The 241,089-nt window shown below is 37.6% G+C and overlaps 4 protein-coding genes, 1 long non-coding RNA gene, 1 other non-coding gene and 1 pseudogene across 19 annotated transcripts; 4 read left to right on the top strand and 3 right to left on the bottom strand.

Moving 5' to 3' along the window:
* Window positions 1-1,408: 1,408 nt before the first annotated feature.
* Fdps (farnesyl diphosphate synthase) lies at window positions 1,409-10,308 on the top strand. 5 transcript variants are annotated; one of them, XM_027921021.2, is made up of 11 exons: window positions 1,409-1,520; window positions 2,314-2,528; window positions 2,606-2,768; window positions 3,922-4,062; window positions 7,730-7,810; window positions 7,949-8,071; window positions 8,378-8,466; window positions 8,554-8,626; window positions 9,270-9,347; window positions 9,439-9,573; window positions 10,049-10,308. In XM_027921021.2, exons 2-11 carry the CDS (start codon window positions 2,350-2,352, stop codon window positions 10,247-10,249), a joined length of 1,263 nt encoding a protein of 420 aa, XP_027776822.1. In that variant the 5' UTR covers window positions 1,409-1,520; window positions 2,314-2,349; the 3' UTR covers window positions 10,250-10,308. The 5 variants fall into 5 exon arrangements, with proteins under 5 accessions (XP_027776822.1, XP_027776825.1, XP_027776824.1 ...); XM_027921024.2 differs by lacking the exon at window positions 2,314-2,528 and having other exon boundaries at window positions 1,412-1,520; window positions 2,627-2,768; XM_027921023.2 differs by lacking the exon at window positions 2,314-2,528 and having other exon boundaries at window positions 1,413-1,520.
* LOC139707296 (uncharacterized) lies at window positions 7,392-11,265 on the bottom strand. Its single transcript, XR_011708953.1, has 2 exons — window positions 10,860-11,265; window positions 7,392-9,602 (listed from the first exon to the last, which is right to left on the bottom strand). It is a non-coding gene; the product is annotated as an uncharacterized lncRNA (long non-coding RNA).
* A 179-nt stretch (window positions 11,266-11,444) lies between these two features.
* On the top strand, window positions 11,445-20,035 carry Rusc1 (RUN and SH3 domain containing 1). 4 transcript variants are annotated; one of them, XM_027921016.3, is made up of 10 exons: window positions 11,445-12,810; window positions 13,084-13,494; window positions 14,464-14,562; window positions 14,733-14,809; window positions 14,937-15,111; window positions 15,182-15,284; window positions 15,477-15,523; window positions 16,101-16,650; window positions 17,416-17,541; window positions 19,341-20,035. In XM_027921016.3, exons 1-10 carry the CDS (start codon window positions 11,445-11,447, stop codon window positions 19,507-19,509), a joined length of 3,123 nt encoding a protein of 1,040 aa, XP_027776817.1. In that variant the 3' UTR covers window positions 19,510-20,035. The 4 variants fall into 4 exon arrangements, with proteins under 4 accessions (XP_027776817.1, XP_071474471.1, XP_027776819.1 ...); XM_071618370.1 differs by lacking the exon at window positions 13,084-13,494; XM_027921018.2 differs by lacking the exons at window positions 11,445-12,810; window positions 13,084-13,494 and adding an exon at window positions 13,584-14,218.
* A 4,542-nt stretch (window positions 20,036-24,577) lies between these two features.
* Ash1l (ASH1 like histone lysine methyltransferase) lies at window positions 24,578-201,069 on the bottom strand. 4 transcript variants are annotated; one of them, XM_071618365.1, is made up of 28 exons: window positions 201,019-201,069; window positions 174,355-174,875; window positions 143,976-148,539; window positions 125,755-125,856; window positions 108,618-109,362; window positions 101,567-101,746; window positions 81,413-81,507; window positions 63,280-63,353; window positions 61,483-61,528; window positions 61,266-61,374; window positions 52,932-53,138; window positions 52,515-52,661; window positions 47,088-47,196; window positions 46,495-46,659; window positions 46,222-46,316; window positions 43,100-43,257; window positions 41,765-41,917; window positions 38,842-38,896; window positions 38,627-38,759; window positions 34,065-34,313; window positions 33,203-33,289; window positions 32,379-32,469; window positions 31,825-31,963; window positions 31,556-31,728; window positions 30,513-30,679; window positions 28,403-28,443; window positions 26,279-26,580; window positions 24,578-25,837 (listed from the first exon to the last, which is right to left on the bottom strand). In XM_071618365.1, the coding sequence occupies exons 2-28, from the start codon at window positions 174,772-174,774 to the stop codon at window positions 25,746-25,748; spliced, it is 8,898 nt and encodes a 2,965-aa protein (XP_071474466.1). In that variant the 5' UTR covers window positions 174,775-174,875; window positions 201,019-201,069; the 3' UTR covers window positions 24,578-25,745. The 4 variants fall into 4 exon arrangements, with proteins under 4 accessions (XP_071474466.1, XP_027776556.2, XP_071474468.1 ...); XM_027920755.2 differs by lacking the exon at window positions 201,019-201,069 and adding an exon at window positions 200,417-200,505; XM_071618367.1 differs by lacking the exons at window positions 101,567-101,746; window positions 201,019-201,069 and adding an exon at window positions 200,417-200,505.
* On the bottom strand, window positions 118,952-121,542 carry LOC114079674 (iron-sulfur cluster assembly 1 homolog, mitochondrial pseudogene; annotated as a pseudogene).
* Window positions 200,474-235,314, top strand: Dap3 (death associated protein 3). 4 transcript variants are annotated; one of them, XM_027920757.3, is made up of 13 exons: window positions 200,474-200,544; window positions 218,338-218,391; window positions 220,804-220,926; window positions 222,744-222,845; window positions 224,883-224,991; window positions 225,129-225,221; window positions 226,524-226,654; window positions 228,389-228,469; window positions 228,549-228,707; window positions 229,518-229,577; window positions 230,275-230,364; window positions 233,136-233,253; window positions 235,003-235,314. In XM_027920757.3, exons 2-13 carry the CDS (start codon window positions 218,350-218,352, stop codon window positions 235,086-235,088), a joined length of 1,194 nt encoding a protein of 397 aa, XP_027776558.1. In that variant the 5' UTR covers window positions 200,474-200,544; window positions 218,338-218,349; the 3' UTR covers window positions 235,089-235,314. The 4 variants fall into 4 exon arrangements, with proteins under 4 accessions (XP_027776558.1, XP_027776559.1, XP_071474469.1 ...); XM_027920758.2 differs by lacking the exon at window positions 200,474-200,544 and adding an exon at window positions 201,432-201,550 and having other exon boundaries at window positions 226,599-226,654; XM_071618368.1 differs by lacking the exon at window positions 200,474-200,544 and adding an exon at window positions 201,434-201,550 and having other exon boundaries at window positions 218,292-218,391.
* A 2,996-nt stretch (window positions 235,315-238,310) lies between these two features.
* Window positions 238,311-238,384, top strand: Trnaa-ugc (transfer RNA alanine (anticodon UGC)). The gene has a single exon. It is a non-coding gene; the product is annotated as a tRNA-Ala (tRNA).
* Window positions 238,385-241,089: the final 2,705 nt, after the last annotated feature.

The raw sequence follows: 241,089 nt of genomic DNA, 5'->3' as shown, positions 1-241,089 counted from the left end.
CTTTCAGTTCTGTTCCATTGGTCTGTATGGTCCATTAAAAAAAAATACTATTTTAGTTGTAGATGGACACAACACCTTTGCTGAGGTTGGTTTTGAACTCACCATCCTCCTGCCTCAGCCTCCCCAGGCACTTGGATTATTGGCATGTGCCAGGGTCCTGGCTCCTACAGATTTTATGGTTATGAAGATTTAGCCGTATCTCCCTCAGTTTTGGGATGTGGTCTGTGAAAAGGGTCACAAAAGTCTCCCCTCAGGGTAACTTGGGTTCCTCTTGACATTATTTTGGGCCTGCATTTCTCCTACAGATAACAGGAGTTTTCTGAGGAATGTGACACAGCCTGACCAGGGAGGACTTCTTGGAAAAGAAAGCATGTGGTGGCGGGCACAGTGGGCCCATTTTATACAATTGTTCCCTTAACTTTGTACTCTCCCCTCTCACGTCTGAGGGGCACTTTATCACTGAGCTATATCCCCAGTCCTTTTTAATTAATAATTTACTTTTGGAAACAGGCTCTTCCTAAATTGCTGAGGTTGGCCTGGGAGTTTGGATCCTCCTGCCTCAGCCTCCTAAGTTGCTGATTCCACAGGCTACGGGTTTGCCCCTTGGGAACCCCCGCCCCTCTCCCCAACTTCTAACTTTTATATTCTTCCGTTTTTCTTTCTTTCATTTTGTAGAACTGCTTTCGCATGTTCCATGTTGAATAACAGCGGTGGTAGCAAATATCCTCCTACATGATTTTTGCGTCATAACGACAAAGTTCGTTTATGTCCTAACTGGCTTGGAATTTCAGGGACTATTCTAGATGTTCTAAGTTACTGGGGCTATGGAGAAGGAGTCCGTGGTGTCAACCTCTGGTGGGCTGGTAAGCTGTGCGTGTAGGAAAGACGGTCCTAGTCTCCGTGCTGAGTCCCATCCTTCTTGAGCCCTTAAAATACTTTTATCTCCTGGTATCATCATCATTCAAGGAAGTCAAGTCGATCAGACGTTAAAACGATTCGTCCACGTTAGAACCAACGAATGTCAAAGCTGGTCCTCCTGGGGTTTTGCCAACAGGCCACTTAGACATATCGGAAAACAGTGAAAACTTAAAAAAAATCGGGGCGACATCCAGCAGTTAGAGCAGCGGGACCTCCCAACCTACTTCTCTCCCTGCACAGAGGCCGCCAGCCCGCTCCACCCACGCCCCGGTCGCGTGACTGCCCCGGTCGCGTGACTGCCCCGGTCGCGTGACTGCCCCGGTCGCAGCCCTCTCATTGGCCGACCGTCACAGGGCCCCATGCTCATACGAGGGCCAGCAGCCAATCAGCGCGCCTCGTCCCCGCCCAGCCCGCCGCGCTAGATGGCGTGTCTTCGTGCCTTCCGCGGCACGCCGGGAGTTGTAGTCCATATTGGGTTTCTGCCCACAGTGACGGGACACCACGAACTACTTGACCCAGAGAGCCTAGCGCCGAGCGCGGCCGGCTTTTAGGGATACCCCGCCAACAATCCAGATCGAACAAGACCCAGCTTCCCGGAGCAGGTGAGCGAGGTCGCGTGGACGTGCTGGAGGTGCTGGAAGTGGAGGTCCGCTACCAGCCTTACCTCTAGCGATGCTGTGGGTCACTGCAAGCCCAGCCTGTCGTGTCAGAGCTTGACGTTTTTGGGGTCGGTGGGCCCGACTGGCTGGCCTTCTGTGCTTGCGGAAACTTCCAAACTTTTGCCGGAAGCACCCAGTATGCCGGGGTCCGGGTTAGTTTCTGCTGGGAGTCCTGCCCGTCTGGCCAGGGTTGCTCCCAGGCGCTCTGCGCAGTCTCAGCGCTTCTGCGAGACTCGGAACTTCCAGTTTCCGTGCTCCAGACCACACGTCCGCAGCATCCATGGTTCCAGCCCCAGTTCTCCCTTCCTTGGAGTTTAAGTTCAAAGTCGGGCCCTGCCACTGCCGGCAAAGGGAGACCTTGGCTGCGCTTCTGCTGAGCTATTTTCCCTACCTCCTAGACCCTCAATTTGGCTTCTAGAATTATAGGGTGGTTTAAGGGTCCTCCTAGCCCCTAGTCCTGGGGTACTGTGTTCTGTACCGCCTCCTCCTCCGGTCTTGTCCTTATAGCCTTGAAGACACTCAATTTTAGCCGTCTTAATTTTAAGTAACGATCTGCTGGGGCTCAGTCACCCAAACATACTTTTTCTTTCTTTTTTTCATATCCTTCTTTGTATAATTGCCCCCAAGTTTAGTCCACAAGAGGACCGGGCATTCTGGGCCAGTAGCTAAAAAGTTGATTTGGGGATGATAGAGGGAGCGGCCACCATGCATCTGCCTTCGGTACTTGCCCCTGCAGGGAGTGCACAGTACCCCTCCCTATGCCACCTCCACCATGCCCCTGTCCCGCTCGCTGAGATCTGTGGGGGTCTTCCTGCTGCCAGCCCCCTGCTGGGCGCCCAGGGAGAGGTGGCTGGGTTACCTACGGCGGCCCTCCCTGGTACATGGGTGCCCAGTCCTGGGGGCCTGGCACAGTGCCCGCTGCTGGTGCCAAGTGTGGACAGAGGAGCCTCGGTGAGTGTGGTTGGGGTGAAGGGTCTTGGGGAGGGGAGCACCTGATCAGGTTCTTCATTTGTCCTTCCTCTTCTCAGAGCACTTTGCTCCTCTCTCAGAATGAACGGAGACCAGAAATCAGATGGTTATGCTCAGGAAAAGCAGGATTTCATCCAGCACTTCTCCCAGATAGTCAAGGTGCTGACTGAAGATGAGATGGGGCACCCAGAGACAGGAGATGCTATTGCTCGACTCAAGGAGGTGAGGGATTAATGACCGGAGGAAACAAGACCATTTGTCACTGCATATGTGTGGAATTTAGCTGGGGCTTTCTGGGGCACTAGCATTCGGGTTCATTTTGACAAAATTTTATACTACAAGGAATTTGATTTCAATCCCTGTTCCCCCCTTGGGGACACTTCTGACAGATGTAGGAGGAGACTTTCACCTGGTTTGTGACTCTGGAGTGGGTGAGGAGTGGGTGAGGCCTGGGCATATATATTTACTTCACCTGATTTTTGGCTGTGTAGAAAGTGGGCCATCCAAACTGCTTCATATAGGAGTGGAGGCCTTTAACCTGGTGAATCTTTGATTTTGTGTCCTGAAATCATAAGATGCTGTTTTGGCAGACGAATGGGAGGAGGCAGTTTGAGGTGGTCTATATTCCCAGAGCCCTGATGGAAGTTAGGGTGTCATCAGAAGCCTCTGTTCCAGCAATGAACTATTGCTGTAATACTTAAGTTGCTTTTTTCTCCCCCTTTCTTTTATTCTCTTGAAGTATCCAGTAAATTGGTTTTATAAATTGCTGTCTGTCTCATCTGTCTGAGGGGAACCAAGGGAAAGGGAAGGCTTTGTTGACGTTGGGATGGGGACTAAAAGAGAAGGCTCTCCTTTATTAACACTGACAGGAAGAGACACCATTGGAGGATTAGATGGATCCCACAACTTGGGTCCTGTCTGAGTTCTCGCTAACTTGGAGGGGCCTGGTCTTAAATACAGGATTTTCATTTGAAGATGCATTGAATTCTGGGCAGGAGGGGGTGGTTGGGAAAGCAACTATGGGTTGTGAAAGGGAAGTCGAGGGAGGTGGGATGCGGCGGGATCTGCGTACCATTCCCACAGTGTGCACTGTTTTCCCTGAGTCCTGGGCTTGGGGACAGACAGAACTGAGCTCGCACCATAGAGCCTTTAATCTTACTGGAGAAGACAATGCAGAGTACAAAAGAAAGAAACAAACCCACTGGGGAGTTCTTCTCACTGTGCTCTGGGACTTTGGGACAGGGGTCAAGAAGTAGGAATCTGGGACTTCCTGGAATGGGAATTGGGATTGGAGAGGGTGAAGTTCAGTAGGTAGTTAGAAATGGAAGTTGCTCTTGCGTGGACCCTGATGCCCTGTCCCTCTCCCTTGTCCCAGGTCCTGGAATATAATGCCATTGGAGGCAAGTACAACCGGGGTGTGACGGTGGTGGTAGCATTCCGGGAGCTGGCGGATCCAAGAAAACAGGATGCTGATAGTCTCCAGAGGGCCCTGACAGTGGGCTGGTGTGTGGAGCTGGTGAGAGGCGTGGGGGAAGGGCAGGAGAAGAAGAGGGTTCCTAGAGTTGGGGGTAGGGGAGGGATGAACCCAAAACTTGTTTCTGGTTTTTGTTTATATTTCCTGTTCCTAGTGTGGTGTAGCCAAATTTAGGCAGAGTGAATTATTCCAAGAGTTAACTGGTTAACCAGTAAGGGCGACCTCTTGCCATTAGGTACATAGAATTTAGCAGAGAGGTGTTGGCTTTTTCCTCTGAGCAAAAGGTAGCCATAAAAATGATATAGTTCTTCCAAAAGATTATTGTGAAGTATAAATTGAAAATCAGGGGCTGACTAATAGTTTTTGAAAATGTTTGCAACTTAAATCCCCTACATTTAACATAGCAGATGCTTTGCTTAAAAACCCAGATTTTGAGCCAAGGTTGTGGCTCAGTGCCAGAGCGCTTGCCTAGCATGTGTGAGGCACTGGGTTCAATCCTCAGCACCACATATAAATAAAATAAAGGTCCATTGACAACTAAAAAAATATTAAAAAAAAAATCCCAGATTTCTTGCATTACTTGGAAGATCATAAGATCCAGGTCCATGTTCACGTATAGCAGCACCTGCTGAAGGCACATCATGGCTACTTCCCCAAGACATGGTACATGCTCTCATGTGTGTGGCTCTGGTCTCCTTCGTTCCCTGCCTCTCCTTGCCTTCTGTACCCAGGTATCCTGACCCTTGAAGGTGTGTGGTTGTTAGCCTGGCCTAGAGGCTTAATTGGTGGCAGGGGGACTGGATTCCAATAATACCATCCAAGATGTATTCCATATTCAGGTATTCCTGTCTCCTAGATGTCCTTTATGGCTATTAAAAAAAAAAAAATATCCAGGCCCAGTCAAAGCTAATGCATTACAAAAACCAAAAACAAAAGAAACAAAACCCAAACTAACGTATTGCGTTTGGCAATTTTTTTTCTTTCAGTCTTCACTTTTTTAATATACTTTTAAAAAATATTTTTTAGTTTTAGGTGGACACAGTGTCTTTATTTTACATTTATGTGGTGCTGAGGATCGAACCCAGTGCCTCATGTATGCTAGGCGAGCACGATACCACTAAGCCACAACCCCAGCCCCTTCTTTCAGTCTTTAGAGTAGAATAGTTCCTTTACCACAGTTGACTTTTCCCCTGAAGTCCAGGCTGACTGTTTGGTAGAGTGGTGCCTAATCTAATTGGTGTCTGTGTGATCCTTTCCTAATGTATGAATTCTCCCTAGGGAGCTAACCCCCAGTGCTGAGGTCCTACCCCTATAGATGCTCATTTAAGTGATCTGGATGGGATCTACCACTATGATATTTGTAAAGTTCTGCAGATGGGGTTAGAATCATTGATGGAGGAGTAGATTGAGAGGGGCCACAGAATGAATTCCCTTGGAGACATTGGTTGAATGGTGGTGGCTGAAACAAAAATTGTCCTTGGGAAGAGGCAGTGGATGCATGGCTCCAGAGAACCATGTCACTCCAAATAAATGCAGTGTAAATAAGGCTTCTGTCTCCAGTGTGTGCCTCCATTCTGTTCCCCTGGGGTAAGATCAGCATTAAAAGTTCAGATTGATGCCTCCTCCATGTGGGTCTTTCCAGGAACACCAGCAGTGACTGTAGGGGCCCACACCTGAGCTGAGGGGCATTGCTTCCTGCTTCCCCAACAGTGTGACCCATCAGAGCACATAGGATCAGGATGGGGTAGAATTTTGAAAGCCGTATCTTATTATTTAATTATTTTTGCTGTACTGGGAATTGAAACCAGGGATGCTCTACTACAGAGCTACACCCTGAGCTCCTTAATTTTCATTTTGAGACAGGGTCTTGCTGAGTTGCCAAGGCTGGCCTCAAGGTTGTGATCCTCCTGCCTCAGCCTCTTGAGTTGCTGGCAGTACAGGTGCACCACTGTGTCACGGCAAGAACCATGTCTTGAAAAACTGCTTAAGAAATGAGTGGCCTGATTGCAAGAAGAATCATGGAGAGTTTCTTTCATTTGCTTAGTAGACTTGGAAGCACCCATTCTGAGGCTAGTGCTGTGCTAGGCTGTGGAAATGCCAAGAGGAAAAACATGTCCCAAGTCCAAGGAGTTTATGGTCTAGTTAGAAAAGCAAGTCAGCTGGGCACATCAGTGTGTGCTTGTAAACCATCGTGACTGAAGCAGGGAGATGTCAAGTTTGAGGCAAGCACAGCAACTCAGACCCTTGTCTCAAAATAAAAATAAAAAAGGCCGGGCGCTGTGACGCACATCATCCCAGCAGCTCGGGAGGCTGAGGCAGGAGGATTGTGAGTTTCAAGCCAGCCTCAGCAATTTCGAGGTCCTAAGCAACTCAGTGAGACCCTGTCTCTAAATAGAAGACAAAATAGGGCTGGAGGTGTGGCTCGGTGGTTGCGTGCCCCTGAGTTCAATCTCTGGTACCAAAAAATAAAACTAAAAAAGGACTGAAGATAGAGCTCTGTGGTAGCTCCCCGGGTTAGATCCCTATACTAACGAGAAAGAGAGGAAGGAGAGAGAAAACCAACAAGGTACTTTCAGGGGGCTGGCACTTGAAAGGGCAAGCCTTTTGCGGGTATTTAGGAGTGTGTAAAGGTGTTTACAGTTCCATGGGTACAGATTATTAGGCAGATTTCAGTTCCATTCATTTACACCTGCTCCCCTATATAAACTACACAGTAAGGCTGTGTCCCTCGTCACTAGGATGTTTGAATGGAATGTTGGCTGATGTAATAGTGTTCAGCCTTCTTTTAAGAGTCATGGAGGTAGCTGTGTGCAGTGGCAAAAATGTGTAATCCCAGTAACTTGGGAGGCTGAGGCAGGAGGATCACAAGTTCGAGGTCAGCCTTAGCAATTTAGTGAGGCCCTATGCAACTTAGAGACCCTGTCTCAAAATAAAAAATTAAATAATGGCTGGGTGTGTGGCTCAGTGGTTAAGTGCCCTTGGGTTCAGTCCCCAGTACTGAGGCAAGAGGATCAAAAATTCAAGGTGAGCTTTGGTGACTTAGTGAGACCCTGTCTCAAAATAGAAAATAACAAGGGCTGGGATGTACCTCAGTGGTAGAGCACCCTTGGGTTCAATCACCAGTAATGGGGAGGGGTAAAGTCAGGTAAAGGCAAGTTGCATGAAGAAATCTTTTTTTTTTTACTTTTTTCTTTTAAAGTTTGTTAATGTTTTTCATTGAGGAAGAGATCTTCCTTGGGCTGGGCTGTAGCCTCGCACCTGTGATGCACTGGGTTTGATCCTCAGCATCACATAAAAATAAATAAAGATACTGTGTCCACCTACAACTAAAAATATATATATTAAAAAAAAAAGAGGGAGAGAGAAAGATCTTCCTTTAAGCATTCATTGAGATTTTTGGCACGAGGAGAAAGAGTAAACATGAAGGTGTCTCATTATCTCCAATACCAGTGACAGTCGGAAAGGCTGATTGAAGTTGTCAGAGATGTTTTCTTGGACTCTTAACCCTGGAAACAGTTTTAGTTCTATGTGTTTAGGTGGGGAGTCTGAGCCAAAGAGGTCATGTAACTTCAAGGTCGTCTGTAACTGAAGTCCTCAGCGTCCTGACCTTGGTATCCCTTCCCAGCTCACGGTAACCATCAGAAGCAGGAGCTGTGTCTCTGGTAGAAGGCACGTAAAGGGGTCTTAACTCTGTCTTTCCTTCCCCTAGCTGCAAGCTTTCTTCTTGGTGTCAGATGACATCATGGATGCATCCCTTACCCGCCGGGGACAGCTCTGCTGGTATCAGAAGGTAATGTGGGGGGAAGGTGGAAGTGGGCATGGGGACAGGCCACAGGGAGGTGGTTATCCAGCCTGATTGAGGTAACCATTCTTGGTATGAATCAAGGCCAGAGATTCATTGCTCAGTTTTCTTCTTTGCTCCTCACAGCCAGGCATAGGTTTGGATGCCATCAATGACGCTCTGCTTCTGGAAGCGTGTATCTACCGCCTGCTGAAGTTCTACTGCCGGGATCAGCCCTACTATTTGAACTTGATTGAGCTATTCCTGCAGGTGTGCTGCAGCCCGGGACCCAGAGCTCAGAGGCTTCTCATAGTAGCCTTGGCCTCTGTAGGGATGTTCCCATCTGCTGGTTTCAGGCACAGGAGATGCTAGGGTTGCCTGGAAGGGGACAGGAAGGAAGAGGATTAGGGAGGAAGGAAAGGACCGTGTGCACGAGTGGGGGCCTGGAGTTTCTCTCTTTACTGCTGCCCTTGGGACTCTGCCAGAATGCGGGTTCTGGGCATGGGGTATAGGGTTCAGCACATCAGGGTCCCCATATGTGGAGAAAACCTGGCTCATGGGCCATCTTTCTCTTAGAGTTCCTATCAGACGGAGATTGGGCAGACCCTGGACCTCATCACAGCCCCCCAGGGCAATGTGGATCTTGGCAGATACACTGAAAAGAGGTGAGGGCCAGAGGGGACCATATCTGGAGAATGAGGGAGGGCTTGGGTTGGGTGGGGTTGTCCTGAGGCCTCTATCTTCTCCTTTAGGTACAAATCCATTGTCAAATACAAGACAGCTTTCTACTCCTTCTACCTGCCTATCGCTGCTGCCATGTACATGGTGAGTCAGCCTCACCCGCTCTTCCCCGCACTTGTGGGTATTGAGGCAGCAAGGCATAGACAAGGCACTTGGACAGTTGGTAGCCCCGCTGAATGACTGCGAGGCCTTGAGCAATCCAGTTACTCTCAGCTGCAAGATGGGGATAAGTTCCTGCCTCACAGGACTGTAAAGGTGAACTGAGGCATTTGAAAGTGCTTGGCTCCTAATCGGGGAACTGTGAATCCCAAATAGGAGTTTGGACAGGACTGGGGAGGACATAATTCAGGTAGGGTGGGAGAAGGCTGGATTCAAAGGCAGGCAGGATTAACAGTCTACCCTGAACTTGGTTCTCCAAGTTTTCTTTTCATCCTGAAAGAAGCTGGAGGTGGCAGAAAGGTTAGGAAGAGGAATCAGATGACTGAGACCGTGAAAGAGAATTTGTGGGCCTCCAAATTCTTCCCTTTTGTGACTCCCAGGAAGGCCTAGTCAAAAATTAGTGGGACGGAGGTTGGTTCATCCGTCAGGACTTCCTAGATCGGGGAGGCCAAGAATGTCTGAAAGGAGAGACAACTTGGGGACCCCAGTAGCAGGACCCCACTGGAGGAAGTATCCCAGGAGGTGAAGGCAGTGAGGGCTTCGGCTCATTGGTCCTCTTCCCTTGTAGGCAGGCATTGATGGGGAGAAGGAACATGCTAATGCCAAGAAGATCCTGATGCAGATGGGAGAGTTCTTCCAGATTCAGGTGGGCCTGAGGCAAGGGCAGAGCGGGGACCAGGCAGGTGTCCCACTGCCACACCAGCCTCTTCATTCCTCCTCTTCTGCCTCCTGCCCAGGATGATTACCTTGACCTCTTTGGCGACCCCAGTGTAACGGGAAAAATTGGCACTGACATCCAGGACAACAAGTGCAGCTGGCTGGTGGTTCAGTGTCTGCAACGGGCTACTCCAGAACAGCGCCAGATCTTGCAGGTGCCAGAGAGGACCAGGGGTTCCCTGAACTGATAAGAAAGGGGATAGGACAGTGGTTCTTGAGGCAGTTGTGTGTGTGTGTGTGTGCGCGCGCGTGTGCGTGCCTCCCGCCATTTGACAGCGCTAGCAGATTCTCTTACTACTTGTAACTTGGTGAGTATGCATGTGCTCTAGGTGTCTGCAGGATGGAGGCCAGTGATGCTGCTAACCCTCATCAGACACTGCACAGAACAACTCCCCAAATGAAATCATCTGGCTGCAGATTTCAGTTGTACCAACATCAAATCCCCAGAACAGAGGAAACTGAGGCCTGAGACCAAACCCCAACATTTGGGATGGGGACAAGAAGCTTGGGATCCGAAGTACCCAGACACTTGAAAATGGGAGGCAGGGGTAGAATGTGAATGAGTGAGTGGAGAGGCCTTGAGGTTCTGGGGAAGACAAAGCCCATTTTCCTGCTTCCAACCCCTTCCAGGACAATTATGGGCAGAAGGACACCAAGAAGGTGGCCCAGGTGAGGGCACTGTACGAGGAGATGAATCTACCAGCTGTGTTCTCCAAGTATGAAGAAGACAGTTACAGCCATCTTATGAGTCTCATCGAGCAGTATGCTGCGCCCCTGCCCCCCACCATCTTCCTGGGGCTGGCCAACAAGATCTACAAGCGGAAAAAGTGACCTAGAGACTCTCAGGGCAGGGAGGGAGGGCGGGCTCTCAATAAATTATTGTGTAGTCTTCTGGTGGTTTTCTTCTTGCTCTAGCTGAGAGTCCTGTGTGTCCGGAATGGGTTTGGGCTGGTGGGGATGGGGGCGGCAAGGTAGCTCAACTGGTGCCAGATATTGTGGGTCATGGCTCAAGAAACCTTTGGGATTGAAAACTGTGAGCAAGGTCTAAGTGGATGACACAGGCATGACGTCAAGGACTGAAGGGTGGGTCTAAGCTACGCCACGCCCATGCGTGTATGGGTGCGGCTGCGCAGCGGAGTGGGTTGTCCTAGTGCCCCTCCCCTCTGCTCTATACCCCGCCGGGCGGGGATCGCGGGAACGGCTGACCAGCCCAGGGCCGGAGCAGTTCCAAGAGGACCCTGGTGAGGAGGGCTTGGCTGCTGGGTGTGGATGGATCAACCGGGACACTGTGGGGTGGGGCAGGAGAGGGAAGCAGGAAAAACGAATAGAGAAGGGGTGGGGTTCGGTGGGTGGTGGCTGGATGATGGAGAAGACTGCGAAGAGAATTGTGTGACACTGTTGTGAGCGGATAAGGGCGCACCAAAGCTGCAGGCTGCATTACCTTGAGGGCGGCCTGCAGATTCAGAGTTGACAGCTGACGGCGGCTCCCTCCTCCCGCTCCAACCTCTTCGCTTTACTGTATTAAGAAGCCAAACCCCGCGCCTGCTTCTCTCCATCCACCTCATTTCCGAATACCTGGGCGGGGTCCCCTTGGGCTCTTTCCTCTGGGAGTGAAGGGTAGGCTGGAGGGCAGGGCCAAATTGCTGCAGAAAGGATCCCGGGTCCGTCCTGGGCCCCATCCTCTTCCAAGCTCCCCTACGGAGATGCAGAGCGCAGCCGCATTATCTGACCCTCCCTCTTCTATTCCCGGGGGGGGGGGGGTTACATTCGACTCCACCTGCAAACACTGCAGTGGAAACTAATGGCCAGTCGATGCCGATTTGCATCTCATTTAAATATTTTCCAAAGCAGCCAGAGCCTCCCCAGGCCTGCTCCCGCCGTCAGTCACCTCCGTGTCCTTCTCATCGCCCTCACTGGCTGTCTTTCACCATCCACATCTTCTAGGTCTGCATCTGCGTTGCCAGGTAGGTGGATGTGAGAGGCCCTATTCTGGTTTTCTGGAGGCCATCTCATCGCCGCTGGCATCATGCTGTCCCCTCAGAGGGCTTTACTCTGCAATCTCAACCACATCCACCTCCAGCACGTCTCCCTGGGCCTGCACTTGTCTCGCCGTCCGGAGCTACGGGAGGGGCCTTTAAGCACGCCCCCTCCCCCAGGAGACACCGGGGGCAAGGAGAGCAGGGGCCCCTGCGGAGGGACCCTCGTGGATGCCAACTCCAACAGCCCAGCGGTGCCCTGCCGATGCTGCCAGGAGCATGGACCAAACCTAGAAAACCGACTGGACCCATCTCAGGAGGAGGAAGGGGCTGCCTCTCCCTCAGACCCGGGCTGCTCCTCCTCTCTCAGCTCCTGCTCAGATCTTAGCCCCGATGAGTCCCCCGTTTCCGTCTACTCGCGGGACCTGCCTGGTGATGAGGATGCCCACCCTCAGCCCAGTATCGTCCCCTTGGAGCAGGGGTCCCCACTGGCTTCAGCAGGCCCTGGAACCTGCTCCCCGGACAGCTTCTGCTGCTCTCCTGATTCCTGTTCTGGAGCCTCCTCCCCGCCGGGCCCTGGCCTGGACTCGAACTGCAATGCCCTGACCACCTGCCAGGACCTCCCTTCCTCCAGCCTGGAGGAGGAGGAAGAGAGTGGGGAGCAGGACCTCCCCACCTCTGAGCTCTCGGAGGCGGAGGATGGGAAAATCGACGCTGGGAAAACGGAGCCCAGTTGGAAAATTAACCCCATTTGGAAAATCGACACAGAGAAAACGGAAGTTGGATGGAAAATCACTGATAACAATAACTCCGACTGGAAAACCAGCGGAAGTACTAACTCTAACTGGAGAGCTGAACCCGGAAAATTCGACCCCTGTTGGAACACCAGCTTAGGAATAACTGATTCTGGCTCGAAAGCAGATGCAGGGAAAACTGATGGGGGATGGAAAAGTGACGTCAGCGAGGAGCCAGTGCCCCACCGGACAATCACGTCCTTCCACGAGCTAGCCCAGAAGCGCAAGCGGGGCCCGGGGCTGCCCCTCACACCGCAGGCTAAGAAAGATCGCAGCGACTGGCTCATAGTCTTCTCGCCGGACACCGAACTCCCACCGACCGGGTCGCTGGGTGGCTCCTCGGCACCTCCCCGAGAAGTCACCACCTTCAAGGAACTCCGCTCCAGAAGCCGCGCCCCGCCCCCGCCGGTCCCTCCTCGAGACCCCCCTGCTGGCTGGGCCTTGGTCCCGCCCCGCCCGCCACCCCCACCCGTGCCTCCCCGGCGGAAGAAGAATCGACCTGGGCTGCAGCCCATAGCGGAGGGGCAGCTCGAGGAAGGCAGGGCGGTCAGCCCGGCGGCTGGTGAGGAGGCCCCAACCCCGAAGGAGCCGGAGCAGCCCGGAGCACCAGCGGGCCTCGAGGGTAAGAGGCCGCCGAGGAAGCGGGAAGAGGGCTGGGCTTTAGCCTTGCCCACGCCTCCGAAGCTTCCAACCCCGCCCCCGTCTCCCCTCCATTCTGTGTCACCCACCCTCCCCGCCCCTTTATCAGCGAGCGCTCCGGGAAAGGGAAACTGGATGGGTCACTGGGTTACGGGACTAACTCTTTGCTCCCTCTTTCTCCCGCTCCTTCTTGCCTGGCTGTCCATCCCGCTCCCCTTCTTCCCCTCTGCGCCTGCCCCGCCAATCCCGCCTGCAGCCGGTCCCCTTGTGCTCCCTCGGCCCCTGGTTTTTCGGTTCTCGGCCGACGGGCGCCCCCTGCTGGAGGGTGGGGGTGCCGGCGCAGCTGGGTCCCTGCTCCTGGCGCCCCTGGCCGAGTGGCCCGGCACCGGGCTGCGGCTGCTGGGGGCGCCAAGTCCCCCAGCGGAGCAGCTGCTGCCTGTCCGCCTGTCCCCAGTGGGAGCCTATTCGCCTCCGACTCGGGGGACCCTGCCCTGCCTGGCCAGCCCCGAGCTGGCACTGCTGCTGTCCCCGCTCTTTCCCAGAAGTAGCACCTTTCCCGCCGCGGCTCCCCCGCCCCGCCAGGTACCCGCCCCTTCGCTGCCACCACCACCTCGTCCGCCGAAGGCCTCTCGCTGGACCAGAAGCCCACCGCCTCCGCCCAGGCTACGTAAGACGGACCCGGGCGAGCCCCGCGGGCCACGCCTCGGCGGGCTGCCTGCCCACTCCAGCCCTCCCACCCGCCCAGCCCGTAGTGTGGCTTTCCCCGGGGATTCAGCGGTGCCATCCTTCAACTGGGGCCGGTTCCGAGAGAGTCCGCCAGTGCTGGTCTCGCTGCTCGCGCTGTGGGGTGGCGAGGCGGGTTGCTGCTGCCCCGGCTTCACAGGACCCTGCGCAGGAGGGCTTCCCCGGCCTGTCTGCTCGGTCGGGGTCCCAGCAAGTCCGTGTCAGGGATCTCGGGTCACACCTGTGTGGAATTCTGCGGCCCACGTAGTCTGACACCTCCCTGCCTAGATCCGGGAGGGTGGAGGGCGAAACTCCCTGGAGCCCACTGGCCCCGGAGGTTCTGGTCACTCCTTTCCCAGTCCCGTCCTACGTGGGATGAGGGGAGCGCTGTCCGCCAAGCTGGCTTGGGACCCGGGTTTCCCTTTCCCGGCGCCTTCGCCCTCCAGCATCCCGGTCTCAGGGTCTCACCTCCCGGTTTCTCCTCCCTTTCCCGTCTGTCTTTTCATTGGCTCAGGCTCCCCACGTGCTCCCCGGGCCGGCCGGCCTGAGGCGGGACGCAGGGCAGCCCCTCCTGTCCCTCGCCTAGTCACCTCTCGCCCTACAGGACCCAGACGGCTGGGCGGGGCTTTAGCGCGGCGTCCCACTCCGGGACTTCCTGGACGCAGGAGGTGGGAGCTGGGGCCTGAGGGCAGGAAATAGGAGCCGAGGTGGGGGACGGCGAGAGCCGGGTTCTGTGCAGGATTTCGCTCGGGGGGTCGGGTAGAGCCGCTCCTTGTGGCCCTGTTCCTTCTCTCCCCAAGACCTTTCGTGGGCAGGGTCTCTGCAGAGCCGCAGGAGATGACCGTGTCAGAAGCCCGGCGTCCTTGGGGGTAACCCTTAGTAAGCGTCATTGCGTCCTTCTTCCTTTACCCAGTTCGTAGTTCCTGGTCGTTCGCGGGTGTTCCTGGGGCCCAGCGGCTGTGGATGGCAGAAGCCCAGAGTGGGACTGGGCAGCTGCAGGAGCAGAAAAAAGGTAGGCTGCCCTGAGTCCGGACCCCTGGCTTCTGAAGGAATCGCTCTTCACTTTGCATTCCTCAGGCTTTAAGAGTCAAATTGCATAAACCAGCTTCTCCGTGCCCTCTGGCTATGCCCAGGATAGAGGGCAGGGCTTTGATAGAGCTTCCCTTCCTTATCCCCTCCCAGGTCTCCTGATAGCTGTCAGTGCCTCAGTGGATAAAATCATCTCGCACTTCGGGGCTGCCCGGAACCTGGTTCAGAAGGTGAAGGTGGCTGGAGGAGAATGTTGGGGATGTGGAGATTAATGTAGCTCTGGGGGCACAACAAGACAGAGGGTGGCGGTGGTGACTGGATCCCTATCTGGACTGACTCGAGTTGTGCCACCTCCAGGCCCAGTTGGGGGATAGCAGGCTGAGCCCGGATGTGGGGCACCTGGTGCTGACCACCCTCTGCCCAGCCCTGCACGCCCTGGTGGCAGACGGGCTGAAGCCTTTCCGGAAAGACCTCATCACCGGGCAGCGCAGAAGCAGTCCCTGGAGTGTGGTGGAGGCATCTGTGAAGCCAGGTGAGAGGGGAGTGCAGGGGACCCAGCAGAGCAGGGCCAGGACCTGGCTGACCACGCCCCCTGCCCCCAGGCTCCAGCAGTTCCCTGGGGTCCCTGTACAGCCAAGTCAGCCGTTTGGCCCCGCTGAGCAGCAGCCGCAGCCGCTTTCATGCCTTCATCTTGGGCCTCCTCAAGTGAGTAGTAGCCTTCTTCCCACTGCCTCTCCTGGCCCTGGGACCACTGGGCATCATGTGTGGGACACAGTAGTGTCCCCTGTCCTTGGAGACGGCCTCCCCTCCCCCAATTTCGTCCCCATCCTCTGCCCCAAGAGGACCAGAGTCCTCCCATCTCCCTGAATTTGCATTCCCTTTTTTCTTCTCCCCCAGCACCAAGCAGTTGGAGCTGTGGTTTTCCAGTCTCCAGGAAGATGCAGGTCAGAGGCTCACATGGGAGTGGATAGGGTTGCTGGCCTAGAAGGGAGGGGGGGAAAGTGTTTCTCCAGTTGGTTTCCACTGTTACCAGAATATTAATCCAGATCTCTGATATTATTATTAGCCTTTTGCTTAAAACTCTTCCAGGGGATCTTATTGCCCATGTGAGGAAAGATTCAAAGCAGGGAAGCAGGGCTTTCTAATCATCAGTCTTCCTGGGTGGTCCTTCTTGCCCCAAGGCCCTACTTTGATGCTATCCCTCCCTCTAGAAACCTGCCTCTGCCCCTTCAGTTTCCTCCTAACTCTCATTCATCCTGTGGGTCCTTCCTCAGTGAGGTTCCACCTCTGCGCCTTGTTTTGTGGGTGCTCCAAAAGCTCTCCTGTGCTTCACCTTTTTAGTCTGTTTTTTTAGACTGTTAATTTGTTACCTCCACTTGATCTACATGCCTCTCCCTCTGGAGGATCATGGTTCCACATGGGTAGGGAAATGTTCAGCTGTCCCCCTCTCTGACTCAGAGTGAGGCCTGGGAGGATGTTTGGGTACAGGGCAAGGGCTGATATTGACTTTCTTTTTCTCAGGCCTGTTGTCCCTTCTGTATCTGCCCACGGGATTCTTCTCCCTGGCGCGGGGTGGCTGCCCATCCCTGTCCACAGAGTTGCTGCTCCTGCTACAGCCATTGTCGGTGCTCACCTTCCACCTGGACCTGCTCTTTGAGCACCACCACCACCTGCCCCTGGGCCAGCCTCAGGCCCCTGCCCCTCCAGGCCCGCCTCCAGCCCTGCAGCAGACTGTACAAGCCGTGCTGCACTGGGGGGGCCGGCTGGCCCAGAGTCTCCGGGGCACTTCTGGGGAGGGAGCTCCCAACCCTTCACCCCCTCCAAGTCCTCCCACACCAGTCAGCTGGTGGGAGCAGCTGACCCAGGCCTCCCGGGTCTATGCCTCTGGGGGTACTGAGGGATTCCCTCTTCCCCGGTGGGGACCCAGGCGGCAAGGACCTGCAGCTGAGGGTACACAGGAAAGACCTCTGCCTGCAGAGGAAGTGGCACCAGGAAGAAGTGTGTGGCTTGGGAGACTGTTTGGCGTGCCTGGGGTCCCCACAGAAACTGAGAATGGAGCCTTAAAGTCCAGGTATTGGGGTACCTTGTCTGCTCTGTGACCTTCTGATCCCCTCAAGTGTCTCATTTGAAACTCCCTAGTGCTGGGCATGGAGGTGCATGCCCGTAATCCCAGCATCTTGGAAGGCTGAGGCAGGAAGACTGCAGCCTCGCATTGCTGAGACTCTGTCTCAAAATAAAAATGGCTAGGGATGTAGCTCCATCTTAGAGAGCCCTGGGTTCAAACCCCAGAACCACAAAACAAAACAAAAACTCCCCAAACTCTATGACTCCAGATGCTTTAGATGAGACTGGCTTTTTTAATGCCCTTGGAACTAAAAATAGTTATATTCTTAAGTAGTTATATTTTAATGGTTGTGAGTGCCTAAATAGTGATCTTGATTTTACCTCTTGGTCCTCATGGCCCTCAGCCTAAAATATTTACTATTTGGCCCTTTAGAAAAGGAAAAATATTTGCTGATTCCTGTTTGAGGGCTTGACCATTGGTGGATCTTTTGTGGCTTCAAGTACTGTCCACGGAATATCTGGATCTCTCTTGAACTGGTATAGACCCTGCTGGTTTCATAGGTCTTTGTGAATTTTGGTGTTGTATACCTTTGTTATCATCTCCCTAATCACTTCAAAGGTACTTGTGTCCCACAGCTGCCACTTCTTTCAGCAATGACCAGCTCCTGACCTATTTGGGGCCTCAGCCTCTTTCTCCTTCCAAACCTCTGGGTTCTTGCATTCTTTTTCTGGAAGTGGACTGACTTCTGTGATCCTATGTCCTTCCCTCCAGGAGACCATCCAGTTGGCTGCCCCCAACAGTGAGTGTGTTGGCTCTTGTGAAGCGGGGGGCACCTGTAGAGACTCCTTCTCCAGAGGAGCTTGTGGCCTCAGTGCCCAGCATGGCACAGGCCCACAGGTAAGAACTAGGGAAACACACCTGTGAGTACTGTTAATATAGGTGTGTTTCTGTGGTCATGGAGTGGACGGTAGGCATGAAAAAGACTTTGGACTTTGAGATCATAGTGCTTATTTTGCATTGCATCTTTGCTATTTATTACCAGTGTGGCTCTAATTTCCGAGTCTTAGTTTCTTTCTTTGTACAAGGAGGATAACTTGTAATCTTTGCTATGGTTGCTATGAAGATTAAATATAATTTTATAAAACATCTGGTACACAGTAGGTGTGTGTACACTAAGGGATTGTTTGTCTATTTACTGAGGTGTTCTAATTTGGCATCAGAGACTACTACTACTCTGAGGTCTTTTGTGTTCTCCCAGTCCATTGAATTAACCTTAATTTTTTATTCAGCAATATTTTGGAGGGTACAATTTTTGGGGTTCTGGAGACCAAATCCAGGGGTGCTCTACTACTGAGCTATATCCTCAGTCCTTTTTATTTTGAGATGGGGTCTCCCTAAGTTGTTGAGACTGGCCTCAAATTTGCAGTCCTCCTGCTGGAGCCTCCTAAGTAACTGGGATTACAGGTGTGCACTACTGCACCCAACTTGGGTACACCTATATGTCAGTCATGCTAAGCAAGGGAATACAAAGGTGGGACTATTGTAGTCCCTGCTCTCAAAGGGCATGCAGTCCAGTGGAGATACCAATGAACAGATGAGCAATTGCAGTTTAGTATGGTAAAGACTAGGAAAGGAAGAACAAGCTGTTTGCAGCCATGTCCCCAGGCTTGGGAACACTAGGGAAGCTCAGTGATGGTGTGAGGATATGCATTTGGCAGGAAAAACAGGAGACGAAAGTGGAGAGGCCCATTTGTGGTAAGGAATAGTGGGTGCATAATGGAGGGGGTCAGTGGGCCAGCTAAGGAGGCTGGGTTTTATTAAGACATCCTGGGAGCCCTTGAAGGATCTGAAGCCTGGAAATGATGTGCTTGCTCAGGTTTTAGAAAGGTCTCTTACTGCTGTGTGGAGATTGGGACTGGTGGGGAGGTCAAGAGAGACTCACGAAGACTGGCTGGTGATATGTAGTGGTACAGAGGGACCATAAAGGCCTAAACTAGGATGGTGGTGGTAGGATTGAAGAGAAAGAATAGCTGGCATAGTAGGAGATAAACACCAAACAAGTTTTGGTGATGGACTGGATGCGAGGAGTGAAATGATCACATTTTTGCCAGGAGCAAATGAGTAGGAAGTTGTGCCACTATGAGGGACTGGTTTGAAGTGTTAAGAGAATTTCGTTGGCCTATGTTGAATATGAAGCACCAGAAAGAAGTGCAAGTCATGTCAAGTAAGAGTGGGTTTGGTGCTCAAGAGAGGCTAGGGTCACAGGGAGAATCAACATATTATGTCTAGTCCCCAAGTGTCTTCAGGGTTTTCAGAGCTGAGCCAGCAGGGGCACTCCATACAGTAGAGAGTAAGAGCCAGGCACAGTGGCGCAGGCCTGTAATGAGGCTGAAGCAGGCAGATTGTGAGTTCAAAGCCAGCTTCAGCAACTCAGCAAGACCTTGTCTCTAAATAAAATACAAAAAAGGGCTAGGATGTGGTTCAGTGGTTAAGCACCTCTGGGTTCAATTCCTGGTACCAAAAACAAACAAAAATAAACCAAAACCCACACTCCCAAACCAAAACTACCACCAAACAACATAAACAAAAAACAAAACTAAAAAACCAAAAAACAACCCCCAACACCACAGGGAATGAGGGTGGAGAACCAGGTACCCACACCTCTCTCTCCCATTGTTTTCTTCTGGCTCCCATAGGGCAGTTCGGGCTCTCTGTGACCACACTGCTGCAGGACCTGACCAGCTAAGCTTTCGGCGTGGAGAAGTGCTGCGTGTCATTGCCACAGTGGATGAGGACTGGCTCCGCTGTGGGCGGGATGGCACGGAAGGGTTGGTTCCGGTGGGGTATACCTCCCTTGTTCTCTAGCCCTGGCTTTTCTTTCCTGTGTATGTCACCATTTTGTCACCTGGGAAGGGAACAGCTCATGAACACTATGTAAACTGACCATACCAAAAGAGTTTTTCCTGTCTGCAAAATGATATTTCTTCCCACATCATTTCTGCTAATATTTAAAATAAACTTTCCTTCTTCCCTCCACACCCATCTGTAAGGTGAAATCTGCTCTTCTAAACATTAAAGAGGAATCCCCTTCCATGTAGACCTTCTCCTCTTTCCCACCTGTATAAGGGAACATCTCCTTACTATCTTAAAATGGAACCTAGCCCCCTTCTCCATCCCAAGTGGACTGTGCTGGTACAGGATATGCTGTGGTCCTCAAGCCTAGAAGGGCCTCTGGTCTCCTACCTGTGTATTCTTTCCGTCCCATGCTGCCTGTATTTATGATGTACTCATGCTGTGCTAGGTGCTGAATTGAAGCCTGGACACCCCTGGTGAGTGGGCCTGTGGTATTGGTCTCCTTCCTCCTTTGTCCCAATAAAGAGTGGGAGTTGAATGTGTGTGTGTCACTGTGGGTTTCAGGACATAGGGTGTGGGGGAGGGAGAGAGGTTCTCTTACCAGAGGCTGAAGGCAGATCCTTCTTTCCTAGTTCAACTGCAGATCTTAATGTTCTCTGAGGAATGGGTAAGTGGCCCCTGTTTGGTGCTTGGAATCACACACTTCAGTTCATAGGAACTGAAGTAAATATAGGGGAAAAGGGAAGACTTAGCCCTTGAAATATTACTTATTAGATTCATATCTGAGATGAAGGAAAGAATTAAAGGCTTTTAAGAAGTGACCTTTTTTTGGTGGTACTAGGGATTGAACCCAGGGTTGCTCTACCACTAAGCTACATCCCTAGCTCTTTTTAGTTTGTATTTTGAGGCAGGATCTCACTAAGTTGCCAAGAATGGCCTCAAACCTATGATTCTTCTGCTTTAGCCTCCTGAATTGCTAGATTACGGGCATGCGCCACTGTGCCCAGTGACTTTTTTTTGCAGTGCTGGAGATCAAACCCAAGTGCTCTACCACTGAGCCACACCCCTAGTCCAACATATATTTTTTTCCTATTTAATATATATATGTATATATATTTCTTCCTATTTAATATATATGTGTGTATATATATGTGTATGTGTGTGTGTGTGTATATATATACATACACACACACACACACACACACTGAAAGACATCCCTAGCTCTTTTTTATTCTTTATTTTGAGACAGGGTCTTAACCTTGTTTAGAGCCTCTGTAAGTTGCTGAGGCTGGCTTTGAACTTCTGATCCTCCTGTCTCAGCCTCCTGAGCCACTGGGATTATAGGCATGAATCATAATGCCCGGCTTCCTCTTTAATATTGCTACTGGGTGGGACATAATTTTAAGTAAAAACAAAATAATTTTACATCTGTTCCTTTGTTAGGAGTTGGTGAGATTTTTTGTTTTTTAAAATCTTTTGAAATAATGAGAAGAGCTAAGATATTTCAGAGGGGTGAGGATGGGGTTGGGAATCATTATAAGGGGTTGTCTAGATAAAGGAGAAATTCAAAGGCTAAAAGAATAAAAAGCTACAGTTATGACCATGCAACAGGAGAATTTGAGAAGGTGACAGTTATGATGTGAGACAGGGCAAAGAAATTTGGAAATTTTCTTTTTCTTTGGAAACTTGGCTAAAGACACTGGTTAAGGGGGACTTTGGGGAGATAAAAATCTTAGATTCAAAGCTATGGAAATAGTCAGAAGTAGGTCAGGTTAGACTCAAATGACTCATACTTTTGTCATTTCCTAAGATTGACAAGTTCTCCCCTTCTACTCAATTCACGTTATCCATTTCCTGGCTTTGTTATTTTGTGTTTAGCTGCTTTTTCAGTTTTAGATTGGTTTGCATTTCAGGTGATTTTTAGGGAAATGTTTCTCAAACTGGATCCTAAGGGTCTCTGGGAATCTCTTAGGAGTCTGAGTTCTTGAGGTTATGAAGTTCCTTCAAATTGCAAACTACAACCACAAAAGAAGTTGTATTTTTGCCAAGTGGAGTGGTACATGTCTGCAGTTGCAGCTACTGAGAAGGCTTATGCAGGGGGGCTCCAAATTTGAGATTGGTTTTGCAATGTAGGGAGGCCCTACCTTAAGGTATGTGATAGTGAATATGGAAGAAAGCTATTACTATGGGGACCAGTATTTCTCAAAAGATCTGCAGAGTAATTGTGGGGAGTCCATGATTTCTAAGGTTTTACAAACAATTCTATTATAGCTTTCATTTTCCATGATGCAACCTGCCCTCTCCTATTCCCATGTGCTTGATTTTAATAATTAAGAAGAGCCCCAAAGCACTGTTGGGACATTAATGAGATCTGGCTTGATGTGACTTTTACAATCACAGTCTAATGGTTCTCAGGCCTGTGCAGGTGATAATGCAGCAGTGAGACCTCCTTACTGAACATAAAGTAGGTCAATCAATGATATAAAATATAGTTTTGTAACTATGTAATCTTAAATAGTATGGCTATGATAGATATCAAAGGTTAAAAAAAAAGAAAGGTAAACAAAATTTAATACTAATGTATCTTTTTTTTTTTTTTCCAGTCATGAAGAGACTGTCATTTAACAGTGGCACCATTCTGTTTTTTTTTTTTTTGGCTGCTGGAAATTGAACCCAGGGGTGCTCTACCACTGAGCTATTTCAACACTTTTTTTGAGACAGGGTCACTTTGACTTGAACCTTTGATCTCCCTGCCTCAGTCTCCTGAGTAACTGGGATTACAGACATATGTCCCTATGTCTAGCTTTGTATCTGGTGTTGAATTCCAAGCTGTTATAGGAGATTTGAACTTTCATTTTTTTGGGGCACTTTACTACTAAACCACATCCTGTCATTTTTATTTACTTTTTACTTTGAGACAGGGTCTGGCTAAGTTGCTGAGGCTGGCTTTGAACTTGTGATCCTCCTGCCTCAGCCTGAGTGTCTGGGTTTATAGGTTTGCACCACTATGCCCAGTGGACGTTTGAACTCTTTATGTCAATTGTCATAAGTCAATTGTCTTACTGCTTCTGAGCAACTATATTTTACCTGAGCTTCTAGCCTACATGTCTGATCTGTGCCTGGAAGAAATTTTTGTCCTTTCAGTTACTTACTGTAGTGGGTTTTATCTTCCTTGATTAGTATATTCTGAAATTTCTATTTGAGCACACAAACCACTGGGTATCTGGCTCCAACACTAGTAATTTTGGGAAGTTACTTAACTTTCCCAGCTTTCACTTCTATGAAAATGAGAATAATAACTTCAGAGGGCTATTATGGATATTAATGAAATAGCTATGTGATCTTGGGCAAGTTATTTGACCTGTCATTCCCATTTCCTCATCAATACTAAAAGGACTGTTGTGAGGATTAATTTATACAAGGAAAAGGTTCTTATGATATAAATGGTTTGGCACCTAGCCCCCAAAAAGTGGCCTTAAGTTGTTGCCAGCCTCAGAGGTTCATGAGTATTAAATGCTATAATGAATGTGTGTCCAAAGGATGAATGTACAGAATAGCATGGCATGTATGAGAAACAGATGATTCTTGGTGTGCCTGATCGCTGTGCTGCTGATTGGTTAGGCTGGATCTAAAAGAAAGATCCTAGAATTGAAGAAGTGGCTTTACCCAGCAGTCCACAAATGGTGAGTGTGCTCAAGGGGCCCAGGATGCTGATAACATGGTTTTGGAGAGATTCCCTAAGAAATATGATGGAAAGGAGGCTGGAAGATCAAAGGAGGTAGGAAAGAGGGGGAAAAAAATAGGAAGCTCAGCACTCCACAGTTAGGAAAAGTTTTTTTTTCCATTTAATACTAGACTTTCAAGGATTGAGATGCAAGCTTTTTATGCAATTACATCCAATGTTAAAATTGGTAATACATAATTTACAAAGATTAACATCAAAACAATCATCTATTTAGATATGCTTTTGTAAAAAGGAAATATATTAGCAGCATTTATATTTTCCGCAATCACACAGCCTACAGACATGCAGACTAACTCTGTATCTATTTGCAGTGATGTAGTGCTTTGCCCCGCATTTCAAACACCAAAACCCACCTGGCAGCTGGGGGTTCTTTTTATTTCATTATTATAAAATAACTGAAAAATAAAAAAAGGCATTAATTTCTACACCAGTAAGAAAAAACAAGTTTTTGCACTTACCTAACATTTGATTGTCTAAAAAACATTTCGGTTTTTAGTCTTTCAACAAAAGAAAGATAAAATGACAGAGCGTAGTGTCTTTTGCTTCTGTTCTCGCATTTTACAAAGTTTTTTCTTTTTCGTCTTTTTTTTTTAAATTTTAGTGTTTAACACTATTAAAAGAATCATTGAATTTTTAATCTCTTTCTTGTCATTTTCTTGCTTTTGACTAAAAGGAGACCCCCAAAGTGCCCCTAGACCCACCTCCCTCCCACCTATTCCCTGCAATGAAAAACAAAAGAAACCACTCAAACGGGCTTGGACATGCGATTTTCCCAGCTCCACACGTGAGTATCTTATACCCAGGTCTCTTAGTAATGTACAGTGCTTCTCTACAGTAAGAAAATACTCCAAACTATTTTCTTAATTCTCTTTTTTTCTTTAATAAAATATTTATTTTGCTTTTTTTCTCTGCTCAAGGGGATCTATGGCATCCCCTGTTTCTTTTGTTTTGTTTTTTTTTTTTTTCTTCAAGAATGACACAGAAAGGAGAAAAAGAAAAAAAGTCAATGGAATGGAAGGTGGTCAATGTTTCTACCTAAACGAGTCAGAGCGTCGTCATCATAAGGGGAAATGTACAGTTAGGACAGCATTGGTCCAGTATTAGAAAAAGTAATGGGGACATGTTTACTATTGTATTGCTTACCAATCACGCAGCAGATATATATATATATGTATATATATATATATGTATATATATACACATACATATATATATATACACACACACACACACACACACACATATATACACACACAACTTGGCACATTTAAAAACCATCTTTTATAAGAACATCTAAAACGTATATGCATATGTATGTCTGAGAAGACAAAAAGCAAAGCTTTTTAAATTTTATTTTTAAAGAGACAGCATAGTCTTGGTAACTTCTGGTCAAGAGTACGGGAAGGAAGGAGACACCCTGGATATACCTCCTGATGATGAAGTCATTCAGGAGGGTGGAGGGAAGATGGGACAAGGGATGAAGAAAACACACTGTCTCTTGAAGAGATGGACATCGAAAACTATACAATTCAGAAAACAAAAGTAGTGTTTTAAATTGCTAATTTACACTTACAACAAATACTCTGATAGGTGAATACTGCTGAACAGTTCATGTAGTGACTTTTATTGGGGGGGCGGAGTTTAGAGTTCTTTTTATGTAGTTTTAAAAATTATTTTATTTTGAAATGGATCTTCATTTGCACAGCACAGCAGACACACAAGAACCACAGCACATCAAAAACAGCATGTGTGCTGGCGGGGCCTGGCTTTCTCATTAGAAAAAAATATGCTTCGGCAGGTTATGAAGGTAAAACAAAAATAATTACATGAAGTACTACCCTCCTGACCCCATGGGGGCCTTCCCTATCCCATGATTCCATTCTGGGGAGTAGAGGTAGGGAGAAGGGCAGCAGTTACAAGTGCTTTGAGCTGTCAAACTCACGTTTTACTTTGACCTGGTTGGACAAGAAAGGAGAGACAAACTTTCCTAGTCAAGGATCTGGGAAGAGGCCCCAGCTACTGTATCTCTTTTAGGTCTCTGGGGTAGCTCTTGGAGCCAATAGAGAACAGACAGGGTAAGGCTGGGGATCCTGGTCCTTTCCCTTTGGATTTTGAGTTTACCTGGGCATGGGAAGCAGCTTCTTAGCAGTGCCTATGGGATCAGGGGATGACCCAAAAAACCCAAGCTGTGAGGAGAGGCAAGTGCTGTAAAGTACCAATAGGTTCTAGTCATCACCATTGTGATCCTCCCTCCTCTACATTATTAACCCTTAGGGTGAAGCAACGGAGAGGAAAATTAATTAAACTGAACCGTCTCAGACAGATTCCATTCTCTTCCTCTCCACTAGCTCCAAGGTTTATTAAGTACCTAATATCAACAACATGACCCCATTCCCCTTGCCTGGACGGACCCTTCCTGTCCCTGTCTATACCCAGAGAGCAGGAAGCGGAACTGATTAGCTCCACTGGATCCCAGATGCTTGAAGTTCTCATTCTTTGAGGGTCATTTCCGAAAACTGTTTTCTGGGATAAACAAAGTACGCCTTCGCAGTCTCCTGCCTGATCCTTCCTCCAGCAAGTAGGTCACATCAATGGCTGAAAACAGAACCAAGGAGGCTCATCAAATACCACTCTCCCACTCCTTATTCCAGATTTGAGCTCTAAGGAGAACGAAAGAATTCAATGATTTCTTTTCTGACCTATAAGCAAATTAGGCCCTCCTCCAGTCTTAGATGAAAAAGGTGGTTCTCTAGGGAAGGAGATCATCTCACCTCCCACAGTTTTATTCCTAAAATAGAAATAAAGACAGGCCTATGAAAGAACTATACCATTTTCTTAAAACAATTTCCTTGCTGGGCCAGAAATCAGAAGTTGTTCTGGAACCTGGAGATGAAGCTCAGCAGTAGAGCACTTGCCTAGCACGTGAGGCCCTGGGTTTGATCCCCAGCACCACACACACATAAAAGTTGTTCTTTTTCACCCCTTCTCCACTTCTTACTTATCTTCATCTCTAGATATAAGCCTGATGTTTCTTACCGTTTTTTCCAGGGATTTTTTCAAGGAGATTGAGCAAGATCTGGTTGAGTCGTTCCCGTTGGCTATGCCGTCGTTCCTCAGGGGTACAGACTGACTGGGGTTCTTGACCACTTTCTTCTGTTTTTTTTTCAGCCTCACTGACTTCAGCAGTGGTTCCCTCCTGTTCAGGTTCCTCCAGGCCGGGGATCTCATTGGCTGCTTGCTCCTGACTGGCTAGTACCTCTTCAATCAAGGGCAGGGCATCATCCTCCTGTCCCAGGTCTTTCAGGGGGGCCTTTGACCGCTCAGACTTCCAGGATGATCTGCCAAAATTATATGCAAATTTAGGGTAAAGTTAAATAAAGACTGGGGAAGGGAAGGAGAATAAAGGGTAGAAGCCTCAGGATGGTTGAGATACTGAAGTCTAGTTATTAGAGTCTTGGCTTGATATAAAAAATTTGATTCTGGTCTTCACTTTATTATAAAATGACTACCTATCTTTGAGATTTATTTTTATTTTTGTTTTTGTACTGTAAATTGAACCCAGGAGCACTTTACCACTGAAATACATACCCAACTCTTTTTTTTATTTTGAGATAGGGTCTCGCTGTGTTGCTCAGGGCCTAAGTTGTTGGGGCTAGCTTTGAACTTGTGATTCTCCTGTCTTAGCCTCCTGAGTCTCTGGGATTAAAGGCATGTGCCACAGTGCCTGGCTTTGAAATTTAATGTCTCTTTGTAAAATTTAACCTTTCTTCTTTTTCTCCAGGATCTGAGGCAAAGATGAGATAGAAATCCATAAAAATATAACAGTGCTTGCAGGTGTAGTGGCACATGCATGTAATTCCAGTGACATGGGAGACTGAGGCAGAAGGATTGCAAGTTTGAGGCCAGCCTTAGCAATTTAGAGACGCCCTCTTTCAAAATATAAAGGGAAGGGGATGCAGCTTAGTGATAGAGTGGCCCTGGGCTTATATTTATTTAAATACATTATATACACATATAACCAGTACTGCTTAGTGATCTCTGTTTCCTGAGTATAGAAAAGTATGGCACAACCTCATGATACCAGAAGTCCAACTACAATAAAAAGAATTTAAGTGGAGTTTTTACTTTTCCTGAATCACTTCTCCAAACCTATAATTTAATATTTTCTCCCTCGTGATTGGCTAATATGGGAAAAGCAGTTGTTGTTTTCCCACTCAACAGATAATGGAATTGAAGAAAAACTGTCTTCTAGTCCAGCATGGTGGTGCACATCTATAATCCAAGAAGCTTGGGAGGCCAAGGCAGAAGGATTGCAAGTTCAAAGCCAGCCTAAGCAATTTAGTGAGGCCCTAAGCAATTTAATAAGACCCCATCTCAAACCGTAAAAGGAATGGGAGCATGGTGCAGTGGTGCACGCCTGTAATCCCAGCGGCTCAGGAGGCTGAGGCAGGAGAATCGTGAGTTCAAAGCCAGCCTCAGGAATGGCAAGGTGCTAAGCAACTCAGTGAGACCCTGTCTCTAATAAAATACAAAATTGGGCTGGGGATGTGGCTCAGTGGTTGAGTGGTCTTGAGTTCACTCCTTGGTATCCCACCTTCCCCGCCCAAAGAAAGGAATGGGGATGTGGCTTAGTGGTTAAGGCACCCTAAGTTCAATCCCTCGTACCAAAAACAAAACCAAACTAGCACGAGCACCATCACCACCACCACCACTACCAACAACAACAAAGAAAGAAAAGCCTTTTGTGCTCTTTCTTAAGGAATTTCCCTATTTTGTACAAAATAAAAATAAAAATTATGAGCTTAAACTGGGCATGCCTGATATTTGTTCCTTAACAGAGGTACCAAGAGTTGATATACCTTGAGGTAATGGGGAAAGCTTGCAGATATCTAAAGAGACTTTTCTGGGTCTATCTGGGTTTCAAATCTTTTTTTTTCCTTCTCTTATTTAACTTCCCACAGATATTACCTCTATCCCAACTAAGGCTGCATAATGAGATAGAAGAAGTCCAATTCTTCCACAGTGGTACTACACTGGGCTACTCTGCAGAGAATATCCAATTCTAGCAGTGGAGCTGAGAGGGTTTGCTGCTTGTTCTTTTGCTCAATTTGAGCTTTTGTTTAACCCCTTAGGATCCCTTGCCTACTCCCTGGGACTTACCGCCCACCGTTCCTCTTGTAGTTGTCTGGAACATAATGAGGCTGCAGAGAAGAAAAGGGAGTGGTAAGTATACTACAAAAGCTAGCAATGTTAAATCTGGTCTGGAGTTGGCTCACGGTAAGGGAGGTAAATTGATGACTGTTATCAAAACTGATGTTTAAGATTTCTATCAATCTGTAGGCCATAATGTCTTTTTTTTTTTTTTTTTTTCTGGTAATCCTAGAATGACAGTGGAAGAGCTGGGTGTGGTGGTGAATGTCTGTAATCCCAGCGGCTTGGGAGGCTGAAGCAGGAGGATCACAAGTTCAAAGGCAACCTCAGCAAAAGCAAAGCACTAAGCAACTCAGTGAGACCCTATTGCTAAATAAAATACAAAATAGGGCTGGGGATGTGGCTCAGTGGTCGAGTGCCCCTGAGTTCAATCCCTGGTACCCACCCACCCCTGTACTCCCCCCAAAAAGAATATCAGTGGAAGAGATAAGAATACAATTTTCTCTGACCTGTTCTACCTTTGAAATGATTAACATTAGGGTTTCAAAGCTAATCTGACCAAGTAACTCATGTAAAGCTGTTGAATCAGCAAACACAAAATCAAATGAATAAGAGGAATGAACATGGTGGTGGACTAGAAGACAAAAGACTGGAGAGATCTAAAAATAATGGGGATATATAGGTTTACTTTCTGGTTAATTATTTATAAGAATGTCAGGGTGACAGTTACAATTTTTGACAGGCCCATTGCTATAGTTTAGAAGTGTCTCTCAAAGGCCCATGTGTTAAAGGCTTGGTGCCCAGCCTATGGTACTATTGGGAGGTAGTGGAACCTCTGGGAGTGGGGCCTAGTAGGAAGAAGTAAGGGGTATGTCCTTGAAGGGGTTATTAGGATACTGTTCTCTTCCTATTCTTCTGCTTCCTAGATGTGGTGAGGTGAGCTGTCTCCTCCATCACACACTCCCCTTCATGAGGTACTGTGTGGCCATAGACTCAAAGTGATAAAGCCAAGTGATCATGGTCTGAAACTTCTGAACCATGAGACAAACTAAATTTTCTCCTTAAAAGTTGATTAATACACATACTAAAGAAAGATTCAATGATGAGGAGCCTGTCAGCTAGGATTCCATTATAGCAAACAGATGAATGGAAGACTAAAATCTTTATGAATGAAAATTACTGGCATATGTTTTCAACAATTTGGAAGAAAAAATACACAGAAAAGAGGCTGAAAATGTTGACCATGGGTATTTTCTAGGTAGTAGAGCCAATATGTAATTTTTTCCTTTCTAATTTTTTTTTGCTTTTCAAATTTTATATAATAATCATGTCTTACATCCTTTGATCCAGGCATAAGGAAAGTATAGAATTATTTTCATCAAAGGTTTTTTTGAGGTCCTTGACAACTTTCTACTTCCTTCTTAAAATTATAAGTGAAAAAACAAAACTATAGATGTGGGGCTCAACAGCAAAGATTAAATAGAGGTGAGAGATAAAAGGAAAATCCAACAAGGTATAATACTATAATCAACAACTTCCTGAGATATATGTGAGGAGATATATTTCCCTACGAGGAAATGTATTTATGATGTCCAAAAATGTCCCCAACAGGGCTGGGATTATGGCTCAGAGGTAGAGCGCTCGCCTAGCATGAGTAAGGCATTGGGTTCAATCCTTAGCTCCACATAAAAAAATAAGGGCTGGAGTTGTGTTTCAGCGGTAGAACACTTGCCTAGCAAGTGTGAGGCCCTGGGTTCGATCCTCAGCACCACATAAAAATAAATAAAGGTATTGTGTCCAACTACAACTAAAAATGAACAAATAAGAATGAAATAAAGGTATTGTTTCTACCTACAACTAAATAATAATAAAATATATATAAATGGCTGGAACTGTGGTAGAGTGCTCGCCTAGCATGCACAGGCACTGGGTTTGATCTTCAGCACCACATATAGTTAAATAAAAACACTGTGTCCACCTATAATTAAAAAACAAATATAAAGTCCCCGACAGAGATGGACATTTTCCCAGTTTGAGATGGAATCAGGATGATGAAGCAGAAAGACACAGAGAAATTCCCATTTTCATGCTATAGCATTAAGAAAGGAAAGCAACTTACTGAGAAATCTCTTTTGGGAGTAAGCTTCTTCGGAAAGTGATCAAAGGCATAAGGTTTGGTGCAGACAGGATAGCGATTCCGGTGAATCTTGTAAAACAGGTGTGCTGACTTGTCGAGACGATAATCACAGATGTACACATCTTGCTCCTTTACTCCTTTGGGTCTCCCTGTGAGTCCAAACACTGTTTTAAAGGATCCAATTTCCCCTTCTCTTTCATGAGCTACCTAAAAGCCACTACACAGCTTGTGACAGCAGCTAAACCCATAAATGGAAAATGTATTTATCTGGAGAGGCTGAACTTTAATAAGCACTGGTGGTTGCAGAAAAAAAATTCAGATCCCAGATACCAGTGACCAAAAAGGAGACAAGGAATATAAAGAGAATAAAATACCATGATAGAAAGAAACAAGACATGTTAAGAGCTGTAAGGAATTTTGAGTAAGTATTTTGAGGGATAAATAGAACATATCATATGGAGGAGTTAAGACAAAAAAAGGGAGTATAATTAAAAGGGAAGAACATTTGGAAGTGAACACTTTTTAAATGGGAAGGGTCATGAGTGTCACAGAGCTGCAAAATGTGTGCCAGTACTGGAATGGAATATATATTATTTTGAACTACTTTGCTATGATGCCGAGAGAACAAACTAAGTAAATTGACTCTGCTAATAATGACAACTAACATATATTAGACTTTTACTGTAAGCCATAAACTAAGTCCTTTTGTGGATAATTTAATCAAAAGTCTTTAAAATAAATACAAATCCTGTTTTTAGCAAGAAAATTGATACATTTAAGTATCTTGCCAAGGGCCACAAAAGTGAAATTATTAAACAGTATTTTAAAATGTCAACTAAATTAAAAAAGTGGGAACGAACATTATTGAGGATCAAACACTAGAAAGAAAAAAATGTAATATTTCTTTCTGAAGTTCCACAGCTAGCACTGGAGAATCTTTACATTGAGACAACTAGAATGGGGTGGGCAATTAAAGATCAATAAACGGGATATAAGGTCATTTCTAACTAGACCAGATCATTTACCTTTACAATATGTATAAAGGTCCAACACACAGCAGGTCCCCACTACAGCTTCCAAGGGAATGATCTCATAGAGTGGCACCCGAAATAGTTCATTATGGTAGAACCGCCGGGATGGAGAATGGTGAGTTTCATGGGGACGGAAATAATGGTGACCAAAGGCAAAACGTTCTTCTCTAAAAAAAGGAAAATGGATAAGAGAAAGTTTAGTTGATTAGCAAAATTCTGCTGGTAGGATATAGATGGAAGAAAGATAGGAAGTCAGGACATACTTTTCATTCTTCCAAAGTTTCTCAATTCGGAAAATGTCAAGTTTATCTCGGTTAATGTGAGATAAAAGTCTATAGGATTGACGGACTGGGTGGCCATCAGGGGTACGCCGACTATCCCTCATCAGATATACACAGTCACCTAGGGAGGTATACAACAAAGGAGAAAGTTAAAATGATTCTTGAATGAATTCTGTGAGGCATTCATTATCTGACCCAGGGTCTACATAGAATTCATAAGCTAAACCAGGATAAATACAGACATCTAAAAGTCTAACTGTAATGACAATCTAGAAAATTCTAGACTATGAGAATGACCTGAGGGAGTTCTTCCATCTCTTGGACTTCCAATGTGTCTTTCCTAGTTTTCAAATTAGCTTTACAAACCTCTCTCTCATAAATCAGTATTATATGGTGAAGGGGTGATATATGTAAACATAAGGTATAAAGATCCATTAAAGGCCATTTGGAACAATGATTATTATACAGATAGCAGATAGTTCCTACTATTCTAACAGGTCTGTTCTAACAAGGAGGGTTAAGTGGTTTGTACACACCTTGACGAAGCAGCAAGTCATCACGAAGCAAACAGATGAAGTAGACACAGCCAGGTTGGGCATAGTGGGGCCGAGGAATCATGGGTACCTCCTGATAAGAGCAGAAAGTTAATGGATAAGGGCTAGAATTACTACATTCATCCTTCAACCTTTAAGAGAGGAAAACAACTAAAATCTAAAATTCCCAACCAAGAATAACTCTTAAGTCATTTCAATACACCACAGATATAACAAAAGATGAAAACAACTAATTATAAACCTGGAAAAGTCAAGATGGAGAACAAAACTAATAGGCTAAGTATTTCTGAATACATGGGTGCTTTACCAGTAAGCTACATCCCCAGATCTTTTATATTTTATTTTTAGTTGCTGACACTGGCCTCAAATTTACGATCCTCCTGACTCAGCCTTCTGAGTCATTGGAATTAAAGGCATGTGCCACCATGCAAAACCTTAGTTACATATAATGCCATTCTTTCCATAGATTTTTAAGTATTTTATTTTTCATTTAATCAAATTCCTTAGAAAATCAAGGGCAGGGGCTGGGGTTGTGGCTCAGTGGTAGAGTGCTTGCCTAGCAATATGAGGCACTGGGTTCATCCTCAGCACCACATAAAAATGAAATACAGATATTGTGTTAACTACAACTAAAAAATAAATATAAATAAAAAAGAAAGAAAGAAAATCAAGGGTAGAAACTGAGGACTAGACAGGTTGAAAAACTTTATCAGAGGATATTCTGTGTAATCAGAGCAGGGTGCATACTATGCGCTACATCTTTTATTTATAGATAAAATTTATAGTTGTATCAGAAGACAGCTTACCCTGTCCACAGGCCTTGGGTCACACTGCTCACAAAGGTAGTGTTCCACATCTGAGTTCACTCCCATACAGTCACAATGTTGCCACACCTAAAGAAAAATGTATAGTTAGGGGATGATAAGGGGATTTAGATGTATCAAGAAGTGTTGGGGGTAAGAATAAAAAAAATAGCAATATGACAGGGTAAAATAGGATAAGTGGGTGAATAAAAATTAGAGATAAATGGTAAAATAGGTCTGAACAGAAGAAGAATACAAACTCATTCATAATATATAGATCTGTGCAAATAAGAGGGAGAGAGAATAAGAAGATGAATATACTAGAGACCATTACTAAGTAATATACATATGATGTGGCTACTGAGAAAGTCTTCACAGTCAGAAAATGTTTTCACTTAGCCTTGTTTAACTTTATCCTCTCAACAATCCTTTGTGTTACTTACAGACCCACTTTGCATATAAAGTAATGAGTTCACATGTACTGAGGGAAGACAAGAGGGATCACATTTGGGCCTTGACTCTTGCTTCAGGAGACCTACGGGATTTGTATACTGCAGTCTCTGTTAGCATGCATTACTTAGTGTGCTATCTCTAATGTACTTCTAGGTAAAGCACTAGTCTAAATACTATCTCTAGATCATGTGATAAATGTGCAGTGAATATAGGCAGAGAGAACAGGAGGTAGAAAAAGAAGGAAGGCGGTAAATGAAAGACAATGTGGTCAACAGTGAGAGATAACAGGAACCAACGTTAAGTGAGAGTACATAAAAAAGGCCACCAAGCCATATGAGGTGTGGGCTGCATCTTTGAATACTGTCACCATGGTCATCAGGAACAGGCTTGTGCTTTACCTCCTGGCTCTTACCATGCACTTGTCACACTGGATCATGAGGCCTTCGTCCTTGTAGAGGCCACAGATACAGCGAATAACATCATCGTCCTTTTCATGCCCATTCTCCTTCTCAGAGACTGAGGTCTCACTGCTGTCTGCCTCACTTGCTGTTTCTCCCACAATCTCATCAATTTGGGCAGATGCCTCATGCCGGGCATTGTAATAGGCCTTTCGCAGGCGGCAAACATCTCTCCCAATTGGGGATTTACGACCATAGTACTTCTGAAGAAAGAAGAAGAAGAAAAAAAATCATGTTTGGTTTTCTCAATTTGGCTTAAAAATATGCCTTAAGAGGTAGTATGATTGTCTTTCTTTTCCATTTTGATTAACAGATTTTGTATAGCATCAAATGTAGTGACAGGCAGTTAATGACAACTAAAACTGAACTATAATGAATTAAAATGAGAACCTCTATGATAATTTTCCATTTGCTCTACTGCTGTGTCATTTAATTCCTATCAAGGGCCTTACTATCCACAGGACAAAATACAGTGATCACAGAATATAAATTAATGTTGCAAGCATAATTACTTAGATGCATTGGAGAAGTTCTCCAATGACTCCTCCTACCCCCCAACCTTTTATGGAGCACTGGGGATTGACTACAGGGCCTCACACATGCTAGGCAAGTGGTCTTTCATTGACCATTATAATCCCAGTTCTTATTTATTTACTTTCAGTGTTTCTTGAAAACGTTTTATAATTTTTTTATTCCACTTAAAAAAAAATCTTTATTTTTGTTTATTTTTATGTGGTGCTGGGGACCAAACCCAGGCCCTCACGCATGCGAGGCAAGCGCTCTATCACTGAGCCACAACCCCAACCCTTTTATTCCACTTTATAAAAAAAACTTTTAAATACATATTTTTAGTTGTTGATGGACCTTTATTTTTATTCATTTATTTATATAAGGTGCTGAGAATCAAACCCAGTGCCTCACACATGCGAGGCAAGCACTCTGCCACTGAGCCACAGCCTAGCCCTATTCCACATTTCATTGTTGAATTGTAGTTGAATATAATATTGGAACTTGTTGTTACATATTTGTACAAGTACACAATATAACAATATAATCTGGCCAATAATTCCCCAGCACTTCCTTCCTCCCTTTTCTCTACTGATTTCCTACAAGATCTGTCCTACCTTTCTTTTCCTTTTTCTTTCTAGCTTCTGCATATGAAAGAAATCACAGGTTCCCTAGCCTTCTGAGTCTGACCTATTTTGCTTAATATAATGGTCTCTAGTTCTATCCATTTTTCTGCAAATGATACAACAGCATTTTTCCTTGTAACAGAAAACTCCATTGTGTATATATACCACATTTAAAATAAAATCTATTCATCCATTGAAACCTGGGCTGTTTCCCTAGTTTGGCTATTGTTAACTGTGCTACTATAAACATGGGTATGCATGTATCACTGTAATATGATGACTTTAATTCTTTAGGATAAATACTGAAGAATGGTATACGATGGTTCCATGCCTCATCTTGAGGAGCCTCCGTACTGATTTCTATAGTAGTTGGACCAATTTACAATCCCACCAATGGTATAACAGTGTTCTTTTTTCTCCCTATTGTCTCCAGCATTATTATTATTTGTATTCTTGATGACTTCCATTTTGACTGATGTGAGATGAAATCTCAGTATAGTTTAAATTTTTAAAAAAATTTTTAAATAATTTTTAGTTGTCGATGGACATAATACTTTTATTTATTTTTATTTAATTGGGTTATTTGTTCTTTTGGTATTCTTTATGAATCCTAGATATTAATCTTCTGTCAGAAGAGTACCTAGTAAAGATTTCTCTCCCATTCTATAGGTTTTCTCTTCATATTCCTAATTGTTTTCTTTTTTTAAATGTTTATGTTTTAGTTGTAGTTGGACACAATATCTTTATTTTATTTATTTATATGTGGTGCTGAGGATTGAACTCAGGGCCTCATGTGCACTATGTGTGTATAGAACCTTTTAAATGTGATACCATACCATTATTATTTCCTGAGCTTTAGGGTTCTATTGAGAAAGCTGTTGCCTGTGCCTACATGCTGGGATGCTGACCCTACATTTTTCCTTCTAAGAGTTGCATAGTTTCTGGTCTAATTCCTAGAATTGTGTCATTTTGACCTGATTTTTGTGCTGGGAAAGAGATAAGGGTCTAGTTTCATTCTTCTACATATTGATAATAAATTTTCCCAACATTGTTTGTTAAAAAGGCTGTCTTTTCTTCAATGTATGTTTTGGCACCTTGAGGATCAGATGACTGCAGATGTGTGGGCTTGTCTGTATCTCTTCTATTCTGTACCAACGGTCTATGTATCTGCCAGTACCATGTAGTTTTTGTTATTAATAGCTCTATAGTATAATTTGAAGTCAGTTATTGTGATTACTCCAGCATTGCTTTTTTGGTTTAGAAACTGTGTTGACTATTCATTTTATTCTTTCAATGAATTTTAGGACTATTTTTCTAGTTCTGTGAAGAATGCCACTGGTATTCTTCACAGAACTAGTGAAGAATTTTGGTAGTATGGCCATTTTAACATTACTTTTGCCTATCCTTGAACATGGTCTTTCCAGCTTTCAAGGTCTTCTTTAATTTTTTCTTCATTGTTCTATAGTTTTCATTATAGAGGCCTTATACTTCCTTGGTTAGATTTATTTTTAGGTGTTTATTTATTTATTTTTTGAGGCAATTGTGAACAGAACTGTTTTCCTGATTTCTTTCTCAGCAGACTCACTGTTGGCATATAGAAAAGTTATTGATTTTTGTATGTTAACTTTGTAATCTGTCACCTTGCCAAATAATTTACTCATCAGCTCTAGCTGTCTTTTGGTGAAGTTTTTTGGATCTTTGAGGTACAGGAGCATATCATCTGCAATTACTGATAAATTTGACTACTTCTTTTCCTGTTATTCTTCTCCTTTTTCCCCCTCTTTTATTTCCTTCTCTTGCCTAATTGCTCTGACTAGAATTTCTAGGAATATATTAAATAGGAGTGGTAGGAATGAACACCCTTGTCCCAGAATTTACAGGGAATGCTTTCAGTTTCCCACCATTTACTATGAGATTGGTTTTGGGTTTTTCATATATACCCTTTATGATGTTGAGGTATGACCCTTCTATCCCTATACGAATGGGTATTGAATGTTGTCAAAGGCCTTCTCTGCATCTATTGAGAGAACTAAGGAATTTTTGTCCTTCATTCTATTTATGTGGTAAATTACATTTATGTATGATAAACCATCTTTGCATCTCTGTAATAAAACCAACTTGATTGGGTGTACAATCTTCTTTTTTTTTATAAGTATTTTTGCACCTAAGTTCATTAGGGATTTGGTTTATAGTTTTCTTTCCTTGAGGTATTCTTATCTGATTTTGGTATGAGTGTGATACTGGTTTCACAGAATGAATTTACAACTGTTATATCCCTTTCTGTTTCATGAAATCAGAAGCACTGACATTAGTTCTTTAAAGGTTTTCTTTCTTTTTTTTTTTTTTTAAGATAGATAGATGGATAGAGAGATAGAGAGAGAGAGAGAGAGAGAGAGAGAGAGAGAATTTTTTAATATTTATTTTTTTTAGTTTGCGGCGGACACAACATCTTTATTTGTATGTGGTGCTGAGGATCGAACCCGGGCCACACGCATGCTAGGCGAGCACGCTACCGCTTGAGCAACATCCCCAGCCCCTAAAGGTTTTCTTTAAATTATAATTCAACATTGTTTTAATTCTCTTCCTAGTTATTTGTTGGTTGCTCTTATTTGGTGTTTCATTCTCTATTTATCTGTTATCTAATAGCCTCTAAAGAGTATTTCAAAATAACTAAATAATTTTCTCCTTGAAACACCTCTTCTGGGTATTTTAAAATAACTGAATAATTTTCTCTATGTACTCTGCAGTATTCCATCCGTTCAAGGCTACCTTTTCTACAATGAGATTCGCTTAATGTTCAATTTAGCAGCATAATGCCCTTCAATTCTATCCTCAAGATGTATTTAACTATTTATTCACATGTATTTCTGTGTATTTCACATTTATGTATCTTTTTGAGGAAAGACACTATAGATATGCCTTAAATGTAGTAAAATGTCTATTTACTGGGTATATATAAAAATCTAAGGCCAAATTAGGTTTTTATAAAAATTAAATTTTTGGAGGAATGATTTAGGCTTCCATTCTAGATTTTTTTTTTTTTTAAATGATACTGGGGCTAGAACCCAGGGCACTCTACCACTGAGCTATAAATCCAACCTTTTTTTTGGTGATAATTTTAAGATAAGGTCTCACTAAGTTGTTGAAGCTAGCCTCAAACTTGTGATTGTCTTGCCTCAGCCTTCTGATTCACTGGGATTAAAGGCATGTGCCACCACACCTGGCTTCTAGAATGCCTTTTTATATGGTATTCTACAGTATTTAGCATATTGTAAACAGATAATCAAGGAGTACTTAATAAAAAATGAAAGCTGATAGAAGAGGGTAAAAATCTTAAACTTAATGGTTCTCTTAATCTGTATTTGAAGTGAGTGAAAAAATACCTCAGCATTCCGAAAGACTTTAAGCATGTCAGCATCAAAAGCTTCTACTGTCTTATAATAACCAATGAGGATCTGCTTTTCTATGGTGACAAGATCAAGGGGATCTGAGATCTTCTCATAATAATCAGCATTCCTGGAACATAAAGTCATGGTGTTAATAAGGTACACATAGTACTTTTAGAAAACTCAGATGATTACCACAAATATGAACCTACTTTTTCTTTGAGGGGAGGTTCAAAAGTGGAGCTGCCAGTGCTTGTCGAGAAGAATCTGAAAAAGAATGCAAATTTGGTAGAAAGACTAATATACAAGAAAGGCAAGCATCTCTCTCTCTCTCTCTCTCTCTCTCTCTCTCAGTACAGGGATTGGACTCAGGGGCACTTAAAACCACTGAATTACATTGTCAGCCCTTTTTTGTATTTTATTTAAAGACAGGGTCTCAAAGAGTTGCTTAGGTCCTCACTAAGTTGCTGAGCCTGCCTTTGAAATTGCAATCCTCCTGTCTCAGCCTCCCAAGCTGCTGGGATTACAGGTGTGTGCCACTGAGCCTGGCTAGCATCTCTCTTTTTCATTTTTGTTTTGAGACAGGGAGGTGGGGACAAATATGTGACTCATTATGTTGTTCAAATTGGTCCTAAACTCATGGGCTCAAGTGATCCACCTGATTCAGCCTCCAGAATAGTTGAGAAGACAGGTATGTACAACCATGACCAGCTTTTTTTTGTTTGTACCAGTCAAGTGCTCTACCACTGACCTAAACTCCCAGCACCAAAACATCATCTCCTAAATAAAAAAGTAGGATCCCCCGCAAATTAAAAGCTAGAAAAAAAATCTTATATATTTTTTTGCAGCCTGTAAAAAATGCACTTTTGCCATACATATTTATAATGGCAGGGGTCAAATTAAACTTTCAAGATTGCCTAGGATATGGAAGATAAAGTATGTATGCTTGAAATGTAGCATAATTTTGGTTGGGTAATGAGAAGAACTTCCTATGAAGAATGAGACTTGAGAATTTACTGAGATAGGAGGCTGCTTACAGCAAATTCCTGCTTAATAGATCTTATTATAGTAAAAAAAGTCATCTCATCAAAAAAATGTTTTCCAGTTTTCCATAATTAATATTACCGTTGGTTTCAATTTGATTAAATTCCAGATAATGAATAATTTAGTACTGTGAACATTTTCTGGAACTAATTTTCCTTTAAGTTATTCTGTATGGCATATTATATTTCATTTTCTACCTTGCTTTTTGGTCATTTCACTAGAGACATAAAGCCTGTTGTGTTCAGATGCACTGACACAGTACATGAATCTGCAGCAGTTTCATGTTAGATCAGATGGGGCAACCTGAGAATGTAAAACAATGTGATCTTTAGGGAATGTAAATCCAATAGGTGCCAAAAACCTTTATATCCTGGGGCAGTTTGATCCTTCCTTTCTCTCTATGACCTTCAGTTAATTAAACTGAACCATAAGTGCAAAGTTGAACAGCAGACAGACCAGGAAAAGAAAAATAACAAAGTCCTTAGAATATAAGGAAAAAAGACAAACCAAAGCTGATGGCCAAAATCACAATTATCAACCAAAATCTCTCATTTTAAACATCCCCAAGTTTCTTGGTTAGAAAGTTACTTATACTACCAAACTACCTACCCCAAATTAAAAACACTTTCCACCCCTCTACTATTGCTATAGATGTGTCTTGGAAGGGAATAGTGTCAAGTAAGGTGTTTTACATGAAAACTCTTCTTTAAAGTTTAAAGGGTAACTTTTTTCCAAATTTATATTTTTTCTTTCTTTCTTTTCTGTGGTGTTGGGTTAGGAACCTAGGGCTTCACGTATTATATGTTGTTGTTCTTAAGTAGAGGTTAAAGCCTGTGATCTGTTCAAAATGAAAAATTACATGTATGTACAAATACATATGCATAACCTTACTCCCTGGGGGAAGAATCCATAGGTTTTATTAGATTTCCAAGATTACCTGTCAATTTAAAAAGGCTAATAACCATTAATATAATTAATATTTGTAATACTTCATTGTTTTTATTCTTTTTATTTTTATGGTACTGGGGATTGAACCCAGGGGCACTCCACTACTAAGTGACATTTCAAGCCTTTTTATTTTTTTGAGACAGGGTCTCACTAAGTTGTCCAGGCTGGCCATTACCTTGTGATCCTCCTGCTTTATCCTCCCAGGTCTCTTGGATTATAGGCATGCACCACATAATATTTCTTTTTTCTTTTTTTTTGTACTAGTGATTGAATCTAGGGTTACTTAACCACTGAGTTATAACCCTAGTCCTTGTGTTATTTTTCCTTTTGAGGCCGGGTCTCAGTAAGTTACTCAGAGTCTTGCTAAGTTGCTGAGGCTGGCCTTGAACTTGAGATCCTCCTTGTGATTCAGTCTCCCATGCCATTGGGATCACAGGCATGAACTTCCACACATAGTTTATACTATTTCATTATTTTTTTTTCTTTTAATATTTTTAGTTGTAGATGGACATAATGACTTTATTAACTTATTTTTTTATGTGGTGCTGAGGATCAAACCCAGGGTCTCATACACGCTCTACCACTGAGCTACAACCCTAGCCCATACTACTTCATTCTTAAGTTGCTAATTCATTATCTTATTAAGGAAAATTTTATCTAAGGGAGAGAACTGCACCTCACAGATGCAGAGGTTCACTACCCTCAAGCTAAACATGTGATTTCTAATACACTATTTAACTATAGTAAAATTATAATAAGCCAATAGTGGATGCCTGTAATCTCAGCAACTTGAGAGGCTAAGGCAGGAATATTGCAAGTTTGAGGCCAGCTTTAGCAACTTAGCAAGATCCTAAGCAACTTAGTAAGACACTATCTGGAAATTTAAAAAAATAAAAAGTTCTCGGGATGTAGCTCAATGGTAAAGCACTCCTGGGTTGAATCCCTGCTACCAAGGAAAAAGAAAAAAGGAAAAAAAAAAAAAAGATTAAGATGTATCCTGTAGTCCCATGCTCCGACAAAAGGTAGAACAAGTAAATCTCTTAAAATTCTAAATGTCCTTGGTCTTGGTCTTGGATATATCAGGAGAAGGTAAGTGATAGGCTTAAAAAAGGCTAAGAACAAATTTGGGGTAGATAGGGTCACCTTTGTAAGAGATGATGCCATCACAGATCTCTTTGAAGATTTGGGCTAGGCGTGCGGCCCGAGCTACTTCAATGTTTTCCTCTGCAGCTGCCAAACGTCTTGTTCGAACAGATCGAGCTGTCTGCAGGGCAGAGAACTGGGTCATGAAGACATCTGGAAGGATAAGATAAAAATTAATTTCAGGAAATGATTAATTCCGTGTGGCTTTCTCTTCCCCAATGGACTCCTGCCATTTGCTCTATTTTTCTTTTCTTTTTAATGGTACAGGGGATTAAACCCAGAACTTGTACATTCTACACAAATTTATTCTACTTTTCCTGAAGTGATTAAGAATTAGTGGGCATTTTGAGGAGAAAAAGGGAAGAACAGAGGAAGAGCAATATCTTTTGAACGTTTTATTTTCAGTTGGAGAGGACATACTAGAGTCTCTTCCTTCAGTCTGTTTTGAATAGTAGCTGAACTCAGGAGTGAGTGCTGCTATATTATTCATTCAAAAAGGTTAGAAAAAAAAGTTGGGTGTAGTGGTACGCACCTGTAATATCAGCAAGTTGGGAGGCTGAAGCAGAAGGACTGCAAATTCAAGGTCAGCCTTAGCAATTTAGGAAGACCCTATCTCAAAAAATAAAAAAGACCAGGGTGGGTGGGGAGAGAAATGAAATTTGATGGTTTGCATGTAGAATGCTGATCTGAACGTATGTAAAAGAATCTTCAAATTTATAATATTTTTCTCCCCACAGTGCATTTGGCATCTATAGTTTATTCTGTGTGCAAATTATTTTCCAGATAGGAATGACCGACCATAGATGGGACCCTATCAATCTCAAAACCCATGATCACTTTAGACTGTAGGTGACATTTGTGAGGTTGGCAAAAAGGAATTTCTTTCTATTCCTTATGGTACCAATAGGGCAGTTGAAAAGCTGGGATGGATATTGATTATTAACATCAGTACTAATTATTAATGCTAACAGTATGGATTATATATATATATTTTTTTTTGGGGTACCGGAGATTGAACTCAGGAGCTTGACCACTGAGCCACATCCCCTGCCCTATTTTTTATTTTATTTAGAGACAGGGTCTCACTGAGTTGCTTAGTACCTTGCTTTTGCTGAGGTTGACTTTAAACTCAAGATCCTCCTGCCTCAGCCCCCTGAGCCACTGGGATTACAGGCGTGCACCACCATACCCGGCTTGGATCATAACTTTTTTGGTACAGACTAAAAGGAATCTTTTAGTCCTTTTATTTCCTAAAAAGGAATAGACTGAAAATAACTATATCATCAGTTTGGAAACAATTTTATGGAATTAATAAGTATATTTCCCATGCCTTACCAGACTTGATATTCCCATCGTCTCGGCAAATGCCATTCCAACGGGTATATAATGATGCTGAGTGAATATTGTCACTGGTGTGCTTCACTTCCTCCTGTTTCTGTCGAATCTTCTCCCAGTTTCGAACCAAAAACACATGATGCTTTAATACAAAGTTCCTGAACATAAAGAAGAAAGGACTTCCTTTATTCATTAATTCAATAAGCATTTATCACATGTCTACATAGAAGCCACTGTTCGGTGATACAAGTGAATATTTAAATGTGAATAGAGCTGTGGTAAAGATAATTATATGGGCAAGATATCATTTTTTTTTTTGGAGGGGGTGGGGAGATAGTACTAGGGATGGAACTCAGCGGTACTTGACCACTGAGCCACATCTCTAGCCCTGTTTTGTATTTTATTTAGAGACAGGGTCTCACTGAGTTGCCTAGTGCCTCACTGCTGCTGAGGTTGGTTTTGAACTCTTGATCCTTCTGTCTCAGCCTCCCAAGCCGCTGGGATTACAGGAGTGTGCCACTGCACATGGTTAAGATATCATTTACCTTTCCATCTTGATTTTTTTCGAATAAAAGAACATTTTCCTATATTATTTACAAATGACTAGCACACACTGTTAAAAGGCTACAAAATGAGGCTGTGGCTTTGGCTCAGAGGTAGAACGCTAGCCTGGTGTGCGTGAGGCACTGGGTTTGATCCTCAGCTCCACATAAAAATAAAAAATAAAATAAAGGTATTGTGTCTCTACAACTAAAAATATGTATATATTTTAAAGAAAGCCTACAAAAAATTTGGCAAGTGAGAGACCATATGTCAGAAATTTTTGGAGTATTCATACAAATTCTAAGGAAAACTGCAAAGATAAAATAATGGGCTTGGGATTGCCTATAACAAGAACTGGACTAGCAGATAAAGGCAAGGACATGTTAGAAGGACAGGGGCTCAGTAAATTATGGAATTAATAGGTACAGTGTCTCCATATGAAACTCTAAACTTAAATGAATTTATGTATCTGAGCCTATAAAATATTGATGATTTTCATTATATTTTCACAGTAACATACATATAAATAAAAGTGACCTTGGAAAAGTCTTAAACTATCAGCCTTAGTAAACACATTAGATTAATTTTATAGTTACTGACTTTGTCTGGAATCACCTGTGGAAGACTGTAAACTGATGCCTGATTTCCACCTCTGAAAATTCTGGTTTATGTTTTGTAGGGTGTGTTCTGAGCATTGAGAGGTAGAAGGTGTGTGTGTGTGTGTGTGTGTGTGTGTGTGTGCTGCTTGGAATTAAACCCAGGGCATTATGAATGCTAAGTATATAAACTCTACCACTGAGATATATCCCCAAGCCCTTGGAGTTTTTGAAAGCTCCCAGTGCAGTCAAGTAGGGAACCAATGGATTAAGTGAAAGGGGCTAAAATTAAAATAAAAGAACATTATAAAGCTATACTTCCTAAGATATCAGAATATCTATTAGCAGGGGTTGTGGAATATGTCCCAAGACAATTTGAAAAATAGGGGACACAATCATTTTGTTTATTTCTGACAAGGATAGTTCTTATCTGAATATAGGGAACAGCAGAAATGACCATTAAAAATCCTTTTAATAGTGCTGTTAATATCTTAACAAAGAAGCATATATATATATATATATATATATTTTTTTTTTTTTTGGCAGTACTGGGAATGGAACCCAGGCCCTCATGCATACTAGGTAAGCATTCTACCAGAGAACTACATCCCCAAACTGAGCAGTCATTTTAAACCTATTCTGTGCTATGGATTCTTTCTTTTGGCAGTTCGGTGAAGCCTATGGAACCTTTTCTGAACAATTATTTTAAAATTATTTTTGAATTAATTTAAACTTCTAAGTTAATTTATTTTTCTTTTGTTTTGAGGCATTGGGGATCAAACCGAGGATCTTGTACATGATAAATAAGTGTTCTACCACTAAGCTACACTCCGGCCCTTTTTAATTTTGAGATGACAGGGTCTTACTAAGTTGCCCAGAATGGCCTCAAATTTTTGAACATCCTTCCTCAGCCTCCACCACATAGGTGGAAATAATTTTTAATACATAGGATTAAAAGGAAACCAAATACACTCAAATATAGTTATAAAATGATGACAACAAAAAAACCTCAAATACTAAATTTGTGACAGAGAATTACACTTTTTGTGTGTGGTACTGGGGATGGAGCAGGACCTTGGGCATGCTAGGCCACTTAACCAATGCAGCAACTCTCTTTTGAGATGGGGCCTTGATAAGTTATAACCCTAGTCCTTGTGTTATTTTTCCTTTTGAGGCCGGGTCTCAGTAAGTTACTCAGAGTCTTGCTAAGTTGCTGAGGCTGGCCTTGAACTTGAGATCCTCCTTGTGATTCAGTCTCCCATGCCATTGGGATCACAGGTATGAACTTCCACACATGAACTTCCAGGCTGGCCTCAAACTTGCAATCCCAATGCCTCTGATTCCTGTGTAGGTGGAATTATAGGTATGTGCCACTATGTCTGGTATGTATATATATATATACATATATATATATGAATGGCAGTATAGGGGATTTAACCCAGGAGTACTCTCCCACTGAGCTACACCCCAGTCCTTTTTAAAATTTTGTATTTTAAAACAGAGTCTCCCTAAGTTTCCAAGGCTGGCATTGAACTTGTAATCTTTCTTCTTCAGCATCCTGAGAAGCTGGGATTACAGGCATGTGTTTCCATATCTGACTCCGGCTTAAATTAATTCTTAATGTGTGATAAGAGTAATGGTCTAAGAACTATAGGAATTTTGAGGTAAACATGAACATAAATGCCATTTTGAGGTATTTAAAATATCTGTAATGTCATATGAAAATATCTGTGAATGGGCACTGCTAATTCTTCCTTGCAAAACACACACACACACACACACACACACACACACACACACTTTGCTTATAATCATATTTGAAGAAAATGACAACTATCAGAAATCAGGGAATAAAAAGAAATAATTATTTCTTCCTTTAGCAGAACAAAATGGATCAACTGAAAGAAGCTTAACAGTGTTTTAAACTGACAACCAAATCACCTAATTTAAAAAAAAACTCAGATAAAACCATCTCCTTTTTACCTCTCTCGATTGGACATTGGCTTCATCTGTAATTGGGGTGTCAACCTTGTTGGGGTGTTGATATTTTCATTGGGCTCCTCAGAGAGATGGCCTCTCTGAAAAAAACAAATGGGTAAGATTACAGTGGAAAAAAAAAAGATCAATCAGAAATCATCTCCAGGAATATTAAGAGTACTCTTGTGGTGCCACCCTTTGCTAATCCCCTTATTTTAGTAATTTCCTTCAAGCAGCCCACGAGCAGCTCTTGGGGAAAGCCATGAATTCATTATTCACCCTTTTCTTCAGTTTGTGCTTAGACTTTCTCTTTTCTTTGGACCGTCCAGACTTTTTATGTGTGGTCATAGGCTGGCTGCTTTTGCTGCTGGTGAGTCCATTCATGCGTTGACTCTTGCCTCCGATGATTCCTCGACATTTCTCAAAGCCACACTTACAAAGTTGCTTTTAAGGGAAAGAGAATACTTTTTTAAGCCTGTAGTCTCATTTACAAATTCAAAAAGGATGCCTGAGCATTTAGTCAACCAAAGATTAGTACGTGTTAAGGAATTTGAAAATACAGGGGAAAAAAACTGATTGAGAATGTAATAAATAGAAATGGGTTTCCACAGAAGGAAAGGAAAAACTAAAGGAAAATTATTTTCACGAAAAGAACAGATTGGAGACCTAAAATGATACGGCAATTTTTGATTCTTCAGAATTCTTAAATAATAACTGAGACCTATGTTTCCTAGACAGATGGAGTAAAAAGCAAAAAACTGTCTTCTCATGTATTTCTCAGTTGGTCCAAGACAATATGTATACTTTAGACCCATATTACAGTGCTGTAAGTGACAAAGTTCAACTTTTCCTCTAGGATTTATTATTCTTACTTGTTTCTCAACATTGAAGGAATGAAAGTTGTAATCATAAGTGAGTTCAGTCCCAGCTGGCATATCTTTAAGTGCGTACAATCCAATCCGATATACTCCATTAACAGACCTACAAAAAATGTAAAGAACATATTTAAAGAATGTGATTCTTAATATCATGCCTGAAAACCAGAAAAATTTGTACAAAACTAATTTGACTTCCTTGGGTTTTTTTCTGTGGTTCTGGGGATTGAACTTGAGGTGCTCTACCACTGAGCTACATCCACAGTTCTTTTTATTTTGAGTCCGAGTCTCATTAAGCTGCTGAGGCTGGCCATTAACTTGTGATCCTGTGCCTCAGCCACCCAAATCACTGGGATTAATCTCTCTCTGTTCTACCCAGATTATATAATACTACCAGATGAACAGTGCGCGTGTGCACACACACAGATACTTAATTGCAGTCCACTTGTCTCATTCTCCTGAGTTGATGGAATTACAGGCATAGGCCAACTGGGCCTGTTAAAGCCATATTTTAGAGAGATTCTGAATACTAAGCAAGAAAAGTTAAGATGTATTATAGCCTGGCATGGTGGCATATGACTGTAATTATAGAGACTCTGGAGGCTGAGGCAGGAGGACCCACCTCAGAAACTTTGAGACTCTGTCTCAAAAAAAAAAGGCTGGAGATGTAGCTCTGTGGAGAGCATCTCCCGAGTTCAATCCCCACTAAAGCATAAACAAAAACAAACAAACAAACAAACAAAGGCTTTAGTCTATTAATTAAATTAAAATTGTTTCCTATGTCCTACCTAAAAATCTTACAGTTCTTACTGATCTCCTTTATTACTAAGTGTCTCTCTTGTTCTACCACATGCAAATTATTAACAATCTATTATGTAGTGTTCTAGATGTTTTACATAATAAATAAGTTTATAATGGCTAACACTTATTGAATGCTTGATGTATTAATTATAACATTTTGTTGTATTAACTGATTTAATGCCTTGACAACTTTAAAAACCAGATACCATTATTAGTTAGTATTATAACCCCTATATTACAAATGTGAAATCTAAGGCATATATAGGATAAGCAACTTGCCCAAAGTCATATAGCTAGTAACTTGGAGAATCAAGTTTCAGATCAAGGTAGTCTAGTTTCAAAATATTAACTACTATGCCATACTGTTAATACGTCTTGGTATTAATTTTTAAAATAACCCTTTGAGATAGATACTATCATTCCTATTTTATACAAGAAGTATTTGTAGCTTAGTAGTTTATTCATGGTCATATAGTACCTACAATAGCATTTGAACCCAGAGGATTAAAACTCAGGTTATTTGACTCCACAGCATGCATCAGTCTGTACCTTTATGTTGCTGTGTAGTACTTCCTTACAAAAATAAATCACACTTTATGTACCTATTCGACTGCTAATGAACATTTGGGTTAATTGCAGTAATATTTGGGTTACTGGTTATTATTTACAAAATATTGATATTCTTGTATATGTATTTTGAACATAAACACTCATTTCTGGTGGGGATATACAAAGGAGTAGGGTTGCTGGGTTACTGAATATGTGTAAGTATAGAGGAGATACTTCCAAAATTTTACCATTTTTTCCCCAGTGCTGGGGACTGTATACTAGGCAAGTACCACTGAGCAACACCGTGAGCCCCCAATTATTTTTTCAAAGAGATAATAACTTACATTTCACCAGCATTTTAAGAGCATTCATGTTGCTTTACACCTTCAACATCATTTTTTATCCTCAGTCCTTAATTCTAGACATTTTGGATGTAATGGTATGTAGTGGTTTTTAAATTTGGTTTAATATTGTCATAATATCTAATGATGTTAAGCACTTTTTGTATATTTATTGACTGTTTTCATATTCCCTTTTTGAAATATCTATTTTTTTACCTATTTTAAAAAACTAAATTATCTCTAATTTTTTTGCAGATTCTGCAAAAAACAAAAAAACACCACGATGGCCTTTATTAAATAAACAAACTGCAAACATCATCTTCCCAGTGTATGGCTTGTCTTACATTGTTGGAAAGGTATATATATATATTTTTGGTACTGGGGATAGAACTCAGGGGTGCTCTAATACTCAGCTATATCCCTAGTCCTTTTTGAAGACAGGGTTTCACTAAATTGCTTAAGGCTTTGCTATGTTGCTGAAGTGTGCCTTGAATGTACAATCTTCTTGCTTCAGCATCCAGAGTTGCTATGACTCTGGAGGTATGTGCCATTGTGCCCAGATAAATAGTACTTTTTTTTTTTTTTGGCGGCGGGGGGTGGTGGTGGTACTGGGGACAGGCACTTTATAACTGAGAGACAACCTCAGTCCTTTTATTTTTTTATTTTGAGATAGGGTCTCACTAATGAACTCATGCTGTCCTTAAACCTGTGATTCTTCTGTCTTACCCTTCTGAGTAACTGGGATTACAGGCTTGGGTCACCTTGCCTGGCTTGATGTTAGATTTCTTAATGTTGAACACCAGCTTAAATGTTAAACTTTGCTTGTGTCTCACGCATGCCAGCTTATTAGTATTCTACACCTGAGGATAAATAGAAATTCTTAATTTTATAAAATTTTTCATTATATGGCCAATGCTATTTATGCCCTATTTATCTTCACCTATCCCAAGTCAAAGAAATAAAATTATCCCATTTTTCCATCTAGAAAATTTGATTGTTTCAACTATGATATTTAGGTCTATGATACACTTTAATTCTTCCGTGTGGACTAAGAAACAATGGATTGAGCACTTACTAAAAACAAACAAACAAAAAAAACCCAAAAAAGAACCTCTACTATATATAAATATATAAATATAGTGGAGGCTTTGTCATAAATTAGGTGACAGTACATATATGGATCTTTGCCTATATTTTCTGTATTCATGTATTATATATCTCAAGCAAATACTCTTCTATTGTACCTTTATAGTAAGTATTAAAATTTGGCGGTGTAAGTCCACAGATTTTGTTGCTCAGATCATCTTGGCTTTGCTAGGTCCTTCGCAGTTCCTCATATATATTCATGATTTAATAATATATATTAGGAATCAGCTTATCAATATCATAAGGATTGGATTTTGTAGACTTGAATTTATAGGTAAACTTGGTAAGATGTGACATCCTAAAATATTGAGATTTCCAATCCTTGAACATGTTGTAGTCCTCCATTAATTGAAGACTAGTATTTTAATTTATTATCATTTTAAATTTCTCACATTAATATTTATTGGTTGTAGTACAGAGAGCTTCGAAACATTCATTAGATTTTAGTCTAGTATTATACAGCCTTTTGTTAAGTTATTATAAATAATATTATCATTTAAAATTCACTAATTGGTTGTGACTAATATACTGCAATACATTCATCATTTTTATTTTTATAAAGGGGTACTGAGGATTGAACCTAGGGCCTTGCACATGCTAGGCAATGACTCTCTCACTGAGTAATACTACCACCCTTTTTTTGTTTTTAAGATAGGGTCCTGATAAATTGCCTGGGCTGGCCTCAAACTTGTGATTCTCTTGCCTCAGCCTCTGGAGTGCTGGGATTATACTTGTTTGCCACCATGCCTGGCTAGCTAGTTTTTGTTTTTTTTTTGGTACTAGGAATTGAACTCCGGGGTACTAAACCACCAAACCTCATCCAGAGACCTTTGCATTTTTTTTTTTTTTTTTTTTTTTTGAGGAAGAGTCTTCCTAAATTGCTTAGGGTCTTGCTAAATTGCTGGAGCTGGCTTTGAACTTGTGAGCAATCCTCTTGCCTCAGCCTCTCAAACTGCTGGGATTATAGGCGTGTGTCAGTGTACCTAGCATCTAGAATTTTTTTTCCCTTTGGGGTACTGGGGATTGAACCTAGTGGTGCTTTACCACTGAGCCACACCCCCACACCTTTTTGCTGTTTGAGACAGGGTCTTACAAAGTTGCTGAGTGCCTTGATAAATTGCTGAGGATGTTCTTAAATATTCAATTCTCCTGCCTCAGCCTCCCCAGTCACTGGAATTACTGTCATGTAGCCACCATGCCCAGCTACATTTATTTTTTAATGTTGAAGTAACTTTTCATTCCTGGAATAAATCCCACATGGCCATCATGAATTAACCTTTTAATATGCTTCTAGATTTTATTTAGTGATATTTTTATTTAGGATTTTTGTGCCAAAGTTCATGGGAGCTATTTTTTTTAACATCCTGGTTAAGTTCTGGATGGAAGTTATGCTAGGTATAAAAAGGGAACAATTTATATTAGACTGGCAGTCATAGTAATATTTCTTAAGTATATGGAAGAATCATCAGTGGAGGTATCTGGGTCTCAAGTTTCTTTTTTATTTTTTCAGTGCTGGGTGTTGAGTCCAAAGCTTTCTGTACACTAGGCAAGTGGTTTAACAATGAGATATATCCCCAGCTCTGAAGTTTCTTTTGTTAAATAGTTTAATTACAGTTTCAAGGTGGTTTTTTTTTTTTTGGTGGTTTGGTAGATATTCAGGCTTTTGATTTCTTGTGACATTTTTGGTAAGCTGTGTTTTTAAAAAAAATTGTTCTGCTTGTCTAACTTTTCAAATATAAAGATGACCAGGAAAATGAATAAAACAAACCAGTGAATTTAAAAAAAAAAAAAAAAAAAAAAAAAGACTACTACTCCACAATAAAATACTCAACAAGATGGACGAACTGCAAAAATACCATGCTAACTGTAAGAAGCCAGACACAAAAGACTGAAAATACATAAAAAGTTCTAGAATAGGCAAACAAAACAACAACTAAATCCCTATTACAATAGAAATCAGAACAGGGTTTGCCTTGAGATAGGAGCACTGACTGACATAGAAGGAAACTTTCTGAAATGATGAAAACATTCTATACTTACATAGGGGTGTGGATAACATAAATGAATACTGATGAAAATGTACAATTAAGAGGTATATTTCTTTGTATATTATATTTCAATTTAAATAAAACTTACATAAAATAAAGTTGTTCATACTACAATAATTATATAATTATTTTGCGTGTGGTACTAAGGACCAAACTAAAAGCCTCATGCATATGAAATAATGATTTACCACTGAGCTACATTACATGTCTATTATATTTTTTGGTTGCTTATTAGATATAATTTCTTTCCTTCTCTACTAGAGTCTAGTCATTTGAGAAAAGAGACCTCATATAGCACATAGTAAGCATTCTATAAATATGAGGAATTAGTTATCATAATTACTCTATTTTCCTGGGAGTTGTTTGGATGAACAAAAGAAATAGCAGGAGCTTACCCTGCCTGAAAGATCTGGTATAATGGGCAATTGTCTAAGATGTTTTGCATAACTGACTGAAATTGTGGAACATTTAATGTCTGGTTGTCCTTAAAGTCTTCTGCTCTGCTGGTTTCTTCCCTTCACATTTTCCTGCTTCCTTACCATTTCTGCATTTCACAATTTGGATCACAGCTGTGGTTGATGAATCGGGCCTCATTTCCCATACGGTAACTGTCAATCACCATCCCACTATCCAGGTTGAGACAGTAGTGGTCACTGTGATTATGATACTGCTCAATCATCCTATTTCTGAAGAAAAAATAAATTATTATTTTTAAAAATATTTATTCTGTTTTAGGTAGACACATTTATGTGGTGCTGAGGACCAAACCTAGTGCCTCATGCACGTTAGGCGAGCACTCTACCACTGAGCCACAACACCAGAAATTATTTGAAGCCAACCACAAGAAATTATTTAAAGCCAATTAATGAATAGGTTGAAAAGTAATTTCAAATTTTTCATTTTCCATTCTAAGCTCGTACCTTTACCATTTTATTGGAACAAACTTACTATCTTACCTGAACTCCTGTTCGCTCACAACCTCCCCTAGATATTCAATGATGAACTGTCCAGCTTTAAGGGGTTCTTTGGTTCTGATTCCCCAACCCTTTTCCTCAGCTCGAAATCGTTCCAGACATTGCACCCACTCATGCCTTTGTATCCTCTGGTTACAGCACTGCTCACCACAGGGGCAAGTGTTGGGGGAACACTCAGCAAAGATCATCCTAGAAAGAAAAGACGTAACTGTATATCAATTTACATGATACATTGGGTTATTTTATCCTTTTTTCATAGTATAACAAATATTATTTTTTTGTAGTATTAAAGACAGAACGCAGGAATGATCTATCACTGAAGTACATCTCCAGGCCCTTCTTTAGGCATGTGCCACTGCGCAGCACCTTCTTCTTCTTCTTCGTTTTTTTTTTTTAAATATTTATTTTTTAGTTTTAGGTGGTGTTGAGGATCAAACCCAGCGCCCCGTGCATGCCAGGCGAGTGTGCTACTGATTGAGACACATCCCCAGCCCCACTTCTTATTTTTTTGAGAAAGGGTCTTGCTAAATTGTCCAAGATGACCTGGAACTTGGTATTCTTTTGCCTCAGGCTCCCAAGTTGTTGGTATTATAGCATGTGCCACCATGCCTGGTTTGTAGAATACATTAAATTTTTTTTTTTTTTTTTTTTTTAGTTGTAGGCTGGAGACATCTTTATTTTTTCTATGTATTTATTTTTATGTGGTGCTGAGGATCGAAGCCAGTACCTCACACATACTAGGCAAGTGCTCTACTACTGAGCCACAACCCCAGCCCTAGAACACATTTTTAAATGATTATAAAATAAATGTTTTGTTTTTTTTTTTTTGTATCAGGGATCAAAATCAGGGGCTCTTAACCACTGAGCCACATCCCCAGTCCTTTTTTGTATCTGATTTAGAGATAGGGTCTTCACTGAGTTGCTTAGCTTCTCACTGAATTTCTGAAGCTGGTTTTGAACTCACGATTGTCCTGCCTCAGCCTTCCCAGATACTGGGATTATTATATATGTGCCAATGAGACTGGCTATTGAAATAAATTTTTAATAAAATTTATTTCACTAAGATCATTATATTTAATTAAAAATTAACAGCACAAAAATTTCTAAATCAGTCTTTAAATACCCAATGCTTCTTCTAAATTATTATGCAAATTGTCCACTCAATATCTGGGATAAGCGCCATTAGTATTTATCAACATCAAGAATGCATTTATTGGGGCTGGGATTGTGGCTCAGCAGTAGAGCGCTTGCCTCCCATAGGTGGGACTTGGGTTCGATCCTCAGTACCACATAAAAATAAAGGCATTGGGTTGTGTCCATCTACACCTAAAAAAATATATATATATATATGAATGAATTTACTGCCGTGCCTGCCTATAGTCCCAGTGAACTGGGAGGCTGAGGCCCTAAGCAATTTAGTGAGACCCTGCCTCAAAATGAAACATAAAAAGGGCTGGGGACATGGTTCACTGGTTAAGCACTCCTAGGTTCAATCCCTGGTTCAAAAAATAATCATAATAATAAAAAAATTAACTGCCACCCATAGTTATTCATTCAATGTTTATACTGAACACTTCGTTGCATCCCATGATCATTTTGACTTTGGAAAAAAATTATGATAAATGATGTAGAATTTATTGAAAAATTTTTAGGTATAAGTTCAGTGATATTAAGTACTATTCTTATTTTGTTTTTCTGTTTTTCTTCTTTTTTATTTATTTTTCTTTTTTTAGTCATACATGACAGCAGAATGTATTTTGACATATAATACATACATGGAATGTACATACATCAATCATAAACTATTCTTATTTTTCATGAGATTTCATATCTTGTTACTGGAAATATTTCTACATTGGAAATAACATTTCTAGTATATATGAACTCATAACTGCTAGTGAATTACTAAGTAAAACTTTCTGAACATAGTAGATGAAAGTTGTTACTAATGTTTTCTCACTGCTTTCTTTTTAAAAATTCCTTGATCTTTTGTGGGAGCATTAAATTTTGGTACATGCTTTGAAATCCTCCTAAGGCTGATAAGCATGATTAAAATGAGCCAAAGTAGCAGCTCATGCCTGTAATCCCAGTGGCCAGGAAGCCCAAGGCAGGAAGATCTGGAGTTCAAAGCCAGCCGTAGAAATTTAGCAAGGCCCTGAGCAATTTAGCAAGACTCTGTCTCAAAATAAAAAATAAAAAGGGTTGAGGGCAGAGGTTGGGGCTGTAGCTCAGCAGCACAGCACTTGCCTCGCAGGTGTGAGGCCCTGGGTTCGATCCTCAGCACCACATAAAAAAAAAGAAAGAAAAAGATGAATGTCCCTGAGTTCAATTCCTGTGTGTGTGTGTGTGTATATAAAAAAATACAGAAATAAATTTAAAAAACAAAATAAGGGGCTGGGATCGTGGCTCAGCGGTAGAGCGCTCGCCTAGTGTAGGCGGGACCCAGACTCGATCCTCAGCACCACATAAAAATAAAGGCATTGTGTTGTGTCCATCTACATCTAATATATATACATATATATATATTATATATATATACACACACACACACACACACACACACACACACACACACAAACAACCAAAATAAAATAAGGAAGGAGCAGGTGTAGTGGCACAAACCTTTAATTCCAACAACTTAGGAAGGTGAGGCAGAAGGATTCAAGTGGAGACCAGTCTGGTCAACTTAGTGGTATCCTATCTCAAAATAAAATTTAAAAAGAGCTGGGGATTTAGATCAGTGGTAGAGCATTGAGTTCAATCCTCATTACTGAAAAATTGTGTTGTCTACAGTTGTAGGTACTGAAATATACTCAATTTGTCTGGAAAAATTCTTAAAATTTAAAAGTAAAACAGGTTGTTTCTATTCACTGTGTCTGGAAAATCAAACCATAAGTTTTCCAAAATCTGAAAGTAGATGCTGTGAACTAAGATGTGAAGTTTCTGATTTAGTGATATAAATTGCCATTATCATAGGTAGTGATGCCTTTGAGAAACTAGAAAATATTTTTCCCCTCAACATATAGTCTAGGCCAAAAATTCTACTTATTATGAAGATAACTCAATAGCACTGGGAAATGTATTAGTGTGATCAATTTAACTAGCTACAAAGATTCCGATTATTCTCTGTGACTAGAAGTGGGTTTTCATTTGAAATAAATGAATATTCCCACTCTTAATCAGGATTTGAATAAGCCTTGGAGGTAGTGGAGGTATGGGAGAGGGAGTGAATATGATCTTTCTTATTTTTTGGGACAAGGAATTTGATCTGTGTTACAAAAAATGAAGGATCTTAAGGTTCTCAAAGATGGGTAAATGGAAGCAAGCTGTACTCACTTCACACTGAAGTTTAGAGAGGAACTAAAAGGGAGCAAAAGGTCCTTTGAGTCAGGTGCACACCTGTAATCTCAGCTATTTGGGGACCTAGGCAGAAGATTGCAAATTTGAGGCTAACCTGGACAATTTAACAAGATCCTGTGTCAAAATGAAATTTAAAAAGGTCTGGGGCTAGGCATTGTGGTGCACGCCTATAATCCCAGCAACACTAAAGGCTGAGACACGATGAGGATGGCAAGTTTAGGGCTAGCCTTAGCAATTTAGAATTTAGTAAGATTCTGTCTTGCAATGAAAAATAAGGTCTGGGATGGGCTGGGGTTGTGGCTCAGTGGTGTAATGCTTGCCTAGCACACATGAGGCACAGGGTTTGATCCCCAGCACTGTATTAAAAAACTAAATAAACAAAATAAAGGTATAGTGTCCATCTACAATTAACAAAATATATAAAAATGGCTTTAAAGAAAATAAAAGTTCTGGGGGTGCAACTCCATGATGAAGCACCCTTATTTTAATCCCCAGCACTGCAAAAAAAAAAAAAAAAAAGTGATCTGTGAGGGCTGGGATTGTGGCTCAGTGGTAGAGCGCTCACCTAGCATGGGCGGGACCCGGGTTCGATCCTCGGCACCACATAAAAATAAAGGCATTGTGTTGTGTCCATCTACACCTAAAAAATAAATATTAAAAAAAAAAATCTGTGAACTCTGAGGGTAACCACTGCCAGAGGCATTTTTTTCTAGGATGGATATATGTGTGTGTGTGTATTTTTTTTTTGGTACTGGGGATTGAACCCAGGCAAGCTTAACCACCAAGCCACATTCCCAGCCTATTTATTTATTTTTGGTGCTGAGGATTGAACCCAGGGCCTTGTGCATGTGAGGAAGGCACTCTACTAACCGAGCTATATCCATAGCCCAGCCCTTTCATTTTTATTTTGAGACAGGGTCTCCCTAAGTTGCTTAGGGCCTTGCTAAGTTGTTGAGGCTGGCCTCAAACTTGCAAACCTCCTGTTTCAACCTCCCAAATTGCTAGGATTATAGGTGTATGGTATTGTGCCTGGTAGCAATATACTTTTATATTCCCAGAAGCATTCAGCTTTTATTCATTCTTTGGCACTGAGGATTGAACTCAGGGTACTTAACTGCTAAGTCACATTCCAAATCCTTTTTTGAGACAGGGTCTTGATAAGTTGTTTAGGGCTTCAGTAAGTTACTGAGGCTGGCTCTGAACTTGTCATCTTCCTGCCTCAGTCTCCCGAGTTGCTGGGATTACAAACATGTGCCACCCTGCCTGGGTAATTTTTTTGTTTTTAATATTTTTTAAGTTTTGATGGAACTTTATTTACTTTTTTTAATTTTTATGCAGTGCTGAGAATTGAACCCAGTGCCTTACATGTGCTAGGCAAGCGCTCTACCACTGAGCCACAACCCCAGCCCCTGCCTGGCTAATTTTTATTTTAAGACAGGGTCATGCTGAGGCTAGCCTTGAACTTGTGATCCTCCTGCCTCAGCCACCTCAGTTGCTGGAATTATAGAGGGGCAGTTTGTAGACTCGCAGCTAATTTGCAAATGTACATTAGTCATAGAAACTTGGTTCATGGTTTTAAATCTGGTGTTTATGTGGAAAGGAACAACAAATTCCAAGGCATGATGTTAAAAAGTCTAACTTTTAAAACTTAAAAAAGTTTTTTAAGTACTTATTTCAAATAATTATTAAAAAGTTATTTTTTTTTGCAGTACCAAGCGTGGGACCCAGGGACATTCTAGCAATGAGCTACATCCCCAGTCCTTATTTTTTTGTTTTGAGAACAGGGTCTTGCAAAGATGCCAAGTTTTGATCCTCCGGCCCTAGCCTCCCAAGTAGCTGGTATTAAAGGCATGGGCCACAGTGCCTAGCTAATTATTTAAAAAATTAGCCCTGAATAAAGTGTTTCTTGGACCACCTGCAAATGAGTCAGTTGAGAAATACAAAGGCAGATCCTACAGATCCTTTAATACCCCCTCTCCAATATTTATAGAACCTTGAATATGAAAGCAGGAAAGTCATCCTACATATTAGCTGGTGTAATTTAGCTGCATCTTTATGAGGGTTACTTTAATATCTATGAAGAAGGAATATGCTAAAAGTAATATATTTTACTTTTCGATACATATTTATGCATTTATCACATTATCTTGTTATTCATTCTATATATGCTAATGTAGTGATCACATTTCTATGAAAATCAGTTGTTAGCATTATATTTAAGGGTTTGCTTTCTCTTTTCACTTAGGGAAGTTTTTTTTTTCTTCTTTTTGAAGAAAAGCAACAATGTGAAGGATAAATATCTGTCCTTAGAAAAATGACACAAAGGCTGGGGCTGTATAACTCAGTGGCAGAGCGCTTGCCTAGCATGTGTGAGGCACTGGGTTCAATCCTTAGCACCACATAAAAATAAATAAAATAAAGGTATGTTGTCCATCTACAACTACAACAACAACAAAAAAAGACATAAAATAACCAATGTAATTTGTAAGGTAAATATCCAAATATTTAATTTTTAAGTGAATTAAACAAACAAACAAAAAAAAGGGATGGGGTTGGGTACAATGGTACATGCCTGTAATCTTGGCCAGCCTCAGCAATTCAGCAAAACTATCTCAAAATAAAAAAATAAAAAGGTCTGGGGATGTAGCTCAGTGGTAAGGCACCCCTGGGTTCTACCCCCAGTACATACAAACCATCCAAACAATCAACCAAAAAAAACAGACTGGGATACAGGTCAGTTCATTTGTAGAACACTTGCCTAGTATGTGAGAGGCCCTGGGATTAATCCCCAGCACTGGTAGAAACAAAATAAAAACAAAACAAACCAACTCTCAGTGCAATTAGCAGTATAGTATAGAGGAAAAAACATGAGACACACACACAGACACACATTTATTTTTTTTGTAGTTGTAGATGGACAGAATGCCTTTATTTTATTTGTCAATTTTTATGCGGTGCTGAGGATCGAACCCAGTGTCTCACGCATGCTAGGCAAGTGCTTTGCCACTAAGCTACAGACCTAGCCCAATGAATTATATTTTTCATTTTTGTAGGTCTGAGATTGGATTGAGAGGTATTCTACTACTGAACTACATTCCCAGCCCATTTTTATTTTGAGACAGGGTCTCAATAAGTTGCTGAGGGCCTTGCTAAGTTGCTGGGGCTGGCTTCAAACTTGTGATCCAAGTGCCTCGGCCTTCAGAGCAGTTGGGATTAATGGCATGTGACACTGCGCCCAGTAAGAGTCTTGGTCAAACTGATATGAATTTAAATTCTGTCTCCATCTTTCAAGTGTTGTGTAATATGGAGTAATTTACTGTCCAAATTCTAAGATACTTCATCTGGAAAATGTAAAACTATTACCTACCTCATAGGACTACTGTCAGGAAAAAAGGCACTAACCAATAAGTCTGCATCAATATTATGGTAATTTCACAGACAATAAAATAATATATGAAAAAATACAGTAATATTAGCATCTAAAGAAACATATATTTAAATAACTCTAAGGATATAATATTCCTAAATATTAATCCCTCAAAACACTAAATCTCCAAAAATAAATTAAGACATAAATACATAAAGCAAGTAGGACTATGAGAAAACAAATATATTTGGCATATATTTATGATATTGTCAGTGATATCATAAATTAACTTGATATTTAATTAAAGCTTCTGACAGTATATAAAATATATATACATAAAATCCTTACACATATAGTCATTTTTTATACCATAAATTTTTGGAGAATATACTCTAAGGATTTACAAAAAAGGGAATCTATACAAAAGAATTTCATAGTAGTTACATTTTAAATAGTAAATCATTAGAAATAACTTAAATGACCAACAATAGCATAGCATATGAAAGCTATGGCATTTCAGTGTATGGATAATAACAGAGTTTTTAAAAGTGATGAGCTCAAGGACCACAGTGATATGTAAAAGTATACATTTAAAATTTCTGAGTGAAAAATAATCAGTGCACTAAACACTTTTCTATTCTATAGTGATGTAACTAAGGAAGAATTTCCCAACTGTTACACCAAACCAGAAGGTACTGAAGCACATTCCTTTATTTCACTGGACAAGTGACTAGAGACTGGAAAGCAGTTATTTTGGTTAGGACAACTAACCAGAATAGGAAGTACCGATGCGAAATTCACCTGTTCTTTTTTGTATTATAAACTGGCATATTTCAAAATGAATAAATTCTATCTCAGCTCATTTGTCTCTATTTTTATTCTGAAATTTCAATGTCATGTTAAACTAAATGGTCCCAAATTAAATAATTCTTATCTCCAAATCAGTCAAGCCCACACTTTCCATCTCTGAGGATAGTATTATCATCTCTTTAGCAGTATGACTCAGTTATTATGTACATACCCTTTATAATGGTACATCAGCACATTTTTCCTCCAAAATATATCATGGCTTTCTTCTTTACTCTCAGTGCCACTGTCCTACTCTACTCCCTCATTATTGTTACCACATATAGATAACTAGGAAGGCGCCCAAGACTGTGTTTATTAATACTTTATAAACATTGTCTCATATGATCCTATAAATGTTAACTTATTGTTACCATATATTGATAGCTAGGAAAGTTGGTAAGACCTCGTTTATTAATACTTTATAAACACTGTCACACATAAACCTATGAATGTTATCTTACTGTAGTCTTATAAAATCCACCACATGAAGGCATTTTTTTATCAGAGGGTTTAAATAACATTCCCCATGTCTCAAAATATTAAAGAAGATTTAAATCCAGGCACAAGACTGTAAATCTCATTCTTTTTTTGTTACTATAATCAACCGATCAATTAAGTTTTATAATCTGTGTACAACTTCTTGAGAGGAAATCCAAGAGCCTATTTAACTTTAACCTCCAAAGAAAGTGTCATTTCTCTGCCTTGAAGCCTTTATGGTTTAGAGGAATCAGTTACAGTACCTATTGAGGCAGTCATCCACACAGCCCTTCCTGGTGTCATCATCTGGCTTCTTACAGTTACAGGTGGTAGCCTCATAACCAGAAAGGGGTTTGACATCAACGTAGACATCTTGAGAAGACAGCAAAGAATAGTTTGTGAACATACTAGATAATTTTTCAAGTGCCAGGCTAAGAACACTGATGGTATGGAAGCAGAAAAATAGCTCAAGTTACTCACTTGAACGGATTTTTTTATACAGTGGAACATCTGGCTTTTTGTATAGCTAGAAGAAAAAGAAAAATCTTGATATAGCATTTTACTTCAAATGCCAAACAATCCTTAAAAATATAGGAAACTATCCCTGTACTCTGCTTATGTAAAAATATTTATAAGACTTTTTGGGTTGGATACAATTGAGGGAAACTCCCTGTGATCACTTTTTACCCCAAAATAAAAGGTAAGAACCAGATTAAACAGAAGCATGAAATAGTTTACAGAAATGTATTTTCAATTATGTTTCTTCAGTATGTTTTTGGATAGGATTACATGAAAATCCCACTAAAGACCAAAGTTATTCCTTTGGAAAAATTAATATTCTATTTACTGGGCATGGGAAGAATGGTTGAATGAGACAGATATTATTACCCTATGTACAAGTACAATTACATGAACAGTGTGACTGTATCGTGGACAGTCAGAGAGAAATGAGAAGTTGTGCTCCATTTGTATACAATGAATTGAAATGCATTCTGCTGTCATGTATACTTAATTAGAACAAATTAAGAAAGACATAAAAAATAGAAAATTCTATTTGCCTCCATTAAAACAAAGGAAAGGGGTTAGGAGTATAGCATAGAGATAAAGTGCATGCACAGCATGTGTAATTTCCTGAATTTAATCCCCAGCACCAAAAACAGAAACAAATAAACAAAACCAAAAAAAGTGCATAGGGATTGTTTGGATGGTTTGGGTAGGTATATTAAAATAAAAAGATGGGTACTTTGTTTTTTTACCCATTATTTTGAGTGGAAATTGTAGGAAAATTTTAGTGAAGGCAATTAATTTAAAAATTAAATGGGAAAAAGCAGGCAGTTAAAATGGAGCCCTCACGTTTAAATCAAGAAAGACGGGAGCAGGGAGAAAAGATGACTAGAAGACAGTCAGAAAGCCTGCATGCACTTTGCTATAGAAGACAGAACAAAACAAATAGCAACCTGGAGTAAACTGGACTGTTTATTCATCTATTCTAATAATCTCACCATAATCTTTCTGTCCATATGTTCAAAGAACTATTTTCATTGTTAAAAGTTGAGACAAACATCAAGAAGAAAAGGCAGAGGGGAATGTCAACTGCTTTTGGTTTTCTGAAGTTAACCTTTGATAGTATTTTGGCAAAATTCAAAAGCATGTTCACTTAATTTTAAGTGTACTTCTATTTCCAGTGTTTTTTCTCAATATGGAGCCTGGAAGTTATATCTTAATACAAAAATCACCAAGGAAAACTTTTCAATTAGATATGCAGTAGAGAAAAACTGGACCTTTCTATTTTTAGTTACCAGTATACTTAAAGGACTTCTGGCAGTATAAGAGAGTTAAACATTTCCTTGCTTCCTTTGGTAGAAGAATCTCTTTTGTATGTGAAAAATAAATTCCAAATCAATAGGAAGGAGCCAACCAAAATAAAGCCTGAAATTTCCTAGTGCTGCTGGCAATACATCTGTATTCTCCTGAGACCTGCATCAAACAGAATTCTTACAGAACAAAATCTTTGCTACCAGAATAAAAGCCAAGAATAACAGAAGGTTGCCTAGTGAGGCAGGAACTTACTGCTATTTTGCAGTATGAATATAGGCAAATAGGTCACATTAAATATGAATGCAAATTTACTTTTCTTAGTCTCTAACATTCACAGGGACACTTCTTGATATTTCCTAAGAGGAAAACATAACAAGGGGCAGAGGAAGAGACTTGCATTCCATGCCTTCCACCCCTAACCACTTAAGAATGAAATCTGTTAAAACAGGCTCTTTGTACCTGATTGTGTTTCCACTGCCATAGGATGTCATAAGGAAGCTGGAAGTCAATTCTCTTTTGTCTTAGATACTTTCCTGAAACAAACAAACAAAAAAAACTATCAATTTCAACACCTATTCTGATATGTACTCATACAAAGGATCAAGCAACCACAATATCAATATGCATTGACGATAGAAATAAGAATTAAAAAAAAATTTATGGACTTTTCCACCATCAATTTTTTAATTTTGTTTATTTATTTTTTTTGAGTACCAGGGACTGAAACCAGGGGAACTTAACTACTGAGCCACATCCCCAGCCCTTTTTATTTTTTATTTAAAGACGGGGTTTTGCTAAGTTGTGTAGGGCCTTGGTAAGTTGCTGAGGCTGGCTTTGAACTCATAATCATCCTGCCTCCGCCTCCTAGCTGCTGGGATCACAGGTGTGTACCACCACACCCTGCCTCTACCATCAATTTTTTTTTTTTATTTTATTTTGTTTTTTTTTTCTACCATCAATTTTTAATTTCAGCTTTTTTCAACTATACTCCATGTGACATATACTAAAGATATATTATAATTTTATAGTAGTTTCTATAAAATAAATGACAGTAAAATTACTACTAAAATACACAGGTCACTATGAAGTTAATACTAAGAATTATTTGACAATTAAAACTATTAACCATACAGATCTGGCATCTGCTCTCCTTTCCATTATTACATTTAATGCAAATTTAACTACAAGAAGGGGAAATCTATTTAAATAACTCAAGAGTTCATGTAATCTTATGACCTGTTAACATTTCTTCCAACCTACTGAAATACTGTTATTTTTTGGGGGTACCTGAATTTCAATGTGGGGGTATTCTACTATTGAGTTACATAAATTGCCAAGGCTAGACTCTAAAACCTGTGATCCTCCTGCCTCAGCCTCTCAAGCAGCTGGTATTATAAGCGTGTACTACCACTTATAGGCCAAATTTCAAAGCTCTCTTTCTACCTTAAAAAGTTTTTTCCAGCTCTAACTTCTTTACTGTGTATGACCTTTGGTCTTCTCTAACCCCTAGAATACTTAACTCTCTTGTTGAAAGACTTAGTGTGCTCTGCTGACTCAAGAGGATTCGAGAGGTCAAAACTATTTTAATGATACTATTATTATATACCTTTCTCATTGTGCTGAAATTTGCACTGATGGCATAAAAGCAATAATTGGTTAAAACTTCTGGCATTGTAGTAAATCAACACAATGGCACAAAATAATAGGAGTCACTGTATTATTCTCCACACATACATGGGAGGGGAAAAAAAAAAGGTCAGCTTCATTTAAGAATGTTCTTTTATTTATTAATTTTATAAATTTTTATTTGTTCTTATTAGTTCTACATGAAAGTAGTTTATATTTTGACATATTATACACATGTGAAGTTATATAAGAATGTTCTTGACAAAGAAAAAACTACACTAAATCTTGACCCACAATATTTTCAACATTCTGCATAGCACAATGGAAGTATGCATAAGATATCCCTATTGCATACTGAAGTAGGATGGCTGTTTCAGGGAAGAAGCATTTATAAAAATATTTGAAACAAATTGCTTTTTCCTATTTATTTATTTTTTGGTACTGAAGATTGAATCCAGGGGTGCTTTCCCACTGAGCTATAACTATAGTCCTTATTTTGAGACATGGTCTCACTATGTTGCTGAGGCTGACCTGAATCTCGGGAGATTACAGGTTTGCACCATTATATCTAGAAAACTTGTTGCTGTTTTCAAGTGACACTATTTTTATTTGTAAGAACAACTATGGTCACTAAAATATGTGCACTGAAATCAAGCAAAGTGACCTTGTTACTTCAAGAAGCACAATTAACTGGGGCTGGGGATGTGGCTCAGTGGTGGAGCACTTGCCTAGAACATGTGAGGCACTGGGTTTGATCCTCAACACCGCATAAAAATAAATAAATGAGGGGCTGGGGCTGTGGCTCAGCGGTAGGGTGCTCACCTAGCATGTGAGAGGCTCTGGGTTTGATCCTCAGCACAACATAAAAATAAATAAATAGGGTCTGGGATTGTGGCTCAGTGGCAGAGTGCTCGCATAACACGGGTGAGGCCCTGGGTTTGAACCCCAACAACACATAAAAATAAATTAATAAAAATATTGTGTCCAACTACAACTAAAAAAATAAAAAAATAAATGAATAATAAGCGGGGTACAGTGGCCCACACCTGTAATTCCTCAGGATGCTGAGGAGGAGGATCATGAGTTCAAAGCCAGCCTCAGCAAAAGCAAAGCACTAAGCAAGCGAGACCCCATCTCTAAATAAGATACAAAAGAGGGCTTGGATGTAGCTCATAGGCTGAGTGCCCCTGAGTTCAAATTTCGGTACCCACACCCCACCAAAAGGGTATTGTGTCCATCTATAACTAAAATAAATGAATAAATAGAAGCAAAACTGACAGCTGGGTGGTGGAGGCAAATGCCTATAATCCCAGATACTTGGAAGGCTGAGGTAGAAGGATCACAAGTTCAAGTTCAGCTCCTGCAATTCAGCAAGATGTATCTCAAAAAACCATCCCAAACCAAATAAAAACAAAAACAAAACCAACAAACAACCCCCCCCAAATCCCAAACAACCAAAAAAGGAAAACTGACAACATTTGTTGCCAAAGATAAAATTTGATGAAACAAGAATATATATATATATAAAGAAATATATAATTCAATGATTCCCCCTCCCCTTTTTCTTTGTGTGCCAGTAGGGATTGAATCCAGGGGTGCTGTACCACTGAGTTACACCTGTCCTGAAGTTTGAGACACAGTCTTTTAATTTAGCCCACACTGGCCTGGAAATTGTGAGCCTCCTGTCTCAGCTCCCTGAGTAGGTGAGATGACAGGGCATGCGTGTGTCACAGTTCCCTGTGAATTAAGTTATTTTTTTTCTCACTGAAAAACATGAAATGTGATAAATTCATGGAATGGTAAAACTTCCATCCAAACTACTAGAGACCAATGGATTTTAATGTAACCGACTACAAAAAGCTCAGTGATTTCAGATTCTACATTGAAACTGACCTTAAAGAAATTATCACATTTATACTTTTGGTATGGTATAAAAAAAATCCAATTATCTGTACTTGGTGTTGAAATAGTCCTCTTGTTTTCCAATATGTGTGTGAGATCAGATTTCTTCATAAATTTACACTCAAAAACTTAGCTGTCTCCTATTAAGCCAGGCATTAGAAACATTTGCAAAAAATGTAAAATTAACTTATCTCTTCTTTTTTTAAATACTGAGGGTGTAGCCCAGGGGCACTTTACTTCTGAGTCACATCCCAGTCCTTTTTCATATTTTATTTAATGACAGGGTTCTCAATGAGTTGCTTAGGGTCTTGATAAGTTGCAGAGGCCGATTTTAAACTCATGATCCTCCTGTCTCAGCCTCCGAAGCTGCTGGTATTATAGATAGGTGTGTGCTACTACATCTGGATGAAATAAAATTGTTTCTTTTGTGGTGCTGGGAATTGAACACAGGGCTTTGTGTATGCAAGACAAGCACTCTACCAAGGAGGTATATCCCCAGCCCAAAATAAAATTTTGGCACATATATATAATGTAACATTATGTAGTTAACTAAAATGAAAGGGGGTATATTATGTATTCATGTGAAAATATAACATGTCTCCAAGTTTTTGAACATTATAGCACAAGTTCATTTCTGTAAATACTAAAAACATTAAATAGCTAGATATGGTCAGACTGATGGGGAAGGGGAATGAAGGAAATTTATGGGGTGATGGTAGTATATTATTGAGAAGGGTTTGGAGCCAGGCGTGATGGTGCACACCTGTAATCCCACCTGGCTGAGGAATGAGGATTGCAAATTTGAGGTCAGCCCCAGCAATTTGGCAAGGTCCCAAGCAACTTAGTGAGACTGACTCTGTCTCAAACTGAAAAATTAAAAACGGATGTGATACACACATACGTACATATATACATACAAAAGGGAAGGATGTTGGTTTAAACAGGTGGGTGCATTTATAAAAGCAGAAAATGCACATTGAGATTTGTGTATTTTGTTTATGGCAAATTCACCTCAAAACATGAACCTATAAAGCAATACTGAGATTTGGTTCTGGAATGTTAAACACATAGGGTGTGTGTGTGCAGGAGTATATGTATATCACCCCGCCCCACTCTTCAACTCTATGCTGGGAATGAAACCAAGGCCTCACACATGCTAGGCAGGTGTTCTACCACTAAGCCTCAGCCCTAGGGAATATATTGTCTGTAATTTACTTTATTTATGTATTTTCATGGGTACAGACAGGTTTATCTAAAGTAGATATAAATTCAAAGGAGAATGGGGCAGTCTCAAGACAGAGAGAATTTTGGGCTAAAGCAAGGAACACACATTTCAGGGAGAATGCAGGCTATTTTCAGAGAGTCAGCATGCAATTTAGAGTACATCTAAAAGTAAGATAAACTAACATATGTACAGAGATGATATATAGATACACATAGAACAAACCAAATAACATAAAATATTGGTGATAGAATTTAGGTGATAGGATATAATGTATTCACTGTAAAAAATTCTTCATTTTTCTGAACAATGTAAACTTTCATAGGAAGTGGTTGAAAAAAAAAAAACAGCTATATGTGCATAGGAAAAAGTCTGAAAGGGTATATGTGAAACTTTATCTTTGGGAAGGAGGTGTCTCCTTTTTTTTTCCTGGTACCAAGAATTGAACCCAAGGACACTTAACCACTGAGCAATACCCCTAGCCCTTTTTTTCTTAAATTATTTTTTTAGTTGTTGATGGACTTTTATTGTCTTTATTTTTATGTGGTGCCGAGAATTGAACCCAGTGCCTCATGCATGCTAGGCGAGCACACTACCACTGAGCCACAACCCCAGCCCAGCCCTTTTTATTTCTTATTTTGAGACAGATTTTTACTAAGTTGCTGAGGCTAGCTTTGAACATGTGATCATCCTGCCTTAGCCTCCTGAGGTGCTGGGATCATGGCATGTGACATTGCACCTGGCAAAATTCATCTTTTATTTTACTTTTATTTTTTTTTTTTGTACCAGGAATTGAACCCAGGGGTGCTTAACCATTGACCCACATCCCCAGCCATTACTATGTTTTTATTTTTGAGACAGGATCTTGCTATGTTACTTAGGGCCTCACTAAGTAGTTTAGGCTTACTTTGAACTTTTGATCCTCCTGTTGCTGGGATTACAGGCTTGCGCCACCGCATCCAGCAAGCTTCCATCTTTTCTTTTTTTTTTTAAATAAACTTTTTAGTTGCAGAAAGACACAATACCTTTATTTATTTTTATGTGGTGCTGAGGATTGAATCCATTGCCTCACATGTGCAAGGCAAGTGCTCTACCACTGAGCTACGACCCCAGCCCAAGCTTCATTTTTTGACTCACGTTCTTTATTGAGTTTTAGACCAAATGAACATGTACTCATCAACTCTTAATAACAGTTAAAGTAAATGTAATTTTTAAAAATGAATGCTAAACCAAGGGAGGGTGAGGCAGTTGGACTACAAATTGGAGGCTAGCCTCAATAATTCAGTGAGGCCTTAAGGATCTTAATAAGACTCTGCCTCAAAATAAAATAAAACCAAAAAGGTTCTGGGGCAGTGACTCAATAGTAAAATGCCTCTGGGTTCAATTCCCAGTTCAAAAAACAAAAACAAAAACAAACAAACAAATAAAAAAAAAAAAAAAACTGCCAGGCATGGTGGTACATACCTGCAATCTGCAATCCCAGCTCCTCAGAAGGCTAAGGCAGGAGGATCTCAAATTGGAGGCCATGTGGGTAACTTAATGATAGTCTGTTTCACACTAAATAATAAAAAGAACTAGAAACACAGCTCAGTGGTTGAAGACCCCTGGGTTCAATCCCCAGTGTTTAAAAAAGAAAAAAATCATTTTCCAACCATTTGCTTTTAGTATGTAGGAATACAACTGATTTTCTAAAAAATGGACTTTATATTTTAGGTTCACAACAAAATTGAGTATAAGATACACAGATTTCTCATATGCCCTCTGCCCCTACATACATAGCCTTCCTCATTATAAACATCCCTCATCAGAATCATACCTTTGTTACAAATAATAGCTGAAATCAAACAGTACACAGACTTTTCAGCTTGGCTTCTTTCACTTAGTAACAAGACTGTTGCATCAAATATTAGGAGAAAATCAGTTTTGTAAGAATACAATCATTTTAAAATACTGAATGTTTCCCATGTTCTTACTACTCGTGTTACAACAAACAGTATTTTTTCTGCAGCTCTCTTTGGATTCTCTATACAAGTAATCATGTCATTTGTGAATGGAAATAGTTTCACTTCTTCCGTCCACATAATTACAACTTGAATTCATCTTTTTTACTTAATACACCAGACAATGCTTAGTACATGTAGTAAGAGCAGACATCTTTACCTTCTTTTCAATCTTAGGAGGAAGCATCAATATTTCACCATGAAGTATGTTAAGTATAGATGCCTTTTAGAAGATTAAGAAAATTGTGTTCCACCATTTGACCCAGCTATCCCACTCCTTGGTCTATAGCCAAAGGACTTAAAATCAGCACACTATAATAATGCAGCCACATCAATGTTCATAGCAGCTCAATTCACAACACCTAAACTGTGGAAGCAACCAAGAGGCCCTTTAACAGATTAGTGGATAAAGAAACTAAATTATACCATTTGCAGGTAAATGGATGAAGCTGGAGAATATCATGCTTAGTGAAGTAAGCCAATCCCCAAAAAACAAATGCTGAATATTCTCTCTGATAAGTGGATGCTGATACATAATGGGGAGCAGGGAGGCATGGGAAAAATGGAAAAACTTTGGGCAAAGGGTAGGGAGGGTGCATGGGGGTAGAAAAGATAGTGGAATGTACCCTAGGTGCATGCAGGACTGCACATATGGTGTGATGCTACATCATGTAGAAGCATAGAAATGTAAAGTTGTGCTGCAATTGTGTACAATGAATCAAGATGCATTCTGCTGTCATATATACCTAATTACAATAAATTATTTAAAAGAAAAAAAATAAATAAATAAAAAATTGTGGGGGCTGGGTGCGGCTCAGCGGTAGAGCGCTCATCTAGCATATGCAAGGCCCTGGGTTCGATCCTCAAAACCACATAAAAATAAATAATAAAGGTATTGCATCCAACTACTTCTAAAAAAATAAATATTAAAAAAAGAAAACTGCGTACTAATTTTCTTTTTTTTGTATTATGTCTTTGTTTTTTAAAGTTTTTTAAAAATATTTTTTAATTGTCCATGGACTTTTATTTATTTATATGTGGTGCTGAGAATCAAACCCAGTGCCTCATACACACTAGGCAAGTGCTCTGCTACTAAGCCACAACCCCAGTCCTAAATGTCATTATGATAGATTTTATTCTATACATGTTTTTGTGCCCTGATGTCTTTATCTGGTTTCATGTCAGCTCTGTAGAAGCCTCATAAAACAAGCTAAGAAGTAAGTTCCTCCCTATTTTCTGAAAGTAAGACTGGTGTTATGTCTTTGTAAAACATACAACAGATTTCACCATGGAAACTATGTAGACATGGAATTTTTAAAATGTGAACAATTTTGGTAAGGAATTCACTTTAAGATACAGGCTTATGTTCTACTTCATCATATCAATTTTCTGTATTTTAAAGGAATTTGCCTACTTTATCTAAATTGTATTGTACATTGGCATAAAATTATCCCTAACAATACCTTATTAACCTCTTAATAGCTGTAGGACCTCCTGTGATATTATCTCATTTATTTCACAACTTACTGACCATTTGTGTTATCATTTTCTTTTCAATGAAGCCAGGGGTTATTAGCTTTCTTGATCTTTTCAAACTTGTTTCTTTACCGAGGAAAATTTTATTGATTTTTTTTTTTTTTTTTAAACACTAGGGCTTGAACCCAGAGGTGCTTTACCACTGTGCCATATCCCCAGCTCTTTATTTTTTATTTTCAGACAGGGTCTCACTAAGTTGTGCAGGCTGGCCTTGACCTTGGAATCCTCCTGCCTCAGCCTCCTGAGATGCTGGGATTACAGGCGTGTGTGGCTCAATTGTTGAGTGCCTCTGAGTTCAATCCCTAGTATCTATCTCCTCTGCAAAAAGAGACAGTCCAGGCTCATGCTTTACTTCCATAGCCTAGAAATGGAATAAGTTATTTTCTCCAGGAGCTTGTTTTCATTTATTTATTTATTTTTTGTGGTACTGGGGGTTGAATCCAGGGGAGCATTATCACTGAGTTACAACCCTAGCCCTTGTATTTTTTAAAATTTTGAGAAGTGGGGGCTGGGGATGTGGCTCAAGTGGTAACGTGCTCGCCTGGTATGCGTGGCGCGCTAGGTTCGATCCTCAGCACCACATAAAAATTAAAAAATGAAGATGTTGTGTCCACCGAAAACTGAAAAATAGATATTAAATTTTTTTTCTCTCTCTTAAAAAAATTAAAATTTTGAGAAGGGGTCTTACATTAGGTTACAAAGGCTGGCCTCAAACTTGTGATACTTGTGCCTTAGCATCCTGAGTAGCTCAGATCACAGGCATGCACCACAATGCCTACCCTTTGTTTTAATAGTTGATGGTATTTAGAAGTCAAGGTTTGACTTCTGTATTTTAAAGGAATTTGCTAGGTGTGCTCATTGCTATTGGTGTATCACAGCTGCCAAGTATTCTCAGTGAACAAAACAGTTAAGTGGTTTATAAAAATCCTTTCCTTGGTTTTTGAAGCTTTACATGGTAAGGAATGGCACTTCTAGAATTCAGACTTTAAATACAAAGCTCAGTTTCAGCTCCGCCTTACGCGGACCTAAAGTGTTTATTGTCCAGTCCCAATTCCCAACCTAAAAAGCCTACGTAAGTTCTGATATTAATCACTAATGTAAGTCAATTAGTTATAGGTTTTCACAGAGCTTTGGTTTTGTTTCCCATTTGTAATAAGAAGGTGATATCCTGTTATCAAGCTTAATTAAGCACTTCAGGTACCCAAAAAAACATTTTAAAGAAGGATTGATATATTTCTACACTGATTACTCTTCCCTATTGATTTGGAAGGATTTTGCTCCTTTCTAATTGTGCCCTCAAAAGTTTATCATCATGTCCTAATCCTTTCATGTTTTCTGATACCATAAAGAACATTTTCATTTTTGAAAACAGGATATATCTTTAATTGATAGTCAGTTACAATGTTTACAATAATGGCAGAATTTTATTTTTCTTTTTGTGGAACTAGGGATTGAACCAAAGGTTTTGTGTATGCTATGCAAGTGCTCTGAAGAACTGAGCAGCCCTTTTTGCATTTTTTTTTCTTTCTTTCTTGTGATGCTGGAGATTGAACTCAGGGCCTTACACGCTAGGCAAGCGGTTTACCACTTAGTTATATCCCCAACCATCCATCAGTCCTTTCACATTTTGAGTCAGGGTTTTTCAAGTTGTCCAGGATAGCCTCAAACTTGTTATCCTCCAGTCTCAGCTTCCAGAATAGAATTAAAGCATGTGCCACTGTGCCTGGCAATTAAAATGTTTGTGGTGCTGGAAATCAAACTCAGGGCCTTGCACATGTTGGGAAAGCACCCTACAACTGAGCTACATCTCCAGCCTCCTCTCATTCTTAACAGTAAAACAAATGATAATGCACCTTATAACTGATGGCATCATATATACATGTGTGTGTGTGTGTGTGTGTGTGTGTGTATATATATATTTCAGTACTGGGGATTAAAACCACAGGCCCTTAATCGCTGAGCTTCATCCCCAGCCCTTTTAAATTTTGAGACAAGATTTTTCACTGGGTTACTGAGGGCCTTACTAAGTTGCTGAGGTTGGCCTTGAACGTCAATCCTCCTGCCTCAACCTCCCAAGTTACTGGGATTATAGGTGTGCACCAACACAACCAGCTGGCATCTTATATTTATAAGTACTATACAAAGTTTTGATTTTGTTTGCAGAATTTAACTAAATTATAGGTTCATAAAATTCCTTACGGAAAATTACTGAATCAAGCCGGGTGTGCTTGCTGTAATCCCAGTGACTAGGGAGGCTGAAGCAGGAAAACCATGGTTTTAAAGTCAGCCTCAGCAACAGTGAGGCACTAAGCAACTCAGTGAGAACTGGTCTCTAAACAGGGCTGGGGATGTCGCTCAGTGGTTGAATGCCCCTGAATTCAATCCCTAGTACAAAAAACAAAACAAAACAAAACAAAAAAAACCCCAAAACCAAAATCACTGACACCAGCTGGCATAGTGGCACATGCCTGTAATCCCATTGATTCAGGAGACCAAGGTAAGAGGATCACAGGTTGGTAGGAGGCCAGTGTCAGCCACTTAGCAGACCTACCTCAAAAAAAAAAAAAAAATTAACAAATGGGGTTGGGGATGTTGCTTGGTGGTACTGCAACCCCTGGGTTCAATCCCCAGTACCACGATAGACAGACAGACAGACAGACAGACAGATAGATAGATAGATAAATGTATGTTGATGCTAAAATTATTTTGAATTTAGAATTTTTTTCAGAGTTTATAAAAATAATTCAGCACATATACAATTTAACTTGTCCACAGAGGATTGGAGCAGGATACCATAATCAAATATGGCAATAGGTCTAGAGCAAAACACTTGAATATTCATATTATACTAAATAAAGAAAACAAAGCACTTTTTATTTCTGAATTCCCAGAATGGATAAAAGGTCAGGTCATTTTTGCCATCATGTCAGTTAAGAAAACAACTTTTAATTTTTTAATAGGTCTGTATTTTTATATTTTCGGGATGTTTAATGAGGGATGGTGAATCTACATTTCAGTTTTTAAGAAATGAGATCAGGTGGCTTTTCTTACTTATATAAGGTACTTGGTTAGAGAAAATCAAGGGGCAGTAGTAGGCACTGTGCTTAAGTACAAAAGTTCATGTAATCTTCACAATTCAGGCTGGAAATATTTTTAATGTATACATCAAAATAGTGAGTTCTAGAGTTGGTAACTTGTTCAACATCATCCAGTTAGCATGTGAGGCACTGGGTTCAATTCTCAGTACGGCATATAAATACATAAAGTAAAGGTCCTTCGACAACTAAAAATATATTTAAAAAAATATTCAAACTACTTTTTCTTTTATAAAGAATTTGGGGGCTGGGGATGTGGCTCAAGCGGTAGCGCGCTCGCCTGGCATGCGTGCGGCCCAGGTTCGATCCTCAGCACCACATACAAACAAAGATGATGTGTCCGCCGAGAACTTAAATAAATAAATATTAAAAAAAAAAAAAAAAAAGAATTTGAAGTCTTTGGATCTTATTGGCAAATGATAGAAGTGGTATTTGAATCAACACTTCATTGATTCCAGAGGCCAAATGCCCATTTCTTTGAATTTTTTTGCTTCTATATTCCTCCCCTAAAATTTGAAAAACCATTTCTCTTATGTATTTGTACATATAATTTGGTTTAAAGAAGTACAGATAATTTAATTTCTGGATATAACATTTTAATGAATATCAAAGATGTAATACTTGCCACCATTCACTAAAAAAAGAAAACAACAAAAAAACCTTAACATTTAGAAATTTAAATAATTTTTATTCTTGAAGATGAATATTTCAATTTCATTTATTCCACAGAATTTTACCCTAATGTTAATATTTTTAGGCTTGAAATTCTTGTATTGAATAACCTATTCTCCCACACCATAAAAAAAGCATTTAACATTTAAAATTACCTGTGACCAATCACAAGAAGCAAAGCATTAAAATTTTTCTTTTCTTTCTTTCTTTCCTTTTTTTGGGGGGAGAGTGGGGCAGGGTACCAAGGATTGAATCTAGAAGGGCTTAACTAAATCCAAAAGGGCTCAACTGAGCCACATCCCTAACCCTTTTTGATTGTTTGAGACAGGGCCTCACTAAGTTGCTGAGGCTGGGTTTTGAATTTGCAATCCTCCTGCCTCAGCTTCATGGAGTTGCTGGGATTACAGATGTGTACCACTGTGCCAGCTATTAAATTTTTCTTTTTATATTGAGATATGACTTTAATTTTGATGTATATATTAATGATAAAAACAACACAAATACACATTCTTAAGATAACAGCTTTATTGAGACATTTAAGTGTTTCTTCTTTGTTATTTTTTCCACTCACTCTTATAAACTACATTATTCAATGGATTTTCGAATACACAGTTGTTATGTATAACTATCACCACTGGAATGGTTAATTTTATATGACAACCTGTCTAGATCATGGTACCTGGTGTATTTGTTCAAATATTATTTTATTTCTATGAATGTATTTTATAGATGCTATTAACATTGAAATCATAGATTTTTGAGTAAAGCAGATGACACTACATAATTTGTTGAATTTTTCCAATCACTTGAAGATCTTAGTAGGAAAAAAGGGCGACTTCCCCAAGAGGGAATTCTGCTGGCAGTTCTGACATAGGGCTTAAGATGTGTCAGTCTACTACAGATTTTGGGTTTGCAGCCACTACAATCACATGAGCTAACTCCTTATAATATAAGTCTCTGTTCTCTCTCTACATTATATTCTTTTTACTTGCAGAAACCTGATTAACACAACCATCAATATAATTTCAAAAACGTCTTCATCATCCCCAAGACACCCTGCATCCATTTGTTCTCCCCTCTCTCAGTCACTTACTATTATTATTCTACTTTTCATTTTTATGCATTTTCTGTTCCGATTGTTTCATATACATGCTATCATAAGAATTTAAAGTTTTTATGACTGTCTTCTTTAAAACAGTATCATTTTTAATTTTGGGAGGGTGTTAGAGACTGAGTTCAGGGCTGCTTAAAGCAAGTGCTCTATTATTGAGATTACACCAAGTCGTCTCACACAGCATGTTTTGAAGGTACATCCATTTTGTGGTATATTTCAGTGCTTCACTCCTTGTTAATGTCAATTAATATTTCATTGTGTGGATGTACAACAGTTGGTTTATTCATTCATTCATCCACCACTGGACATGTAGGGTTCTTCCACCTTTTGCCCTATTGAGAATACTGCTACAAAACTATTTGTGTTTAAGTTTTATGTGGCCATATATAATTTTCTTGGTTATATAACTAGTAGTTGAATTATTGAGTCATATTGCAATTCTCTGTTTAACTTTTTCTTTTCTTTTCAAGCAGGTCTTGCTATGTTGCATAGGCTTGTCGTGAACCTGACTACAGGCATGTGCCACCAAGCAGAGCTTATGTTTAACTTTTTGAAGACCTGCCAAAATGTTTACCAAACAACTTTATGTTCTTACCAGTAATGTATGAGGGTTCTAATTTCTACATAACCTTGTCAATTCTATTTCTTACCCATCTTTTAATTAAAACCATTACAATGGATGTGAAGTAGTATCTCATTATGGTTTTTCCATAATAACTGAGTATCTTTTCATTTGCTTATTGGCAATTTGTATTGGTATCTGAGAAATGTCTATTCAAATTTACCCATTTAAAAATTGTTTTTAAGAAATACTGAGGGGCTGGGATTGTGGCTCAGCGGTAGAGCGCTCGCCTAGCATGGGCAGGACCCTGGTTCGATTCTCAGCACCACATAAAAATAAAGGCATTGTGTTGTGTCCATCTACAAAAAAGATATTCTTTCTTGCTCTCTCTCTTTAAAAAAAAGAAAAGAAATACTGAGATAATTGGACACAGTGGTGCATGCCTTAATATCAGAGACTTGGGAGGCTGAGGCAGGAGGATCAAATATTGAAAGCCAGCCTCAGCAACTTAGCAAGGCCCTAAGCAACTTAATGAGACCCTGTATCAAAATAAAAAGTAAAAATGGCTGGGAATATGGCTCAGTAGTTACATGGCCCTGGGTTCAAAACCCAATATAAAAAATAAAAAGGGAAAAAACTGAGTTATTTATATATATGGATATATAATTTATAAATCCCTTACTTGAAACACTAGTTCTCTTTATTGTGATTTTGCTTTCCCAGGTTTTAGTTATCTGCAGTCAAGCCCAGAACAAAAATATATTAAGTGGAAAATTCCAGAAATAAACATTTCACAGATTTTAAACTGGGCACCATTCTGAGTAACATGATGAATACTCAAGCTGTCCAGGCACTGATGAACCACTTTGAGTTAATTTTTGTATATGGTATGAAGTAGAGGGTCCAACTTCATTCTTTTGTATGTATGTATATACTAGTTAATAAAAAACAATTTGCTGAAAAGATTATTCTTTCCTCAATGAATTGCTTTAGTACTCAGGTCAAAAACTAATGATCATAAATTTAAGGGTACAACACACATTTTGATAAGCATATATCTTAAAATGTAGAATTCTGAAATGCATTTTTTCATGGGGAAAAAGAAACAGTAAATTTTCTTTCTGTTTGTGGTGCTAGGGAAAGAAACTATGGCCTTGTGCATGCTAGGTAAATGCTCTACCATTGAGCAATATATTCTTAGCTCATATAAATACTTAAAAATAAATACTACTTTACATTTATTGCATGTGAGTCCTTTAATGGTAACATGCATCATTATTTTATTTATGTAACTATTTAACTCACATTAACATACGGCAAACATAGAGATAAAATAGGTCTTTCTGGCTCCTTAAGTCATGCTCTTTGTTTACATGATACTCTAAGTGCTCTCTCAAAGCAACTGACCTTATTGTCGACATTGTCCTCACATAAAATTTTCTTTGAGGGCTGAGGTTGTGGCTTGGCAGTAGAGCGTTCACCTAGTATGTGTGAGGCACTGGGTTCGATCCTCAGCACCACATATAAATGAATGAAATAAAGGTATTATGTCCTCTTACAACTAAAAAATAAGTTAAATTTTTTTTTCTTTGAGCAACAAAATAGGACTGTCCAGAAAAAACTCCTATCCTGCAACAGCCTGATTTTGAGCACTGTTTGATCACAGTTAAAAAGAAACAGTCCCCCACACGGGATAGATTGTTCTATTATTTATTTACTATGCAGACCACCAAATACAATTAGTCATAGGAATAGATTAAAGTGAGAAACTGGGATACAACACTATTTTTTTCTTTTTTTGGTACCCGGGATTAAACACAGGGGCACTCAACTACTGAGCCATATCCCCAGCCCTTTTTGTATTTTAGAGACAGGGTCTCACTGATTTGCTTAGTGACTCATTAAATTGTAGAGTTTGGCTTTGAACTCTCGATCCTCCTGCCTCAGCCTCCAGAGATGCTGGGAAAACAAGTGTGCACCACTGTACCTGGCTGGGATACAACACTATTTATTCCACAGATAAGATAGAAATAATCGCCTATCTATTATTTTTCCTATCTCTCCTGGAATTAACTGAACCCTTCATCTCCTAAGGTAGTTAGAATATCATTCCAAGATCTAGACTAGCAAATTTTCCACCCAGGACAAAACTAGTAAAACCAAAATGATCAAATTTTTCTTTAAATGGGACTTTAAAACAGTTCTTTTGTTCCCCTGAGCTGATTATACTTAGCAGGTTCCAGGAAAGAGCTAAATCTGCTTAGAGTTTGCTTCTGCAGCTATTATCTTACAAGTAAAAAAAGAAAAAAACTCTTTCAAAGAATTTTGACACTAAACCCAGAAAATATGGAATTTATTCTCACCTCTGTCAAGGAAGCACATACTATGGAGCTGAGAATTAAACCTGCAACTTTATTTGCAGTTAAAGTTGTCTGCAAGTCACCCAATGTAGAATAATTAAACTAATTTTTATTGTGAGACTTGTTTATATCTGCTGATTTAATACAATGCTGGTGTGGGACTCTTTGGAGAGAAAAAGAAGATGAGTTAATTATAACACAGAGAAGAGCCCCATGGTCAATAAGGTCAAGAGAGTATTAGTTGAAGAGAACACTACATGGCATAAAATCAACATCTACTATGCAAGTAAGTTGCTTCTGGCTCCAATTTTGTATTTAATAAACTCCTTAAAAAGCAATTTTCTTTGCCAAAAAGGAAAAAAAAAATGAGGAAAAAACTTAGATCTATATTCAATACAATATCCTAATTTTTCTTCCTTTTCTTTTATTAGTACAATAAATACTTGGTAAACTTCTATTATGTACCAGGCATTGGGAAATCAAAGTAGAAATAAGAAAGACATTGATCCTGAACTCCTGGAGTTTATAATCATATGAAGATAACAAGAGTGTCAACAAATATTATAGACTACAGAAAGAAATGAATTGAGTACTCTGATCTAGAATAAAGGGAGGGACATTCTATTGGGGAGACAATCAAAAAAATCACTTTAAGGTAAATTATACTTAAGCTGATAATGGCATTAATCTCATTTTTAAAAGATGAGAAGAACTCAACTATGGGAGGAGTTTGAAGAGCTTTTCAGGCAATGGGAATAGTCTTTTTTTTTTTTTTTTACTAGGGATTGAAATCAGGGGTGCTTAACCACTGAGCCATGTCATCAGGCCTTTTTGGTTTTTTTATTTCAAGACAGTATCTTGCTAAATTCCTGAGGACCTCACTAAGCTGCTGAGGCTGGCTTTGAACTCACAATTCTCCTGCCTCAGCCTCCCAAGATACTTGGGGTTACAGGTGTATGCCAATTCATCCATCAGGCAATGGGAATAGAAAGCATAATGATCCTCTAATATGTTCTAAGTACTGAAAGAAGACCAGTGTGACATAACATAGTAAGTAAGGCAGAGATGGGAATAGTTAGATGGAGAAAGATGGGAGTTGGGGAAAAGTCACTCTTAAAAGCCATTGTAATGGAGCCTGTATTTTCCATGAAGGTAAGCCACTTAAAGACTTTAAGCATGTTCTTGGTTAAGTTAGAAAATCATTTCTCTTTTTACTAAGCAGGGAGTGGATTGAAGAGAAGTAGGAATAGAAGTTGACAGTTTGTTGGAAGGTGCTAAGGTTTGTCCCCATCAAAACCCAAAATGAAATGGTGTTAAGAAGTGATAAGACCTTTAAAACAAAATTGGGGCTGTTTCTCATGGATAGATTAATGTCTTTTTTTGAGAGACTGAATGAGGTTTCAAGGGAGAGAGATTAGTCTCATGGGACTGAATTAGTCACCACAACATCAGATTGTTCAAAAGCAAGGCTACACCTAGTGTTTTAATTGCTTTTGTACATTCTTCTGCTGTGATATCAAGTGTTGGGAGGTCCTTAGTAGGAGCTAAGTAGACAACAGCATTATGCTTTTGGTCCTCTAGTACTGTGAACTAATAAAACTTTTAACTCCCTCAGGTTCAGGTATTCTGTTACAACAAAATGGACTAAGACAGAAGGCTATGTTAGCAAACCAAAAAAAAAAAAAAGTTGAGGGATGGTAATGGACTTCGTGTAGAAATAGGAGATATTTCAAGGAAGGCAATAACAGAATTTTGAGTCAGACTGGATGAGGGGGTTAAGAATTAGAGAAATCAAGCATGAATTATAGATAATTTTAACTTACTTGATAAGCTCAATATAGGGTACTAAATGTTACTATTACCCAAATACTAAGCAAAGTCTTGATGTTTTCCCTCTTTTGGTACTAGGAAGTGAACCTAGAGATGCTTTATCACTGAGTCACATTGCCCCCTTTTTATAATTTTGAGACAGGGTCTCATTCACTAAGTTGTTTAGGGCCTCAAAATTGTAATCTTCTTGCCTCAGCCTCCTGAGTCATTGGGATTAGAGGTGTGTGCCATCATGCCTGGCTTGATGCTTTTTCAAAAAACAAGAAGATAAATCCTGCTTCATTTTCAAGTTGACTGATGATGAGAAAAAGCAGTAGCCCCTTTTTGGTACTAGGGATTGAATCCAGGTGTGCCCAATTACTGAGCCATAACCCAGGCTTTTTAATTTTTTTGCGATATAGTTTCAATAAATTGCTTAGGCTGGTTTTGAACTTGCTCCTGAGTTCCAGGATTACAGGTGTGTACAAACATGACTATATAAAATTTATGCCATTTTGACTCCTGACTATCAATTAATGTGCAGAATTCTTTAGAGTAAGAATAAATGAATTGGTAAAGAGTCTGAATCCACCAGAGATAAAGAAATAAAAACAAAGAAGACAAAGACACTTCTCTCAAATCCAAGAAATACCTTTTTGTCTCAGCAATATATTATGTGGACTTTACTACTCACCAACATGAATGGGGGCTGGGAATAATCCATATTCATGTTCTCCTGGAGTATACTCCAGCTTCTCTTTCTTTAATTGGATCAGTCGACTCTTTGGGCTGTGATCAGAAAAGAACATAAAACAGAAAGAGGCAATGAAATTTATTCCTATAGTCAAATATAAACAATATATCACTTACCAAGGGTATTTGTTCTAACAGTGGCTTGTATCTTAAATGTACTGTTTGGGGAAAGGGTACTAAGTACTTTCGTATATTTTGTGTGTGTGTGTGTGTGTGTGTGTACTGGGGTTTAAACACGGGGTGCTTCACAATGAGCCCCTTACATCACCATCCCTTTTTAGTTTTTATTTTGAGACAGGGTCTGGCTAAAGTTGCTTAGGGCCTTGCTAAGCTGCTGAGGCTAGCCTGGAACTTGTGATCCTTGTCTCAGCAAGTCTCTGGGATTACAGGCATGCACCACCATGAACAGCACTTTCATACACTTTTACAAAGCTTTATTTCTAGAAATACCGTTAAGAAAGAGGCTATTTAGTGTTCTCCAACAGTGTTTCAGAAGGAACCCAAACTTCAGATCTAATTATATGAATAATTATATTTGGTTAATTTATAGTCTTATATGTATTATCATTTATTTCAATACTATGAAACAATCAGAAGGCAGCTCGGGAGGCTGAGGCAGGAGGATCACGAGTTCAAAGCCAGCCTTAGCAAAAAGCAAGGTGCTAAGCAACTCAGAGAGACCTTGTCTCTAAATAAGATACAAAATAGGACTGGGGATGTGGCTCAGTGTTTGAGTGCCCCTGAGTTCAATCTCTGGCATCTTCCCCCACCCCTCCCCCGACCAAAAAAGGTAATGTTGGTACTACTTTAAGAGCATTAGAAATAGATGCTCTGAGTTTAAGTGATCTGCCTTACTTTTAGCACCTGGTAAGGAAATCTGAGATTAAAATTGCAGTTTCTTGCTCAACTCTGGCTTCTTTCTTCTACTCATCCTACTAATTTGTTTCTTAATGTTTAGTATAAAACCAAATCTCAAGATATTCCATAAATATACAAAAGCAAGACAGAAAGAAAAAAAAATGAGAAAAATAAAAAGGGAGTATTATTTGGGGATAGAATTCAGCAGTAGTACACTTGCCTAGCATGCACAAGAACCTGGGGTCAGTCTTTAGCACTGCCAAAAAAATAAAATAAGAGGAAAAAAGAGAACTCATATATGACTTAATTTATTAAGGCTTTAATTATGGTGGTACAAGGGATTGAGCTCAGGCACTGGTGAAAGTGCTCTTGCACAGTCACATTCCCAGCCCCTTTAAAATTTTGTTTTGAGAGAGATTTCTTGCTAAATTGCCCAGGGTGGCTTTGAACTTTTGATCCTTCTGTCTCAAAGTTACTGTCATCCCAAGTAACTGGGATGACAGATGGTCACAACCACATCTGGTACTAGTGTAATTCTACAATGGCTTCAGTCAAAGCAAACATGTTATTTTTCTTTTGCTAAATTATATACTGCCTTTAAAAGCTTTCTCTTGGTAGTACTGGGAATTAAGCCCATAGCTTCTCACATGCTAGAGAAGCTGTCTGCCACTGAGCTACATTCCTAGTGATACCATACTGCCTTTTGATAAACAAGTCTAGTCCATTTTTATCTTGTAATAAGTATGTATACTAATATATATTTTGCAGATGAGAAAACTAAGCCCCAAAGAGTTAGTTATTTGTATACCCTGAAGTTTTAAATTTTTAATCCTAATTCTAACAGATCATTTATTATTTCAACAATTACTTAGCACTCACTCAACTCCTGTTCTGAGTGATGAGAAATAGTGGCAAGATATTTTTTCCCCTCTTTTTGGTACTGGGGGTTGAATCGAGGGACACTTTACCACTGAGCTACATCACCACTCTTTCGTTTTCCTATTATTCTGAGCCAGAGTCTTGCTAGGATGCTGAGAATCTCACTAAATTGCTAATGGTCTCAAACTTGTGATCCTCCTGCCTTTGCCTCCCAAATAGATGGGATTACAGGTATGTGCCACCCTATCTAGCTTCATTTAAAAAAATAGTTTAGAATGTGTGGTTTCTGTTGATGACAGATTAAGATAAAGAACATAGCTGCCATTTTAAATTTGTTGGTTTGTACTGGAGACACTGCACTGAACACTCTATGCAATTTCTGGGTATCCTTTTGATTGTGTACCACTACTAATTCAAATTAGGAGAAAACTGTTGGAATGAGTAGCCATTTTAGACACGCTATAAATGATAGTAAGCCAGAAGTTTCTGTAATGATGTTTCCTTCTGACTTGTGGCTGGAGTTGTAAAAAACGAGACTACTTGCTCTATGCACACATGGATAAATTTAAAAAACCTTTTGCTTTTCTTATCAAAAGGAGAGAATTTCCTGGGTCTGGTAGTGCATGCCACAGACTCAGGAGGCTGAGGCAGGAGGACTGTAGATTCCACACCAGCCTCAGCCAACAGAGTGAGACCCAGTCTCAAAATAAATAAATAAAAAGAATAATAAGAAAAAAATTAGTTTTTTTTTGATATTTTTGGGGTAATGTAACCCATTTAGTATTTATGTCCAACTTTCTTTTTCTTTGGGAGAAATTTTGAGTTAAGCCTCTTTTTTTTTTTTTTTTTTTGTGCGATGCTGGATAGAACGCAGGGTCTCATGAATGCTAGGCAAGTGCTTAACCGATGAGCCATATCCACAGCCATTGTCTTAATAACTTACCCGTTAGGTGTAATATCAGGATATCTAATCTAAAAGGGCTAACCTACCAAAGAGGGGGAAAGGCATATGCATATTGAAGAAAAAAAAATGAGCTTGGCAGGTTGGTACACGCCTGTAATCCCAGTGGCTCGGGAGGCTGAGGCAGGAGGATCACGAGTTCAAAGCCAGTATCAGTAACAGTGAAGTGCTAAGAAACTTGGTGAGACCCTGTTTTTTTTTTTAATGTTTATTTTTTAGTTTTAGGTGGACACAATGTCTTTTATTTTTTTATTTTTATGTGGTTTTGAGGATCGAACCCAGCACCCTGCACATGCCAGGCGAGCGTGCTACTGCTTGAGCCATATCCCCAGCCCGGTGAGACCCTGTCTTTAAAAAAAAATACAAAGCAGTTCTGGGGATGTGGCTCAGTGGTCCAGTGTCCATGAGTTCAAGGCTGGTACTCCAAGGAAAAGAAAAGGCAGGGTGTCTAATAACTGTTGTTACAATATAATAGACAATACTTTTATATAAGTATTGTCTATTACCATTTCTTGGCTTTAGGTATTTATCCCTTATGTTCAAATCTCAATATCTCTAATAAAAGGCCCCAATTAAGATATGTTCTATATTTTGAACTTTGGAATTTTCCAGATAGCTGCTGAAAAACACTAAGCCCTACTCCCAATCCTTATAAAAGAAGGGGTTTGTTTTGAACACACTAGATTTTAAAATGAACATATCACCATTCTATGAGCTGTCCTGTTTAGCAAACTTACAATATCAGAGGTTGCAAATCAAAAGTAAGTTCGAGCCAAATACAGTGAGTATACTTATAATTCCAGAGACTTGTGAGGCTGAGACAGAAAGATCCTGAGTTCCAGGCCAGCCCTAGCAACTTAGAGAGACCCTGTCTCAAAATAAAAAATAAAAAGGACTGGGGGATGTGGCTCAGTGGTAAAGCCCATGGGTTCAATTTCTAGTATCCTTCCCCCACCAAAAAAAGGGAGCACATTCAAGTTCTGTAGGTTAAATATACATATTAAATAAAATATATATAATAAATATTTATAAATCATATTATATAAAATTAAATATAAATTGTTTAATATGAATACATTTTAACTTTTTTAAAAAATTTCTTCTTTTCTTTATATCTGTATTTTATTTATTTATTTGTATGTGGTACTGAGGATTGAACCCAGGGCCTCACACATGCTAGGCAAGTGCTCTACCACTGAGCCATGATCCCAGCCCCACATTTTAACTTTTTAAAGATGGAGAAAAGCATACAAGTGTTCTTCAACTGGACTGGCATGGAAACTATAAAAACTTATTAATGCCTTCACTTTTCATGTTTTGTAAGGGGAAATAATATCCATAAAGTCTTCCACAACAACTACCCTACTAGCTGTCTATAGTTTATTAGAGTCCACAATTTAGTAGGAGCAAATAATGATATTTCTTGAAAAATCAGGAGCAGGAAAATTTTTTTTTGGAGGTGAAAGTTGAACCCAGGGGCACTTAACCACTGGGCTATAGCCTCAGCCCTTTTTTATACTGCTGAGGGAGGCTTTGTACTGGTGATCCTCCTGCCTCAGCCTCTGAAGTCACTGGGATTACAGGCATATGCCACCATGCCTGCTTAAGGAATCTTTGAGAAAGGATTTACCTATGACCTCCCTGTAAAACTTGACAGAGGTTAAGTTGGGAAGTTTTTAGTTTTTTTTTTTTCTTACCAGGGACTGAACTCGGGGGCACTTAACTACTGAGCCACACGCTCAGCCCTTTTTGAATGTTTTTTAAAAATTTATTAAATTAGTTATACATGACAATAGAATGCATTAATGTATTTTGACATATCACAAATAGATGCGATATAATTTATCAATTTTCTGAATATACATGTTGTGGAATTACATTGGTCATGTAGTCACATATATACATAAAGTAATAACGTCTGTTTCTTTCTATTATCCTTCTTATACCCACATCTACCTGCCACCCGCTTCACTTCCCTCTACCTAATCTAAGTTAACTCTATTATGTTCCAGTGCCTGCCCCACTTATTGTGAATTAATAAATATCCGCATATCAGAGAACATTTGGCCTTTGGTTGTTTTGGGGGGATTGGCTTATTTTGCTTAGCATGATTTTCTCCAACTCCATCCATTTACTGGCAAATGCCATAATTTAATTTTCCTTTAAAGCTGAGTAATATTCCATTGACATTTTCTTTATCCATTCATCTACTGACATTACTGTAACATGCCGATTTTAAGTCCTTTGAGTGCAAGCCAAGGAGAGGGATAGCTGGGACAAATGGTGGTTCCATTCCCAGTTTTCTGAGGAATCACAACACTGCTTTCCAGATTGGTTGTACCAATTTGCAGTCCCACCAACAATGTATGAGTAGTGTACCTTTTCCCCCACATCCCTGCCAACATTTATTGTTGCCTGTATTCTTGATGATTGTCATTTTGACTGGAGATGAAATATTAGTGTAGTTTTGATTTGCATTTCTCTAATTGCCAGAGATGTGGAACATTTTTTCATATATTTGTTGATCGATTATATTTCTTCTTCTGTGAAGGGTCTGTTCAGTTCCTTAGCCTGTTTATTGATTGGGTTATTTGTTTTTTTTTTTTTGGTGTTAAGTTTTTTTAGTTCTTTATATATCCTAGAAATTAAGGCTTTATCAAAGGTGCATGTGATAAAGATTTTCTCCCAATCTATATAGCGTCTCTTCTTACATTATTGTTTCCTTTGCAGAGAAGCTTTTTAATTTGAATCCATCCCATTTATTGATCCTTGATTTTGCTTCTTGTGCTTTAGGAGTCTTATCCTAGGCTGACATGGGGAAGATTTGGGCCTACTTTTTCTTTTATTAGGTGCAGGGTCTCTGGAATAGTGCCTAAGTCCTTGATCTACTTTGAGTTGATTTTTGTGCAGGGTAGAGATAGAGGTTTAATTTCATTTTGCTACATATGAATTTCCAGTTTTGCCAGCACCATTTGTTGAATAGGCTATCTATTCTCCAGTGAATGTTTCTGGCACCTTTGTCAGTATGACATAACCGTATTCCTGTGGGCTTGTCTCTGTGTCCTCTACACAAGTCTATTTTGGTGCTAATATAATGCCATTTTTGTTATTGTAGCTCTGTAGTATAGTTTAAGGTCTGGTATTGCAATGCTTCCTGCTTCACTTTTCTTGTTAAAGATTGCTTTGGCTATTCTGGGTCTCTCAGTTTTCCAAATAAATTTTACAAGTACTTTGTCTATCTCTATGAAGAATGTCATTGGGATTTTTAATAGGATTTGCATTAAATCTGTATAATGCTTTTGGTAGTATGGCCAATTTGACAATATTACTTCTGCCTATCCAGGTGCATGGGAGATCTTTCCATCTTCTGAGGTTTTCTTCAATTTCTTTCTTTAATGTTCTGTAATTTTTATTGTAGAGGTCTTTCACCTGTTTTGTAAGATTGATTCCCAGGTATTTTATTTCATTTGAGGCTATTGTGAATGGAGTAGTTTTTCTAATTTCTCTTTCAGTGGAATCATCACTGATATATAGGAATGCGTTTGATTTATGGGTGTTGATTTTATATCCTGCTACTCTGCTGAATTCATTTATTAGTTCTAGAAGTATTCTGGTGGAATTTTTTTGGATCTTCTAGATATAGAATCATGTAATCAGCAAATAGTGATAGTTCTTTACCTTTTATATTCCTTTAATTTCTTTCTTCTAATTGCTCTGGCTACAGTTGCAAGGATGAAGTTGAATAGAAGTGGTGAAACAGGAAATCCTTGCCTTGTTCCAGTTTTTAGAGGGAATGCTTTCAATTTTTCTCTAAACTTTTCTTTTTCTTTTAAAATTTTGAAACAGGATCTTACTAAGTTTCTTAGGGCCTTGCTAAGTTGCTGAGACTGATCTTGAACTAGTTATGCTACTGCCTCAGCCTCACGAGTCACTGGAATTATAGGCATGTACCACCATACCTGGCATGGTTCTTAATTATAATAGGTAAGTTCATAAGGGTAATACAATATTTTTAACACAAAAAAGTACATTTTAGCCTTTTATAAAGTTAACCAAACTAAAGTTGATTCTAAAACCTTAGAAGCACATTTCTCTAGTTTTAGCAACAGATCTTTGTATATCAATATTAAACATAATACACATAAATGGCTAATTAAATACCAAATTAGTGATTGTGAATCAAAGAAGATTAAAGAAAGTAATGTGGTAAAATCTCCAAGACATAAACATACACGAAGGGGGGCTATAAAAGTGAAAGTGATACTTTATATGATAGCCACACTGGAAAAGTTATTGATTCTCTAAGAATATTATTCCTAATTTTTGCAATGCTGATGCCTAAAGAAATATGATGATCTTTGTGAATACAAAAATTTTGTGTGAAAATTACTTTTTATTTCCACAGAGAATAGACAAACATATATTTAGTATTCTTGTGTTCATTGAAATACCTATTATATTTTTCATATGAAAAGTCCTTTTGAGTCTGTGTGTGTGAGTGGGTACTGGGGATCAAGCCAAGAGGCCCTATACAACTGAGTTCTATCCGGGGCCCTTTTAATTTCTGTACTAGGGATTAAACCCAGGGGCACTTTACCACTCAGCTACAACCCCATCCCTTTTTATTTAGTTTTTAATTTTGAGGTAGGATGTCTAAGTAGCTGATGACCTTGTTAAATTGCGGAGGCTGGCCTTAAACTTTCGATCCCTTGCCTCAGCCTCCCGAGCTGCTGGGATTACAGGCATGCACTATTGTGCCTGATTTTTCATTCTGATATAGGATCTCAGTAGAAAGCAACACAAACAAAAAAGGGAAAACAATATTTTGGTGACATTCCTACCCAAAATGCAGCACTTATTCATGAAGATATCATACAAACAACAAATTTAAGGAACCCCCATAAAACACTGTATGTACTGCACTGTATGTACTCTTTAAAAAATGTCAATATATAGGGGATGGGTAGTGGCTCAGTGGTAGAGAGCATGCCTAGCATGTGTGAAGCAATGGGTTGGATTCTCAGAAATACATATAAATAAATAAAAAAGGCAGGAGGACTTCAAGTTTGAGGTCAGCCTCAGCAACTTAATGGAGACTCTGCCTCAAAATAAAATACAAAAAAAGGCTGGGAGTGTTGCTCAGTGGTTAAGTGCCCTTGGGTTTAATACCTGGTACGGTACTAAACCAAACCAAAAAATCCTAAAATAACAGCACACAAATTAAAGGCGAATAAAGGGACATGACAGTCAAATATAATGCATGATCATGAATTAGGTCATGTCATAGATATTTCTGAGACAATAAGATTTGATTATGGAACTGTGTATTAGATAATACTATGGTAGTATGTTTAACATCCTGAATTTAACATATTTATTATGTTTCTATGAGAAATGCCATTGTTCTAAGGAAAAGCACACTGAAATATTTATGAGTAATAAATAGGCTAGTCTAGTCTATAATTTTTTAATCAAATGACAGAAAAAATGTCCTGTGTGTGTGCATGTGCATGTGAATGCAGACACAGGTGAAAAAGAAGAGAATGAAAATCAGCAATTGATAACTTTGGTTAGAAGGTACACATTTTCTTTTCTTTTTTTTTTAGAAAGGGCCCAAGTGATTGTCTCAGATCCTGAGTAACTGGGACTACATGTGAGTGCTACTGTGTTCAGCCAAAAGTTTCTGTGCAATCTTGCAATTTTAAATTTATCATGGATGATGATTCGTAAGAATCATATTTAAAAAGATATGTTTATTACCTAATAAACATATATCTTTTTAAATATTTTTGGTACTTAAGACTGAACCAAGGGGACTCACCATACTATGTAAGTGCTCTTCCACTGAACACCCCTATCAACATATGATGTTTTAGTAAAATAGTAAATGGTTTTTAACAACAAATTAATTTACTTTGATAACAATTATTTAGATTGATGTTTAAATAAATACAATTTTCTTTTGTACCTAATAACTATAGGAAAGAGCACCAAAATCATAGTTAAAGGCAAGGAAAAATTATCTTAAGACTTCAAACACTGCTTGAGGTGAAAACAAAATAAAAAATATCCGAGTATTGTGGCACATGCCTATAATGTCAGTGACTTGATAGCCTGAGACAGAAGGCTTACATGTTTGAGGTCAGCCTAGCAATTAGTGAATTTCTTAGCAACTTTGTAAGACCCTGTCTGAAAATAAAATATTAAAAAAGAGCTCAGTGGTAAATGCCCTGGGTTATAATTCCCAGTAACTACAAAAACAAAACAAAATAATACAAAATAACCATAGTAAAAAAAAAAAAAAATATTTGCCAGGCATAGTGGCCCATACCTGTGATCCCAGCAGGTTGGGAGGCTGAGATAGGAGGATCATGAATTCAAAGCGAGCCTCAGCAATGGCAGGATGCTAACAACTCAGTGAGACCCTGTCTAAAATATAAAACAGGGCTAGGGATGTGGCTCAGTGGTCCAGTGCCCCTGAGTTCAATCCCTGGTATCAAAATAAAATAAAATAAAATAAAACAAAATAAAAATTTGTAGGGCTAGGGTTGGGGCTCAGTGGTAGAGGCACGTGTGAGGCAGGGGGTTTGACTGTCAGCACCACATCAAAATGAATGTATAAAATAAAGGTATAAAAAATTTGTAAAGACTGTTATGATTTTAATCCAAATGAGGTGCAAGATTATGAAACAGATACACTTAAATACAGTGTAATGAATTCAAATGAGAACATACAGATAAAAGTTTTTCGTTACTGGCAAATGAAATGTACAAACATAACTGATAATGCAATTATAATGCATAATTGTATGCATGTGTCCCAAACAGAATTACTATTTGGGACACATGCATACAAGTACATGAAGATTGTGTGTATATACACATAAAGTATAAGCATTCCAAGAAAAAATTTGGCATTTATTCTATCTTGATGAATATAAACATGATGAACTATTTATTTCCTTATATTTATTACAGAGTGAAAGGGCAGATGCTATTCTTAGCATTTAATTTTTTTTCTAAGATTTAAAATCATATATTATATTTTAGGAATTCAGGCAGTTGATTCTCTAAACATTTAAAAGATGTTGCTAGAGTCTAGAGAGCATACAAGTTGCACAAAGTGAGATCCTGTACAAAAGAAGCTTAGAGTTTGATAGAATAACAAACATCAATGCAAACGCCTAGATAACACACCACAAAATGATAAAACTTTTAATACCGAGGATTGAACTCAGGGGCACTCTACCACTGAGCCACGTCCTCAGCCCTATTTTGCATTTTATTTAGAGACAGGGTCTCACTGAGTTACTCAATGCCTCACTTTTGATGAGGCTGGCTTTGAATTCGTGATCACTCTGCTTCGGTCTCTTTTGACAAAACTCTTTTCCTTTATAATTTTTAAATTTGTTCTAATTAGTTATATGTGATAGTAGAATGCATTTATGCACTTTGATAAATCATACATAAATGGGGTATAATTTCTGATTGTACATATGCAGAATCACATCATACAGTCATATATGTACATAAGGTAATAATGTCTGTTTTATCCGATTAGCCTTCTTATCTCCATATCCCCTCACCTCCCTTCACTCTCCTCTACCTAAACTGACTATTCTTCCCTAGCATAGGCCCCTAACTCTCATTGATAGCACCCGCATATCAGAGAAAACATTTGGCCTTTGGTTTTCTGGGATTTTGTTAGCATGATATTCTCGAATTCCATCCATTTACCTGCAGGTGCCATAATTTCATTCTTCTTTAAAGCTGAGTAATATTCCATTGGGAAAAAAAATAAATACACCCACACACACATACCATGTTTTCTTTTTCCATTCATCTGTTGAAGGGCATCCTAGGTTGGTTCCACAGTTAGCTATTGTGACTTGAGCTGCTATAAACACTGACATGGCTGTGTCATTGCAGTATGATGATTTTAAGTCCTTTGGGTATAAACCGAGGAGTGGGATAGTTTGGTCAAATGGCGGTTCCATTTCAAGTTTTCTGAGGAGTCTCCATACTGCTTTCCAAAGTGGTTGAACCAATTTGCAGTCCCAACAACAATGTATGAGTGTACCTTTTCCCCCACATCCTCGCCAAAACATTTATTATTGCTTGTACTCTTGATGATTGCTATTCTGACTGGTAGTTTTGATTTGCATTTCTCTAACTGCTAGAGATGATGGACATTTTTTCATATGTTTGTTGATAGATTATATTTCTTCTTCTGTGAAGTGTCCACTGGTTCCTTAGCCCATTTATTGATTGGGTTATTTGTTCTTTTGGTGTTAAGTTTTTTGAGTTCTTTATATATCCTGAGATTAGTGCTCTAAGGGGCACGTGGTAAAGATTTTTTCCCATTCTGTAGGCTTTCTCATCACGTTATTGATTATTTCCTTTGCCAACAAGAAGCTTTTTAGTTTGAATCCATCCCATTTATTGATTCTTGATTTTACTTTTTGTACTTTAGGAGTCTTGTAAAGGAAGTCAGATCCTAGGCTGACATAGTGAAGATTTGGGCCTACTTTTTTTGATCCACTTTGAGTTGATTTTTGTGCAGGGTGAGAGACAGAGGTTTAATTTCATTTTCATTTTAAAATTCTTTTTTTGGATGGACACAATATCTTTATTTGTTTATTTTTATGTGGTGCTGGGGATTGAACCCAGTGCTTCACACATGGTAGGCAAGCACCCTACCATTGAGCCACAACCCCAGCCCTAATTTCATTTTCTTATATGTGGCTTTCCTTTTGTTCCAGTACCATTTATTAAATAGGCTCTTTTCTCCAGTGAATGCTTCTGGCATGTTTGTCTAGTAGGAGATAACTGTTTTTGTGTGGGTTTGTCTATGTTTCTACTATTCTATACCACTGGTCTACGTGTATGATAAAACTCTTAATACTACTTTCTACATCGAACCACTAAATTCTACAAAAACCAAAAGGAATGTAAAAATAATTGCAACTAAAAGAAACTAAGACTACTTTAACGTGAAGAATTTCAGATCTTGAATGAGGTTTGAAAGGATGTGGCAAGAGGAAAGACGGAAGGTATACTATGTAGAACAATCACCTAGGATGAAAACCAAGAGAAAAGGGAAGTGGAGAAGTGATCAGATATTGTAGCTTAAGGCCCGTTAATGGAGCTAAGACTAGAAAAATAGGCTACACTATATCCTTTACTATCACTGAAGTATTGGTTCCAAGAATCTTAGTAAATAAGAAATCATGAGGTTGAGGCAGGAGGATGACAAGTTTGAGGCCAGCTTCATTAACTCAGTGATGACTCTCAGCAACCTATCAAGAGTCTGTTGCAAAACAATAATAAGGAGCTGGAATTGAAACTTATTAGTAAAGTATTCAATTCTTAGTACCAACAAAAAGAAAAAGTTCAAGTTTATACCACACTGTACTTTAAATCTTTTTTTTTTTGGTACCAGCGATTGAAACAAGAGAACTTAACCATACTTTATTTTAGAGACAGGGTCTCACTGAGGTGCTTAGGGCCTCACTAAATTGCTGTGCCTGGCTTTGAACTTGTGATCCTCCTGCCTCAGGCTCCTAAACCACTGGGATTACAGGCATGCACCACCATGCCTGGCTAAATCTTTTTAGAGTATACTTGTACTTATTAAAAGAAAAAAGCTTATAGTGAAACAACATGCCATGTTATGCTGGCAGCTGCCACATACATCTCATGTTGAACTACTGTATCTTGGTTCCATCACTTTCTTTTACGCTTGACTTGATCTCATGATGTTATGTTTTTCTTGATCCTATGGACAAAAGACTATACCTTATAGTCTACTTGTATATAGCATCCAAGATTATGTATATACATCCTATGAGGTTCACAAAAGAAAATGTACAATGTATAATGATGCATGCTGCTATTAAGGCCATGCATGGTTGCACAACAATGTAATGTATTTTTATTTTATTGCTATTGATGCTGGACTTGTACATATTAGGCCTTATTTTAAATTTTTAGATTAAATCTCCTCAAGTTTCTCAGTCTGGCCTTAAACTTGGCAATCTTCCTGCCTTAATCTCCCAAACAAGTGGGATTACAGACATGTACCACCATGGCCTAATTCTGGTTTTGCCAAAAATAACCTGTATGTTTTCAGCAAATCAGTTACCATCTCATTGGCTTCAGTTTTCCCATCTATCAAAAATGAAGGATTAGATGTAGAAGAATCGAGGCCATTTCCAGTACTAAAATTTTCATATTGTGATTTTCCTTTAAGACAAGCATAGGAAATTATGTTAGTCAGCTTTCTCATGTGAAAAAAAATACCTGAAATAAGTAATTTATAAGGAGGAAAGATTTACTTTGGTCCAGTTTCAGAGGTTTTAGTCCAAGGTCACTTTTGGCCCTGTTGTTTTTGGCCTGTGATGGCATAGTATATAATGGTAGGAACATGTGGTGAAGACCTGGTTTAAATCATGGTAGTCAGGAAGTGGAGAACAAGGGTCTAGGGTTTCAATAATGATTTCCTCATCTCCCAAAGGCTGGTAACCAAGCCTTATCACAAGAGCATTTATGACACAATTTTGAAAATTCTAGTACACAAATTAGCACATTATCAATCACAAAAGTGAAGTTCATACAAATCTAAGGGTGTTCAAGATCATATGACAAAAACTACAGAACTCTGACAAAATATATCAAAGAATTGGGAGTTGGGGATGTAGCTCAGTGGTAGACTGCTTGCCTAGCATGTGTGAGGCACTGAGTTCCCCCCATCCCCAGCATCATTTGATTTGTTAAAAAACAAACAAACAAACAACAACAACGACAAAACTAAATAAGTGGGAAGATGTGATGTATTTGATCTTTGTTCATTTGTTCCAGCTTCCTGGCATATGTACAACTCCTAAAACCCAGAGAATCACCAAAGGGATGAGTGTTTCTTATATATGGTACAGAGATGACTGTTAGCTGGCAGCCCCTAGGTAGCTTTAGGATGAGGTCACAGAAAAGACCAAGATATGCTTAGTGTGTTGCGACTTTTAGTCTACCCACTCCATCTTCAGGGTTGGGACAGGTCAGGTTAAATTGATCATCAATGGCCCATGATTTAATTAATTATGCCAATGTAATGAAGTCTTCAAAAATCACAAAACAACTAAATCTGGAGAGCTTCTACACAGAGGTTATGGGAACGTGACACATTCTAAAATGGCATGAAGATTCTGTGCCTTTTTCCAAATACATGTCTCATTTCACCTAGGGCCTTTGCATATCTCTTATAACATGGTAAATATGAGTGGTTTCCCGAGTTTTTTGAGTCATGCTAGCCAATTAAATAGGACCCAAGGAGGGAACTGTGGGAAACCTGATTAATAGTCAGTTTGTCAGAAGTCTACACTTATATCTGGAGCTTGTAATTAGCAGCTCAAATTGTGTGTGTGTGTGTGTGTGTGTGTGGAAGAGTGGGGGATAGGGGTTGGGGTTGGCTGAAATTCTCACTCGGTGGAACTGGAATCTATTTCCTGGTAGACAGTGTCAGAAATGAATTAAATTTGAGGGTACCCATCAGGTAACCAGTGAGATTTCTGGGTAGGGAGAAATCCCCATGCATTTAGTTGACAGATGTCACAAAGATAGTCTGCATTGTGAAAATATAGTAAGAGGGCTGGGATTGTGGCTCAGAGGTAGAGTGCTTGTCTAGCATATGTGAGGCACTGGGTTTGATCCTCAGTACCACATAAATATAAAATAAAGATATTGTGTCCACCTATAACTAAAAAAGGAAAAAAAATATAGTAAGAGAAAGTAAGTTTGTTTAGTGACATCCTTAGAAGACAAACCCCTTGTTCATGGATAGAGATAATCAGTATCAGAGCACTTGCCTCGCATGTGCAAGGCCCTGGGTTTGATCCTCAGCACCACAAAAATAAACAAAATAAAGATATTGTGTTCAACTATAACTAAAAAATAAATATTAAAAAAATTTATATTTATACAGAGACGCAAATATCCAGAAAAGCTAACAAATCTCATAAAAATGGGCAAAGGAACTGAACAGATAGCTCAACAAAGACAGAACAGGGCATCATAAAGGCTTGTAATTTCACAGGAGGTTCAAAACATTGAAGCAAGCCTTAACAATTTAGGAGATCATGTCTCAAAAAGTAAAAAGGGTTGGGGATATAGCTCAGTGGTAAAGTGCCCCTGTGTTCAATCCCTAGTACCACAAAGAAGAAAATGAAGCGAAAAATTACAACAGAAACCAACAACAAAAAAAGATGATGACACAGATAGCAAGCAACAAGGATACAATGAATCAGAATCATGAGATGCACTACACAGCTACCAATGGGGCCAAAACCAAAACACTGACAACACAAGAAATGCTAGTGAGGTTTGTAGAACAATAGAAATTTTCACCAATTGCTGTTGGGAATGCAAAATGGTAGAGTCTCTTTGGAAAACAGTTTAGTGGATTTTTTTTTTTTTAAAAACAAAACTAAACATACTACTACTTATCTGATCCTGCCATGTACTTCTTGATCTTTACCAAAGTGAAATGAAAACCTACCATCCACACAAAATCCATGCATGTATATTTGTAGCAGGTTTCATTCCCAACTGTCAAAACATGGATGCAACCAAGATGTCCTTCAGTAGGTGAAGGATAAACTGTGGCATATCTAGATAATGAAATATTCGGCAATTTAAAAAAAAATAAGAGCTATCAAGCCTTATAAGACATGGAGGAAACTTAAATACATATTGCTAGGTAAAAGAAGCCATTCTGAAAAGGCTACATACTATGATCCCAACCATATGACATTCTAGAATAGGCAACATTATGGAGACACGCAATGTTAAGGATCAGTGGCTGCCAGGGTAGAGATGACAAGGCAGAAGATATATAAGGGCAGTAAAACTCTTTTGTATGATACTACAGTGGTAGAAATATGTCATTAATACATTTGTCAAACCCCCCCAGAATATACAACTCCAAGAGTAAATCCTAGTTGAAACAATGGAGTTTGGGTGATTATGATATAGGTTTATGAATTTTAACAAATGTTAATACTGTAACATGGTGAGGAATGTCTATAATGAGGAGACTGTTCATGTGTCAGAAAAGCAGGTATAAACAAACTCCCATTCAGCTTTTCTTTGAATCTAAAATTACACTAAAAAATCATCCATTAATTAAAGTACACAAATCTACATTGCATACAGAAAATGGTGTGAGACTCAGTATTCATCCCAGTCTACACCATTGCATTTAAACTGGATTTGTAGTCTGAGATATGTCTGAAGTATTTCAGAGAAAAACGAACCATGTTCTGGTTCTAAATTATGTGTAAGAAAGGAATTCTCATGAAATAACCCTAAGTCTCTGAGACATCACAATTTAGTAGTAAAACAACAGTGGTATGATGTCTAAGCGCTGATGGTTATGGCAATGATTATATCAACAGTTTTGGCAAGTTTCAATGAATCCTGTAACTTTTTTGTTTTTACCTGTTTTACCATCCTTATAGACTAAAAGAATATTAAAGCACTTAGAAAATTTAAAATGATGTATCAAATATAAGATGATACCATGATTTTATTATGAAAATACATATAATCCTTAGGATATGACAACTGCATAAACATTACTTAATGATTACATATTATATAATGACATATTATTCTTATAAGGATTACATGTTTCCATATGTACATATGATTGCCATGAATATAAAGAGTATTCTGTAAGCTTTAAAATCACAGCATCACAGGATGAGGCTCAGTGTTAAAGAGTGTTTGCCTAGCATGTAGGAGGTATGATCAATCCCCAGAACTGCCAAAAACAAAACAAAACAACAACAAAAAAAGCATCAATGAGTCCAGGACCTAACTTTCACTCCCTATGATCTCCCTTTAGTTACTTTTCATTTTAATATAAAGAATTTTCATGATCTTAAAATTTCCAACATTCTTCCGTGGGTGTCATATCTTAGTTCATAACATTTCTTTTATTCTATAATACCAAAAAAGGCATGCTGCTTCCTAAATGGGTCTCTAATTTCTATTATCTCCTCATCTAATTAATCTTTTAAACTGACAATGTGGTTTTTATCTTGATTAATTTTTGATTGAATCACATTCTCCCTTGATAGCCTGCCAGAGCAGAGGACTTTTCGACTTTTCTTGTAGTAAAAACCATTCTGTATTTTATTTAAATATTTGATAAATATCATTATACAAGTGTCAAGACATATTGCATGTACAATACCAAGTGTGAACCCTAATGTAAACTATGGACTTTAGATGATAATGATGTATTAGTGTAAGTAGACTGATTGATTGACTTTTTGGTAATGCGGATTTAACCCAGGGTACTTTACCACTGAGCACATCCCCATTCCTTATGTATGTATATTGAGACAAGGTTTTGTTAATTGCTTAGGGAGTCACTAAATTGCTGTGGCTGGCTTTGCACTTGCAATGCTTCTGTGGATCTCAGTCTCCTGAGTCCCTGGAATCAAAGGTGTGTGACAACACCCAGCTAAGTGCACTGACTATAATAAAAATGTTGTGTTATAATACTGAGTACACATGTGTAAGGAGAGAGAACATAAGGAAACTCTTCTTTCTACTTAATTTTGCTATTAATCTACAATTGCTCTAAAAATTAAGTTTATTAAACATATTGGTACCAATAGGAAACAGCAGCTCACAAAAATGCACAAACAAACAACAACAAAAGAACAGGCTCCACAGTTTTTAACAATGCATACAGAAAGTTGGGCATGGTGGTGTGCACTTTTAATTCCAGCTATTCAGCAGGCTGAGGCAAGACAAGTTCAAGGCCAGGTGTGGCAACTTAGTGAGACCCTGAGTCAAAAATAAAAACTAAAGGGCTGGGAATACAGCTCAGTTGGTAGAGTGCTTGTCTTGCATGCATAAGACCCTGAGTTCCATCCACAGCACCACAGGTGGAAAAAAAAAAAGGCACAGGGTCAGGTGTGGTGGCACATGCCTATAATCCCAGCAATTTGAAAAGTTGAGGTAGAAGGATTTCAAGTACACAATTAGTGAAACCCTGTCTCAAAATAAATTTAAAAAAGAGCAAAGGATGTGGCTCAGTGGTTGAGTGCTCCTGGGTTTAATCCCTGATACAAGAAAAAGAATATAAAATACTCCAGAATAAGCCATTTTCTCCCCTAATTATTTCTGCAAGACAAAGAGCTACTTGTCACATAAATACAGTAATATTTCACTTTGATAATGCGATCTTTGTTTGATTAGACATTTATAAACATTAATGTGGTGGATGATCCTAATCTTTTGATGCACAGTATGATTCCCTGGGGATTAAACCCAGGCATTACACATGTAAAACAAATATTCTACCACTGAGCTATATCCTCAACCCCATTATTTTCTAACATTACCGTTTTTAATTTTTTTGTTTTTTATTGATTTTGTGGTGATGGATGTCAAACTCAAGGACTTCACCCATGTTATACAAGCATTCTAGTATAGAAGTACCTCCCTATCCATACAGTGTGATTTTTGGGGGGAGTGGGTACCAGGGATTAAATTTAGCGGCACTCGACCACTGAGCCATATCCCCAGACCTATTTTGTATTTTATTTAGAGATAGGGTCTCACTGAGTTGCTTAGCACTTCATTTTTGCTGAGGCTGGCTATGACCTTGGAATTCTCCTGCTTCAGCCTCCCAAGTGGCTGGGATTATAGGTGTGCACCACCATGCCTGGCCCTATAGTAAGATATTTATTAGTATTTTACTTGTCATTTTAAAAGAATTAAGAAAAAGAACAGAAATAAAACTTAAACTTTAGTAGAAAGCTTGTTAAACATACTTTAGCTTTTCTATATCTAGAATAATTTGCTTTAAAATTATGACTTATTAGATGTATTGCAAAGTGTATTTCTATTTTCTCATTAGTACTGAGAGAATCCTGATTTCTTTCTTTTTTTAGTACCAGGGAGTGAACATTAGGGGTATTTAACCACGGAGCCATATCCCCAGCCCATTTTATTTTTTATTTCAAGGCAGAGTCTTGCTAAGATGCTTAGGGCCTTTTTAAACTTCTGAGGCTGGCCTCAAATTTTGCCTCAGTCTCACAAAACACTGGGATTAGAGGCGTATGCCATCATGGCCAATTTTCCTTTTTATAGTACTGGGGATTTAATCCAGGGGTGCTTTACTACTGAGCTACATTCCCAATCCTTCTTCTTTTTCATTTTGAGATAGGGTCTTGCTAAGTTGCTTACAGCCTTGCTAAATTGTTGATGCTGGTCTTGAACTTGTGATTCTCTGGCTTCAACGTCCCAAACTGCTGGTATTACAGGCCTGTGCCACTGTGCCTGGCTATAAAGCTAATACATTACAGAAACCCTGAGTTGTGAGCTGTTCCAATATATGCAAAATCTTTGCATTCCATTATGTACCTTTTTACATGCTGTTCTGATTGTAATAGCCTTTTGTGCCTGTCAAACTGCTATCAAACTCCCCAAATCTAACAATTATATGAACTACTACCCCTTTTTAATTTTGCGCTGGTGACTGAATCCTGGGGTGCTTAACCACTGAACCACATCTCCACCCTTTTATTTTGAGTTGAGTCTCGATAAGTCACTTAAGGTCTTGCCAAGGCTGGCTTTGAATCTGTGATTCTCCCACTTTAGCCTACCAAGTTGCTGGGATTATAGGCGTTTGCCAATGTGCCTGGCTGTATGGACGACTTCTTACTAAATTATACAATGGAAATCTCTTTGGTGCTTTGTCATGGGCATATGAAATTGTTCAAACTAAGGAGAGAGCATTTTTTATTCTGGCAAAACTGGTTGAAAATAAAGTAGTTCACTCTTAATATCATTTTAGTTTAAATGGCATTTTAGTGCCATTTTCTTTATTGTTAATTAACAAAAAAGGCACCATTAGAGCTGGGTGTGTTGGCACATACCCATTATCCCTACTATTTGAGAACCAAGGCAGGAAGATTATAAGTATGAAGCTAGCCCAGGCAACTTACTTGGACCAAATTTCAAAAAAATTAAAAGGTTTGGGATTTCATTCAGGATTAAGAATGTTTTTTGAGTTCAAACCCCAATACCAGAAAATAGAACAAATCAAAAAGTAAAAAAAAAAAAAAAAAAAAAAAATTCATCATTAGATTCAAACTACAGGAACATAATCTAAAAAGGTAGAGAGAATATAAAGATCAGGGAAAATAAACCCTGTACAACGTAGTACAGCATAATGAGTACAGTGAACTATTAAGGTATTTAAGATAAGACTGATATTTGCAATACATTAATATTATTTTTTGATTGACAAAGGGTCTTTTTCAAACATGAGAGAATAACAGGTATTTTAAAGGATGCCAGCTGACAGTTACTACTACTTACTCTGTAGTTTTGTAAACGTCAGAATACAGCCCTGCTTTCTGATACTTCTTCTTTGGGGGACGTGGGGCCTTCTTTTCCCTTGGGATGAGAGAGAGCACAGGCTGCAAGGTACTTTCAGGTTCAGGAGGTTTGATTAGGGTTTCAGGAGGACTGGGAATCTCTACTGGTGCTTCTGTAAAGCTAGAAAGAGAAGTTTAAAGATGACTTTATTGTGAAAAAGAAATCTTCTGCAAAGGACTATTTAAAAAAACAATCGTAACAATTTTTTAAAAGGAGATGGGGACATCCTCATCTGGCCACATTAGAATGAATGACACCACATTTAACTTTCTGACAAAAGCTAACAGAAATAAGGTAAACTACCAGAAATACAGAGGAAAAATTATGAAAGTTATTAAACACTGGATAACAGTGTTACCCTATGATCCCTGAGAAAATGGGGGCGGGGAAAAGTGAGTCATATAATCATCTTGCTTTTCTAAGAATGACTACGCAGGAATAGGCCAAGCACAGAATGGTCAAATAGATGAGTTGAACAGAGACAAATACTAGTATGGAGAGAATAAGGTAGCTGGAATTTTGAAGCTAGAGAAAATAACTCCAGAAATTATTATATTGCTATATACTAAAGTGTCCATGCAAAGGACAAAATTCAATGTGGCTGAACAAAGGATTCAGAGAATTATAAGCTGAATAATAGAGTTCACATATGTTGACAGATACTTAAATTCTATAGGCAGAATGGAAAGACATAGTCTAATACTCAAGGCTTTCAATAGAGATTCTAGTAGGCAATGTTAACAACTATAGTAGAAATTCATTATTCCTGGAATAAAGATCAGTCGTAACAAAGTTTAAAAACGAATTTCAAAATGAAAGTTAGTCCACAACCAATTTAGCTGTCTCTCAAGAACCCAGTGAGCTATATCTGCAGCACATGGCTCTCAAAATAAAGGAAAACCAACAAAACCCAGACATATTAAATAATATGATATTCATAATAGAAATAAAAAATTTCTAACACATGCTAAAATGTAGGAAAATGAAACGTGGGGGGGGAAATAATCCATCAGAAATCAGAGGGAAAAAACCCTTTAAATTCAATTACAAGTATGATTAAGAATTTAGAGGAAAATTTGATCACGAGCATCATAATGGGGGGGGGATATGGAATACATTAAAGAGGAGAGAGATGGAATACATTAAAAAATTGAACACTGAGAATTGGAAAATTCAGACTAAAATGAAAAAACTGAGTCTAGAGTGATTAACAGCAAAGTAAACATTATAGAAAAAAATATCAGTGAACTTGAGGACACAACAGAAAAAACCCACACTGATACAGAGATAAATTAAAAGGGTGCAAAAAAAAAAAAAAATAGAATCAACAATCTAGGGGACAACATAAAGCAACTGGAATCGTGGAATGAATCCTAGAGAAAACTAGGACTAGAAACCTAAACTACTGAAATAAAACATACAAAGAAATAATTAAGGAAAAAACAATAAAATCTGAACACACAAGGTTGAAACATTCAAAGTAAACAAGTACACAATAAAAAATAATGAGTCTGGCTAAAAAAATTTCCCAATTTGATAAAAAATATAAACAAAGTTCAAAACAAGCAAGATAGAAAACAAATGAAAAAATAAGGCATATAATGATAAACTTACTGAAAACTAGTGATAAAAAAGTTGGTGGAGGACACTATTATAAAAAGAGATATAAAAAGAATAAACCATCTTATGTCTGAAACAATGAAGCTAGAAGGTGGTCGTGGGGGGGAGCCTGATAAAAAGAATTCCAAATTGAGCAAAAACATCTTATGAAAAATGAAAGGAAATTCTGGTTGAAAGAAAAATAAATAGATATACTACCACTTATCATTCAGTAGAAATCACATACAAAATACACATAAGCAAAAAGACTAATATAACATGGGGACCTAAGCAATGACACAGCAGGAAGTTTTCTAGATTTTTTTCCTGACTCTTACATAAAAGACAAAAAGAAAAAAAAGATTGGAATGGATAAAGTCACAAACTAACTCTTCTCACATCTCACACAATTGTCTGTATAGAAAAACCCAAGGAATCCACAAAATCAGAAACTAGAATTTAATTAGTTTAGCAGTTACAAAATGCAGTATCAAATTCAATTTCCTTCCTTTTTACTGGGGATTGAATCTCCAGTCCTTTTTAAATTTTTGTTTATTTGTTTGTTTGTTTTTTCCTGGTACCCAGGGGCACTTAATCCCTTTCTTTTTTTTCCCCTTTTTTCTTTCTTTCTTTTTTTTTTTTGTGGTGGGGATTGAACCCAGGGCCTTGTACATATGAGGCAAGCACTCTACCAACTGAGCTATAGCCCCAGCCCCCCAGGTCTTTTATATTTATTTTGAGATAGGTTTTGCTAAGTGGCTTAGGGACTCCTTAAAATTGCTGAGGCTGGCTTTGAATTCTCCATCCTCTGGCCTCAGCCTCCAGAGCTGCTGGGATTACAGATGTGTGCCATCATGCCTGGTTTTTTTTTGGGGGGTATAGGGGGAAGGGGTGGTGTTGCCAGGGATTGAACTCAGGGGGATCAATCTTCCACTGAGCCAGGTCCCCAGTCCTATTTTTCCTCTCCCTGTGGTGCTGGGAATTGAACCCAGGGCCTTGTGAATGCAAGGCAAGCACTCTACCAACTAAGCCATATCCCTCACCCCCCAACCCCGCCCTATTTTATATTTTATTTAGAGGCAGGGTTTCACTGAGTTGCTTAGTCCTTGCCTTTGCTGAGGTTGGCTTAACCTCTGGAGATGCTGGGGTTGCGCCACTGTGCTCAACTTTTCATTTTGAGAGAGGTTCCTGCTAACTTTCTTAGGGGCTCAAAGAAGCAAGATAACCAAAAATTTAAATGGAAGTAAACACTAGAAAAAATTTGGAGTACTCATCTGAGTTCAAGAGTTCGTATAGAAGCTGGACATGGTAGCACATGCCTGTAATCTCAGCTACTGACTTTGGAGGCTGAGAAAGAAAGACAGCAAGCTCAAGATCAGCTTCAGCAACTAGCAGGTCCCTAAAGCAACTTGTGAGACCCTCTCTTAAAATAGAAAATAGGGGATGTTGCTCACATGGTAAAGTGTCTCTGGGTTAAACCCTTAGTACCAAAAATAAAATTGTAAAAGCCCTAGGGAAGGGTGGTGTTTTAAAATTCACCTATTTCTTTTCAGAAACATGATTTGATTATAATTTTTTTTTTCTGAGCACAGAGCAAGGTTCATAACTATTAAATTATTCCTCTGTATTGTGGTTTGTTAGCATTAACAATACTTACCAAAATCTTTATCGTAGCACATGAGGCTTTTGGCATAATCTGGCCGTTAACTAGATTCATTTTAGACCATTCTTTTTGTTTTACTCTGTTTTGGCCAAAACAATAACAACAAAACCCCCAACAAAACAAAAAATCCAAACCAAACAACAAGAAAACTACTTGAATTCACTTCCTTAAAATATTCACCCTAAAATGTTAGCCCTGGACTTATTAATTTAAATAACAGATATTCAGATTTTTAGCTTATGTCACCATTTTCTCAGGGAAACTAGGCCAATTGACTGTATCATTTACATTCATAATTCCAAGTAATCCTTCTTTAAGGCTGTGAACTATAAAATCCACAAACATAGGCAAAGTATTTATATTTGTTCATCACTGTATCCAACCCCAAGCACATACAATAATCTTTAAATAAAAAATTACAGAATTAATAAATGAACAAATACCTATGATTTAACAAGAACACATAGGCTTCAATGAAAAGTAAAAAAAAAAAAAAAAAAAAAGTTTGCTGTCTCTAGGAATTCACTATGTGATATTCTTTCCTATATAATCAAGGGCAGAAATTATATCTTTCCCTTCATAATCATCTTGAGTACCAGAACACAATTTGTGGAAATATGTGTGTGTGTTTAATGTCACTGATTATGATACCAGAATTTCCTGCAACAAAAGGTTAATCTGAACTAAAACGGATTCTTTGAATCTTATTTTTAAGGTGAATCTTCCTAAAGCGAAAGGTCACAATGTCTCTAACTACTTTGAAGGCAGAAATCATTCTACTCATAGGTGTTTTAAAGTTTCAGTAATTGAGATAGTATTATAGTGATATCAGAAAAGACTCAGAACAAAATTTTTCTAAGACTCCTCTCACTTAACTTTCCTATGTACATACATAAATACACTACAGTGAATTTCCACATCATGTACAACTACGAGACTGGGATCGTAATTAGAATAAGATGTACTCCTTGTTTGTATAAATATGTCAAAATATACTTTACTGTCATGAGTAACTAAAGAGAACAAATAAAAAAAGAAAGAAGAAAAAAAAGATTCAAATCTAGAAAAAAATTGTATGACAAAGTTATAGCAAATAAGGAAAGGATAAATTCATCAATAAATGATGGTAGGAGTACCATTTAAATATCTGAGAAGATAATTAAATCTCTAAGTCATATCTAACACAAAGTAAATTTCATCTGAGGTTCAAAAGCTAAATATTAAAAAGAGAAGACATAGCCCATTCAAAGAAAATAATTAAGTAAATTATGAAATGATCTTACCATGGACTAAGGTCATTCTAAATGTACTTATTATAAAAGATCTCTTAAGTTATAATAGGCATAACTCAGTAGTAGAGTGCTTGCCTAGCATCCATGAGGCTCCGAGTTCAATCCCAGTAAGTTGGGGAAAAAAGTTAAAGTTATAAAAAATGAATGTTTAGTTTATTACCATTTATATTAAATAACAGTTTTGCAGGTGTACATATTCTGTAAACGCACAGTACAAGGTAGAGAAGGATATACATGTATTAAATGAGACTTTATTATTTTTTTTGAAAAAAACTTGTTGGTGCTAGGGATTGATCCCAGGGGCATTTAGCCACTGAGTCACATTCCCACCCTTTTTGTTTTTTTATTTTGAGACAGGGTTTTGCTAAGTTGCCAAGGGCCTTGCTAAGTTTCGAAGGCTGGCTTTGAACGTGTATTCTTTATACCTCATCCTCCCAAGTCACTGGGATTATAAAACATGCGCCACTGTACCTAGCTGACACTTTACTTTTGAATGAGTAAACTATTAGTTTTCACTGAATTACCAGCATGTTCTTGGGGGGGAAAAAAAAAATCACACACACATTCTCTAGGAGGGGAAAAAAAAAAAAAAGATGATGATTGCGATGGTGCACACCTATAGTCCAAGCTGAGGGAGGGAGAGAGGATCACTTGAGCCCTTGAGAGATAAGCATGGGCAACATAGGGAGAAAATAAAATATTTTGTCAAGATGTATGCATAGAGAATGGCCAAAACAAAACAAAACAAAAAAAACCTCTCTAAACATGATTCATTCATGCAGAAGACAGAGAATATAAATAAGAATTAAACACTGGGGATGTAGAAGTAGTAAAGTAGTAGAGCATTTACATGGCATCTGTAAAGTCCGGGATTTCGTTTATAGCAACTCACATACCATGCTATTACCACACAAATATACGTATTTATGTTACATTACATTAAAAAGCCACTTAAAAATGGTGAATGTTGTATCGATTCATTTAAAAATGTGAAATAATCAATGCCAAAACCAATGTTTTTACAAACTATTTTCTTCTAAGATTTTATTGTTGTGTTTTTTTTAGGTCTTAAATTTAGATCTTTGATCTATCTTGAGTTAAACTTCACATATGGTGGTAAACATCTAATTTCATTATTTTACATTTGGATTTCCAGTTTTTCTTGCATCATTTACTGAAAAACCTGTCTTTTCCCCACTGAGCAGTTTTGACATCTCTGTCAAAAATCATTTGACCATATATGCAAAAACTTATTTCTGTGCTCTCGTCTATTTCATTGGTCTAGACTATGTCTATATTATATTCTAGCACCACAATTGATTACCATATCTTTGTAGCAAATACAGATAGGTTGGACTTTGGAAATATCAGAAAATTTTGTACACTGAAAACCAGTATCATTATAGTAAAAAGACATAAAATGGCAACCAAGACAGAATGTGGAAATATTACAAAACATATATCTAATAAGAAAAAAATATCCAGAATATTGAGAAATTTAAAACTCAATAATAAAAAACAACCTAATTAAAAAATTTGCACAAAAGAATAAGCACAAAATGTTCAACAATATTAATAGAGAAATGCAAACATAAAATTCATTGAGATACTATCATATACCCATTAGGACAGCCACTATCAAAAAGCCAGAAAATAAGTATCTGTAAAGATGTGAGGTAACTGAAATACACTGTTGGGAGGAATGAACAATAGTATGATGCTATGGAAAATAGTATGGCAGTTCTTCAAAAAACTGAAAATACAATTATCATAAAGGACTGTATGCAGGGTCTCAAATAGATCTTTTGTTCATCAAACATTTTCACAGTAGTATTACATTATATAAACTTGGGTTGGTCAACCCATGGTGCTGGCCAAAGGGGAGAAGATGAAGTTTTTATTTAATGGATACAGATTGACTTTTGCGTGAATGAATGAAAAGAGTTAGAGATGGATAGTGGTAAAGATTACATAATACTATGAATGTATTTAACACTACCAAAATGCAAACTTTATCAGACAATACATGAGTCACTAGGTTCAATCCTCAGCATATAAAACCAATCCAAAACAAAAACAACCGAAACATCAAATGTACGTTCAGGAAAATAATAAAGGATCTGTTGGGATATACAACAAAAGGATTATGTTTGGTGATTTCTGCTTTCTGCTCTATATCTTTTGGTAAAAAGTAAAGTATATAAAAAGGATACTATGAAGAAAGTAAAATTAACATGCTGGAAGATTTAAAAATAGATTATTGGACAAAAAGTTGAGAGCACATAGAAGATAGCATAATATAACAGTGTGATACAAGAGCAGGTCTTACACAGTAAAAAGAAATATTTCAAAATTACCAGAATAACACACTCATGTAGGTACATTAGATTTTTACAATGCAAGTTTGCTCTACTTATAATACTTTAAATAAAGTTACCTTTTATTATTATCTTGCTCTTCTTCCTCTGGTAATGGCTTCTGCTTTTTCCGGGTCGGTTCTTCCAACAGCCAGTTTTTCCTCTTTAATCCCTTCTTATGTTCTGCATTCAGATTTACACTCTGAACAACAGCCTCAATAACATCGGTGACTGTATCAGGACTGAGATGCAATGCTAATCCTTCTTCACCTTCATTCAATTCTGGGCTGACAAACTGGGCAGCCTGGAATGCTTGCATTGATACCACAGCCTGGAGGGGACACTTCCGAGGTCGGCCTGGTCTGCGTTTCACAAAGTTATTCCCTGTCCTGGCCTGCCTTTGAAGTTTTTTGGCTTTTAAAATTTTATTGACATGGTCCAAGTTTTTCTTGGTGGCCAAGATTTTGTCATAATTGCACATTTTCCGAGCTTGGCGCTGCATAGCTTCTACTACACTTCTCTTGATATGATGAGGGGAACAGGTGCTTGTTGTCAACTTCTCAGAAAGGAGTGAGATGCTGTTACTGCAAGAGTCACTTGGGACTGCAGGCACTAGAAGACTATCTGATTTTCCCACGGTTCGTTCCTTGCTATGGATATGGCCTGGACTGGAGGAAGGTGGTACAGAAGCAGTTGCAATTACAGCATCAATATTTTTTTCCATGGGCTCTTGGTCCTCATGTTGTACCATCCGCTGTAGCAGACTATCCACAGAGTCATCCACTGGAGCAACCAATCTTGGACTTCGGGATGGAACTCCATTTACTAAAAAACACAACAAATCACACAGACAAAAGTCTAAACTTATTACACTGATATTAGACAAGTAACAGTGCTTTCATCTTCCAAGAATAAACATGGTAATACCACATGAATTTATATTTCACAGCTAAGTTTATTTTCTTGATTCAAATAAGCATATTAAAATAAAAATTATAGCCAGGTGTGGTGATGCATGCCTGCAATTCTATTGACTCAGTAGGCTGACGCATTAGGATCAAATGTTCAAGGACAACCTCAGCAACTTACCAAAGCCCTAAGCAACTCAGTGAGACAGTCTCAAAATAAAAAAATAAAACGGCCAGGAATGTAGTTCAGCAATAAAAGTGCCTCTGGGTTCAATACTCAGTACCCAAAATAAAATAAAATAAAATTGACCCAGGTATCCTCAATAATATGTGGATTTTAACAATTCTTAAAATTTAAAAATGAAGACATGGTAGTGCACACCTGTAATCCCAACCAATTGGAATGCTGAAGCAGGAGAATCAAAAGTTGAAGGTAAGCCTCAGCCAAATTAGCAAAGCCCTAAGTAACTTAGTGAGATCCTGTTTCAAAATTTAAAAATTTAAAAAGGCGCTAGTAATGTGACTCAGTAGGAAAGTGCCTTTGGGTTCAATCCCCAGTACCACAACAATGACAACAAGAATTCTATGAGATGAGGGTCAGAAATAAATTATAATTTTTTAAAAATGAAGGCTTGTCAAGGAACTAACAGTTAAATATGGGATAAAGATCTAAACTTTAATTATAGATTATATTTCTAGAATAGTGCTGGATTCAAGTGCAAAGGACTGGGAGGGACATCAACTTTTTGGGAAAAGTTTTAAAATTGGAATAGATAAAACATTTGCATTATCTATTTAAAATGAATACATGTTAAAGGAAACATTGTAAGAAATAAGTGATACTAAATAAACTATTAGGAGCCCAAAGATTTTGTAATCTTTGTTCTAAGATCACTCAGTACACCCCCCCCTTTTTTTTTTTTTTTAAATAAATGGAACTGGTGATTACATATAGGGCTTGGCGGGCACTAGGCAAGCCACTCTACCATTGAGCCAAATCCTCTGTCCTTTTAAAATTTTCTTTTTTGAGGCAGGATGTCACTAAGTTACTCAGGCTGGCCTTGAACTCATATTCCTCCTATTTCAGCCTCCTGTGTGGCTGGCATTAACAGGCGTGTGCCACTGTGCCCAACTCCTCTGAAGAAGCCACTCTGTATGTTGCCATACCACTAATGATCATAGGTCATATTTCTCTAATCAATGAATTTATCAATGACTTCAAACAGTACTGTATATAAATAAGTGAATAAAATAAGGTCCATCAAAAACTGAAAATTTTTTGTTCAGTGTTACTATTCTAGATACTCCTTTTAATAATTCTAGTCATTCTAGATGCCTATCTCATGAAGACAACAATGAAATTTTCTTCAAATTATCAGTAACGTTCAAATAACAGTTTTCAAACTTTCATCTATAATATTCATACCAATTTTCAGTTTTATCTAAAAATTTCTAGAATGAAAAAAGGACCTCTTCCTTCTTCCCAATCTTAAATGTTATAGTTTCTAAAGGCTCTATATTATCATGCTATACTCTCTTTGGAAATGCATTTAACTATCTATCCTCTGTTCAGATGTCTCCTGATCTCTAATACACCTTTCTTCTAATTTTGTATTTTTTTCATGTCCACAGAATTCTTAAACTCATATTTACATCTTACTTCTCTCCTCCAGAGTCCCTAAACCAGTGGAAGATACCATAAATCCAACCATTCAAACGGTAAATACTGACCACAAATCATGTGGCAGGAATTTGGATATAGAAATTCAGGCCACTTTATCCATTCTTTTCCTTTCCACAAATCATAAAATTTTAATCTCATGCTAGTTGACCCACTGAATCTATCCACTCTTCTTTCTTTTTGTCCCACTTTTTTCAAAACAACCATTCTTTAAATTTTTTTAAAAAGTTGTAGATGGTGGACACAACACATTTATCTTTTAGTTTTATACAGTGCTAAGAATTGAACCCAGTGCCTCACACATGCTAGGTGAGCACTCTACCACTGAGCTACAACCCCAGCCCCTCCATTTTTTTTTTTAATTGATGCATTATAGTTCTACTGATGGGATTTGTTATTACATATCTGTATATACACACAATACACTTTATACTACAATGACCATGGATCAAGCTAATGATATCTTCCTCCCCTTAAGAAATAGCCTAACTGCTTGTGGTGCTATTAAAAGGTGTACATAAATCGTTTGAAGTTTCTCTTATCAAGTAGTAGAGTCTACTTCCCTTTCACTTGAATATTGATACAGCTCAACTCATAACCAATTGCAAACATCAACCACCAGATATGTGAATGAGGAGGTCTTTGAAATAACTTTAGTTTGCCACAATCTGGTTACAATTATACGAGAGATCACAAGAAATTTGAGATAATAAGTGTTTGATATAAATTTAGGGTGATTTGTCAATCAAAAATAGAAAGTGGAACCCTGTTCTTTATACTTGTACTCTCATCACCCTACAAATCATTCTTCATGTGGCAGACTGAGCGATCTTTAAAAAAACAAACAAACAAACAAACAAAAAAACAACCAGAACCTTTATAGTTTCAACTTATGTTTAAAAATGCTTTAAAAAACCTATCAGTTGGCTATGGTGATACACATTTGTAATCGCAGTGATTCAGGAGGTTGAGGTAGGAGGATCACCAAGATTGAGGCCATCCTCAGCAAGTAGACAAGACCTTATCTCAAAACTTATATAAAGTGTTGAGGATGTAGCTCAGTGGTAGTTGAGTGCCCTTGGGTTCAATCCCCAACACTGATTCGGGTAGAGAAGAGTGTTTTAATCAATAAAAACAACTTCCAAATTATTACCATGATTTCCTTCAGTTCTATTATAATAGTACTCTATTTAGAACCATCAATTCTGAAATAAATAACTTCAATTCCTCAAAAGAACTTCAATTCTTTCTGAACTTCAGGCCATTAAACATATTGTTCTCTCTGCCTGGAATAATCTTTTCCCACAAATTCATCTGCTTAATTACTATTAATCATAAAATTTACAGTGAGAATATGACTTCATTAAGGACGACTTCCCCCCTCAAACAGATCTCAACCTTAAATTAGGTCCCTTATTAAGAACTGCCATGATACTTTCTTCTGTTATAACACTAATCATAATTCTAATTAGTGGTTTAATGCATATAACTTTCAAACAATGTTTGGACCATAGGAAAGGCAATGAGTAGTCAAATTCATTAAATTCATTTTAGAGACAGGGTGTCCCCGAGATGTGTAGGGCCTCACTAAGTTGCCGAGGCTGGCTTTGATGCCATGATCCTCTTCCTCAGGCTCTGCAGCTGCTGGGATTACAGGTGTGCACCACCATTCCAAGCAGCACTTCATATTTTAAATTGTTCACATATTCTCAAATTCAGGCTTGCCAATTTTCTTGATGTCTAGGAAACAAGGCTGGGTAGCATATGTTTTATTTTTAATTAATTTCAATGTGGTGAGATTAAACATATCCCTTTTATATATAAATTTAAGGAGTTTTGATAAGCATGTTGTCTCCACTACAATGAACACATTTCCCTAAAAAGTTCTCTGTCCCCTTTCCATAGATCATCATTCCATCCCACAATCGTAATCAAAGAAGGGGGTAAAAACTACTAGATGTGCTTTCTCTTACTATGGATGCAATTTGTTTCTTTAGGATTTCATGTACATAGCAAGACATGAGTATGTACTCTAGTGTCTGGCTTTATTCACATAGCACCATTTTGAGATTCCTTCATTTCTATATTCCCTTTTTACTGTTTCTAATCACATATTTCTTTGTATGATAATATAACTTTGAGTTGTATTATCAGTTTTTGTTGCTTTTTAAAAATTTTCATCATTGTTACAGGGTAGAAATAATGACTTGTAACAGATTTAATTTGCACTCCCCTGATGTTGAACATGTTTTCATGACTTCATTTATTGGCAAAATTGTCCCTCCCCACTCTCATCCTTAATGGGGATCAAACCCAGGACACCTTAAGCATTCTAGGCAAAAGTACTACCGATGATCTACATTCCATGGCCTCATCAGCATTCTTTATGAGAAGATTCTATCCAAAATTTTTGCTGATTATCTTTAGTGGTTTCTTTCACTCTCTAGTTCGCTTTTACATTACTTTTTAAATGTTTTTTGAATGACAAAGTTTTAAAATTTTATAAAATAAAATTTCTTGTAAGGTCCTTATATTTTGTACTATTTAAGAAATCTCTGAATATTATAAGGTCATGAAGATTTTCTCCTATGTTTTCTTCTAAACATTTTACAGTTTCAGAAACTTCAGAGATTGTAAGAACAATATCAAATTAAATTTTATACATGGTATGAGATAAGCAGTCAATAATCCCTTTTTCCCATTAAGATAACTAGTTTACAGCACTATTTTTTGAAAAGACTATCCTTACCCAATTGAAATAGTCGTATTTGTCAAAAATCAACTGAAAGTCAAAATATACATAGGAGTATCTGTTTTGGGACTATATTGTTCCACTGAATGACATGTGTATACTTAAACCACTGTCACACTGTCTTGATTAGTATAGCTTTATAAATAAGTTTTGATATCAGTTAGTGGAAATCTCCAATTTTGTTTCTCAAAAATGTGAAAGTGTTTGGTATTTTTAGGACCCATACATTTCTATACAAATCAACTTGTCAATTTATATAAAAATCCTGATTTTATTCAGAACCCACTGAATTTACAGATTGGGAGAAAACTCACATCTTAACAGCACTGAATCTTCCAAGCAGTGATCCAACATCTCTCTCCATTACTTATTCTTTATCAAAAACTGCATGTACTTTTTATTATACAGATAATGTACATATTTTGCCAGATTGATCCTTAAGTTTTTCATGGCTTTTAATAGAATTATAATTGTTATTTTGTTTATATTTGATTCTATAACTGTTCACTGATCCGATATAGCAATACAATGATTTGTATATATTCAGCTTAAACTCACAGAAATCCTGTTAAACTCATTTATTTGACTCCTTTCCTTCTTTCTTTCCTATCTGTATAAAACTTAAGAATTTCTTTTTATTACTTTATTGCAATGGTTAGGACTTTGTTAAAATGTTGAATATAAGTGATGAGAGTAGTGGCAATCTTTACCTTGTTCCCAATCACAAGGGGAAAACAGTCTTTCACCATTAAGTAAGTATTAGGTAAACTGTAGGTTCTTCTGTAGCTATACTTTATCAGGCTGAGAAAATTCTAGTCTATTACTATTTTTCTTCTTAAGTTTTAAATATTGTCAAATGCATTTTATAAATCTACTTAAAAATTATGTGATTTTTCTTATTTCCTGTTAAATTCAGAAAAAAAAAAAATGTTACTTGATTTCTCAATGTTAACCAAACATTGGAGCTGGGAGTGGTGGCGTATACCTGTAATCCTAGTGGCTCTGGAGGCTGAGGCAGGAGGATTGCAAGTTCAAAGCAAGCCTTAGCAACTTACCGAGCCCCTAAGCAACTCAGCAAGACCCCCGACTTTAAAAAAGGGCTGGGGATGTGGCTCAGTGGTTAAGTGCCCTTGGGTTCAACTCTCAGTACAAAACAAAACAAAATGTTTAACTTTGTATTCTTGAAATAAACTCACTTGGTTATAGTGTAGTATATTATCCACTTTTTAATACTGGATTCCATTTGATAATTTTTTGCATCCACATTCAGAAATTACTAGTCTGGTGTATTCTTGTAACACTTTTGCTAGGGCAATATGGGAAATATTGACCTCATAAAATGAACCTGAAAAAGCTCCATATTTTGTGAAAAAATTTGTATGTAATTATTATTTTTTCCTTAAGTGGTTGACAGAATTTTTTATTAAAACTACTGGGTTTTGAGTTCAAATTGCCTAAAGATTTTTAATTTTGATTTCCTTAATGAAATCAGGAATATTTTAGATTATTTTTTTAATCTTTGTTTACTTATTTTTATGTGCTGCTGAGGAACGAACTCAATCGCTCACATGTGTGAAGCAAGTGCTCTGCCACTGAGCCACAACCCAGTCCAGTTATTTATTCGTGATTGCTTTGATTATTTCTAAGAGTATATTCCTTATATCTACCTTCTTAATTTATTTGTATGAAGATTTTTTCCTATGAATTCATAATTATTTTTAAAAATTACATGATCATAAAAACAAAAAATATTAAAAGACAAAATAAGTAATGCACACACTTGATAAAAATCAAACAGTACAAAATGGCAAACAGTAAAAACACATCTTTATACCACTTCAGAGTCCTAGCCAAAATCTCTCCAAAAACTTTCACAATGTTTCAACACTTCGGTTAGGAATGTGTAAATGTTTTTCCCACTTTTCCAGCTTTGATCTTGCACTATTAACTTATTTTCTTCATTTAAAAAAATTTGTTAGTTCTAATCAGTTATACATGACAGAAAAAACATCTTGCATTCATTGCACACAATTGGAGTGAAATTTTTCACATCTCTGGTTGTGTATTTGCATGAAAATATTTGTGCTATTACTGTTACCCTTTCAAAGGAAGGATGATTTGTTTGAAGCCCCTTCATTCATTCCTGATACTGTTGTCTTTTTGCTTTCTTACTTCTTTTGGTCAGAACTCTTTGTTTTTGTTTTTTAGTACATACACAAGTATTTCCCAAAGAACCAGCGAAATTTTCGATTTTGTATTTATTTCGGCTTTTATATTTATAATTTTCTTCTTTCTAATGTGAGTCTGTTTTCTTTTTCTAGCTTCCTAAAGGTAAAAGTAACGTGGATCACTTATTCAGACCTTTTTTCTGGGTACTGGGGATTGAACTCAGGGACACTCAACCACTGAGCCACATCCCCAACCCTATTTTGTATTTATTTAGAAACAAGGTCTCACTGAGTTGCTTAGTGACTTGCTTTTTCCTCAGAAAAAGGTGCTAAGCAATTAAGTTGAGACCCTGTTTTTTCTAAATAAAATACAAAATAGGGCTGGGGATGTGGCTCCATGGTTGTGTGCCCCTGAGTTCCTGAGTCTGGCTTTGAACTCTAGATCCTCTTCCCTCAACTTCCCAAGCTGCTGGGATTACGGGCATGCACCACCACACCAGGCTCAGATCTTTGTTTTTTTAAAACATTGCCTTAGGTGTAATTTCCCAAGTTTTTATATACTTTTATTTCAAAATATTTTATAACTTAGTTTTTGGGAATTCCTGATTGACTTATGGGTTATTTAGAAGTGTGTTAATTTCAACATAGGGAACTTCAAAGTATCTTATTGTTATTGAATTTTAATGTAATTCTATTGTCTGAAAATATTATGTGCATGAGATAAAATTTTAAAAAATTTTTAAGACATTTTATGACCCCAAATATAATGGTATCTTAGGAAAATTGCAAGCACACATCAAAAAGACATGGGGAAAATGTGTGTAATATATTCATATTTGTTGATAACTTCTGGCACTTTTTATTCCTGTGGTGGGTCTATGCTTGCCTCCACGGTTTCCTTTCTGTCTGAAGAACTTCCTTTAGCATTTATGCTACTGTAGGTCTTCTGGGAAAAGAGCCTTTAAAGTTTTTGTTTTTCTGTTCATGTTAAGGTTACCTTCATTTGTGAAGAATATTTTCACTGATTAAAGAATTGTAAATTGACAAAAACTTTTTCAAAACTTGAAAGACATAATTATTGTTTTTTAAGAGCACAAAGTAGTCACATTTTAAAAATCAATAACAATCTCTACATATAGTATTACACAAATTATAAGTAGATCAACAATTATATTACCAACACAAACTTATGAACATTTAAACTCAGCAACTTTAATCCATGAATCAGCTTTCAAAAAAAGTATATATGTCACCTTACAAAATATTTAGTAAGTCAAACCCAGATAAATCAATAGATTAAGTTACAAGAGAACTACTTTATAAGAAAAGTTGGTGACCAAAATACTAGATTAAGATATTGTATAAAGCCAGGAGCAATTGGGCACACCTGTAATCCCAGAAGCTTGGGAGGCTGAGGCAGGAGGATTGTGAGTTCAAAGTCAGCCTCAGAAAAAGGCAGGTGCTAAGCAATTCAGTTGAGACCCTGTCTCTAAATAAAATACAAACTAGGGCTGGGGATGTGGCTCCGTGGTTGTGTGCCCCGAAGTTCAAACCCTAGTTCCATCCCCCCAAAATTGTATAAAAATTTTAGCAATTGGACTTAAGAACCAGAAAGTGTATACATACTTGAAATTAAAAAAAAAAAAAAAAGACCCCCAAGTCCTGCTTCACAATCACTATTTTACTCCAAAAGAATGAAGTGGGTTGAGCGGATACAATAATTTTTTTCTGCTAATGTAGACCATTGTTTCTAAGTTCTAAAGAAACAATATGGAGACTCACATAAGAGTTTTAAAATAACATTTTGCCACTCAAAATAAAATATGAGGGGCTGGGGCTCAGCGGTAGAGTGCGTGCCTAGCATGTGCAGGGCCCTGGGTTTGACCCTCAGCACCACATTAAAAATAAATAAATGAATAAAAGTATTGTGTCCGACTACAACTAAAAAATAAATATTAAAAAAAATAATAAAACAAAACATGATCTCCATCAACTTAAAAAGAAACTCTATCCAAATACTGACCAGATAAAGAAATCACACTACCATCATATTACTTAAGTGCAGAGTACAAGTATCCCCTATGAGGAAAAGATATTGGGGGTATGGTCCCAGCTCTCCCTTAGGTTGCGATGGCTTCCCTGGGATTGTGTCTCCTCATACAGAACTGAGGAGGGTGGGCTAGATGGCTTTTTTAAATATTTATTTTTTAGCTGTAGTTGAACACAATACCTTTATTTCACTTATTTATTTTTATGTGGTGCTGAGGATCAAACCCAGGGTCTCACACATGTGAGGCGAGCACTCTACCACTGAGCCACACAAGCCTAGCCCAGCTAGATGGCTTGTAAGAGAACTTCCATCTAAAAGGATCTAGACTTGAGATCCCATATCTGAGCAGTCTTGGGGTGGGGGGGTAGGTAAAAAAAAATAGGTAGAGGAAATATTCCTTATTTTTTGATACTATCATATTCTGCACTATTGTTCAAGGAAATCTTTAACCAGTCCTGTTGAAGGATACACAAATAAGGCATCTGACAATTATATTTTGGTGAAAATATCAAAAAGGGGCCATGTCAAGTTTGGGTAGAAATATAATGCATTGCTATGTTACTATCAGTAGTCAGGACTTCTCTGAATTTTGGGAACCAACAATCTGGTTGGGGAAATGCAGATAAAGATGCATATTAAAGTCATTTGATAGAAATCTAGCAATTATCACATCACAGCTATTACCACATTTCCTGAACTGCTCCCAAGACAACATTAATGAAACTGGTACTAACAGAAAGGATGAAAGGGAGTCAAGTGAAGGGTAGGAGTTTTTCCTTTACAGAACAATAATCAGAAGAGAACAATTGCTTCTCATTTTTCTGTCTTATCACTTCTGAAATTTAACATACAGGCTTCATTTTCAAAATGCATCACTTTATTTTCCCCACAAGATGGCCACACCTTATAAACCTTAAGCATGTGCCAGTCACATGATTCCTTCATTAAGTACCAAGGCTTCCACAAGCTTTTCTGGAGTTTACAGCCAGATGAGTCCTCACATTTCAAATATTAATGGTTTCTCCACAGCCTCGTTCCTTTGATGTTTGGGTTATTTAAGGCAAACTTACTGGATAATTTGTCTTCAACATAGTCCATTTCTGTTCCTAAAAGTATCAACTGTGCTTTCTTTTTGAAGAACAGATTCCATTTTAAACAACTTCCTCAGAATCTCCTTTTGGTATGAAAGGTCAAAACATTACAGCCCCTGGTTTTAACACTGACTTCCACATGTATGTGTTCAGGCTTATCTTTAAGAAGCTGTTTTAACTTGTTTATTGCTGAAGGTGTCGGTGAATGCAGCTCAGGTGGGTTGCAGCTTTCTCTTGCTCAAAGCATGGACAGTGGCCTGAACTAATTGAGGCTGACAAATTCACCAATCTACCACTATAGTCGAGGGCTCGAGCATGACCACCTCAGCTTCTCTCCAAAATACCTAATGCATTGACCCCCACTGTGTGTGTTTTAAATATATATATATTTTGTAGTTGTAAATGATACAATGCCTTTATTTTGCTTATGTATCTTTATATAATGTTGAGGATCGAACAGAGGGCCTCAAATGTGTTAGGCAAGCACTCTACAATTGAGCTACAACCCCAACCCTCTCCATTGTGTTTTGACTTATAAAATTTTATTTTTTTAAGTACTGGGGATTAACCCAAGGGACACTTTACCCCAGATCTTTACGGGTTTTTTTTTACTTTTTATAAAATATTTATTTATTTTTTAGTTGCAGGTGGACACAATGCCTTTATTTATTTATTTTTATGTGTTGCTGAGGATGGAACTCAGGGCCTCTCACATGCTAAGTGAGCGTTCTACCACTGAACCACAACCCCAGCCCCCCATTTTTTTTATTTTGTAATTTTTATTTTGAGGCTATCCTTGAGCTTGTGATATTCCTGCTTCTGCCTTCTGAGTTGCTGGGATTACAAATGTGCACCACTATGCCTGGTTTGGCTTATAAAATTTTCTGACAATAAATGTATCTGCTGTAAGCTGCTGTTATACTCCTCTGTATGTCAGGTGTTTCTTCATTTTGCTTCGCCTGGAAATTTTAAGATTTTCTCTTTACATCTAGTTTCCAGAAGCTTGATAACGATGTCCCAGTGCATGTACACACTGTGGGTATGTGTTTATCCTGCATGGGACTGCAAAGCTTCATGGATCTAAAGATTATTGCTTTTATTAATTATGGAAATGTATTGAACACTATTTCTTCAAATGTTTTCCATTCTCTTCATTCTTTTTGGAGATTTATTCTAATCCTCATTAATTTGCATGATAAACAAAAGTAGCCTTAAATTATAGATGAGAAAACTGTGGTCTGAATAGTTTATACAATTTGCACAATGATACACATTATTACTAAAGGTAAATCAGTCACATCCAACTTCAAAAGTGCATAGTTTTCTTGCCATGTCATACTATTTTCTCTTCTTTCCCCACTTAGAATACTTTTAGCCACAGCAAATGCATAATGTCTTTAAAGTCTCAATCCCAAGTTTATGGAAGCCTTTTATGATTAACCTTAATATGGGTCCCTGAATATAGCAGTTGCTCAGTATTATAATTACAAAAGAACTACTTCTCATCAGTATAACAATATTTGCAAATCAACTAAGGAAAGATGAAATGATTCTATAAAACACTACTTCAGAACTTTGTTTTTCAGGAAGGGTTAAGTTACTGTGAATTCTGTCCTAACTAAAATCTTCAGGGTTATATCAAATATCTGAGGAAAAAAGAAAATAAACAGAATTACCTTAAAAGTTGCAAATATAAGGCGGGGGAGGACTATCACAGAAGTAAACACTGGCAAAGAGCACTCAAAAATATTCACCTTCCTATTAAGTCTTAAAGACCTAATATGATATTTAACACACTCTAGGAAGACTTAGATCTTTTTCACCAATTTACTTTTGCTACACTACACTCCTGGCTTGCATAATAATGACAGTGACTACAGCTGTTAGTTGAGTCATATACTCTATTAGTATATGATCCCTTTGGATTTATTTCAAAACAGAAAAATTACTTCAAAGATCCGGCAAGTGATGTCTTATAAAAAATGTATACTACTTTTTATTTACACATTGCTTATATACTTTACTTCACAGATGATAGAGCTATTTTATTCCACTACTATACCTAGAATAGAACATGGTTCTGGTTATTTGCCTTTAAATTGCAAAATAAAGACTGTTGTTTCCTTTGTTGATGAACATGTGAGAATATTAGGTCAAAGATTAAGAACATAAAGCAACCTAAGATAAAATCTAATTTAATACGTTTTGGGGGGTGTCTCACAGAGAATACAAATTTGTTGGACAGAGCATTAATACAACCTTATAGTCAGGAAATCTTTTACCTGCTCTTTTCAATGCCAAAACCAAAACAATGCACTGTGGGTGTTTATCCTGCATGGGAATGAAAAGCTTCATGGATCTAGAGGTTTTCTTCCCTTTATTCTCTTCTGTGATAGGTTTATTTCTATTTGCTTTCACATGGGTAAGTGTCAGTTTTCAGCAATTCCAGTTGTATGCATGAAAATCTGATGTGGTCTTCTATCCTGCTGGAGTCCTAGGCTTTGTCCTTCACCTACTAGCACCTGGATATGTTACAACTAATAGACTCTCAACCACCAGGGATCAAGCAAGTAGATGCTGGACAGCTCTAGTGCTTATTTATGAATCAAACTTATTAAAAAATCTCTGGTTTCCTATTATTTCAAGGTTTGGTAATGTTCCAAGAATGTTGCCATATTTTATCTAGTAGTTTTAGGTTTAAGGTAATAACAAATTTGTTAGCTCTGTACATCTAATCCATCACAAGAGTAATAAATAACTCTAATCTGTAGTAATGCCACCAAAATTCTTTTGCAGTGCTGGGGATGAAACCCAGAACTTCACACATGTTAGGTTACCATTTGACTACTGAGCTACATCCCCATCTGGCCACCAGAATTTTAACAGTTCTAAATTACCCTTTCAAGCTAACAAACTGTTCTAATTGCATACCCCTAGACTATGGTTCTTACTCTCCCAATCATTCAACATTTTGTTTAAATCTTTCACTTCTTTGTGATACTGATGTTAACTACTTTTTTCTACTCTTTACCTTCTCCTTTTTTAGGCATCTATAATAGTCACATTCACTAACATTTATTCTTCCTCTTTTCTTCCCTTCCAAATGCTAATGTTTCTTAGGTCTATGTCCCATTCATCTCTTCATGTTATAATTTCTTCCTGGGCAATCTCACTCATTGCCAAATTCAAGTTTACACATGTATTGATAGGTCTGTATTTCTACAGAGAGACCACTGAAAATATAAACCACTACTTCCAGCTGTCTGTTAAACATCTCTATCTCAACAGCCTGAAAACAATTTAAATTAAATATATTCATATATTTCTGTTACACTCCATTTTCCACACTACAAAGTAAAATTTTTCTAAAACACATATATGTGTATTCATAAATATTTGCTGCCCTACCTTAGAAGAATTACACTTCCCAGTCCACACTGATATAAAACTGAACTTGCTTTGACATTGAAATGTGAGAAATAATGCATATCAGTTCTAGGAAGAACTTGTGCTTTACTATGACCCTTTCCTCTCTCTCACAAGATAAGCAACAATTGTGAGACGCTGTTTTGTGACCTTAGGTACTAGAGAAGATAACATGCAGGAGACTTCAATAATCTTTTTTGGGGAACAGATATTTGATGGTCACATAACGTGAAAAAAAAGTTATTGTTATTTTAAGCCCTAGGACTGGGAGATATTTTTTTAGAATTGTGAATCTTTGTTGATTCTGTCTAATATGCCAAAAACTTATCCTCCTTATTCAAAATCATTCCATAATTCCTAATTGCATCCACAATAAGTTTCAGCTCCTATGAATGAAAAGCAAACTGCATGTGATAGAGTCCATTATTACTTTCACGCCTCACTTTCAACCACTACCATCATAACTACTCCTTGGACACAGTCATACCCAATAATATGTTCTTCCCCTATTCTATTTCATGATTTTGTGCCTTTCTGAGGATGTACTAATGTTACTTTGTTAAACACATTTGTAAACTTTATATTGTCCCACTTATTTATACTTAAATTTAATATACAACAGTGTATGTACTACTTTTTCAGGGGAAACAACATTAGTCATCGGAAGAGATCAGTGTGTCATTGCATCTTTTAAATTTTTTTTCTCTGTAGTTGTAGATGGACAGCATACCTTTACTTTTATTTGTTTATTTTCATATGGTGCTGAGGATCAAACCCAGGACTTCACACGTGCTAGGCAAGTGCTCTGTCACTGAGCCCAGTTCCAGCCCCATGTCACCACATTTTGTATACTGCTCTGTGAAAAGAATTTAACATACTGTTTATTGATGAATATGCCTGAATTCTTGATAGTAGTAACTTTATCTTATTGATGTTTGAATCCTAATGTACATTACCAACAATAACCCTTAAAACACATTTGATTTAATGGTCTCATGGTAAGAGAAACTTTATGGATTCAGATATTCTCTTTTCTGTTTACTAAATTAAGCCGAGAAACTTTACCCTAGTCGAGATAGACCACATAAAAATTAGTCATTCCTTGTTAAAGAGTTTGAAAATCTAATGTAATATAAAAACAAAACAGGATAAGAAACACAATGTTTAAATTAAACTATTGCTGATGTTTCAATTCCACTGTATAGCTGGGCAAAGTAGAGCATCCTTGTAATCCCAAGAATCTGGGTGACTGAGAAAGGAGGATTGCAAGATCAAGGCCTTACTGAGTATCAGATGAGTGAAACCCTTAAACATGGCTGTATAACCAATGTGATCCTGCCATCTGTACACATGGGAAAAATAAGAATTCATACCCCATTTGAATCAAATGTATGATATATGATATGTCAAGATCATTGTAACGTTTTGAGCAATTAAAAAAAAAAAAAAAAAAAAAACACAAAAAGGGCTGGGCTAACTCAGAAGTACTGTTGAATCTCCAGTATTAGAAAAGAAAGAAAAAACCCAAACAAAATATAAGATTTCACTGTACCTTTGGCACAGTACCTCTAATAAAGAGCTTCTAGAATGTTGTAGATAATCATTAAGTAAACTCAACAAATACTATGCTGATACAATTTGACAGGAAGACTTATACTGATGAAAAAACTAAATGCTATGGCTAAAAGGCATAAGAGATCTACTAACCAAAGACAGAGAGAAAAGTAAAAGATATGTCATTTCCTTGCTTAAGAACTTTCTACCTTTCACTGTGTTTAAGTTTCTTACCACTGGTCCCTAATTAGCCTTCCAGCTTTACATTGAAAAACTGTCTTTATTCTAACTATAATGGTTCTTTTATTTATTTTCTTGAACACCCTATTCGCTGTTTTATATATATTATTCTCACTGCCTGGAATGAACATGCTACTCCCAATCTCTCCTGATAATATTAATAAGTTTAAAATTATTTCTTAATCCTCAGTAAATTCAGATATATGTTTTTTAAAGAAAATTAGGGGCATATCCATAAATTTTTTTGTGTGTATATGGTAGGGATTGAACCCAGGATCTTGTACATGCTAAGCACATGGTTCCTCCACCATTAAACTACATCCCTCAGTCCTAAATCTGTGTATAAAATATAAAAATATGTTATATTGTATTAATTAGTTGGGTTTAATTTACTTACTTATTTTTGGTGCCTGGGATTGAACCTAAAGGCACTTAACCACTGAGCCAGATTCCCAGACCTTTTTATTTTGAGACAGGGTCTCAGTAAGTTGCTTAAGGCTTCACTAAGTTGCTGAGGCTGGTCTTGATCTTGCAATCCTCCTGCCTCAGCCTTCCAAGTCACTGAGATTACAGTCGTGCACTAATGCATCTGGCCCAGTTTTGTATAACTCAAAATAAACATATATTAGAAATTTAAGGAGCTGGGGATGTGGCTCAGGGATAGCGTGCTTGCCTGGCATGCGTGCGGCCCGGGTTCGATCCTCAGCACCACATACAAACAAAGATGTTGTGTCTGCCGAAAACTAAAAAATAAATATTAAAATTCTCTCTCTCTCAAAGAAAAAAATTAACTTAAAAAAAAAAAGAAATTTAAAAGTTGAGGATAAAAAACAAATTAATAGAGGTTCTTCTCATGCCTAATAATTATTTTGCATGTCCTCAGAGATCTGTGAATGCTCTTTGGAAGTTATTACTTTACCATAGAATTTTAAATGTATATAAGAACTTATTAAATGCCTCCAATCCATACTCCCCTGTTAGGCAACATGTTCTAAATTCAATTCGGCTTTTTAAAGAGTAAGACTTATATTGTTTCAATGTACATTATTACTAATTCTCATTTTGTTTCTTTGAGTACTTGGGATTGAACCCAGAAGCATTCTACCTTTGAACTACGTCTCCAGCCCTTTTTTATTCTTATTTTTTGAGACAGAGTTTAGCTAAGTTGCTCAGGCAGGCCTCAAACTTGCAATCCTTCTGCCTCAGGCTCCGAAGTAGCTAGCATTATAAGGGTGCACCACCGTGCCTGGCCACATTAGTTTTCATAATAAAATTATACTGTAAGTCATTCACAACAGGTGAACAGGTGAGAAACCCTGAAAATCTGTTAAAATCAATAGTACTAGCCTGTGGAAGAAGTACTCTCAGATGAAGATCTTTTCCGGGTAGGGCTACAATTTGTGCTCTCTGATGGTCGCTGGGAAGGTTTATCTGAGTTTGACTGGGAACCTAGAAAGATAGGAAGAGATAGAAATCATAGGAAACTTCAGGTCTAACAATAATGTCAAATCACTCACTCTGTATTATAACTGTGTATTTCAGTTGCTGTCACTGCCATTCACTGTAATAACATGACTTGTAAGCTGGCAATAAGAGAAACATAAACAAAGGACAAACCACACTAGATGTTGCGGCAGAATTTCACAGATTTCATAATTTCTCTGGTTACATTAGCAGAGGGAAAACTAGTTTTAGTAGAAGAATGAACAAAAAATATACTTTTTGTTTTACCATTTTGAAATACAAATCCACTCCTGGTTTCTGATTAAAATTCATAACATAACTGACAAACAAATCCAATGTAAGTATTTTATTTATTAAAATCAAGGATAGACAGTAAAGGGCTGGACCTTAAATTCACACATCCTTTCTAATTCTCAGAAAAATTATTTACACTCTATGTACTTCTTCTATAGAAAATTTTGAAAGAACTGGAAATTAATTCATCCATGGAGTAGAATAATCTCCTTTAAAGTTTTATAGTGAAGGAATCTTGGTTTGTACATTAAAGCCATGAAAACAAATTTAATTTCCATTCAAATAGTCTCAGAATTTTAGGAAAACTGCAAATCGATGTAGCATAATTTAACATATCTCTTTCTGAAAAGTATATTATTGTTCAGGAAAGTTTATTTTCCTGAGTAAAAGTTGGTTCTGATAGCAGTTTGCTTGTTATCTAAAAAGCCAGCTGTTGAAAAAACACAATGAATGTCCATTTCATGTTTGTTTAAAAAAAAAAAAACCTCTAGGAGTACTCTGAAATGTTCGTTTTTACCTTGAAAACAAATTACAAATAAAAAGCTGAAACATATCATTGGATCACAAAAGATAAAGGAAATCAAATACTTGAAGATGAGATTTTTAAGATCTGCCTCTAAGAGTTACATCTTTAATGAAGAAGTGACTAAATCACTGAAGGACAATGCAGGGACAGAAGAAATGAATGGAGCTAAGTTTCAAATATTTTCCTTTCTTTAAGAGGAATAGTAGACCACCAAGCTTTGTTTTAATTAAGTAGTTTTGTAAATCACATCACTGTAAATACTCTTTCAGCAGGCTACTGGCAGCATTACTCAGGTGAGATATAAGACTTGCCATTGAAGAGTAAAAAGTTAGATTTTTAGGGAAACTAATGTGATAGTATAACCTATTTCTAAAACACAGTGATGAATGATGTAAGATCTATTCAAGAAGCAAGATTGTTTATTGTTGAATTTTTAAAACAGATAAAAGGGATTTTAAAAACTAACAGTGTTAATAATCCCCCTGGAGTATGATTCAGATAGGATAAGATTTCCACTAAAGAGTTAAATGTCATTAAAAAAAGAAAAACCAAAAGAGCTAAGTATCATAATAAAACATCTAAGAAGTAAAAGCCCAGAAAACAATGAAGACTTTAAAGTAGTAATACTGAAAACTTCATATATGGGACAGATATATATTCCCTACCCAGACACAGTCAAGACAGAAGACAATAGTGGCCAAGAAGCTTGAGACATCATTGAACTCTATTAGAATTCCTGATAAATGGCCAAACAATCATAGATTAAGTGCCAGGGGAAAAAAGGGGGTCAGAGAGCACTTTTTATAAAGTCTTCGCTAAAGTTATGAACTACCATATATTGAGTGTATTTTACATGCTCAGTACTGATAGAAATAAGCCCTCAAGGAGCTTGCTTAGGGTTGTGCACGTCATCATGTATTTCAGGTGGCAACTGTGCCATCCATTCTTGAGCTCTGTCTTCAGTTGCTAGGCTATTTGGTAACTTTTCCCAAATTTCTTGGTCATCTTCAAGAAAGTCTTGATGAAGGCTTCAACTATACCTTTGATCATCAGGATATCCTGAGAATCACCCTGCCTGGCCTCACCCACCTCAGGGTAAAAGAGGGTACAGGCACTTTCTTCAAAGCTCCTTCTTTGGTGGCATCTGGAGCTGCAGAGGAGGCAGTGGGAGGTGGAATGGGGGTCAGATCCCCGGAGATCGTTATTGGCAGCATTGTACAGCAATTCCTGAGAAATTGAAACAATTGAGAAAGAGATGGCTTAGCTCACTTAGCTTTTGAGCCATTTTTCATTTCCTGAAAGTAATGGAGGCCAGCAGCCTATTCTTAGGATTTAATAAGAGACTGGAATAAATTTTCATTCAGGAAAGTTTTAATTTTAAAAGTCTGTTTGAATTCCCTGTTCATATAGAGCAGAGTTCCTCGTGAAATTATTCCATATTTAAAGAGAATAAAGTTGTATTCCTGAGATAGACATCTCTAGGCTTGATAATCATCAGCTCTAGAATCTTATTTCATTCAATAACAGTGTTATAGGAACAGTAAGAAGATGAGAACACCTGAAAAAAACATTACACAATGATGTAAAGCAAGTGAGTTTAAGATTGAAAAATGATGCTGTAACTTATGTGCAAGAAGCAACAACCTGTTAAAGATGTACAAAAGTGTGTTAAAATTAGGCTAACAGCAGAAATCATATGAAATCTGCAAAAACTATCTCCAATACTGCCATAAACATACTCTTACGTAAGTCCCATTATGCAGTAGAGTGGTTAAGGAAGAACAAGATACTGTCCAGAGAGAACTAGTGAATCTATTTCAACAGAGACCAATATACCTGTTTTCAAAACTGGAACAGTAGAATGCAGAATTGATGTGGAATGGTGTTAAGTATATGGACTATGGAGAAAGGCATCGTGGGGTTGATTCCTAGATCAGCAATAAATTAAATTACAGGAGCGAGGCAAGTAAATGTGCCCAAATTTTGGTTTAATAAAGCACTCTAAATCACATGATTGTTGTGAGACCTGAAATGAGATAATGTAATACAAAATCACTTTACAATATTCAAAGGATTTTACAATTTTTAGTGACTGTTACATATAAATTGGCTCCCTATGTTTATCTATATATTTATCTATTTGCTTTTGCTGCTAGGGATTGAACTACGCATGCTAAGAACTTGTTCCACCATGCAGCTACACACTAGCCGTAATATGGAATTTTTACGGTTTAAATATTTATTTATGTCACTGACAGAATAACATTAAATAGTAAAGTAAAAATTTTAAAAGTACAGACATTTAAGCTAAATTATGGAGCTAGAAATAATCTATTATTTATTTATCTTAAATGTAAAGCAAATCTAATCAAGAAATACTCTTAAAATAGCTACCTTTGGGGCTTGAGGTACTTGCAGAATTAAAAAAAAAAAAAAGCTTCTCTGAAGTGAATCTTCTAATTCATCAATCCTTCACCATAGTTTATGTAGAGTTGGGATTATGTTCTGGATTATGGCGATAAAACCATGTGCTCAAGGGATGAATATGAACCAGAAATTGTCTTTCTGTTCAGTTCTTTACCAGGACAAAATAGTTTTCTGTTTCCCTTATACAGTTCTTTGGTTCTTCTAATTCATAGGTGACTTAGGAAATTTACTGTTTTTCTTGGTATATTTATCATATAAAGAATGTTTGTTCATGTCTCTAACAGTGGTCATTTTATATCTGCTTGGAAGAATGTGCAAAAACTCTTTACTCCTCAATGTACAAGAGGCATGTGTGTACTGAAGTTCAAGAAAATTTCATACTTTTTCAAACTACACAAAAAACACAAAAAAATTTTGACATTAGAGAGTTCCCATCATTTTTCATTTCAATTTATTGTTAAGAATACATAAGTATTTCACAAGCAAACAGGGAATATAAGTGATACTTTCACAATTTACAAAATTTGGGGGATAAAAAAAAAAACAACTGGCTGTATCATTACTCAGATCAAAGTTTCAGAAATATGTTTAAAAATTCTATACACATAAGTGAAGGAAGTAGAAATTACAGATAAATCACAAAAAAGGCCTATCTAAGTAAAATTGGCAGTATATATTGATCACCAATATATTCTTTATTGGAAATAAAGCCCTTCATGTAAACCAGAAAGCAGGCTACTACTAAAAAGGGAAAATAAAAGAGAATCATAAATTGAGATAATAGACATAGGATATAAAGAATTTAAAATGAACTTGGAACTTGGACATGAGAAAGAGCCTTGAAACTAGTTATGACAGAGTCTGGATTTTATTTGGCTATTATTTGATGAACTTTAAAGATGAAGACAGGTTTTGAGAAATCACCTGTGTCAATTTAGATGAGAAAAGACTACTTTTCTAGCAAAAACAATAAGATGAAATTATGGATAAGAATGTTAGAAAGGTAAAAAAGGAAAAAAGAACACAAATGATTTAAGGATAAGATTCTGGAAATTCTACATTCTACACAAAAATGAGCAGATGTCAAGAAGCTACTTTGAAGTCAATTTGTTTCAAGAGATTTTAATGAATTCTACATAGGAAGAAGTGAAATAAACCTGAGATAAAAGATGCCTGGGTGTGAGGAAAATTCAAATAGGCAAAGATATCAGAATAACTAGAGGCAATTCCACTGTTGTGTCCATGTGAAGAAGGATAGAGACATCACAAAGAAAACATGACAATAAAAATTCAACCCATTTCATTGAAGCCAGAGCATCCTAGGCTAAAAAATGAGGAATTTCCTTAATGCCAAAATATAAATTAGTTAAGAAAACACAGTGTATGAAATTAATAGTTTGGTTTAATAGAACATATATTTCTTTAGTCTAAATTCAATATTAAAACATATTTCTTTAGTCTAAATTCAATATTAAAACATATTTCTTTAGTCTAAATTCAATATTAAAACTTCTATAACTGAGTTTTAGACACCTACTGGAGTTAAACACTATATATTCCCAAATAACTAGGCAATTATTTAAATAATTAGAACGTCTGATATATACAATGCTATAAGTATCTTTGGGTAAACTACTAAAAAAAAAAAAAGCAGGTCAAGTGTGCTAGATTTGGAATGATAAAAATAGTAGTCAGTTCAAAGATGATATAAATTTTCATGTATTTTAAAAGTTTTAGATATTTAAACTGTTCATTTCCACCAAAATTGAAGTATGTTATAAAATTTTACTTAAAAATATTTTTTGGGAGGGCCTGGGGATATATCTCAGTTGGTAGAGTGCTTGCCTTGCATGCACAAGGCCCTGGATTCAATCCCAAGCACCACACACACAAAAAGATTTACTTTTGTTATTCATAATTATTTGGGAAGTGTGTTAACAACTAAAACAAAACTGGTTGTCATAAAAATGGTTACACAGTAACAGAATATGAACTTAAATAGCAAACTATTTATACATTTTTGATAAAGATTTTTAGTTCCCAGATTCAAGTTGTGAATCCTTTGCTTCACAGCTCACATCACCCAGGGGAATCTTCTTGTCGAAGAGCTGAATAAATGCCGAGATAAAAGCTAGATTTACAATAAAAACAGCTGTTTCCAATTGTGGGAAATGCTTTTATAGAAAGTAATACATTTTATTTGACTTGCCAATTAAATGTACAACAAGAGAGAATGATTCAGAGCTTATGCTGACGATTTCTAAGCTAAAAAGTCTGTTTTTCTCCCTCTAATTAGACTATTTCTCATAATGCCCAAATCAGATCATTTACTGAAATGGAATCCCTCTGGAAATTCCCAGAATTGTATTAACCACCACAATCAATTTTATACTTTTATCTCCACATGTACATGTTATTTATGTGTGTATCTTAGATACAACTCTAGAGAAATTGTCTGAAATTAGAATATTCTGACTGATGCTTATAACCCTTCAGTTAAAAAGAAAACAAGAGCTGGGTGGTGTCTTAAATCTGTAAACCCAGCTACTAGGGAGGCTGAAGCAGGAAGATCCATAGTTCAAGGCCAGCTTGAGCAATTTAACTATACCCTGTCACAAAATTTTTAAAAAGGCCAAGGCTATAGCTCAATGGGAGGGCACATAAGGGTTCAAGTCTCAGTGGCACAAAAGAAAAAAAGAACTCAGTATGCTGCTTCAACCAGTATGCTTTCACAGTGGATACATTTTCCCCCCCAAACAAAAACATATAGGCTTCATTTACTTTAGGGACATAAATAGCCAATATAGAGTATATCACATAGATAATGCATACTATTTACAAAGCAGTAAATCACCAACACTAACGTCTCAGGGTCTGCATGTTTGATCACTTGTAAGCGATAAATACTAAATATAAAATATCACATGCTACTGTTTTGTCCATTTTGAAAATCAGGTTACAAGTTCTACCATGAGCTTTAAAAAAAAATGCTGAAAAACAGGAAGGAATCTCTGACATTCTGGATCAGATACTCTTTTTAACTAGAAGTATTTCATGTCTATCCAACATAGATCAATTAAAAAATAGAATCCTTTCTAAGGATTGGGTGAGATCAGAAAACTTGATATAATTTTGAAATTACTATTTAATTTGTGAAAGGCTGATTTCAGACTGGTAGTCTTTAAAGATTAATATAGAATAAAATGTAAATTAGAAAAAGAGGCCAAACACCACATAACTTATAAAAACTCATTAATTTGTTATTCTGAATTTTTCTTTTTATTTGGTACTTGGTGTTGAACTCAGAGGCACTCGACCACTGAACCACATATTTAAAAGAAAGTCTATCGAAAGAAAAGACTAGGCCAGGCATGGTAGCACAGCTTAGTAACACTCTATCTCAAAATAAAATTAAAAAGATGGGACCAGGCACAGTGGCCTACTCCTGTAATCCCCGCAGCTTAGGAGGCTAAGACAGGAGGATCACAAGTTCAAAGCCAGCCTCAGCAAAAGCAAGGCACTAAGCAACTCAGTGAGACCCTCTCTAAATAAAATATAAAATAGGGCTCAAGATGTGGCTCAGTGGTGGACTGCCTCTGAGTTCAGTCCCCAGTATCCCCCCAAAAAGAAAAAAAAATTAACATTGTCATAATACTATTAATAAAATTATAGAAGTTGTCCAAATTTCACCAATTTTCCCAATCTCCTTTTCCTGTTTTAGGATCAAATCTAGAATATCTCCCTCCATTCTCCTTTAGTCTCCCCTCTGATCTTTAAAAGTTTTTCAGTCTTTCCTAGTTTTCTCAGGTCCTTGATACTAAAATGTCCCCTTCCCCCTCCCCCCCCCCATTAGACTGGGATTATGGAGTTTCAGAAAAAATACACAAGGATGAAGTTCTCTTATCACATTATATCAGAGAATACATAATATCATCACATCTTATCATAGGTGAAGTTTATATTATATGAGGTTAAGGGGCTGCTGGCAGGCCTCTTTATGTTAAAGTTACTATTTTTACCTTTCTATTCTTTATTCCTTGGAAATGAGTCACTATTATCCAGCTTATATTCAAGTGGAGGGTAATTATCTCCACCTCCTAAAAGTGGATGACCTATATATTATTTGGAATTCTTCTGCAAAGAATTTTTGCCCCTTTTCTTCCATGTATTTATATAGCCAATAATTTATTTTTATCAGCATGAATTCATGGATATTTTTAAAGGTAATAACCTAAGAGTTGTAAGCACAATAAGACCAGGCGGGACACAAACTTTACAGATCAGCCAAAAGCCTTTATTTAGGAATGGTGTCATGGATCTGATGGACCCACTCTTCTGGTGGAAAATGAGCCACTGAATAAAAAGAGGAGACTGGGCTTATGTAGGTTAAGTGTCTCAGCTTGAGCACTCAGGAATTTGGGGTCTGTTTTATTGGGCAAAAAGGGAGGGAGTCTGAGGTTGGTGGTTAGTATCTGGGATTTATCTTACTGGGCCAGATGGAGGGCCTGGGTCAGTGGTTGGTATCCTAAAGGATTTGTTCAGGGAAGGATTAATGCTTTGGCCTCTTCCCAGAGACTGCCTTTCTAGGTTTGATGGACACCTCCTCCCCAGGGTTTGTTTTATCACCAGGAAAGAATGTACTAGGAAAGGCTTAATGCTCCCAATGTATGGTTGGCTTTCTCACTTCCCTTTTCTCAGGCCTATTTTGGGGTTTGTCATTTTCCATATCTAATAATATTTATTGTTTTATTCATTATTTATTATGTTGCTTAAATTGTCCCAGTTTGGGTTAATGGGAACTGTTTCAGGATAATAATGTTCTAAAGGTGATCAACAACTTTGTACAAAATATGAATGTTTTTTGGGCATTTTAATATAATACCAAATTAATGTAAAATGAATATATCTTATGTATGTGGTATATGGGAAGAAAAAACAATGGAAAATTCAGGAGATCAATTTAAAAGAACATATAGTTATGCTTTTTTAAAAAATGTTTTTTAGTTTTAATTGGACACAACACCTTCATTTTATTTATTTGTTTGTTTATTTGTTTATTTAGTTTTATGTGGTGCTGAGGATTGAACCCAGTGCCTTGCACATGCTAGGCGAGTGCTCTACTGCTGATCCACAACCCCAGCTCCTAGTTATTCTTTTTAAAGTGATTTTTTAAATAGAAGATTTAAGCATGAGTAAAATTCATTGAAATTGCTAGAAAATAGAAAGACAACAGCAAAAATGAAAGGTGTAAATATCTTAATTATCAACATATCCCCTCTTTCCATTCACAAAACACATCCCAACTGCCTAACTGATCTAACACCTTGTCAGTCTTGACTATAAACTCCCTTAGGAAACCCACGTGAGTTGGGTGTGGTGGTGCTTGCCCAGGATTCCAGAGACTGGGAGGCTGAGTCAGGAAGATCACAAGTTCAAGGCCAGAGTTGGCAACTCATCAAGACCCTGCCTCAAAATAAAAAATAAAGGGTAAAGCCAGTCACACTGGCACATGCCTGTGATCCCAGAGGTTCCGGAGGCTGAGGTAGGAGGATTGGAAGTTCAAAGCCAGCCTCAGCAACTTACTGAGGCCCTAAGTAACTCAGTGGTTAAGTGCCTTGGGCTCCATCCCTGGTACCCGCCACCCACCCACCGCCCGTCCACCCCCACAAAAAAATCACAGTCTGTGCACCCTAAATATTATCTTTTCCTTTTTGTGGCTTCCACAATAAGTCACTAAAATTTCAGGTTTGATTTCTTGTGCTGTAGATCCATATGTCACAAAATAGCATGAAAGTCAAATCTGTTTTCTGTATTCAATCTTGTTCCCCCCAACCTTTTTTTTTTTTTTTTTTGGTATCAGAGATTTAACCCAGGTGTGCTTAACCATTGAGCCACATAGGCAGCCCTTTTTATTTTTTGAGATAGGATCTCACTAAATTGCTCAGGGCCTTGCTAAATTGCTAAGGCTGGCTTTGAACTTTCAATCTTCCTGCCTCAGCCTCCCAAATCAATGGGATTACAGGTGTGGGCCCCAGTGCCAGGTTACCAATCTTTTCTTTTTGCATACCGCCTCATTTCACTTAATCTCATTACTATTCAACTAATTGCCCAAAAGGAGTACCTGGGAGCCATTCTAATATCCTTCACATTTCTTCTTATTTGTTCCTTCTGAATATGTCTTTTCTATCCGTGACTTCAGGCCATCACACTATTTTGCTGAAACGGTTTCTAAACTGATCTCTTTTCTCTAATCCACCTTTCTTTCACATTGTCATCAATGTAGTCTCACCAAATCATTCTTCTGCTTAAAATCTTTAATTTCCTTTTGTTTACAGGGTAAACTTAAAACTTCTTGGTGTCTTATAAACAAAAAGCTTTATGATCTTTCCTTGTCCATTTTTCCAGCCTCATCTCTTAGGTTCCACATCAGGCTATTAATACTTAAAGAAGCACAGTTATCTCTAAGCCCCTGACAAAACTCATTTCTCAGTCAGAAATAGTTTTTACTCCTGGTTCTTTGTATGCTAAATTCAAAACCCTTTCTCAACTCTTTTTTGAAAGTGAGTCCCTTGTTTCTCTGTTCCTAAAAATACCTTGAAACATCCCATTATTTGTTGAGGGTAGAATTTAAAGTTATTGAGGGCTATTTTCCTTATACCTAGCACACAACACGCACAAAATAATGATTTACTGAAAGGTTAGTTACTCTTTTTTTAAAAAAATATTTTTATATATATCTTTAGTTCTTGATGGACCTTTATTTTATTCATTTATTTATATGTGGTGCTGGGAATGAAACCCAGTGCCTCACACATGTTAAGTAAGTGCTCTACCACTGAGCCACAACCCCAGCCCAGGATAGTTACTCTTAAGGGAATATTTAAGAACAAAAGTCATATCCTTAATGTATACCTTAGGTAAATTAAGTTCTGTCCTTAAAAGGATCAAATTTGAAGATATCTGAGGTTGAAATTTTGCTAAATTTTATTTAAGTAAAAAATTTCCCTCAGTGTGTGTGCAAGCACACAGCACTGGGGACGGAACATAGAGGCACTCAACCACTGAAGCATGCTCGATCACTGAAGTGTTTCCCCAGCCCTTTAATTTTGAGACAGCAAGATACTAAGTTTCAGAGGCTTAGGATCCTACTTCCTCAGCCTCCCAGTAGCTCAACTGGTTTTTGCTAAAAGGATAATTAAATGTGTTCTCATGTTAAGTTAAAAAGGCACATTAAGTTCTTATTAGAAATGAGGAATTAGTTTGTGTGTTGATAGAGCTGAAGGGGAAGAGGGTGTAAAGGGAGCAGACTCAGGGGTTGAAGGGCTTTGAAGACTCTGGAGATTGAGAAGGTCCCTCTACTCATGTAGCTGGAGGAGTCCTCCCAGTCTCCTTGCTCCTGTGGGGTGAGAAGCCAAATAAGTTTTTTGGGGGGATGGGATAAAATGATGGAGAGAAAACTGGTGATAGGAACAGGTAGAGCCTGGTGGAAAACTGACCAAGAACCCAGCTTCCTGCTTGGTACTCAGACATCTAGTCCCCGTAATACACATGACCTTCTGGTCCCCATTCCCCACAGGAACCCAAAGTTACAGCATCCCTTCCAAATCCTAGCTATCCCCCTTCCCTGTTGATTTCTCCTTGCCAGGGAACAGAGGCCAAGAGTCTCCAGGAAGAAGAGGATGGTAAGCAGGGATTCCTTCAGAATGAGCAGGTCTGGCTCCATCTGAATATCAGCCTTGGTAATGTGCTTCTCCACACACCATCTCTCCAACCTCCAAGAATCTTCTTCAAGCCCTGGGGTCTCATTCTTCTTCCCTGCAGACCTATCTCCCTCTGGATCTGGTGGCTGAGGATCAATCTGTTTCCTACAGGAACAAAGGGCCTCCTTCCACAGTCTCCAAAACTCTTCAAGCCTGGCTTCCACTCTACCCCCACATCCAGAAGAGAAAGAACAGCTCTACAAAACCATCCACAATGACCAGTGCCAAGGGATAAAAAGGTCATCTTTGCTGTACCCAGGGGAACATGAGCTCCTGGAATTGAGGCTAGGAGTTCAGAACAGTGGTGATGGTGGGGTTAAATGGAGTAGTGAAGATTCCTGTACACATAATTGCTAAGACTTGAACCCCCAACCAACTCCTTTCTAACTCTTGGGGCTCAAGGTTGGGCAACTTACTACATGTCCTCAACATTGTTTGACAGGGGTATCAGAGACTGGAAGGTGCAGAGAAATCACAATATTCACTGCTCTCATCTTCCCTGGGAACTGCACACAGTGGAAGTATTCTGGGGATAGGCAAGTTAGGATAGTCATTTAATACCCTTCTCAAGTATGGGGGAGCCTGAGGCAAGTTAAGAAGATCCTAATCAGTGATCTCAGAAATATCTAGGAGTCTCTTTTCTGAGCTGGGTCAAGCAGGGTATGAGGGCTCAGGTCTGCCCCTCCCAAGAAAAAACACAACACCCAAGGTTATAACCTAAGAGACAGCTCCACCTTCCTTCTCAGAAAAAAGGGGAGGGTGGGCACAAAAATAGAGATTAAAACTCTTCTAGTCAGGCACAATGGCCTGCCTGCCTGTAATCCCAGCAGCTAGGGAGGCTGAAACTGGAGGATCAAGAATTCAAAGCCAGGGCTGGGGATGTAGCTCAAGCGGTAGCGCGCTCGCCTGGCATGCGTGCGGCCCGGGTTCGACCCTCAGCACCACATACTAACAAAGATGTTGTGTCTGCCGGAAAAATAAAGTAAATAAATATTAAAAAAAAAAAAAAAAGAATTCAAAGCCAGCCTCAGCAATAGGGAGGCACTTAACAACTCAGTGAGACTCTGTCTCTAAATAAAATGCAAAATAGGGCTGGGGGTGTGGCTCAGTGGTTCAGTCCCCCAGAGTTCAATACCCAGTACTAAAAAACAAAACCAAACAAAAAACAACAACAACAACCTCTTCTTCTACTCCAACTACCAGCTCCCTCTAGCCTCTTGGACTGAGGTGCCTACCTTTAGTTTTGCCAATCCTCCCTCACCATCTCTGCTCTGAGTCTGTTTGATTTTTTGGTTATATAAATAATTGCAATACTCCCGAGGAATGGGAAGAAAAATCAAGTCACATCTACATTCTCTTAGCAGTAATTGTGAAGAAGATGGAGAGATTTCAAAAAACAGCAATTAGTAGAAGAATTTAGAGTTCTGATAAGAATATAGCTGGTCTTTGTCTCTGGTTTCTGGCACAGCTTCAAAAGCTTTAGAATTCTGAGTGACAGGAATGTCTTTTGTTATGCCTTTGAGATGATTCACAGTAAGCCCTAGGATAACTGCAGGACGGGAGCTGGTAGTCAGCCACATGATTATAAGTTTGAAACTTTGGACCAACCTAACTTCTAGGGGGCTAGAAACAGAGCTCAGTCACATAGTGGATTAGTTAATAAAAAATGCCTCTCATGAAAACCCAATAAAATTTCCAGGAACTGAGGTTCAGTGGAACGTCTATCTGGTGAACACAATAATATGCTAAGAGGGTAACATTCCCAGATTCTATAAGGAGAAGGTGTGTGGAAAGTCTTTGTCTCCCACCTCCATCAAATACTGTCTTATGCAGCAGCTCTTCAACTGGTTGCTCCTAATCTGTATCCTTTTTAATAAAACTGTAATCTAAACAGCACTTTCTGTAAATTCCAAAAATTGTTACAGCAAATTATCAAAATTGAAGGGGCTATAGGAAATCCCAAATCTTTTGAAGACTGGGCAAAATCTGTATGGTTCAGAGACACTGAAATGTGTGACTGGCACCTGAAACAAAGGCAGTCTTTGTGATGGACTTTGTTCTTAACTTGTGGAGTCTTTTCACTAATTCCAGGCAGTTAACTTCAAGAATAAAAGAATTCAAAGACATCCAGCTGATGACAGAGAATTGGTAATAGAACTTCAGTGAGGTCTTAGTATTTTTTTTTCATGTTATTTTTTAAAATAAAGAAAAGACAAGTTCTTATTCTTTACATAGATATGTCTGCATGTTTGACTTCCCTGCTATTTCTCTCATTTCCACAGGAATGTGAAACCAGGTTCACATCCATCATTACATCCTGACTTCTGTAAATGCCCTCTTGGATATTTCAGTGTCCATGTAGATATTAACATTCAAATCACTCAATCCATCACCTCATATCACCTTCACCTTCTCCATCCTTTGTAAGGTCCTTCTCAAAGCTCTCAAATTAGGGACTTCAAATTCAAAAATTTCTTGCTTAAATAGCTTTGAAAAGGACCAGAAATAATACATAACAGGAAACTGTGATAACTATGGCAAATGGAAAAAAAGGAGGCACCAGCTAAAGGAGGTCTGCCACATCCAAGAAACATGAATTGATTGTTGCTAGATGTTCTAATTTTTTTGACAAGCAAAGTTCTAAATTTTTATGTGAAATGACCAGATTCTGAAATTTTAGCTATTTATCTTTTAAATCTGTAGAGATCACCATAAAGACTTATACATAAGCCAGAGGCTATTATTAACCATTTCTTTTACTTATAGAAGTTTCTTATAACTATCCAAGGCTCTTTTTTTCCTTACTCTTTATCTTTTCCCTAGAGAAATAACATCACCCTGACTATACATATATGATTCATATGTATTTATGTGCAGTAAAATAGCTCATGTATCATTGATACATGATAAGCTGCATTATTTTTCAAAATACACAAATGTTACATATACATTTATTTTTCAAAATATACAAATGTTTTCCAATACCAAGTTAGCAGCTGAAAAAGAACACACTAAACTAACTAAATGCATAAAGCCATGGAGAGATGAAGTTCTGTTCAAAATGCCTAATCATCCCACATGCTACAAATTTTCCTGCAAGGATTTATCATGTGACTTACCCCAATCTTTGTGCAAAAGAAACAAACAAGGTCAATAAACCAAAACAAGCTATCTCCAGTATCCCTACATTTACCAGCCAATGACATCCTTTTGTGTCTATAATTGAGCAGCCCTGATCCCTCTTGATGTTGTCTTCTATCAAACTACTTCCATCTTTTCCTCAAAAGTTTACGCTTATGTTTATGTCTTTCTCTAATAATTGATTATCATATAATTTTTTTTTTTTTTTTTTGTATTTGATACCAGGGATTGAACCCAGATGTGCTCAACCACTGAGTCACATTCCCAGCCCTCCTTATAAAATATTTTATTCAGAGGCAGGGTCTTGCTAAGTTGCTTAGGCTCCTTATGCTGGTTTTAAAGTCATGATTCTCCTTCCTCAGCCTCCATAGCGCTAGGATTATAGGTGTGCACCACTGTACCAACTAAAGTGTCTTTTTAACTATTGCTGTTTCTATAATTATTATTTTGCTTGATATTCTGCACAGGTTTTAAAAGTCTGTTCCCAACTATATTTTACCCAGAAGGCCTTTCGTTTTTAGTGAATGATATTGCTAAAAAAAATTTTCAAAAACTCAGCAATGGGGCTAGGGTTGTGGCTCAATGTGAGCACTTGTCTGGCACACGTGAGGCCCTGGGTTCAATCCTCAGCTCCACATAAAAAGACAAATAAAATAAAGGTATTGTGTCCATCTATTTATTTATTTATATATATATACATTTATTTATACACACACACACGTATGTATATATAACAAAAAGCTCATAGTGAAATGCTTCAACCTTCCATCCAAACTTTCATAATGAGCCCCATAATTACATATCCAATTGTCTACTCAGTATCTCTACTTTAATCTTTTTTCAGGTACCTCAAACTATATATATTAGAGAGTTGAGGGCATAGCTCAATATTAGAGTGCTTGCCTAGCTTGTGCAAGGCCATGGATTAAATCCCCAGCACTACAAAACAAAAAACTGTACAACTATATTTATTAGAAAGTAAACATCAGGGGCTGGGGATATAGCTCAATTGGGAGAATGCTTGCCTTGCATGCACAAGGCCCTGGACTCAATCCCCACCACCACCAAATAAAAAAAAAAAAAAAAAAAAGAAAGAAAGAAAACATCAGCTGTTCCCTAAATCTGCTCATCCTTTAGCCTTCTGTGTCTCAGTGCATGGCATCAATAATCTCCCAAATGTTCATACAAAAAGTGGTCTACCATTCTAGTCTAACCACCATCATCTTATTTAGATTACTACAATTCCTTTTATCCCCTCCAATTTACTGTTTATACTGATGTCAGTATGATCATTCAATAATGCATATCTAAACTCAATTCTTCTGTATCTTTTGCCCTTAGTACAAAATTTTATTATATAGTCCGGCTGTTTTCTGTTACATCTTCTACCATTTACTCTTTTATATTCCTTATCCTACCACAGTGAAGCTTTTTTTCCAGTTTATCTAATATCCCCATCACAGTGAAGCTTTTTTCAGTTTGTCTAACACCTAAGTTCTTTCCTAGTTCAGGATCTGCAGACATAATCTAAGCTAGGACTTATTATCCTTCAAGTTCCATTTTTTTTTTTAAAGTGGGAGGTGGGCGGGGGGCAGTTACCGGGGATTGAACTCAGGAGCACTAGACCTCTGAACCACATCCCCATCCCCATTTGATCAGAGACAGGGTCTCACTGAGTTACTCAGGCCTTGCCATTGCTGAGGCTGGTTTTGAACTCACGTTCCTCCTGTCTCATTCAAGTCCCACAATTTTAACCCTCAGGCCATAACTAATAACTCTACGTAATTAGATTCTTTTTGCCCTGTCTTTTATTCTCCATCTCTTCATTTTGTTATACTTACTTCAAAGCATCCTATTACATTAACTTCATAGCACGTTCTCAATTATGTCATTATTTGCTTTATTTCCTATTCATCTTCCTTCACTAAGCTAAAAATAAATGAGGTCAGATATCAGGTTTTTAAAAAATTTTTAGTTATAAATAATACCTTTATTTTATTTATTTATTTTTATGTGGTGCTGAGGATCAAATCCAGGGCTTCATATGTGCTAGATAAGCACTCTACCATTGAACTAAAGCTCCAGTTCCAAGATATCAGGTCTTTACTCTCTACTATGTATCACTGAGTTAAACAGTGCTGTTGTTTTTGGAATAAATGAATGAATAAATGAATGAGTGGGATTCTGTTTACACAGATAAGTGCTATTAATGCTTCAAGTGCAGTTAAGGGTCACTAAGGGAAACCTCCTCTGATTTAGCCCTTCCCCCCATTTTATAATTTCATAGAACTGTTCTTTTTTTATAACCTTTAACACAATTTTAATGAAACAATGTGATTCTTTTCTGGTTGTTATCCATTACCTCCACTAAAATTCCCACAAAACAACAAACCTTTGTGCTTTAATTCCTATTATGTAACAAGAGCTCAAAAGGAGAATACCTGGTAAATAACAGATGCTCAAAAACTGTCACTGATTACATATTTGTTTTAAAAATTGTCAAATGAACCTCAATTTCTCCACTAAGCAGCTAATAAAGAAAGAAAAACAGTTTAAAAGCTCCTTGTCTGTTTCCCCCAATTCACAAGATTTTTTTTTTAACTGACACAATATCTTTATCTTATTTATTTATTTTTATGTAGTGCTGAGCATCAAAACCAGTGCCTCACATGTGCAAGGCAAATGTTCTATCACTGGGTCAAAACACCAGCCCCACAAGATTATTATCTTTTAGAGAAATAATTGCAACACTTGTGTGCTTGCTACATACAAATCAATGTACAAGCACTAAAATATCATTTACTTCTTAAAATATCTCTACTAATCCCATTATACAGGAGAGGGTATTGAAGCTAAGAAAGTCTTAAGAGAATCTGATGAAATCTATGGATTTTCTCTAGAAAAATATTCATGAACATACAACTTTTTTCCAGGTTTGTGCAGTTTCTTTTCTTTTTTAAGGGATGCTCTTTTTTTGTAATCATACACAGTAATATTTATTTATTTATTTGTTTGTTTATTTATTTATTTATATGTAGTGCTGAGGATGGAACCCGGGGGCCTTGCACATGCGAGGCAAGTGCTCTACCGCTGAGTAATAACTCCAGCCCCGGTTTCTACAGTTTCTAGAGTTAATTTACAAGCCTTCAGAGTTGAGATCTGTGATAAATAATTTCTAACTTAGCTACGTGTTTTTGAATGGATAATGTTCTTTCTTGTTTTCTTTTTTAATTCTCAAGACATGTCTAGAGGATATGATTATATTATCTAGATCTATACCATTTCTTTTATATCTAATGGAAACTGCTTTTTAAGAAGAGGTATTCTGCAAATAAAATCCCTGTAAATACTGAGTTAAATTTTACAAGGCTGAAAATATTCAGGTCTTACATTTTTTTTAAGACATATTATACAAGGTTAATAACATATTCTTCCTATAACATAAAAGCATTTATAATTGCTTTAAAAATCCTACTCTCTATTAACAGGTATCTCTCAGCTATTTCTTTTTTTTTTTTTTAATATTTATTTTTTAGGTGTAGATAGACACAATTCAATGCCTTTATTTTTATGTGGTGCTGAGGATCCCGCCCGTGCAAGGCAAGCGCTCTACCGCTTAGCCACAATCCCAGCCCCTCTCAACTATTTCTTAACAAATGGTATTGTGTACAGCCGTTTTGCAGGAGGAAAGTAAATAATTTTTTTTCCTGGTTTCCAAAAGTTGTGTAAAAAAATTTTTTTTGACAAAGATACCTCAGTTCAAGATTCAAAATTAATGCAAAGACATTTCTTATTTCTTTCATCTAAGAAACATGAGAACTTTGAAAAGATTTCAAAATACATTTATAAAAAGGTAATTTAAAAAAAGATTAAAAGTTCAACTACATGGTATCAGGCAACCAATGGGGAAAAAATTTATACTGAAACAAAAATAAAACAAGAAATAACCCTCTTACCTGTCAAGGTCTGTATAGCCCTTTCACTGGAAGGCAGTGGCTCCTTTCTGTGAGGTCGATTTAGTGAAGTGTCCTGTGCAGAAAAGAGTCCAGGACTGTCAGTTAATTTCTTCCGGCCACTGGAGTTAGGGTTTGAAACTCTGCAGCTGCCTATTGCACTTGTGAAAAGATTTGTATGTTCATCACCGCTGGCTGGCTCAGAGTTGGGAGTGAATCCTCCAAGGGACAGACTTGGAGAACTTTCTGAACAGTCAATTTGTAAAGGTGTCTGCAATCCCAAGGCTAAAGAACTAGCCTCTGAAGGCTCTCGGTGGACCCACTGTTCTTCTCTGTTCATTAAGCTCTTTGAAGGAGAGAGATGAGGACAGGACATGTGACACCGGTGCTTTTCCTTATGCTTATATCGCTCTCCAACAGTATCCTTTCCAAATCGATAGCGTTTCAAAGATTCCAGGACAGACCTGGAAGAGCCAGTGTCCATGGAAACCTGGGGTTGTTCAGAAGAACGGTGTTCTCTATGTTTGTGACGGTGCCTGTGTTTGTGCTCAACCATCCAACCATAGGCCATCTCAGGAGGTACGCTGGGGTAGGTACTCATGGATAGGAGAGGAGTCCTGCTGGTTGTAAGAAAGGCCTCCTGTCTAAGTAGTTTATGCTTTTTCTTATGGTATTTAGTGGGATTGAGAAGTAAATGACCAGCATGCATATAGGAAGGAGGTGGAAGTGGAGTGGTGAAAGAAGGAGATGGAGGAGGTGGATAAAGAGTGGGAGGATACCTTCCATAGTAACCTAATCCTATGGGAGCAGCTGAAAGGGGTGAAGGAGAATAAGGCATGCCGTAAGAGGGATAGAATCCAGTACTAGAAAGAGGAAAACTAAGGCTGTGCATAAAAGGCATTTCAGCCATTGCCTCCCTCATTTTAGGGGGCCTCCCTCTTTTCTTTTTTAAGTCAGGTTTTCGAATGTAGTGCAAAGGATCTAAAGGAAACGAAGGATGTGTATAGAAACTATTAAAGTTGATTCGAAAAATAGTTGGCAAAAGATCTCGGGGGATAAAATGATGACTTCGATGGGTGATCCGAATTTCACTTAGACGACTTATTAGTTCCTCCAGCTCTGCAATGAAGTCTGGATCCTGTCTATTTCGGAGTTGGGGATATTTCTTTTTCCGTTTTCGTTTCTGTCTTTTCATCTTGTCATAGCTGAGGTAATCATGACTCCTGCGCTTACATTTGTGTTTATGTTTTTCTTTAAGACTGCTAAGGACTGTAGAGGTTTCAGGGGGAATCAGAGAAACATGCTCAAAAGAATGCCTTCTCTTTTTTTGTCCACAAAATTTCTCTGCCCTGTCGGATGTGCTGTTATTATCTGTTCCAATTCCACTATCACTGGGAATGGTCTCATCACTATGAGACTCACTAATTGGGGAAGGAGTAGCTTCTTTCAGAGATGTGAGTTCACTCAAGTGTGAAGGAGAATTTGGCAACAAAGTTGGAGGAGATAACCGCCTCCTCCCCTTTGAAGCCTTTTTCATTGCAAGAGTCTGAATCATATTACCCTGTCTAGAGTGCAAATGCAAATATGGCACTGAACTGGGTTCAACAAATCCTGCATCACTACTAACAGGGCTTTGACCTCCACTAGTACCAGAAGACTGAGAGCAAATAGGTGATGGAAGAATCTCAGAACTACTAGCAGATGAAGGCAGTAAAGGGGGAAGGATCTGTCCTAATGCTGAACCAGCTGCCTGTTGAGCGGTTTGCTCAAGGACCGCAAGGCTGGTAGGGCTACCAGAAAGAATGCCATTTAAGACAGTTTTTGGTTTGCGTCCCCTTCTCTTTCCTATGTAAATGGTTCCTTTCTTGCTGACATTTATTTGTTGGCCCAATTTAGAGCCAAATGTGGCAGCAAGACTTGATACTGTATTATGAAGTTTGGATTGCACTTTCCCTTTATTACTTGATTCTACAGAACTTGAAAGAATCTGATTCAACAGCTTCTTTCTCTTTAAAGTCTTCATTTTATTTATTTTGCGGATAATTGTCTTCATTAATTGTCCATTGTTTCTTTTGGTAATTTTTTTATCTGGTTCCATCTCAAGGTCACTCATACTACAGACACTTGGCCTGTGACTGTCATCTAAGTCATCTGGATCCGGAAGCTGATCCTCACTCTCAAAGAAATCACTGCTACTTCTATGGTTTTCACTTTCAGATTCTAACTTGCTTGGACTTTCTGTAGCAACAAATGGAGCCACTGATAGTACAGGTGGCTTCATTTTGACTGGTGACCTCATTTGCCTCTTAGGTCTACCTCTCTTTTTTGGAAAAGGTGATACAGAGAGACTTTGTTTGAAGGAAGGAATTTCAATTTCTGGCTGTAAAATTGGGGGTTCTTGTTCTTCTTTAGATTGTAAAGAAAAAACTTTAGAGGCAGGGATTTTTAAAGTCCTTTTAGGTGGACCTTCTAGTTGAGGCATCTCCTTAGATTTAGGCCTTCCTCTTTTGGGCTTATAAATATCAGACAAAAGGTCACTAGAGACACACATACTGGAGGATAGTTTGTGAGTAGCAAATGACTTATGAGATGGTTTATCACCATCAGTTAAGAGAGCAAGAGATGAAGTTGTGGATTTGCTCAACTTTGGCAATCGGCGTTTAAGGAAGTCATGATCTACAAATGAAGATGATCCAATGTTTTTCATAAACTTGGCCGGCTCAGAATTACTATTTGATAGTGAACTACATGAAACATTTTTAAAAAGCTCTGATCTTTCTAATTCTAGCCCTTTTGGAGACCGGCATGTGCTTCTTGCCACCACTTTAGTCCATCGAGGTTTTCTTCCTTTTCTTTTTTTTAATGGTTTGGACTGCAAACTAGTGCTTAGGCTTTCAGCAACTTGGCAGTGTTTGTCTGATGCAGATACTGCACCTAGTTTTAGAAAAGGTTTGTTACTAAATAAACTAGTGAAGTTAACAACTGAAGGAGTAATTGTATGAATACTGGATTCAGAAGTCAAACTTGGCTTTTTTCCCAAGGAAGAGCTTATTCTTGGAATATCTATATGTGTAGTTTTTGAATCATTTAGCTCTTTATCAACCCCTTTAGACTCAATACTTATGCTATGACCCATTGACCTATGACCAACATTCAAGTGGGTATTTTCAGAAGTAAACTGGTTTTTTCCAACAGATTCAGAAATTTCTTCCATTAGTTCTGTGGTAGGACTTAAAAGTAACGGATTCGGAGCCAACTGTGAAGAATTTTCAGGGGGACTTCTGATTAAAGGATTAATAGATACAGTAGGTGATGGGGAAGGGAGATTGCTTTCTCCTACTGCACTAAAAGGGGATTTAGCTGTAGATGCATCAGAAGCTCCTCCCAATTGAAAGTCTGGAGAAGTGCAATATACGGGAGGTTGCTTTTCATGCTTTGAGGTTTCAAAAGATCCCCTTTCACTGGATGAGAAACTGTCTTGCTGAATGCACGTTCCTTCATTAAACATTTCTTTCTCCAAATTAATGATTTCTTTTCGGACTGAGAACTTTTCCAATATGCTTTCTTTACTCTGCCTTATAACATTCTTTTCAAAAGTTTTGCTGGTGGCACTGTCTTTCAGGGATTCAGAAAGTTCTTGACTTTCATGATTACTGATGTTTGTACTACAAGAAGCCTTAAGTGGTTCCTGAGTGGGGAGCAGTGCTTCGGCTTTAAGGTTTATGGCATCTTTGCCGACCAGTCCTGCCATAGGACAACTCACTAGTTTTTTACCAATGTCCTTATTAACCAATCCCATTGTAGAACTTGCTACAATCTTCTTTGCACAGTCCTTGGTGACTAGGCCAACAGTAGAACCTAATTTCTTTCCCAAGTCTTTATTAACCAGTCCAACCACAGTGCCAAGTCCTAACTTCTTGCCAGACTCCTTATTCACTAAACCTGGAACAATACCAATTCCTAGCTTCTTTCCTGAATCCTTGCTCAGCAGTCCTACTGTAGTGATAGTTCCTGGCTTTTTGCCTAAATCTTTATTAATGAATACCGCCGTAGTGCCAGCTCCCAATTTTTTCACAGAGTCCTTGTTGACCAATCCTACTGCTGCATTAAACACTGGCTTTTTCCCAGGATCTTTGGTTACCAATCCAACTGCTGTGCTGATAGTTGGTTTTTTAATTAAATCCTTATGTATTATTCCAGCTACGGAGCCTATGCCAGCTTTCCTGATCAAATCCTTGCTAACCAATCCTGTTGTTGTGCCAGTTCCTAACTTCTTCGGTTTTGTCTTGGAAGACTTGGAAGGAGGACAAGTAGCAATGAGCTGGGCCAACTTTTCTGTTACACTAGTTCCTCCATTAAGTAATGCTCTGTCCTTTAATTCAGGATCACGGCTACCAACAAGAGAAGATGGTGTTCCATTAATGTAATCTGCCATTTCTGAGTGTACTGGAGAAAGCTTCTTAGACAAAGGATTGCTTTCTCCCTGTGAATGAAGATGGATACTTTCTTCAGACTGACATTCAATGGCTGCAACATCACCTGTTTTCTTGTACAACTTTGAAGGGTCCTAAAATTTGAACAAGAAAAAGGTTTCAGAGAGTAAACCTTTAACAATTCAACTTTGCATTATAATCCAATAAATGTCACATATCAGCTACTACAGATAACAGAGCTTTTAAAAAACCCTGTGCTACACTAAATGTCATAATACATTAATTTATCTGTTGCTATATCAGAAACCATCAAGATATGTTTGTTGACCTTACATCATATAAATCTATACATCACAGAATCTTTAGAAGTATCTCTATAATATTCTTTGACATTGTTTTAAACAGAAAATTAGTAGTTTCTACTTTCACTTTACTTTTGATTGATTACACATTAAGCATATGAATGTACTGTTTGTGAAAAGACAAATATTTCTAGCTAAGGCCCTCTTTTTCTTTCTTTCTTTCTTTTTTTGATTGTAGATGAACACAACACCTTTATTTTTATGTGATGCTGAGGGTCAAGCCCAGTGCCTCACATGTGCTGGGCAAGCATCCAACCACTGAGCCACTATCCCAGGCCATCTCCTTTCAAAATAAAAGTTCACTAACTCCTTCGTTGACTTCAATGACACCAAACAAAAATGGGGCGATCCTGACCTATTTCTACTCCTTTAACTCATTCTAAATATAGTCCTGAAGAGAGCAGATAAAAGCTCTCTTAATGTGGGAAAACTAGAAAAAACAATTTTAAAATTCTTATTTTCGGCAGAATATGTTTTGAGATGAAATCTTACACTAAAAGCCATTTATCCTAAGTAAGTTATTGTATACTGCAATCTAATTCATGAGTCCTCACTATGTACTTTACAAATAAATTCACTACTTCACACAATAGTCTATTTTACTTTGGGACAACCAATAATAAATAGTTCTCTCTAAATATAAAATAATCATGAAAAACCTGAAAAAATGTAAAGATATGTGGTGTTTGTGGCTAGGAAGACATAAAGATAATAAGTTTGCCAAAGCAAATTTGGTACCAGAATGAAGACAGGTGATTAACTAGTGAGTCACATCCCCATTTTTATTTTTTATTTTGAGACAAGGTCTTGCTAAATTGCTTAGAGACCTAGCTGTTGGGATTACAGGTGTGTGCCACTATTCCTGGCTATATATTTTGTTTTTATCTGTGCTAGGAATCAAAACCCAGGGCCTTATGTCAAGTAAGCCTTCTACCATTAATCTATATGTCCAGTCCAAAACTCACAAAAAAAAAAGATCCCAAAACACATCAAACTGTATCAGAAATTACATAATAATATGTGAAATTATTTTTATTACTTTAAAGCATGATATTTAGATTACATCCAGAGTGTCATAGTTGTAGTGTAGCTCAGTGGTAATCAGTCTTGCCTAGCAGGTATAAGGCACTAAGTTTGCTCCACAGCAAAACATAAAAATATTTATAAATAGTAAAATAAACAGTAAAGGTATTAAAAAAAGAGATTACATTTGGAATTCAAGCTTGCCATAAGTTTTGGGGGCTGGGATGTAGGTTGGTTGATTGCTTGCTTGCCTAGTTAGTGAACAAGACCCTCAGTTTGATCTCCAGCACTGGGGTTGGGCAGGGGAGTATTTCCCTCAGAGTAAACATAAAGTGAAATACACTTTGTTATTTTTCTGTAATTTTCAAGATTCACTTTCTCAAATAACAGAATAAGTCTAATAATTTTTCTTCCCAATAGCATTTCAAATATTTAAATTCAGTCAGAATATTTAATCTTTTGCTTCAGTTATACTTCTTTCTAGTCCATTTCTAATTAGGACATTTCAATTTGTAAATATTCCTCTTTCCATGTGGCACCTATATTGAAGCACAATATACTCAATATTTGACAGACACAGAATAAAGAAAAGTGTCTCTTCTTCTGGACTGGACCCTAACATTTGGCCAAGAAGAAACTCGAGGGGGGCCAACCTCATATTCATATTCTTTCCCCTTCCCTACCCCTCTCTTTCATATTCATCATCCCCCCTCCCCAGCCACACACACTTTTTAGAGAGACAGGGTCTTCCTATACGCCCAGGATGGTCTTAATCTCCTGGACTCAAGTAATACTCTCCATTCTGAGCCTCCCAAGTAGCTGGAAGAGATTTGCTGAGGATCGAACCCAGGGCCTCACATGCTAAGCAAGCATTCTACCACTGAGCTACAGCCACAGCACTGGAAGAGATCCTTAAAAATGTCTTCCAATAGCTTCCCATTCTATCATATAAAGAATCCCTTTCTTCCATGTTTATTTTTTAAACATTAAAAGACTTCATTGTTTTAAATATTTAAAAGTATTTTTATACTCCAAAATTATGGCACTTTCAATTTTAAGTTACCCTTTAAACAAACTATAAGTATATGCATTACATGAATAAAGGTCACAAACAATATTGAACTAAAAGAAGCTAGAACACTAGATTGTATATGACATAACTTCATTAATATGAAGTTCACAAATACACCTAACAATTTATGATAGTAAAAGTCAAGCCAGGTGTGGTGGTGATGACTATAAAACCCAGCTACTTGGTAAGTTGAGGGGAGGATTGCCTGTCTGGCTAATTTAGCAAGACTTGATTCAATAAAAAACAAAACCTGCTAGGGATGTAGCTCAGTCACTGGAGGTCCTTGGGCTAGAACCCCAATAATGAGAAGAAGGGTTGGGGGAGCAAATAAAGAAAAAAAGTTAAGAAAAGGATTACCTTTGATATGGATGGTAATGAGACAAAAACCAGGGAGGCCATGGTGGATGTTGGTAATGTTCTATTTCTTAAATTGAATGCTGGTTATACAGGCATGGTGGCACACACCTGTAATCCCAGCAGCTTGGAGGCTGAGGCAGGAGGATCAGGAATTCAAAGCCAGCCTCAGCAACTTAGCAAGGCCCTAATCAATTTAGTGAGACTCTGTCTCTAAATAAAAATACATAAAAAATGGCTAGGGATGTGGCTCAGTTGTTAAGCTCCAATGGGGTCAATCCCCAGTACAAAAAAAAAAAAAAAAAATCAATGCTGATTGTGACTGGAAACTGGGACTATAAAACTTCACAGAGTTGTCACACTTTGGATTTGCACACTTTTCTATGTATATATCATACTTCAATAATAAAACATTATTTAAAATTTGTTTGTTCAGAAAATAGAAACATCCATTTCCCTTAATTAGTTAAAGGATCTGCTCAAATCTGATTGTTTGCTTCTGCCAGAAATATATTATCTCGGATAAATTAACTGAGTACAGAGTACTCAGAACTGAGTACATTGTAAACCTGGTAGAGTAGCACATTGGAAGCCCTGGGTTAAATTCCCAGTACCACACACACACATACACACAGAGACACACACACTCAAAAGGAAAAAATTAAAACACACAAACATAAGTGCAGCCTAAAATGGCTAGTATCTCCTTATGATTAAAGGGGTTAAAGACATACAGAGATGAATAATTTGGGGTTGGTTTTAAAAATCATTTGATAAAAATCCTGACATTAGATAAACTGAATAAATAAGACAATGTTATTAAGATGTTTGAAAACTAGGGCTGGGGATGTGGCTCAAGTGGTAGCACGCTCGCCTGGCTTGCGTGCAGCCCAGGTTCGATCCTCAGCACCACATACAAACAAAGATGTTGTGTCTGCCGAAAACTAAAAAATAAATATTAAAAAAAAAAGATTTTTGAAAACTATATTTGGTACTGGTGATTTTTTCTTCTTACATTTATAAGGACGCTTTTTTGTGGGGGGAGGGTACCAGGGATTGAACTCGGGGCACTCAACCACTGCACCACAACCTTAGCCCTATTTTGTAGTTTATTAGAGATAGGGTCTCACTGAATTGCTTAGCACCTCACTTAATTGCTGAGACTAGCTTTGAACTTTTGATCCTCCTGCCTCCGCCTCCTGATCTGCTGGGATTACAGGCATGCATCATCATGCCTGGCTTTTTTTTTTTTTTTTTAATATTTTATTTTGGGGCTGGGGATACACCTCAGTTTGTAGAGTGTCTACCTCACATGCACAAAGTCCTGGGTTCAATCCCCAGCAACACACACACCAAAAAAATTAGTTGCAGGTGGACACAATACCTTTATTTTTGTAAGGATAGAACCCAGGGCCTCACGCATGCTAGGTGAGCACTCTATTGCTCAACATTTTTAAAGGAAAACTGTTAATAAGAGCTATCATTTTAAGAGAGTATATTATGTATTAGGCATCAAGAAAGATTCTGCATTAAAATATCCCATTAGGTATATAATTTTTTTCAATAGGAAAATAAGTTCTGTGGATTGTACCAGTGTAAATTTTCTCATTTTGATACTGTTCTATAGTTACATAAGTTACCATTAAGGGAAGCTGAATGAAGTATACATAAAACCTCTCTGTTACTTTTGCAATTTCTTGTTCAATCTATAATGACTTCAATATAGTTTGAAAAGGAAAAAAAAAGGGGGGGGTGCAAAACTACTTGCTGGTTTATAGCCCACTTACTATAATCAATACAATGAAGAGACTTATATGCAAATAAACTAAGAGATTATAAATTCAATGTTCTCATATTAGTCATTAATTCAGAAAAATCAATCTCCTACTGGGTGGAACTTAAATACTTTTTTCTTTTTTGCTACAATAAATAATCTAATGATATCCAACTGTATATATCTTTGCATAGTTGTCCAACTCCTTCAGATAATTTTTTTTTTTTTTTCAGCAGGCATTGGTGGATAATGGGGATTAAACTTAGCCTCCCCAGACCTTTTATCTTTTTTGAAACAGGGTCTGGCTAAGTTGCTTAAGATGAATTTGTAAAGGTGAAACTGCTAGGCTAAAGGGATGCACATGTATCAGTTATACATTCTGGACCGTTAAATGCAATAAAGATTTTTCGTTCCCATTATCAGTTTTTAAGATTTCACAACTGATAGAAACACTTTCTTTTGCACATCTATTTCAATTTCATCTTATTACATGATTTTTCTTACTTTTTGATTTCTTCATCAGTAAAATAGCTGTTCAAGGTCTTGATATACATTATTTTTCTAAATTGAAAATTTAAAATGTGAATGCAGAAGAGCCCTTAATAATTTAGAAATATAGTTTTCTGTTGGTATTTGACGGGTGACTAGCTTCCGAAAATCCAATTCAAATAACAAAATCCTCAGGTGCTGAAGTCTGTTACATAAAATGTTATTTGCGTATAACCTATTCATCTTCTTAAATCCTTTAAATCACCTATTATGTATAATACCTAACAACATAAATGCTATGTAAATAGCACACTGTATTGTTTAGGGAATAATGAAAAGGAAAAAGTCTGTACATGTTCAGTACAGATGCAACCATAGTAGGCCTAACTATATAGTACACAAATGAGATGCAAGGGAAACAATTCTCAAATAAGTGCTGGAGAGAGGTTGAGGATCTGCAAAATGGTAGTAGACTATCGCAGGTTATACATAAACACATCATTTCATCTGTGTGAATTCAGTGAAGCACAGGTACATAGAAAATACAAGTGTTACTTTTTGGGACTTTCCTGCTGGATTTGTATGTGTGTGTGTGAGTAAAAAAGGGGGGGGGGGGTATTTTCAATCTGTAGTTGGTTGAATGCACAGATGCAGAACCTAAAGTTAACAGTCCTTAGTTTCTTACCAATTTACCAGTTGTCTTTCATCTCTTAGTATTTTTCTTGGAGAAGTTATCATCTTTTATGTATTCAAATACTCAGGAAGACCAGTTACTAATTATCTCACATAGTGTATGTCATTTAATCTTCACAACCACCACGATGCAATTATAATAATTATTCTCATTTTAATAAAGAGAAATTTAGACATTAGCTAACATGTTCACTATTTTTTTTTTTTTTTTGGTTTATTTTATCGAACCCAGAGCCTTGCATGAAGGCTCTAACAATGAGCCACAACCCCAGCACCATATTTTGTATTTTATTTGAAGACAGGGTCTCTCACGGAGTTACTTAGCACCTCACTTTTGCTTAGGCTGGCTTTGAACTTGCAATCCTCCTGCCTCAGCCTCCCTAACTGCTGGGATTACAGGCCACTGTGCCAAGTTTGTACCTTAACTTTTTTTCAACACAGGATGCCCATTAGAAATTTCTGTTACTGACCAATTATAGTTTACTACCAACTATAATCATATTATAGTTGGTAGTAAACTATTCTTTCCTACGTTATCCTTTGTATTTCTGTGGTATCACTTATCTCCTTTTGTACCTGTGATTTTATTGAAGTCGTCTTTTTTTAGTCTAGCCTCAAGTCTAATAATTTTATCTTTCAAAAAAATCCAATCTTTGTTTTGTTGATTTTTTTAGTTGTTTTTCTAGTCTCTTTTTCATTAGTTCCCATTCTGATTTTTAATGGAACAGAGACCAAAAATGAATCCATGCATTTACAGCCAACTGATTTTTTTACAAAGGTGCCAACAACAAGAGGGTAAGGACTGTGCCTGCAATAAATGATACTGAGTAAACAGGACATCACCATGTAGAACCAACTCTTTCACTGCATACAAAAATTCACTCAAAGTGGACTATAAAATTCCCAGGGAAAAACATCTGAAAAGCTGTATGACTTTGATACGAACAATGACTTTTTGAAAATGATATTAAAAGCAAAGGCAAATGCTATGGTTTTCCTATGGTTTGAGGGTTCCCCCCAAGGATTCACAAGTTGAAATTTATTCCCTGCTGTGAGATATTACATTGATGGAAACTTAATCCAACTACAGTGTTTAGAAGTGGGGTCCTTTAAGAGATGACCAGAATTAAATAATCATCAAATTAACAAAAATACAAAAGGGAATGTTGGCAAGAATATGGAGAAAAGAAGCCCTTATATACCATCAGGGGAAATGTAAACTAGTAGCCCCATTATGGAAAATACTTCCAAGTTCCATAAAATATTAAAAATTGGACTTCCATATGATCCAGCAATCCCACTAGTGAGTATATATTCAGAAGAAATGAAAATAATATGTTGAAGAGACACCTATACTTCCAGGTTTAATGCAGCAGTATTTCAATAGGCAAGAAACTAAAATAGGGAAGGGGGGGCAGGGGATTAGCAAGGGCAGTGGAATGTGATGGACATTATTATCCAAAGTACATGTATAAAGACTCGAATTGGGTGTCTACATACTTCATATATAAACAGAGATATTGTGGTACATATGTGTAATAAGAATTGTAATGCAAAAAAAGTAGATGTATAAAGGCATGAATTGGCATGAACATACTCTATATACAAAGATATGAAAAACTGTACTCTGTATGTGTAATAAGAATTGTAATGCATTCTGCTGTCGAGTATTTAAAAAAATAAAATCAATAAAACTAAAAAAAATAATCTAAGTATTTATCAAGACTAACCAATGGATTAAAAATATACAATAAAATATTATATATCCATAAAAAGCATGAAATCTTGTCATGAATGAACCTGGAGATCATTATGTTAACTGAAATAAGTAAAACAAAGAAATACTACATGATCTCATTCATATGTGGAATCTAAAAAAGTTATCTCAGAGTAGTCATCAGAAGCTTGAGAGTTAGGGACAGGAGAAAATAAGAAGTTATGTCAAAGGATATATAATTGTGGGGAGCCACTCCGAATGACCCACGCCTTCCATCCTGAAGCGAGAAGCTCTGACCCATCACTACATTTCGTAGTGACTTGGGCACTGTCCCTGTTACCTATTCCTTTGTAATACTACCCCTTTGCCCTGTTTGGGATAGAATGTTCCAAGGAAACGCCCTTGTGTGTCCCCTTCTCTTGCTCTGCCTTTGGGTGTGCCCTTCCTACATGTCAGTCAACCTGCTGACACCAGACATCCTAAAGCTAACTCAACTCCCTGAAACCTGACCCCCTGCCTCATTTGAATGGCTTCTCCTCAATAATAAGTGTTCAGCACGTGCTCTCTTTCTGTGGACCCTTAAGGTTAGAGGAGCTGTCACAGAACTCCAAAGAAAAAGGAATCTGTCTCTTGAGTGATAATTTTGTGCTGCCCAGTTCACCTGGAGTGACCCTGAGTGTTTTAGTTATGAGGAATGCGACATATAATTACAACAGAATAGGCAAATGGAGATAGAAAGTACATAAATAATTGCCTGGGGCTATTGTAGGGAAATATGTATAACTATTACTGGCTATAGAGTTGCTTTCTTATATAATAAAAATCTAAAATTAATTAAGGTAATGGCTATAAAACTCTGAACATAAAAAAAAGCAATCTATTCTTCAAATAGGTAAACTGTATGTTATGTGAATTATATCTCAGCAAAACTGCTTTAAAAAATTCAAAAATGTAATAAAGTACATTAGTGTGAGCATTATCTTATGTTTAAGCAAATAAATGCTAAAATATAGATGAGAATGAGTAATGCATTTATATAATTCTAATCTTCATAGAATTTTAGTGTACAAGCCTAAAGAACATTAAACATTAATCTTTAAGTGAAATATTTCACTTTCTTAAATTCTTAAGTCTTTCAAGAAAAATTCCTACTAGAGAATTCTTCACATTGTGTAAAAATTAAAAGCAAAGCTCAATTCAGAAATGTTACAAGAAACTCCAAAATGAATCACCTTCACTCATTAAAAAAAGAAATTACCTTTGACCTGGAGCTAGTAAGGAATAGTTTACAAAATGAAAATATTAGAAGAAAACAGAATACCAAAAACAGGGTCTATTCTCATTCCAAAGAAAAAACTGTAATACTTTAAGATAATTCTTCAATGAGATAACTTTGTAAGGTCTAAAATTTGAATAAGCTTATTTTTGAAATATTTCTATAGAGTACTAATCATTTTCAATACTTGATAAGAAAAATTTTTGAATTTGCCCAAGTTATGAATCCAAGGTACAAAGTTCCTTTGAAAAACTATATTAAAACAGTTGTTTGTAAATTGTGTTCTGCTATGTACAAAATGTTAAATCAGTAAATATCCTACTTCTGTCTTGCACATCAGACATTTAGATATATAAAACAATGCATGCTTGACAATACAGGATGATAAATTAAACATCTGTTTTGATAGTTCACAAGTGTCTTCATTTCACCTTTTAACAAAAGAATGAACCTGACTGGTGAAAAGAAATCACAGAATGAAAAATGAGTAAAAAAAGGAAAAATAAATCATTTAACTGAATCATACAATAGGACAAACATAGTAAAGGCTATGAATGATTTGCGAATTATAATACAATGCTTTGTTCACATCCTCTAGTTCTTTAGAGAATGATTAAGGTACAAAATCAGTTACAGAATAACTGTAAGCATAAGTTCAGTAGTAGAGACTGAAATTAACTTGCCATGTACTTAAATTAATGAAAAAGGAAAAGTTTTCCATTTTTAAATGTAAAAGAGTTTTGAAACAAAAGATTAATACTACATTCTGTAGATAACAACACAAAAAAGGAAGACAAACAAAAAGTTTACTAAAAATATGTACACTCCTCAGAGTACATGACATTCATTGCAAAGTTCCTCCTGTCATTCTATTATGTTGTAGATATTATGCCATTCTATTGTGTCGTAGCATGAATGCAATTAAACAGATACAGATGGAAAATTTGCCTACAATTTTATCATCTTTTAAGCCAATCACACAAAATTCTATTGCAATGTTTCTAGATAAGATGTGTTCATTTTCCCCAAATGATTAAATGAAACATAAGTCACCTGCAAAATGTTAGAATTTAAAAATATAAATAAGGGCAAGAATGTGTCTCTAAAAATATTTAGGAATAATTTTCAAGAAATGTACAAAGCTTCAGTTTGTGGCATTTAGTCAAGAGAATCAAAATATCTGAGAACAGAAGTAAAAAAATAATGCTAACCAACTATATTAAAGAAAACCGAACTTACCGATAATTAAGCATTTTCATACAAAATAACCAAATACTTTCTATCCAAAAGCAGACCAATATGGACCTTTCTTTTTTTTCTTTCTTCTTGTTAGGAGGGAAGTACTGGGGATTGAAATCTGGGGTGCTTTACCACTCAACTACATCCCTAGCGCTTTTTCATTTTTTGAGAAAGAGTCTTTCTAAGCTGCTTAGGGTCTCACAAAGTTGCTGAGGCCAACCTCGAACTCACAATCCTTCTGCCTCAATCACCCGAGTCACTGGGATTACAAGTGTGCTCTACTTCACCTGGTTAGACTTTTCTTAAATTACAAAGCCACAGAGGTTCCAGACTTGAATTCTATTTTCCAGACTGAAGCCCAAACCCTATGCTCAGTCTCATTATACTCTATAATTGAGAGTAAGCCAAAACATATTACTCAAGGAAGTTTAATCTCTTCATAAAAACATTATGACAATGGAACAACACACTAACAATATACAAATTGTGTGAGGTGAATTTCTATCAGCAAAGATCTCTTTTTGCTATATAATTTAAGGAACAAACATGTTATGTTTGTCCCAGATATCAGCAGCAGAGGGCAAGAAGTTATTCTTTTCCATCACTATTTTATTCCAAAAATGAAAAAGTCACTGCAACAGTGACTTAATCTATAGTCTCTTAGGATGGTCCCCTTCCCCCATAAATCCCTATCTAATTGTGAAAGAGATACAATTTAGAACTATATACTGTGATTCTGACTCACGAAGTCATGTCAGGCAGGAAACAAGTTCATCTTTACAAATACTTCTTCTATTAATCAATTTTCCTAAAAGCACCAGGTTTTGTTATTGTATTTAATTCTGATATCTTCCCTATTTATTTCCATGGAAGCTGTCTCAGAATTTATCAGAAATGTACATTTACTGAGCAGTCAGTCTACATGTATCTCTGGAGTGATTTTCAGGCATTAAAATGAAATAAAAGATATGAACAATCGTAAAAATCAGTGTTTTGAATTAATGAATCAAAGTGATGGCATTTAGGTTCAATTCTCTGGGAAAGAGGAAGCTATATCTTCTTACAATTTGGCTCAAAAATGACTTTTCCCATAGTAGGATCAACAATAAAATGAGAAACATGCACATTCCCCATATTTCACTATGTATATCACTAAACTAACCCAGAATACAGACTCAAGCAGATATCCCTTACATTCTACATTCTAAGAGAAAGTAAACCTCTCAATCAAAATGCAGTGCTGATTAAGTTCAAAATGAAAATGAGAATTGAGGATGAACCTGACTAAACTAATTATGGTAGTTTGAATCTTCCTGGTACATTTCTAGCAAAGGCTCCACAGTGCAAAAGAAGGAATTTGATTCTCTGTTCTATTTAAGGGAACATATGCTTTTATAATTCTATTTTGGGGGAAAAAGTGACATCTTATCTTGTGCCCAATGCTTTACGACAAATCGTGGCTACTCATTGTGTGTGTGTGTATAAGGGGGTGGGGCACTTTACCAAAACATGAACGAAATGTGAACATCCAGGATAATCTGTTTAATTGCTACTACCACAGAGAACATGGGTATTGTGCCCAGTACTCTTTTCTACAATCAAATGCCTCTATCTCAAGCAGCTTCCAAAGAAAATAATTAAGAGAAGGTAAGAAAACAACAATACTTAGCAGGTACCTACATACCATCAGGTCTTTTTTCTTGAATAGTTTTTATCAAAATGAACACAGGAATGAAAGGTAGCAATGGTATATGTAGACTTGCATTCTGGATCTTTTATAAATTGTAATAAGATATAATATTTATATCTATCCTTACCACTATCCCCAACAACCCCTGCTTCCTGGTTGTCATGAACTGAGCACCTTTCTTCCACCATGCCCTCTGTGTCATGATGTTCTGTCTTGTCTTGGGCCCAGAGAAATGGAGTTGATCAATATGGACTGAACCTCTGAAACCATGAGCTAAAATATTTTCTTCCTCTAAGGTGTTCTTATTTGGTCATCTGGTCACAGTGACCCAAAACTGACTAATACAAAAGTACTGAATGTGGTGCTGATAAAGAAGAGAACCTCCTGATGATAGAACAAGATAGATTCCACGCAAAGGATTCTCTAATGAAAAAGAATACTAGCCTGAAATAGGTGCAGCGATAAGTCTGATCCACAAAACAGCTACAAAACTCTGGAAGGAGCTGGACACTACTCATGCCTTGATACTAAATAGAAATAACTGTTTCTTTATGTGTATGTCATTCTACTTGGAGAAACGAATCAGGCAGAGTCAAATGAATTGCTGAATGCCTAATAATGCCCTATTAAAATGTGCAAAATAAAGTATTACTCTGAAATGAAAGTCACTTCATAAATAACTCTTATTACTTTTCCGTAAGTTCTTGACTTTTCAGCCTTTCTACTGAGAACTCATCAGAATAAACCTAAATTACAGTATCTGTTTCCTTTTAATAACATTTAAAATAAATTTGTGACTGCTAAAGAGAATGAATAAGTATCTTAGTCTAAAAATCCCTGAAAAATCGTTGAATTACAGCTGTTTTGGGTTTTTTTTAACCTCTCATAGGAATAAAAAGCAACTAATATATATGCCATATTCTTTGAAATATTTTCATTATGTGATTTAAAATGTAAAACATTTACAGATATTTTGGTTACAATATAATTCATGTGAAACACTATTAAAAATATCAGAATATTAATACACTTCTGTGGTAGAAAAATGAAGCATTGAAAGTTGAAAAATGCTAAAAGTATGTTAAATTTTAAAATATGAAATAGTGTACATGCAATTGATTTCAATATGTAAAACATATACAATAAAATCAAAAGCCACACTAATTGTTAGCAGTATTATCTTGAGTGGTATGATTATGAAGTGAAAACTTTTTCTCCAATATTCTTTTTTTTTTCTAATGCACAGTATGCATTTACTACCCTAATTTAAAAAAAAAAAAAAAAAAAAAAAACAAGGAAAAAAAAAAGAAATAATAGGTTCAGGTTCAGAGGTGGCATCTTGCCCATAGAGCACAGGAAGATGTGAAAATGCGCCCATTTCCTCCCACTTAACAAGTCTCAAATTCTCTGATTAGAGCTAAGGAGTCAATTTTTTTTTTTTCCTTTAAAGGTACTGGGATCAACACCAAACCCCATGGCAATAACAGTAAGACTGTTTCCAGATGTAATAAATGCTATTAAAAGCTAAAAAACAAAACAAAATAAACAAAAAAACTATTTCACTGAGGCTCACCTGGTACCACTTTTTAATGGATGTCACTCAGATGTGTTAAATGCCAAGGATATATGACATCAGGAAAAAATAATTTTTTACAACTAAGAGTCCAATGTGAGGTTGTTTTTAAGTGGATATTCTAAGACAACATAATTTACCATTCTGTATTATGCTAAAACACTTCAGAGGAAGTTTTTCTTTGACCTTTTATAAGATGAGTAAGTTTTCTAAGAGTAGTAACCAAAGATGTTCTTTACCAGAAAATTCATAAACACTTATAATATGAAATTCATACATTCAGGCTGGGGTTGTGCCTTAGTGGCAGACTGCTTGCCTAGCATGTGTGAGGCCCTGGGTTGAATCCCCAGCACAACAAAAGGGAGAAAGAAAAAAGGAGGAGAGAGAAGGAGGGAGGAGGGAGGGAGGAGGGAGGGAGGGAGGAGGGAAGAGGAGGAGAAGAAGAAAATAAAGCTATAAAAAAAGTCACCTCAAAAAAGAAAAAAGAAAAAGAAATTCATACATTCCTATCACAGATCATAGCATCATTACCAATAACCCTAGTTTCTTAAAAAAGGAAACTAGAGTGTTTTAAATAGGCATAAAATTTTTACATTTTGAGTAAATGAGAGAAAAAAGTAGTTATGACAGGATATGTAAAAGCAACATCTTAGGACTAGGGAAATAAATCTTCATATTCCCAAGCTATATCTTTGGTGGTGATGATAGCATTTGTATATGCTTGCAGATCTTATTTTCAATCTTAGCGAACTGTTCTTAAAGCATTTTTATATGAAATGCAAAAACTAAAACATAAAATTCAAGGCACTATCACTAGTAAGAGATTAACAAATTAATAACTAATACAACACGTTGTATGTTAAAAACAGAAATGTATGCAATGGAAGTATAGAGACTAGAATAACTTCCTAGAAAGGTTCAACGAACATTTCACAGAATTGATGTTTTGGCTAAGTTTTTCCACCCCTACTTTCTCCTTCCTTTCACTATTGCATTATCTTTTTTCTTTTTCTTTTTTATTTAGGAATACAGTAAATTTAAATTTAGTTCTGTAACTTTGCTTTTATCCTACATAATTTAATTCTTGAAGTTGAGACAGAAGAAAAACCCAGTCACCAAGTGTGTCAAAGAAAATTTCTACTTGTTGATAATTCCTATATGTCATAATAGCCTACCCAAACCGTCTTAATCAACAAACAGTATAAAAATAAAAGTTAACAAGCTCCTCTGCTTTTGGCTCAATAAGTTTCAGTGTGTGCTTGTAATTTCTTCAGCAGTATTTTGGGGTCCCCTTCCTATGCAATCAAGAATTGAACAAAGAATCAGAGGATGTCACACTTAGCAAGACTGCTGAAAAATTAAAAGGTGGGGTTCAGAAAGTTTCATCTTATTTCACTGTTTTTTTAATTTTTTTTTTTAGATGTTGATGGACCTTTATTTTACTCATTTATTTGTATGCGGTGCTGAGAATCGAACACAGTGCCTCTTACATCCTAGGCAAGTGCTGTGCCACTGAGCCACAACCCCAGTCCCCTTATTTCACTGCTTTTACTGTGAAACTTGTTGTCAACCCCTGCAACTAATAAGATCATCATCCTGTTTTCACATACATTCTTGGATGTTAATAATTAAATGTAGGTTGGCTAAAAACAGTGAAAATATTCCAGTGTATATAACCACCATGTGTGCATTTTTGGAAAATGTTCCAATGAGTCTCAGAAACTGACTACACCTAACTAGTAGCAAAAAACTTTCTATTATAAGCTTGTATACTTAACTTTGACATGTTTTCCAGAATTGAAGGTAAAATATACATAAGAGAATCAAGACTTGGATGCTAAAAAAGAAAGAAAAAAAAAAAGAGGTTAGGAAAAGATCAAATTTAATAGTTCAGTACCTACTTTGCTTAAAGAGTAAGTACTGGTTCACCTCAACAATATCATTTCTGATATATTTGTTGATTTTGTCTTATTTGATAATCTGTATACTTCTCAGTTTAAGTAGATTTTAGAGAAAGCAAAATCTTAGAAATACTATAAATCCAGTCTGAAGGAAATAGTTTCATACTAAGTCGTTCCACAGAAATAATAGTTAACAGGCTGGGACTGTGGCTCAGTGGTAGAGTGCTCGCCTACCATGCATGAGGCACTGGGTTTGATCCTCAGTACCATATAAATGTAAAATAAAGATATTGTGTATAACTAAAAACTAAAAAATATTATAAAAAGAAACAATAGTTAATATGAAAATTACCATCCTATTACAATATATTCCTCTCTTATCTATTGACATTAGACATTTGCTAGTACAAAGCAATGGTTATTTGTAATATATATGCTACGGTTATTAAGCAGTCCCAGGAAAACACCCTTCACCTTTTACTACCTTTTAGCTTAAGGTAGAGTGTAGGAGAAGTGAAGAATAGATATCAAAAGTTTTCTTCTAGAAAGAAAATTATTCTTATTATTTTTTTTGTTTTGTTTTGCGGTGCTGGGGATTGAACTCTGGACCCTGTGTATGCTTAAGCAGGTGATCTAGCACTGAGTTTCGCCCCAAGCCCTGGAAGAGGATACTTTTTTTGTTTGTGTTCTTATGAACCCAGGGGTAGAACCAATGGTAGAACCACTGAACTATACCCTCAACCCTTTTTATTTTATTTTGAGACAGGGTCTTGATAAATTGCCTGGGCTGTGCTGGTAATCTGTGATCATCCTATTTCAGCCTCCCCAGTTACTAGGATTATAGTAACTTAACTGTTAGATTTTGAAGTAGTTAGTTTAAAATACACACACACACACTCTTTAAACAGATTAACACCACCAAAAGGGTAAAGCTGAATCCAGTTGTGTCCTGAACCCACAATCCACCTTATTTCCCTTTCCCCTTTATATTCAAATCCCTACAACTCATTCTTAAACCTGATCTGTAATGCCACCTGCTGTTGCAGTTCTAGGACCTCAAAAGTTCTGCAAATCTGATTCAATATTATCCCTGGCTTGATTTTACTCCTGCATGAAATAAAATTCAGGTACTATACTTTTTGGTAAGATGTAACATTAAACCTAGAAATGACTGAGCTCCTTCATACTATAATCACAAATTTCTCAAAAGAAAACTTTTTAAATAAAAAGCAACATTAACTTTTAATTTTGCCTCTGAGAGGAATATTATAATAAAGTATGACTATATCTTTAAAAAAAAAAACAAAAAAGTCCTAAGAAAATGAGTTCAGTCATGTAATTCTTTTCTTTCTTTTTTTTTCTTTTCTTTTTTTGGTACTGGGATTGAACTCAGGGCATTCAGCCACTGAGCCATTTCCCCAGCCCTATTTTGTATTTTATTCAGAGACAGGGTCTCACTGAATTGCTTAGCTCCTAGTCATTACTGAGGCTGGCTTTGAACTTGCAATCCTCCTGCATCAGCCTCCCAAATCGCTGGGATTACAGGTGTGCATATTGCGGCCGGCAGAGTCATGTAATTCTTACTTTAAAGTTTTATATTGCTAAAAGGAACACTAAACATAGAACAAGATTTTTAAATTTTTTTTTTAAAGTTGTAGATGAACACAGTGCCTCTTTTTATGCGGTGCTGAAGATCGAACCCAAGGACTCACACATGCTAGGCAAGTGTTCTACCACTGAGCTACAACCTTAGCCCCAGAACAAAATTTTTAAAATGAAAGAAAAAAAAAATCTACTTGTAATCATTCAATGGAAGCTTCATTCCAATATCTACTAATATTTACATTTTGTTGGTACTAATATAAACTAAAAGGGCTATCAAATTCTAGTACAGTTACAAAACTAAGGGAAGTATCAGATACTATCCTCTAGTATTACTTTGTTCCAGAAGTTCCATCTCTTTCTAGCAAATTCTAACAAAGCTGTTAATACCTAATTTTAAACATGAGTTCCTCTATAAAGCTCTCATTGTATATTATCTTGCTTGCCACCTTCCCCAACAATTCTGTGATTTCCATAAACATTCTGTAAGTATTTCTAGTTATGTCAGTTGTCATATTACTCCTCAATCTTTTCATGGCACAGGATAGGCAATAAATATTTTATTTTTTTTAATATTTTTTTTATTTTTTATTTATTTTTTTTAAAGAGAGAGAGAGAATTTTTAATATTTATTTTTCAGTTTTCGGCGGACACAACATCTTTGTTTGTATGTGGTGCTGAGGATTGAACCCGGGCCACACACATGCCAGGTGAGCGCGCTACCGCTTGAGCCACATCCCCAGCCCCAATATAAAGCTCTCATTGTATATTATCTTGCTTGCCACCTTCCCCAACAATTCTGTGATTTCCATAAACATTCTGTAAGTATTTCTAGTTATGTCAGTTGTCATATTACTCCTCAATCTTTTCATGGCACAGGATAGGCAATAAATATTTTACGAAAAAATGAATAAATCAAAGAATGCTGAGTCTACACTAGATAGTATGTCCAAAATTGATTTAAAAACAGTTTCCCTCTTTTATGAAAGTACAAATCAAAATGTTCATTCATTTTTAACAGTTATCTAAAGTTAAAAGACACAATAAAATTACAAACTTAAGATGGTAGAAATGTTTGAAATTAGTGACAATGACTGCACAAATCTGTGTACCCCTAGTATGGCTGCACATTTTTAAAGGGTAAATTTTGCATATTTGAATTATATCTGAACAACAAATATATATGCTTTATTCTAAAACTGGGCTAACTTTATACAGGGTACAATGTAAGGGAACAACTCTAAACAGAAAACAACCATACTACTATTATATAGTAGAAATGCCAGGAAAGAAAACCCAAAAACCTAGGTAAAATCAAACCAATCTTTTTCAACAACTCCATTTCAAAATAATTAAAATTCGCAGGCACAGTGACGCATGCCTGTAATCCCAGCAGCTCAAGAGGCTGAGGCAGAGATAGGAGGATCTTGAGTTCAAAGCCAGACTCGGCAAAAGCCAGGCACTAAGCAACTCAGTAAGACCCTGTCTATAAATAAATTACAAAATAGGGTTGGGGATGTGGCTCAGTGATTGAGTGCCCCTCAGTTCAATCCCTGGTACAAAAAAGGAAATAATTAAAATTTGCTTAAGCAATTTAAATTTTTCCTGGAAAATCATGAATATGAGAAAGATTTAATGTATATTATTAATACCCACTATTTTCTTACTTGAGAGACATTTATCTACATGTCATTAAATTCTCAAGTTAATAGGTCTTGAATCTAATAATTGAATTCATGGGTTTTAATATTTTTCCACAAAAAATTATTTCATTGATATTAATTACTTTTTCAATGAGGGTTTCTTAAATAACCTAGTAAGATAGCATAGACCTTTCTTTTCTCTTTATTTTTTTTTAATTTTTAATATTTATTTATTTTTTAAAAATTTTTCGGCACACACAACATCTTTGTTTGTATGTGGTGCTGAGGATCGAACCCGGGCCGCACGCATGCCAGGCGAGCGCACTACCGCTTGAGCCACATCCCCAGCCCTCTTTTCTCTTTATTTTTTTCTTTTTGAGATGAGGAGCTTGCTATGTTGCATAGACTGGTCTCATAAACTCAAAATCCTCTGCCTCAGCATTCCTAGTATCAGGGATTACAGGTATGCACTACCACACCCAGCTAGACATTTCTTTTCTAAGTAGAAATTTATCTTTTGGAAACAAAATTATAATTGTAGCTATGAATTTTATTTATAATTTATTGTGTTCTTTAAATGTGTATATCTAAACTAAAGTAACACCAAATAAACTAACCAGTGACAACATGTTAGTCAATCTAGCGACATGTTTCAATGCTATTTGACCTAATTTGTAATGAATACATACTGGTAGTAAAGTATCTATTGCCCCAACCTGTTCTGCTCATCAAAATTTCAATTTTTAATCACCATCAGTAGGAAACAGTTATTCATTTTTCATCTGCTACCAAAGTATACTAAGTACACTATGATTATAATAGTATACTAAGTATATAATACATAAGTAGACTAAGTAAACTATGATGCAAAACTCCAAAGTTGAAATTTTCTTTAAGTGGTGGAAAGGAATGTATGCTTCTTCTTTTAAATTAGTGTGTGATAAATAAAAGTAAATATTATTACTTCCACTTTCACTTTCTAAAATACTACTGGAAAATGTACCATTCTGATAATTTATGAAATGACACAGAAAATACATGAAGTTGAAAGAAAGCCAAATATAAACATTTTATAGGAAGTGTGTAAGAGAGTTTTTTTCACTTTAGAAAGAAAAATATTAAAGGAAATTCTACTATAAAATTAATAATGAATGTATTTCTTATAAAACAATCAGGTGATTTCTACTTTTAGTCAAATGGCAAACTAAATAGTATGAAAAGTATTCTATTGCTGGGTGCAGTGAAACACTATCTTTATTCCCAGTGGCTCAGGAGGCCAAGGCAGGAGGACGGAGGATCACAAGTTCAAAGCCAACCTCAGCAAAAGCAAGGTGCTAAGCAACTCAGTGAGACCCTGTCTCTCTAAATAAAATACAAAATAGGGCTGTGGACATGGCTCAGTGGTCAAGTGCCCCTGAGTTCAATTGCCAGTAGTTAAAAAAAAAAGTATTCTATTCTATCTATTACAACAAAGTAACTTAACCCAACATAAGATATGTATCACGGCAGTGTCTCTCTCCTAGGAAATAAGAAAAAAAATCTCTACAAAGGCCAAAAGAAAAGAAAGAAGGAACAGATCTAATTAGGCATGACTGTCCAGAGGATTACCGAACCAAACTATGGCCTAAGAGGCAAAAGTACAGCCCCCAAAAAAGGAGGTATAAACATACCTGACTCCTAGCAAAGCAAATTCAAAGCTCAATTCTCAAGCCAACATCAAATTAGGCTCCAAGATAAAGATGAACAAAACACAAACTTTATAATCAGCTGGACAAGTTCTAGGAAAAAAAAAATACTACATATTCTAATACTGCATTAAGCTTATAAATTAATAGGCAAGAAAAAAAGCAAACTGCACTGTAATGAGGAAGAATTAGTCCTATCTATAAAACAATTAAAACTATATCACGGGCTGGGGTTGTGGCTCAGTAATAGAGCGCTTGCCTCATACATGTGAGGTTTGATTCTTAGTACCCATATAAATAAATAAATAAAATAAAGGTCCATTAACAACTTAAAAAAAAACCAATTAAAAAAAAAAAGAAAGAAAACCCTATATCATGCTGGCAAATAAAACACAAGCATCAGCAACATAACAGAAATTCAGACCAAACCCAAGTACATAAGGAAATTTGTAGGGCCTCAAATCAGACAGATCAAAGAGTTCTTTTTTTTTTCTTGTTACATGAATTGTACAGTAGAAAATCCTTCTCCGCAGCTTTCAACCTCATTACATATTTTATTAAAGGTCTCTGTTAGCATCCTAAAATAATGAAAAATATCACACAGTACAGGCAAGTACAAAATGCATCAACATACAGTCTGATAGATAACTATGTGTCTGTTAAACGCAATATGCAGAAGAAATCAGTAAAACTGAGGTTCTACTGGTGACTGAACCCAGAGCCTCACAGTTGCTAAGGAAGAGTGCTACTCTTAATTCTTTTTCATTATTTATTTTGACACAGGGTCTTGTTAATTTTCCCAGGCTAGTCTCAAACTTTCAATCCTCCGCCTCAACTTCCAAAGTAGCTGGGATTATAGGTATGTACTCCTCACCTAGCAAAGACAGATGTACGCATTTGAAAGAGATGTAGCTTTGAACCATAACTCATAACTTTATTACTATACTGCAATAAAATTCAAAAGAATCAAAAATATTTATTTGTTAAAAGTGAAACACAAGCCAGGTTCAATGGCATATGCCTGTAACCCCAACAAACTGGGAAGCTGAGATAGAAGGATCAAAAGTTTGAGGCCATTCACACAGCTTCATAAGATCCTCAGCAACTTAAGTGAGACCCTGTGTCAAATTAAAAACTAAAAAAGGGCTGGGGATGTGGCTCAGTGATAAAGCACCTCTGAGTTCAATCCAGAACACCACCCACCCACCAAAAAAAAAAAAAAGGAAGAAACAGAAAGAATACTACAAAAGAAAGAAACAAAAAAAAATCTTTTAAGAACTTGTAGTGAAAAAGGCTTTTCTAATTACACACCAAAATCCAGAAACCATAAAAGATTTATGATTAATTATAGGTTTTAAAAAAATAACAAATAATTCTACATGGCAAAATAAGATAAGACTAAAGACAAATAACTAACTGAAAACAAATTTGCAATCCATATTTCAAACGACTAAAGAAGCCCTCTTAGTCATGGTATTAAAAAATCTCCAGAATAAATTATTAAAGTAGAAAAAGTTGCAAAGAAAGTGTACAGCATGCTACTATTTGTATTTTTAAATACAGGAAGGATATACATATGTTAGACATGTATTTGCTTTATGTGCATAAAATATTTCTCAAACATATCAAAAGCACTGATGAGGGATTTACTTTCTGGAAGTTTCCTTGCATGAACTTTGGTCCCAAATAATTTATTCTTAATGTAGTAGAGGTAAACCTGAAGGCACATTTGATATAAAGTTTTCTTCATTTTGGCTGAGTAATGGTTGTTTTGCTTACCACTTATCACAGAATGGTACTATTAAACTGCAGAAGGGAGGGGAATCCAAAATGAATTTGCTCAGATTGTTGAAAATGAGTCATAATAGTAACAATGTTTGTTTTTCCTTTTTATGTTTAAAGGGATCTGTAGATGCCAAGCAATCTGTATCAAAATTCCAACATTCTTTGGGGAAATAGAACACTCTCAAAATTCATATAGAATCTCAAGGAATCCCAAAATGCCAAAACAATCTTGAAAAGCAACAAAGCTGGAGGACTCACATCTCATTTCAAAATGAATTTCAAAGCTTTAGTAATCAAAACAAGGTAGTACTGTTAAGACAGACTGAACAATGGAATTGAAGAGTCCAGAAACAAATCTCCATACACATATATGGAATTTTTTTTTAAACAAAGGAACCAGAACCAGGAAATTAATTCTCTTTAATGAAGATGCTAATAAAACTATTCATATTCAAAAGAATCAAGTTGGAACTTTACCTTAAATCATATACAAGATTTAACTTGAGTCAAAACTTACATATAAAAACCAAAACCATAAAACTCTTAGAAGAATACATAAGGAGAAATACACTGAATTTGCCCAGTTATTACTAAGATACTCCAAAAACATATGCAGTAAAAAACAAACTGGACTTCATCCATTTTTTAATCAAAGAACTCAACACAACTCAAAAATGGTCAGAAAATCTGCATAGACATTTGTCAAAAGTGATACATAAATGAACACTAAGCCTATAAAAAGATTGATCATCATTAGTCCCTAGGGAAATGTAAATCAAAACCACAGTCAAGAAAGGGAAGGAATAAAGGAGAGGATCTGGAGAAATTCTGGAATACTTATGTGTTGTTGGGAACATGAAATAGTGTAGCATCTATGGAAAACAGTTTGGAACTTCTTCAAAATCTAAACAAGAGAATTACTATATGATCCATCAACTCCATTCACAAAGTATAGTTGGCCCTCAATATCCATGGGTTGGGCAACCAATGATTGAAGCAACCTTGGATCAAAAATGTTCAGGAAATAATTCTATCTATACCGAACATGCATATACTTTTTTCTTATTATTCACTAAACAATATTATATGACAACTATTTACACAATATTTACATTACATTAAGTATTTAAATAATCAAGAGATGATTTAAAGTATATGGGACATTTTATGTAGATTATATTCAAAACACTACGCTATTTTACATAAGGGACCTGAAAATCCAAAGATTGGGGTTAACCAGGGATTAAATTTAGCACAGTCAGCCACTGAGCCACATCCCCAGCCCTTTTTGTATTTTATTTAGAGACAGAGTCTCACTGAGTTGCTTTGTGCCTCACTTTTGCTGAGGCTGGCTTTGAACTGGCAATCTTCCTGCTTTAGCCTCCCAAGTTGCTGGAATTACAGGCACGCGCCACCATGCCCAGAGAGGATTTTTATATAATATAGGTCCTGGACCCAATCTTCTAAGGACACCAAGGGATGACAGCATACATCCAAAGAATTGAAATTGGGACTCAAGGGGTGGGGTTCATGGCTCAGAGGTAGAGCGCTCGCTTACCATGTGTGAGGCACTAGGTTCGATCCTCAGCACCACATCAAAATAAAATATTGTGCTTGCCTACAACTAAAAAATAAATATGAAAAAAAAATGGCACTCAAACAGGTATTTTTCATACCAATGTTCATTGCAGCATTATTCACAATAGTCAAGGGTGGAAGCAAACCAAGATTCCACCAACAGATGAATGATTTTTTTTTTTTTTAAATGTGGTGTACTCATATGACAGAACATCACTCCGATATAAAAAGGAATGAAAGGCTGGGGATATAGCTCAATTGGTAGAGTGCCTGCCTCGCATGCACAAGGACCTGAGTTTAAACCCCAGCACCACAAAAAAAAAAAAAAAAAAGAAAAGAAAAAGGAATGAAGTTCTGGAAAATACTTCATGGAACAACCTTGAGGACATTATGAAATACACTAAACAAAACAGGACAAGTATTGAATGATGACACTTTTATCAGGTATCTTGAATAGGCAAAAAAAAAAAAAAAAAAAAGTACACGAGACGTTCTCAGTTGCTGGGAATAGGGAAAATCGGGAGTTATTGCTTAATGTTTACAGAATTTGGATTTAAGAAGTTTTGGGAATAGTAGTAATGGTTGTATAACACAGTGAATGTGATTAATGCCATTGAATTGTACAGTTAGAAATGGTTTAATTTTTATTTATTCTTTAATTTTTTAGGTACACAGGAATTGAACCCAGGGGCACCTAACCATTGAATTACATCAGCAGCCCTTTTATTTTCAGACAGGGTCACTGGGATTATAGGCGTTTGCCACCATGCCTGGCTTTAAAATGATTAAAATAATAAATCCCAAATTACATATACATTTAGCATCAATCTAAAAAATGAACATAATACACTAAAAATCATTTAATTTAAATGGTGCATTTGTGATGATATTTGAATTATATCTTGATAAAGGTGTTATTTAAAAACAGATAATACTTCCATTTCAGAAATGAGGAAAACAAGGCTCAATTTACCTAAGATTTATCCTGTTGATTTTTTTCAAGAACTGGATACAATACCCAATTTTTCCTGACATTATAATCTGCAAACTTATTCATATGATTTCATGAAGAAGTCATCATAAAATATATCTTAAATCTCTATACTCTTATGCAGAAGGGCAATCTATTAGAAATTTCTGAATGCCACAGCAATTTGGAGAACAAAAGAGCTTTGCAGCATTGTAGTTTCTGGTAACAAGTAAAATGCACAGGAATGACAGGAAAGAATTAAAGCAGGCTGGGGATGCAGTTCAGAGGTAGAGTGCTTGCCTAATGTGCACAAGCCCTGGGTTCGATCCCAAGTCACACGCTCACATGCGCACATGAGGGAGGGAGGAAGGGAGGGAGGAAGGAAGAACCCAATCCTAACAGCAGTATTTCTAGGGTCCATCACAAGCGTATGTTATTGCCAAGTAATCTTATGAAAATTTTACAGAACTTTGTTCCATAAAAAACAGGGATTTCCAAAACTTGCAACCAGCATCTCTTTCTCTGCAGAACAGATCATAACAAAAATTTATCAGAATAGAGGCAACTATTGATTAACATGAGAAATGGGCATATAGGGGAAGGAGGGAAGGAAGGAAAGAAGGGAGGGAGGGAGGGAGAAAAAAAGAAAGGGGAAAAAAAGAATTAATGATAAAAAACCAAATCATCATTTAAAACAGTGAGTAATATTCTTTTAGCCAAAATATTAAGCCAACTCTTTCTCCCTGTTTTACTCATATATGAATACTATCTTAAATCTGTGGGAATATATATATAATATATAAAATAATGCATAAAGGGACTAAAACTTGTGGTCAACAAAATAAAGCACAAATGTGAGATCTTTATTAGACAAGGTGAACAGAATGAAGAAGAGTTAGAGGAGTAACTGGATATCTGATAGAAGGGGGATGACTTTTCTTTTTGTTTTTTTGAGATGGGGTCTCACTACGTTGCCCAAAATAGTGTCAAACTCATGAACTTAAGCAATCTTAAGTAGTTGGAGCTTCACCCAGCTGACATTTTTAATATATTAACTTGCCTTATGAGGAACAACAGAAATATTTTACAAAATAATTCATTTAACAAAAGCTTTCAACATTTCTTAGTGAATCTGATACTTTCCAACCATCCTGGAAGGCAGGTAATAATATAACCAATTAATAATATCTCTGGGCTCAGTTTCTCCTCTGTTAATTTGTCCATGATGACACTGTTAGTAAGTAGGAAGGCAAGATTCAAATCTAGGTTTCCTGACTACAAATCCAATATTTTTCCCACTAACCTTAGGAGTAATAATCAGAGTATGCTCCATTTTAAATATCTGTCATAATTTTGTAAGTAAATTTTACTACATTGTATACCATTACATCTTTGACATGACTCACAGACTATTTGGAAGAAACGTAAAAAGATTAAAATCAAATTTCCTGGAATAGGTATGTAAATCAATAGAAAAATCTGAATACTGTCAATGACCACATATTGCTGGGCATTACACTTACCCTTTTTGGAGGACAATGTTCACTCTTTTCATCTGTCATTTTCCCACTTTTAAGCGTTTTCCTTGGGTGCTTGATAGTTGTTTTTATGGCAGGTCGACATACATAATTCTCCAAGTTCTTTGGAGGTTTTTTAGTTCTCTTAGCCTGAAGGCCAATTTTCAATTTTAAATTTCCCTCTGAAAAGTTTGTCTCTTTCACTGAAAACTGCTGCTGTGCATCAGTCAAACCATCATCTTTCCCTGCTTCAATGTTTCTTTCCCGATTCCGCTTTCGAAGGTCCTCTTCTTCCTTTGTGTTACTCTCTAGCTCTACTTCTCTCTTGCTGACCAGTGTGCCAGTACTGATGGCAGAAGGACTCTTTCTTGAAAAACCTTCGGAATCAGAACCCAATCCTAACATAGCAGTATTTCTAGGGTCCATCACAAGCGTATGTTATTGCCAAGTAATCTTATGAAAATTTTACAGAACTTTGTTCCATAAAAAACAGGGATTTCCAAAACTTGCAACCAGCATCTCTTTCTCTGCAGAACAGATCATAACAAAAATTTATCAGAATAGAGGCAACTATTGATTAACATGAGAAATGGGCATATAGGGAAAAGGATAAGAAGTCAAAAAGCACCCAAAAAATCACAATTAAAACAGATCAAATTATAGTTTGAAATAGATTTAAGACCATTTAGTTAAAAATATGTTTTAAAATTTCAGAAATTTTATACTCTACAAATATCATGAATAAATATAAGTGGCATGGTACAAATCAAAATTGAAGAATCACTATTACAACTCAATCAAGAAATTTCTGCAACTGATGGTCAAGCAAACACAAAGATAAAAATAATTTAATTTTTTTAGAACTCTTCAATTTGAAAAGAATATATTCCTTATATTTTAGTTAAATAAAATCAGTTTTACTGAAAGTAAAGGACATTTTACTGGTTTTAAGTGGGTTTCAGTGTTCTAACCATTTTTAAGAAACTGTCAGGCTTTTTATGTTAGGACTTTGAGGCAGGAATAATCTTGCTGTACAATTTAACTCTGAATTCACTCAATCCATTCAAAAATATTTCTGACCACCCATTATATGCCAGGCATTATACTACATCCTGGAAATATATTATGTACTCAACAAATCCACTCAGTTCCTAAATTTATGAGGCTTAAAATCTAGCAAAAAAGACAATAGAGAAATGACTGAGAACAATTGCTATAAAAACTTTTGAAAATCAGAAATTAATTTTTATAAGTTTTCCTAATAGCAAATAGTCAGTTGGCATGTGTCAATTCCCCAAATGCATAATATTTGGTGGAGGGCAGCTTATTGAGCTACACCCCCCAGTTTTCTGCATTTTTTGAGACAGTCTCACAAAGTTGCTGAGGGTTTTGCTAAATTGTGGAGGTGAGCCTCAAAACTGTGATCTTCCTACTTCAGCCTCCTGAATCACTGGGATTATAAGAGTGTGCCACTATACCTGGCTACATATATTTTAAAAAGAGCATTTTGATTTATTTTTTGATAGGTGGTATGCCTAATCTAAGAATCTATACTGTACAACCTTCCCCCATATATAAAGGTCCTCATGAAACCAGATTAGCATATAATCCAAAGGCCAACTGGTGAATATAAAATAAAACAAAATAATCTACTATTCTTGAGGACTGAAAGACTTGTATTATTTCAAGCATATGCCCAACTCAAGATCCGGGATTAGGAGTTGAGGCTATAGCTTAGTGGTAGAGCACTTGCCCAGAGTGTGTGAAGCACTGGGTTTGATCCTCAGCACCAGATAAAAATAAATTTTAAAAAAATACTGTGTCTATCTACAACTAAAAGGAAAAAGATTAAGGACTAGTATTTAGAAAAAGAATAATCTCATATCCCTTGGAAAATACCATTTATGAAATAAAATATTTTACAATTTTCACCGTGTGCCTTAATGATTTTCTTTTCAAAGGACAAAGACCATGATATAAAGCTGTTATACAGCTCCTACAAGAAGTATCAGAAAAATACCTAACCGAACAACTGGCATGTAGCAAGGATTTAACAACAGACACTCAATATTTTAGTACTGGTAGTAGTTGTAGCAATGGCAGCAGCAGCATTTTAAGCAGTTACTAAGCAAATGATGGTCAACTGACTATTCTCTTTAGTTTGTCCCATTCCGAAAGAATAATCTTCCAATGATTTCACTTTGGTAAGTCTATTACTTTACAATGGTATTCAAGGTTTTTAATAAACTGGCTATTCTCACTATTTAAACTTGTTTAATCTTATTTCCAACATACATCTCCTATGATTTAGTCAACTCAGTTTTCTTTACTGTCTCCAAGAAATCATATTTGCTTTTGCTTCTGTGTCATAATGCTTTCTCTCCCTTAAAAGTACAAAGTTCTATCTTTAATATGATGGATTTGGGATTCTACAATTCAAAATACTCTGAAAACCAAGGTTTTTATCATAATTCATTAGTGACAAAACCTGACCTGCACCTATTTTAGTCTTAATCATCATAATTTCTATGCAGGGGCTGGGGCTGGGGCTCAGCAGTTGAGTGCTTGCCTAGCATGAGTTGGGCCCTGGGTTCGATCCTCAGCACCACATATAAATAAATAAATAGATAGATGGATAGATAGATAGATAGATAAATGTATTGTGTCCAACTACAACTAAAAAATGAATTTTTTAAAAAATAATTTATATATATATTTACATGTTACAATGCAGAAGTATTAAGGTGTTTGATTACAGACTGCTTTTCCAAACACTCTGGTGCCACATCACCCAATCTATGTAACCTTTTTAAAAGCTGGGAAACAGACAAATCTTTGGCATCAAAGATTCTGAAGGATGGGCTATGGACCTATGTTCTCAGACCTACATTTAAGCTTGTAATGACTGATCCATCCCTGAATACTTATTATTCACATAGGATCACAATGGGGGCAACTGAGTTTTTCTTACTCCACATGTCAGCATCTGGGGATACAAACAAGTATTTGAATGGATGAATGAATGAATGAATGAAGGAAGGAAGGAAGGAAGGTCTCTATAATTTCAAACACAATATTTGGCCTATAGCAAATGTTTCTCCTTTTCTGTTTTACATAAATATCCCGTGTTACAATGAGAAATTCATAAATAATTTTTTTCTTAACATATATATTTCATATAGATGGTTTTCTAAAATATATTAATTTTATCAGTGACATTTCTCAGCACGTTTTATACCTCTTCTGTCCCTGTACCATCAAGGGTTGTCTAAGAAAAGCAAATATGCTGACTGATCTCACTTTATATTCCTGACCAATAACTTTAAGTGAGCCCTTATTGCAAACAACTTATTTCTCTAATCCACGCACTCCAGCACCCTTCTAGATAACTACTTCATCCCATCTTCACTCCCTTCATCAACTGCCTACTGTCTGACAATGGCAGTAGAAAGGATCAGAAGAAAATTGCCAAAACAACCTATTGTTTATCTCCCCACCTATCTCCATCTATTTCTACAGACTGCCTTCCTTCTTAAATAATACATAAATTGTTTCTACTTCCAATTCCTTGAGGACTAAATCCTATCAGTTTTGTTCATGCAACTACATCCCCCTTTCCCATCATATCATCTTACCTTTCCTCTGGATAATGCCAATCATCATGAAAATACACTAAAGTATCTCCTCATCCAAGAAAACTTCTTTACTCCACATGTTCCTCCAGTTTCCCAATTCCCTATTCATCCTTACAATAAAACTTCTTGAAAGAGTTCTCTATAGTCCCTATCCTTAAATCCTCATATTTTCTTCTCATGAATATACAATCACACTTTCACAGTCACCACTGCACATAAACTTGTCAAGGTCACCTTCATGTTGCTAAGTACAATATCAATTCTCAGTCCTCTCTATTGGGGACCACCCTGAACAGGAGGATGCATACACCTTTAAGTCTTGAGCAAGGAGGTACTAGACTGGCATTGCACCCATTGCAATGAATGTAGATTTACCTCTGCTCAGACAGAAAGGTGGAGCTCTGGGAATTGGCATTACCCAATGGAAGTGGGCTGACTCCATGTTCCTTTGTAATCCTACCCCTTGCCTGTTTTTGGATAGAATGTTCCATCGAATAGCTCCCTCCAATAAAAGCCAAGTTTCAGGGCGTGCTCCTCCTCTCTTGCCAGCCTCCCATGCTGTTCTCTTGCCCCTCCTTGTGAGAACTTGTGGCTGGAGGTGGAGAAGCCATCCTAACGCCTGTGAAAAGGGTTTCTTTTGTGTGTACCTCAAATTTGTTTTTATTTCACAAAGAATTTGTGTCACTTCAAATTCACCTGAGTGACCCCGGTTCAGCAGTCCAGGCTACACCTCTCATCTCACCAGACCACTCAACAAAATTAGAGCAGAACAGTCCCTGTCTTCACAAGACTTCCAGAATACCTGTCTTCATTCTTCTCCTTCACTGACTAGTCAATCTCTCCTTTGCTGGTTTTCTTCTTCATGACAGGTAAATATGAGAGTCCTAGGACTCTTCCTTATTCCATCTACACTTCCTTCATAAATGACCTGATCCAGTCATTGATGATTCATAAGTATCCATCTCCAGAAAAAGACAAGTAGAGACCTCTTCCTGGAACTTCAGACTCTTATACTAAATGCACACTTGACACACTGGCTGGATGTGTAATAAACAGGCACTTCAGGCTTGACATGTTTAAAATCAATTCATCTTTGCTCATCACCAGAAATCTATTATTCCCATGTGTTTCCTGACAACCCCAACCAGAAATATGAGGTCAAAAATTTCTAATCAGATTTTGATTCCTTTCTGTCCCTTGTAATCCACATGCCCATTTGTTCAGCAAACTCTATCAGATTTACCTTCAAAATATATGTAGAATCGCTACTTCTCACTATTTTGACAGACATCAGATACATGTGATCATAATATCTGACCTGGAATACAATAGCCTTCTAACTTGTTCCTGGCTTCAATTCTCATATCTCTTACAGTCTTCTCAAGCCAGCAGCAAAATGATCCTATTAAAGCCTGAGTTAACTGTGTCACTCCTTTAATCAAAACCATAATGGCTTCCTATCTCACTCAAGAGTAGAAGCCAGATTTCTTATAATGCTGTATAGAGAGTATTTAATCTACCCTACAATCCCCTCTACCTCACTTACACGTCTTACCAGTCTCCCTACTTAGTTCCCAGTAGAGGGTACAAAGATCTTCCTTTAGTGTCCCAAATACAACAAAAAATAAGTCGTATAACTCAGGGCCTTTTCATTTACTACTGCCTAACTAGACACCCTTACCTCAGATAATTGTATGGTCTTTTTCACTTGATGTCTTTGCCTAAATGTAAACTTATAGAAAAGGCATTCCCTGACAACCCTATATAACAGAAAGATCCCCATTCTCATCACGCTCTTCTCACACTCTTTATGCTGTTTTTATATACTCTAATATTCCTCTCATTATCAGGTACACAATACATTTATTTGTTTATTGTCTGTACCTTATTCCACTAGGAAATGGACTTTTGTTAGTTCAGTTCATTGTTGTATCCTAACACCTACAACAGTAACCTATCACAATAAGTAGGTTTCAAAAATATTTGCTAAATTAATTTCATGCCGTATGAGAGTTTTGACGTTATTGGCTCCAATTTGTCCTTTTTCTATTTTCTTTTCCCTTTCTTGTTTCCTAATTTCTAATGACCAACCTGGGTTTCATATTTTTAAAGGCAAACTGATGTACCTGCCATGTATCTTTTTGGTTAGTTGTTAAAACAAATTCTTTGTGAAATAAAAACAAACAACATTTTACACAAAAACAAGCATTTTTATATTCATTACGCTCAAATACATACTTTCTTAAATTTCCCTATAATTTTTTGTTTGTATGTCATGAAAGAATTCCAGGAGCCTTACTATTTATAAATGGAAATTAGAATTTCAGCATTTTGCCCAAAGAAAGGAAATCATTCTTGACCCTTACTGACTCACTGTCAAAACATTAAACAGAAGGGTCCAGCAAAGCACAGTGGCACACACTTAGAATCCCAGCAGCTCAGGAGGCTGAGACATAAGGATCAAAGAGTTCAAAGCCATCCTCAGCAAAAGCTAAGTGTTAACTAACTCAGTGAGACCATGTCTCTAAATAAAATACAAAATAGGGCTGGGGATGTGGCTCCGTGGTTGAGTGTGCATGAGTTCAACCACCCGTACTCATTCCTTACCAACAAAAAAGAGAAGGGTTGAGAGAAGCAGGATTCTGCAGAAAATAAATCCAAGTGACATATATAAAACAGCAGGATATCAATATAAAGAAGAGAGATTAATTTAAAAACATTGATAATCCCTCTAGAAATGTATATAAAAATAGAAATTCCATGTTTCCTAAGCTGATCAAGGAGGAAAACAGAAACTATGCCTATGGGCTTATTTTGTGAATCCATTTCAGCAATGGGCAGTGAAACTAGGAAATAACAACTGTCAAACTCCACATACCAAATTTAAGTGTTTCCAATAAAGATATACCCAAATTCTGAACATACTTTAAAACAAAGAGTACTTTTTAACTACTGAATGTAAACTTTAAAACTCAGTGAGTCCCAATAGCAGCTGTCAGATTGCAGTTTTTTTGGTTTTTTTTTTAACTTTCAAAGCAATTATTTGTGAATGACATTCTTGTAGCTTTTGGAAAGATATTTACCTATACAACTAGGTATTCCATCCAGGGTCAAGAGTGTCATGTTGTTACACAACTTATTATGGTTCCTAATATATTTAATTTAAAATATAGTTCCAAGGGCTGGGGTTGTGGCTCAGTGGTAGAGCACTTGCTTAGCATGTGTGAGGCCCTGGGTTTGATCCTCAGCACCACATAAAAATAAATAAAATAAAGGTATTGTGTCCAACTACAACTAAAAAATAATTTTTTAAAAAATGTAGTTCTAAGGAGAAATACAGAACTCAGACCATTAGAATTTCTTTGCTCAAAGAGGTAAGTTCAAACTTTATTTCATAAGCAACTTTGAGATTTATGTTTTCAAATCTCTGGAATAATCCAGAATGGTCTAGAGTCCAAAATCAAAGAAAACATCTTTATAGCACAAAGTTCTTTTCCATATATAATTATAGCAGTGTATAAACTCTAGGAAATTCTAATCATATTAATAGGACATATATATTATATAAACAAAATGGATGATAATCTAATCATATAGTAGACACTCAAAATTTTTAAAAAATCAAAATTCATAGTGATTCACAGTGTACTCCCTATACATTCTGCAATAATCCACTAAACCTGGGAAAGCAATCAAATACAGGACTTACAAATACAGGACTTCCACTGTGGATAGAGCTCTACAGGAGACCATGTGCTTATTAGCCTGCGTGAGGCGCTGAGTTCAATCCAAAGCATCCAAAGTATTTGTGTTTGTGTTTGTGTGTGTGTGTGTGTGTGTGTGTGTATGTGTATACTTTTGAATAGGAATTGATCAAAATTGTTTATCACATCCATACCCTATTCCCTCTAGATAGTGAAGACCTCTAACCACACTAATACTTGCCATACTAATCCCACATCCAAATAATAAACCATAGATCTGATAAAAATTATGTAATATACTGTTGTTAATATAAGTGTTCTGAGGCTGATGTGACTTGCTCAGCATACACAAGACCTTGGATTTGATTCCCAGCAAGACCAAAAAAACAAATAAAATTTTAAAAAAAGATATTCTGGGGCTGGGATTATGGCTCAGTGGTAGAGCACTTGCCTAGCATGTGTGAGGCACTGGTTCGATTCTCATCACCACAAATAAATAAACATCCATCAACAAGTAATAAAAAAAATTTAAAAAGATGTTCTGGTCTAACATACAGAACCTCTATTATAATTTGAAAGAGTACAGGAACACTTTGACTACACATTATTTAGCAAGACAATATAAAATCAACTCAGTTTTTAACAAGTACTACTAATGAATCCTTGGAGATTAACATTAGTAGCTTAAAAAGTAATAAAAAAATTCCTAATATTTTCTCAGTTTTTAATATGTGCAAAGCTTAAGCCTATTGTTTTATGTATCTCATTTACACCTCACAATAACCATGAGGTAGTTACTAGTAACTTTTTTTTTTCAGTTGTAGTTGGACACAATACCTTTAATTTATTTATTTTTATGTGGTGCTGAAGATCAAACCCAGTGCCTCACGCATGCTAGCCAAGCACTCTACCACAGAACCACAGCCTCAGCCCGTAACTCTCTTTTTACAGATAGAAAAAAAGGCTTGATGGTCAATAAAAGGTGATCCAGGTCAGCCTCGATCCTCTTAACTACTACATTATGTTACCACCAAGAAAAAATTTTTAGTTCTAATGTTATTATTCTTCAATTATATCTGGCATACCTGCTACCTCACACTCTAAACTAGAATTCCTACTACCTCTTTAACCAATCCATCATTTCCTTTATGGATTTATCATTCTTAATCTATTCCTTCTTTAATTCAACAAATATTTCCTGAAAGCCTCAAAATCCATTTTGAGAAATGTGGCGTGCTCTTGGATGCAGCAAATGTACAAAATACAAATATGGTCCCTTTGAACTTTAAGTTTTAGAGATAATTGTATAAATATATAATTATAAACAAAATGTACTACTATAAATATCAGCCCTAAAACAGCATGAATTTTTGTTTGTTTTCTGTACAGCCATCATCAAGAGAACCTGGAGGGACAGGGAACAGATCTTAGAAAAACATTTAACATTTAAGCTGAGACTCGCAGTCTCAGTAGAAAACGGCCAGGCAAACTGTCAAGTGAAAATGATACAGAAAAAGAGAATAATATGTCTAAAAAGTCCCTAAGATTAAAGATTAACAGAAGATTAATTGAAGAAGTAAGAACACCAAATGGAAATAAAAGACAAATGAGAATAGCTCGCAAAGGGCCTTGTTGAGATATATTAAGGACCTGAAATTCGAAAGGCTCTCAGCAGCAGAATAGCAAGATACAATTTATATTTTGAGAAAATGTCTCTGGTTTCTGTAGAAAAAATGATAGAAAGCAACAGTTTTTTCTGAAACACAACACTCTTACAACGTTAATCTTAAGATTAATACACTAAACTAGAAATGGTAAAACTGGAAATAGAGAAAAAAGATGTATTTAAGAGACTGAGATATAACTAACATAATTTGTCATTAAGATGTCTCAAAATAAAAAATAAAAAGGACTGGGGATGTGGGGCCGGGGTTGTGGCTTAGTGGTAGAGTACCTGCCTCACACATGTGAGGCACTGGTTCAATCCTTAGCACCACATAAAAAATAAAGTTACTGTGTTCATCTACAACTAAAAAATATTTTAAAAGGACTGAAGATGGGATTCAATGGTAAAATGCCTCTGGGTTCAATCTCCAGTACCAAAAACAAATTTGCATATATATGTACATGTGCATATACACATATGCATATACACATGTGTGTATAAATGAAAAAGTTAATGGAGGGTTTTTTTAGCTTGGTAAAGGTAAATTATTAATTTATTTAAAATTCCTACATATACTTCAAAGCATTAAGTAGTATACAATAAAAATACAGTGTTATCTGTTAATTAAAATTTTCTTTAAATACTAGGAATTATTTTTTCATTTAAAATTGCCACATTGTAGCATATTTTTAAATTAAAACAAGTAAAATCTAATTTTTCTCATCTGTGAGAAATTTTTGTTTCACTTTGTGGTCTTTATTTATCATAGATAATGGTTATAATCATTATTTATTAACATTAAGAAGCAAGTATAAATGAACTACATTTTTTTAAAAAAATATATACCATATTATGTATTAAAATTCATCCTGGGTTTCATGCTCTTTAAATTTCTTATAGATGTACTGGATGTGGTGATACATGCCTATAATCTCAGATGCTCAGGAGGCTGAAGAAGGAGGATTACAAGTACAAGGCCAGCCTTGGCAATTTAGCAACACCCTGTCTCAAAAATAAAAAGTTTTAAAAAGGGCTGGGGATGTGGCTCATGGTAGTGTGTCCCTGGGTTTCATTCTAGTAAATAGGGGGAAAAAATTCTTACAAGTGACCATCCTATTTCTTGGAATGTATCAAAGGGTAGGGAGATTTCAGTCAGGGAGAAGAAAGTGCAAAAGCTCTGAGGAAGTATTTTTGTCCTGTTTAAGAAACAAAAGGGAAACAGATGCATCCCCTTTCTGAAACTGAGTGAGTAGGAGATGAAGACAGGTAGATGAAGAGAAATAAAAGACATGCAGGACAGATTACAAAGGGCTTTGCAAATTTGTAAGAACTCTGGTTTTTTTACTCTGAGGTAGAAAAACAACTAAAAGGTTTTGACCAGTGAAATGATCTGAGGCCTTAAAAAAATCACCCTGGCCGGGCACAGTAGTGCACATTGGTAATTCCAGCAACTCAGGAGGCTGAGGTAAGAGAATCACAAGTTTGAGACCAGCCTGAGCAATTTAGCAAGATCTTGTCCTGTCTCCAAATAAAAACTAAAAAGCACTGGGAATGTGGCTCATTGGTAAAGCTCCACTGGGTTCAATCCCCAGTACCAAAAAAAAAAAAAAAAAAATCACCCTGCCACTGAGCTGAGAAACAAATTTTTGCTCTAATAATTTGTAATCATCCTTTACTCTTCTTTCTCTCAAACTCTACACAATGTAGTAAGCGAAAGCTGTCAGCTTTACCTTCAAAACATATGCAATCATCATTTCTGACTGCTTCAACAGCTACTACATATGAATGATTTTGCTGTCAAAGAAGAAATAGTATTTTTAATGCTTCTACATACTCAAGAAACTTAGAGCACGGTATTTGGGCATCATGAAGTGTTTTTCAAATTCTACTATTATTTATTTACCTTAGGCCTACTAGATGCCATCACGTAGTGTTACATATCACTCATTTAATTCTGACAATAACCCTGTAAGATTTAAATAACCACATTTTAAAGATGAGCAAACAAGCTTGGAAAAATGACTTAGCACCAAGATTGTAAAGCTAGTAAATGGAAGAAGTTGGAGCTGGGGGGTGTAGCTCAGAGATAGAACATCTGCTTACCATGGGTTCAACCCCCTGTACAAAAACTAAAATGAACTGAATGCAAGGCTCCTACTGGATATTTATATGCAAAAAGAAAAAAAAGTAACTCAGACAATTACCTAATATCATACGCAAAAATGAACTCAAATAACAGACACAAATCCAAGAGTAAAAACGGTAAAACTCCAAGAAGAAAATATAGGAGAAAAATCTTAATGCTCTTGAAATAAGCAAAGATTTCTTAAATGATACCAAAAGCATGATTTATAAAAGAAAAATCGGATAAATTGTACTTTATCAAAATTATAAACTTTTGTCCTTCAGAAGGTACTGAGGCTAAGAAGACAAAATGATACATTTGAGGTAACAGATTCTTGCCCAGAATACAGAAGACTTCTAATTTTTAAATGCCCTGATTTAATCATTATACAATGCATACAACCGATATATTGAAACATAACACTATATGCCATAAATATGTACAATTATTTTGTCAATTAAGAATAAAAATAGGGCTGGGGATGTGGCTCAGTGGTAGAGCGCTCGCCTAGCATGTGTGAGGCACACTGGGTTCTATCCTCAGCACCACATAAAAATAAAATAAGGATTTTGTGTCCACCTATAACTAAAAAATAAAAAAAAAAACTTAAAAAAAAAGAATAAAAATAAAACTGAAAAGATGAAGACAAGCCACAGACAACTAGAGACTTCCATGATAATATACTTTCCTAAAGTCTTTCTGGCAGTCACTCCTAAGCCTTATTTGCTGGCCTGATTTGGTCTACTAGCCCTTCAAATGCTGAATTTCCTTGGGTTTGGTTTTTCCTACTCTAAATTCTATCCCTGGGTAACATATTGTACTTGCATATAATAAACTATACTAGATTGTAAGACTTCTAAGATGCTGACAGTACATTTGGAGCTTGTTCAATATCTTGACAAGTTCTACTCCTCCTCCAGTCTTTCCAATTTCAGTGTCACCAGTTGCTCAAGTCAAAAAACTAGCATCATTCTGATAGTCTAGGTCCATTTTTCCCAACCTTCAACCTTCACTTGTGAATACCACACAGATAATATACAATTACACCAAGTTCTCTCCACTCCCATTATCTAACTTGTCCAAAAACCCAACAACTCTTGCCCAGAATACAGCATACTTCTAATTTCTTTCTATATCCACCTTATTTTCCTCTAGACCAATCTGCAGCCAGAAAGTTATTTTTAAAAATAATCAATCTAATTTTCAAACTTAATACCTTTGGATGTTTACTGCTCTTCAGAAATAATGGTCCCCAAATCCAGTCATAACTTATAACCTAAGTTCTGCAGTATGGTACAGTGGCGTTAAGGACACATACTCTATAGTTAGAATACATAGGCTCAGATCTCAGTTCTTGGACAACATGCTCTTTTGTGTAAACAGAAATTGTTAAGAGTTTAATGAACTAATACATGAAAAGTACTTAGAACAGTACTTCACACATCACTGGTGCTTACTTTTTGTTCTTGTTAACTGCCCCTACTTATATCTAGCTTCATCATTTCCTATTCTGCTATGAGCAGAGCAAGGGTAAACAGTAACCAAAAAAAAACTAAACACTGTTACATGTGTGATATATGTGTTTTAAGTACCTTTCAGTTTCTAAATATGTCTTCCCTCCATTAGAACATAGTTCCATCTGGAACTCTCCTCCACCCAATTCCTGAATGACTCTATTCATTCTACCCATTTCAACTTAAAGGCCATTTCCTCAGGGAGACATTTCCTAACCTCCTAAACTAGGATAGTTCTCCCTGTCAAGTACTCATACCCATACTGTAAATCTCTTAACATTCACTGTAATAGTAAGTTATTATTTTCTACTAGACCATTCATTCCATAAGAATAAGAATACTATTTGAGACACCCTATACTGCTATGCCCTTAGCAAAATACCTAGAATATAAAAGCCATTCAATAAATATCTGATAACTAAATAAATACTAATATATTTTTAATCATGTAAACAGTAAAAACTAAGAATAGGCAAGATGAAAATAAAAACATATAGGACAGATACTTTTATTCAAATATTATTCAAATATCTCATAAACTTTTTTGGCCATAAAGGAACTGAACGCAGAGTCTTGCACATGCCAGATAAGCACTCTCCCACTAAGCTACATCTCCAGACCTCTTCTTTTTTAGTTGTAGGTGGACACAATACCTTTATTTGATTTTTATGTGGTGCTGAGGATCAAACCCACTGCCTCATGCATGCTAGATGAGCACTCTACCACTGAGCCACAATCCAGCCCAAACCTCTTCTTTTTTTGTTTTTTTAATATATTTTTAGTTTTTAGTTTTAGGTAGACACAATAACTTTATTTATATGGAGCTGAAGATCGAACCCAGTGCCTCACGGATGCTGGGCACAGCACAACACCAGCCCCAGACCTCTTCTTTTTGAGACAGAGTTTTGATAAGTTGTCAAGGTTGATCTCAAAACTTGTCATCCCTTCCTGCCTCAGCTTCCTGAGTAGCTGGGATTATAGGTGTGCAGCACCATATAAGGATCTCATACTGTTTTTACTATGTAAAAAATAAGCACTATATATTCCAACCATGTAATTAGTTCTCCAAAAATAAAAAGGTAAGCAGTGTCTTAACTAGTTTAAGATGTTTTATATTAGGGATGGGAGTATAGCAGAGCTCTTGCTTAGCATGAGGAGGCCCTGGGTTTAACTCCCAGCACCATGCACCCCTCCCCCAAAAATGCTTTGTATTAAACTAACTGAAGTATTAATATTATATAAGTCACTGAAATCACACACACACACACACACACACACACACACACAAAAGCAGAGTGCCTTTGTGAAGATATCAACAAAATTTGAACTAAGTTAGGATTAGGGATGAACTCTGAAAACATGCTAAAATGAAAGAAGTCAGTTCCAAAAGACAACACAGTGTATAATTCATTTATATGAAATGTTCAAAAAAGGCAAATCTATAGAAAAAGAAAAAAGAGACTAGTAGTTACTTACAGCTACGGTTGAGATGGGGAATGACTGTTATCCAGTTATGGTGATGAAATGTTCTAAAATTTTGTAGTGGTGATGACTACATAACTATGAATATATTTTTAAAAACCCACTGAATTGTAAAGTTGTATAGCATATGAATTATATTTCGAAACCATTCAAAAAATTTCTGGCAGACCAAAATAAAGCATCTTGTAAAAGGAATGTCTTTTATTTGCATAAAAGCAAATATAGAGTAGCAGCAGCCCTGTGAAAACCATTTTCAATTAATAGATTTTAATATGGCTAGTTTATTTGATGTATGTTACAACACATCAAATACAATTGGCTATCCATTAAAGAAAGTAAAGTTAGGCCCATTCTTTTATGTCATAAACAAAAATAACTCTCTCATGGATTTAAAACTACACGCAAAAGTATTTGAGGAATATTTGTTAACATTTCTATAGCCTATAGCAGAGACACCCTTTGTAAACAAATCAGGAAACTAAAATAAGTCTACAAAAGAAAATCTTGACAAATTTCACTACAGAAAAGCATTGTATTTCTGTATGGCAAGATATTTTAAACAAAAATCAAAGATAAGGCTGGGGATGTAGCTCAGTGGCAGAGCACTTGCCTAGCATGCACAAGGCCCTGGTTCCATCCCCAGCACACCCCCCCCCCCCGCCAAAAAAAAAAAAAAAAAAAATGACAGAGAAGAAGAAAACACAGTATATATGAAAAAGGACTAACTCTAAGATACAAAGTTATTTTTATAAAATAATAAATAAGAAAATACTTACATGAGATATATACAGGCAATTTCAAAAGAGAAATAATGAGGAGAAATATAAAAAGATTTACCACCTCATTAACAGTGAAGGAGACAATGTAAAGTGTCAGGGGTAAAGTGCTTGCCTAGCATTCAGGGGGGTTCAATCCCCAGTACCAAAATAAATAAATAAAACAAAATTTTTTCATGAGTTCAGCTCAAATTTCAGACTAATAGCATTTAACACTGGTAAGGTTATGCGTAAACAGGCATTAATAGCCACCATTATTCTGGAAAGTAATAGTTAATCTATTATATTTTTAAATTTTATATACACTGACTGTAAAGTAATTTGACTTTTGAGACTATCTCAGAGAAAAAAAAAATATATATATACATACACATACATACATATACAAAAATACATACAAATACCTTTGTCTGCTCTTTCTCTTTTCTTTTTGTGATGCTAGGGATCAAATCTGGGGCCTTGAGCATGCTAGGCAAGTTTTCTACCACTGAACTATACCTATATCCCCTATGTCTGCTATTTTCAACTTAAAAAAAAAAAAAAAAAAGCATGGTCTCATATTTATGGAATAGGAAAAACCCAAATGGATTGCACTCACACAGGAAAAAAAGTATGGATGATTATATAAATATTGGTTACCTGACGGAGAAACCTTTGAAAGATAAATGTATATAAATTTTCATATTACAAAATTTATTAGTTTTATAATTAAAAATATATTAAAACTATCATACATGTACCTTTCAAAATTTTGTTTTGCTTATATTTATATGAAATTGGGAAAAATAATCCAAATACTTCTGGACACACTTACATATTTTTTATTAGTTGTTGATGGATCTTTATTTATTTATTTACATGCAGTGATGAGAATGAACCCAGTGCCTCACACATGCTAGGCAAGCACTTTACCACTGAGCCACAAGACCAGCCCTAGACAAACTTTTAAAAACCATTCTATTTAGGAAAAAAAAATGGCAATGTCAGACACAGTGGCATCTATTATCCCAGCATATCAGGAGGCTAAGGCAGGAGGATCACAAGTTCGAGCCGCCTTATCAACTTATCTAGACCTTGTCTCAAATAAAAAATAAAAAGAGCTGTATCTGTAGCTGTGTACAGTACCTTTGTTTCCCATCCCCTTCATCACAAAAAAGAGAAGAAAAAAAAAAGACAAGGTGAATTAAAAAAAAAAAAAAAGACATCATTAAAAGGCTCCATCATCAAGAATGAAAAGGCAAGCCACACACTGGATGATGACATATACAATGCATACACCTGAAGAAGGAACTGCTTTCAGAATATATATTAAGAGCAGGTACTCCCCAAAAGGATGTCTGAAGTTCAAAAATGATGCTCCAAGCTGGGTGCGGTGGCGCATGCCTGTAATCTCAGCAGCTTGGGAGGCTCAGACAGGAGAATCTTGGGTTCAAAGCCAGCCCCAGCAAAAAGCAAGGCACTAAGCAACTCAGTGAGTCCCTGTCTCTAAATAAAAAATACAAAATAGGACTGGGGGTGTGGCTCAGTAGTTGAGTGCTGAGTTCAATCCCCAGAATAAAAAAAAAAAAAAAGATGCTCCAAATCACCAGTCCTCAGGGAAATGTAAATCGACACTACAGTGATCACCCACAAGAATGTCTATTATGAAAAAAAATTACACCATCAAATGTTGTTAAGTAATGTAAAAGAATACCTATACATTCCTGGTTATCAAGTCATACAATCAATTTGAAAACTGGCAGTATCTATTAAAGATAAAAACAGACAACTCCTACTGGGTATCCTCTTGCCCTTGTTTCTCCTACTCACTTGAATAAATCCAACTCTTTTTTGATATAAATAAATAAGCTTACCCCGTGGACCAGCAATCTCATAGGTACATGTTCGAGAGAAATTAGTGCATAATGTTCATCAAAAGAGGGGAAATGACCAGCTGAGACTTCACAGCATCATCCTGAATTTTGTCTCTGAAGATGGGTAAGTGTGTTCCCTTTGCAGACAGATATCTAGGAGCAATATGCAAGTTGTGCATATATAAATGAATCCTGTCTGGAATACAGAGACATAAGGCCAAAGAGTAGGCAGGATCTCATAGAGCTTTGCTAAGGAGTCTGATCCCTATAATGGGATCTAGGTTTGGATTTAGAAAAAGCATTTACAGAAATGTATGGAGTATAAGCTAAGGAGGACAGGCAACTATAGGCAGGAAGCCAGTAAGAGTAGGATTCAGATGAATGATGATCACTTTGCTGCCACTTTACCAATTCTGGAGAATAATTACTTCCCTTATACTCTCAACTACCTGCCATTCTATGGGGGACGGAATTGAGTTGTTGCTTTAACTGATAATTCTCCAAAAATTACTGATTTACCATAATGGCAAACGGAAAAGTCAGATAACAATCCAGAAAAGATGTTTAAACCTCCTCTAACTACTAACCTTCCTTACATGAATTCATTCCTTTTTTAAGAGCAGTTATCTGTTGAAGAACAGATGCAACTGTCTTTCCATAACTTGCATGAAGTAGTTGTGAAACAAAGAATGTTGGCCTATAACCAAATGTGCCAGTGAATCTCCTTAAATTATATACCAAAAAAAAAAAAAAAAAAAAATTGTGCAAGTGTTTACTTTCTGGGAAAGGGTACAAAGGTTTTATCATATTCCTAATGAGATCCATGACTACCCATCACTACATCAAAAGTAGAGTTAATATCTTTTGTCTTTAAGGCCAGCTTCTAAAGTGGCCTTAAAATGGAACACTCAGAACAAAAACAAGGAAATGGCCTTTTAAAATCACCTAGTTATAAGTCTCAATGAAGAGTTTCTGAACTTTCATGGAGCAGATTCATCTAGAAATATTTCTGGAGATTATCTGAACCTTAAATACTGTCTTAGCCAACTCCGTTTTTTTAAAATAAATATTTGTTTTTGTAGTTGGATGCAATACCTTTATTTTATTTATTTATTTTTATGTGGTGCTGAGGCGCTGAGGATCAAACCCAGGGCCTCGCAAGTGCTAGGCGAGCGCTGTACCGCTAAACCACAACCCCAACCCTTAACCAAATCTCAGTTCTACTTAAGCCAACTGCCTCCAAACTATTCAGAAATTTTTTGGTAGTGTTATTTAAGGATACCTGGGAAAGGGTACAAAAGTTTCTCTTCATTTACTTGGAAGAGAACTAGTTCTCTAAAGTACCCAACTGATAGTTTTAACTCTGACTTGAGAAAAAGAAATCATATGTGATACAGATCCTAATTCCCTGAGTTCTATAAAATAACAAGAAGTGAGATAAACACTGGAAAATACATTGTTACCAGAAATGTTTCCCCTCAATGTTCTAGATTAATTTCTTTTCCTGAACTGACAGGGTTCAAAACCTCCAGACTCTCACACATAGTGCCAATTCATCAGATGGCCCCTTTTTTTTTCCTAAAAGTGGAGGTGAAATGGCAAATATGAGGTAGTGTACTAAACAAGAGATCCTCTGTTAAGAAGATCTCTGATAGGCTTTTTTTTGTTTTTGCAGTACTGGGGATTGAACCCAAGGGTGTGCTACAAATGAGCCACATATCCAGTCCTTATTTTAATTTGAGACAGTCTTTCTTGCTAAATTGCCCAGGCTAGCCTTGAACTTGTGATCCTCCAGGACCAGCCTTCAGAATAAATGGGATTATAAATACAAGCACTGTGCCCAGCTTCTAATGGGTTTTTAAATTATCAACAACAAATGATCTATCTGCTGTGACCACGTTTAATTGTTATTTCTATTCCTTTTAATTTCTAATACCTTAAATACATTTAAACAGATACTTATTCACAATGAGAAAATGTGTCCTGAAATATGTAGTCAACCTATAAACTATACTAAGCCCCTAACATTTATAAGTATTTGATCTTATAAAGGTATCCTAGATATTATATGTGTTAACACATAGGTCCATATATGAAAACTGAATTCTTTAAATCTAAATGATGGGCTAAGAAATTAGGAGGCAGCTTGATCTATACATTTTCAAAACCAAAAATAGTTCTTGTGTTCATGGGTAAAGAGTTTCATATGCTTTGATATCTCATTCACTATTTTATAAACTTGTATTTATCTCTTTTATGTCATGGGGACCTCCACAATGGATTTACAGGAAGATATGAACCAACCACTCTCACCACTTTCTCAGAGTAATCAAGCAGAGATTATTCACTCAGGTTCTTTCTTTCTTTTTGGTACAAGGGTACCAAAAAAGGGTACATGACCACTGAGCCACATCCCCAGTCCTTTTTTTTTTGTATTTTATTGAAGGACAGGATCTCACTGAGTTGCTTAGTGCCTTGCTTTTTGCTGAGGCTGGCTTTGAAATTTATCCTCCTGCCTCAGCCTCCAGAGCTGCTGGGATTACAGGTGTGCACCACTGTACCTGGCCACTCAGGTTCTTGATTTCACATTAAAAGAAAAAAAAAGTGTTTTGATTGCTGAGTCACAAAGCTATTTGACATATATTTTACTTCTGTCTCCATTTTATTTTTGTCTCTATATCTACATCTTGACTATTTATTAAGTTTTCTTAGCCAGGAAGGTATTACTCCTAAAATTATCAAGATTCTCTTCTAGTCTTAGTAGGCTTGGTAAGATTCTTCAAGTGTTAAGAACACCCCACAACTCAGTTTTAAGAACTTCATCTCTTGAACCCAATCTATACTCACTCTCCAGGTAATCATCAAGTCTCATGGCTCTAAATAGCGTTACTACACTAAACACCCAAATTTATATTTGCCCTGACTTAAAGACCTGTACATCCAATTACTACCCAGTATCTCAACTGCCTACTCAGTAGCTCATTCCTAAATGCTTAATAGGAATCTTGGAATATTCAACCAAATTTTTAATTTCGGCACTCCCCACAACTTGCTTCTACCAGTATCTCTAAATAGTATCCAACTGCTCAGGCCCTGAGTAAGGCCTGTCTTACTCAAACCCCACATCCATCAACAAATTATCATCTCTACTACTTTCAAATCATTTCCCAAATCCATCTCACTAAACAACATTCTAGGTTCACTTTTGCCTCAACAATTCATCTTTTGCCTCAACAATCACAAAAGCCTCCAAACTAGACACCCTGGTTGCGACACTCTCGTTTCTAAAAGTTTATATAGTAGATCAAGTCACTTACTTTCCTGCTCAAAATCTCCCAAGAGCATCCTATTAGCCAGGCAAAGTACCATATGCCTTAAGTTCCAACTACTCAAGAGGATCACTTGAGTAGTTGAGTTCATGAGTTTGAGACCAATCTGGCAACAAATGTAGGGAGACTCGTCTCCAAAAACAAATGAACAAAACAAACTAGAATAAAAAAACTAAACACCTATGCAAGTACTTAAATCCTGTATTATCTAGACTCTGGCTACCTATTTTACCTATTTCCTATCATTTCAGTCCTTTTCTATTCTTTGGGTTTTTTTTTTTTTTTTTTTTTTTTTTTGGTGTGTGTGTGTGTGCGTGTGTGTGTGTACTTTTTAGTTGTCAATGGGCCTTTATTTATTTATATGCAGTGCTAAGAATCGAACCCAGTGCCTCATGCATGCTAGGGAAGCACTTTATCATTGAGCCACAATCCCAGACCTTTCACTGCTGTCTTAGAACTTATGCCACAAGAGTTGTTTGGGGTCCTTCATGCATATCACTGTATATCTGCCCAAATATCAAGTGCTCAGATACTTTCCTTAATCACCTAACATATCTTTACCTTCTTACATTTATGTAACACTTATCAATAAATTGCTATGATATAATATGCATTTATTTAACATCTCTTACTCATTAGAAAGCAACAACCATGAGGACAGTGATTTTAATGTTTTATTCACTGTTGGATTCCCTAGGATTAACAGCACTTGGCACAATGTAATTACACAATCAATACTTACTGAATGAATGAATGTTCCTTCTGTCACAGGCACAGGAGGCAAAATGCTAGTTTTTATTTGAAAAGAAGACATAAACCACTATACCCCAAAAGAATAACTGTCCAATGAACTACTGGACTAAACATAGGCACCTAGTAAGTATTCCTCTAACAGGAAGAGATGTTCATGCCAAAATTGATCTGTTCTAGCATAAAAACAACCATATCCCAGGACATTCCTTCAGGAATCCAAATCTACTGCTTGAATCACATATAATACAATCATAAGCAGTAGATTACAGCAATGGGAAAGGGAATTAAATAAAATGCACAAATTATGAAGTTCCTAAAATAGAGCAGGCAACCTTATTTGCTTCATCAGCCTGCAATTGACTCTGGAACATAATAAGCAATCAATAAATACATGTTGGTCTTGTTGCTGAATCAAATGAGGTGATTTTTTAATGAAAAAGATGCATTCTGGGGCTGGAGCTGAGCAGCAGCGCACTTGCCTGGCATGTGTGAGGTACTGGATTCGGTTCTCAACACTGCAGGTAATAAATAAAATAAAGGTCTGTCAACACCTAAAAAATATATATATTTTTAAAAATATATATATATTTTTTAAAGAGGGATTCTGCTTTAGAAGAAGAATAACATCTTCTTTAAAGAATAATACACTGACTCTTTAAAAAAATAAATAAATAAAGGAAAGCACTTATAATCTTTAAAAAGAGAACTGTCAAAACCAACCCAATTTAGTTCAAAGGCTTCAGGTTTTCCACCCATGAAATTTACACAGCAAGATACATTCCTGTACACTTTCAAAACAAATACTTGATTTGATCAGCAGGTAAAAAAAGTAAATAGAAGCCACACAAAGTCTAGGCTGGAGTTAAGTGAAAAAATATAAAATTAGAATTTATATGTAAGGAAAATAAGATTTAAAAGTACACTAAAAACTGAGAATTTTAAAAAGTATATATACATTAGGAGGTTGTTTATATATACTTTCATAAACGTATTTACATATTCTTACTACCAACAGAAAATAAATACTAAGGAGGTAATCAGCTTTGATAAATTCTCTTTTTAGGAAACAAGAGAAATAACTAAAATAGCATATATGTATTATGCTCTAAGGGTACATGACATACATTATACAAAGCACTTTAAACCATTTGCCCACATAATCTTTCAACAACTCTATGCTATAAGTATTATAATCATTACCATCATTTTACAGTCAGGGAAATCAAAGACCACAAGACTTTGCTAAATATTATACAGTCAATAAATTAGCAAAATTGAGATTTAAGCTTAGTCAATCTGATTTCAGAATCCATAATCTTAATCACTATCTGGGATTCTCAACAAATGAAGGGGAAATATGCCATATTTCATATATTTTCAATTTAACTAGATACCTATTAAAATCAAAGCTGGATTAACTAACATGCTGAGGAAGTGGGGCATATTCCAGTAAAAATTTCCAGAGTAAAACTAAATATTTTCTTAATTTTAATCTTTGCTAGAAATTATCTTTAGCTGTAACAATATACTGTTTTTGTATGAGTGAAATATGCTGAACATCTTTCATCTTTATCAGTACAAAGATACAGGAAATCATAAAATTGAACTGAAAATATACTACTGATCCAAATCATATCAAACTCATCTGTTATGTTACATTCATTTTTATACCCTCGCAGATTTCTTCGTCTACTTAGACTGCCCTCTTTGAGCCTTACTGAATAACTCATTTATCCTTTAAACTCTGAATCTTTCCATTTGTAGGAAGCTATTTTAACCTTTCCTTTCTCCCCTCAGATTTAATAACTTTCTCTTCTTTCCACTGTGAACAAATGATTACACTGTATTGTAATGTTAGTTAAAATGTTCCTCTTTCTAGACTGGGAACTCTTGAGAGACCAAAAAAAAAAAAAATTTTTTTTTTTAAACATCTTTTCTCTACCACTAAGCAGAAATGGGCATCAAGGAAGCACTGGAAAAACTTTAAGTTGACTGAATAAATGAACACATAAATAAGTGCACAAGTAGAAGGAATTTCTTGTTTTTGTTTGGATTTTGCCATAACTAGAGACTCTTAATAACTCATCAGTTCTGGACAATACACTTGTTAGTGTAATTTTCTTTTCTTTTTCCAAGTAACAATGTTTTAAAAATGCATTACATCACATTAAGTGGTCTACATTATTTCAATTTATTTTTAACTAATATCAAAACTGAAGAAGAAATGTTTGATAAAGTAAAAAAAAAAAAATCCTGTCTTCATTCTACAGTTATCTAACGTTCTTCCCTTAAAATCAATCACATACATACACACAAATAAAATTAACTTAAATCTCTAAATCGAGGCTTAAAAAGTGATTGCCCTTTAACATCCTACCCTTTGTTATCATTAAGTTAGATAAAATGTCTACTTGTTTGAGATTTGTATTACCTCCAATCTTCTTTGAAGATCTTTATGCTCTTACAATGTTCAATTATTAATCATTATACATGATTGATTCACTTCCCCTCCCCTACTTTCTCAGACGTCAGTTACGCGTTTCTCCTACAAAAACAGCCTGAAATTCTCTCCATTCTGCTCAAATATTACCACAGAATCTTTCACCTTAAACTCATACCAACACTGTACTGCTTAACAAAACTTTTTTAAAAAGTGTGGTGGCAGGGGGATTCAAACAAGACCTGAAATATAACTTAGTTTTATTTCATTACAGTTTAAATTATAGAAATTACTATGCATAATTTGTGACTGCGGTTTATGCTTTTTCAATTGTGAGGTTTTTCATCAGATGCTCAGAAGTACATGTGACCCCCCCCCAAAATTAAGAACCACTAATCTAGTATATCAATGCATTTCAAAGGAACACAATTCATTTGACATAGTTCAAGCATTCTTCCCTCTTATTCACAGAGGGGATCCTTACTATGAAATTAGTCTTTCGAAGAATTCTTTCAACCCAGCCAAGAAGTTCCAATATCCAGAAGTACATATATCAACAAATTCCAACTCCCAAAAACAGTTTACTCATAAATGCCAAAAGAAAATGCCAAAGGCACACTCTACTACAAACTGGATGCCCTGGATTTTACATACTCCATACTCTTCCATATTAAATTGTCTAGAAGACCTAAATTACCTCCAAACTAAATAGTTTTTTGTTTGTTTGTTGAGGTACTGGGACATGTTCGGTAAATGCTCTATATTGAGCTACATTCCAGTCCTTTTTATTTTTTGAGATAGGGTTTTGTTAAATTGCCTAGGTTGGACTCTTAACTTGCAATCCTTCTGCCTCAGTCTCCCGGGTAGCTGGGGTTACGGGTTTGCAATATAGCTCTGAATAGACTTTTAAAAATTTTCTGCTTTCAATTCCACACTGACTTGTCTGCTCATTCAACTCAGTGTATATGACTGTCAAGACAACTACCCTCATATGCATACAAGCTATTTCAACAATGGCATCTTCATTATTCTCACTGAAAGGCAGAAACCATTTATTGAATAAACTCAATAAATATTTGTTGAATGAATGAAAGAGGATAAACTGTCTGGTTGAGGGTAAAGCTCAGTGGCAGAGCACTTGCTGCAAGGTTTAATCCCCAGTACCAAAAAACAAAGTTAAATTGTCAGCACCCCTGAAGCTGTTCTGGTACATGTTAGGCTGTGAAAGCCATCCTTCCCTCAAACATACACTCTGAAGTATCAGAAATGCTCTGCTTTCTCCATAAACACAAAACAATATAGTCATGGATACCCATTTTATACAGGTCAGGCTGGCAAGGAAAACATATATTTCATATATGTGGTTTGACACTATTGGCCTATCCAACCAGTCACAGATTCCCCTATTTTCCCAATATACTCATATTTGCCAAGAAAGATCTCTAGATGAATTATAATATAGTGAATATATTATTGGATTAGTAGTCAAAAATCTGAGTTATAGTCCCAACTTTGTCACCAATTTATCAAGTGACCTTGGAAAGCTTACCTTTATGCCTCAATTTCCTTTTTTGTAAAATGGGAGAAAATATTTATTCCACCATTTTTACAGAAATTTAGAATGACAAATAAAATGAAAAATCATTCTAAATGTAAACTCCTTATACTAATATAAAGTGCTACTATAAACCCACATCAACAAAAAAGGTCACCCATCCTTACAGTCTTAGACTAATAATTCTGTTAAAGATGTTTACATTTACACAATTCATTCAAAGGCACAAACTAACCTGGCGAATTGTTGCAGGCCTGTAATCCCAGCGACTCAGGGGGCTGAGGCAGAAGGATCACAAGTTCGAGGCCTGTCCAGGTAACTTTGCGGAAACCATCTCAAAATGAGAAATAAAATAGGGTTGGGGATGGGGCTCAGTGGTAGAGCGCCCCTGGCTTCAATACCTAGTACCTACCAATCAATCATTAAAAGGCACAAACTATTCCTAAGACCACAGCTGGCCATTCCAAGTTTCTCCCCCCCCTCTGACCCCACACAAATGCGCTTTATTGTCTAGAATAATGCCATAACTATTCTTTCCCGACAGGTAATTACGTACTCCCCATCTCTAACACACACACTTATCAACCTGCAAGGAACATCCCAACATTTATTTTTAAAATAAGCTAACTTATAAGGGGAACTCCATTACACTTTCAGAAACACAAGCAAACTCTTCCGGAGCACTTTCCATCCTCGCGTACACACACAAACACAGCCGCTATACACCAACAGACCATCTGTCTTCTGAACCAAAAACATCTCTTTCCATGTACAAACTAACCAGTGACATTTACTAAACTTCTAACAGTGGGACCGTTCTGTCGTTCCTACATACAGCTCGGCGTGTCAGGGACACCCCAGACCTTGCCATACAGGTAAACTGCCTCTGAAGATCATGTCCCTTAAACAAGCACAAACGGGACTTCGGGAGATGCTCCAACCGGGCTTATCCACACAAACCTGTCAGGGGCACGGGCGGCTCCGCCTCCACTGGCTTACTTTCCCGCCCCCTCCCTCAAGTCGGGAGCCCGCCTGTCAGGGACACCCCTTCACCCCCGCCTGGAGGGACTTCCCGGTAGGCTCAGGATCCCCTGCCCTCCTCTCCCCTCCCCCATCCCTACTACCGCTCTCCTGGAGATCCAGGTCCGGGAGATGACAGTAGATCCCAGGAAACCCAGGACGGAGCCGCCGAGAGAGTGCTTAGGCCCAGAGGCCTGCCCAAACCGTTCTACTCACCGTGTCAGAGGCCGAGGCCGAGAACGATGAGAGTGCAGGGAAGTGGGGAAGAGGGGGTGGCCGCCAGGCGCCTCCGCTTCCCTTAGTCCACAGCGGATCTCTCCTGCTTGTCAGGAGGCGGTCAGAGGGTAAGCGGAGTGGCGGAAATGCGAAAGAGGAGAAGGAAAAGGCGTAGGGCGAAAGGAGGAAAACTGAGGGGAGGCGGGTCCCGCAACTAGAAGGGGATCGTCTCCCCCTCCGCAAAGCGAACCCAAAATGGCGGCGGGAGCGGCGGCAGCGGCAGAGCGGCGGCGGCGGCGGCGGCAGCTCCTCAGGAGGGAGCAGGCGAAGGGCGCCTCGTGCCCCCCCCGCCTCCCACTCCTCCTTCCTCGCGCTCTCCCCACCGCTCCCCCCAACCTGACTCCGGCCGCCGAGCGCGCACGCCCGTCGGCACGCGTATGAGTGTATCTGGTCTCGTCGTTCGCTGCTCCCACCAACCACCACCTCGGCCGCCCCGCACGCCTGCCAGCCCTTACGCGCTCGCTCAGGGGCGCCTTCTCGCGCGGTCCCCCACAACCCCTGGCCCCTGTCAAGCCGGCTGTGGCGCAGGCCCTCACGCGTACCTTCGGCGGCGCGAGCCCAGGCCTCCTCCTCCTCCACCTCCTCTTCTTTCCTCCCCCCCTTCCCCGCCCCCACGGCCACCAACCGCCGCCACGGCCGCCGCCGCCGCCGCCGCCTCCGGCCCCCCCCACCCTCCACCCCTCGCGCGTGCGCCTCCCACAATCCCCCCCGCGGGACTGTTCCATTCTTAACTGCAAGGACGGGGGAGAAAAGGACAGGGAAAGGCAAGTAGAGGTTGCTCTTAAGACAAGATTATCCGAGAGGATGGCAATGACCTACGAAACTACCCACTTCCCTGGGCTCCTCGCTGCGGCGCCGAGGCTTGCTGATCACTTACTTCTGCTGGCCACGGTGAGCGGGTCGGAGGCGGCCTAGCGCCCCTCTGCTGACCAGTGGTTGGAGGCCGCGACGGCTGCGCATTGAGTAGCTTCCTGCCATACGACCTGAGGTTTCTTTGCAGTTGCGGGACGAGCGCTTCGGTTGCTGGTAGTGAGTAACAGTCACCGCGTGAGGGGAACTGATCTTCGATTCACGGTGAGGCAATGCACCCGCGCAAGGGGTTTAGGCAAATTCCAAACCTCCATGAGGTAGGGAGTGAGACCAGTAGGGCCGGCGCCCTTCCTGGAAGGGGCTTCCTCTCCAGCTCTGTGTTGCCTACCTGGAGTTCGAGAAGATCTGGCGCGAGGGTCTGTTTGTTGTTGATGTTCTTAACCCAGTTTAGATTTCTCGAATTTCACGTAACTACATATACGCTACGTTATTGTGCCTTATACGTCCTCCTCAGAAATTGTGCATCTTCAGATCCGTTCGATAGCCTGATATTAAAGGATAAAGCTGCTGTTTCTGGGGGCTGAGGTTGTGGCTCAGTGGTAGTGCGCTTGCCTAGCACGCATGAGGCAGGGTTCAATTATCAGCACCACATACAAATAAAATAAAGGTCCATCAATAACTAAAAAATATTAAAAAAGAAAGAAGAAGCTGTTTCTGATTCAGTTCTGGACATGAGCTTCCATGTTTTGTGTGGCCCCCAGGAAGTTATTATTTTTGTTATCGAAAACTGAACGTAAAATTAGCTTAACTCCAAATGTACCTTCAGGGTTGGTCTATAAAATAGTGAGCTAATATATGTAAAATACAATTAGCTCCTAGGCACCGGGGAAGTGCAGAGTATTATTATGTTATCTTTTATAGGGCTGTTGATAAAGTTTGTGAGAGCAATTGGTAGTTTGTGTTATATCCTTCCAAATAGTTAATAAAATAATGTAAAACAAGCCTGTAGGATTCTATGGCTACCGATTACTTGTTTATCAAAATTGCACTGACATTTTAATGATTGAATTCAGGAGACTGATTTGACTAAAAATCTATATGTAATTCCAAAGTTTAGTATTTTTTGGTTTTACTCAAAGCAAAATAAATTAGGGGATTTCCTTCCTTTTACATTTGTGGAGAGATCCAGGGAATAATTTGAAAATCCCTGCTAGATTGATCTCAAAGGCCCATTCAAGCTCTAAAATTCAAATAGCCTTAAATTTTCTCCCTTAACAATATATGGGTAAGATTTTGTTTGCTTATTTTGTTCTTTTTAAAATTAAGGAGAAAGCAGCCTTAATTACTTAATTATATATTTTTCCTAGACAAATCCCAGCTGATTCATGGAGCCCACCTAGGCTTAACTCATCTTTCTTTATTTCATGTATTCAAATATATTGTGCTACTGACAACTTTAGTTGAAAGCAAAGACTGTGTCTTACATTTCTTTGCATACTGTTTATACTCTGTTGCAAAACAAGTCATGGAAATATTAAAATGAAAGTTAAAAATTAAAATACCAGGGGCTGGGGTTGTGGCTCAGTAGTAGAGCGCTAGCCTTGCACATGTGAGACCCTGGGTTCGATCCTCAGCACCACATAAAAATAAATAAACAAAATAAAGATATTGTGCCCATGTATAACTAAGAAAATTTTTTTTTTAATTTTTTTTTTTTTTAAGAGAGAGGGGGAGAGAGAGAGAGAGAGAATTTTTTTAATATTTATTTTTCTTCAGTTCTCGGCGGACACAACATCTTTGTTTGTATGTGGTGCTGAGGATCAAACCCGGGCCGCACTCATGCCAGGCGAGCATGCTACCACTTGAGCCACATCCCCAGACCAATATTTTTTTTTTAATTAAAATACCAGAAGAGAATGAGAGAGCTAATGTTGTTGGAATGTCATGCCAAGAGAACATATTTCCTGTTTAATCCTTATAATAAACAACCTTTGAGATAGATAATCCTGTCCTCAGCGATGAGAAGCCTGAGGCTCACAGAAATCAAGTAATTTTGTCTTTAGGCCTGTCTCTTAAAAACCTGACTTTTTCACCATACCTCATTGCCTTCATGCAAAATTTCTTGTCAACAGCATAATTGCACTTGCTACAGAGAAAATAATAATAATAATAATAATGGTATCACCTGTATATTAAAAAAAAAAAAGCTATAGTCTCTGGATCAGTAGCTTTCAGTTATTATACTGATTCATGAATTGTCAGCTAAGTATGACTACAGATCTCAGAGTCTTTCAGAGACTAAAATACATCTTAAATGCACAATAAAATGGCCTCACAGAATGAATTAACCTTGGATTATTTGAACCTACAAAGATAGAGAAACAGATAATAGTTTCCTCAGATGTGTCCACATACAAATCCCTGGAACCTGTGATATAAATCTAGTTCCCTAGAACTAGATTACATGACAAGAGGGAAATCAGGATACAGATGGAATTAAGGTTGCTAATTAGATGATCTTAAATTAAGGAGATTATCCTGGATTACCCAGCTAGGTCTGCTGTAATTACAAATCCATAAAAGCTAGAAGAGGGAGACAGAAGAGCCCTTGGCAGAATGATATAATGTGAGAGAAACTCCGAACCAGCCATTGCAGATTTTGAGAATAAAAGGGAGCCAGGAGCCAAGCAGCCTCCAGAAGCTAGAAAAGGCAAGAAAAAAAGACTCTTGTCTATACTCTCTGGGAAAGAATGCAACCCTAATACACTTTCATTTTGAATTTCTGAACAACAGAACTATAGTAAAGTAAATTTTGTTGTTTTACACCACTAACTTTGTAGTAATTTGTTATAGGAACAATGGGAAACTAATAAGTTATGGTAGCCAAATCATGGATAACCTCTAAAATAGTCTGCCTTGGATTGTGGATTTTTTATTTAAAATGAAGTTTAACTGAAATTTCTTCAAAGTGATGGACAGCATAGCTACCTAGGTTTCCAATATTTCCTTACTGACATCAGTCCTCAAGCTGTAAATAGGCAACTGGGCTTTGTTTTCTTTGGCCTTGAACATAGTAAGCAAGCTTGGCCACTGGGCTAAGTCCCCAGATCCACAACAGAGCTTTTATACTGCTGTACTGCAGTGGTGTTAGCTTAGACTTGTCCATTAGGATAGAAGTAATTAAATATTTATTTTATGGTGCTTCCTTGCTAAGTCTAAATGCAATATAGATAAACAGGAAAACTTTTTTTTTTTTTAGTTGTAGATAGATACAGAGCTTTATTTTATTTACTTATTTTTATGTGGTACTAAGGATCAAACCCAGTACTTCACACATGCTAGGCAAGCGCTCTACTGTTGAGCCACAACGCCAGCCCCAGGAAACCTTCTTTGATATTAACTTTGTAAGTAACATTTCAAATGTTAAAAGAATAGAATTGACTATATAGGGTTGAGTATATAATGATAAATTGTGAGTAAATACTTTATAGGCATAAGAGTATATAAATAACTTTATATTTAACAAAGGAAGAACTTTGAAGTTTTTGTTTGGATACCAAGACTTTACTCATCACTTAGATGACTGCCTACAAAGCAGAAATATTGCCCCAGACTGCCTAGATTCAAGGCTTAACATTTTACTGGGTAGCTATGTAAATTTTAAAGACTTAGTAGTAATTGTAAACTATAATTTATAAGTCACTAAACCTTTAAAAGAATCCTATATTTAGAAACTAACGTAATCTTCATTTTATAAATGGAGAAGCAGACATACAAAAGTTTAAAAAACTTGGTCAAGGTTATACAGCTGTTAAATGGGAAAGCCAGGTTTCAAATCCCAACAGTAATCATTCTGCTACAATTGCCCCACATCTCCTCATCTGTAAATTGGAGATAATAACAGCACCTACACTGTGGGATTGTTGTAAAGATAAATTAATTAACTCATATTAAACACATAGAACAGTGACTGGCACATAAAAGATGTTCAGTGTTAACTGTTGCTATCATAGTTACTTAATGTTTTTGGATTCCTTGGAATTTTTTTCCCATATGCTTTAAACTAGAAGAAAGAAGTCAAAGGAGATATTCCCTATTCCTGCATTTACTGTTTTTTTGTTGTTGTTGTTGTTGTTTGCTTGGTTTTTGTTTTTGGTTTGTTTTTTTGTTTTTTGGGGGGGGGGGTTTGGTACTGGAGATTGAACCCAGAGGCGCTTAACCACTGAACCACATCCCCAGCCTGTTTTTATATTTTATTTAGAAGCAAGGTCTCATGGAGCTGCTATTGTTTAGGTATGTCAGTGAGCCCTACAATTCTGAGATATTAACCCTGGGCATGTGTATTCTTAATATGCTTTTTGTAAAGTGTTTAGGGATCTCTGGAGTTAAACACTAGATTCAGTTTGTTGAGGAATATCCAGAATATTCTTTAGCAATCCCAATCCCATGTATTTCCTTCCTTCTTGCTTTACATATTAGAAGAGATAGTATGCTTACATCATCATTTGCATTGTTATCAAAATTATAAACTAGATGTGTGTCATTCCTAGCAAAACCACCTAGAGGTACAGAGTTGAGAACTTGAAGTTTACACTGTTGAAGTTTATCATTACTGTGTTTCAGAACTCCTTTACTTCTATAGTCCTAATGTTGCTCTAGGAATCCAAACCTGGGGAAATAAATATTTTGAAGATTAGAAAATTCAATATTACAAATTGGTTTTTTTTTCTACCTGAAGTTATGAAAGCAATGAGATTAGTCTTGTGACCAAATTTTTCCTATAGGACTCAAGATTTAGAACAGTCGTTCTAATCCTCAATACTATTGACATTTGGGACTGGGTCATTATTGGTTGTGAGGGACTCTCTTGTACATTGTAGAATGTTTAGCAGCATCCCTGGCCTCTACTCATTAGATGCCAGTAGGACACCCCCTCCCATCCTCCAGTTTTGATAACCTGAAGTGTACCTTGATATTCATTGCCAAATGTTCTAGGGAGAGAAAACCTAAATCACCCTAGCTCAGAACCACTAATTTCGAAAATTATTATCAGAGGAAATTGGTCTGGTTTCAGTAGAAGAAAAGTCATGACAGACTAATATATTTTTCTTGTTAGAATTCCTAGAGTGGCAGATAAAAAGAATCTAATTACTTGTATTATGTCTTCATTCATGAAAGTAAGGTACTTGACTGTCTCTCCCTATGGTTTTTTGGAGAAATGTATAGTGAATGTTTAATTGATTGACCATACCCAAAAACTATGGATTAGTTAAATGGTTGAAATTCTCTTAACCATTGATACCTGTCCAGAGGTTCTTAGTGAGGACTGTACACTAAATGAGCTAAGGACCTTTAATAACTGATGCCTGGGTCACACTCCCAGAGACTGATTTATCTAGTCTGAGATACAATCTCAGCATCAGAAATTTTAAACCAAACCTGGGTATAACTAATATATGGCCACAGTTTTCAACCACTGATCTAGACTATGCTGCAGACTCTATTCTGTTTATTAGTTGTATGAATGACTTATATGAATTCATTAAGAATATATTTTTTCAAATTTATAGTTTTCACAAATTTTTTTGTAAGTAATATGTTGGTGGTAGATTTAGAAAAACAAAAAGATCACCATATATGGGGTCTTTGATTAAAGTCTGTAACACAAAAGCTGAGAAAACTCCAAATAAAGCCTGTGGTTTAGTTAATAGTATTGTACCAATATTAATTTCTCTATTTTTTTTTTAATTGGGGGGGGGGGGTACACCACTCAGGTACACCACTGAGCCACATCCCCAGCCCTATTTTGCATGGTTTTTTTTGTTGTTGTTTTTGGAGATAGAGTGTCAGTAAGTTGCTTAGACTTTTGCCACCATTCCAGAGGTGGCTTTGAACTCTTGATCCTCCTGCCTCAGCCTCCAAAACTGCTGGGATTATAGGCATGTGTCACTAAGCCTGGCTACCCAATGTTAATTTCTTATTTCTGATAATTGTATATGATCATGTTAGATGTTAACATTGGAGAAGCTAAATGATGAATATATGATAATTGTATCTATAAGGTTGATTTCTGTGGTGGGGGTGGTTACTAGGGATTGAACCCAGGGTTGCTCTGCTAGTTAGCTACATCCTCAGCACTTTTAATTTTGAGTCAGGGTCTCACTAAATTGTCTAGCCTGACCTCGAATTTGTGATCCTCCTGCCTCAGCCTCCCAAGTGACTGGGATTAAAGGTTGTGTCACCACATCTGCCTTAGTTTAAATTTTTTTAACTAAAAAAAGTTTTTTTTTTTAACTAATTACAAATGGTTAACAGCTGTCTGTGTGGCTCAAGATTTTTAAGTCTATGGGGCTGGAGGTATATAGGTCAGGGCTTATATAAATCCTTGTGATTATTCACCAAGAAGAAAAAAAAAAATTTAATAGTGTGTTGTCAAAAAAGAAGCCAAATTCTATTGGATGCTGAAACGGGTAGGAAACTGCAACCATTCCATAATTTCTGATTTAAAATTTTATCAAAACGGCTTTTTTCCCCTTAGTATTAGGAATTGAACTCAGGGCCTTATGCATGCTAGGCAAGCACTCTACCACTAAGCTGTATCGCCAGCCCCTCAGAACAGCTTTTAATTGTCTAATTAACTTTAGAAATAAATGTTCAAAATAAAGTTTTATAAACTTATAAAAATTCTATTAAAAAATTTTTCAACAAACTGAAATAAGATTCATAATTATTTAAATGAATTTTATTAACTCAATTATTCTTTCTTTACTAAGATCACTTTCAACATACAGCTGCACAAATGAAGGATTGAAGTTGCCTAGAGGAAATACAGTACAGTGATGCAGAATGTGGGCTCTTGAGTCCAGTTTCCATATAAAACAGAATAAGAATACATATATTGGTCACTACTCCTGGCTCCTGACACGGTTTCTAAAACTCTTCTAATATCCTAAGTAATAGGGAGGGGTGCCAGGAGCAATTTTTGTTCCAGTATCTGGTCTTTGAGCTGGTTCCTAAATTCCTTAGAATTTCTTGAATGGTAGGAATATCTTTTGTTTTAATGAGATGACTTTTGTTGAATTCCTGGATAGTTTCCAGATGTTGGCTGGTCACCAGAAAAAACAAACCATGATTAGAATTTTCAAACCCATTTCCCAGATGGGGCTATAGACTGAGTTAATGACGAAGCCTCTATACAAATCTGAACAAATAGGGGTAGGAGCTTTCAGGTTAGCAAAAGTATTCACAAGCCAGGAATGCACACTACATTCCAGGGGTACAAAAGCTCTTGCACATAGGATCCTTGTATATTTAATCTAGTTGTTCATTTGTACATTTCATCATATCCTTTGTAATAAACCAATAAACATAAGTATTTTTTCCCCTTGATTTTTCTGAGTCATTTTAGCAAATTATCAAACTTGAAGAAGGGTCCTGGGAATCCCTAGTATGTAGCCAAATCAGTTAGAAGCATGGATAACTTTGGAACCCATTACTTGTGATTGTCTTCTGAAGTGAGGGGCAGTCTTACAGAACAAAGCTATTAACTGGTGGGATCTGAAGGTAAATAGTGTGAGTAGAACATCTAATTAATTGGTGTCCACAGAAAATTGGAGAATTGCTTGGTTTGGAAGACCCATGCATTTGGTGTCAGAAATTTTGGAAGTAGAGGAAACAATTTTTCTTTTATCATGTTTATGTATTCTATGTCGCACTATGCTTTTTGTGTCAGAAAATTGGTAATTTTGTAGTTCCTTCCATTAAGAGGCAGTCTTTTTTCTGAGTTGGCCTAGCAAAGGGGCTTCAATAGAAGAATAGAAGTGTTACTCTACAAATTTGGAGCCTAGAATTCAAGAGGCCATAAGTCATTTAGCTCTCTTGGACCTTTAATTTGTCACTGCTGTGAGAACAAGTGTAGGCCACACAGCTAAAGGTTGAAAGATGGTATGGAGCAAAATCAGTCATCCTAAACCAGTCCAACAGAGATCACCAAATCAACCCAGGGCCAAAAAATTAACCAGATAACCTATAGCTATAAACTTGTACACAGTAATAAATAGTTATTGTTTTAACTTTTTGAGTTCTGTGTGGCTCCTTATACAGCAGTCACTAAAATAGTGCTTCAGAGGATGCTGTAACAAAATAAAGTATGTAAGGGCTGGGGCTATAGCTCAGTGGTGAGCACTTGCCTAGCATGTGTGAGGCACTGGGTTCGATCCTCAGCACTGCATACAAATAAATAAATAAAAATAAAGGCATTGTTCGTCTACAACTAAAAAAAATTTTTAATATGTAAGATATATATTACATTGGCACATTAACCGTGTATGTTAACTGCTACTACTGTTATATATTTTAATATGGCTAACTAGCAACATTTTTAAATCACAGCTTTATTAAGATATAATTAACATACCTTAAAATACACTCTTTTCTAAGTATATTCACAGAAGTATTCAACCATTCCCACTACCTAATTTTAGAACATTTTTACCTAGATTTTGTTTGTGTGTACGCACACAAGTGTGTGTGCATATGCAGTGCTAGGAATTGAACCCAGTCCTTGTGCATGCTAGGCAAGTGCTCTACCAATGAACAACATCCCCATCTCTTATAACATTTTTATTACCCCAGAAGAATTGTGGCAGCAGTCACTCCTTATTTCTCCCCCCCCCCAATACTTTAGCAACCACTACTCAATTATATGATTAATAAGCCAATTCTGGACATTTCATATAATTGGAATCATACTATATATCTTCTTCATTGACTGTCTTCTTTTTTTGTTTTGTTTTTAGGGTTTTTCCATGTCACAACATGTATCAGAACTCCATTTTTTGTTATTGCCAAGTAACATTTCATTGCACAGCTATATCAGTTGATGGACATTTGAGTTGTTTCCCCTTTCTGGCCATTATGTATATGACACTCCTGTGAGCATTTGTGCACAAGTTTTGTGTATGCATATTTTCATTTCTCTTATATAACAAAGAGTGGACTTGCAAGGTCATCTGTTAATTCCATTTTTACCTTTTGAGAAACTGCCAAACTTTCCAAAGTGGCGGCACTATTTTGTAATCCCAACAGCAATGTAAAAGGTGATTGTCTTCTGAAGTGAGGGGTAGTCTTACAGAACAAAGCTATTAACTGGTAGGATCTGAGGGTAAATAGTATGAGTAGAACATCTGATTAATTGGTGTCCATAGAGAATTGGAGAATTGCTTGGTTTGGAAGATCCACACATTTGGTGTCAGAAATGTTTTTCCAGATCCTCTCTAATACTTGTTACTGTCTGATCTTTTGATTTTAGCCATCCTAGTGGGTATGAAGTTATATTACAGATATAAGTTCTTAGTCAGATATGTGATTTACAAATATTTTCTCCTATTCCATTTTCTTTTTTTAATATTTATTTTTTAGTTGTAGTTGGACACAATACATTTATTTGTTTATTTTTATGTGGTGCTAAGGATCGAGCCCAGGGCCTCACATGTTCTAGGTGAGCACTCTACTGCTGAGCCACAACCCCCACCCACCTATTCCATTTTCTTGATGATATGTTTTGAAGCACAGGACTTTTTTTAAAAAACATATTTATTTTTTAGGTGTACATGGACACAACACAATGCCTTTATTTTTAATGTGGTGCTAAGGATCGAACCCGGGTCCCACCCGTGCCAGGCAGGCGTTCCACCGCTAAGCCACAATCCCAGCCCTACTTTTGTTGTTTTTAAAGCATTATAGTTTATACATGTTAACTGAGTTCATTTCAACAAAATTATACATGCATGGAATTTTATTTCAGTTCCTGATCCCTGCTTTCCTTCCCCTCCTCACTTAACCCATTCTCCTTCCTCTACTGATCTTCCTTTCACTCATCTATTTATTTATTTTGATGGGTTCTTTCTACTTACATGGAAAGTGTAATTCCCTGTGGTGTGTTTATATATGCATATAGCATGATTTTTTTAAAAATCATTCCACATTTCTTCCCCTTTCCTGTCCTTCCTCCCTCCCTCTTGATTTCCTTCTACTGTATTGATTATCCCAATATCTTTATGGTAGCACTTCCTCCCCTCCTCCTTTCTCTTATTTTGTTCTAACCTCCACATAGAGAGAAGATATTCAACCTTTGATTTTCTGAAACTGGCTTATTTGACTTAGCATGATGGTCTCCATTTCCATTCATTTGCCAGCAAATGCCATAATTTCATTATTCTTTGTAGCTGAAAAAACTTCATTGTGTATATATATCACATTTTCTTAATCTATTCATTATTGATGGGTATATAAGTTGATAATTTGAACCATAATTTGGTTATTGTGAATTGTAAAGCACATGTTTTAATATTTATGAAATTTAAGTGTATATTTTTACTTTTGTCACTTGTGCTTTTGGTGTCATATTTAAGAAGCCATTGCATAACTTAAGGTCATGAAGATTTCACCTGTGATTTAAGAATTTTATTTTACATGTAAGTGATCTGTTTTGAGGGTTTTTTAAGAGGTGATTTTAGTAAAATGTGTTCTCATGAAACAGTGGTATGATAGTTACAAATAGTCACTCTGAAATGTAATAATTAGGAAAGGACAGATCATATCTCAAGTGTATTGAGATAATATAGAGAGTGGACTTACATTACACGATTATTACTTTAAGTTAAGAAACTGAAGACATTTACCCAGCAACAGAAAAAATTAGGACATAACTACCTTTAATATTTGAAAAGTTGTCATTTGGAAAATAACTTATAAAATCCAAGAGAAAAACTGACAGTAAAAGGAAGCTATAAGGAGACATTTCACCATTCATTGTGAGAGTATATTCAGTTTTTAAACTACATGGACTGTTTCTCGTCACTAGAAATTATTAAACATTGATGATTGATGGTGTAGTATATACCATGGCTAATGGGAAAGAAAGTCTTATATTCAAGTATAGCTTTCAATTCTAAAACTACCTTTGAGAAGTTATATATTCTATTCATACTTATTTTCACCTGGGGATAATAATAATAACATCTGCCTCATAGGATTGTTGTAAGATAATTACTACAAATTGTTTACCATACATCCTGCTTCTTTTTTGGGAATGGGATGGGGGGGGGTTACCGGGGATAGAACCAGGGATGCTCAACCACTGAGCCACATCCCCAGCCCTATTTATTTTTTATTTTGAAACAGTGTCTCACTGATTTGCTTAGGATCTCACTAAGTTTCTGAGACTGACTTTGAACTTTCAATCTTCATTCCTCAGCCTCCTGGCTGATACAGCCTGTTTCTGAAAAATATTCAGTGATCATAGTTTCAATTAATGTAGACATAATTTAGTTCTGAATTCATTCAGTTCTTAAACTAGATCAAATTAACCTAAAGGATCTATGATTCTCTTCACACAAAATCATGTACATGAATGTTCATAACTACTTTTTTCATGATAGTTAAGAACTGGAAACAACCCAGATGTCCTTCAGTGGAAATTTGTTTAAATGCTTAAACAAACTGTGGCACAATATCATGGAATAATATTCAGTAATTAAAGATAACAAACTATTACCTAGTGTGGTGATACATACCTTAATCCCAGCTACTGGGAGGTATGAGGCAGAAGGATCACAAGTTCAAGGCCAGCCTGAGCAGCTTAGGAAGATCCTATTTCAAAATCAAAAAGGATGGGGATGTAGCTCAGTGGTAAAGTCCTTGCCTAGCATGTATGAAACCTTGGGTTCAATTCCTAGTACCTCAAAAAAAAAAACACAGTACAAGCTATTTATACTTAGTGGGAAAAAAATGTTTCAAAAAATGAAACTTAACGATTTTTATGAATACTGAAGTTTTAGCATGCAGTCATTGGTATAAATTTCTAAATTTGGACAGGCTTTTTCTGACTTCCTTCTCGGGTTACATTTGACCTATATAGACAAGTTTACCTTTTTTTTTCTTTTTTTAAGAAATGTCCTAAATCTAGCTAAATGTTTCATCTGTATAGTAGTTGAAGTTTAAATACAATAGTGACTAGTTGGGTGTGGTGGTGCACACCTGTAATCCCAGCAACTTGGAAGTATGAGGCAGAAGGAGTTCGAATTTGAGGCCAGCCTCAGCAACTTAGTGAGACCGTCTCAAAAGAAAGATTTTAAAGGGCTGGGAATGTGGCTCAGTGGTAAAATACCTCTGGGTTCCTTAATTAAAATGTGTGTGTGTGTGTGTGTGTGTGTGTGTGTGTGTTTTCTAAATAATACAATAGTGACTGTCCTTTCCAAGTACATTTGGTAAAGCTTCAAAGAACTTAAAAGATTAAAGGAACTGCGTTACTCACATTTTAAATAAAAAATGACAGGAGGTAGGGGTGGAGGCAGAACTTTTGGAATAGGTGGTTGACAATTGAAAAACAGAAGTATTTAATGATATCTTTGAGAATTTTTTTCATTTTTGCTCCCTGCAATCCTTGAAATAATTATCGTTTACTTTAGTTTTTACTGTCACTCATTTTTAATAGGAAGCCTGTCCTTATCTATCTTCTAGTTACAAGTAAAAACTCCTTTGCTCTGTAAATAAGTCTTCAAATGACATGAAAGCCCAAAAGCAGAAATTAGTGCCCAAGTTTTCATAGAATTAGTGGCTTTCAGCCTTTATCATGCCAAGCTCTGGTTTGTTTATGCCCTGGAAAATAGAATGAGCAAATATCTTTCACATTCATTTGATTTACCAATAGGATTCTTTCTGCTTTTAGGCTTTTTGTTTGTTTTTGCTTATAGGTATTTTAAATGACATTGAAAAATGTGGTTGGAGATTATCTGCTTGGGGATCTGACTTTTGTTATTCATCCCTCCCTATTATATAGTAACAAGATCTTTTCTGTTAAAAACAGTGAGAAAATATTAAAGGATTTTAAGCAAGACTTCAATGAAGAAAATGGGTTAGAGATGTTCAATGTTAAGACTAGTAGATCTGTTGTTTTAATTTATATACAAGATCATTTTCCTGACCAACATTTCCCATAATGTCTATAACATAGCCAGAATACTAGTCCACTGGCACACCTATGGGAAGAAATAGCCTCAGGCTAGTAGTATAGCTTATTCACACAGCACTTGCCCTGCACATACAGGGACCTGAGTTTGATCCCCAGAACCATGAAAACAAAGAAGTGACTTCTAGACCATGTTGCTCACTCTTTTTTTTAATATTTATTTCTTAGTTTTCAGCAGACACAACATCTTTGTTTATTTGTGGTGCTGAGGATCGAACCTGGGCCGCACGCATGCCAGGCGAGCGCGCTACCGCTTGAGCCACATCCCCAGCCCGTGTTGCTCACTCTTGTCTCCAGGACTGAGATTCCCTCCAGAACCCATAACTCTTCCATAGTAGTATTTGTTCCAGGGAGCACTGGTAAGACCTAGGGAGCAGAATTGGACAGATATTTTTAGAATGACACTGGTACTACGAGTAGTTTAGGGATCAGGAGAGATGAGATTGGGTGGGAGGGCTTTGGGTTGGAAATCACTTGCCATGTGGTGTCAGAATTGGCATGAGAGTGCAAGGGAAATAGTGCTAAAGGCACAGGAGAGAATTAATGGGGGAGAATTAAGAATTGGGGTGAAGAAACTTGAGTTTGTCAAAGATGGTATTGGGCACCAGGTAGAGATGAGTGTTGGGTGGTACTGGACATTAAGTGCTTGTGTTGGTAATTACCAAGATTGCCCTCAGATTCTGTGATTTGATAGGAGTACTCAAAAACCAGCATATAGTTATATTTATGGCTGTTACTAATTACAGTGAAAGGAAGCAAAGCAAAATCATCAAAGGAAGCTTCCAAGACTCCTTTCCCAATGGAATCATAAAGAATACACATAATTTCTCTAGTAATAAGCTGTGCCAGTACCTGTGAAATGCTGTCTACTGGGGAAGCCTATTAGAAACTCAGTGCCAGGTTTTTTATTGGGGGTTGGTTGTGTAGGCATCAACTGTTTAGCATGTATAAAATTCCAGACTTCCTAGATTCCCAGCAGGAAAGCAGATGTTCACTATAAACCACGTAGCTTTCATAAATTCTTAGCCAGTTGTACGCATGGTGGGTGGTGATCCTGAAATCCAAGTTCCTGGATACCAGCTCAGGGCCAAACTTGCTGCTAGGAATTTCAGACCTGCTAGGTCAACTCTTGTCTGCATAGTTGTATTAGGAACCAAGTGTTGGTAGGCATTGGGCAATTGTCTCCAGTGAAGTCAACTGAAAGTTAAGGACAACAGGTAATAAGTAGAGCAGATGGGTCCTAACCCAGTCTAGGACCTAGTAGAGGTTCATCCTTGGGCTTGGAAACACAAAGCCACCACCTTACTCCTTAGCAGGGGCCTTCTTGTTATCTAAGAGAATGGTATTAATACTACTATTTTTCAATAAAGGATGTTAAGGCCAAGTAAATTTGGGAAACTATAAAATGAACTCTATTATAGTTTTCCCTAAAACTTTTAATGTGCTAAGATGTATTGTAATTAATCAAGAAATTACTTTGTATCAGTTCTCAAATTTCTTCAGCCGTAGATCTTTGGTGCCTTTTATAGGACTAGTTAATATTTACCAAACTTATATTGGGAACTGCGCCTCTAGGCCTCTGGTTCTTAGAAGCAGCAAAGGAGCCCTGGAATCAACAGATAAAAAAGGAGGCAGTCTCTAATATATATATATATATTACCACTATGTACTCTGTATGATATAAGCATGCAGAAGCACATCATTATGTGTTTCTTGAATGAACAAATTAAGGAATCCTTGTCATTTTTATCAAAAAGTAAACTTGAAAACTAAAAGGAGGTAAAACTCAAAGGAAATAGTATTAGGTTAGAGGCTATTAACAGTTTGTTTACCATTGTGTTCACCATGGTACTTGGCACACAGTAACTTGACTTTGTTATTAGTGGGGGTTTTTTTGTTTGTTTGTTTTTTGTTGTTTTTGTGGGTTTTTTTGTTTTGTTTGGTTTGGTTTGGTTTTTGATTTCCAACTGGGGATTGAATCCAGGGATGCTCTACCACTGAACTACACCCCTGGTCCTTTTTAGTTTTTATTTTGTGACTGGGTCTCACTAAAAGTTTCTGAGGGTCTTGCTGACTTGCTAAGACTTGTCCTTGAACTTTCCATCCTCCTGCCTCAGCCTCCTGACTCACTAGGATTATAGGCATACACCGTGCCCAGCCTGTTGTTGCTTTAAGAATTTTGGTCATAAGAAAGGTGGAAATGATTAAGCAAAATGAATTAACCATCTAGAATAATTTATTCTATCAGGGCGAGATAGTGGTTTTACTTTCTGTAATTTCAGTCACCCAAGTTAAACCATGATCCAAAAATCTTGAATGAAAAATTACAAAAATAAACAGTTTGCATGTTTTAAATTGTGTACCATTCTGAGAAGCTTGATGAAATTTTCTGCTTTCCTACAACTGAATCATCCCCCTGTCTAGTATATCCAAACTGTAATACTAATACATGCGCTACCCACCCATCAGTCACTTAGTAGCCATCTCAGTTAGGAGACCGAATGTCCTGATTGTTGAAGTGCTTCTTTTCAGGTGATGCTTATTTTACTTAGTGACGGTCCCTAAGTGCAAGAGTAGTGATGCTGGCAATTCAGATGTACCAAAGAAAAGCTGTCGGATTCTTTCTTTAAGTGAAAATTCAGTAAGCCTGGGTTTTGTTTTCTTTTGTTTTTGAGGGGTGCTAGAGATTGAATCCATGGTCTTATACATGGTAGGCAAGTAGTCCACCGCTGGCCTTGCCCCCAGTTCCACAGTAAGATATTTTGAGAAGGAGAGAGACTACATTCACATAACATTACATTATATTATTATAATTGTTCTTTTCAATTATTAGTTGTTAATCTGTTACTATGAATTGAACTTTATCATAGGTGTGTGTGTGTGTGTGTGTGTGTGTATGTAAAAAACAGTATCTATATGGTTTGGTACTTCTGGTTTCAGGCATCCACTGGAGATCTTGGTTCCTTATGTAAAAGGGGCAGAGGGCATATTGTATTCTAAACTTTAAGAGTTGAGGGTATACTTCAATGAAAGAACACTTGCCCAGCATGTGCAAAGCCCTGGGTTCAATCCCCAGTAAAAAAAAAAAAAAAACCACATACACACACACACACACACACACACACACACACACGCATACGCATCATTTGGCTCCTGAAAGATTGAGGTTTTTAGATTTAAAATTTCCTTTTATATATATTTTAGTTGTAGTTGGACACAATACCTTTATTTCATTTATTTTTATGTGGTGCCAGGGATCGAACCCAGGGCCTTGCACATGCTAGGCGAGTGCTCTACCGCTGAGCCACAACCCCAACCCCTATATTTAAAATTTATAACAAAAATAAATAAATATAACACATAACATAAAGTAATAAAATACTCATTTATCCATTATCTAGTGTTAATAGATCATTACCTGATGATTGTGTGCATTTGTGCATCCTTCCCCAATTGTTTCCCTTTCCTTCCTTCCTAAGAGTAACCATTTTTTTTAACTTTTTTCTTCCATTTCACTTGTTTCAGTTCTACTGCATATGAGTATATCCCCCAAATAATGAATGAAATTATATCATGCTAGATGTAATAGTTCTCACTCATTGCACATGTATGTGTTTTTCTAGTATAAACACCAAGAAGTAAAATATCAGGGTCACAGAGTTATACATTTTCATTTTTGCAAAGATAATCCCAAATATTTTTTCAAGGTATTTGTATTTATACTCCCAGTGGCAGTGTATGAAAATTCCCAGTATTTCTCAGGCTCTTGTAACATTTGCTATTGTCTAACTTTTTCAGTTTCCCATGATGGTCATTGTAAATGTCATCTTGTTTTCAGGATTTTAGTTATCATCTCCCTGAAATGTAATGAGATTGAAAATTTATTATGTTTATTAACCATTGATATTTCCTTTTCTGGAAACTTTCTTATGCATATTCTAGATATTAATCCATTGTCTTTTTTGCATGTTTCAGGTATCTTTCCCAGTTGTGGCTTACCTTTTTACTTTTTTTTTTAAAGAGTTCAGGGACAATGCTGAATGGGATAACAAAGCTTATCTCCAGGGGCCAGAGGGTAAGTCCTAACAGACCTGAACACTTTGTGCAAACTATCTGTAGGTAGATTTCTAAGTATGCACTCAAAAGAACAGGCACAATTCCAATTTTCTACCCATGAACTTCACTGCCAGTTGCTCTAAGTTTTCAGGTAACAGATCTCAGTAGAATAGTTGTGCATGAGAATTTACCGTGTGATAGGATATGTTTTTCAAAAAACATGGTTACGGGGCTTAGGATATAGCTCAGTTGGTACAGTGCTTGCCTTGCATGCACAAGGCCATAGGTTCAATCCCCAGCACCAAAAAAAAGAAAAAAAAGGTTAAGTTTAATTGCACTTATCCTTATTAATTTTTTTCTTATTGGACTAATGATTATCTCCCTTAGTGAAGTATCTAAAAGAAAAACAATTTGCCTATTTAGACCTATAAATCTAATGGTAGAATGAAATCATATATTGGGGAGCAATCTGTGGCTTTACTTCATTCCTTTCATTTATTTACCAAAATAGCTTTTTCAGTACCTTTTATATGGCGGGTACTCAGAATTCTAAAATGGCTCATTTCACTATTATAGTTACTATTTAGAGAGCATTTCATTATGTGCTGGATACTGTGTTAACTGTGTTATTTTAATCCTCATGAGCAACCCATGAAGTAGATAATATCCCTATTTCAAATATGTAGGAACTAAAGATTAGAATGGCTAGGTAACTTACCTAAGAAATTGGCTGCAAAGTTATAAAGCCTAGATACCAAATCTGTCTGACTTTAAAGCTTATGACCTAATTATGGGGCCATATTGTACTTTACGATCCACATACTCCAGAACCTCACAGTCCAGTAGTAGATTCATGAATAAATAATTTGTGTGGTATGGTACTGTTGCAGCACCCAGGAGTAGCACCTAACCTAGATTAGTTGAGTCCACAGGAAATCCTCCCAGAACTAAATCCTGAGGATGAGAAATGGCCAGAAGAGCATGTAATTACAGATTAAATTCTCTAGAAAAAGGAGCGCTTCCTCCAGTATATTTTTTTCCTCTTCCTACCTCCAACCCCAGGATTTATTTATGAAGAAGTCTATATACATAAAATAGCATATTATTATAAAATGAAATAAAAGCAAAGATCAACAGTAGAATGAACTCTGGTCCCAGCTGAATATTACAAGGCTAAAATTGCTTCCTTAATACCAGATAACACTTGAGACTAGACTATAACGAGATATTGGAGAAAAGAATTTTGTTGGTGATTTTAGTTTGGTTCAAGTTGATCTTATATATTCGATATTGTTCTTGCAGGAATTGCATGATGTGCATTCTGGAATTGTGCAGAGGCAATTGTATATTTGGTTGTTTTTCCTAAAAACAAGATTAGCTGAGTGATGCCAATTATAACACTCTAAGAATTAAGGAATCCATTTATCTTTTAATTTGCTAGAAAAGGTGTAACTAAAAAGTCATCAGATTACTGTAGAAATAGCACCACCAAGTGGCCTTTGAATATTTTTGGTTTTCCACTTTTAAAAGACATGATGCTTTCTCTCCAGTACATAAACATGAGTAGTATTAGTACAAAGGTAGATTAGACACATTACTTTATTGAGGTAATAAGCCCTTAATTCTTGTTTGTGTTTTTGTGTTCTCTGTAAGTGATCTTTTTTCCTGTTCCTGTATTTCCAAAGGGTTTTGAGGCAAGATAAGGGTTGGGGACAAAGTTTTATCTTCATGGGATACCTTCTCAACGTGTAGCTCTTTTCCGCGCCCGCCCCCCCAAGGCAGTCTTGCTGTGTTGTCCAGACTGGATAAAATCCTGTGCTCAATGATCCTCCTGCTTCCCCCTTGAAGTATCTTAGATTACAAGCATGCCACTGCACACAGTAACATGTAGCTTTTAAGGTTGCCACCTCAGCGGGAAAAGGAGAGAATTTAGACCCACTTTTAATTGGTTTTGACTAGAACTGACACACAAGTTATTTCCACTCACAGCTCTTTAGCCAAAAGTAGTCACCTGACCCCAAACTATTTACAGTGGAGGCAGAGAAATGTAGAGGACTATTTGATGTGCTTCATCTACTGTGGAGCTAGTTTACAATCATACAAAATTGGAACACCCTATTACCTTATACCATTAATTTAAGTTGAAATCTATACGTAATAGTTCGGAGGTTTCCTCTACAGTTTATTAAATTGCCTATTAGGCAATTTGTTTTCATTGGCTAGATGCTGTATATACTTCCTCATTACATTTCTTTAAGGAAATATTTATTAGTAGGCACATGTACTTAGTATTTGTTGTATGATAGATATATATGTATATATATATATGTGACATTTTTTCCCTGTTGTAGATACAGCTTACATCCTTGGTGTTATAGCAAGTATAAAAAGCCTAATAATTTCAAAACACTAAAAATGCTTTCTTTTATAGTTGGATCCTAGATGTTTTTTGCACACTGGGACCCAGACACCCCGAATCGCTGCTGCTCACCTAGAAAACCAGGCTCCAATTGAGAGTCCCAGAGCCATTTCCCGCACTAATGAAAGTGACCCGGTGAGTTGCTAATGTATATGTGAGGTATTTCATGAATTATACTTTGTGCTGATGTCTTCTTTTTACATATTAGGAAACCTGAAATTTAAGGAAACTAAGCAATTTTACATATATTCAAATCTCTATAACCCAAATATTCCCTGTCCCTGTCTGATATTAAGGTAACATAAAGTACTCAGTAAGTACTAAACTTATTATTGTTATTGATATTGTATGCAGGGTGGCAAAATTCTCCTTAAAGGACAAGCTTAATAGTTTAAGCTTGTGGGCTAGAATATGTCTGTCACGGTTACTCAGTGCCGCCATGAACAAATTAGGTGTGGTTGTGTTCCAATAAAATTTTATTTACAAAACACATGACCAAGGCCCAGCTCTGGTGTACCTCAATGATAGAACACTTACCTAGTGTTTATGGGGATCTGGGTTGGACCCCCAGCACCACCACACACAGACCCGGAAAAAAAAAATAATGACCAGCCTGGCACAGTGGTGCATGTGTGTAGTCCCAGGCACTCGAGAGACTGGGGCAAGAGGATCACAAGTTGAAACCAACCTGGGCAACTTGGTGGGATCCCATCTCCAAATAAAAAAAATAAAAGGTTTGGAGATGTAGCTTAATGGGCTCAATCCTCAGTACCAAAAAGAAGGAAAAAAGAAAAAAACAACCAGCCATAGCTTACCAAATCCTCATACGGAAAATCCTAAAAAAATCAAACTACTTGCTCAAAACTGCACAGCAGGGCAGGTAAATAACCCAGTTTTCCTAATAACCAATCTGGTATTATTTTCCACCTTTAAAATGGATTTCCAAGTATCTGGAGAGAAACCTGACTTGATTTGTTATTGGAAGAGTGGCATCTGAAATGAAGTTCATCAGCAGAATCCAGATTCCAGCAGGATCCAGTTGCATTTTCCAGTCCGATTAAAGTAGATGGGTCGACTTCCTTTCTCCTTTCCCGGAGTTGTTGCTGCCTCTCATAAGTAAAATTAGTTGTGTGGTCCGTGCTTTAAGGTGAAGGGAACTGACACCTTTTTTGTCCCTGCACCTACCCCTCTGAGTCCTCCAATCTTAATATGGCTGTGTGAAATTTTAAAAAAATAAACCAGGTATGGTGTTGCACTCCTATAATTCCAATGGCTTGGGAGGCTGAGGCAGGAGGATCACAAATTCAAGGCCAGTCTCACTCAATAGCTTAGTGAAACCCTGTCTCCAAATAAATAAGATCTGGGGATGTAGCTCAGTGGTAAAGCACCTCTGAGTTCAATCCCCAGTACCAATAAATAATTAACTAATTAAACTTTTTAAAAATAACTCCCTATCCAAAATGTCATCTCAATAGAATGTATTTTAAATGCGTCTCTAGCATTCATCTATTTTTCACAAGCACAGAATGAAATAGAATAAGTGAATGAAGTCACTGATGTATCTTTCAGCTTCTTCTATAATTGTAGTCCCTTTCCTTGCCAATTCATCTGGGGTTTCTATGGAAACAGCAGCATGCAGATGATTTTGTCACATGACTGGAGCATCTCTGTACACACCACCAAAGAATCCAGATGGCAAAAATTATCTCTGTTACCTCCACATCTAGAGTTTATTTGCTGAACAAGTGGCTTTATCATTCAGGTTACAACCTTATAGTATGTACAGGATTTAGAGACAACAACCAGCAGTTTTGACTAAGATAAGTAAAAGATATTTTCCAGCTCTGAGAAATGAGTGTTTCCCCAGTGTGGTCTAATAGACCCTATTCACTTTGTAAAGTCAGTATCACTTGTGTGTCCCCATTACAGCTGTTTACATTTTTATTTCCTAGGCCAAGCATGGGGAGCAGCAGGAGGGCCAGCACTATACCATCCCCCTCCAGGATTTGAAGACTGTATTTCCCCATGGCCTGCCTCCTCGATTTGTAATGCAGGTGTGCAAAACAGAATGGAACTGGTGAGGTCCCAGAACACAAGCCAGTGATAGCAAAGGGGAGGGATTAAATGAGTAGAAAACTATAAAATTTGAACTTGAAAACTGATAAATTTGGGCTGGGGATGTGGCTCAAGCGGTAGCGCGCTCGCCTGGCATGCGTGCGGCCCGGGTTCGATCCTCAGCACCACATACAAACAAAGATGTTGTGTCTGCCGAAAACTAAAAAATAAATATTAAAAAAAATTCTCTCTCTCTCTCAAAAGAAAAAGAAAAAGGAAAACTGATAAATTTAGCTATTTTGTGAATGGTACAGTTTCTTTATTTTAAAGCTAATGTTTTATCTTCTGCCAACTGTAAGTTCTTTGTGGAACTAGGTAAATATTCTTATGTAAATAACAAGGCATTTTTTCCTTGTTATCCACTGATGTTCAAATAATTATTTTAAATGAATTTAATATTTGCCTTAGCAGAATATTATTAATGTGCTACACAAAAGCAAAATATATTCCTGAGCTAAATGGAAGCTATTTTGATTAGCTGCTTCATTGTTCGTTTTCATTCTCAAATATTTTCAGAAAATATTGTTTTGTGGCCATAATTTCAACCCAGAAGTATGTAATCCTAGGAGCCAACAGGTGCAATGGTGCATGTTTGTAATCCCAGCCACTTGGAAGGCTGAGACAGGAGGACCGCAAATTCAAAGCCAGCCTCAGCAAAAAGTGAGGTGCTAAGCAACTCAGTGAGACCCTGACTCTAAATAAAATACAAAATAGAGCTGGGGATGTGGCTCAGTGGTCGGGTACCCCTGAGTTCAATCCCAATACCTAAAACAAAAAAAAAGGAGAGAGTGTAATCTTAAGTTTGGGATATGATGTAGCTTAGTGGCAGAGTATTTGCCTAGCATGTGTGAGGCCCTGGGTTCAGTTCCTCGCATATATATATAGAGAGAGAGAGGGAGAGACAGACAGACATTGGGAAAATTCATGATTAAATGCAACCCTGGCTTTTTGGCACAATTGTTCTTCCTATTAGCACCTACTGGGTTTTTGTTACTGTTTGTTTTGTTTTTGAGACATGGTCTCGCTATGTTGCTCAGGCCAAACTCCTGGGCTCAAGTGATCCTCCTGTCTAAAGCCTCCCAAGAAGCTGAATTATTTTTAGCACCAGAAATTATTCCTTCTTCTCCAGGCATAGTGACTTAGCTGTCAATTCCTATACAAACCCAATTCTTTTTCAGGGGAGATTTCTCTCAAAAATACCAGCACTAGTACTGCAAATGTAGCTTATTGGTAGATGGTGTGCTTACAAGTGGGAGGCCCTGGGTTCTGTCCCCAGCACCAGAAAAGAAAAAATATTCTAACACTATTTTAAACTTCATCTGATATATTTGCAAATAATATTTGTTAAATATTTGTTCTTAGTTGATATACATACTTTCATAACATATCAATCAGTGCTTACCAAATTTTTCTACCAAAGTATTCTGGTGGCATAAGGGTAATGAACACAAAAAATCTGATGCATACTGATGTATGCTTGTGATGTGGGATATGTCCTGATAGGTGAGGGATAGCTAACCAGACCTCCTGAGCTGCCATGTATAAAGTTCTAAAGAAAAGCATAGCTGGTTGTAATGATAAGAATTAACTAAAAATAACTGTGGAAGAATATTTATTGAATGTTCACCATGAATCAAATAATTTGTTAAACATTTTATATGCTTTTAATACTTAAGTATTAAAAGATCTTAGTTATTCCTAGATTCCATTTAACTAGTGTAATATTTAGGCATTATTAACAAAGAATAAACAAAAGCTGACTGTTATGTTATTTGGTGTGGAATAACATGTTTTAGGGTTTTGCTAAATCATATGGGTTGATTTTCAAATTCAGTACCAATCCAACCTTTGTTAACTGAATAAATTTAAAATATTCAATTTAGTGCTCGTAGTTGCCATATTAGGCTTAGTGTATATACCGAGTGATGAAAAGTTCTATAGCCCACCTTCTCCTTCCTGCTTCTCTGTTTTCATAGGTAAAAACATTTGGTGAAGCTTGCCTGATGATACGAAAACCAGCCCTAGAGCTTCTGCATTATCTGAAAAACACCAATTTTGCTCATCCAGCTGTGCGGTATCTTTTCTGTATCCTTTCCTGCCTGCCTGGGTCATCTTGAACCAGTGTTTTCTCCCCTCATGAGCAGAAAGAAGAAATGTAAGAGTGCTGTTGATAGTAAAAGTACCCCTTCTGGTGATGTTTTCTTTAACAAGAAGTACATTAGATGGGGAGAAGGGAACAGGCAAAACCCTCAGTCTTTGTCATGTTATTCATTTCTGTGCCAAGCATGATTGGTTGATACTGCATATTCCAGATGGTAAGAACTTGCTGTGTGTCTTGTGTATGTCAGGGCCAGTCCCCTTACTGTGGCAGCAGTGCAACTTTGATCTACAATAGGGCTCATCTGCTGAAAGAAAAGCCTTTGCTAGTTCATCATGATTTCTTCATGATGTTAGTGTCAAGCAGGTTACAAGGTATAGTCAATGTCACAAGAGGAAATGTGGCTAAAATCTTCCTAAAGCCTTTGATATTTAATGCCCAAGAGCATGAAGTTCCACCTTTAAGATCACCAAAGGGTTTAAGAGACAAGGTCTCCCTATGTTACCTGGGCTGCCTTTGAACTCTTGGGCTCAAGCAATCTTCTTGCCTCCACCTCCAGACAACAGTCCTATGCCAACAAGCCCAGCGACCATTACTTTTTTTTTTTGTCCTTAGAATTAAACCCCGCCACATGCAATATAAGCACTCTAGCCCTATTATATCCCTAGTCTTTTTTTTTAATTTGATAGTGAGAACAGGGTCTCCCTGATTTGCCCAGGATGACCTCAAACCTGCCTCAGCCTCCTGACTAGTTGGAATTACAGGTTTGAGTCACCCACCACACCTGGCTCAAATATCCTTTTTTTGTTCAGTGTTGTGTGCATTCTCATTTTCTGACTTGCCTTTAAAAACTGTCAGTAAGCAGAAGTGACATTTAATCTACTTGGTACGTCTTATGTGTTGATTATAATGATAATGTTTAGTCTCAGGTGGACCAGATCAAAAAAAGTAAATCTCTGAAGCAAGACGACTTTAAAAAATGTATATGGGGGCCTGGGCTGGGGCTCAGCAGTAGCACACTTGCCTGGCACGTGTGAGGCACTGGGTTTGAGTCTCAGCACCACCTTTAAAATAAATAAAGGTCTATCGACAACTAAAAAACTATTTTTTAAAAAAAAATGTATATTGGGAACCAAGTAAATCTGAGTGACTCAGGAGGCTGAGACAGAAGATTGCAAGTTCAAGGCCAGCCTGTTCTGAGCCCCTTTCTCAAAATTTTAAAAGTAAATAAAAAGGACTGGGGGATATAACTCAGTGGTAAAACTTCCCTGAGTTCGATCCCTAGTACTAAGAGGGAGAGAGAGAGATATGGACGGTCTAAGGAATGTTGTTCTGTGGTAGAGCACTTGCCTAGCATACTGAAACCATGGTTCCATTCTTAGTGCTGAAAAAAAAAATAGGGAGATAGATTAGATAGAGATATGGGAAATTGAAGTCTTTTCCCATAACTTAAGATATATAGAGTATTTTGAGTTGATGATAGTCAGTTCCTGCCTAGTTTGTTTCGTCCCCTTTTTAGCTCATCTTTGGGTGAAAAATTGCCGGGATCTTCTGCAGTCTACCTACAATAAACAGCGCTTTGATCAACCTTTAGAGGCTTCAACCTGGCTGAAGAATTTCAAAATTGCAAACGAACGCTTCCTGAGCCAGGTAACTAGACTTGGGCAAGTTTGGTGCTAGATGGTCTTTTTTTTTTTTTTTTAATTAGTTGCTCAGAACATTACAATGATCTTGACATATCATACATTTGATTCAAATGGGGTATGTAATCTTATTTTTCCACGTGTACAGTTTGCAGGATCACATTGGTTATACAGCCTCGTTTATACATAGGGCCATACTAGTGTCTATTATATTCTACTGCCCTTCCTATACCCCCCTCCCCTCCCATCACCTCTTTCTACCCAATCTACTGTGACACATTTCTCTCTCTTTTTTTTCTTCCCCTTCACACCATCTTATATGTAATTTTGCAAAACAATAAGGGTCTCCTACCAGCTAAATGGTCTTTATATAGATTATCTTCTTTGTGTACTGAAAACATGGTAGACTATGAAGAATTGATAATTTGATTTGGAATAGATATACTATTTTATTTCTTTCATTTATTTTTCTCACAGTGGGCTCACAATTTGAAATTCATTTATCCAGGGGAAATAAAGACACAACAGTAAACTGTTCTCATATAGTGGGGAGCAGAATAAAATCCAAATTGATTCACTGACTTTTCCAAGATATAGCCTCACATTCTTCATAAGCACACTTCCACGTACATAATTTTCTTCAGATAAGATACTTTGGGGAGCCAGACATGGTGATGCATGCCTGTAAGCCCAGAGGCTTGGGTGGCTGAGACTGGAGAATCGCTGATGCAAAGCCACCCTCGGCAGTAGCAAGGCACTAAGCAACTCAGTGGGACCCTGTCTCTAAATATAATACAAAATAGGGCTCAGTGGTTGAGTGTCTGAGTTCAATCCCCAGTACCCCAAAAAAAAAAAAAGATACTTTGGGGAGCCCAGACAGAAGCACATACTTAGAATCCCATTAACTCAGAAGGCTGAGATAGGAGGATCACAAGTTCAAGGCCAGATTTAGCAACTTAGTGAGACTCTGTCTCAGCATAAAAAGATCTAGGGATGTAGTTCAGTGGCTAAAGTACCCTTGAGTTCAGTCCTTATTGTCATGGGGGCAGGGCGGGGAGATGTATAGATAAAATTGTTCTTCATTCCAGTTTGTTGGATATGATCTCTAGCTTATAGCTCTTTAACTCGGAGTACAAAGACTCTCCTAGGCTGAGCATAGTGGCACACACCTATAATGCCAATAATTTGGGGGTCTGAGGCAGGAAGATCAAAGGCCAGTTTGGGTAACACAGCAAGACCTTGTCTCAAAATTTTTAAAAAGGGCTAGGGAATTGTAGAGAACTTGCCCAGCATGTGTGATGCCCTGAATTCACTCTCCAGCACCACAAAAGAAAAAGTTAGGCATGATGGTCCACTCTTGCAGCTCCAGCACTCAGGAAGCTAAGGCAGAAGGGTCGTTTGAGACCAATCTGGGCTACATAGGGAGACCCTGTCTCCCAAAAAAAAAAAAAAAAGCAGATGCTAAGGCCTTAAAGTTAAGTTTTGGACTTTTTTTTAGTCAGAATCAATCCATTCTCCCTCCCTCCATCTCTCCCTTCCTTCTTTCATTTTCCAAAGCTCCAGGCAGAAATGGTTTGGAAAATATTCCCTTATGTGATGGAGTCTTTTACAGGAACTGAGAAATAGATTAAAACTCATTTCTGTTAACCTTAGCCTCCCATCTTCTAGAACGTGGATGGGTTCCACCTTAGGCAAAACAATCTTTTGTTATTGTTGTTGTTTTTACTTTGCTTCTTTTTAGATAAAAGTTCAAGAGAAATATGTCTGGAATAAGAGAGAAATCACTGAGAAAGGCAGTCCTCTGGGAGAAGTGATTGAACAGGTATAAAAACATTAGCTGTGGATCATGTCATAACCAAAGAAGGCCTCCCATGGCACTCTAAGCCTCTGTCTCCCTGCAGGGTCTGACCCGCGTGAGAAACGCCACAGACGCAGTTGGGATCGTGATGAAGGAGCTAAAGATGCAAAGTTCTTTGGGAATGTTTCGCCTCCTGGTGGCAGTGGATGGAATCAATGCCCTTTGGGGAAGGACCACATTAAAAAGAGAAGATAAAACCCCAGTGAGAAGACTTGATCCTGGTTTCTCTGATTTCTGGCTGCATCATGTACAGAGGCTGTGGCTTAGCCGTGTAGACTTAGACAATGTATTTACTTGCTGTGAGGGTTTGAATTAAGATACAGAGAGGAAATAACCCAGAAGGAGAAGGGGACACGAAAGGTACCACCATGCATTGAAAACTGAGGGAGAGTTCTCTTTTTTTGTTGTTTTCCCTTGCTACCAGGGATTGAACTCAGGAGGATCCTACCACTGAGCCACATCCCCAATCATTGGGATTACAGGCATGCGCCACTGAGCAGCCTTTCTTTTTCTTTTCTTTTCTTTTGTTTGCAGGACTGGAGCTTCATCCTCAGCCAGCCCTTTTTATTTTGAGACTGGGTATCACTAAGTGGGTGAGGATCTCACTAAATTGCAAAGTGTGACGTTAAACTTGTGATCCTCCTGCCTCAGCTTCCCAAATTGCTGGTATTATAGGCATGCACCACTGCACCCAGTTCTTTGTTAATTTTTTCTTTCTGTTAGCTTTTTAAAGAAAAACTGTGGTTCTAAGTGGAGAAGATCAGAAACATCAAGGAGAAGGGGGTGGGTGTAGTGCTGTAGTTGTTTTTCTCTCTTAGTAAATATTTTTAATCTCCAGAAGCATAGCAAATCTTGGGCCAGAAACTAACATAGCTTGTCCCAAAGGGATATGTTCAGGTACCTTGACTGCATAATAATAATTGAGAATTTTTTTTTATTATTATCAATTCAGTTGTTTCAAGAGAACTTCTAGGAAAAAAGTAATTATCTATTTCTCATTGCCAACATGCAGATTGCTCCAGACGAACTAGCACTTATTCACAACCTGAGGAAGATGATGAAAAATGACTGGGTATGTGCATATGAACGATTTGCACATTGCAGAAAGAATTGGGTTTTCATTTTAAACATATTTTACTACTTCATAACCAATAATACCTTCAGGTCACTAATTTTATGGCCAGAATGTTCTTTTACTTTATGTAATTCCTACAATTGTACCAAGTTAGGAGTTAGGTCTGCATTAAAATCTGTTCATTTGGGGCTGGGGTTGTGGCTCAGTGGTAGAGTGCTCGCCTAGCACGTGCGAGGCCCTGGGTTCGATCCTCTGCACCACATAAAAATAAACAAAATAAAGGTATTATGTCCAACTACAACTAAAAAAAAAAAAATTTAAATAAAGATATTGTATTCACCTAAAACTAAAAGAAAATTTAATATTTTTTGTAGCTATAAATGGATACAATACCTTTATTTTATTTATTTATATTTATATGGTGCTGAGGATCGAACCCAGGGCCTCACACGTGCTAGGCAAGTGCTCTACCACTGAGCTACAACTCCAGCCCCAATCATTACTAAACTGGTGCACGATTTTTTTTAAAAAGCTTCACATAATGGTCACAACTTCCCTCCCCCCCGAAAAAAAAAATAGCATAAAATCTGCAACAATTATACAGTGATACACAGTATTTAAATATTGGCCTAATTTTATTTGCAATTCTACTTTTATGTCTTCTTTGACTTTTTCTTATTCTTCTTTATTTCAGCACGGAGGTGCCATTGTGTTGACTTTAAGCCAGACTGGATCTCTCTTTAAGCCCCGGAAAGCATACCTGCCGCATGAGTTGCTGGGAAAGGTTAAGTTATAGAAGAATTCATTGCCTCTTAGATGATCATTCTGAGTAGAGAGAGAGCTCTTTTTAAGTCTACTTATTTTGACATTATTTCAGAAAAATCATATTCTTCTACCCCAATATCTTTTTCTTAAAAAACAAAGATAGAATTCTAATACATAACCATAGCATTCTTATCCAGTCAGGAAACTGATATAAACCTTTGATCTAATCTGTAAGTCTTACTCAGAGTTTGCCAGTTAATCCAATATCCCACTATAGAAAAAGAAGAACCTGGATGATGTTCACTTGTCATGTCTGTTTGGTCTCCTTTAATCTGTGGTGGTTCCCCAGCCTTGTATCTTTTAAAATCTTAAGATTTCTATTTTTCAAAAGTACATGCCAGGGCCCGGGGCTGTAGCTCAGTGGCAGAGTACTTGCCTAGCAGGTGTAAGGCACTGGGTTCAATCCTTAACACCACATAAAAATAAATAAAATGAAGGCATGCGTCCATCTACAACTACAAAAAAAAAAGTACATCACTACTTTCTTTGTAGGTTATTTTATGAGCTTGTCTGATGTTTCCTCACAAGTAGAAGTGATAATAGAAGTAAAAATGTGCCAGGCACATGCTTGTAATCCCAGCATCTCAGGAGGCTGAGGCAGGAGGATTGTGAGTTCAAAGCCAGCCTCAACAACTTAGGGTCTTGCTGACCCTATCTCTAAATAAAATGTAAAAAAAAGGCTGGGGATGTGACTCAGTGGTTAAGTACGCCTGGGTTTAATTTCCATACCAAAAAAAAAGTAGTAGTAAAAATGTGTCTTCTCTGTGCAGCTTATCAAAAGGAACATGAGGGGGCTGGGGTTGTGGCTCAGTGGGTAGAATACTTGCCTCTGACTCATGGGGCACTGGGTTTGATCCTCAACACCACATAAAAATATGTAAATAAAGATATTGTGTCCATCTACAACTATATATATTAAAAAGGAGCATGAAATCTGTTTATCCCATTACTGATAATGTTAATTTTGAACACCTACTTTAGATGATATTCATCTGGCTTCTCCTCGGTAATTATTCTCCCTTTGGAATTAATAAGTATCTTTTTTTTTTTTTTTTTAAGAATTTTAATATTTATTTTCTAGTTTTCAGCGGACACAACATCTTTGTATGTGGTGCTGAGGATCGAACCCGGCCCGCACGCATGCCAGGCGAGCGCGCTACCGCTTGAGCCACATCCCCAGCCCTAATAAGTATCTTGAGGAGATATACTTTCAGGCTAGATAAATTTCCTATTACTTCCACCTACTCATCCATTAGATTAGTGATTCTTTGCTAAATGTTATTATGGTAATGGCCAAGTGGAGATTTCTCTAAACCTATTATTTCTATTAGAAATTTTCTGTTCCCCTTATATATTTATTTGTTACAGTGTAGATTTGTAAATTCATTTTTAATAGGTGCTGAGCCTTTACTATCATTCTTATTTACATGCTCAAATTATTCCAGTGTTACCGTGGATGCTTCCTTTAGGCTAGTTGCTATGACCCATCATTTCTTTTAGCACTTCTTTATTTCCTGGCACAAGAATGTTTCCAGATTCCCTTGTACTTCCCATGCCCTCTTCCTAGAATTAGTCATTTCTAGCCTTGGTTTGTTTCAGAAAATGGTTTTTAGAAACCAAGACCTTAGAGCTACTGGGGTATCATTTCTTCTAGCCCTTCTCAGCAAAGCTAGTAACGAGGCGTGGTGTTTACATGTAGTGTGTGTATTCTTCTCTAATGAACTATAAATCCATACTTACACTTGCCAGTTCCATGCTAGAATAGCATTCATTGTTCCCTTCCCCTTTTCCATATTTGTCTCATCTATAAGAAATCTCTTCTCATTAGCCACAATTTATTTACTTACTAACTTAATCCTAAAATATGGTTTAAAAGTTTCAGATTTGTGGGCTGGAGTTGAAGCTTAATGGTAGAGCACTTGCCTTACACGTATGAGGCACTGGGTTCAATCCTCAGCACAACATAAAAAAATAAACAAACAAAATAAAGTAATTGTATCCATCTACACAGTATTTTGTATATACAAAAAGTTTCATATTTGCTCACCCTCAACTCATATAGAAGCTGCAAACTAGAGTTCAATATTTTCAAGTTTTCATCTTGAGTCAAAAAAGATGTGTAGTCAGATATTCTTTTCAGAAGTTACTTGGCTTGGGCTGGGGCTGTAGCTCAGTGGTAGAGCACTTGCCTTGAACATGTGAAGCACTGGGTTTGATCCTCAGCAACACATAAAAATAAATATTGTGTCCTTCTACAACTAAAAAAAATATATTAAAAAAAAAAAAAGACATTACTTGCTGTAGTTCCCCTCCCCTTCTCCTATGTTAAATTCAGAATATAATTTGATTGATCCACTATTTCTAATTATGTTCCACTTAGGGTCTTTTTTCCCACTTGTTAATTTTAATTTCCTTTTTTCCCATTCAAAATTTTTTATGAGTTCATTATAGTTATACATAATGATGGGATTGGTTGTTACATATTCATATACAATATAACAATATTTTGGCCTAACTTGATTCCAGAAGTCAGAGCTCTCAAAAATACAGTTTACTCAGACAAGCGGTGTCCCCCATATTTCTGCAGATCTGTAGAAAGTGGGGTAGCCAGAGAAAGAGGAGTAAAAAGAATAGAAGAAAATAAAAACACTGCCCTCAAAGTGCTTAAGTAGAATTTCTCTTTCTCCTGATAGGTCACTTAACTAATATTGTACCCTTTCTCTTCTCCAGGAAGGATTTGATGCCCTGGATCCCTTTCTTCCCATTTTGGTTTCCAGTTATAACCCAAAGGAATTTGAAAGTTGTATTCAGTATTATTTAGAGAATAATTGGCTACAACATGAAAAAGGTCAGTTGTTTAATTTTCTCCTATCAGAGCTTGGTGTTCAAAGTAGAATCCCACTCATTCAGAGCCTCACCCTCTTGTTCCATCAGCAGCACTGAGAAGAAAGGTGTTGGTGGGTAGCTAAGTTGGGGTATTTTCTTTTTCGGGGGAAGAGTCCTAGGGATTGAACTCAGGGTTTACTTGACCACTGAGCTACATCACAAGCCCTATTTTGTATTTTATTTAGAGACAGGGTCTCACTGAGTAGCTTAGCGCCTCGCTTTTGGTGAGGCTGGCTTTGAACTCGCAATCTTCCTGACTCAGCCTTCCAAGCTGCTGGGATTATAGGTGTGCACCACCACACAGCCTACTTTTTTTTGTTTTGCTGTGCTTTTTGTGATGCTGAGGATTGAACCCAAGGCCTTGTGCATGCAAGGCAAGCACTCTACCAACTGTGCTATACCCCAGCCTCAGACTAAGTTTATAATTTACAAAGGAAATTATATCTCTCCCCAAATTCTCATCTGGTCCAAAATAAAATGTTAATGCAAAAAGCTGGAGGCAACGCTGCCAGGCATGGGGGTTTCTCGCCTGTAATCCCAGCTGCTCAGGAAGTTGAGGCAGGAGGATCATGAGTTCAAAGCCAGACTTAGCAACTTAGTGAAGCCTTAAGCAACTCAGCAAGACCCTGTCTCTAAATATATTTTTAAAAGGGCTGGGATGTGGCCCAGTTGTTGAGTGCCCCTGGGTTCAATGCGCAGTACCAAAAAAAAAAATGGAGGCAAAACCCCATCCAGCTGGGGCTGGGGATGTGGCTCAAGCGGTAGCGTGCTCGGCTGGCATGCCTGGGGCCCGGGTTCGATCCTCAGCACCATATACAAACAAAGATGTTGTGTCTGCCAAAAACTAAAAAATAAATATTAAAAAAAAAATTCTTTCTCTCTTTTAAAAAAAAAAAAACCATCCAGCCACTGGGCGTTTTCCAGGTGTTTGGATTATGCCATACTCTCATTATTGGTTTATTCATTCAGCAAATTTCAGTTGAGAAATTCATGTGCTGTGACAGTCCCACAATAATTCACCTTGTGTAAGAGGCTACCCCAACACCAAAGCAAATCTTTGCCATAGCGATCTATTATATGTAAAGAAATTGTTGCTTCTTAATACCAAATGTTTTCTTTTGTTTGTTTGTTATGTTGTTGTTGGTGGTGGTGGTTTTACTCAATATATTTTATTTTTATGTGGTACTGAGGATCGAACTCAGGCCCTTGCAAACCGCCCCCCCCCCCCCCCAAAAATGGTTTTTTTTTTTAATATTTATTTTTTAGTTGTAGTTGGACACAATAGGTTTATTTTATTTATTTATTTACTTTTCTGTGGTGGTGAGGATCGACCCTAAGGCCTCACACATGCTAGGTGAGCGCTCTACCACTGAGCCACAACCCCAGCTCTCTTACTACCAGATTTGATGCCCTTTGACTGGAAGCATTTTAGGTATTCATTTAGGTTTGCCTCACCTCTGGATATCCGAGGGTATATAAAGGAAAAATAAAGGGTTTTTCTATCACTAGATAATAGAGAGTTAGGATATTGGAGAGGAAAGAATAAAAGTAGCTGCAGCATTGTAGGTGGGAAGCACAGAGACGTGTGATCTGGGGAGGAATATGTCTGAACATAATCTAGGTAAGGGAGGCTCTGACCACTGGAGTTTTCTGGAGGGATACAGAACAGCAGGAGGAATTTTTGATTTCACTGTGTTTGACTCCATTATAGCTCCTACAGAAGAAGGGAAGAAGGAGCTGCTATTTCTAAGTAATGCCAACCCTGGGCAGCTGGAACGTCTCTGTGCCTACCTATGAGCCATGGTCATTATGTGGATGGAAGACAGTGGACATTTCCTTAATGCTGCACCCAGTCCCGGAGAACTCCCTAGCACTCAGGTAGAACAGCCAGGCCCCTGTCCCTATGGGATTAGCCAGGACTGCCGTGGGCTATGCACCTTCTTTGAAATGGGTTCCTTACAAAATGACTGTGAACATATGGTAAGATTTCCCCTTGTTCCTAAAAATAAAATCATTTTTTGAATGTGGTTTTCATATTTAAGATAACAATGGTTCTTTTCCTTAAAAAAATAAAATTAAATGTTTTTCTTAAAGTGTTGTATTCAACTTAAGAGCCTTCAGATTAGCCAAATTGAATTTATCTGACTCAGTTCTATAGAAGTTTCCAGTAGTTCTGACTACTGATCAAGAGATCAAGATTCACAGCCTAACTTCTCCCACCCAAACACACCACTCACTTCCTACTTACACTTTTATCTTTGATTCCAAGGGGGTGACTGAGCCCCAGCTGAGTATATGGCAGCTTTAATATGGTACAGCTCTTTCCCATGTGTTCCTTGGAGAATTAAGCACTAAATCCCACCCGCATACATCGTGTAGAGTGAATTATCTTTAATGCCCTCAGAGCAAATTATCTGTGTACTGCCCAGGGGAGAATAGAGAAAGTAGTGATTCAAATCACTTACAGTGGAGTTTGATCCTCTCGTCGTATTCAGGTTATCAGTATTGTTTAAAGAGTCGGAATTTTTTTTTTTAAGAGAGAGAGAGAGAATTTTTTTTTTTTTTAATATTTATTTTTTAGTTTTCGGCGGACACAACATCTTTGTTTGTATGTGGTGCTGAGGATCGAACCCAGGCCCCACACATGCCAGGCGAGCGCGCTACCGCTTGAGCCACATCCCCAGCCCAAGAGTCGGAATTTTGATTCCCAGATCTGCTACTTATTGGCTGGCTAATTGGAGGTCTCTTAGTTCTTTCCTATTTCCTTCTCTAATTTCACCTTATCTTTATTTGCTCTCATCTAATGATGACAACAATTGAAGGATATGGAAAAACAATCCCCAGGAAGAAAAGGAGGACATTGGGTCCCAGGGAGAGAGAGAAAACAATGGGCTGTGGACTTTCTCCATTTCCCAGCATCAGTGGGCTCTGGACTTTGACCATTTCCTGTTCTACAACTGTTCCCCTGCCTGCCAACCCACGCATTCTGCTGGGATGCAGTCTCCCTGAACCCAATAAAACTCAGACCCCTATTGTAACCAGTCGTCATTTTCTCTTTTGAACCTCTGCCTCTCTGGTGCTTAACAAAGCATCACTGATCCTTTGAGGTCTGTCTCTGTTTCTTTTTCTTTCTCCTTCATTTTGCTTTCAATAGTGCTAAACTTGCAGAGGCTTTGTGAGAATTAAACAGCATATTCGGCTGGGATTGTGGCTCAGGGGCAGAGAGCTTGCCTCACTTGCATGAGACACTGGGTTCAATCCTCAGCACCACATAAAAATAAATAAATAAAATAAAGGCATTGTGTTCATTACGACTTTAAAAAATATTTAGAAAGAAACAGCATATGTAAAGCACCTACCATATAAGTAGCTATTTTTTTATAATGTATTATCTCTTTTTTATACATACCTTTATTTTGTTTATTTTTATGTGGTGCTGAAGGATTGAACCCAGTGCCTCACATGTGTGAGGCAAGCACTCTACTGCTGAGCCACAGCCCCATCCCATGAATAGCTATCTTTATAACATGGGTTTTGTGCTTTATTTGAAGAAATTCTTGTCAGAAACAGAACTTCCACCCGTAAGTCAATCCCCAGTCACCCTTGGTGGTAACTTTGCTGTGCTGTAGTTTAACCAGACTCATTTACTAGCATCAGAAACAGAGACAACAGTCGTGCTGAGAATGCTTAACCAGCTCCTACAGCGAGGAAGGGTGAATTCATGTGTCAGATCCCTTTGTATGTGTCTCCTAATGGTCCTCTTCTCTATGAAGCCCTGATTGCTATACCTCCCAATATGGCTCGTTAAGCCTGTGAATTTATAATATCTCAGACCACTTCCTCCTCTTTATCCTCATTACCACTGCCTATCGCTTCTTTTTTGAGTTACTGAAAACATTTATTAATTTGTTTTTCGGCCTTCAATCACTCTTCCTCCTATTGGTTTATCTTTCACAAGTTGCCAGAGCGAACTTTCTAAAATTCTCCTAGTTGGTGATGTTCAGTTGCCTCCTCTGTGCCTTCATTCTAATTTATTTTGCCATATATGTCTTATAAATTTCAAACCATACAAAAATATATAATGAACCAGGGCTGGGGTTGTGGTTTAGTGGTAGAGCACTTGCCTAGCATGTATGAGGCACTGGGTTCAAGTCTCAGCACCACATATAAATAAAGGTCCATCAATACCTAATAAAAACATTTTAAAAACAAAAGAGAAAAATCGGGCACCTTCCCTTTCCCCTAGTTCTTTGGAAGCAACCTCTATTACCAAGTTCTAGAGATAAAATTATACACTTTTTTATACTAGGTATGCTTTAGCACTGATGTACGTCCTCAGCCCTTTGTATTTTGAGACAGGGGCTCCTAAGTTGCTGTATTAGGGTTCTCTAGAATCAGCAGGAAGTATAATTATCAAAAGGGACTTATTAGGTTGTCTTGTGCGACCAGAAGCTGGATAGTCCACAATGGCAGGCTGGAGAGCTGGGAGAACCAGTAGCTGCAGTCCAAAGAGGCTGAAGCCCCAGAACCAGAGGGATCCACGGTGCTACCCTGGTCTGAGATGTAAGCCTTCTGGAGAATCTCTGTCAGAGTCCACTTGGGAAGAATGAAGAGGCAAGAATCCGATATCCTACCGCAGTAGCCATCAAGAACCCATTCAAGAAGGAGTGAGCTTCATCTGCTGCTGCTGCTTTGTTCTTCCAACTTTTATTCCATCCAAGCCATCATCCTATTGGTTGCTGCTGCCCACACTTAGGGAGGGTCTTCATTTCAGTTGGCTATCCCACATGCCAATAACTCCTAGATACACCCTCATTGACACATTCATAATCCTCTCATTCCTTGGCATCTCTTAATCCAATCAAGTTGACGATTCAAGTTGTCCATTAAGGTTGCCCAGGCTGACCTCCAGCTTGTGATCTCTTGCCTCGGCCTCCTAAGTCACTAGAATTATAAGGATGCACACCCCACCTTCCATCCCCACTTATTTTTCAAATACAAAAAGAAACCCACTGGGGCTGGGGATGTAGCTCAGTTGGTAGAGTGCTTGCCTTGCATGCACAAGGCCCTGGGTTCAATCCCCAGCACCACATACCTCACACACAAAAGAAAAAAGAAAGAAACCACACTTTGGTTTTTTTGCATAACTCGGAAATTTTATCTGTCACCATTCTTGTAAATTTTGGGGGCGGGGCTGGGGAGTACCAAGATTGAACTCAAAGGCACTCAACCACTGAGCCACATCCCCAGCGCTATTTTGTATTTTATTTAGAAATTGGGGGGGGGGGGGGGGGTCCTCACTGAGTTGCTTAGGGCCTTCCTTTTTGCTGAGGCTGGCTTTGAACTCAGAACCCTCCATCTCAGCCTCCTGAGCTTCTGGGATTACAGGTGTGTGCCACCGCGCCCACCCTCTTCCTCATAAATTTCTTTTTATTCTCTGTAAATTTACATGCTCATTTGAACCAATTTATTTAAAAAGAAGGCAAGAGGGCAACATCATAAGCTCTGCAGCTAGACACCACCTGAGCCCTACCAGAAGAGGCAGTGTGGTAAAGACAACGCTGACCCTATAACAGTCTCACCTTAGCCTGTGTTAATGACAGTTGCAGCAAGTCCCCAGAAACAGGGGATTTAGGCAGGATCAAATCATGTTGACAAATTTGGTCCTTAGCTGCAGATGAGGCTGGGAAATACTGCCACCTTTGGACCTTGGGAGCTTGTTTATAGGTTCTGGCAGGAGGTTCTGGAGTACATCTACTCCTATAACCTTGACCAAAGAACTGTCCTCTTATTGGGAAGGTCATTCTCTTTTACCAATTGTGAATCTTCAGGAGATCACCATATCACGTGAATCTGTGGCCAGATCACTCTCACATCCAACACGCAGCTTTGGGAGGCTAACCATAAGAGTAAACTCAGACATGTTAAGTCTGTCTATATCATCACTGATACACAAAGTCCTATGGAAGAATAACCCCACTTTTCTAATCACTAAATACAGATTCTTAATTGTTTCCCAAACATTTTATCATAATCTACCCTATGCAGTCTTTTTTTTCATAAGATTATTCTGTAGTCCTAATGTTCATACCCATTTTTTATTGTCTTCATGCCAAGGTACTACACAGCTAGATTATTGAGGCTCCTTCTCATCACTCAACTGGACATGATCCAGATCAGGAAATAAGAAGACTTCCTTTATTTTCAGATAGCATTAGCTTGGACATGTAGAAAACCTTAAGCTGCCCCCCGAAAAATATCTACTAAACTAAAAGCAAATTCAGCAAGGGCACAACAATACAAGACCAGTACATAAAAATCAATTGTATTTATATTATTAAAGAACCATCCAGAAATGAAGTTAAAATAATTCTATTGGCAATAGCAGTAAAATATTTAGAAACAAATTCAACAAAAGAAATACCAGATGTGGTGGTATATGACTGTACTCCCAGCTACTTAGGGAGCTGAAGCAGGAGGATGGCTTGAGTCCAGGAGTCCAAGACCAGAGAGGCAACATAGCAAGTAGACAGACAATCTTCTTGATCTTGAATTGGGTGAATATTTCTTAGATATGATGCCAAAGATATCCATAAGATGTGATTTTAAGAAAAGATCTAATAATAAGTGTTGGCGAGGATATCGGAGGGAAAGGCCCACTCATACGTTGCTGGTGGGACTGCAAATTGGTGCAGCCAATATGGAAAGCAGTATGGAGATTCCTTGGAAAACACACACACACACACACACACACACACAATGGAATTTTACTTACTCAGCAATAAAAGAATAAAATCATGACATTTGCAAGTAAATGGATGGAGTTAGAGAAGATAATGCTAAGTGAAGTTAGCCAATCCCCCAAAACCAAATGCTGAATGTTTTCTCTGGTATAAGGAGGCTGATTCACAGAGGGGTAGGGAGGGGGAGCATGGGAGGAACAGAGGAACTCTAAATAGGGCAGAGGGGTGGGAGGGGAAGGGAGGGGGCAAGGGGGTTAACAATGATGGTGGAATGTGATGGTCATCATTGTCCAAAGTACATGTATGAAGGCATGAATTGGTGTCAACATACAGAGATATGAAAAATTGTGCTGTATACATTCCGCTGTCATTTACTTTTTTTAAAAAAATCAATTAAAAAATCTAATAAATTGAATTTCATCAAATTAACTTTTTGCTCTTATGTGCATTTAAAGGTTATAGTTATAATTCACTAATGAAGGACTCACTAATAAGACAAATGACAATATAAAAATGAGTGAAATGATTTGGACCTTTTTGTAAAAAAAGATGGATGAATGAAAAGCTCATGAAAAGGGACTCACCAGCACTAGTTATTAGGGAAATGCAAGTCCAAGCCAGAAAACATACAGTTTTATACCCACAGGAATGGTATGAACAATAACAATTGTTAGGATGTGGAGATATTGAAATAAACCACTTTGGAATATGGTTTGGGAGTCCCTCAAAATATTAAACAGATTATCATGTGACCCAGCAATTCTACCCTAAATGAACATATGTCCACAGAGAGTTATGTTCAAGTAGCATGAGACTGTTCACGGTGACATTATTCATAATAGCTAAACATTAGAAATAATCCAAACATCCATGAAATTGTGAATTGATAAGCAAAAGGAAAATAATGCTACAAAATGAAGAGTCTTAAAAACATGCTGGAGGGCTGGGGTTGTAGCTCAGTGGTGGAGCTCTTGCCTTGAATGCATGAGGCCCTGGGTTCAGTCCCCAGCACCACATAAAAATAAACAAATAAAAATAAACAAAGATTAAAAAAA

The sequence above is a fragment of the Marmota flaviventris genome, chromosome 10 (assembly GCF_047511675.1).
Source record: "Marmota flaviventris isolate mMarFla1 chromosome 10, mMarFla1.hap1, whole genome shotgun sequence".
NCBI classification, from domain to species: domain Eukaryota; kingdom Metazoa; phylum Chordata; class Mammalia; order Rodentia; family Sciuridae; genus Marmota; species Marmota flaviventris.
The sequence above is the reverse complement of the archived record's forward strand: the minus strand, read 5'-3'. Positions and strand labels throughout refer to the sequence as shown.

Coding starts and splice junctions, on each gene's coding strand:
- Dap3 (XM_027920757.3), top strand. CDS start 218,350: ATGCTGAATGGGATAACAAAGCTTATCTCCAGGGGCCAGAGG. Junction 230,365..233,135: donor CGCATGAGTTGCTGGGAAAG/GTTAAGTTATAG, acceptor TCTCTTCTCCAG/GAAGGATTTGATGCCCTGGA. Junction 233,254..235,002: donor TTGGCTACAACATGAAAAAG/GTCAGTTGTTTA, acceptor ACTCCATTATAG/CTCCTACAGAAGAAGGGAAG.
- Ash1l (XM_071618365.1), bottom strand. CDS start 174,774: ATGGACCCTAGAAATACTGCTATGTTAGGATTGGGTTCTGATTCCGAA. Junction 148,540..174,354: donor AACATTGTCCTCCAAAAAGG/GTAAGTGTAATG, acceptor TTCAAATTTTAG/GACCCTTCAAAGTTGTACAA. Junction 125,857..143,975: donor GGCTATACAGACCTTGACAG/GTAAGAGGGTTA, acceptor CTATCTTTCTAG/GTTCCCAGTCAAACTCAGAT.
- Rusc1 (XM_027921016.3), top strand. CDS start 11,445: ATGCTGTCCCCTCAGAGGGCTTTACTCTGCAATCTCAACCACATCCAC. Junction 15,285..15,476: donor TTCATCTTGGGCCTCCTCAA/GTGAGTAGTAGC, acceptor CTTCTCCCCCAG/CACCAAGCAGTTGGAGCTGT. Junction 17,542..19,340: donor AGCATGGCACAGGCCCACAG/GTAAGAACTAGG, acceptor TGGCTCCCATAG/GGCAGTTCGGGCTCTCTGTG.
- Fdps (XM_027921021.2), top strand. CDS start 2,350: ATGCCCCTGTCCCGCTCGCTGAGATCTGTGGGGGTCTTCCTGCTGCCA. Junction 8,072..8,377: donor TGATTGAGCTATTCCTGCAG/GTGTGCTGCAGC, acceptor TCTTTCTCTTAG/AGTTCCTATCAGACGGAGAT. Junction 8,467..8,553: donor GGCAGATACACTGAAAAGAG/GTGAGGGCCAGA, acceptor CTTCTCCTTTAG/GTACAAATCCATTGTCAAAT.